Source organism: Sciurus vulgaris (genome assembly GCF_902686455.1).
Source record: "Sciurus vulgaris genome assembly, chromosome: 6".
Lineage (NCBI taxonomy): Eukaryota > Metazoa > Chordata > Mammalia > Rodentia > Sciuridae > Sciurus > Sciurus vulgaris.
Genome location: NC_136466.1, coordinates 64,201,338 through 64,445,130, shown reverse-complemented (window position 1 = coordinate 64,445,130; position 243,793 = coordinate 64,201,338). Strand labels below are relative to the sequence as shown.

Below are 243,793 nucleotides of genomic sequence, written 5' to 3'. Positions count from 1 at the left end.
TCTTAGTATAGCTTTGATTTTCATTTCCCTGATTGCTAGAGATGTGAACATTTTTTCATGTGTTTATTGGCCTTTTATATTTCCTCTATTGAGAAGTTTCTGTTTAGTTCTTTTGGTTATTTATTGATTGAGTTATTTGCTTTTTTATTGCCAAGTTTTTTGAGTTATTTGTATATTCAGGCTATTAATCCTGTATCAGAGTAGTAGCTAGCTAAGATTTTCTCCCATTCTGTAGGTTGTCTCTTCACGCCCTTCATCATTTCCTTAGCTGTGCAGAAATTTTTAGTTTAATAACATCCCACTTATCGATTATTGGTATTATTTCTTGTGCTTTGGGGCTCTTGTTAAGGAAGTCTGTGCCAGCACCTATATGCTGGAGTATTGGCCCAGTGTTTTCTTCTAGCAACTGTAAATTTTCTGGTCTAATACCTAAGGCTTTGATTCATTTTTATGTGAGTTTTTTGCAGGGTCAAAGATAAGGGTCTAATTTAATTTTTCTATATATAACTATCCCAGTTTTTTTAACCACTTGCTAAAAAAAATATCTTTTCTCCAAGATACATTTCTGGCATCCTTGTGCAATATCAGACTCTGTGTCTTCTATTCCATTCTGTTGGTCTTCATGACTATTTTTCACCCTGTTTTCCCAAAGTAGAATTCAGTTACAAAAAATTAAAACAAAACAAAAAAACCATATGGACCACTTAAACAACACAAGATAAAGTTTTTAAAAATGCAGATTGTTTTATTTTTATAGAAACTAAAACACCAGAGTTCATTGATTCCTATATTAAATACATAAATTATAAAATAACCAATTCATAAAACTTTACATACAATAAATTGTTTCCAATCTCTACGGTAATACATACAGTACATGTACATGTCCAGTGTACTTCGCAGGACCATTCTTGAGAAACTCAGTCAAATTATATCTTTCTTTCATTATTAAACAAGCACTGAAGCAGTATATGGAGTCGTGTTAATGAGATGGAAAGAACCCTAATTGATGCAGCTGATTGGAGGGAGACTTTGGGAAATTGGCCCCCTGGCTACAGTAATACAGTGGAAATCTGAGGAATCATCTGTTCAGATTAGTTCAATACTTGAGTCTCCAGAGAACTGGATATTGAAGATTAAATCATGCATAAACCCTGCTTGGATAGGATTTTTAGTTGATAAAGATATGGGACCTTTGGCTGATATTAATACTGAATATTGTTCTGGATATTTTGTTGCTATTCCAAAAAAATTTTCTGGCTTATGGGTCTGGATAATTGAAAATTCAATAAATAGTCTCTGCCACAGTCAATAATAGGAAAGAGCAGAAATGAACAGAAGATGGGGGAGCAGAAAGAAGAGGCGGCAAGGATGGAATGAACATAGACTTTAGATGCTAAACAGACATGAATTGCCTCTTCCATCCTAGGACAGAAGCACACACCTGGTAAGTGCTCACTCCATCACACTATGTACAGAATATATATGTGCATATATGTACATCACATATTTATAAAATGCTTATATTTTGATCTGCCTTGTGGGAAGGTGCTATGGTTAATTTGGGGAATAGGCACATTTTGTGAGATGTCTGTTAAATATAAGTGATTTTGCATTATTAATGGATCCTTCAATTTGTTTTTGGTTGGGAAATTGCATCATTCACTCCATAGTAAGTTTGTGGAGTCTTTATCATAGACAAAATTGGACTCAAAAGTCTTCTGTGTATGCTACTCCCACCCTATAGAACTTTTCCTATAACAAAGAAGGAAGAATGAGCATGGATGTCAAGACCTCAGTGCAAAAAAGCAAGAACAGGAAACCTCACCAAATTGATTTAGGTTAAATATAGTAAATCATAATTCTACTTTTGCCACACTTCCCCCTAAGTCTATCTTCTATAATTCTGATTAAACACTGAACTTGGACTTGCAACAATAGATTTACTTAGAAGTAAAAAAACTGTCAAACTAAAGACAGCAAAGTAATATGAACTGGCCAGTTCTGAAGTGGAATCATAGAATTTGGCACTTCAAGAGATTTTATAAGGATCAATACCAACCCTCAGTTGTGCTGAATTCTCTTGCCAATATGCCTGAAAATTCAGTCTCAAGACAGAATATTACACAGAAGAAATGAGGCAGTTGGACATAATGGAAGTTTTCTTTCTTAAGAATTGTGCCTAATGTTTTTCAAACCTCTAGAACCCAGAAGTTCACTTAAGGAGGGACTTGGGTCCGTCCTGCAAGCACTCATTCAAGATATAAAGAGTCATCTAAGATCTGCTTTGATTACTGATCTTTCAAAAGTTGTATTGAGCTTTCTAAATATGGTAGATGAGTCTGAATTATTAAAATGATGAATTAAACTAATAAAAGTTATTAAAACTACCAAAACTTTGTCATGAAAATTTCACAAAGGGCAACAAGCAATGTAACCCCCAAATAATATAACCAATTATTATTCTATTGAATGTGTATATGTATATATTCTGCACCACTCTGACAGATCAAAAGGATGCAATCAAATATTAAAGAAATAAAATCTGTGTTGTCCATCTTTTTTGATGTAACATAACACAGAGGGTCCAATAATTCAAACATCAACATACAACCAATAAATATTCTTCTTACAGGTTTCATGAAAACCCATGTAGGTTATAGAGACATGCATCATTTAAAAATAGTGAGCTTATGAATTACATCGAAGACAGGAACATACAAATTACACAATGGAGTTCCTGGGAAATAAATAGGCAGAAAGGAACAAGTTTGCCAGTGGTTTATTTAAAACCAAAGAAAAGAAAAACAATCAAAGAGTTTGAAATAAAAGACTATAGCAAAAATTCCTTGGCAAACTTTATTCCTTCAATAACAAGTGGAGAACCAATCCTCCTTTCTACCCCGTGGTGACCACGCCCTCTCCACATCTGTCCTTCTGAGTTTGGAAGACCCATACTGCCTGCATGAGCAGTTATTCAGGCATTGAGGGAAAAAAATCAAAGTGAAATTAATTCTTCAGCCCCTAAAACCTTACTTTTGGCAATAATTTAATTTGTAAGACATAAGTTTAAAGGAATATGATTTTCTCAGCATATTCTATTGTCTCCTAAAATGAAAGTTGGGTAATATTAAAAAATAAATGAAAAAAAGGACAGTTTAGTGACATGCTTTCTAATGTGGTAATCAACTAGAGTTTGTCTCTCCATTTCTTGCCTCTCATAGAAACTTTTCTGTCCTGAATGAATAACAGTGCTAAATTGGATTTTTAGTTTATCTCAAACTATTTTAAATAGTTACTTTTTTTCAAGGGTACAAATATTTACCTAAGAAAAATTCAGTAAATGAACCCTCATTGTTCAGATTCCTACTAACTCATTGGCCAAATATGTCAGGATAGTACAGATACAAAAATGAAATATCAGAAGGGGATTATCTTTTTTTTCTAAAGAAATGGAGCAATGGTAGACCTCTCTATTATTAACAAGGCATCCTGTTTACTATTGCTGAGCTTTAAATGTAAAGGAAGCATGCATTTAGATTTGGTCCATTTCTGTGGATCCATGAGTGACTGCAACATAAATACACAATTTTCCTGATGCTGTTATAATTGTGAAGTAGATGACAGAGAGATGTATCAATAAAAGTATTTAGACTTATCCAAGGATAATTTTGAAGATCATGAGCATGACTTAACAAAAATATCACCATTTAGCTTATAATCTAGAGAAATTTGCTTGATCACTTGGGTCTTAAGCAGAAAGGAAGAACATCTCCTTTTGCATCAGCCCTAAACTCATCTAAATCTTCTCAGATGATCATCTTAACTGTTGTTGCTCTCATATGATTGGGAATATGATACAGTCCAATTAATAGCAGACAAGCAGATAGGACATATGAGGAAGACACACAAGTTTTGCAAATGTTTCTAATTATTTAGGAAGAGCTGTTGGATATACATTTTAACCTACAAGTTTCTTGGTGGGGAATGCTGGATAAAGAGAAGGAAGGTATGTTTGATGGAGTACGGATTTGCTCAGATAGGCCCTGGAGTGTAAGAGAAGAGCAATTGAAGAGAGAGGTCTGAGATATGGGAGAGAAATTTGTCCTCTTCCATATTTTCTGAATGAGGTTTGCTAAAGTTAGGTGATAGACATAATAGAAGTACCCTGTTACACATTTACTGCACAGTGAACCTGCTCTTCACATTTAATTTAGAACCTACCTAGTTAATCAAAGAACCCAGTAGGATGGACTGGACATGAATCTCAGTTGGTAAAGCACTGGACTGGTGTGCCAGAGATCCGTGGGTTCAATTCCCAGTGCCACAGAAAAACAAACATGGCAAAGAATTCAGCATAGTTCTGTTTGTGCATTCCCAGTTGGACGTATCATCTGACCTTCCCCCCAAATGAAAGTGATAACCAGGCTTATTGTATGACACTGTCAATTCTTTCCAAGCCTTCCTTTCATGATTGGATGTCCCAGTGATCAAAGTGGAATTTTGTCTGATCCAATCATGAGCTGGGAGATGCTTATCACTGAAATGACACACTCTTCCGTCCTGTTCAATAGCATGAGATGACTATTTGCTATAGGTGATTAGAGATCCTCATTTGGGATCTTTCAATCTTTATTGCTAATAAAGTTTCAGGTAGCTTGATGGCAATGCTTCAGTGCTGCAAAGCTTAGATTTAACCAAACTGAAGCACTATTTTATTACACAGGGGAATCTTTTTTTTTCTCAACAACACAAGTCAAATACAGCAGTTATAATAATTACAAAGCACTTTGTGCTACTTTAAGCACCTCTTGTTCCAGAATTGCAAATAAAATATTTCATGAAAAAGCATTTCAACCCCATTTTGCAGATGAGGAAACTGAGGCACAGAGAGGTTAAGTGACTGGGCCAAAGACATCTGGGTCAGCAGTACATACAAGGACAAAAAGTGGGTCCCCAGTGTTCTAGCATTTCTTGCAGATTCTTCAGTTATTGTTCTGGCTTTGAAAATGTTAGCACTAAAACTGAAGGAAAAAGACACTGAACTCACATATGGAAAGATATGTGTAGCATTTTGTAGAAAGAGTTTCTTGCTCCCTACACACATTCTCTATGAATGGGAATTCTAACCCCATAAATAAAACCTTGAAATATTGAAAAATCAAGGTTATCTTGTTATCTATAGTAAATGAGGTGTAAAATTAACTTTTCAGGAGCATGTATTTTCTCTCAGAGTTGAGACCAAACTCAGAAATGCATAACTTAGGAAAAATACTGGTCTTCTAATTGTCTCTGGTATAAAATGGCCTTATCAGCAACATAATGTTACCTCTCTATAGAAAAGTAGAGTTTTCTTGTTGCTGATAGCTGACCAGGAAGAAAACTTATCACTCTAAATGACAAGAGGTCAGATTGCTCTAGGTATATCAGGAAGTTTTAATATTCACATTTCTGTGGCAAACCCAACTGTCAGTAGAAGTTTACTTATCACCCCTATGAAGTTTTAACCCAAATCATATAGCATACTCATTTGCACACAATTTTAAACTGAAAACCAGCAATTATGAAAACTGAAGGATTCAGAGGTGCTCTGTGGCCCATGTTCCCTATGGATGTTGACGTTCTAAACAGAACTAAGTCAGGGAGCTTGTAATTTAGAGTATCATCTTCTTATATGAATGAGATCAGTCGGTTGTTGGTGAAGGAATGCAGATGTGAGAGAAGAATAAGGAAGCATCCAATCCACATTTACATCTCATGTTACATTCACATGAGTCCTTTGACGTGGTCGCCAGTTTAGACAGGGTCACTGTGATCCACTTCTCATCTGTCATCTGTGGAATACATTCCACCTGCTCCACCTTTTGCAGAAAATCAAAATGGAGAGTGCTTTTCTTCCCTTCACACTGCAGATGTCTCTGTTCCTGAGTTTAAAAAAATCATAAAGACAGAAAAGCAAATCCCTGTAGTAAGAAACCAGACTTTTCAAATGAAACATTTTATTGTAAATAGCTCCTCATAGGTATTCCTCGTGCTTCATTCCCCACCCACCCTTATTTTTTTTTTTTTTTTTTGTGGTTGGTTTTGTTTTGATTTTTTAAAATTATGTTTATTTTGAGGACTGGTATTTCCATGGGGTGTGGTGTTACATTAAAATGCGCCCCCTGCACAGCAGGGGTTGAATGTTTCATTGTAACTTTGGTTCCATGCCCAAGACACATCTTTGCTTGATCTGCTGAAACTGGTTTCATTGCTGATTTTTTTTTTCTTTACACAATATATGTTTATAGTCTTTTCTTCTGGTTTGACATATACACGTTTCATTAAATGCAGCATATATTGTAGATTTTCAACAGGGTCATGTACGAACTGTCAAGTAAGAAACCTTGAATAATGGCTTTAAAGTACAAGTTGCAGTCTTGGCTACAGGGAAGTGCTTAGCTTTTGATCTCCCTTGCACTGGTGTAAACAATTTTGCCATCTTTGAAGGTTTAGAAGCATTTGCCTTTCTGGGGTCTGTTCCTTGTTTTCGGTTATTCTGTAAAACAAAGAAAAAAATTCTTTAATCATCATTTTTGTTAACAGCTGAATAATAAAAAAAACAAAGTCTAAATGAGTGAAGTTTGGTTCAATTCCCAGAATCCCTGTCCACCCCACAAAAAAGCAATAGTGTTATAAAGATAAATAAAAATATTATTTTTCAATTTCTTACCATCTCTTTGAGCTGAATGTCTTTGTGCAAGTTTTATGACATTTCTAAGCTTAATTAATTTAATTTTAAATGAGAAAATAAAAGTCTTTATTTCAAAAATTGTTGCACAATAATATATGTAGAGAAAATAAAGTTTCTTGTCTTACAGTAAGCGGCCTGAAATATTAGGTATTATCTTTATTGCCTTTTCCTCTGGGGACTTCAGGGCAGTATCTTAAAACTCGATTGCATCATCATGCCCCTGACATTAATTTAAGGCTATTTTAAAAACAGTTCTGTCTATGCCCTTCAGCACTTGTTTTTATGTCACCCTTTCTCCCCCATCATTACAGCCATTGACAGGTAGTTTCCACACTAAGGACTAATTGGAGAACTCCCTGGAAATTCTGCCACAGGGTTTTCCCGGCTGGCCCGTACATGTCCCTGAAAAGGTGTGGTGCTGGAGCTATGCCAGTCAGGACTTTCAGCCCTGTTCCTCCTCAGGTCTAGGTGTTTGGGTTTTCACTTGGGTAAAAGTCTAGCACCTAATGCTCTCTCTTCCAATAAAGCTGCAAATAGCAGAGGATGTGCTATCATGTGCTATATGACCAAGGACAAATTATATAAGGCTGCAAAACCTCAATTTCTTCATCTATAAAGTGAAGATACTAATTCACTAGAAAGATTTTATTACTATCCTGAAATATTGACCAAGATCCTAAGTAGGGGGAAAGAAGGCACTTAGTACCCAAAAGGCACTTCCAGGATACAACATATTAGCAAATTAAAGATTCAGAGAAATTCCTGCTGTGAGTAAAAGTCAGAAATATTTGGGATCTCTATTGGTAGAGCCAATTTACTTCCAAGACTGGGTTAGACTGGGATGAAAGAGTGATGAAGTTACAGAGAAGGAGCAGGAAAGGAAATGCAGTGGCTGGGGACAGTCACACTGGGGGAGGGCGGAGAAGGCATTAAAGGCATGATAAGACTGGTGCTGTGTGCAAGAGGAGACCTGCTTTCTATGGCTCAAACACAGACTCGTTTCCCTGGATTTTCTGAGTGAAGACTTGGAGAGAGATGACAGGACCAAGATGGGGGCAGTAGTGTAGTGGTCTCCTTGTCCATTCTTCAACTAAAAACTTCCTCCCCAACTGGGAGCTGTGGGCTACACCAACAATAATATGGGGACCAAAATGGTAGCGGAAGATGCTGGGTGCAATAGTGGGACTTGTGCAGGGAGCTTGCTCCTACAGCCTTCTGAATAACTCACAGGTCTTCTAGGATGGCCAGTCTTTCTCCCCTCTCTGAGGAAAGACATCAAGACCTGGTTAACAGGGGCAGTGAAATGGTCTATGGGCAGGATGCCTTTCCCTTTGTTCCCCTGGAAGAGGGCCCAGCCTTGAAGGTAGGAGCATGCCCCTTACAGCAGAGCAGGAACCCACTCCCCATGGGGTACCTGACTCATGACTCAGGTAGGACAAGGGAGAAAATGAGGTCAAACAAAGTCTGAGATTGAATTTCTAAACTGGGCAAGACTTTTGAGTGACAAGGTAGGGAAACATCTTAAGGTTTAATTAAAGAAAGAGAGGAATATATGACAGAATCTAAGAAAACAGACTCAGTTCGTATTTGCACACCACTGTAATGACGACCTTATACAACTGATTGCAACTATAATCATCTATTCCCTGGTAAAAAGGAGAGCTGATCTGAACATTTATATAAAAGACTCTTTAAGGGATATATGCATGTTTGTGTATTTGTATACATAAAGCTATACTAACATAAAAGACTTTTGTTTACAAATTTCCAATTTATATTTCAAGAGAGATTATATCCTATTTTGTGTCAAAGCTTGTGAAGGTAATTTCTGCCTATTACAACTGAAGTAAATAAAACCCATTGTATGAGTAAACATGTGTTGGTTTTAAAAACCAACGAGCTTATAAGAATTCTCTTCAAATGTTACATTTCTGTAAATTGAGGAGTACCTGTAAAAGGAACTATACATTTATAGGAAAGCCAGATTTATTCAAATTGACCTTCTGAATAGCTGCAATTATCCAGATCACAATAGGGGTCATAGGAATTCTTTCAAATAGGTTGCTTAATTGTGCTGAGCTGTATTTTCCTTCGCCATGACACAGCAATTGCAGTTGTCATTTCTGAATCTTTACAACAGGCCACCAGACTAAGTCAATGATGGAGCACATCACTCTGAATTGTGACTCTAGTATGTACAAGGGCTCTGTCATCCAACCAGCTCCACATCACAAAACCGAAGGGCCATCAATCACAGTTTTCACTTCTTCAATCACATTTTTCACTTCTTCGAGCCTCATATTCACTTGATCGGATTGTATAGTGTCTTCAGTAAATGGTAGCTATTTTCATTACCTACATTTAAAGATGAAGAAATTGACACTGAACACCGAAATAATTGGTTGATGAGAATCTTAGTGGGAAAAGCAGATCATAATGTTGAATGGAACCTAACTGAAGCCAGAGGATGGAGGCAATCTTGGTTTTCTATGGAGATGGGAAGGACAAAGGGATGGTGGTTGATGTTGGTGTGGGAAATGTGGTCTAGAGATGGCAGCACATTTTAAAACGCGTGAGTCAAAATGGGCGCAGTGGTGCCCACCTGTAATCCCAGAGGCTTGGGAGGCTGAGGCAGGAGGATGGCCAGCCTCAGCAATTTAGCAAGGCCCTATGTAACTTAGCGAGACCCTGTCTCTAAATGAAATATTAAAAAAGGGCTGGGGATGTGGCTCAGTGGTACCACTGGGTTCAATCCCCAGTGCCAAAAAAAAAAAAAAAAAAAAAAAAAAAAAGGCATGAGTCAAGACAGAGTGCTTGGTATGTCTTAAGAACCTGACTTTAAAAAGTCTATGAGCCAGGTTCTATACTATTGGTTTTTCTTATGTAATGTCAAAAAATAATATAGAAAAACTATGTATGATGCTATTCCTTGCTGAATTTGGCCAGGGTTGGGGGTGCTGGGTTTTGAACTCAGGACCTTGCACATGCTAACAACTTGCTCTATCACTGAACTATGTACTCCACACCTGCTAATTTTTTTTTTAGTAGCAGGAAATTAAACTTTGGGGTGAGCTATGGTTTGAATGCTTATGCCCCCTCCGAACCCATGTTGAAACTTAATCCCTACGAGATGGTCTATTAGGCCAAGAATGCTCTCATGGATGGGAGTAGTGCCTTGTGCACAGGCTGGGGGAAGCTAGTCAGGCACCTCTGTCCCCTCCACCATGGTAACACAGCCACAAGGTGCCACACAGGAAGCACAGAGAGGGCCCTCAGCAGACCCTAAACCTGCCAATGCTTCTGTCTTGGACTTTCTAGCCTCCAGAACTGGGAGAAATATATTAATATTATTTATTAACTTCCCAGATTTAGGATTTTGTTATTGTGGCACAGAGCAAGACAGAGAAGTATAATCTATTTTGAAGGGTTGTTATAAATATAAAGTAATGGATATTAAATTAATTTAAAGCTGTAATCCAAGATAGCCTCTTCCTTATCATAATATCATTAGCACTGTTTTCAAAAGCATTTAGTGATTATTGACTGTGCTAAGCATTGTCTAGGTGTTTGTGATACAAGGGTAAATAAACATTAAATTCAATGAGGGAGACATTAAATATTATATATATACATATTTCCAAATTATATATATACACACACATATGTATATGTACACATACATATGTGTGTATGTTAATCCATCCAAATTACATGCAAAATTTGACCAGAAGAGAAATCAACAGAGACTTCTCTGAGTGGGGATCTGAAGGATGAGTGAGCAGGGTTTACTGGGTGAAGTAGAGGAAAGTATTTATGCACTAAGACAGTTTGAGCAAACTTTGCAGGAGGCAGGAGGGAGTATGGCTCATCAAGGGAAAATGGAGCAACAGGAAGCCTGGGAAACTGTCTGTGGTTAGACCATTGCTGGACACATTAAGGAACCAGCACTGGATTCTAACGGTGGGGCTTTCCATGGAAGTACACAAGATGAGATTTGAGATTGAAAACCTCACTCTCATTGCTGGGGGAGTATCAACAGAGAAGCAGTGAGCCCAGTGAGGCTATTCCAGTTACAGCAGAGGGGCAGAAATGCATCTGGTTATATAGTCTTTGCTTTGAATTCTCTAAATAATCTCCAATGATATATAAGGAACAAATTCAAGATGCTATCTTGTTATTACATTACTACACTATTGATGTCTCTGCTGTCACATGTCACAAATCTGCTTTCAAATTCATTTATCCAGGTATTTACTCAATCATCCATCTGCCCTTCTGTCAACTTCAAATTTATGCAGCACCTGGCATATATAAGGCATACTGTAGCTAATGAAATTACAAAAGCAAATATAGCTTAAGCCCTTCTCTATGTCTACTGAGTTCAATATGTCTATTAAGACAGATATGGAAATAATTTTACTATGACTAGATAAAAGCCAATGGATATATTTACATAAAGAAAGGTATGATTAACTGGCATACAATAATTCATCTTGTAGACTTTCTTTACTAATATAAAACAATAAGAAACAAAATTATTTTATTTTAAACAAGTACAGTAAAAATTGCATGTGGTCATTTGTTGTCCACAGATCACTTGTAAACTTTGGTTCCGGGAGACTGAAAAAAATGTAAATATAAAAAAGTGACATTTGCATATTTTATGATGATTTGTAACCGTAACCAGTGGTGTGACTATTTTTATAATACAGTATTTAATTTTTAATTTTTTTTAATATCAGAAGACTAAGTTAGTACTACATGGGTGTTTTTTTTTTTAACTTTTTAAAAAGTCTCTCAAAGTAAGAATATTGAGCTGATAAATTCAAGAATGTGTGATTAACCCCTGAGAAGTGTCATCAGAAATGAACTAGGCCAGGGTAGGTAGCTAAGAAGTCACTATTGTCTGTTGTCTCGTTTTCCCAGCTTCATAATGAGCAAAGCTGGTGTTGTCCTTTTCACTAATCCATTCCTGTTCAGAAGAGGGGACTCTCCAGTGGGTCATTGCAACTGGGATATGAATAACCTGGGGGCAGCTATATTTCTTCTCCTCTCATTTTTACCTTACTTTTTCTCCCCGTGTAACTGTCCAACATGAAAAAGTTAGTGATTGCTATGTCTAGAATATGTTCCCCCCAAAAAACATTGAGGTTGCATTAATCCTCAATGCAAGAGTGTTGGGTTGTGGGGCCCATGAGAGGTATCAGGCCATGAGGGCAGAGTGAATGGATTAGACATTACATCTGGGTTTCTTGGCCTTCCAACTTGGAAACTTTCACTTGTGGCCTCCTGGGACTCTCCAGTCTTCAACCCTGAGCTAAGATTCACACCATTGGCTTCAATGGTTCTCTGTTCTTCTGACTTGTACTGAGCCACACAAAAGGCTTCTCTGGAGCGTGGAGGTGGTTCATTGTGAGAGTTAGTCTCCATACTTAATGAGTCAACTCCCTTAATAGAATCCCTTTATTCTACCCTATCTTATTCTATCCTATCCTATTCTATGCTATCCTATTCATTCTGTCTTTCTGGAAGAATATGACAGATGCAGTGGTACACTAGCTATTTGGAATAAAAAGAATGCTTGAACAGATGATACCTCTGGAACCACCTGTTTAAGGCAAAAGTTCCAATGTAATCCATGTGGCTGAATCATTCAATTGTCAGGCACTGAGAACAGTGAAGGAGCTTTTAGCTGCTTCCATATCACCACTGAAAATAATGGCTTAGATAATTGCTAAAAGAAAAGAAGTAGTCACTTCATTATAAGAAAGAAATATGTTTATACATAAGTTACTCTTGGGTTTCTGAGGAGAGTATAAATCATTTATTTAGTCTAGAAAATCTTTTTATGGTTATTTGCAGTTTACTTCTATAACCTGCTGACAAAAAAGCACTTTTCTTCTCTACTTGTCCTCTTTCTTGCCTGCTTTAGAGACATAAGTAGCATTAATCAGTTTTCAGTCATGTCATACTACCTTACTTTAAAATCCAGATTTTTCACCAAAAAGAGGTGACAAAAAGCAACTTCATATTTGGATTTAGGCAATAAACTACCTGGAAATACCAAAAGTTATCATTTCTAATGTTTATATATGCAAACTCAATAAATTTGATAGCTAACCTTTTAATGATAGTTACTGAGTTGTTGATTATTTAACTTTGCAATGTGGTAAGTGTTTTACATGCATTCATTCAGTTCTCTCAACACAACACCATGCTACCAGTAACATAATCACTTTATGGAAGAGGAAACCTGATCTCACATAGATGAATAAATTGCTTACCATCGCATAGCTGGTCAATGGCAGGATTCAAACTATATTTGACTTCAAAGCTGTATACTCTACACTACTTACCCATTTTCCTGCATATATTTTATACTGATGAGATTCATTATCACATTCATTTACTTTATTATTATTACTTCTCATCATAGCCTTTCATTTAACAGTCATTGAGTTTTAATTATGTGCTATTTTGGAGGAAAACAAATCAAATTTTGCACATTCTTTAAGGAATTACAGAGAATGGGAAAAGATATAGAGATAAACATATCAGAACTGCAAAAACCAACTGCTAAGCCGTACTACAGGAACAGTAGACAATGCTTCTGACTGCTGACACATGTGAGTATAAATGATGTTCAAAATATGGGAGAGAGGCCCTTTGTTCTTTAGAAGTTAAAATTAGACTCTGGAGTGAGGTATTGGGATACAAGTCCTAGTTCTGCCAATTGCAGCTTCATGGTCTTGGGAAAGTTTCATGCAACTGTAAAATGGGAATAACAGCAACACTCACCCAGGGGTGTTTGGTGAGGATTAAATGTATCTAAAGTTCAGAACAACTCCGAGCATATGCTATCATAGCCATTATTGATGTCAATATTGAAACTTTCTGGTTTTGTAGCTAGTACTTATGAAGTCTGATTTTTTTCTTCCTTTATCATCTATTACTGGTGTCTCACTGAACTTTATTCACCCTATTTCTTTCTTTATTGTTTTTTTGGGGGCAGGGGTTGTTTTCTGACACTGGCCATTTTGATCCATTCCTACAGAAACTTGCCCTTTTTCTGTTTAGACATCATCCTTTGCTTTAAGACTCAGGCTTCCCCTTGGTGTACCCAAAGGCTCTCACCCTTCTCACCAAAGGACAGTTTTCAGTCTAAAAAGAAAATCTTTTGGAAGAAGGAATAAAGCCAGAGAGGTGGCTCTAAGAGAACATGCTTCACTTGCCTTGTATCAGGCCATGCTAAAGCCCTCTTCCTGGTTTGTGTCACAAGCAGGTAACAATTGATACTCAATTGGGCCTCTCTTCCAATTTTCAACTTGCTGGAAAAGAATGTTAAATGACCTGGATTCTAGGAAGGATCTTTATAGAGTATAACTTCATGGGATAATCAAAGCTGACACGCATTGTGGTAAATGGATTTAGAATAGTAGCTAGCCCTTTTTCCTTTTTAACCATGGTATTGAGATTTATGGTTTCCATACCTGGCTGGACAGCAGAATCACCAGTTACGCTGGTTAAATGCAGATCAATCCTTGCTCTCCACCTTCTACCCTCTATCTCAACTCCATCTCCAGTGACCTGATTCATTGAGTCTGCAGTAGGGCCTTGGAATCTGTTATTTTTAAGCATTGGAAATCACTGGCTGAGATTACTTATGCATGTGTTCATGAGATATGGACTTGGTAATGGCAAGTCCTATTTTTCCTTCCTAAATCGACATTGAAATGTAATTTATTTAAAAACAAGATCCAATTTTACTTAATAGTCTACTTCATTGAGGTCTGATGAAGAGAGACTAGAAAAAGGGTTGAAAAAATAGTAGTCATTATTGGCTTGTTAAATTCTCAGAATCAGCATTTTCTTTCTGTCTTTCTCGCTCCTTTTTTTTTGGTATTGGAGACTCACCCAGGGGTGGTTAACCACTGAGCAACACTCCCAGTCCTTTTTTAAAAAAATTATCATCTTATTAGGAATAATTTCAAATGGTTTACAAAGAAAACTTATTCCACTGTGTTTGACGAGTTTTCACAATAACTCTTGATGAAAGATATGTTCACCAATAGACAAAACATCAGCAGAACTATGCAACATAAAAAAGATAACGATATAAAGGAAGACAATCTGCTGAATATTAAAAGCCATCTCAATATGAACTCTTTGTAACCAACACAGAATTAGCTATCAAATCCAAACCATACTAAGGTTAAGTTTGACTGATGGAAGTCAGGAGTCAATAATAAGGAAAAAAATGTTAAGTTTCTCAGCGCAAGAGAGTTGAATAGTGTTTTGGAGCATTTCCCTGGCTGGTACAAGCAGTATTAGAAAATCCTTTTGGCAAGGAATAGAAATAAACACAAATAGAATTCTACATGTTTAAATCAGCAGACTGTCCCAGGAATGACATAGGTATCAGTGAAGTAGCAAGGGGAAACTTTAAAATATTATTTATTGTGGGTTCAAAAAAACATTCAAAACTGATTTATTTAAAGGTGTCACAATAGCTATGTCCAAGCACTTAGGTTTAAAGGAAATAAAAATTTTTAAAATGATTCTTTTTACCCCCAAGGAGAATTTCTTCAAAACCAAATGTATTGCTAAGGAGCAACATTATATTTGGTAAACAATAATTGACCACAAAATAAGTTTAAACACTGTAATATTCGCCCAAACCAGTCCCAGATACAGTTTAATAACCAAGATGCAAACTAATTTTGTTGTAAAAAGCCTGGACCAATTCTATCAAAACGTGTCCTTGGTTAGATATCCAGTTTCACTGAACGTTTTGAAAGCTCATTTGACAGCCAGTCAAGTCCCTCATATAGACAAGTTCCTTGGGTAGCATGAGTGGCTTGAGCATAGCATGTGCTGTTAGGAAGAGACTGAAGGCCTATTTATCTGTCATTTCACTGACAGCTATAGCAAATCCTGTTTGTTCCAAAAAAGCAGCACCCCTGCATCTTGCAGCTCATCTTCCTCAAGCATTCTCTGCAGTACTTGGGTTCCTTCCTGAATTCTTTCTACATCATGGCTGGCTATCGACCACAAGAATAAGACGCTGGGTATTTTGGGAAGAATGCCTCCAGAGACCTAATTTTATCTTGACCCCCAACATCCTATACTGTGAAGCAAATGTTCTCATGCTCTACTTCTCCACATTAAAACCAGTGGTAGGAATGGTGGTGACCACCTCCCCTAACTGCAGTTTATACAGAATGGTTGTCTTGCCAGCAGCATCCAGTCCACCCCACATCTGCTTCTTGCCAAAGAGGCGGGAGAACAGAGAGATGGTGAGGCCCTGGCGGTAGTGGCACTTGCAATGGGCAGGAAAAAAGGGGTCTGAGCATCCCTGGGCCGCCTCCTTTCACACTCCCAACAAACAGCACAAGGGAAGAGAAAGACCTGAGGCAGAAGGGGGGCCCGTTGGCCTGCATCAGGGATGAAGCTTCGGGACAGTGACTAGTGGGTGGAGGACCTGCTTGGAAAATGGCACTGCAGCTCGGGCTCTGACTTTAATTCTCTGGCTGTGCCATGTCGCCTGGCGGCCATGGTGACTCTGGCAGCAGCCCGGATCCTCCACATTCGCACTACTGTTGCCCCATCTCCCCGTGCTTCCAGACCACACTCCCAGCCATTTTTTTTTTTTTTTTTAATTGAGGGAAGGTCTCGCTAAGTTGCTTAGTGCCTCACTAAGTTGCTGAGGCTGGCTTTGAACTTGCGCTCCTCCTGCCTCAGCCTCCTGAGTTGCAGGTGTGTATCACCATGCGTGGCAAAATCAGCATTTTCAAGCTGGAAGAAACACTAAAGCCCCAATCTATTTCTTCACTCTACAGATAAAGAAGCAACTCTTTCCGTTTAAGGGCAGATTGCTATGAGAACACTATGATCCAAAGGCACTGTGACTTCTCAAAGTACAGGTAACTGGAAAAAGAATTTAATTCCCACTATCCTTCATAATCCTTTCATGTCTTTAACAGTCACCAAAATGGATTGAATTTGTTTCTCATTATTTGGCTACCCAAACCAAGGGTATTTGTTCTTAAAAAATACAGCATAGTAACTAGATGCATCACCCTTTTTATCAGATACCACTTAAAACCACATTTTGAGAATTAAACGGAATCTTACCTTTAAGAGGCACCTTGACATCAAGGCCATAGAATAAAGGCAAGAGAGAAGAACAAGAATAGAAACAGAAACTGCAGAAGAAAAAGAAGAAGATTATGTGAATCTGAATTTCTGTAGAGCCATTCAGGTAGTACAAAATCTAAGCTTTTCCACATTGTTTGGGTCTTCCCATTTCTCATGTGCACAAGTACATTTTTGTTTCAAAAATTCACATCTTTCATTTATTTATTGGTAAAGCAATGCCAGGGTTTAACTAATGCTGATTCACATATTTTAGAATTGTAGGGTCTTCATGTCACAGTGAAGGCTGAACCTAGATATCCCGAGTCCTACAGTGTATATCACTGTCTTTATCTTCTATGTATGGGAGGGTATTTCAAAAACACAAAATATGATCAGAAAATACACTTATCACACATTAAACTATCATTGTTTGGTTAATGAGATAGGTTTCAGGATCAAGGTGCAGCAGAGGGAATATTAATATGTAGGGTAAACATATGATCAATTATCCACAGTGGATCACTTCTGAGAGGGAAATGGGATGCTATTAGTAATTACATTGGGGCAGCAGGGTCTGTGCTGGGCAAGTGACGGTGTGTGTGCCTCCTGTTGGTATGAAATGTGCTCCTCCATCAATGGGCATTTCATATAATGAATGTGTGATGTTCCTGCTATGGTGCCTCTCCAATAGACCATTTCTTATTTGGCTCATGATTGTTAAATGAAGTCGGATTTGTCTCTCTTTACTGAGGACCTTCACTAGATAAGCAAATAATTGGATGAACAAACATAGGCTTGTGTGGCGCTGGAGTACAATCAACTGTAGGCTAATTATAAAAGGTCAAAGGTCAGGTGAGTTTTAAAACATGTTGATTTCCTTGATGATGTACCTTCACAGATTCCATAAGTCTTTTGCTCAATTATTCCACGCTGGGAAGATCCTGTTGGTTATAGTATCTTTGAGTAAGGGTCAGGTATGGGCTCCTCGTAGTCGTGTGCATATTATTTGCATGTTATTTGCATATTCCCTTTACTGCCATTGCTTATAAGATTCTTGCTTTGCTGTGGCTAAATTGTATAGTCAAGTTATACATATGGTGCCAGTAGTCATGGGTTTGGTGACTATTCTGTTATTTTGAAAAGCAGAAATTTTGTCCATTTAAATAAAAAATCTTGGAAGACATACCCACAGCAGGGAAGCTAGAGATAGAAACAGAAGGCTTCCCACAATTACTGTGAGAAGATCTGACATCAGAGCTACTTCTCTGAGCAAAAGCAGATGTCTGCACTTAATCTGTGATGAAATTCTTGGTCCCTGCAGTGTGGTGGGCAGATCATGGCACTTGGAGTTACATATCCTGACCCCTGTTCTTGATTTCCCATAAATTAATTACATAATCTCTTTGATCCATTGTTTTATTATCTACATAAAAAAGACCATAACATCTGCTGTTTCTGTCTCATAGAGTAATTATGAGGATCATATGAAATGATGACATTGGAAACGCTTTGGACATGGTGAACGGTTATACATAGTTGAGGTGATTTTGCAACGTATGCTGTTAACACCTGAATTATACTAATTATGTACATGGTAATGAGCCTCAAAGAAGGGATTCCATGTACTCTCAGTAGGTGATCAAGTAATTCAAGGGAAAGAATGGAGAGTACCTCTGACATAAATGCTGTTTAGCTTTTTGGAGAGTGTGCAAGAGTAAGGCCAACTGAATAGACCGTTTAGTATAAACCTCATCTTTCATTCATCTCTAATCAGAAACAACTCGTTTGTTTTTGAAGTGGCTTAACTTAACATCTTATCGAAGTATGTGGCTCTGATAAAGAGTCCTTATTTTCTGTTAAGCATATTCCTTCATTATCATAAATGTTTAGGAAGTTCACAAACACTGTGAAATGTATTGAGCAAAAGGGTTGTGAAAATTTTCATATTATACTCTTACAATGATTGAAATCTTAATCCCTTTTCTCCCAAAATTTCTATGGAATCTTTTTAGGAAGGGTTGGGGTGATAACCTTAATAGATATATCCCCTTAGTTCCCTTTTTAAACCTCAGTTAAATGGAGACTAAGTGGTATGATGATACATTTCTGGAGCAGAACTGCCTTAACATTGACTTTCTCCTTGAGCCAGACCTAGCAGTTTATGAATGAGCAAAGCATGGCCGAGGGCTTGCCATTTGAAAGTGTGTGAATGGACAATGTTAAGCGTGTCTTTAATCACAGGGAAGTTGGGAGCAACCCTGCCTTCTGCTCTTCCTGCCAGTCACTGGGAGATTAGACTCAGTTCTTGGCTTATTGTGCTTTATCTCTGCCTTTGCAGAAGGACATAGACCACTTCTGAAAAGAGGGAAATTCAAACTTAAAATTTTACAGAGGATGTGTACTTAAGGAGTAGAAATTTTAAAAATTATTTTAAATTGGACTGATAATTTTCTTAGTATTTCCTAATTTTCATATGACCTTCTTACTCATGGGACCTATGAGAAGTGAGTACAAAAGTTGGCATTCCTATCTTCTAGAAATGGCTTAGACATAAGGAGTGCAGTCATTTACTCACGGTCAAAAGAGTTTCTGAAGAAGCTCCTGTGTGAGAATCTGGTGCTTGGTGGCCTGCCCGCTAGAATCCACCCACTCCCTCTGACCTCACATAATAAGGCTAGCTATAAAAGCAATTTGAGATGAATCCGACCTTGACATTTGTCTCAGGAATGGCAGGTGGTTTGCTATTTTACTCTTATGTGTCCGTGGAAGATACTGCAAAACAACCATATCCTTTTTAAATATGGGATTTTAGGTAGCTATCTCCATTCAATGTGATTGGGATGCCAGAGAAAACCTCCTGCTGTCCTTTCTGTATTTCTCAGGAGGATGCTCCTGGGCTTTTGGGTAGGACCGTTCTTTATTATGCAAGGCTGTTAAACTCACAGCATCCCTGCCTGAGCCTCAACCTTTCTCCCGACACACAACTGTTTCCAAGTGACCTCTTTAAGAATCACTGTTTTGCTGCCCACAAACATTGGCTGACTTGGAAGAAACATTTCCTCTTTCAGATTGCAGAGGAAGTGACAAGAGGCACAGTTATCATGTGTCAACCTAGGATTCTGAATTACGGTTGAAGTGAAACTAGCACAAGGATGAAAGGGCTTTTAATGAATAATAATGGAAACATTTTTTTTAAGGTGCTAAAAATATTTTTAAAGGAAAGAGTGGAGTAAAAAAAAATTCAGAACAAAGTTTTGGAAAGGAAATGAAAGCAAGAAAGAAAAACAGAAAACACAGAAAGGAATAAGAACCAACACAAAAGGTGAAAGTGTTAAGGCTGGGTCACTGGTGGTCTAGCTTTTGCTGGAACCCTGGGCCTAACAGCAGGTGAGTGCTACATGTCCTGTACCTGCATGTACCTATGCCAGGTCCACAGTAACTGAGAAGAGAGCAAGGACATGGGCAGCAAAATTGAGACTGCTCTCTCATTAAATAACAAAGGATAAAACAGATATGGAACTTGATGCATACCTTTTCTTCTAAGTCCTTTATCTGTCTTTTCTGGATATCTGTTTTATCTTCTAAGTCACGGATTCTCTGAAAAAAGGAAAAAATAAAAAGGAAAACATTGGTAGGTATTAAGTTACACAGAAAAGTTGTTCACCAAACTAAAACTCAAAACATTCTATTGAAACATTCACATTTGTACTGTAGCTGGAAACATCATATGTAGGCTTCTCTGTATGTACAAGGTTGTTTCAAAAGTTACCCAGGCTTATGGTGGAAAATTATCATTGACTATATTAAAAATATTTCCCTACTCTAATGGTTTGGATCTTAAATGCCTACCAAAAGTCAGCGTGCTAAAGGCTTGGTCCCCAGCCTGTGGCAGTGTTGGGAGTTGGTGGAACAGAGGTGGAGTCTAGTGTAAGAAAGGACACTGGGGGCATGTCCTCACAGGAAGCTTGGTCATTAGGGGTGTGCCCGTAAGGGAGATACTGGGACTCCAACCCCTTTTTCTCTGTTTGCTTTCAGCTGCCAGGAGGTGAGCAGGTTTGTTCCACCACAGGCTCCCCACTGTGACACATAGTGTCACAATGTGCCCAAAAGCAATGGAGTCAACAGATCGTGGACTGAAGCCTCTGAAATGATGAGCCAAAATAAACCTTTTTCTTTAAGTTGATTTTCTCAAGTATTTTGTCATAATGACTGGAAGCTGACTAACACACCACCCCTTTTTACTAGGCCTATCCATGCAGATCCCTTCTCCAGGGGAGAGGTGTGGATCCCACCTAGCTAACCTTGGGCTTGACCATGAGAATTATTTTGACCAGGGGATTGTGAGTTAGTGTGATATTCAGGAATACCACATCCTTGTAGAGAGAACAAAATGTTCTAGAACCAGTGAACAAGAAAAAAAAAAAAAAACAAACTTTGTTATAAAACAGTTGGATTGAGATTTCTGGAGTTTTGTTAGCACAGTGAAAATGGCTAAATCTGGTTTGTCCAAATATAAATAATCCCACTGCTTTTTGCTAATCTTTATTTTCAACCTTATTTTAACCATGCTCCAGGGTGGAATTTCTTTGCAAAACAGGTTTGGTCAATACTCAGTAAATATAAGGATCATGCTTCAAAAGAAATTCTCAGAAGGGTACCAATAAACTCAGATGGGAGGGAACATACGTAACAAAAATATCACAACTAATAGTAATGACAAAAAAGCTCTGGGGCTCTTTGAACTTACCTGTTAACTATGGAACCAAATCCCTCTAGTTTCAATAGCACAGATTGAATATCAATATTACATATACAATTATTGACAAGTAAAAAAAGTCTTCACAATCACACCTAGCAACCCATGTGTTCATGCACGTGGGCCTTTTGTGCAGGCTTGTTATTTAATCCTCTGCTGGGAACAACTGGGGAATGAGAACTAAAGCCTAAGAACAGTGGAAGCCAAATGCAGAGACAATATATGAAGAGAGGTTTTTATAATGCAATGTGGGGAGGAAAAAAGGTAAGCTGCAACAAAGGGTACCTGAACTTGAATTTTAGCCCTCAACTGGGGATAATTTTGTCCCCCTATCCTGGAGGGACATTTGGACAGTGTCTGGACAGTTTCTTAAAAATCTAGTATGCTTATTTTAACATGTATAATTCAGTGGTTCACGACTTTGTGCACTGTCACCATATCTAATTGTCTGGACATTATTTATTGTCATAATTGGAGGTGAGTACAACTAGCATCTTGTAGGTAGAGGCCCATAAGACTACTAAATATCCTACTAAATGTAATACACAGGACAGTCCCACCTGCTCCCCAATAAAGAGGAAATTATTATCTGGTTCAGAATGTCAGTAGTGCTGAGACTGAGAAACTCTGCTCTAAAAGAAAGGACCTGAGATTTGTGCAGGAGGGGTTGGTGTGTTTTGGTCAGAGTGAGACAATCAAGGGGGATCTTGAAATGACACAGGCAATGAATGCTGGAGAAGACGGGATACTGTTGTGTGTATATGTGTGAAGTGTGTGCTGGTGTGTATTTCAGCGATGCTGCCTATGCTCCAAATTCATGCAGTAAAGGAGGATATTTGCTAGACATTTCTGCCTTGAGAGGGCAAGAAATTCCTTGGCAAGTCTCCTGGATGTGGAGGCAAGTATTATATTGAGAAAATCATGAATATATGAGATTTTCAAAGTACTTGTTCAGCCATCAACTCTGTGCTTGCTGGACATATTTTGTCATGGTTAAGACTGTGCTAGATTTATTGGAGGATATAGGCAACAATTAGTCCCTGATCTCAAAGAGCTATTAGACCCAAATAAGAATACAAAATTTAAAACCCAGGAATTAGCAAAATTATATAGCAAAGTAAACAGTAGCAAAAACCATGTATAAGTCCATCACCAATCTCCAATTCCTGGTACAGTGTTTGGTGTGGAGAAGCTTCTATATTTGTTAAGTGAATCCACTGTGTTACTTTGTATGATGTAGGCTTCATTTCTTTTTGTTCTCATCCCCTTGCCATCCAACCCAACAGGAAACCTTTTTGGGCTCCAAACAGATAACTTTTCTACCTTCTTCTTTTACCTCTACTGCTACCAAGTACACCTAGACGCTACCGTCCCTCTTGGGATGGTGTGAGAGCTCCCCACCAGCCCTTCCTGCCTCATCTCTCACCCAACCTACATCCATCTATGGCAGCTGTGTGAACTATGAAAATGTGAAAATGATCACGCAGTCCCCTGAGTTTAAGAGGCCAAGAAGGGAAAGAAGAAAAAGTCAGCTGAATTGTGTGCAGAATAAATCCAAACTCTGGGAAGGCTCCACGTGATCTGGCCATTTCTCATCTTTCAAACCTTACCTCCTATAAACCTTACTCTGACTCTGTGTGCTCCTGCCACACTGCTTTTCTCTGTACCTTGATTATTATAAACTGATTCCCAGCCCAGAGACCTGGCCCTTATTGTTCCTATCTTCTGGAACACATTGTCAAGATCCTTGGGTGGCAGGTTCCTTGAGTTTTATGGATCTTCGGAGAAGCCTGCTCTGAAAGTGTTCTAAAGTAGCCGATCCTACTCCCAGACTCATGTGCACATTCCTATGCATCATACAATTTTCCTCATAGCACTTGGCACCACTCTTGGATACTGCCTTGGTCACTGCTCATTTGTGTGACTTTGTCCCTTTCCAGCTGTAAGTCAGATGAGAGTAGTGAACCTGATGTCTTTTTTTAATCATCATATTTCCAGTACTTAGTGCCTGGCAGGCCCTCAATACCTGGTTTTGAATAGGTGTATAACAGGGTAGGTTTTGTTTTATTTATTTTTTGGTAAATGGGGATAGAACCCAGGGACACTGTCACTGAATTACATCCCCAATTCTTTTTATTTTTTATTTAGAGACAGGGTCTTGCTAACATACCCTTGCTAACTTGTGATTCTCTTGCCTCAGCCTCCTGAGTCACTGGAATTACAGGTAGGCACCACCATGCCCGGCAATGAAACGTAGATTTTTCTTCAGCAATGTGTGGCCTATTAGGGAAAGGATCCAGAAGGAGGCAGATCATGAACTGGAATTGGAAAAGTTGGAATGATTGGATAAGTACAGTGAAAACTGATGGTATTTTGGGGTCAACAATAATGCAAAGGCTTGGAGGTGGAAAATCAAGGTCCAGGTGTATCAGGAAGTTTTGCATGAGTAGAAGAAAATATGCCCTGGAAATTGTCTTAAGTCAGGTTCTGGAGAGAGGGGTAGCCAGCTGACAAGGGCCCTGAAGAGATCTGACTTGGCCCTGAGAGAGGACTTAACAGGAAATTGGGACCATGAGGACTTTAGGGCAAGAATGTATCATGAGGAAAGGTGACAAGAACCTGTGGTGGAGCCAGATGCAGTGATGCCCACCTGTAATCCCAGGGGCATGGCATGGTGGGCAGCTGAGGGAGGAGGATTGCAAGTTCAAAGCCAGCCTCAGCAACTTAGCAAGACCCTTAGTAAGACCCTGTCTCTAAATAAAAAAATATAATAAAAAATATAAAAAGGACTGGAGATGTGACTTAGTGGTTAAGAGCCTCTGTATTCAATCCCCAAACCAAAAAAAAAAAAAAAAAAGAACTTGTGATGATATGCATAGTGGACTGAAGAGAGGAGAGCAAGAAGCCTTCCCCATAACTAGGTTCCCATGGCACCTATAGGTGCTTTTAAAAGTGCCTTTTATCAAGTTATGTCATAGATGTTTCCTAAATTTTGTGAAGGAAGGATCCATGGTGAATTCTCTGTCATGCATAATATTTGGCACTAGAAAATACATTTAAATGTTTGAATCAGTGCACAGATAATGGAACTGAGTTACTTCAGAAGACATGTGGAGCACCTGAAAGCTGTAGCAGTAATGGAAGGTCCTGAGCATGCCTACAATAACAAGTGTGAACAAAATGGACCAGCTTCAAAAGCACTTGGTGGGGGATGCTAGTTGGATGTGGTACTTCTTTAATTGTTGGAGGTAAAGGACAGAGGGTTTCCAGCATAGGCGATTTGAGATAAGTGTGACAGACTGACCGATTTGACTCCATGCAAAAGTTATAGGCCAGGCTAAATGGGCAATGACTAAACAGACTCCATTTTCTCTGGGACTCCATGTTACGTAGGAAATGCTTCTCCCACGGGAACGCCCGGCCTCTGTACCTGTCAATAGTTGCTTAGCTTCTCCCACGGGAATGCCTGGCCTCTGTACCTGTCAATAGTTGCTTAGCTTCTCCCATGGGAACACCCTGCCTCTGCACCCATCATCAATTACTTAGCATGACATATCTGGCAACACAAAATGATGAAATGGCAATTCTTGTATGATGAAAAATTGTCCTCTGTTGGATTTCTATTTTCCCAAGCAATGTACCACGTCAACAGTGATGTCAACAGCGATTGTCTAGATGTTAGTAACCATTCTTTAATTTGTACCTAAGTAAGGTCATGTTGAGCCACTTCCCCCTCTGCTAATGATTTTAGATCTCATGTTGTTAGTTTGTAATTTTGAATTATAGCAACAGACACTTATGGTTGATGTACTGATTTATGGTATAAAACCCCCTGCAATCCTATGGTCGGGGTTGTTCTCCCAATAGCCATTTTTGGGGTGTTGTGTGAGACAGTCAGCTGGCTGGCTAATAAAGACTCTCAAATTTGGACTTCTCAGTGGTGACTGGTCTGTTCTTAAGTTGCTCCCCATAACAATAAGGTCATTCTGCTGACCAACAGAGGTATATGGGGAGAAAAGAGGGAATGTTATAAGGAGAAGGGTATATATTTGAATTCACTCTGAAACATTCAAGCAGATATAAATGGTTAGCAGTCTAATAAATGGTTAGTGATATGCTCCACATAATTATACACAAAAAATCCTGACCGATATCTTCTGGAGTCACTCTCTGAAATAAGTTACTATTTAAAAGGGAAGAAAAATAAGAAATATCTGGAAAAGGCATATCCTAAGAAACAATTGTTAGGGAGATGGAAAATGCCAACAGAACTCTCTGAAGCTCAGAAATATAATGTGCCTTTTAGCTCAGACTGGGTCAATTAAATACATGTAGTTCTTTCAGGAGTGAAGTACCTCAGCTAACTGATTAAAGACAGACTCAAATGGAAAAACAGGTTTTTTTAATCATAAATTTAGATATCAATTAGTCCATCTTAAAAATAAACATTTCTGTGGTTCGAAAACAAAACTCCCAATTTGCTGAAATCAATTAAATGTCATTTTTGCATAAGAAATTTGTGCAGAGGACACTTTTATCCCTTGATAGAAGGAATGCATGGAAGTAATGCAAGGATGCCACAGAGCCTATTATTGAAGGATTTAGAAACTTTGCATGGGTCAGAACCCAGGCCTTTGTGATGGGCTCTGAGTGAGTCAGTAGAACCACATGTGTGTTTGTCTCTGGGACAAAGTACTTCAGACTTCCTTTCTAACTTGGGCAAACAGCTTCTAAAGGCGTGCAAAGATCCTGGCTACATCTGAAGTGCGCCATATGTCAAGTTCCCACCAACTGTTCTTATTGATGCCATATTACAGCCCCAATTCCTTTTCCACTCCTCTTGATCACTGATAGTCACATGATTTCAGTTCCTATTCATACTATCTGAATTTTATACCAGTTGCTTGTCACAATACTGAATACTACAGCCTGGCATTTTCAATTCTGGAATTCTTATTGAAACTGCTTTTTGGCCAGGACCTTATCCCTCACTTGTCAAGCTAAGACATGAATGAAGAATTAGAATTAAAAATTTTAGTTGGAAATTAGTACTAGATGCCTATTTTGAGTATTTACATATGCATATATGTATTTATTGGTACAGGGAATTGAACCCAGGGACACTTTACCACTGAGTTACCTCCTCAGACCTTTAAAATACTTTGTTTTTTAGTCCGAGACAGGATTTTAGTAAATTGCTGAGGTTGACCTTGAACTTGTGATCCTCCAGCCTTTGCCTCTCAAGTGCTGGGATTACGGGTATATACTACCACAAGGGACTCTATTTTAAGTCTTGCTGTTTAGATGACTATGAGCCACAGATGACTTAAACTGCCTACTACAGTGCTGAACAATGGCTGCACACACTAACCTTGGGATCAGGCAGACCTGGGTTGTAACCCTGGCTCTCTTACTCTCCGTGTGATCTTGGGCAAATTGCTGTCTGTGCAATTTTTGTCTCCTAAATTGGGATAAGACTACTTACCTCATGGGCCATTGTGAATATTAAATACAGTGTTATATATGTAAATCCTTTAGTTTAGTTTCTGACATGTAGCAAATGCCAGTTAGTATAGAGTTGCTTCTAGGTTTTGTTGTTGTTGCTGTTTGTTCTGGGAATAAAGAGAAGCCCTGTTCTCTTTCACCCTGTTCAAATTATTTAATGAGGCTCCGTTACAGACTAGAATAAGTAATAGAAGAGAAGCACTATTTCTGCCCTGGATAGACAGTGTCCTGCTCCATGAGAGTCAAATGATATTTCATGACAATGTAATTCTAAAAACAATAGCAGTATGCAATGCTTCTGAAACACCAATTTTCTCAAGACAGAATTATTACAAACTGTCATCCTGTATCGAGTGATGGTGGAAAACAGTACTTTAGTGTCTGAAAGTCTCCTGAGCTTCTCCATACTTATACTCAACACCATGTACTTAGTACTAAGTCCCACTTGCTTAGTACTGGCCTATACAGATGTTGGGACTCGGTCCTCACCTGGTGGGCTTGCTGTAAGAGTTCCATTCTCTCCTGGAGAATCTGACAGTCATACTCTCTGCTCTTCCTCAGCATTTGCCGCCGTAACTTTTCTACTGCCGTCCTCAGCTCCTCTTGCTGTTTTTCACTTAATAATTCACCAAACTTGATAACAGTTTCTTGCTGCAGAGCATTGTACAAAGTAGCTTCTAGTTCCTGGATTCTCTGGCAAATAGAATTAGAAAGGTCTAACTTTGGAAAGGAGCATTTATGTGTGGTGTGGGAATGCACAGGTGTGGGTGGATATGCACATGGATGGGTGTTTCAGTCTCACTGGATCCTGGTGATAGAAGACATTTCAAAGTTTCTCCAGCCCAACTACCCTTCTGTATATTCCCTCTATGAGAGTCCAGAAAGGTCATCCAGACCACCTGTGAACTGCTCTAGTGGCAGAGATTCATTCTCTGTCTTGGGATCCTGACCATTTCATACACTTTTCATTTTTAAATAGCCCTGTGTTAAAACAGCTCTCTCTCCCTCTATTCTCAAGTATAGCTGAGAATAGGTTTATTCTTTCTTCCACTTGACAGCCCTTCAGATATTTGAAAGCATCTATCATGATGGTCATTCTTTTAGAATTAAGCGATCTAAGTTAGAATAAAATATTTGAAATTGAAGATATATTTCATGCACAAAATGCCACACAACAATTCTCTATACTTGAAGATGGCTTGATGGTCTCCATGTTTTTTTTTCTTGAAATAAAAATTTGGGACTATGATCCAAAAATGGGTTAGTCTTGGAGTTGGTCTGTTTTTTAATATGCTGAGATTTATGGTAGCTCTAGCACTAACATTTCTCTCTGAATCTTTGCTTTGATAGATGAGGGTCTATTGTCTCTTATATCTCAGGGTTTTCACTTGGTTTTTTATATTTTTCAGATACAGATGCCAAAATATATAATCATATTTCCTGTGATTTTGGAAAGGAGTAACTGAGCATGTCCCAATAAGGATATTTTCCTAGCTCTTGTCCTTGACTAAGCATATCTTGTCTATGAAAAGTTAAATACGGTTTTCTAAATGAGGACTCAATACTTTTGGGAATCACATACATACCCAGCTCAATTTTATTATGTATAGGTAAAAGAGACAAGGGTAAGAGGGTAGGAAGGGAGAGGAAAAATCACTTGCTTCTTTGTTCTCTAATTAGTGACCAATTATCATTCTCTTCTTTTCCTTTCAAACAATGCCAAAGCCTTTTATTCTTGGAGGGGGAAGACTAATTCATCTTTGTTACAAAAAGGGGCTAAGTGGATCACTCTTTTCCCAAAAGTGACTCAGTCTGCTTCCAGGAAAGCATTATAAAAACCTCTGCTAGCAACTTCTTGAAATATTCCTCTGGTTTGTTCTTTTCCTTTTGATTTATTACTATGAATGGGGGCAGGGCACAAGGAGAGAGGAATATGAGTTGGAGTCCAATATTAGCAATTTTGCAATATGAGTTTGACAGAGGAGAAAAATGTGAGTCTTAATCAGTAGATCCATCAGGGAGGAAAAGGCAGAGTCCACTTACCAACATAGTCCCACTTGCTGTGCATGGATTAGGATAGCTAAGGCCTCAGCATCTAAAGTCAGATCTATACAATACCCACTGACCAACCTGGGAAAGTCTGTTTTACTCTCAAGGCTTTCCTTATATGGAAGATAGCAATAGTGATATCCATGTCTCATAAGGTAATTATAAGAAGTAAATTAATTAAAACCATACATAAGAAACATTAAATATTTTTATTCTACCACTAGACTCCCAAGTGACTAGGGTTGTTTGATAAAATTTCATTTTCATCTAAACTGCCATCCAATATGTACTTCATCTAAATGTTATTTAAGTCTCAATTTAATTTTTTTTAAAAAGAAGTATAATTATCTAATATTTTAATAATACTATAACAGAAAAGAGAATGTTCTTGTTCTAAAATTAGAACCAGAGGCCAGTAAGTGCATGGCCTGCACAGTGTGCTCTGTTCAACTACACAGCATGACAAATTAAGTAGGACCCCTGACTTCATAGTGTACAATGGTAAATTCTCAAGGTGGCTCCACTGGTTGCTGTACTTACCATATACGCTTGGTCGAGAGCTTGTTTTCGATAGTCTAGTTCTTCCTCTAGATAACCTTTTATTTTGCAGAATTGTTCCTATAATAAGGGCCACATTGATAAAGGAGTCAGTTTAGTTAATATAAAGGGGTATATAAAGCACATGATTAATGATTTCTCAAATTCCAATGTAAAACAAATCACTAGTATTTGTAGAATCAGAGGTTTTTGTTAGGGAAAGAGTCCAACTTCCATGGTCTCACTCAGGGAAGGTGAAAATCAATAGAATGAGGCATAAAAGACATGAGGAAAAAAATCCACATAGAAAGCTCCAAAAGATTTTATGTCAATTGGAGAGCATGTGATTAAGTACAGATTTCAACAAGATGCATGTTAAATAATAAGTCCATTTGTGTAAATACTGTGGGCCCTTTGAGTCTGCTGGGTCTGCATCCAGGGACTCAATCAAATGCAGAGTAAAAATATTGAAAAAATTACATCTGTACGTGTGCAAATTCTCTTATCATTATTTCCTATAAAATACAGTTTAAAAATTAATAAGTAGCATTTCCATTGTATTAAGTATCACAGATAATCTAGACATGATGTCAAGGACATGAGAAGATGTATGTAGCCTATTATCCCAATACCATGCCATTTTATAATAAGTGACTTGTCCATCTGTGAATTTTGTACCTGCAGGGGGTCCTGAAACCAATGACCTGTGAACACAAAGGGACAACTCTATATTGTGATAATATATTTTTTAAGAATATTATGAAATTTCTATAATAAACAAATTCAACTTGCTGAAATTTGTCTGTGTACAATTAGTAAACACAGACCCAAATAACATTTTAGGTGGAAGGTCAGTTGTGCCCATGCTATCCCTTGATGAGCAGGTGTCTGCCCCTGCCCCAGAGCTGCTGTGAGCTGGAGACAGCACTGGGGTTTCCTCACTTGTCCCCAGTTCCTGTGGGCTTCTCATATCTAGGACATCTTGCCATTAGGATCTAAAACTGCATCTGTGTGTACAACATTGTCATAAGCTAGTCAATTATTATTATTATTGGTTTTTTTTTTTTTTTTTTTTTTTTGGTGTTTAACTGAAGGAATAAGGACCTTTTCCTGTTCTGGGGAAGCTTCAGTAGTGCTGGAATTTGAGAGAATGTGTAGCAATTTTGCTATTGACTTTCCTCATCACCCACAGGTTCCATTGCCAGCTGGTACAGGATGATTGCTTCATTAGTAACTGCATTTGAAGAGCTTTCAAGGGTGATTTTGAATATAGACATTTCTTGTTATACATTTTGACTGCAGAGTCTATCCTCTTGGTAATTGTGAACTTGTACAGAACATAAGTAAATGATTTATGTGCTATAAAAATACAAGTTGTTTATATTACAGAATTCCCTGATAGGAATATACTACATGTTTTAAAAATAATAATGATAACACTTATGAATTCTGTTATAAAATTTTGCACATTGCAAAATTGTTATTATTGGTTAATAATAACCAATTCTGACACTCAGGGATTTAATTTTTTAAATAACATAAAATTTACCATTTTTAAATATAACCATTTTTAAATGTACACTTCAGTAATAATGAGAAGCATATTGATATTGTTATGCAACCAACGTGCAAACAGATAAATACCTTTCCATTTTTCCTTCCTCTCAGTCCTTGGCAACAACAGTCTCTCTCTCTCTTTTTAAAAGTCAAATAGTGATTTTGTTATTTTTATTTATTTTTAATTGGTGCATTATAACTAGACATAATAGTGGGATACATTGTGACATATTTGTACATGCACATAAAATAATTTGTTGAACATCATTCTTTCTATGTGTTTGACTAGTAACTCACATGAGTGGGATTATAGAGTACTGTCTTTTTCTAGTTTATTTCATTGAACGCAGTGACATCAAAGTTCATCCATGCTGTAGCTTATGTTAGAATTTCCTTCCTTTTTAAGGTTGAATTATACTAGAAAATACACATACTTTGTTGTCCAGTTACCAATCCAATGGTCATTTTGGTTACTTCCACCTTTTGGCTATTGTTAAGAATGGCTCTAGGACTATACATGCACAAATCCCCCAGACACTGCTTTCAATTCTTGTGTGGGTGTGTACGTATATAACTCCAGAAGAGATATTGCTGGAATGTATGATGATTCTGTCTTGAAGTTTTGGGGCAATCACCTTACTGTATTCCCAGTGGGGCTGCACCATTCCCAACAGTGCATAAGGGTTTTGATTTCTCAACATCTTTTCCAACAACACTTGTTGCTTTCTATTTTTTTTTAAATAGTAATCATCCTAATAGATGTGAGGTGACTTGGGAATTTAAACCATCAGACTTTCAGTCACCATTTATGTAATTTTCACTTGATAATTATATGCAGTATAGAAATTATTTAGCCTAAGAAAGAAAACGTCTAATTTTCTGCAGCTTTTCAGAGAATGCTATTTTCGGAGAATATAACTTAAAATTGTTGAATACTTCTCAAATTTTATTCCATGATTTGTATACAACAGGGAAATTACAAATTTTCATCAGTGCTGGATAAAATTGAAAGAGGCAACTTCCACTTTCCATTTGCCTTATAAATGTTGCTTAGTTTTCACAATTCCTCATCTTTGTACTCACCATGTCACTTTCCAATTCCATCATTTTCTGGTGTAGAGCAGCCTCTGCTCCTTCAATCTGCTGGATCCACTAGGGATTAACAAGAAAAAAAGTGTAATATGAGTGATCTGGCTGATAGCTTGCATACTGTTCACTGGTTCCTGGTTCCTCAGTCTCCTCCCCTTAGATCTCAGGAAGCAGGTTCAGAACCCTAGTGAAAACTGAATGCACTTTTTTTTCCCTCTTGGTTCAGATACAAGGCTGGAGTCTGCCATGTGTCATTTATTCAACAAATGCCTTCACTGGCATCTACCTCTCGTCAGGCACTGTGTTAGGTTCTAGGACTGCAATGGTGAACAAGACCACAAGGCTGCCTCCACTGGGGATACCATGGGATGTTTTCTTGGAAGTAACAGTTGCACTGAGATCTGACGAAAGAGTGAGAGATATCTGGGACAAAAATGAGAAGGAAATCCCCAGTAGAAGGGACACTATGTCCAATTGTTCCAGTTTGGAGAAAATAATGAATACATTTTTAGTATGCAAAACTGATTATAGCAAAGTGGTAAAGAATTATTTTTAAGTGGAGACATTTCTAATAAATCGCATGTAAAGGAGTTAGCTTCCTAGTACTCAGAATATATCATTCTGTTGTATGGTATTGATGTTAGCGTTGAAAACTACCCTGAATGGTTTTAAACTTTGAATAATCAGTGTGAGCATATCACATATATGGTTTAATAGAACCAATTATTCCAATGGGTCTCTATCAAGTTAAACATCAGCCGATGTGTTCTGAAGGCAACTGGACTTATTGGTTAAGTGTGGGATTCTGTAGGGAGACTACCATGACTTTTTAGGTTTCGGTGTCTGTGTAGCCTTGAAAGCTAACCTGACCTCTCTGTTTCAAATTTCTTATCTGTAGAGTGGAGTTAATAATAATGTGAAGATTAAAGGATAGAAAATCCATGTGAAGCACTATTCATCAAATGCTGCATGTACTTGTGTTCTTCACCACCAGGCATTTCTAGTTAGTTTATCTGTGATACATGATGTGGTACACAGAGCACCTCAGCATACTAGCACCTTGGTGTTCACAGACAGACACCATGTTTGGCCACCCCCTGGTGGTATTCCATTCATTCATACTGGAAGAAACAGACATGTTGAGGCTGGAGAGGTAATCTCCAAGTTCTTTGTACATACCTGTGGCTTCCTCCTGAAAAAATTTCAGTCAAAAGCCACAGTTTCTTTTATACTATTGAGTTTTACTAAAATTCTTCCTTTTGCTTATGGCTCATTTTTCATCCAGAAGCAAGTTCTTTTTTAAATCATGTTTTTGAGAGCACTGTAAATCTTTAATTATGAGCTTTAGACCTAGATCCTTATGTTGGGTCCTGCTCCTTATAATCTGTGCGATCCAGGACAACTTACTGAATACCCCCAGTCCTAGTTTCCTCATGCATAAAGTGAAATAGAGCTACTTATGGACGGTTGTGAGAAACAATGAGATAACATATATACAGGTTTACTGCAGTACCTATTCTGTGTTCTCTCATGTAAGCACACTATTATATTTTAATGTTAAAGATAAAACTTCCATATAGGACAATTACTATTCAAATTTAAGGTCTCAGAAAATTCAAGGCTAACATTTAGAAATACTTGAGAGTAAATCTTATCTGTGAGTCCCCAAGGCAGGAGGTGGCTTTAATCTGTGAATTGCAATTATCTGCTCTAGAAAACAGTTGCATAGACCATGAGCACTTTAGAGTGGATTGTGTCTTAATCATGTGGTTCCTCAGTTTCTAACCCAGTGCTAAGTACATAGTCATTGATCTGTGTTTGTTCATCTGAACCCCATAGACAGCTGCCTTGTAAAGGAGCTAAGTGGAGCCATGCACTAATTTATCACAGTGCTAATAACTCAGCTCCTATGCGCTCGGCACAGCCAAATACCTGCTTTTAATAGGATGCCTGATGAAAAGTTTGGTCAACATTACTATTAAGGACTTTGGGCCTTGACTCTGACTCTTATCAACTTCTAGCTGTGTGACCTTGTGTAGACACCTACCTTCTCTATGCTTTAGATTCTGTTTACAAAATTGAGATGATAAATACTTAGAGCAATAGCTAATGCTCAAAAGGGACTCCATGCCAGGGTTCATTGTGACTGAATGCATTTTGCAGCACACTCACATAGGACATCGATGGATTTAGATTGGTGAGTCCAAGTAAATATGAAGCACACAAGGTCATTTTTCCATTCACCTCTTTAGTCTACACTTTTCAAAGAATTATCCCATTTTCTTGGTAGTCTTCAGGTAGTTTTTCTTGCACTAAAGAACTGCAGTCCATCATAACTCTAACTTCATGAGACTCTCTATCATTACTAAATAAATACTTAGAACATGTTAGAACACTAGTGTTTTCTCCCTTCAGGTCACAGGAGCAATATCCTGTGAGCATTCATGAATTCATGTGTTCACTTCTTCAGTGAATACCTCCTGATCACCTATTTACCTGCTGTTCTGATTGAAAAGCTAGGCGGGGGAAAGGGGAAGGAGAAGAGACACCATATTTGCCCTCATAGGGCTCAGAGTTCAGTGGTAGGTAGAAAAGTAAATGGGAAGGTGCAATGCAGTTGTTAATATCCAAGGAGCAAAGCACAGGTCAGTGTGGAAACACGGAGAACACAGGAGAACACGGTGGGAACAAAGCCCTGACTGGGGAAGCCTTCTGATTAGGATTTAGCCAGGAAGGCACATGCCTGTAATCCCAAGCTGGTGCAGGAGGATGGCAAGTTCAAGGCCAGCCTGGGCATGTGCCAGGCCCTGGGTTCAATTCCCAGCACCACACATACGCACAAAAATTTAGCCAGACATAGAGAAAAGGGCAAGATGGAAACCTATTTTAGGTAAAATGAATGGGGTAAAGGAACTAGAAACAGAGGCAGAGAGAAAGAAAGGAAGCAAGTGAGGAGGAGATCGTGGAAAAGTAAGTAGTAAGTCAAATCCCAGAGACCCTCTTTGTCAAATTCTGAATTCTGGACCTGGATTCTGGATTAGGGACAATGTGCTGCTACTAATCTGCTGGGGAGAGGAGAGGGAAAGTCATTAAGTTTGTTAGTAAAATGTGAAGGAAGCAGATTTTAAAAGATCAAAGCCCAGCTTTTAGATCATTTCGCATGTATGCACTCCAACATGCACTTCTGACAAGTAAGGCCTTAGAAAAAAAAAAAAAAAGGCCATTTTGTACTTTGCAGAATTAACATCAATTTCTTTCATCATCTGATGCCTGGTCCATATTAAAATTTCACCAGTGGTCAGCAAAATGTCTTTTTTTTTTTTTGGCTCAACTACTGAGTCACATCCCCAGTCCTTTTTAATATTTTGAGACAGGAGCTCACTGAGTTGCTTATGGACTCACAAAGTTGCTGAGGCTGGCTTTGAATTTGTGATCCTCCTTCCTCAGCCTCCCAAGCTGCTGGGATTACAGGCATGTGCCAATTTGCCTAGCCAAAAATGTCCTTTTTTTTTTTTTTTTTTAAACAACACTTGATTTCCCTACATCAGGATTTGGAAAGGATCATTTTAATATTTCTTAAGTACCCTTTTTATTTTGTAACAATACTTCTTTCTTGCTATCTCCTGCCTCTGCCTAACTTTTCTCCTTCATGTCATTATTTGGAGTAACCAATTTTTGTGTGACTACGATGATATTTTATTATGATTACTGTATTTAATTTCAATCAATTTAAATTCACTGAGTCCCCTGTGTCTTTTATTTTATTTTTACAGACTGCATTTTGATTCATTGTACACAAATGGGGTACAACTTTTTGTTTCTATGGATTAAGATATTTTGACCTGTAGAATTTCCTCATTTCAGATTGGAGAAAGCTGACTATATGTGCTTGGTTTTATTTAATTTCTACAGATTTTTATTCATTTCAGAATTTAAAAAGCATCTCAATGAGTGTATACAGTACAACTCTAATTTTATCAGAATGTGTGCACATGACTCTCAAGTACGCACTCATTCTTGAGGCACCCTGGACACAACCAGTTATTTGGCTTCTCCATTTATCTTTCCTTTTCTTCTTGCCTTACTACTTACCGCAGTTGAACACAAGGGGGCAGGAGCACATCAGTGTTGCTTTTCTCCTGACAGTCCCTACACAGGGCTTTCCGAATGAGACTGCAGTGAGCCATGCCAAGCTACAGAATCAATGGGGAACAATAGGTGTGTACACACCTGAGGAAGAGTGTGACAAGAATAATGCTCCAGGTTACCACATTCAATGAAATCCTTTGTTGGCTTTCCAGCTTGGTCAGGATTGATTGTATAATGTAGTCTAGAAGTTTCCCACTTTTTAAGAATGCTATATTTTTTAAGGACTTTAAGGTAAATATTGTCCACCCACTGTAAATCAGTGTGTAGACTTTTATTGTTTTTGAGCGGGGGAGGGGAGTATGTTCTCATTCTATCTGAGTTGGTCATTTTTATTACCTATTCAATAATGCAAAGTCATGTGCAAAGGGAATGTCCTCCACATCCTACCCTGTTCGTCAGATGTTAAACCAGACATGGAGATGATGCAATGTTAGTAGGACTTATTACCTACCTTCTCTGCTAGGGATAGCACTGTACTGGCCTGAATGATAGCCACTTGTTCTTCATTTCTTAAATTCTGTAAAAAATAAAAGAGAAAGGTAATAAGCTGAACATATTTATGATATTTACACTGCAGAAAATAATTGGTGCCATAGATGCTACTCTTTATGTATACACAAAACCTAAACAAAGTCCTATTGTTTAGTAATAATTCCTGATAAAGAGTTAATCCAAAAAACTTGAGACATACAAAGTGTGATTTTTCTGTCTTTTTACATTTCCTTAATACTGATTTTATTTCATGTCACTGCAAGGATACTTCATTCATAATCATGAGAAAAACAGAAACCAAATAAAGAACAGTCTCTTCATAGACATTTTTATGTGATTCCATAGATTCTGTTTTCTCCTTTGATAATTTTTCAGGTGAATAAATGGTGATTCCTTGAACCTACATATATCATTCAGTTAGTTTCACAATGAATGGTCCCCCACTGAATTAACATGCCTGACCCTGTCTAGAAGGAGTTTTTAGGAAGAAAAAGGATCATAGCTTTCTTTGTCATTTTTATGGACAGCAACCCTAGTATTTAGCTGCATTTGCAAATGCCTGACTGATTAATTTTATACTGGATGCCTCTGAGCGGCCGTCAGATAGTAATTAGCTTTAATGACTGCAGATGTGGTCAGCATTCAGATCTGAAACCTGCCCACAAAAAGCACTCTCCCAGGTCCCATTTCAGCCACTACCTCCAAGAGACCCTAACATCCCCTTTGGCAAAGTTGTTTAATATACTGTAGAGACTATCCAGGAAGCTACATCTGTAAGTGAAAATGGCGTCTCACCTGCTATTACACACACATGATACACTGGCAAGTATTTCTTACCTCTTCCTTAGGAAAATTCATATCTTTATCATACTTAATCAGTTCATTACTTACCCCATTATCACCCAAGATATCAAGCTGCTTTATGAGATCAGGGATGTTCACATCCTGCAAAATCAAGAAGATGCATTCAAGTCAAAGATACGAATGTGACTTCCCAATCTACCAGTGCCAGACACCAAGTCAGAGAAGTCATTTTAGGGCCCTTAGTTTTTGTGGGCTGTTTTCCACGAGGCTTACTTACCTGATTCTGAATTTCCATTCTGTTTCTTACCGGCCATATGAACTTGGGACAACTACTTAACAGTTCATTCTCAGCTTTCTCATATGTAAAAGGGAGATAATAAATGTTTACCTCATAGGCTGGTGTAGAGAATGAAAATGTGCCAGAGTCTAGCATGAAGTAAGGACTTGGGGTATGGTCATTAACTTGTATTCTTATAATTGCCAATTTTTTTTTTCCAATCATGATAGATTCCTGGCATCCAAGAAAAGCAATATAAAGAATCAATTAATTTTATTCTTATTAGAGGAATCATGGTTTGGTTGAATTTTGACTGTTATTGTAGAAAACTACAATGCAATTCCTTTTTTTATGGTTAGATTAGTTTCATCCTATGAGAAACAGCTTATGGGAAACTCTAGTTCTTGTGTCTGTTTGAAGCAGCTAAACTCTGAAACGTTTCTCTTGGATATAAGTTATATCCACTAGGTTGTTTAGGATTAGGATTCCTAATCCATTAAAATTAAGTTGTGCTTTATCCAAGAAAAAATTACCTAAGGAAAAGACGAAAAAAATGCTTTCATTTAATTAAAATTAAATTAAAAATTGCTTTGATTTACAAATTTTCAAGTAGCCCAGGAAGGCCGGAAGTTTAAACACCACAAAGTGGTTTAAGATGGAAGACAAAGAAGCACAATTTTGCAGCCTATTTCTATTTCACTTTTTTTTTTTTTTTAATCTCATTATACCACTCCCTCCTACTCATGCTCAAACAGCAGTTCAGCAGTGCCCTACTACCAGGAAAGACAAAGTCTATCTCTATGTGATAGGAAGAGAGAAGGCAACTGAAGCAGGCATGTATGGCAGCTCAGCGGAGGAGCAGAAGGACCATGCAGAAGGTACAGGAGAGACCAGGACCAGCAGGAGGCAACACAGCTACAACTTGGGAAGAGAAACTCACAGTGCAGTTCCATTACGCTGGAGGACAATACATATTCTGGGAAACATAGTCACTTCAATTTAACCTTAATATTTAAAATGTATTCTGTTAACACTAAAGGTAGATTTTATTTTATTAAATAAGTGACATGGTATTAAACCTAAGCACTTCTAAAATGGAAATCCTCCTCCCTAAATTAAATATATCAAAAGAGATGGCAAACTAGATGACTTCAAAGATCTCTTCTAACTCCAAAATCACATGATAATGAATCCCATAGCACCTAGAAAGTCACAACAAAGGGACTCAGCAAATACATTTTTATCTGGCAGATTTGATGTCTCTCTCTCTCTTTTATTTTTTAATTTTTAAAAATTTTTGCAGTGCTGGGGATGGAACCCACAGCCTTGCACAGGCTGGGCAAGTGCTGTACCAATGAGCTACATTTCAATCTTTGAATATGCTACTTGAAGTATTGACTTAACTTATTTCCCCTCATTAACTAAGGCTAATTATCTTAATAAATATTTTAGTTGTATACCTTCTTTATGTTGCTCTTCTCTAAATGATTATGTCTGCCTGTGTTATTTGGTATTACTGTTCATGTATGTGAGACACATTTATATTCTATTGATTTTTCCAACAAATGTGACTATTTGCAATTCCTACATGGTTCGCATTAAAATGCCATTCAGTGACTGAAAAACAAAACAATCATAACTTCCCCTTTTCCAATTACCAGTTTTTCTAATTTTTAAAAACAAAACATTTCATGTATGCTTACCTTGACACCTTCTTTCATACAGTAGATTTGTAGAGCGCTTACACCATCTGAGAATGGGTGGATTTGTAGATTAAATGGAGGGGATCGCCTCTCTCTCTCCTTGAAATACAGCAAAGAATTTGTGAGAATTTTAAAATAAAGAGCAACTGATTAAACACTATACTGGTTGTATCTTTACGCAATTTCAGCAGTGTATCAATATGTCCATTCCCCCAAAAAAATTAAACTCAAGGTGTTCATGCATAAATTTAACAGAAAAGAACTGACCAGTCAACTAGGCAATATGGAAGAAAAATGGATAGATAGTGTCATCCATTCTTGCAAACTTTTTGATTAGGGGAATGCAGAAAGTGAAGTTCCAGTTTAATCTGTATAAATATTTAGAACTTTCAGATATCAGAGTGGCCTTGCAAAGAAGTTTTATGGTAGCAAATAGCCTTTTCAATCCACTCAATCATTTTGAATGAGATCTGCAGGCTGTAAAAGATGCCTCACTCTTCTTCCCTGAAGGACAGCAACTACTAACTTTTTATCCAAGTCTATTTGGAAATAGCCTCAAGAAAAATCACTGGTAAAATAACAGAGAAATCATTCAGGAATTTTCCTTACAATTTTACATATCAGCATACATTCAAACCAACCATAAGCCAAATTATGCATGATATAATCAAAATCTGATTTGTTTACATGTTTTGTTTAAAAACTAAAATCCCAAATCAAATACCTGAAATTTGGTCTCTTAATAAAGGTATTTCCTAAAATAAATTACCTTGCTTCTTAGTATCTTTTGAAAAATGTTTTATAGATTAATAAGTTTACTTACCAATTCAAATTTAACTAATGTATTTTCTTTAACATGTTTTGAAACATAATTCTTGAAGTGACACTTCTGAGTCAAGATTTAATGAAAGATGGACATTATTGAAAAACAATGAAATAATGATGAGGTTTAAATCCATTATTTAAGTGATTTAAAAATCATCAGACTTGTAGATAAAGGCATAGGGTTTGAAAAGCACAGAATGTGAGCAGAGAGTTCTGATTGGTTTCAAGGTTTTACCACTCACAGCTTGGGGGACTTGGGCAAGTTATTTAGTTTTAGTTGCCTCCATGAGATCTGGAGGGTGATTGTGAGGTCCACGTGAGAGTGTGAATCTAAAAATCTTCATTCAGCCCCTCTCTGAGGTGCTCAGTGGATGTCATGATGATGATGATCATCATCATGACCACCATCATCACCACCATCATCATCATCATCACCATCATCATCATCACCACCACCATCATCATCATCTCCTTACTTCTAGTTCTAGGTTTCGAAACTCCAGCAGCTCATTCTGGTCTCTGGCATCCTGTAGTTCCTGTTGTAGCCGGTGATTTTCTGCCTCCTGTTTTTCTATCTAAATAAGTAAATCCTGAAGTTAGGTGAGCATTGCAAAAAGCAACTATAACTTTGCAAAGCAAGCATGGATAGTGTTCACTTACTCAGTGAATCAATCATCTAGGCCATGACAAAATTCCCAAGAAGATGTGAGTAAAATAGTCTTTGGCTTTCCTTCTAGTTATCCTTCAGCTAAGATGTCTGAGTCATAGAAAAGAATGCTGGAAGACATCTCTGTTTCTGGGGCTAATGTCTAGGGCTCCTGTGAATAGTAAATGTGGGCTACTCATATGCTCCTGTGGGTCAGACATAGCAGAGCAGAACACAGTCAAGGGGTTCAATGAGGGGGATTGATACCTCTCAGTTCTGGAGTTACCACTTGCCAGGGAAGTATTTTTTATTGTAAACTGGCAATTTATAATTATATAGGTCTATAGGGTAAAAGTGATGCTATAATTTGTGAATATTATGTGGAATAATTAAATCAAGCCAGTTAATTCATCCATAACCTAAAATACTTATCATTTTTGTGGTGACAATATTTGACATTTATGCTCTTAGGAATTTTGAAATGTACAATAATTTTTTAAAAACAACATTTATCATATACAAAACTTCACTAAATTCCAATTACCTACAGAATAAGTGCAAATTCCTTAATGGAGTTCAAAATCTTTAGTAATCTGCTCACCATCTAACTTTAAATCCAGTTTTAAATGTTATCTGTATCATCCCTAAACATCCTCTGTATACTCACATGACTGACCACATACACACTAAAATCTGGCAACCCCAATCTACCCAGATGAAGTGACTCTTCCACAATTCTCTGTCCGCTCTGAAAAGTGCTTCCCTATCTTCTTTTCTACAGAGAAAACCCTACACTTCTTGAGCACCAAGCTTTAAGGTTCATAAGAACCTTCCTGGGGTGGGAGGAGTCTACCCATTCAGAAGTGACCCATTCTTTCTGTTTTCCTATAGGATTTTCTTATAGGACCTTTATACAACGTGATGAAGCATAGAATTAAGTTAGTTGTGTTCAAATATGCCTCCCCCTATAAACAGGCTCCATGTCTGAGTCATCTATGAATGTAAGGGATAAGAAAATCTTTATGAAAGGCAATAGACTTTGGGCTTCCTTTGACACTAGCTGTGTGGGTGGGCATTATGCATAGTAAGTATTTAAAATCTCAAATTTAGAAATACGAACCCATGGGCTATTTCTTTTTATCACAGGATGAATCTTACTCACCCAAACATATACTTTTAAAGCAAAATGTTTAACTTTATTGTCATTCCTGTTTTCAATTTATTCTTAGAAGCCAGAGCTCAAAATTTCTCCTTTGGACCAAATTAAAAAAAAAAAAAAAAAAAAAAAAAAAAAAACTAAAAGAAATCACATATAAGACATACTGGGAATCATTTTTTTGTGATAAAAAATCAAATAACACTTATTATTAGACATTGAAATTAATAGGAAAATAAAGGTGGAGAAATTACGTGATATTAATTAATGTAATCAACTCAAGCTTTTTTCCTTCTTTTCTCGAAGTGCTACGGATGTAAACCTGGGTCTCACAAATACCAGGGAATTGCTCTACCACTGAGCTATATCCCAGTCTTTAATTCAAGTTTTTTTGTTTGTTTGTTTGTTTGTTTGTTTGTTTGTTTTTTACCCTAGTTCTCAGTGGTCCAATGAACTTTCAGACATCTCTAGAAGCTGACCTCAATAGTAAAGGAGACTGTACTTTCTGGAATCTTGTATTGGGTCAGTGATGGGATATTTGCTGATTCTGGTAGTGAAACAATTAGATTAGTTGTCCACAGATTTGAGTTCATTGGCGAAGGATGCTGAGGTTTCTAAGGACAACAAAGTTTCTTATAGGGACACTTAATCTTTCCAAGAGCATCGGGTTCTTGATTTTGGATACCTATGCACCCTCTGTATCTCAGCTTTGTCTTACATCGTGCATGCAATAAGACTTTGCAGGACTGGGGTTGGGGAAAGGGGAGATGTGCATCTGTTTCTAGGGAGACCAGGGCATGGTGCTTAATTCTTATTACTTATCAAAGACAGAAAATATTGGTAGAAACAATTCCAAAATAATTTCTACATAACTCTGAACTTATCTACAGAATTATTTTTCTTACTCAAATAAGCTTTCAAATTCTGTTTCTATCAGGAATAATGTTTATTTTTTTATCCTTGACTAGATTTGCAGAAGGTAAATACAAAAGGGAAAGTTGTCATTGAACTTAAATCATTCTCTGTTAATGTAAAATTGCCTCAAGTCAAAAGCTGATGTTCAGGCAACCAAAATTAATTACATATATTGGGCTGAAATCATGCTTTTGTATTGCACTTTGTTTACCAATTTTCCTGGACATGCTGTTTTGTTTTGGATGCATCTTTAAAAAAAAGTTATTTCCTTAAGAAAAGAAAAATGAGCCAGGAACAGTAGCACATGCCTGTAATCCTAGTGGCTCGGAAGGCTGAGGCAGGAGGATTGGGAGTGTGAAGCCAGCCTCAGCGATTTAGTGAGGCTCTAAGCAACTTAGGGAGATCCTGTCTCAAAATAAAATATAAATATATATAAAAAACAGATCTGGGGATGTGGCTCAGTGGTTGAGTGCTCCTGGGTTCAATTCCTGGTGCCAAAAGAAAAAAGAAAAGAAAAGAAAAAAAAAAAAAAAAACACTCAAGCTTAATGAAAAAGGTTAAAAGAGAGAACACAGTCTCTGCTGAATTGCAGCATGGTCTTAAGAGTCATATGCTCATTCCTTGCACAAACAATATTTGTGGTGGGAGCTGGGCATTTTTGGTAGGTGGACACCACACAGAATGTGTACATGTGTGTGCATATATATATCTATGTGTACAGTATATATATATATATATGCATATGTATAATATGCATATATATACAGTTAACGGATCAGCGAGTTGCAGGGATCGCACCCCTTCAAGTCTGTACAATGCGCAGCGTGGAGCCATGCACACGTGCCACTTAACTGATGGTGATGGTGGTGACGGGGATGCAGTTGAGCACGCAGCAGAGGACAGAGCAGCACCGAAAAGCCTCCCCTTCCCTGGCCCCTGTGCCACTCCTGAGGGCACCCCCTGCTGCTCCTGGATCTCTTGACACTGTCTCCTCTGCCCCACTAGGGTATTTTGCCCAACATACCTTTTCTAAAAGCTCCTGGTTTCTCTTAATGAAAAGTTGTTTATCTTCTACCCAGTGTGAATCCTGTTTGACAAAGAATATCGCGCAGTCAGCATTTCAGAGTGGCACGAAAGAGCACGTGTCCGCGAACCACTTGGTCAGAGCTGTCTTCTTTCCACCCGGTGTATTTGTTTGCCAACAACTAGTAAGTGACACCCACCCTGCCAGCTTCTTCTGTTGCCAGGAAGGTTTCACCCCCTTTTCCCTCACTCGCTACCTCTACCTTTTTCAGTCTGAATAATCCAGGACCAGACTTCTGGGGACTCAGAAGTGACCACACAGGCAAAAAGTGAAAAGGGTCAGAATGCACACAGGCTAGATACATATGAATGGAAACATTAAAATGCAGAACCATAGATGTAGCATAGAGGCAAAGAATGCAGCTGAGGGTCCGCTGGGTCTTTGTCTTAGCAGTTTGTGAAAACTCTAGGCTATTTGTATGGGGTTCCTCTTCCTCTGGCCTTTTCTCTCTCACCCCACCTCATTCCTTGTTGTGGCTGGTTTCACACTCTGGCCAGAAAAACACCAGGGACAGAAATACAGAGTGAACATTCTGACACAGTTTGAGAAAGGTCACTGTGGAGAGCCAAGGCGTGTTCTGGGTTTGGCCCATGCATGGGGTGAGCTAGAGAAGGGTCAGGTTGAGCTCCACATCTGCAGAAGAGGTAGCAACCACATGCCTACCTGCCCTTTCTGAGCCAGCGTCGCTTCCAGGTCTTCGATTTTGGCTTTATACCTCAGCACCTCTGCTTGGAGCTGCTCTTGAGCCTGGTGAAAAGGAAATTCCAGAACTAAACGAGCAAAATGGTCATTCTGAAGCAGACCAGGCATCCCCAGAAAGATCCCCCCTACCATATTTGTAACACATAAGCTTCTCCAGAGGAAACCCTCCCCTCATAATTGAGATTTTTACACAGGATATCAGTAAAAATTTCTGCAGAGGGCATTGCGGTTTGTAGCTTCCTCTTTTTAGTAAATGCCAGGTTTTCAGGAAAAAAAAAAAAAAAAAAAAAAAAAAACTTGTAAAACCTCTGACTAGCCTAAAAATAGGGGATAAAGAGTAACTGTTATGTACCCACCCACTGACATGCAACCACCCCACTGAGGATAAATCTAAAGGAATTTCTAGGCTCAGGGTCCAGAGATTTTTAAGTGATAGATACTCTGGACATCTGCAGCTAAATAATCCAGCTTCCTGAAAATTCCTCTGGTGTCCAGCCTCTTCTGTCCTACATCAATTTGAATTTTTCTTTCACGTTCCTTCACTAGTTACTCAACAAGTGAGAGAGATGAGAGAAAAAAAGAAATTTCTATGATAAAAGTATCTTTCTAAACTACTTCCATGATCTAAATTCTTGTTTAAAGCCCTCTGTGGGTCTCTTTATCATCAGATTAGTGTCCAAGCCCTTTAGCTTGTCATTCAAGAAGGTCCATTTTTTCCTATTCCTCCTCAGCATGCAGTCTGCCCCTTACCTGCCAGTGACATTCTTGTTTCATAAATCCTAGTTTCTAACTTGCCACTTCTCCATTTGAATGAGTTCTGTTTCTGGAAAGCCTTGTCCCATTTTGCATCTCCACATTTACCCATTCTTTCAGAGCCCACTTTGTACCTAAATCTAAATCCAAATTCTAATGTTTTAAACGCCCATTCCTGTGTCAGTAAAAATGCTCAGTAAATACTGGTAGTGAAAAACACAAACATTACAGCTTTGAGAAAACATACGATGGCATTCAGGTGTACCCCTGTGTAATGGTGGCTCACCTGTCTGTTCCAAGCCAAAGTTTCATTTAAAAAAATAAAACTAAACAAAACTTACTCCCTTATGTACACAAATGTGCATGTGTACGTGTGCTACAATTTAACATATATAACTGTAATCGTCATCTTTCCTTCTGAACAACTGACAGCAGTTGCTACAAGACTCTTCAGTATATTGTAGTCTGTTCAAAATCAAAATGAGATAAAAAAAAAATCACTTGATAGGTCTATAAGGCAGTAATAGTGTGGTAGCTATGACTTTGGAGCCAGAAGGCTAGGTTCATAGCTTTGTGACCTAAGGTAAATAATTTAACTCCACTAAGCACATTTAACTTATACTAAATGATTTTTTCATCTTTTGCAACTAGGAGATAATAATACCTAATTCATAGAGTTGTTTAGTATCACATAGATGCATGTAGAGTGCACAGCTCAGTGTTTGAAACATGGCCAGCACTCATAAATGTTAAGCACTAGTACTGTTTTTATTTTTCTTTTTTCTTTCTTTACCCTATTCCTCCCTTTCTTCCTGCCTCTCTTCCTTCATTCCTTCAAGATAGACTTGTGTGAGGCACTTATGGCATAATAGAAAGAATATTTGACTCAGTGAGACATGAGGTGGAATTCCAGCTTTGCCGTTACTGGCTGTGTGAACTTGGGCAATTCAGTTAACCTTTCTATCTAAAGCTCCCTTTTAATAAAAAAAACTGCCTTGGGGAGATGTCACTGGATTTAAGTGAGATATAGTTTATGAAAATTCTTGGTAGGCTGTCCGATATAATATTACACCATTATTCACTAAGAAAAGAAACTTGCTAGCCATTGTTTTTGAAAGATAAAAGTTCTTTTTCCAGGCAAGAGACTAAATAAATGGTTTAAATGGTTTATCAAAATCCAATATTGTCTAGCTTTGAAAATCTAAGTTTTCAGATAGCAAGAATAGAACTGTATACTCAACAAAAGCATCAATCTAAATTGTTTATACTGTCTTTAGATCCAAGGTGTATTGACATAAAGATAAAACAGTTCAAAAGCCACAGTGGAGAGAAGGGTGCTACTGACATTTTCATGTGCCTGAGATTCATGCTGTGAGCACTCCAACCTAACTCAGAGCACTCTGGGCAGCTGGGTACTAACCTTGGCTTCTCGTTCAGCATCGATGATACCTCCCGTCTGCTCCTGCAGCAGGGCATATGCTCTTTGGAGGGCCTGGTATTCTTTTGTTAATTGTCGAAATCTTAGCTCAGATTCTTCAGCTGCTAAACTCTTGAGGTTTGAAAAAAAAAAAGGAAAAAAGAAAAAAAAAATAAAACAATCCCAAAGTAATTTTGTTGCATTCAGGTCCTGTGTTCAATGTGAATACTAACATTGAACCATTTTTTTATAGGGAAGGAAAGGTTGTTTGATTTAACATTCTGTTTGACTTCATTTTTAATTCTCAAGTGTATGTATGGACACAAGTATTGCAAAAATGTATAAGAAGTTATTTTAATAAGATTTATTCATTTATACATTTCTGATTATACCCATTTATGCTTGGATATAAGACAACTCAGATTCAAATGCAAATAAACACACAGATTTTGGATCTAAATCCAAGGAAGATGATACTCAGTTTTACTCTTATTTCTTTTCAATAATTCCTGTCCACAATTTCTTCCCTAGATAAATTATAAAAACTTTTTTATAGTTCAAGGTCCTAAACTTCAGAACTAACACAATCATTAGAGAGTTTTGTGAAGATGAAGATTGGGGGATTTTACTGCTCAGATTGCAAGTCAGGGGATGTGTGTGTGGGTCCAGGACTTTTCACTTTAATGAAACCACCTAGATTGTTCTGTTGAGGGTGGATCACAGAAATGTAGGTTGTATCCAGAAGCCCTCTGAGCTTGTTCTTCCCTAGATGAAGGATGTTGGAGAGTGACTTTTATTTTGAAAGATGTTTTCAAATTATAGGGCTGAATTGCAAAGGAGGTTTTAGAAGTTTTACATGAGAGAGGTGATGAATAAGGTCAACTGTTGTCTCTGCTGGTCACTGTTGTGAGATCACTGTGTGTGCATCATAAAAGAGATGAAAAGTGAATTCTTTTCCTTCCCCTTCAAGGAAAGATTTGGTGACAACATCACACAAGCATAGGAAGAGCTTACCTCATCCAGGTCATCGTCAGGAGTAGCTGGTGTTCGATCTGTTCTGAAGGAGGCCATGGAAGATGTCTCTGAATCCATGGAGTCCTCATCATAGCCAATGAATGGGTCCAAAACAGGCCTCTAAGCAGAGGGAAAGCATGTGTTGACTGACATGACGACAGGTGGGGAAAGCTGGCACGTCAAAACACCATGCCCACGTACATGCCCATGAGCACCCAAGACACTCTTATGCTTCTTTGATGAAAGAACAGTATTGAGCAGGAGCACAATAGTGGCCATGAACATTTCTCCCATGTTATTTCATTTCTGACTTATTCAAAAAGAATTCATTCATATTATAGCCTCCTTCACATGACAGTTTTTATCTTGATAAATTAATGTAGTAATTTACTCTCTCTACTATTTAAAATGTGCTCATGGGACTGAAAATCCAGGCATCTAAATGCTGACATGCAATACTATAATGCCTTCTCCAACCCAATTTTATAGGTAAGAACATATGAACAATATATTTCTTGTAGTCAATAAAATATTAAAATAAAAAAAGAAAAGTTAGGTATTCACATGAAGAGGATTTCAGATCTTTAGTCTTGTCATCCAATTCCACATCCAAATCAAATGAGGCACTTAGTAAAAACAAACACTGAAACCAAACAAACTAAATAACAAGACTTCGGTGGGCTCTAAGAGACTATCCTGATTCTGTGGACTGAGAGTGTCATTATCAACAATATTTATTGTTGAAGTGAATAATGAAAATATATTGATAGGACGAGCATCAAATTCTAATATTACACAGAGGAAGCATGTCTACCTCTAGCGTGTTCTTGGATTGTAACTTTTCAACTTGTCAAGCAAGACTTTCTACATTGAATTTAGTGTTTTCTCCATAAGACTCAAAATAGAAAGTCATATTAAGGCAAACACAATTATTTTCAGACTCTGAGAAATGTCAGAGAAGAGATTTTCTTTTAGCAAATAAAGCTCTTGGTTTGCTGAGTTCAGGAACATCTGATATATCACATTTTTGCAGGAAGATTCCTTGGCAAGCTCACCTCTCTGGCTATTTGTGGCAAATGCCTGATAACCTAGTTTTCTCATTACCTTAATTGGCTTGGAACTTCTTCTATGCTTTCTCCTACGGATGAGCTTTTCTCTGTCCTGGAAAACAGATAAGGGCTTGTGAGAGCTACAGTTGATACATATAGCCATACAGTTTTGTTTGTTTTCTTTTTTTCAAAAACAGATTGTGGCCTTATATACTTTTCTTTAAAATAAGATCATTGTTTGGAAAATTTGGGCAACTTTTGGGTTCGATACTGGAGTATTTTCTGAATAAGAATATTGTACTTTTCCTGATGATTTATTTGGTTTTGAGGGCTCACCATCAGGAAGTGCAGTGTTTCTAATCTTAACTCTCTGTTTTAATTATACTTAAAAATCAAGTAGCTTTGAAAATCATTACTTATATCTCCCCAAAGCATGGTTCTTCTCTTTTCTCAGACCCCAGATTACTTTAGATTCGTGTTTAGAGAATAACATCACAATGAAGTGAAACTTTATTTTTTTCATTTCTTCATTTGTAAAGTACAGAAAGCTATCTTTTGGCTATTTTGTGGAACTTTGGATTCTGCAGTCTGTAAAGAGGAGACAGGGAGCACAGTATCTAGCTCATTGGATTCATCCAGTGTTTCTGTTTTGTTTTATTTTTATTTATTTATTTTTAGAGGGGAATTATAGTGATCAAATATTTTTGATTTGTTCTTGCTATAAATGGAAATACTGAGGGAATTTGGGGATTATTTATCAAGCACTCCATGTATTTACTGCACAAATTTAAAGGAGATGTTCTGATAAACATGTCTGAACAGCCCAGAATTATGAAGAAACTTACTTATAGCTTAATCCAGGATGTTCAAAGTGAGGTAAATTCCTGGACTTGTGAAAATGTGACATTTATTAGTTATTGTGATGTGGAAATGAAGGGATGAACCCAGAACTTCAGACCACATTTGAAAAATAATGTGTTTTAAGCAAATGACATTTAGGCTTTTTGTTCCTTTGCCTTTAAAAGTAAAAACATTTTGGTCTTGAAACCTCACTGTAGCTAAGACTTTTTTTTTTTCTTTCTTTCTTTTGCTATTGGGGATTGAACCCAGAGTTGCTTAACTAACCACTGAGTCACATCCCCAAATGTTTAATGTGTTTTATTTTGAGACAGGGTCTCCCTACATCCTTAGGGCCTTTCTGAATTGCTGAGGTTGGTCTCAAATTTGCCATCCTCCTGCTTTAGCCTCCTAAGTCACTGGGATTACAGCTATTGTCACTGTATCCAGCCGTAGCTGAGACTTTTAAAATGTATATACATTATAATACTTAGATTACCCTCTTACTAGTATATGCATTACAGCATACACTCAACATAGAAATTGTTTAAAGGATAAACAATAAATAATTGCAAAACAAAGTCATAAGTGTTCCTCTCTTAATGGCAGTGAACCATCCTGCTCAACCATTCTGCAGATTATCACCTAACCCCCTTTTCTATTTTCTCAAGTCTGTAGGCCTTGGCCTGGTCCTGAAGTGCAAGGGACCAAAGATACCATTCTCAGAATAAAGTCAGCAAGGCAAAGAAGAGAACTCAAAGGGATCCAAGGTCTCAGCCCATGTTGCAGATAACACAAACCTCAGCCAGCTGTGATCAGTAGAAGTAACTGCTCTACCTATTATACAGCAGGGACTAAAGCATGCTCAGAAAATTGGACAGGAATTCCAGTTTTGTCATGTAATTATGTTGTTGTTTGTTCAGCAAATACTTACTAAACTGTATCTATGTGTTAGACATTGATTAAGTGTTGGGTAGTAAGAGGTATATGGTCCTGTTACTATAAGCAAAATATTTAATCACTGAGCCTCAAGATTGTAATACTGGAAGACAATTGCAAGACATACTCCCACCCTGCAAACTTACATAACAATTCATTTCAAGGCTCTTTTAAAGTACTTGGCAATTATTATTTATGCTACCAAATTAGTTAACAAAAGATTATAAATGAGAAGGTCTAAAGCAGTTTGATGATATAAAATATCTTTAGAATAGAGTCTCCTAAACATAATTATATACTGAACATTTGAACTTGGGCCTCTGGGGTTAATCCAAAATTATTAAGTGTTCCACAGTATGTTGATTTGTTGGTTACTTGTCATGGTTTAGATATGAGATGTCCCCCAAAAGGTCATGTATAAGACAATGCAAGAAAGTTTAGAGTTTAGAAATGATTAAAGTTTAGAAATGATTAGGTTATGATAACTTTAACATAATTGGTGCATCAATAAACTAATGTGGATTAACTGGGAGGTAAGTGTAGATAGTTGGGGAGCAGCTGGATAAAGTGGGTCACTGTGAGCATGCCTTTGGGGTTTATATTTTGTCCCTGATGAGTCGAGCTCTCTCTGCTTCCTGATTGCCAAATCCTGGGCTGCTCTCCTCCTCCACACCCCTCTGCCATGATGTTCTGCCTCACCTTGGGTCAAGAGCAATGGAGTCTGTGGACTGAGACCTCTGAATTTGAGCCAAATAACCTTTTCCTCCTTTAATTGTTCTTGTCAGGTCTTTTGATCACAGTGATGAAAAGTTGACTAATACATTTCTTGTCCTTGGGAACAACATAGAGTTTGCAAGTTGATACAGAACTTACCCTTGTGAGCTCATCAATAATGTTCTGTTGCTCAATAACCTGAAGTTTTAGAAACTCTGTTTCTTGATCTTCATTAGCTTGGTCAAGGTCATTTAGAGATTTTAATTTTTTCAAGGGTGGGTGGGTTGTTATTTTTTCTTTCTGGATTTGAAAAGAGAATACAGGTGGAAACTTTAAAAATATGAAAGTTCAGTCATTCATATAAAACATTGGCAGAAAGTTTATGAGGTTCCAGCTAAATATTCTCCAGTTAGAATACACACTTTTACACACACCAACTAAAAACCTCAAGTGTGTTTTATCCGTGATAATATGTTGAAGTCACTAGGGGATTTTCTGAAGACTTCTATAGCTGTGTTGGAAATCTGTTAAGGATACTTGTCCATACATACTGCCAGTGATGGTTTCCATTTCCCATCTACAACGCCAATTCTTAGAGGTGTCCCTCCATAGAGGTCTGTAAAGGGTACATTGGAAAGAGGTGTCTATGACTGAGGAAGCACACTGAAGCTTTGCTTTTGGAGAGTGTGCAGACTCCTGGAAGCACTCCTCCAGTTCTGTAAATTTAGAAAACCCATTAAATTCAGAGGCAGCAGCCTTCCTTTGCTTTCTTCCTTAAAGCTTCCTTACTTACATAAGGAAAAACCCAAATAGCATCATGCTTCAAAAATAAGCTGAGAAAAACAGCAAGTTGGGCTATTACAAAGAAGGAAAGAATGCAGAGAAGGAAACCTCAGTTCTGCAGAACCTGCAGTACGCACCATCTCTGAATTTTCCTTGGTAACGGCTTTGAGTTTCTCCTCCAGGCGCTGCAAAGACACCATCAGCTCGTCATTTCTCTTGGCGAGGCACTTGTTCCTTTCCAGGAGAGGTTTACATTGCTTTTCCGTTTCCCGCACACGTTTTAACTGGGAAGAAACGTGAGAATTTGTCTCTGTCTGGGGAGGTGGGGGAGGGGGCAGTCAATTGGTGGGAGAGAAAGTACCCTTAGAGTTCCTTTGCCTGCTTCACTGACATTACAGTCCTCCATTTAACAGATTTGCTTCTTTGTTTCCAGATTCCTCTAATGGCGTTTCATCAGTTTCTTTAAAACCCTGTATTATCTATTACCCTAAAGGAGGTGCTGCAGAGATAATGCTTTTGGAAACACTCAGGAGTTCTCTTTGCTCTCTTTAGTCGCTCCCATCTCCCCACTCCCTTCAGCCCCCTTCACTGGACCTGGGATGGCCTCTCATTGTCTCCCAGTGATAAAGCCACTCATCACAGAGTAATGCACAAGTAATGCAACCAGGACCTGAGTTCAAGACTACTGGTCTCCAAAAGTCCAGCCATTTCCTCAGAGATTTTGCTGAGATCACCTGATTCATACTAAAGTAATTTATTTTTAAGGAAGAGAGTTATTGAATAACCAAATATATATATGTATATATATATATATATATATATAATATTGACATTTGTATTAGGAATATAATTCTCACCAAACCTAGACAAAATATGATTTTATTGTTATTCACACATAATCAGAAGTGACGCCTCATTTCCCCAGTTCCAGGGCATGGATTTTCAACCTCAATACCTTTGACATTGTTGAAGAAATGTTTTTGTTGCAGGGGTTGTTCTAAGTACTATGGTGTATGTTCAGCAGGATTCTTGCTCTGCCCATTAGATGCCAGTAACACTCTGTCATTTGTGACAACCAAAATTGTCTTCGAATGCTACTCAGACTGCTTTTGTAACTTAGGACCATTAGCCTAAATCTATGCATATTATCTTGAGGCAAATGTAAGTGGTCCCCCTTTTACTCTCAAAACTCTCCTGTTTGGCTGATATTTTTTTATGGCTGATCAACCTACATATTATGGATTTCCATGTTAATTTCCCATGATCAGTACATTCTTTTCGTAACAGAAATTCTGAATGTGAAATGTATTGGGGGAGAAGCAATAAACACAGGAAAGGGAAGGGTTATCAGAAACTTCTAAGAAGATTTTTTAAAGTTACTGCTGCTATTGAGAGGTAGGAGACTTAGTTATCAAGGAATATTCAAAAACATTCCCTTTGAGATTCTTAAACAGCACCATCCATTCCAATCTCCATTTGAAAACTCCCATTTTATATTTAAGTCCAGATATGTATTTATTTTCCTAAATAATCTTACATAGTTCTAAGTTCTTGAGCTTCAGTGCCTGAATCATTAATACTAAATGTTGAATACATGTACAAATAAATTATCTTACTAAGTTCATTATTTTAATTTTTAATCCCTTTTCTGGAGGTCAGTGACATGATTTTTAAATATTTAAATTTACTTAATTTTACTATTGACAGAAAATATAAATCAGCAGAAAGACAGGGAAATCTTCTTAGAATTATAATTCTAACAAAACATATATAATCAGTTCCATGGTGCCCCCCAAAATGTTCCTTTTAAAAGATATATCTTAAATGCGATGAATAAAGATTGAAAGTAAAGCATACACATGTATTTTTGTGTGTATATTTAAGTAATATACACATATATATTCATACAAACACTAAAAGAAAAATGTGATTAAGTTCAATTAGTAATAGATTTTAAGTCAAGTCCTAAATAAAAGAAAGTATTTCATAATGATAAAAGGGTAATATACCAAAATCTTGCAACAAATTCTCATATTCATCTAGTGAAATAACTTCAAATATACATAAAGCAAAATCGACAGACTTAAGAGGATATACAGACAAAACTTTTGGGAAAGCATTCAGACAAAAATATCAGTAAGGTTACTGAAAATTTTAAGTAGACTTAAACTTGAATCAAACTATAATAATTATAGAGTGTATCTTCTTTGCATGTTAACATGAAACATTTTTAAAATTGACCATATGCTCAATCTACAAAGTCAATCTCTACAAATTCCAAAGGAATTCTTCCAAAGAAGAAATCAAGAACAAAAAGATAACTCAAAAACCTCCAAATTTTTAGAAATTAAGCTAAATACTTCTAAGTAGCTCTGGATCAAAGAAGAAATTACATGCAATTAGAAAAGATTTTGAATAAAATAACGATGTATGATAAGACATCAAAACTTGGGGGAATGAAGCTAAAACCAGACCTGGAAGGACAATTATGGCCTAAAAATGCATGTTTTTTTTTTTTTTGTTTGTTTGTTTGTTTTTTAAAGGAGAGGCAGAAAATAACTCCTTTATATGAACAACTCCATTAAAAATGTAAATAGTAAGCCACAGGGCAGGATATTTTAAATACAATATCCCACAAATGATATTTTCTCATCATTTTGGCCCTAATATTAACAGGAAAATTAGAGGTAGCACAATAGAAACTGAGCAAGAGGCTAAGGGCAAAATCAAGAGGGCCTCCAAAAGGTTGGGAGATGTTTGCAAGGTTACCCAAATCACTGGAAATGATAAAAGTCAAAATTAAAATAAAAACACAAATCTGTCTCATGGTCACTGAAATGGCTGAAATTAACAATTATCTTTGCAAGTTGGCAAATGTGTGGAGAAAGCGCAGGTCTCATACATTGTTGATGGAGCTGTAAATGTTAAAACAACTTTAGAAAGCTGTAATTACTGTGGAAGCTGACTACACGATACTCTAGGATCCTCTAGTTCTACTTACATATTTTCACCAGAAATGGACACATTTTTCACCATGTAGCAGCACCATTCTTAACAGCTTAAAAGTGTTGAACAAGGCACAAAGAACCCTTGACCACAAAATAAATAAATACCTTGTGATATTTTAATTGAATACTATGGTGTAAAGAAAGGGTTCTCCCTAGCAATGGATGAATCTCACAAACATAAAGCTAAGCAAAAGAAGTCAGACACGAAAGAGTAAATATTTTATGATTCCGTTTAAATGGTGATGTCTATGGAAATTAGAGGTCAGAACAGTGGTCATCTTCAGAAGGATGGTGAATGGGAGGGATCCTGAAGAGAGGATTTGAGAGCTGGCAATCACTCATTCATTTGGGTGGTGGTTAGGTAGGTGTATACCACTTTTTGAATATTTATTGAACTGTATCTTTATTATCCATTCACTTTTTCTATTATGTAATTGCTATAATATAATACCTATTTCCAAGATGTAATGCTTGACTGAGTACAACTCACCAATTCATTTCGTTCATCTCCAAGCAAAGTGTTCCTATCTTCTAATTTTCTTATAGTGGCGTTTAACTCTGCTATTCTCTTTTGATTTCTTCGTAAATCCTATACATGAAAATTAAAATGAGATTTCATCTTTAATACTTTTCACAAAGTTTTGAAATGCATTCATTAGAGTCATAGGCTCATTTCTTATCTAGCTCATGAAGTAACATCCAAATTTCTCTTGTTCAGAGAAGAGTAAATATTTACCCTTTTCTAACTCCCAATATTCACCACTTGGGTTGAAGATCAAGCCAGGTGGAAATTACAGATGAATTCCACATGGAAGACACTCGCAGGAGTCCAGAATCATAGCAGGGGCTATGGCAGAGTGTTGGATCATTTTATCTGAGCTCTGTGCTGGAGACCAAGGTTGTGTGGTGATTACATGAGGTTCAGGGAGCATCCCTCATGTCATGGCTGCACATTGCTTTCTACTAATAATTAGAAAGCTGTCCTGATCTTACACTCTGCCACAGAGAGGACAGATTAGGAGGTAGCTATGGGCTTTGTAAATTTCTGCATACTACTGGGGAAAAAGATCAGACTGAGGAAAGGTACATTTTCTTTGGGTATTAAAGGCAGTGGTTTATAGGATAGTCTACACTAAAATATTTTGCCCAGTGTGACTGGTTTTCCCACGGGCAGAATTATCATGAATCACCTTACACAGCAGTCATGACTTAATTCTGTCCTAGTGGTCCATAGGCCATCATTATCATTATCAAATGCTTGCAATTCAAATATCATTTTCATTTTGAGAGTGCTATTGACAGACCAGTTTCACAACCATCATATCCCTAGATTTATAATATCCTAGGGAATTCAACTGTACAGGTAAACTTCATGGAGGTCATAACTTATTCAAGGTCTTGTGGCTCATGACAACAGATCAACAGCAAATCTGTATTGACTGTTAACTATATGCCAGATAACTGTGCTCAACATTTCATTCATTATTTTGTCTGATCCTTAGAACTGCTTTCTGGGGTGCTAGTATAGCCTCTACTTTACCAATGAGCTGAAGCTGAACAGCAAAGTGGTTTGCCTAAGGTTACTCTGTTAATGTCAGATCCAGAATTTGAACCAAGGAGTCTGATTCTGGGGCTCATTCCCTGACAATTATGCTACAGTGTAGGTAAGTATCAGTGATAGAACTAAAATGTACATCTGCTACATCCTAGATCAGTATGCTTTCTACCACCTACTAGGATATATATATCCTGAAAACCAATTCATAAATTATTCATTACTTTGTTCTAAGTAGTACTTTGGAACTCATCTCTATTCCTAAATAATACATTTTCATCTTTTTAGCAGCTACATAATTTGAAAGGTAGTATCCAACTACCTACAAGCTGATTTCTCTTGCTATACTTTCAAAAATAATTTCTCATATAAAATGAGCAAAATCCAGGTAAACAAATGGCAAGTTCAATCAGACTAGAAACTTTCACACAATGATTATAAATGGTTTATTCTTTTTACAGGTATGTCTTTTGACCTTTATAGATTATAACTGTCTTTACCAATTTCTAACTCAAACTGTTCACACAAGGGAAATTTACCAGCCTTGGCAAGAGGGAAAATATTTTCATTTCATTTATAATTCTTATAATAGACTGAAGTTTGCATAGCCATTGCTTGGCTAGAAGCATTCTACAAAGGATTTAAAAAGATCTATAATTCTCATGTGATCTGCTAATGCAGTGCAGACCACTTTGTTGTCTATAAATTTAGAAAACCCTGTTCCCAAGATATTAGCTGGTTTTATAGTAGGAGGTAGAATTGATTTCTGGGTAGTAAGTAGGAAAAGAGCTTAAGTGAAAAGTAAAACTTGGGGGCTAAATAAAGGAGAACTCCTGAGTTCCCAACCCCAACTTGAGTGGACTTACAGGGCTGCTGCAGTGTTCCGAGCCATCTCCTGCCCTTCCTGGGATTTCCCGTTTGGGGCTGCTCATGTTGCACTCAGCCTCCTTCACCAGGAAGAGCTGTTCATCCAAAGCTTCCTTCTGCAATTGGAGCTTCTGTACATAGCCTGTCTGGGTCTCCAATTCCTTTTCCAGGGAAAAGATGATCCTGTCCTTGGCTTTGATTTCATCCATCTGAATGAAATGAGACCCAGGACATTTTAACAATGCTGTAAAGAAATGCATTTTTCAATGGTAGGAGAACTTCTTTCTTCTGATTGATACAGTGGGAAAAAATACCCTTAATATGACAAGTGTATTGAGATCATGAATATGATGGGGCAACAATATGTAATAAAGGATCATCCTAGTTTAATTAGGTGGCAAGGAGAGCAATTTTTCCTCTCTAGTGTTCTGTAAAGATGTTCTTATTCAATGTATTGTTTGAAATGGTCTGGGTTGGTTAGATATGGAAAGGAAATCCAACTCGAGAATGGGTCATTAGTGTTAATTAAAGATGGATACTGAATATTCTACTACAATGTTTCCCAGGACAATTTTTATGTTGCCCTCTCTTCAGGGAAATGTGCATTTAAGTTCAATCCAAATAGTGATTGCAAATATTAACTGGTCATTTATAACTGCAGACTTCTCTCTGGCCTAATGATCTTCCAAGACCAAAATGTTTGCAGTCAGCTGGTAAATTCAGAGGAAGGTCCCCTCAATGGTTGATGGTTATATGGTTCTTTCCAGTTCTCATCCATATTTCAGAGCAGCCAGTACTTGGCTAACATTTTGTCATTATTGTTGGAAAATCATGGTCAGGACTAGAACTGGGATGGAAAATACCTGGTAATAATCACTATTTCTCCTCCTGCATCTGTGGGACATATTTATTGATCTCAGCACTCACTTGTGCTAAGCCTGGGTATGGCCTCAGATGTATTTGTCAACTAATGGGCACAGGCGTTCAATAACAATTGACCAGACTTCCACTGGACTGAAATATTTTTAATCTCCCTGGATGAGGGCTAATGAAGTAAATGTTGGCAAACAATTTTTGAAGAGAGCATAGTTATTGGGTAAAAACTTTCTTCCCCTTATATTACATTCTATGTAAATATTTGAAATGCAAATGGGAAAAGACACAACACAAACATCATGCTATTTTTTTCTTCCTAAAAGTGTCTCCTTGTATTTAGGAAATCACTTTCTTTTTTAAATTATTTTTTGATTCATTGTACATAAATGGGTTACAACTTTCATTTCTCTGGTTGTACACTTTCTTTGTTCTTTAGACCAGAGGAAAGAAAGAAATACATTTGGGACAGCAATTGTTAAACATGTGTACGGTAAAGTATTTTCCACATGTAAATGACAGTGAGTTATTGCTTCCATGTCACACATTTAAATTTTAGGTCAATGTTGGAAGAGCTACGGAATATGGAGGATCCTAAGGCAGCATCTGATAACATGGTAAGGAACCAGGTTCTGCTCTGATGATTGGGGGAAAGTATCATCTGTAGTTTTTATAGCCTTGTGCAGGACTCTCAGGTCCAGCATTATTTTTAACTCACACAGTCATTTGTCAGGCTCACCATGGGTAATGTTCTTCATGGTTCAACACAGCTGCAGATCTGTGTGTTCCAAATTCCCATGCTCTCTGCCTAACCCAACTTGCTGGGGAAGCATTCCATCACTGCCCATATGGTCACCACCATCATCACAGCTGAGATTTACTGATCTTTTACCATATTTGAAATACAACAGTCAGAACATTATAATCCTAGTCAGTGTGTTCTGTTACTACTTCTTTATAGATGATGACTGAGAACCTGAAAGGTTAAACCTTGGTCAGAGACAGTTTGCTAGGAAGTGGGGAAGCCTGGTTTTCAATTCAGTTTTCTGATTCTAGCGTCCATTCTGTCAGGACCGAGGCTATACTGACCCCAAGATTGCCCCTATTCTCAAAGTGGTTCTCTGTAACTTGCGTTGAGGAGGCTCTTCAGCACTGTGGTGGTGAAAATGGACTCTGATCTCCGAATACTGAAAATAAAGCAAAGCTTTAGCTTTTAGATGGGAAAGGGTATATACTTGAATTCTCAGAGAAGATTTTCTAGATAAATTGGCTTTCATTTCTGTCCCTTCCAGTTCCAAAAATGGAGCTGGAATATGAGTAGAGATGGGAAAGAAAAAGGAAAAAAGAAGATGCATGCATATGTATTATTAAAAAATTTCCTGTGGTATTTTGTTTGCACTCAATTTTCAGACCACTGTTCAGATAGTTTAAATTTTACACTGTTATTAAGAGTGATTTTATGTCTATTTCAACAGTGTGCTAGTAAGAAAGTCATAGAAGAAATTTATAGCCAGGCATAGTGCACACACCTGTAATCCCAGCTACTTGGGAGGATGAGATAAAAGGATCTCAAGTTCAAGGATAGCTTGGGTAATTTAGCAAGATCCCATCTCAAAAAAAAAAAAAAAAAAAAAAGTAAAGGACTGGCAATGTAGTTCAATGGTATAGAAACCCTGAAACCCTGGTACCAATTCTTAGTATCACTAAAAATAAATAAATAAATAAAAATTTACAGATTAATAAGTGGATGTACTCATACATTTACATTGAAAACCATTAACAAAAATATTTAATGCAGAACTCGTTTTTCATTTACCTACCTGCTGACTCCAGATTTCACAGTCTTGATTCTTTCTTCACTAGCCATTGTCACTTTAAAAACCAAAGACAGAGCAGGGGACCAATATTTCTGCACTGTGTTTGGTTTTTATTGTCAAACAATGCAGTATGTATTTCAGATATAAAAATTCAGAAAGTGTGGCAACAGCAATATTTCACAGTCATACTATGTTACATTACAAAGAAAATTATACACGTTCAGTTTCTTAAAATGTTCTATGGTAACCACTTTTGTCTTAAAATTTAAATACTAGACATATCCTAAGAACATAATTAGAATTCTTAGAAAACAATTGCTTAGAATTGGCAGGCACAAGAAGACAAATACAGTGTTTTTTTCTCAGAAAGTACTATTTTTTGAGAAGCATAAAGTACATTCTAATAAGTGATGTTTGATTTAGTAAGATATAATTAATATACAATTAATACTAAAAGTCTGAGTATAAAAGTCTGAGTATAAATATTGCTTCTAAGATAACTGACATGGTCAATGTAGGACATTTTAGCTTTTAGATGATGGTTACATTTGTTTTATTTTTGAGCATGATGAAAGATCTATGTGGCTTTGGTGATATAAGTTAAAAGAAAGACCCAACCTGCAGGGACTGAGATAAATCTTGAATATTGCAAATAGCTGACCAGCTACTTAGGCATAACATCCAATTAAGAAATTATAAGGAATCCTGTTTTAAATGACCCCTGTTTATTTTGAGAAAAGATCAACTTTCAAGCTGAATAAAGGTTTTATAACTCTGTCTCTTGCTTTTAGACATGGATCCTGGAAAAAAGATTGGTGAATCACTGAGGATGTTCTCAGTGGCTGCCACTGGCAGGCATTTGAAAATCACAGAAGCATTCCCTGTGCCCTGTAAAAATCCCATTGAGGTTTTATAAATGGAAACTTCATAAAAACATGTAAACATTGAAAGTATTCATAATTCAGAATATTTTTATAGAGTTCAAAGAAAACAATGGTTATGAAATAGATACTCTAAAAATGCAGGAATAGGAAGAGCCAGTTACTACGAGAAGGATGATTCCAAATTCTCTTAGGTTTTACGAATTTCTGTTTGGACCTGTGTATATCCATCTGTTTAGGTCCTGAATACCTGTTGACCTATCTTGCATTTTGAATAGAGCACGGGACAATAATTGGGCATTGCCTATCATCCACTGACAAAGAAACACCTGAAAAAGCAAATCGAATGGAGCTCGAGCCTAAAAAGAGGTTTCTGCACCATGTGGTCGGATGGGATTACTAACCAGCCTCCGAATATCCCGCTCCGACTCCCACTTGATCTTCGAGATGGCTTCTTGGTGGGACTGATGCTCACTCCTGAGGTCCCCAGCCTTGATTTTGTCCGCTTGGATCATATTGCTCAGAGCCTCGTCCACCTGCTTCTTGGCGGTTTTCAGGTCCGCAATTTCCTGTAAGAGCTTAAGGCGCTCCGCATCAAACAGTTTCCGGGCCTCCTCCCGGGCCTCAATGGTGAGCGCTGTCCTTACTTTGTCACTGCTACCGTCCCGGAGAGCACACAGAGCCGACTTGAGCCTCTGGATCTCTCCATCCCGCACCTTCACTGTCCTTGACATTTCTTGCTCGTGCTGCTTGATGAGATTCTCCCTCACGGCCTGCAGCTCCTTCATCTTCTCCTCATGGAGCTTGGCTTTGAGTTCTGTCACCAGGACTGTGTGCTTGCGCTGCTCCAGCTCCCGAATCCTCTTTGCTTCTTGGGTCTTCTCTCTTTCAAGCTTTGATACCTAAAGGCAGAGTGGCAAAAGGATGAAAAGATATAAGCCTCAAAGAAAAGGTGCGCTCCCAGGCAGGATTTACAGTTTACGCCACTGTGATCACTTAATTCCTCATCGCTTTTCAAATTCCAGGCCATGGTGTGCTCAGAGGGGAGGGAACCACCAGCCTTACAGCTAGAAATGCAGTGTATAAAAGGAGGTAATGCCTAAGACTGTTTATGTGACTTTGTTCAGACAAATGTTTGAAGTTCTGCGTGGCCTATTCACTATTCAACGTGTGGCCTGCAGACAAGAAATAAAATATCACCCAGAAGCTGACTGGAAATGCAGAATCCTGGGCTCCATCCCAGACCTATGAATTAGGATGTGCAATTTAATAAATCCCCAGGCAATTGGAATATACGTTAAAATTAGGAAGTATTGCTTTAATGGGTTTCCCCTGGGGAGAGAAGTATTCAATACACTGTAGCTGGAGAGCTTTTTAGACTCTATAACCCTAGCTGGATCCAAACTGGCATTTCCAGGTAGCTCATAGATTGATACTGTGATTAGGCTAATACATTGGTGACTAAGATGGTATTATAAAACCACGGGTGGTACAGAATATGCTACTCCTAATGGGGAAGGTGAAAAATAGTTGATAATAGCCTTAACCTTACCTCTCTTAGTACAGCGCCCTAGCTCCTTGCCCAAGCTCTATGCCCTTGCACACATGTAAACCAGTCAACCAATAAACCAACCGGCAAAATGAAAAAAAAGCTGCAGTTTTTAGAGTCCTTTCTGTTTCAGCACTCAGGTAGTTATTTCTACATCCCCGATGACTCTTTACATCCTTCTCCACACTTAGTCGAATCCCTGTTCCTTGCTGTCCCCATACCAAAACTCCAGGTGGCTTGAAGTTATTTCCCCTAACCTTCTTACCTTCCGAGAATTCTGGCTAAGATAGTATTCTGTGTTTTGTTACATTTGCAGTAATGATGAAGAACTCCTGAGCAATGGCACTCACTGCCTTAATCTGATAGAGTCAATCTGTGATTCAAGACATCAGGGTGGGACTTGGCATTAGTAGCTTGAAAAAGCCTCTCAGTGATCCTGTCCTGTGTCCTCCTCCCCGCCTTTCATCTCTGCTGTGGACCTTTGTCTTCTCCATCTCTATCATTACACACACACACTCAGAATAACTTGGAAAAAGAGAAGAAAATCCCAGGAGTAATACCTAGCTGAGTGATACTGCGTCTCTGCCATTTGTCAAACTGTAAGATTTCACAAAATAGTAGTTGAGAGCCTTTCTGACTATAAAAAAAATTAAGATTCAAAGTCTATTTAAATCATGGTAATTATAAAGTATTTGCAATTTTACTTACCTCAACAGCTTACATACCTTTAATCTATAAGAGTATATTCTAGGTCCACAGAGCATTTTATGAATATTTCATTTTTAAAGACACAATGATTATTCTCAGTATGGTTTTCTAAAAGAGCTTGTAACACAAAGGGACTTGGTGAAATAAGCAGTCAGGCATCTTTAAATCACCTTCGTCCTACTCTCCTCCAGCCCAGGTCTAGCCCCTTCCAGGATGCCTGTTCTCGAGTGCTCTGGAGCTGTTCGTCCTGGGTGGTGCCATTATATGCACTCTGAGCAGTTTGGAATACTGCAAGTTTAAGCACTTGGAATACTGCAAGAAATTTTACACTCTGAGCACCTGGAATGCTGCAAGTTTGAGGTGAGATTTGCTCTAAGCACAAAATACACTCAGGAGAATGCAAAATTTCTTGTAAATCATTTTTATATTGATTATAAGTTAAAAATAGCAGTACTTTAAATAGAGTGAATGGAAGAACATATTCTCCAGATGAGGAGGGGTCAACAATAGCCATGGTTCAATCCATTCTGCTTCCTGCTTTTATGAATAAAGTTTTATTGAAACACAGCCATGCCCATTCATTTACATATTACTTGAGGCTGCTTTTATTCTATAGTTTAGTTGAGCAGTTTCATAGCAGTACCTGACCCACAAACCCTAAAATATTTACTACCTTTCCCCCTACATGAAAACTTTGCTGATTGCTGTTCTAGAAAATGCATATTTTTAGAGGAAAGGTCTTATTTTTTAATTGATTTAGAAACTCAGTTTACCTTCCATATAAGACATTGGGAAATCTCAAGTGATGAAAACTTAGACCTCTTCAATTTCAGCAGGATATATTTGTACTGGGCATTTGGAATCGTGTCATGACCACAAGGACTACCAAGTAATAAGTTACAGTGGAAGTTCTAGCAATTCTTCCTGGCCCAATAAAAAACTGTAGTGAAAATGGAAAGGGGATAAGAAATTTGGGATCTGCACTTCTCTTTCACCATCTTCTATCTCTAAGAAACTTGCTTGGAAAATGCGACATGGTTATTTCTAGGATTAAATTAGAAAACACACGAGAAAACACCATGACATATAAGGTAATATAATTATTAGATATGATAGAAGACACCCCATCTAAAATGATTTATATCAAATTCTCTCTAGGCACATAAGACTGTATCTCCCTGTGATCCTTCTATCATTTCTTTCAAATTATGAACATTAACCTTTTATTTATGTAGATAGGAAGGGAGATGAACAAAAAGAAAAAAGTGAAAATACAGATGCAGGAAAAATATAGTCCAACCTGAAGACAAAACCAAATATTAAAAAGCTCTGGCCTTCCTACCTATCAATTAAAAATCCATAAAAAACAAAGAAAGTTCAAAGGAATTGAGTAACATTTGACATTTTTTATGTCCACTTATTTTAGTTGTCATGGGAACTGGCCTCTTTTGGCGGATTTCTAGGTACGAATTTTCCATTAATCTTGGGGGAAGTGTTTCATGGTGAAGGAGAGTCAAAGGATGTGACAAATTTTTGGAAAAAAGAGCTAATAAAAATGTCACAATAAAATCACTTTCTAAAAATTATTTGCAGTACAGATTAAACAACTAAGGAAATAGATTAAATATCTAAATTCAAATCTTGAGATAAATATGCAAAAAAGGTAAACTATTCTTGAGTAAAAATTAAAATAGGGAAATGATAATATTTTGAAATGGATAAAAATATTTAATAGAAGAAAAAATAATATTGATTAGTGGAGATGTAAGGTCTGCTGTAAATTACATATCTTTCTAAATAGGCTTTGCACATATCAGTATGTTTACCCTCCTGGGCAGCTTAAGATGTAGGTAGTATGTGTGTCATCACAATGTCAGATAAGCAAAGTGACAGACAGTCCCTGCATAGCACAGTTTGGTCCCAGCCACATGTTCTTGTTCTCTGTGAAACCTTGGCCAAGCTGCTTCACCTCTGTCAGTCTCAGTTTCTCATTTGTAAATTAGGGTTGGCAATAATCAATCTCAGATGATTGTGGTGGGGATTGACTTAGACAATATATCAAAAACCCTTTGGAAAGGCTGGAGCACATAGGAGATGTGCAATTTATCAAATAATTTTGATATAATAATATAATATCTTACAATGTTATATTAATACCACCAACATAAACATAAGGACTTATATTATCATGATAAGGCTGACACTACTATATAATGTTATTAAGACCATAACTATTCCCAAACAGAAAGAGAAGTTCACAGATGAAACCGGGTTTCCTCTGCATGTACCGAGTTTGCTAGTACTGGTGGCACAGACTCTTAGCTTGGAAGACATTTGGAAGAGGTGGACGCACAGGTAGTGGAGTGGAGGGTGGGTCAGGGCAAGGTGAAGAGAGCCCTGAACCGGGCACTGAAGGACAAGTTTCCACATCCCTTTCAACCTGGAGACCTGTGGGGAAAATGATCTTTAGGAAGCTTTAATCCTACTAGGGAAAGGTTATACTCTGACAGAAGAAAGAGAATTCGTGGCTACCTTACACAGGCCGCATGTTGTATTTTTATCTTCTGTCCTCATTCTAGTCTGGCCTTTGGAAAATGCCACTGTAAATTCTGCTGAGGTAAAGATGGTGATGGTGTGAACTTTAATGTGTTCATACAATCTAGGATTAAAAGCTGGAGCCCAGTCAAAGGGAAGGGAAGGGCCAAGAGGTTGACAAAGCAGGTAGGCTAACAGGCTTTGACTTGGGTTATTTGCATTGGATGTTCCTGGAATGCTAAACTTTCAGTAAGCTGGTGAGGATTTTCTTTCTTTTTCTTTTTTCCCCTTCATTCTTTTTATTTTTTTAAATTATAGGTACATTGTATTTATACATAATAGTGGTATTCATTATGCATGTAACATAATTCATAAATGCATATAACACATAGTTTGATCAATCTCATTTCCCAGTAACTTCCCTTTCCTTTCCCTCCTTCCTCCCCTGATCTGCTTGCTCTACTCTACTGATTTTCCTTCTATTATTACTGCTACTATTATTATTATTTTGATTAGTGATAATAATTATATATATCTATGTAAACATACAGATAGATTATATATCTATGTAAACATATAGATATATAATTCATTGTGGTATATTCATGTATGGACATAGACTACTTTGGTAGATTTCATTCTCCAGTGCTTCTCCATCCCCCTCCTCCCTCCTTCTTCATCCCCTTCCTCCATTCTATGGGTCTCCCTTCTATTTTCATAAGAATCTCCTTTTCCCTCCACCTCTAACTTCCACATGATATTCTGAGTTGAACTTGGTTTACTTAGCATGATAATCTCCAGTTTCAGTTATTTACCATGACATAATTTCATTCTTTATGGCTGAGTAAAACCTCATTGTGTGTATATACCACATTTTCTTTATCCATTCGTCTTTTGATGGGCACATAGGCTAGTTCCATAACTTGGCTGTATGAACTGTGCTGCTGTAAACATTGGTATGCATGTATCACTATAATGTGCTGATTTTAGTTCTTTTGGATAAATTTCAAGGTGAGGGGTAGCTGGATCTTAGTGGTGGTTCCATTGCTAGTCTCTGAGGACCTTCCATGCTGCTTTCCAAAGTGGTTGTGCTAATCTGCAGTCACACCAATGATGTATAAGTGTACCATTTCCCATATCCTCACTGGTGGGAACTTTCATGGGTGCCAAGTAACTTTGCAGCAGGAGATGTGGAACAGGGAAAAGCTGCCACTGCAGGAAGTTTGCTTATAAGAAGCCTTACAACTTGGGGGAGTACAAAGGATTCTTTCTTTTTAATTTCTTGATTTAAGTTATCCTGAAAACAGTGGTAAAGGTACAGAAAGAAATAAATACCCAACCCCAAATTTGGGCCATGAACCTGGAGGATCTGGGCACTTGAGGACAGAGAAGGCTGACTGATTTCTGAGAGTACCCTGGGGACAATGGCACAAAGCAGAGTTATGCTCTGCATTAGCCAGATCTCTTCCAGCTTGCAGAAGGGAATTCCCATTTTGGTTTCTCAGTTGCTGTGTCACTGGGAGTAAATGAATTAAACAGCTGAAACTCATTTTCTTCCTCAGTGAAATCAGAAGAGCAGTCATGCCCTGCTTTTGTCCCGGGCTTGCTGTGATGCTGGTGGGGCAGGGGGCGAAAGCTCTTTGCAGTCTGAAGAGCTGTTCTGGTGTAGGTGGCTCCCGTCTGGAGCTGATTCCTAGACCCTGCCATCTGGCCTGCTGTCCTGCCGCCTCTACCCTTGAACCCTTTACTCTGCTTCTGCCCCTTCACCCTCTCTGTCATGGTGTTCACAGTGCTCACTACAGGTCTATCTGTTTCAGAAGGAGAGCACAAGCCATGGGGAATCTGGTATTCACTTCTTATCTCACTGCCTCCCTGGCGTGTCCATGCACACTGAGCAGTGGACCAGCCTCACCGTGTCCAGAGAAAAGACAGAGGAAAATATCATAGTTTACTGGCTCAGGGAAAAGACGGACCTTGGCAGAAATCCTTTCTCCACCTAAATAACCATTATAACAGTGCTTATGTGACAGAGTTGTTGAGAAAGCATTTAGGAAGGATCATGTGAGTTCACTAAGTTTTGAGCACCTCCTACATGCCAGGCAGTTTCCTCATCCGTAAAATGAGGATAGCAACAACGCCACCTCAGGGTGGGTAACCAGGGTCAAATGAAATAGATGCATGAACACCCTCAATACGCTTGACACAAACTGTTCTCTCTCTCGCTCTCTCTCTTTCTCTCTCTCTCTCTCTCTCTCTCTCCCCCCCACACACACACACACACATACACACATCCTATGAAGCACATGCCACCATTATCCCATATGACAGAGGAGGAAAGGAAAACACAGAGGACTGTGTGACCTGCTGAGGGTCATTCAGGTGCTAAGGGTAAGATCTGGGGTCATGGCAGGATGGAGTGGGCTCCTTAGGTGTGTGATAGGTGGAAACATTCAATGTGTTGTAGCTGTTTACATTATCAGTATTTATGACTGTTCTCTGCATGCTGGACATTCTGTAAATGTCAAAGGGATTATTTGTCTTGCTGGAAAGATGAGTAATGGCCCATTGCCCCAGAGGCTTCCACTCTTTAACTAGTCCATTCCCAATAGCTGCATTGGCATTTTATCATCAGTGCCCTGGAGCCAAACCAAGGGTATAAATCCACATCGTGCCACTGTTCATGGTCTTTCTGTTATAGCCTCATTCTTTGAAAACACAATCATATTTATTTATAATAAAACTGCTTTATGACTAGTTTACCCTCTAGATTCCCTGTGCTCTTTGGGGAAGCCTGCTGACAGGCGGTGAGACTTTGTGCTGGGATTGTAATTAACTGCCATAGACAGGGTGAAAGGCAGGGGCAGTCAGGAGAGGGAAGGAAAAGGCTGCCTTCTTATTCAAGAGGCTGCTGCCCAGTGTCCTATTAGTGTCTGCAGAGGAAGAGGAGATGACACTTGCCTGCTGGCTTAGATACCTGTGCCAGTCCCTGGAGGGGCAGGCAGCCTCATTCAAGCTTGAGAATTACCTGTTTTTAAAGGCTCAAATGTGTGGGAAATTGGCAGTGGTGGTTTCCTTGGGGCCTCTGCTTCTTGGGAATCTCTGGAGTTTTCTCTGTCAAGCAGGGCAGTTCATGGTTACTAGTCTTCCGAACAATAAGCATCTTCCTATGAAGGTCGTTTGTCATCCTGTTGTTGCTATAATTAAAGGAGTCTGCCTCCCTTCAAAGATTATGCTGCCCCAAGGAAAACCAAGGACAGGTTCACAGGTGGTGAGACCCTGGAGGGGGTCTTAGAACTGCAGTGGTTCTCAGCCCCGGGAAGCCCCTCCATCTGAATCACCTGGGCTGCTTCCCAGCATTACAAGTCCTGGTTCCTGCTCTGACTTCTGTATTAGAATTCTTGGCTTGTGGACTCAGGAACCTCAATTCTTAACAAGCTTCCAAGGTTGTTCTATTGCACAGTGATGCTTAGGACACACAGATATGGAGACACAGATTCAGTCATCTGAATTAGAGAGACAGAGACACTGAGACACTTAAATTTTCCTCCAAAGAGAAAGATAACACTTAGGATTTCAGACTCTCAAACTAATGCTTTTTACAAAAAAGATCACATTTCCTTTTGTTTTATGGAAACAAAGTAATTTCCTTCATAAACTTTATGTTAGGGTTTATTTGTCCAAGGCCAAGGCTTAGCTGAAATAGGATGCAATGGGTTTGGCTGATCCAAAGTCCATTTATTATTGTTGTTGAAACAAGGAGGAATAGAATTTTGAGGAAATAATGATTTAAAGTTCAATAGTCCTGTCAAGGAAGAAGAGCCAGGCCAAATGGAATAACAATAGTAGTTGCTTTGTGACCTACTGCTTGCTGATCTAGAATGCTTTCTTACTACACAGTTATCTGAAGGAGACTTTTTGACACTGATATTCTTGTTTCCAGTTGACAGGGAGTAAAAACATCTTAATGCATAATGGATATTTCAAAATGCTTTCTTAGCCATGAGATGTGTGTTAGCTTATCTATTTAGCTAAGATTCAGAGGAGTAACAAGATTTTTCTAAGGTTGGTTAGTAACTGACTGAAGTTCAGAGAACGTCATAAAGAACACTAATATTAATGTTTTTGAGAGTTTGCCATGTGCCAGGCAGCTCTCTGGGCACTTGTGAACAATTTTCTTACTTAATTCTCACAAGTATTTTATGTAACTAATTTATACCTCCTCACACCCCTAGGAGATAGTGGCTGTGCTTTACTGACTGATGAAGAAACTAAGTTGTAAAGAAGAAACCACCTTTCAATCACTACTTGATTCTACAAACAGATGCTAAATTTTAAAATTCTGGATATTACCTAGGCTCTGGCAATACCAAGTAAGCCAAGTCTCTCCCTTCATAGAGATGACACTTGATTAGGGGAAGATAAGCACTAAGGAAGTAAATACATAAATAAATATGTAAATTAGCATGAAATGAGAATGAAAAGAATAGTCCATGGGGAGTGCTGGGCACTGGGAGAAGTGACCTGTGTGGTCAGACGAGGGAAGCCTGAACAGCTACCGAGGGAGGTGAGGGAAGGAGCAAGTTTCTGACCAGGGGAAGAATAAGGGTAAAGACCTTGAATGTGCTTAGCATATCTTTCTTGATCCAGCAAAGAAACTAGAGCAGCGTGATCAAGAGAAGGTAGTGGGGGATGAATCAAAGAGGGGGCTGGAAGTCACATCCGGTAATGGCAAGGGAAATCCTTTGACTGAGAAGGGTTAGGAGCCCAATGGAAGGTATTGGGCAGTGGAGTGATATGAAGTGCTATATTATCCAAGGACTTCTCTGAATGCTGTGGAAGAAATACTTGATAAAGAGCAAATGTGGAACTTGTCCAAGGTTGTACAGTTAAGTATTAGGAGATGTAGGAGATGGTGGCCATTCTTTTTTTTTTTTTTCCTGTTTTCCTGCACCAGCTTCCTGAGGAGGTAGATCTCCATCTAGTGGACATCTCAATTTCCATCTCACTTTCTGTCCCTCCACCACATACCAGAGAATCACCGTGTGCACAGGGGATGTTACCCTCTGGCAAAGGATGCACTGGGTGGGCCGGCAGACAGAGTCGGGCTTGCTGCAGGTGGACGTGGCCAGGACTTTCCCAAGGCCACAGCCGTAGGAAGCCCTCACTCACCTTGGACTTCTCTTGATGCAGCTCTATCTGAATGTCTGTGAGCTTGGTCCTGAGGTCTTCATTGGCAGCTTGAAGGGCGACAATGAGTGCCTCGGGCTTCTCGCCCTTATTTCGCCCTTTCTTGGACATTGTTCCTTTCTAAGTGGAGTCTGTTGGTTTGTGATCCTTTCAAGCAGGTGCTGCCATATTACTGATTCTTAAACTGGGGTGCGAGGTTTCAGCATCTACTGCATGGTGCTCCTTGGAAAGGTGTCCACATCTGCCCTGGAAGCCCTGAGAAGAGGCAGAGACAGCAGTGACTGTTTGGCAAAGACCTGGGCTTAGAGCCAGTAGGTACACTCTCTGCCTGATTGGCCTGCAAGCGCCTCCTCCTGAGGCTCTCCTGTCTCTGGTATGTCCTCCACATTTTGCACTGAATTTATAGTGATTTCTCCAAAAGCCTAGTCTGATCATGTCAATGCCCTGCTAAAAATCCTCCAGCTGTAAGCACATGTCTTGCGCATCTTGGAGTGCTCTCTCTGCCTGAATCTGCTCACTCTCCTATCCTTATCTTCTCCATGTCACTCACTAAGACTCTGGCCATTCAGGAATATGGGCCTTAAAGGAAGTCACCTATGTGGTCATCTCTTACTGCCCAGAGATCTAATTTTAAGAAAATCCAATGTATGTAGATTGAAGATTAGATAATGACTAAACTGTGAGATGTGGGGATTAAGTATAAATGTGTTACACATTCAGTTAATATTGTTAGGAGTTTCTTTCATAAGTTTTGCTAGATGCAGTATGTTGCAGTATGAAAAAAAAAAAAAAAAAAAAAAGAGTTCCAAGACGGAAAATCTCTCTCCATCACCACTACCATCATCTCTCTGGTTAGAGTTTTTAACGAAATACACACCAGTCATTTCAGAAGTATAGACAAGGCCTTTTCTTTGTGCCTGGGGTGAATAAGGAAAGCTCCTGAGGAAGTCACTGTTGCCTGGTACTTAAGGAGTGGTGCAGCATCAACAGTTGGAGAAACAGGTAAAGCATCCTGGGCTGAGAAAATGGCCAATGCTGAGACACAGCAGAGAGAAGTCACAGTGATTACTGTGTGAAAAAGATGGGGCCTGATTAATTACAACCTGGATATGGTTGGTGGGCACTAGTGAAGGAAAGGTTCCTGGAAGTGATAGATGGTGAGAGACCTAGAATTCCAAGCTTAGAATTTTGTAATATTTTTTCAATGAGCAGTGGAGATGCCCTTGAAATTCCTGGCAGGTGGGGGAACTAACCGGGCAGAGATTTGGGGTGGTATTCTGATGGCAGAGTGGGGAGAATATGAAAGCAGGGAGACCAGCCAGAATGCTACTGAATTTGTCGAGGTGATGGATGATGAAAGCCTAATCAAAATGCCTGGTTTACAAATACTTAAATACCTCATAGGAACAAGGGACAGGGGCAGAAAATTATGAATACTGAACCATTAATGTCAGTGGGGAGAACATGACAAGGTACTGGAAAAAGTTTCCCATGTAGTCGTTCAAAAAACGAGTGTGCTGTACCTTGAGGTGCTTCAGTCCAGAACTAAGGGGGTATCCTACTGATTACCCATGTGTTCCAGCAGCTGCTACACTCTCAAAAAAAGGGGCTTGTATTTAGCTTTGAGGACTGTGCTGGGATCTTGGGCTGTGTGCCATCCCTCATGAGCACTGGAGCTGTGCCCTTTGGAGTGTGTCCCTGGAGACATGGAAATAGGGAGAGTCAGGGAGGGTGAGCCTGTCTACAGCAATCATAGAACTGTTCACCACATTCAATCCTGTGCTAGATACCAGAGTTGGCCTTCCTGCTTTTGCAAATCTTGCCTGATTATTAAAGTGCAGAGCTGAAAGACCTCTTAAAAGCAAACTTGCATTTAGTAGTAAAATGAATTGAGCAAGCATTTATTGAACACTACTAGGCATAAAGAGAAGTATGATTGTACTTAAAACCAAGTAGGTACTGGGTGAATGCAGGGCTAACCAGCTTCTCTTCCTTTGGTTGATCTTTAAGTGATGGAGTTCCCTGGTCTTCTCCAGAGAATGTCTCTTGGCCTCTCCTGTGACTCCACTTTTATATCCTTAGCCAAAAGCATACTTCAAACCCCACATTTGTATGTAGATTTCACTGCTTACTTACCAAATTCACTTGAGTATCTGATTGGCATTTCAAATCAAACATAAATAATGCAATACCTTTATTACTAGTCCCCCAAAACTTCATTCTCCACAGATTCTCCTTATCATTTAATGGCACTGCCACATGCCCTCTTGTTCCTGACATAAGCTTGGAACTTATTACTTTCTTCTATTTTATTCCTTGTTTCTCTTAACCAGTTCTCTGGGAAGTTTTTTCTGCTTTACCTACAAAATAATTCTCTCTTTAGCCAACTTCTCCCAAACCCCTAAACTGCTGATCTTGGGAAAAAACTTCCTAGTTTTTAAACAGTCTGTTCATAGTTGTTATGATTTTGCTGAATGAAGAGTGGGCATTTTTATTTATTTTTTTTCAAAGATTTTTTTTTAATTTATTTTTCTTGTAAACAAATGGGATACATCTTGTTTGTTTGTAAATGAAGTAGAGGCTTACCATTTGTGTAATCATACATTTACATAGGGTAATAGTTTTTGATTCATTTTGTTATTTCCCCCCCCCCACCCCTCCTACCCCTCTTTTCCCTATATACAGTCCCTCCTTCCTCTATTCTCACCCCCCTCCCACCCCGCATTATGTATCATCATCCACTTATCAGCGAGATCATTCATCCTTTGGTTTTTGAGATTGGCTTATCTCATTTAGCATGATATTCTCCAATTTCATCCATTTGCCTACAAATGTCATAATTTTATTATTCTTTATGGCTGAGTAATATTCCATTGTGTATATATACCACAGTTTCTTTATCCATTCATCAATTGAAGGGCATCTAGGTTGGTTCCACAATCTGGCTATAGTGAATTGAGCAGCTATGAACATTGATGTGGCTGTATCTCTGTAGTATGCTGATTTTAAGTCCTTTGGGTATAGGCCAAGGAGTGGGATAGCTGGGTCAAATGGTGGGTCCATTCCAAGTTTTCTAAGGAATCTCCACACTGCTTTCCAGAGTGGCTGCACTAATTTGCAACCCCACCAGCAATGTATGAGTGTACCTTTCTCCCCACATCCTCGCCAACACCTATTGTTGCTAGTATTCTTGATAATCGCCATTCTAATTGGGGTGAGATGGAATCTTAGGGTAGTTTTGATTTGCATTTTTCTTATTACTAAAGATGTTGAACATTTTTTCATATGTTTGTTGATTGCTTGTAGATCTTCTTCTGTGAAGTGTCTATTCATTTCCTTAGCCCATTTGTTGATTGGGTTATTAGTATTCTTGGTGTAGAGTTTTTTGAGTTCTTTATATATTCTGGAAATTAGCGCTCTATCTGAAGTATGAGTGGCAAAGATTTTCTCCCAAGAGTGGGCATTTTTAAATGGAAAATATTGAACAGCAAAGCAAAGAGCTTGAGCAAAAACCTGGAGCCACAGATTTGCATGATGTATTTAGAAAAAGTTGTGAACTGGGAGAAGATAGGCTGAAGTCAGATTTCAAAGTTTCTTGCATGATAACCAGGGAGTTTAGATTTAATGAGGCAGAAGTGAGGAAATGGCAACATTTGGATATAAGTGTAATAATAAGAGCTGATGGTGAGAGACTGATTACTCTGTGTCCATCAGTCCATCATGGCCTAGTCCCTGAATGTTCTACTCTCATTTAATCCTCGCAAAAATTCAGGGACAAATCATTCACAGAAAGATTAGGTCATTTTCTTAAGTTATCAAGTGTTGGCAGCAAAGCTCAGATATGAATCCAGGCTGTCTGAGACTGGGACTCAAACTGTGGGTTGCACTCCCTCATATTGTATTTTAGAAATGTTAAACGTCTGGTCATGGAAGATGAGCTACTAGGGAAGAAGAAAGGGGAGGGAAGAAATCATACTGCTCCAACAATGTGAGAAGTGACATGGCACCATGGGGATGAAAAAGGGGTGGCAACTTTGACAGGAAGAGACATTGATGGAATTGTGTTCTCTTTTTAAACATTGTTATAGGTTTGAACATTCTCTCCTTTTATAAATAATAAGTATAAATTGAAGAAGTCCTTAGAAGAGTGAAAGACCTCCCATACTCCTGGATAGGCAGAATTAATATTGTCAAAATGGCCATATTACCAAAAGCATTATACAAATTTAATGCAATTCCTATTAAAATTCCAATGATGTTCTTTATAGAATTAGAGCAAGCAATCATGAAATTCTTTTGGAAAAATAAGAGACCCAGAATAGTCAAAACAATCCTTAGCAAGAAAAGTGAAGCAGGAGCCATCACAATACGAGACCTCAAGCTATACTACAAAGTCATAGTAACAAAAACAGCATGGTATTGGCACCAGAACCGACATGTAGACCAATGGTACAGAATAGAAGACACAGAGACAAACTCACATAAATACAAGTATCTCATACTAGCCAAAGGTGCCAAAAACATTCACTGGAGAAAAGATAGCTTATTCAACAAATGGTGCTGGGAAAACTGGAAACACATGTAACAAAATATCTCTCACCCTGCACAAAATTCACTTCACTGTGGGTCAAAGACTTAGGCACTAGAACAGAGACCCTGCAACTACTAGAAGAAAATGTAGGCCCAAATCTTTACCATGTTGGCTTAGGACCTGACTTCCTTAACAAGACCCCTAAAGCACAAGAATTTAAATCAAGAATCAATAAATGGGATGGACTCAAACTAAAAAGCTTCTTTTCAGCAAAATAAACAATCAATAATGTGAAGAGAGAGCCTACAGATTGGGAAAAATTTTTTACCACATGCACCTCAGATAAACATTAATGTCTAGGATATATAAAGAACTTACAAAACTTAACACCAAAAGAACAAATAACTCAAACTATAAATGGACTAAGAAACTGAACAGACACTTCACAGAAGTTATACAATCGATCAACAAATATATGAAAAAATGTTCAATATCTCTAGCAATTAGAGAAATGCAAATCAAAACTAAGATTTCATCTCACTCCAATCAGAATGGCAATTATCAAGAATACAAGCAACAATAAACGTTGATGAGAATGTGGGGGAAAAGGTACACTCATACATTGCTGGTGGGAATGCAAAATGGTGCAACCATTATGGAAAGCAGTATGGAGATTCCTCAGAAAACCTGGAATGGAACCACCATTTGACCTACTTATCCCACTTCTCGATTTATACCCAAAGGACTTAAAATCAACAGTGACACAACCACATCAATGTTTATAGCAGCTCAATTCACAATAGTTAAAATATGGAACCAACCTAGATGCCCTTCAACAGATGAATGGGCAAAGAAAATGTGATATATAGTGATACATATATATAATATCATAAATATATTATATATAATGTGATATATATATATATATAAAATATTACTCAGCTTTAAAGAAGAATGAAATTCTGTTATTTGCTGGTAAATGGATGGAGTTAGAGAATATCATGCTAAGTGAAATAAGACAAACCCCAAAACCAAAGGCCAAATGTTTTCTCTGGTATGTGGAAGTTAATTCACAATAAGGGAGGGGGAGGGAAAAATAGAGTTACTTCCTTTATGGTAGGGGGAGTGAAGGGAGGGGAAAGGGCATAAGGGAAGGAATGATAGTAGAGTGAAACAGATATTATTAACTCATGTACATGTATGATCGCATGACCAATGTGAACCTGCAATATGTATAATCAGAAAAATGAGAGATTATACTCCATTTATGTATGATCTATCAAAATGTATAAATGCATTCTACTGTCATGTACAACTAATTAGAACAAATAAAATTAGGAAGTTTAAAAAAATAATAAGTACAAACTCTTGGGACCTGCTTGCAGCCAAAATGTGCAAAGCAACAGGTACAATAGATACATTTTTAATTTTCATTTATAATCCTTTCTGAAGAATTATAATTCTATGTACCTGACTTCGTTGTTTTTAATCTAGAATGTAGGAACTTAATCCCATAAAAGATGAAGAAAAAGAATGGGTAAAAGAAATTAGATGAATATTCAGGGGAGAAAAAAAAGCAATACAGAATCAGCTTGTGGATATCTTAAGGTGGGAAACTCCACAATTATGGTCCCAAGCACCCCTCTGGTGGCATAGAACTTTCTAACTTCTTTTCCAGTGTTGATGGGTACCTGGCAATCTCATTCTCTAAATACACTATTAAAGGTTCAGCTTTTTTGAGATAAAATTCACACCCAATGTACACCACACTTTTAAAGTGTATAATTCAGATGTTTTTAGTATATTAACAAGGTTGTACAAACATCATCACATCCAATTTTAGAACATTTTCATCAATCCAAAAAGAAAACCTGTATCGATCAGCAGTCATTTTGAGATTTCTCTCCCAAATTCTCTTAGCAACTGCTAATCTACTTTTTGTATGGATTTTCCCATTCTGAACATTTTGTATAAACAAAATCATACAATATGTATTAACTTCTGCGCATGCAACTGGCTTCTCCTACTTCAGTGTGATTTGTCAAGGTTCATTCATGTTGTAGCATATATTTGTACCACGTTTCTTTTTATACTTTTATTTTGGTGGCTGGGGGGATTGGGGATTGAACCCAGGGGTGCTTTACCACTGAGATACATCTCTTATTTTATTTTAAGACAGGGTCTCACTAAACTTTAAGGGCCTTGCTAAGTTGGTGAAGCTGGCCTGGAACTTGCCATCCTTGCTCGGTCTCTCAAGTCACTGAGATTACACCACCATGCCAGGCACTCATTTCTTTTTGTTGTTGAATAATATTCCATTTTATGGACAAGCTGTATGTGTCCATTCATCACCTGATGGGCATTTGTGCTGCTTTTGCATAAGTAGTGTAAGGTCAGGTTTCTACAGAAGCTGGTGATCATGAAGAGGGACCCCACCTTTCAGGTGCATGCTCATGAGAACAAAGGAGAATGCTTGGAGGTGTCACAGCACACAGATTGGTGTTTGTGCACCACCCAGACATTCTTTGTCACTGAGGCTGTCTGATAGCAGATTATGTGGAGGAGAGATAGTAGCCTTGTTCAACTAAGGACCAATCTTCATGGGAGATTTATAACATAAAACACCTGAAGGAATTTTGGGTGAACCCTACATTTCCTTCTCATAAATACAAGGTCAGTCAGTGGATGCCCCAGGCAATATTGTGAGGTATGAAATGCTTGAATGTTACTCTGTCCTTGTGGCCCTATTCCATCTTTAATCAGACACCTCCTACAGTCACAGTGTCTGCATTCTCTATTATGACATTTCTGATAAAGATATTAGAGAGGATGGATAGACCCTCAGGATTATTTGCATTTTAAACTGAGGATTGCTGTAAAAGCAAGCCTTAATGTAGGAATAGATTGTTAATGGAAGAATTACAGACACCACTCACTCATTTAACAGATATTTACTGAGGGAGAAGTATCATGTAGTATTTTAGAGTTTTCCAAACCTTTGGTCTGGTTGCATCAAAATCTACAGGAGAGCCTTGGTGATCTGGGGGATTTTGGATAGTCACTGCCAGGAGATTCTGGTTCATAGGCATCTTTGAGGGTATCTGGTATAGTATGTGCTATGGAGTTTAACTCTCACCTCTGTTTAGTAGCTATGGGATATGGAATAAGCCACTTAATTCTTAAGACCTCAATAGTTTTCACTTTTAAAATGGGGTGAGAGGACACAGGTATCTATAATACTTATGGCATTGGATTGACAATTAAATGAAAGAATGCAAGTTATGTTCTTACTCTGCTCACGACACTCGAGAATTGACAATCTGAGTGTTTTCCATTTCTACCATTGGCCTACGTGGAAGAAATGAAGTAGCCTATCACCACTGTCTTCAGGTACTTAAGAATGTTAGATGTGCAAAAATCATGCTCATTCAGGGTCTACACTTATGGAAGTCCTCTTATATTAAAAAGCCCTTCTTGTTCGTGGTTCTTTACAGATTTATTTAGGAATTGGCAAAACAAAACAAAACAAACCTGTTGAGTGAGAAAAACAAAGGGAGTGACATTGACGTGAGCTAATGAGGCCTCTGTCCCTCCTCACCCAGGCTGCTCTTCTATGACTTCTGGAGACCACGAGCATGGCGCCACATTTGAAATCATCTTGAGGTTACCTACTTCCAGTAGTCCTTTTCTATCTTCTAGTTTTTAGGTAACCTCAGCATTTATTCCTTTAAATAAAATTTCCAGGTTTAAAAGTTTCTGACTTAGTCAGATTTTTCATTGCTGCAACCAAAAGACCCAGCAAGAAAAAAATAGAGGAGGAAAGGTTTATTTGGAGCTCATGGTTTCAGAGGTCCCAGTCCACAGACAGCTGACTCCTAGCTCTGGGCCCAAAGCAAAGCAGAGCATCACAGTGGAAGGGTGTGGAGGAGGAAGGTAGCTCAGGACATGGCAATCAGGAAACAGAGGGAGAGCTCTGCTCACCAGGTATAAAATATAGATATAGACCCCAAAGTCATGCGCATGGTGACCCATCTCCTCCAGCCACACCCTACCTGCCTACAGTTACCACCAGGTAATCCATTCAACTGGATCAATGTGCTGATTAAGTTAAGGCTTTTCCGACCCAGTCATTTCACCTCTTTGCATTGCTTCACAGATGAACTTTTGAGGGACACCTCATATCTAAACCATAACAGTCCCCATTTAGCATTATTTTTGTAGTTGAGAAAATCACATATACCTGTGTTGTACAATATTTTGTTATGAAATTTGCATCCATTAAGGAATGGTTAAATCAAGCTAATAAATGTGTGCATTACCTCACATATTTATTTTATTGTGGTAAGAACACTTAAAATCTACTCTCTTAGCAATTTTCAAGTATCTAATATATTGTCATTAACTGTACTCACTATGTTATACAGTAGATCTCCAGAACTTATTTTTTCTAACTGAATTTTCAAAAATCTTTTTATTATCTCTCTACAACCAACCCCTTGCCTCAGCCCCTGGTAACCACTGTTCTGTTCTCTGCTCCTATGAACTTGACTTTTTAGATTTCCTAAAGAAGTGAGATAATGCAGTATTTGTCATTTTGTGCCAGGCTTAATTTCACTTAAAATAATATCATCTGGGTTCATCCATGCTGTTGTGCATGATTTCCTTGTTTTTAAAGACTGAGTGGTAATCTATCAGCACATTTTCTTTTTCAGTTTATCCATCAATTGGGTTTGATTCCATATCTGGGCTACTGTCATAGTAGCATTATTCTTTTAATAATAACACACTTTAAGACCCAAATCAAGAAATTAAAAACACATGTTGAATCAATTCATAAGTATTTAAATATGACAAATCTATGCGTTGATCTCAGATTATAGTCCTGGCTGCATAGTCTGCCCAGAAAAATAAAAATATCCTAGAAATCCTAATATTTTGATATCTAAATTATATGTATATACATATATATTAAATATGAAATGCTTCATGAATTTCCAGGTCATCTTTGCACAGGGTTCATGGCAATCTTGGTATTGTTCCAATTTCAGCATATGTGCTACCTAAGTGAGAACCAACTACATTTCTAATGGCTCTCACATCCTAAAATACCACACAATTCTTTGTCAGAAACATGACCACATATTTGATCAAGAAAAGATAGCCACTGTTTACTGAGCTTGACTTTTTGTAGATGTTAAAAAGTGCAGGTATCAATCCTATCCTTCATTGATCTCCAGTCTACAAAGAGGAGACAAGAGGAAGAAAAATTCTAGAAAGCTTTGAAGGGAAAAGGCTGCAGGACAGCACCAAGTGGCTGGAGAAAGCATGGAGACTTCATAAGGGAGCTGGCATTGGAGCCGGCTGACCCTGAGTGGACTTATCCCTTACTCTGTGCCATGCATGGTGCTATGCTAACTCTAGAGCTACCCCATTCAACCCTTTCTGACATTTACTCATTATTTTTTAAATTGGGAAATTGAGAATTGAAGAATTTAATTAACTTGGAAAATATTGTAATCATGAAATGTCAGAGCTGCAGCTCTAATATACCTCTGTCAGTCTCCAGAGCTTCAATACTTTTTGAAGAGTAGGATTCAGATTCTGTTGCCAGTAGGCTATAGATGTGGCTCAGAATGGAAGGGTCAGCTGGGGATCTAACAAAATAGAATGGTAGAAAGTGGTGATCAACAACCTGGAATCTGAGGGGGCAGAGGAAGGAAAGATGGTGGAATGAAACAGACATCATTACCCTATGTACATGTATGATTACACAGATGGTGTGAATCTGCAGTGTGTACCAGCTAGAGAAATGAAAAGTTGTACCCCATTTGTGTACAATGAATCAAAATGCAGTCTGTAAAAATAAAATTAAAAAAATTAAAAAAAAGAACCTGGAATCTGAAATCAGAAAAATTGGCTTTGAATTAAATTTCCTAGCAATACATTCTACAGTTTGATAACCTTATTTTGCAATTGGGAAAGGGAATGCCCTTACTGAGCTCTTTCTGAGAATAAATGGGTTAAAATATGAGAAATGATTAGTAAATTTTATTATTATTATTATTATTATTAATTATTACTATTATTGTCATTCTTACAGTTTTTCAAGGACATAATTATCCACTAACCACCAGCTTAATACAAAGGACAGAAGCAACAAATTCGTCACCTCTTTGTGTTAAAAAGGCAGGGCAGGGAAGACACAGAGATCTCTGAAAAGGGAAAGATATTAATGCCTATGCTTCTGGGTAAATGGGACCTACAATGACAGGATCAGTATTCTCAGGGGCCTTGGCTTTGTATCCAGGTTTGCCCCAAGCTATGTGCTGAATAAAGTCATTACTAATCTCAGGGTTTCCAATAAGGCTGTTGCCACTGAATTATGATTCGAAAGCAACTGTCATAAAATACCTGGAGTTCACATGTATGCAGCAAAATGCTTCAGCAGTCTTTCATAATTAATATTTGGAAATGTCCACTCTAACAAAGCCTTGTTAGTTTGTCAAAGCCTACATTCTTTCCAAAGATGGTACTTTTCAGTGAGATGCTGTTGTTTAAAATGTATGAATCGAACTTGCACACTTAGTTCCTGGTAGCCTGCAGAGACATGTTAACACTCCTGAAACCCTTCTCTATGCAGGAAAAATGTCTCACTGTGCATTTGTGAAATTCGACACAGAAATTTAATGTAAAGGAGAGAGGCTGCTGTTTAAAAGCAAGTCTAACCCTGGAGCTCTAGTTTCCTATATAAAGGAAATGTGGTGGCCTGGTTATGGGGTCAAAAGGCTTTTAATCCATTACATGTCTTTTAGAAGAAAGTGAATCTGAAATGCTGACATTCAGTATGGTAGTGATTATGCATCTTCAGAATTGTAAAATGCCAGGTTTGTATATCGCTTTATGTTCATCTCTTTCCTATTCTTCTACTAAACTGACTTTTTTATCATTAATAACAAAAGCAATTATTACAATTAAATTTTATTTAATGTTCATGCATTAAGTTTTCTACACCAAAGGAGTGCTATATAAGTACAACAAAAGTTATTACTCCTGGTGAATTGTTTTGTAGATCTCAGGTTTAACACTTCATACTAGAAATGTTATTCATAGTGTATACAGCTGGAGAGAGCTCTTAGCATAAATATAAGAGACATTGAACCTCCTGCAGGGGAGTGTCAGGAAGACTTGGCAGAACTGATGTCTAGGTTGAGATCCAAATGAGGTGGCATTCATCCAGAACTGAGCTACTATGCAAACCCTTGACTGCCCTGGCCGTTCTCTGACTTTTCTGTTTCTGACCTTTTCTGTTCTCAATTTCTTGGTGAAATCCTGTCTACTCATCTTTTAAAGTCAGATCAAATATCACCTCTTATCACTTTCCTTTATACCTCTTTGCCATACCCTGGGTGTTATGGTTCGGATTAAAGGTGTCCCCCAAAAGCTCAATGCAAGAGAGGTTTGAGGTAAAATGATTGGGTTAGAAGAGCCTAATCACTTAATTGATCCCCAGAAAGGGATTAACTGGGTGGTAAATGTAGGCAGGTAGCACCAGTGTGACTGGAGGAGGTCGGTCACTGGGGGCGTGCCTTTGGGGTATATATTATGTGTGTGGTGGGGCAACTGTCCCTTTGCTTCTGTGTTGCCACATCCTGAGCTGCTTTCTTCCTCCATACCTTTCTGCCATGATGTTCTGCCCCATCTAAGGGCCTGATGAATGAAGTCAGCCATCTGGGGACTGAGACCTCTGAAGCCATGAACCCCCAAATAAACTTTTCCTGTGCTAAAATTGTTCTTGTCAGGTCTTTTGGTCACAGTGGCAAGTAAGCTGACCAAAACATTGGGTAGAATGAATTATTACCTAATGTGGGTTTCTATTTTCTCTTTGAAGATGTTTTTTATAGCATTCATCACTCATTCATTAATTCACTCACTCATTAATTTATAAATAGTTACAAAACGCCTGGTAGAGGACACATCTGTGCTAAGCAAGAAATGCAGGATCCCTGCCCTTCCCAGAGGGGGAACCAATCACTTAAAACAGTGTCCTAATTGCGCATGTGATAGGAGATGGGAATCAGGAAAGATACCTTAGGCAAAGTGATATATAAAACAAGATCTGTAAGATGAGAGGAAATTATCTAGCAAATGGTCAGGGAGGGAAACATAATCTAGGAAGGAATATAAAGTTCTAAAAGTAAAAAACGAATATGTTAGGGAGAAAAATATTGGTAAGCATTTACAAATGGTAAAAGAATGGTAAAGCAGCAGCAGAAGCACTTGGAGATGTGAGCATGACCAGTGGTGGAGGACAGGATAAACAGTGCTAAGGGATTTGGGCTTCACCCACATTGCTATGTGTTGTCACCAAGGGTTTCCTGGAGAAGAGTGACTTGAAGAAAGTTTGACTTTAGTTATGATCCTCTGGCAATAGAGGACAGCAGAGACTAAAGGGGTACAGGAGATGTAGAAAGAACAGTTAGGAGGATGGGGTCACAGCCCTGTATATTAATAGTCTCTAGGTGACTAAGTTCCATTTAAGAGTAAAACTGTGACTTATTAATCTTTGTTCTCATAGCACCACAAAGTTCAGCTTAATTAACATTGATCTTGATCCAAGGAAAACAGACACTGAGAAACATATTTCAGTTTCTACAAAGATCATTATGATAAGATTTATCATGGGAAATTTACTTTGTGAGAGCCCTTGGATAACTCTTTTGATTTCAGGCAAAAGTTAAAGCTTGATGTAAGAGTGAATTAAACAATAAAATTAAAATAATTTTTGTTTAAGCCTTTTTAATGCTAAGACATTTTAATCACTGCTGCTGTCTTTGCACTGGATAAATCATCTTGCATTGTATTCTTTTGTCTGGATTTAGAAGGCTTCCATAAGGATGAGTTTAGCAGAGTTAATTTTCTAAGTGCCATATATTTCTATTCATTGTCTTTTCTCTCTGGATTCAAAGTATTCTATAGCTTTTGTGGAGTGACAGGTAACATTTCACTGGACATGAGGGAGAAACACAACACACAATAGGAAAAAAATATGTGTTCAAACCTAGACAGAGCCAGGAAGATGCGTCAGAGCCCTGCCAAAGCAGGCACTCCATATGTGTGCACTATTGTTAAAAAGTGGTATGTAAGGTTGAAGAAAAACACCAAAAGCATTGGAAGGAGAGATTTTCATAGAATTATATTTATAGCTGACAGGGAGATTTTCTATTTTAGGTGGAAGTGAAACATATATAACCTATTCCGTAGTTTCCTTGGTAACTGTTTTCTAAGACCTTGAATTGAAAAGAAAAAAAAAAACCCTACCAAACCTTTGCAAAAAGTCAAACATGAGCAGAGATTTTTACATATAGGAGAGGAATAATATGTGTCTACTCGTTTTCAAAAGGCAGGATAATTTCAATACAAAAATTTACACTGATTAATATCACTTATCTAAAACTACATAAACTTTAACTAAAATAGCTTTTGGCTATATTAGATATAGTTTTTTATTATAAAGGATTACATTTAATGTTCCATACTCTATCTATTGATATTTCCCCTGTGCTATATTATGGCATAATAAAGTAACAAGTTTCAGGGTGATAAAGATCAGTTTTAAAAAATATTTAGGAATCTGGGGCTGGGGACATAGCTCAGTTGATAGAGTGCTTGCCTTGCAAGCACAAGGCCCTGGGTTCAATCCCCAGCACTGCAAAAAAAAAAAAAAAGAAAGAAAGAAAAATATTTAGGAATCTGTTTTGAGTTTTGTCCCAGAGGCAAATGCTTTCATATACCAGGAGTATCAAAGGACCAGGATTATATCCACTTGGCTCCTGTCTCATATTTGAATCTCAGTGCCTAGTACAGTGCTGGCACAAAGTAGATTCTGAATAATTATTTCTGAACAAATAGGGCTAAGGCTGGAACTGAAGGAGAAATAGGATTAAGGAAAGTCAGGGAGTCACATGGAAGGTATTGATAACAGTTCAGTTAATCAATCAATCATTAAAAGACAGTACTGCTGTTACTGTGTCAGGTATGGAAGGTTCTGTCTCGGGAGCCAACAGACATACATAGCCTTAGGAAAATTATGTGATAAATGATGCCTATCTTGACTGCCTAGGTGCTGAATTTGCATTTTATTTAATAATTACCAAGATCTGATCAGCATTCTTTAAAGAAGAGGCATGTTTCAATTTATTTTTAAGGAGGTTACTCTTTAAGTGATGTGTATGACAGAATAGAACATAAAGAAACCAGAGGGGGAGGTCCAGAAAGGAATCCACTGCTGATGTTCATGAAAACAGTGAAGTGTGGACATAGGATGGAGGATAAAGGGCTTTTCTCTTTCGTAAGCTGAGAGAACTCTGAACCATCTCACTGTCACCACTGTCTTCATGATTCAACAACTTCTCTTTATGGGGCACTTATTTTGTGCTGAGCCTTGTGCAATGCAGTGATTTATAAGGATCCTCCCATTTTGGACTTTAAAAAAAGATTATGCAATAATACAGTTATTATTCTTTATTTATGGATGGAAAAATTGAATTGATAGGAGGCAATTCTGTGACTTAAAGTCACAGAGTGAGGTCAACGTCATAATCAAGATATATTTGGGCCTGAAGCTTCTTAATAATGCTCTCTAGCTGGTCTGTGATATAGGAAAAGTTCAACTAATGTGCTAATTGTTAGGCAGTACTGAGGTACTGAAGAAATGGTCAGATTGATACACAACCATTATGCATGGGACATTGGAAGAATATTGATAGCATCAGTAAATCCACTAAGGTTAAAGGAGTCATCCATGTGCTTAGAAATAACATGAACTAATATTTTCATGTTGTAAGTATTACAGTAAGGAAAAAGATCAAAGTAGAAACACAGTAGTAAGGAAAAAGATCAAAGTAAATATGTAGATATAAACACCAAAGTCAGTATATAACACAGACAGCCTTAGCCCAGATTCTATAAACTCAATCATACCAGAAACACTCCAGTGTGTTTTTAGAGAAATCACACTTGAGGAACAACAGCACTCTCTGTCCTACTGATTGACCTATTAAAAATTTATTCCACACCTTATTTAAAATCAATTTTCAAGCATTTTATAGAAATGAACTTCAACATAATATGATTTAGAACATTTAAAAGGAAGTAGTACATGTGCTTACTTACATAAAGACTCGCATTCAGAAAGCAGTAAGTTTTTCCACAGTGGTAGATGATGAGAGATCTTAATTTAAACAGGTTTTTCTTCCCCACCCCAAAAGATTCCTATGCTAATTGTGATATTGCTTCTGTAATTGGAACTAAATAATGTTTCTTTACAGAAAAAAAAAAAAAAAGGAAGTATTCAGTGAGGAAAGTGGGACAAAAAGAAAAAAATAGATACTAGCTGAAACCAGGAGAGCAGGAATCAAAGCAAACACAGAGACCTTGGTGCTGAGTCTGGTGTGCTGTGGCTCTCAAGCTGCCTCTCCCCTCTGCTGAAAGAACCAGTCATTAGCCACAACAGGTCACAAAACGATTGTTTCCCTGTAAACCTGACTTAATCGGGATCAACTGGGCCAAGCAGATTTCTGAGTGGAGCCCAGCCCCTTGTCATGAGCTGCCCAGTCCTGAAGTCAACTAGATAGGGTTTGACGAGGTCTGTTTCTGGAAATCACAAAGACGCTGTTTGCTATCAGCCTGTCTTTCTTTCTTTTCTTTCTTTTTTTTTTTCTTTTTTTGATTTTTTTTATTAAAATATTTTTTTTATTTTTACAGACACATTTTGATTCATTCGAATCTCCATCATGTTGGCTTAGGATCAGACTTCCTTAACAAGACCCCCATAATGTAAGAAATAAAAACAAGAATCAATAAATGGGACAGAATCGAACTAAAAAGTTTTTTCTCAGCCTGTCTTTCTTGAGCCTTCCCTGACCACCAGCCTCCGCCTAGGCAAATCTTTCAGAACTCAAGGGCACAGAATCACTCCAGGAAATTCAAGGCCTTTCCTATGATATTCACTCAGTAGAGCCATTCGATTTGGCTCTGGAGAGGAAGGGATTTCCCTGGGCCTGGGAACCACTTTATCCCAACTGCTTAGCACAGTGCCTCACAGCAGGTACTCGAAAATGAAATATTTGTTGAAAAAAATGGAGCAAAAAGGAAATTGTCGTTGGCAGTAATGAAGTCCTTCAGACCACAAAATCTTAACATTATTCCCCTAAATATGACTATAGGAAAGGTTGTAAGTCACCGTTGTGTTAATCATAGTGTTATTTTGCCCCACATGAAATCTTGCAGTATACTAATAGTATGTGAGAGCTTAGAAAATTAAGCAATGCATTTTCAAGTGTTAGCAATTTATATCTGAGGAAATATTTTTCCTTGGTATTTTCTTTGATTTATTACCTCCTGGCACAGAAATTAGGAACTACAATTTCTCATTTCAAGTTTTAAACTCCTTCTATGGACAGCTATGTTAGGGGAAAAAAAATCTCGAAGGCTCAAAATTGCTTCCTCCACATCTCAGAATCTCAGCAGGTCTAGAGGCAGTATTTCTTTCTTGTACAGTAAGCAATATTTGATATTCCAAAGCTCTGGGGTCCTGGCCTATAATATCCTAACATAATAGCATTTGTGGAGATAATTATTACACTTTACCTGCTTACTCATGTTGTACTGTGACAGATGAATACTAGTACCACTGCTAATCGTCATCATGATAATTACTATTGACCACTTACTACTGCTGGTCACTGTGCTATTTACATGCATTATCTTTTTAATGCTTCGAGCTGGGTGTTAAAAGTCATCTAGTCCTGCCCTGAGTGTATGATTTATGAAGCCTCTCTACAACTCTTCCCCACGGGGAGAGACCAACATGTAAATAATGAACTGCAGGCCGAAGATGTAATGAGTGCCGTACCAGACAGCAGACCTGAGTGCAGGGGAGACCCAGCTCCCTGGGGAGGTCAGCAAGTGCTCCTGGCAGAAGGGACAGCCAAGCTGAGTCTTGAAAGAAGAGAGAGGATTCGCCACGTGATCCATGGGAATAAGGGAGACTTGAGTAAATATTTTATGAGAAGATTTGGCAAGAATTATGGGTGTATTGAGATTACTGATTAACTTGGAGTTGGGAGACTATGCATTTGACCATACAGCCTATTCTCTTTATTACCACAGGTGATAAAAGTCACATGGATTAATGCAGGTGAAGGTTTAGCATGGTATGTGTCAAAAAGTGCTGTGTATTAAAATCAGTTTCTTCTTTCTTCAACAAATAGATATTGAACACTTCATAACTACTGAGCAAAGTTGGTGGTTGTTGTTGTTTTGTTTTGCCATGGAGGGTTACCAGGGACTGAACCCAGGGTCATTTTACAATTGAGCCACATCCCCTGTCCACAGGGTCATGCTAAGTTGCTTAGGGCCTCACTAAGTTGCTGAGGCTGGCATTGAACTTGGGATCCTCCTGTCTCAGCATCCTGAGTCTCTGGAATTATAGGCATACACCACCATTTCCAACTGAGCGCTGTTTTTGGCCTGGAAGATATAGCAATGAACAAATAAAACATAACATTGTTGGTTCATGTTTATAGGGAGAGACACACAAAAAGCACAGCACACATATACGTACTATGATAGATTATGACAAAATGCTACGGAAAAAATTAACGTAGGAGAGAAGGTGATAGGAATTGTACAGGCAGGGTTGTGATTTCAGACCTAAGCAAATGCTATTTGGCTGTCTTTGAGGTCTGTCTCAAAGGGAGTGTGTCATGTGTGCGCCTGGAGGAAAGCTTTCCAGATGAGGGAGGAGTCAGCACAGAAGCTCTGGTGTGGCTTAGGCATCCAAGTTCCAGGAACTGCTGGGAGGCTAATGCTGGTGGGGTGCTGGGAATGAGAGCTAGAACAGCAGCCAAGCTGAGGGCAGACATCCACCAGAGGTCAGCAGTGTGCACCCTTCTGTGCTATTTAGAACACTTTACCTTGACTTGGGCTTTTACTCAGAGTGGGTGGGAGCCACCAAAGGGTTCAAGAGCACCAGAGTCCTGACCTGACTGAGGTTTCCACCTTTCACTCTGATAGCTCTGGTAAAAGCACAAGAATTAGCATAAGGGTGAAGGTTAGGAGCCTGGTTTGGAAGTCACTGCAGAACTCCAGCCTAGAGATGGTACTATAGTGGCTTAAACCAGAGTGGAAGCGGAGGAGAGGGTGGGAGGGAGCAGATAGAAGCTGATGAGGACCCTCTTTCGCGTTCATTAGAATGTGAAATGCACAGGATGCTAAGTTGCTGAGCTGAGATGTAGAGCCACATCAATCTGACTGAAGTATTTAACAGTGTGCTTTACTGTTTGTTTCTGAAACCCCAAGCTCCCACTCTAGGCAAGGTGCTGTGCCAGACACTGCAACTAAGAGTGGAGGGTAATGATCCCTGCCCCAAGACAGCTGCCCTCTTACTGACAGGACAACAGGAATACATCATAACTATGTGGAAGCAAAATATGGCCATAGAGCATTTGCACATTTTATCTTTTGGAGGTGCACAGTTTTAGAACTTTGACTAGAATCTTTGAAAATTACTGCCTTTGTGGAGCTTATATTCTAGGAAAGTGAAATAAAAATGAGCAAGGGAAATATAAAAGTTTTATAGCATTTTACAAGGCAACAATGAAGAACTTGATACCAGCTTTCTAAAGTGGTATGTCTGGTCTACAAATTACTATACAGCAGTCTAAAAGTACGTAAATAGATCTCTGTAAACCAGTCTGGCTGGATAGACTTCAAAACATTATTTACTCAAGAGAAAAATAATGAATGAAGAACGAAGTAAAATGTCATTCTTGTAAAAAGAGCTAGCTATATGTATGCACATGTACATAGATACATATACACTCTCGAGTATTCATATTTGTACGTAAGTGCACAAAGACATTATAAAAAATCATATGGGGTAAAGATTTCCACTTCGTTCAGGGATCAAAGAGTCTTCCTCAATCCTTCATGTCCAAAACTCTCTGGGGAATGTGCTGCAACACCTTCAATTTCCCCTGCGGTGAATCTGCAGCTTACTGCCGGCAGCCTCCTGGTCACTGCAAGATACACCTGTGTCACACTCTGCCTGATTAAGCCCCACCTTGACCACAACTCTGACAAATTACATATTTGGGTCTGTTTCTGGAGCTGCCAAAACCTTCAGAGTGGAAAGGATAGGTCCTAGGTTCAACTTCTCTCCCGTCTCCGGGGCCATCATGGGTTGGGTGCTTGGTGCTTGGCTCTGGCCTCCTTTGTCCATTTCTTCACTTGCCATGGTCTTCTTGCCCGCTCACTTCAGCCTTTCCAAATTAATGTGATCAACCACTCCTGCCAGTGTGCTAGCAGATAGGTTTGCATTTCAAAGTGCTCTCATCCCCCAGACATGTAAGTTTCAGTTTTAAATGGAGTTTGGAAGACATAAGCATTACATGAAACTGTGTCTAAGAAGGCACTGTTACCATAAAGCACAGTGCATGTGGCCAGTTATTAAAAGGATTCTTATTAACACTCCCGCCTTCTCCAATGTGCACAGATTAAATGTTATTGTTATTATTAACCTTCTCACCTCCTCCATGGGATACAGATTGGGAAAAGCTATTAGTAATTCCCCTCTGTTCCACTCGCTTCTGCTGTTACCATGAAATCATTTGGATGAACTGTGCGAGGCTTAAAAGGTCAAGGTTTTCTATCTTCCCTATTCCAAGTGGCGTTCTTTCTTCTCATTACAAGTTCATGAAGTACTGGAACATGCTTTGTTTCATTTAATGTCCACAGTGGCACCTGAGGCACACATGACTCTCCTCATCTTGAGATGAGAAAACTGGGGCTTAGAATCTTGAAGTCACCCACTCAAGTTCTCACAAAGCTGAGATTTAACTCAAGTCATCTTCAAACTCTGTGCCACAACCCAGACCGTGGCTCTGAGGGCGGCTTTGCCTCCTAGGCTCCTTGTCCTTCAGCAGCCCAAATTCTCCTTTCCCTTGTTCTACTCATGGGCACAGGAGGGAGCAGGTTGATCAGTGGGCAGCAGAGTTGGAGTGAAGATGCCCAGGTTTGTGATGCCCACACCTCCTGGGAAGGGAGTCTGTGGTGGGAACCTCTGGCCAGCACCTGTGGGTGCACACCTCGAGTCCCTTGGCTCCTGTGATTCCTTGTGCATGTGTTTTCTGTCTCCATAGTCTTCAAATAGGATACTTTTGCATGCCCCAGGGCCTTTGCAGAGACGTCTCTTTCTAGAATCGAATATCAGGGCTCAAATGCAATTGACTCCAGGAAGACATTGTCTCACGTAGGTTGAGCTGTGTGACTCAAAAACACGAGTCCTAACTCCTGTTACTTAGGAATTCACTGTATTTGTAAATATGGTCTTTGCATATATTATCAAGTTCAGATGAGGTCACACTGAATTTGGATGGGCCCTAATCCAAGGATTAGTGTCCCTTGAAGAAGTAGGAAATTAAGACACAAACACACAGACCCCTACAGTGGAGAATACCAAAAAAAGATGAAGGCAGAGACTGAGGCCGGTGATATGTCTACAAACCAAGGACTAGTTTCTCCTCCTGACACCTGATTTCTGCCTCTAAGGTGAGAGAATGCATTTCTGATGTGTAAGCCTCACTATTTGTGGTAATTTGTTGTGGTAGCCCTAGGAAACGATTCCAGAGGTCTTCCTGGGTTTTCTAGACCAGGTCAGGTTCTTTGAGGGCATGTTTTCATTTTTTTTGGGTATATTATAAACTGTGATCTTCTGTTCCATTTTTTGATCCATATTCATTTCCCTACTACACAGAATCCCTGTGAAAGCAAGGATAGCGTACCAGCAGTGCAGCAGTCAATGCACAATTTTAAGCAAAAGAGAGCGAGTGTATGTGTGGGTTGGTGAATGACATGGAGAAAGCAAAGCACTTGTAGTCTTGGCTTGGGGACGTGGGGAAAGGGCCCATACAAAAGCAAAGCCAAGCTCTCCTCTCTCAACATGGGGAAAGGGCCCATACAAAAGCAAAGCCAAGCTCTCCTCTCTCAACATCCTTTTTTGCTCTTGCTGAGTTAGATTTAGAACATTTGTCTTTTTAAAAGTCTGTGGGCGAATGACAGCAATGACAAAACAGTTCATGGTACGAGAGGAACCGTCGGCACTGCCGCCAATGGTTGAGAAGGCAAGACCACGAAGCAGGAAAACAAATCATGCCTTTCTATAAGTTAGAGGGTCCGATGTTCTTTATCATTTCATCGTATTATCAAAAGGCACGATAGTAATTATTTGTGCCGTCACTTCTGTATATAATACAAATTATACATAAATTTTGTTTAATGGAAACAGTAAATTTTTTTTTACTATTTTCTTTCTATCTTTAAGGTTAGCTACATATAAAAGTAATCGCATAATCATGTATTTTTTTAAAAATTACTGAAAAAAAAAAGATGTTGTTTTGGACTTAAGGACAGTGCTCTGGAGGCAGAATCCAGATTTAAAGACCAGCTCTAGCCAATTGCCAACTGTATAACCATGGGTACATTGTTTAGCTTCCCTCTGCCCAGTCTTTAATTTCTGCCTTATGGAGGAGTTGTTTGGACCTACTAAGCTCACACATGCAATACATACTGAAGTAGCTGGCACAGAGAAAAACATTCTAGCTATTATGATTACTATTGGACATCTGACATTTGATGATACCACGGTAGTCACTGAGATAACTTCACTTATCTAGATCATAACTACAAATTATAAACCATTTTCTTTTTTCCTCATTAGGAATTAAAAAGCAATGAGTAATGGGATTTGGGTTGTGGCTCAGTGGTAGAGCACTTGCCTAGCATGTGTGAGGCACTGGGTTTCATTCTCAGCACCACACATAAATTAATGGATAAAATAAAGGTTCATCGACAACCAAAAAAATATATATAAAAAAAAGCAATGAGTAAAATAGAGGAGGATACATGGGGATAGGGATGGGAAGGAGATTTTGCAAACATTTCTTGTAATAAAATGTGCGGAAAACTTCATTAGACCTTTTGTTTTGGCAACAGTAAGGAACATGAAATGAAATGTTAAGAAACAAAACAAAACACTGGAATTAAAATTCCTTACTTCATTTCTTAAAAGGCATCAATTTATTTTTATGATAGTTTTTAATTTCAACACTTTGTACTTCAGTTTCAGTCCTATCACGTCAAAATTTCAAAAATTGTGAAAAACTCAGCTTAATTGTTATACTCTTTCACTTGAAGACTGAATTTCTGATCAGACAAGACAAATTTCAGAAAACCAAATTCATTAAGCATCATATTTGATGTTTCCTTTTATCAAAACAATACCTTGTGCCCAGCACAGTGGGACATGCTTATAATCCCAGTGGCTCAGGAAGTTGAAGCAGGAGGATCCCAAGTTCAAAACCAGCCACAATAACTTAGCGAGGCACTAAGCAAATTAGTGAGAACTTATCTCAAAATAAAAAATATAAACAGGGCTGGGGATGTGACTTAGTGTTTAAGTGACCCTGGGTTGAATCACCAGTGCCAAAAACAAACAAATAAACAAACAAAAATCTCATTCTAACAGCACAAAGAATTTTATGGCTAATTAATATATTTAAATTGATGAATACAATAACCAAACTACAACGTGGCTCTTCTCCTGGTGTCAAACATGGTCATTCTCATTCAGTCTTAGATTTAATGTGAAATTATCTGTTGGACGTCAGAATTGCCTACACTAGAAAAACAACAATCTTTTCAAATTTCCTTTAATGCTCTATTTTCGCTAGAGAGGATTGAAGTTCATTGTCCTGGGGAATGCCAGCGGCTTATTCTCCTTTTGGGTGTCTCCCATTTTATTTTGTGGTTAATTGTGGAGTCACAGTCATATCAAGGATAAACAAAAAAGAAGACAGACTCCTCAGTGGGCTGTCTACACCACAAGCAGTCATTACTCCAGGTCAGGACTTCCTAGGAGCTGGAAAGACTCTGCAGGAAAATGACCCTTGCCAACAAGATTCCCATAGATCCTCTTTCATTATGGTGAAATTGATAGGCTGTGCCTGTCCAAGAGGCTGCTTGCCATTCTTCCCTTCCCGCCTCCCTCCCTCTTCCCTCCTTGTGACTGGCAATTTCCATCTGTAGCCTGTACAGTCTGGTGTATAATTTTGGCCTCTCACACGTTACTTCTTCTGAATCTGCCTGTTTCTCAAACTTTGCTCATTTCCGAGTATCGTCAAGTCACTCTTCCTTGCTGTTGAAGGGTCAGAATACATGTTTGAGAAATATACAGTAAAAACAGATCCAAGTGTCAAATGAAGAAAATAAAATACAGGGTACTAAACTGTCGTGTCAAGGACAGACATTAAATTTTATGTCTCTGGTTCTTCTGGCCAATATACGTACATAGGGGTTTAGAGTGATCCAATTGTGACAAATTTTGTTTGCATACAGTTCTACACTGAAGGCTGAATAACTTGAAGCACAGAATAATAAAAGTGGATGCAAGCAAGCAATTTGGTTTCTATAGGGCTGTTGTTAGAGGACTGGAAGGGTTTTTTCCCCTCATTCTTACATTTTAGCTAGGATGAATATTAATGATCATGCTAAAGACATGACAAGTATTAATGCCCAGGACTCTTAAGGAATGATTCTTGTTCTAAATCTGGCAATTTATAGATAGCTGCCAACAACCCAACTCAATTAAGTGCGCTTTAACACGAGCTTAAAGAAAGAAAAGCCTATTAGTAGTTGAGAGGGGGAGAAAAAAAAAAAAAAAAAACAGTAAAATGGCATCCAATTGCCTGGCTTCCAGCCACACCCACCTGCAGAAGACTCTCAAGGATGTAGTCTTTCTTTTCTTAGACTCCAGATAGGTGAAATTTATGAAGGACGTTGGACTAATGGTTCCCACATTTCCTGTCTGAAGAGCCCGTTGAGCAGTCTTCCCTCTTCAGGCATTGTTTAGTGGCAATGGTGCTGCTCCCACTGCAACATTCCTTCCTTCCTTGCTTCCCATCAGAAAAAACAAGTCTCACTTCTCTATTTTCCTTCTCTATTACCACAGAAGTGGAGGTGTGTACGCTAGTGTGTATGTGCATATGTGTGTGTGTGTGTGTGTGTGTGTGTGTGTGTGTGTGTGTGTGTAGAGAGAGAGGGGGAGGGAGGAGAGAAAGAGAGAGAGAGAGAGAGAGAGAGAGAGAGAGAGAGAATGCTCATGAACTTCTCATAATTGTATTCACTTACTGTATACTGGTTTTTAGAAGCTGAAGTCTACATGTTGGCATACCTGCTTGACTTAAACTGAGACACAGGTTATATATGAATTGAAACATTTTTCTAGCAAGTTGATGCAATATAACACTTTCATTATTTTAAAGCTGTAACAGATCTACTGACTAAAATGTGAATACAGTATTATGATAGTTGTTTCCATGTTAAAAGAAAGACAAAGGTTAACAATATTTTATGGAGATCTTCCCACTATATGGGGTGCTAATAGCCCTAAATTTCCTGTCTAAGCAAAGGTCAGGAAGCAGAAAACAGAATACCAAACAGATCCCTGTGGATTTTGGACAAAATTTAGTGAGCATATACTACATGGCCACCATGTTTAAGATTTTGCTCTACAGAGTGTGAGGCTTACTACGACTGACATGTTGCACAATGTCAGGGGATGTCATTCATGGATGCTCCCTAAAGTTGCACAGAAGTGGTAGTACAAAAGTAAATATAATATAGGCTTTGGTTTGTGCTCCATGACCCACGGAATGATACCACTTTCTAAATATTGAAAGTTCTTCACAATCTGGCTTGAGCCTCATTTATCACAATCTATTTTATCTAAGATTTGACTATTGAGGATGTTTTCATTACCTAGCTTTTCCTAAAATTGGACTGTATTCTTTTGTCCCTCCTGGCCTTTGCTCATGACCCTAATCTACTAACGCATATAAATGTACATCTACCTATTATATATGTTAGGAAAAGCACCAAGGCACACATGTTTGAGCTGCAGACTAAGGGGAATTTTAAGGAAAATATAACAAGCAAGGCAGTTCAGGCCAAGTAAATGCCTTACTTAGCAAGCAACAGGAATTGCTGATGGTTTGAGCAGAAGCACAACAGAAGCAGACTTGGGTGCTAGTAAGTCAAGCTGGGTTACAGTCAGAAAACTACTGCAATTGTTACACGAGATGGACTCAGGCTCTAGCCCAGGTGGAAATAAAAAAAGATAAATGTACAGAGATTTTCAGGGCAAGAGAGGATAATTGACAGACATGACAGTCATCCTCGGAAGTTACTACACTAGTGGAAAAAACAATGAGGGAGTCTTAAACATGAGTAAGACTGTGGAAAAGGGGTAGGTAAAAAGGCAACCGAGGTGGAGCTAGGGCTGGGTGTCTTGAGGAATAGTGAGGAATTGAGAAGGGTTTCTTTTTTACATAGAGTGACCTAGTTTTCATGAACATATTATCCACTTTAAAAAAAATCACTTAAAATTTCTGCCTTAAGAACAATAGCAAAAGCCAATAACAGAATGAAAACAGGATTCCAGAAATATAAATCAACACTGTAGTTGGCTTTATCCCAGTATCTTCCAAATGGGATGACTATTGGGCACTGGGGAAGGAAAAAACCCTAGTGTTCTTTCAAATGTAGGGCTAACTTATCATGAGACCTGCATAAAACTGGGTTCCCAGAGAGGACTAAATTTCACCCTGCTGCACTGGAACACCAAATGGAACACCATTTCCAACTTGCTGATGGAAGAAGGGGTAAAATTATCTTCTGACCTGGAGCCGCCAGTCTTCCTCACAGTATTGCATGCTACAAATGATTAGTTAAAAACATTCTGGTTGAAAGACTAGTGTTTCTGGGGAACAGGGGAGAAGAAAACTCAAAATGTCTTTGGAGAAACATCTTTTTCATGCACACCTCAAAAAATTCCTCCAGATAAAATTCCAAGGCAGAAAACTATCCTGAGGGAAGAGAGGATCTGCCAACATCATAAGACTAAAAAAAATTTTAAAATGTGGCAATGATTAGGCACAAAATAATTTTTATATTGGAAATATAAAAGTATTAAAAATAAGGGACTGAGCTGGGCATGGTGGTGCAGACCTGTAATCCCAGCAGCTTGGGAGACTGAGGCAAGAGGATCATGAGTGCAAAGCCAACTTCAGCAAGACCCTGTTTCTAAATAAAATATTAAAAAGGGCTGGGTATGTGGCTCAGTGGTTAAGGGTCCCTGGGCTCAATTCTTGGTATGAAAAAAAAAAAAATGTTGGAGGGACTAAAAACACAAGCAAAGAAGTAAGGGACATAAAATTATACAAAGTGAAACTTTAGGAAGAAGAAAAATAATTATAATTGAAAATAAATGGGTAGTGAGCCCAATATTAGCTACAAATGAAAATACAATTAGTGAACTGGAAAACGGATCTGAAGAAATTACTCATCGGTATGAATAATATGAATAGAGGAGTTGACAATGTGTGTGAGTAGTGCAAACAAACAGGAATCAGATTGAGAAATGTTTATTTCTAATGTTTATTTCTTGGGATTTCTGAGGAGAGAAAAGGGGCAAACCTAGAGAGGAGTAATATTTGAGGTGATAACAGCAGCTTTAGAATTCAGCAAGTGTCTTATGGGGGAAATTCATTTATGTTTTTGAGTTTTCCCACTTTGTCACTACTAAAAACACTTTCCAGGGCCAAGTCCACATCCTTAGTCCCTAACCAGAGACAGGAATTCGCAAATGTCTGAGGGAAAACTCAACTGCAGATCTTCAGATGGCCTCTGATTGTTTGTTGCCTTTCTGGGATTTTAATTCCCTCTTATCTTTCTTGTTTCTGTAGCTTTCTGATCCTTTGTTGTAACATATCTGGCTTTTCTAATTATTTTCAGAGGGAGCACAGAACTGTTGTGAACAATTTCATTCTAGCAGGGAGTGCAAAATAAATGACAGCTCTGACATTTGAGCATGTGCAATATGTTGGAACATTTATGAAGAATCGCTGTGACTGTATGAAACTGAGGGACAAAGAGGGTGATAGCAGGGAGTCACAACATGTAGAAACTTGGAAGCTAATAATGGTGATAAATTTTTTTTTTTAGGGAACTGTGGGGTCAGAATATGGTAAGGACCCGATGCCATGAAAGAAAACATGACAAATGAAAGAAATGAGACAAAGAAAAAGAATAGGATTATGGATGAGAGGAAAAGGGCTTCCTGGAAATAGAGGTAGATCCAAAGACTGAGAAGTAAGTTAATTCACTTTGCCGTCAGAGACTGCTGGGTGGTTGGAAAGTGGAGGCAGAATGTTTTAAAGATGAAGAGAATGCTCATTCCTTCTCCTCATCGGCACAGCGAGTGCAAGATGAAAGACAACCTCTACTTGAAAGGTAAGGAAGGAGTCTTCTTGTTAGAAAAAGTTAGGTTTCGATGGTACTGCTATGGTATGAATGCATGAACCCCTGTTCCCCCACGCAATTCATACATTGAAGCCTAACCCCAAGGTATTAAGAGGCGAGCCCTTAGGAGGTGATCAGGCCAAGAGTGCTGCACCCTCCTGAATGCCATCAGTGACATGCCATCAGTGAGGGAATTTGATCGCCTCTTTTGCCATCTGAAGATGCAACAAAAAGGCACCATCTAGGAGGAAATGGCCCTCATCAGACACCAAGTCTGCTGGTACACTGACCTTAGAACTGTGGGCAATGAATTCTGTTTCTAAATTACCCAGTTGAAGGCATTTTGTTTAGCAGTCTGAGTAGGCTAAGACACTGCTGACCATTCATTTTTCTTGCCCATCATCTCTATATTCTTCTAATAACCTCGACTGGGGAACCACCCCTCATCCATTCTTAGTATAACTTCAATAAAGTCAGGTGAATTTCCCCTTCTAATTCTCTCCTACTTCCCTGGTCAAAAGTTGGCACCTAATAATCCAGAGTAACTGATTCTAGGATGGACACAATTTTTTCTAGTGAAAATCCACTCCAGGACTTTTGGTAGGACTATTTAAATTCTGGAGTTGAGGGGCTATTGCTCTGGATCTGCTAGTGGTTACCTCGCTCGCACAAGGAAAGAACTAACACAGAACAGCAGAAGCCAAGAAGGAGGGAGTCTGAGAGGAAGCAAGATAAAAATGGATGAACCGAACAGGCTTGAGTATAGCCCTATCTCTGTTCTCAAGAGATACTCAAGACTTCCCATTTACATGAGATGAATAATTACCTTTCCTGCAACATCAGTTTTAGTTATGTTTCTGTGGAGTGCAAAAGGAAGACTCCTGACAAGTACACCTGGGAAAAATGTGCAATGGATGGAATCTGCAACAGGGGTTTCCATGAGGGGGCAACACCTGTCCTAGGATTTCAAAGCAGTGGGAGCCTCAGCAATAAAGAAATTCAGGAAATGCTGGGACTTAATTGCAGTCCCATAGTGAGTTAATGGGGTGTCTAGTGCTAACCTCCAGTTCTCCTATGCTTTTCTTCTCTATGAGGTGATGTTGTACCTTTCCTTCCCTGTACACTTTTCACTACTAAGGTCTTTGTTATAAGCGAAGAGAAAGTCTCTAACATCAGAGTAAGTGAGAAAGAAGAAGGTCAACCAAAGAGGAGAGATCCATCCTCCAGAGGACTAAATTACCCAACAATGATCAGTCAGCTTCTCCACAGATTCTGTGGCTCAGTCCCTACTCAGTGGTGAAGTCAGGCAGAGTGTTTACTTCCTTGACTTCTAAATATCTTTGCCTATTAATCACCTTGATATTTAATACTGTCAGTTATTCTGACTGTGGAGAAAGGCTATGGGGTGGAGTGAGGAAGCTTCTCCAAAGCAGCAGCACTTCACATGTCGGGTGTGAAGGCAGTCAGAGGCCCAGCGGAGCTGCGTGTATTCTCTTTTATAAAGGACACAGCACTTAAAGGATGGAGCCAGGGAGAGAAAATAGCTCTAACAACATAGCAGGGTGTGAATGACAAAGTGCCTGAAAACATCTGCACGCAAATCAGGCGAGATGATTTTATCTCATCATCTGCCGTGCCCAGGATGCATATGAAATCTCCTGGGAATATGCTCATTGGTGCTGCAAGAGAGAATATTCTTTGCTTTTAATGATAATCATCTCTGATTTCTTGGTTCCTTGGAATGCCTCTTGCATCACTTAAGCCCATTATGAATGTGTGGGAAAACTTGGACTGATCAAGCTAAGTTAGAACTGCAAAATTCTTACAAAGTCACTTGGTTTCTGCACCTTAAGCAGTAGGTTACTGGAGCTGGAAAAAAGAATTCAAACCACACTTAACTTAGAGACAGTGAATGACAACTTGTTAAGGAAAGAACATGTTTGAGGTCCTATGTGGTCTTGGCAAAACCTGCTCTACTTAGGGATTCCCCTTTCAGATCTGCAAAGTGAGGGAACTGGGCTAACTGTGATTCAAGGTCAATTCCAGGATGAAGTGCTTTTACCTCTCCTCAGAATACAGTGTGCAGCTACAAGGTTGGTCCTTCAGTTTGACACACAGGGCTGGAAGAGCAGAAGCTCAATCTTATGCATATTAAGGACGTGCAATTTGAAACTATAATTGCATATTTTTACAGAGATAAAAAATGTGTTTTAAAGACACTGTTTTAGGGCAGACTTGAGGAAACTTATCTGCATTACAGTGGGTGTGTAAACTAGCACAAGCTTTCTGTGGAACAATCTTCTGACAACATACTTGACAACTGAACAGCACATACCCATTGATCTAGACATTATGCTATAGGTGTACTTGCACCCAGGTGAAATGATGTCTCTATAAGGCTAACCATTATAGTAATTTTTCTGGTAGCACAACACTAGAAACAGCCTAAGTATCAGTATCTATAATGGAAGATCATGTGGCTATGAAAAAATAAAATTGAGATTTGACAGGAGGATCTTAAAACATGTTAAGGACTCTCACAGAAGTAACTCAACTTGGTTAAAGTTCTAGAGAGACTCAAAATGGTTGTTTGCCTTTTCTACCTCCAGTGTGACTTGAGTATCAGGAATGGGTGTGAGGCCAGCAACTATGCTCAGTCCACATTGTCAAGGAAGGGCATGGGGACCCTGGCTGAGATATTTCATCAGTAGTTTCTTAACTCTCTTCCTTAAATTATTCCCTTCTTGGTTATGCCTGTGCATTAATATCTTTTGTCATGGGTACTCCAACTCTTTTTCTCAATACTTTCATAGCCACCTAGTATAATGTACATACATCGCTTTAAGAAAGTAAACAATGCTGGGAGCAGTGGTGCATGTCTTAATTGCAGCTGCTTGGGAGGCAGGAGGATCGCAAGTTTAAGGCCAGCTTCAAGAACTTAGCAAGGCCCTAAGCAACTTAGCAAGACCCTGTCTCAAAATAAAATTAAAAAAGAAAAAGTGCTGGGGATATGGCTCAATGGTTAAGTGCCCCTAGGTTCAATCCCTGACACAAACGAAAAAGCAAACAATAGCAATAATAGCAGAGTACCTAGTACATACCACATACCATATACTAAGATTAGAACTTTATGTCGATTCTACCATTTATCCTGAAAGTGACAATCTACCTGAATATTGTCTCCATCTGTCAGATGGCAGAACTCAGACTCTAGAGAAGTTGACTGATTTATGTGGAGAATGCAAGTCAGGGAGGGGTTGAGATTTATGTCTCTTTCTTTTCACTGTCAGAGCTTATGTGTTCACCTGTGTGTTGCACTCCCAGACCTTCTTTGAGGGTATGTGAAACACATTTTTCTACACAGGCAGTTAAAGAGACACTGTGATTTAATATAGATAAATTAATTAACTCTACGTGCCAGGCACTGTATGAAGTACCCAGTGAGAACAGTCAACCTGTCAACTCCTGGAAAGGAACATGTGCTCTTCACGATGCCAAGGTCCCAGGTCAGATGTGCAACCAGCATTCATCAATGCAGAGTTTCTGGAATGTTTGGCATTGTGTGCTTTTGTCACAATTTCCCTCTATCCACATATATTGTTCAATTAGTTTTTCTTTAAACCAACTCATTCTTCCCACTTAAAGTCCATTTATTTTAGCCTCAACATAGGCAAATATTATAAAAACATAGTTGTGCTGTGTTAGTAATATTTTTCTAGTATATGCAACAATAAGTATAGTACTCTAGGAAAAAAATCTATTCGTGTCCTATCCAATATCACACTATAAAAGATATTGGATTAATATCTAACTGTCCCAGAGCGACAGGCCCCACTCCCAGACTACTTGAGATCCTCTTACTCAACGTGCATGCTGCTATTGCTCAGAGAAATGCAAAGTGTGGAAAATTGAGCATTTCCATCATGCACTGCCCTTCCAAAATGCTTGCTGACTATAGAGGTAATGCATAATAGTAGGTTTTCTAATCAACTTGTGATGAGTCAATGACTGCTCTGTAAATCAGGTAAGAATAATAAGTGAAGAATCTTAACAAAAAGGAGAGGAAGAAGGAGGTTAGAAGGAGCCTTGATCTGACTTCCACAGGAGGGAATTTAGGCTGTTCCATATCAGCTCCATCAATTGGTTTGAGGAAAGTTAGAAAAAAGCTTAAACTGGGGTAATTTTTCAGCATTTTTTCCAAGGTGGGAAGTCAGAGAAGAGATGGTTTACATTTTTATTAAGTATTTGCCTGTTTTCTAAGAAAGGTCCTTAGGAGATATTCCTAGAAGTGTGCAATTACTGAGTCAAAAAATAAGAAAATATTTTACACATTTAGATACAAGTGGCGAAATTTAAAAGAACTAGCATTTGAGTGACAAGGGAAGGATAATATCAATTTGAAAACAATATGGCAATGAGGGTGGCAGCTCATGCCTATAATCCCAATTACTGAGGAAGTTGAGGCAGGAAGGTGGCAAGTTTGAGGACAGCTTCTGCAATTTAGTGAGATCTTGTCCCAAAATAAGAAATGAAAAGAGCGGGTGACATAGCTCAGAGGTAGAGCACTTGTCCAGCATGTGTGAGGCCCTGGATTCAAGCCCCAGTGCAACAAAAAATATGAAGAAAAAGAACGAAAAGAAAAGAAAAAGGCAAACAAAACTGCAAAGTCAAAATAAAATAAAAAAGAAATGTGAAACAAAGAAAGATTCATGTTTCCCTCAGCTCTAGGTTTCAGATATTAATTACCAAGTCTTGAAGAATATCAGTCTTACCAGAAGAGTTTGGTAAAAACACAGACATTATTCTGCACCCATGTAAATTCTGATTTAGGAGCTGGGAGGTGAGAACTGGAAATCTTTGTTTTTAGCAAGCACCCAGTGATTTCCAAGACATCACATTTCAAGACCCTGACTTCATTAACTGCTTGTCATGTAGGAGTAGAAACAGGTTGGATATATGATTACCAACCCTTATGCCTTATTTAGAATTAGTTTAATAATCATGCAAGAGAATAAATGGTTCTTTAAACTTATTTTTCCTTCAGTTTTCACTTTTTATTCTAACCTGAACTTTCCCCACCATATCTCAATGTTCCTGAAATTGAGTTGCTTCTTAAAGTTGACTTTTTTTTTTCCCTAAAAAGATGTTAGCCCCAATCAGTGTTACAAAATGCAAAGAATTGTGCCTTACTCAAGGAAGCACCACAGTGCGGGTGATCTCAAAGGTCAAGGCATGGGGCATTTGTAGTGCTGGAGCCTTCCTGGCTCAATCTGTGAGTGTTAAATGGCTGTGCAGCTGGGGTTGCTTGCAGGGTGAACCACGGCAGCTGCCCGACAGGGTAGGGTGGCCTTATTCACCTGGAGTGGTGAAACAGCCATCACCATCTCAAGACAGTTCGTTTTTTGTCAAAATCGCCAATGGCTAGAACTGGCGATGGGAGCAGAGGGGTCTAGGAGTGATGTTCAATCTAAAAGGGGGCATTCTGAATTAATCAAGGCATTGAACTGGCCGTCCATAAGATCTTCCCTATGGACGACATACAGTAGAGCTTTACGGAGCCGTGCAGCGTTTAAGTGATATTTTGTAAGTGTACTGGGAAAACTTAAATTAAGGGAGGTAAGAAGAACTCAGTGTCTACTAGGACTCTTTCATGAATCTGTAAATACACACACATCACTAAAAGTACTTACGTGCACATCTATGCTTAGTTATACATACACACATCTACAATTGCACTTATATAAACACTTCTATACGTAATCACATGAAGCTATAAAAGCATCTCTCTAAATATGTATGTATACTTATGTATAATGTTTCAAGATTTTTAAAAATATAATAAATCCGTGATATATTAATGACTTCCTCTGAACTCAATGTAAAGAAAATAGGAGGTGCAGATATTATTCTAGTCTGTCCTCTTTTGATCTGTTTGTACCTTTTAAAAAAAGATCCTGTCATATTCTACATAGCATTTTATTTATCAATGTGTATGTTCATTGATTAGGCTAGAAATTATTTAAAGGCAATCATGTTCTACTTGTTATTTGCATCCTGCAGTGCCTAACAGAGTGGTTTGCATTTAATAGAGGCTTAATAAAATTCAGAGGGGTATTCAATGAATAAAGGAGTTAGAAAGCATGAGATCCATTATGAGCCCTTTGGCAATGAACTTCCTTCTTGAACTTCGGAAAAAATCATTTAATTTCCTTGGGAATCAGTGTATTCATCTGCACAATTGCGAGATTGGTTTAATTATTCTTCAAGGAATCTTGTAGTTTTTTCTTTTGCATATTTTAAAAAAAAATGTTAAAATGTTATGACTGCTTTATAAATTATAGAGATACATACGTTCTGCTACAATATACAGTTTTATCACTTCTCCTTTCAAATATATCAGCTCAGAAAAGAAGAGAAAAAGGGAAGGAAGGAAGGAAAAAATAATGGTCAAGAAAATATCTAAAATCAAAAGCTATAATGTTATATACAGCAAAGTGTCATGGAGAAGAAAGAATTTAAAAAGCACAGGCTTAAAAATCAAAAGTCCTAGAATCCATTCTGGGCTTTGTCACTTACTGGTTGGTGACCTTCAGAAACAAGTCAATTAACTTTTGTGGCTCCATTTCCTGGTCTGTAAAATGAAGATTATAACACTTGCTCTAACTCTGTCTCAGAGTTGTTGTGAGGTCCATTAAAATAATATATGTGGAATCAGTTTATATAATGCTATACAAATGAAGGTTGTAGTTTTATCCCTCAATATCAATGTTTTAATGATATTCAACTATATATTATTATGACACCATGAATTCAAAATTCACTAAGGCTCTGCTGAAAAGAAACATAAAATAAAATGATAGATGTGAAGGGAAACAGCTCTGAAAACTTAATTACATTATGCAAATGTAGAGTAATATTATTTTATATCTTGGTGCAGATTTCTGAATCAGTTATAAAGATACATTCCAGGCAGTGAAGTGCTAGGTGACGAATGCTTCTGAACGAAGAGGAAAAAAGAAATTATGTTATTTTTTTATTTAAGCCAAAAGTCTATGTTTTTAAATCGTTCTGAACATCACTCACAAATGTTGAAAAGATACCATGTTAAATGATAACAACTAACAATAATAGAGACATGAATGCATCTACCTTAAAACAAATAACTTTTCTTCCTTTTATTTTCATGGACGCTTTGAGAACATGACATAAATGAACATAATCATTAGGGCCAAGAAGTAGATGCTTGGGCCTGGTATAAGAAGAAATGTCCATCAAACCAAGAGCCTGCAGTTTCCTAGAGTCATATCTAGGTAGTTGCCTGTCCACAAAAGTGATGATAACTGGAACACTCTGCTTATTTAGTCATTTATTAATTTATTCAACAAAAATTTACTTTGCACGTGATAGCTTGTTTGGCAGTGGGGACTCAGTTGTGAATAAAAGGGATGTGTTTTTTTCTTCACAGATGTGGCAGAGACAACAAATGTTAAGGAACACAGAGAAAGGATGGTGTATTGGTTAGAGTGCAGACAGCTTAAGGAAGATGGGTACTTATGGGATGCGGGGGTGACATCATTTTATTATGCCTCAGTTTCCTCAATGATAAAAATGGAATAGTATGATCACTGATGTCTTGGGGTTTTTGAGAGGGTTAAAGAAGCAACTGGTATAGATCATAATCTGTGACACAGAGCAAATTTTGAATAAATGATAGATTTTATGGTCTTGATAAAGATACCTTTATCAGCTATGAGACTTATGCCTCGTTAAAACATCCTACCAGCTCTTCTGAGTTTTGAACAAACTGACCTTGCTTTATTCATAACCGAGGACCTGGAAACTTACGCCATGTTGCACCTCGAACTCTGTTTTCTGATCTGAATCTCCCACGTTCTGACCTCTGTCTTTGTCTTCTGTCTTCAGCTTCTTAACTACATCTGGCCGAACTGCTTCTCCTGCTCTGGCTGGTCCTTTTTGGTTACAACCCATACTCACCTGAAGAAGTCACATCTTCCAGCGACTCCAGGAAACATACAGCTTCCCCTGGGCTGCCTGGGCCAGGGGAAGGGAGTCAGTCAATTTTATTTGTGATGTGGCAACTTACGCTTTCTAGAACTGTTTCCACCTCCATTACATGATAGAACGGATTAGGCAGTGCCTTTTTGTCTGTGCTTTACAAATTTTTGTTTCAAGATTTATTTTCGGTAAGAAAGATGGTGGAATGAGATAGATGACATTACCCTATGTACATGTATGATTACATGAATGGTATGAATCTACATCATGCACAACCATAAACATGAAAAGTTGTACCCCATTTGTGTACAGTGAATCAAAATGTAGTCTGTAAAAATAAAAATAAATAAAATAAGAGTAAAAATTAAAATATAAAAATAAATTATTTTGGTATGAAAATGATCCTACTTGGCACGGATAGCTTTCTAAAATCATATGAAACCTAAAAAAGTAGGAACAAATATGTCAGGGAACAAAGACTGGAGTCCTTCCACTGACAGTACTTCCACAGGGCTGCATCCCATCTCTTTGTGAGGCTTTCTCACATTGCAAAATTGCTTTGCCAATGTCAGTTAGTAGAGGCAGGAGGGGACATTTTAAATCGAGGAATTGGGCGTTTCGCTCTGTTGCTCCCTCATCCGTCTTGATTTAGACAACATAACCACGCAGCGCTGAGCACACACCCCTTCCACTCTGATGGAAATAATGTTCATGCCTATGAAAGCTTAAAAGCAGAAATGGATGAGTGCACATTTCCCTTCAAAGGCAGACACTTCCCATTCTCCTTCTCAAAAGCCTGAGCAGTAGCGCTGTCCAGAATGCTGAGGACTGAGATACATTCTCTTTGTTATGCTGAATTCATAAATCAGAGCAACTCTAGGTAGGTAGGGTCCCTTTAAGGAACTGGGCTGCTGATTTAGAAGTGTGTGTATGGGAAGAGGGGAGTGAGAGGGAAAGGCACTGTCAAAACTGGAACGCTCCAAAAATAAACAACATTCTTCTGAATATTAATGATACATTGTACAAATCCAAGTTGGTCCATTTTACATTTCGTATTGACAGCTAGGAATGATATAATGTAGTTGGCTCAGATTTTGCTTACATGAGATGTTTTTAATAAACAAGCCCGGCTTGGTGGAACATGCCGGTAATTCCAGTGGCTTGGGAGGCTGAGGCAGGAGGATCACAAATTCAAGTCCAGCCTCAGCAACTTAGCGAAGCCCTAAGAGAGATTTGGTCTCAAAAAAAAAAAAAAAAAAAAAAATAGGAAGGGCTGAGGATTTAACTCAGTGTTTAGGCACCCCCGAGTTCAATCCCTGGTTCCAAAATAAATAAATAATTAATAAATAAATAAATGAATAAATAAACAACAAAATATTAGGAAAAACCGTATAACCTAAACTTAAGCATTCTGCTATGTATTGAGTATTATTCTTAGTGCTTTCCATTATCAATTTGCTTAGAACAGTCCAAAGAAACAGCTGACACCACCCTCCAATTTGTTTTACTTATTAGGAAATGAACAGGAGGAAAAAATAGTAAAATTTATGAGTACAATGGGGATTCTATTTAATTAATGGCCAGACTGGGTGATTCTATCCAATCCGCAACCAATCAAGATAATTTAAAAGACTAGGGGGAAAACCCCTGCAATTTCAAAAAGCAATAAAAAACAAACAAGATTAAAAAGAATTACCAGGCTGAGATCTAGGTGGGAAATAGGAGCCCACAGCCAAGAACACAGAGCCCTCCTGGGGATTTTGCTACAGTGGTATTTGCTGATCCAGGAGAGATTGTTCAGAGGCTGATGTGTGCTTTTGACAGACTCATGGGGTGAGAGTGGGAATCTAGGTAAACTATCCTTGTTTTAGGCTAGGACCTCAGAGTGTCACATTCTAAAGACAAATAAAGGTAAATGGGAGCTAGTAAGGACTACAGCTTGACTGCAAGGGATCTGGGTGACCTGGAAAAATTTAAAACCTGATTTAGATTAAGGTAATTTCAGATTGTTATTACCACAAACCTAGGAAAGGCAAGAGCATATTGCCTGGGGTGAACTCAAACTCTATTATTATCAAGATACCAACCACAGCACACAAAGGTAACCAAACGCAGGAGGAGACAAGACAATCAGAAACAAGAGACAATAGGCACACACAGACTTCAAATACCATGGTCAGCACAAAGGTCCTGGAAAACACTATGCTCCCTTAATTCAAGGAGATAAAAGCCAACACTGAACATTTTAAAGGCAACTTGAAAATATAAAAAATGATATAGGAGATGGGGGAAAGAACAAAACAGAAATTATAAAACTAAAAAATAGCAACCAAATTTAAGAGCTCAATGCATGAATTTATTGGGAGTTTAGAAGAGAAAGCGAATCAAGAAATGAAAGAAAGGTCAAAAGCAGGGAGAGATGGCAAGATGGAAAACAGTCTAAGAGATGAAAGAGGATAAAAGGCATGGAGGATACAGCATGAAAGTCTGTGCTATCTTCAACAGAGGCATGGAAGAATCCCAGAGACTGAACATGGCAAAGGCAGTGTAGGAAGAGATAATGGCTAAATTTTTTCTATAATTGATGCAACATGCTAATCAAAAAGAGTCAAGAAGTCCAGTGAATATCAGCAAGAATCAAAGGCAAAGAGGAAATGTAATCTTATAGGCTGTCAGAGGAAAAGAGATGGCTAGCCTACACACAAGTAACAGTTAAACTGACAGCTGCCTTCTCAACAGCAGCAGAGGACAGTGGGAAGGTATTTTCAATATGCTGAAAGACAGTTACTGCCAAATTAGAGTCCTGTGCCCACTGAAAGCATCCTTCAAAAATGAGGAAACAAAGACATTCTAGATGCATAGGCAGAAGGAAGATGATATGGGACGGAATGAGGAGTAGGAAAAGGGACAAATATCTGGGCATACATAAATGAACATCTGTTATTTGAAAATGTGAATATTGTTTATGTTATGTATATGTAATTATAATTCACAAAACTAATAATATCTGATTCTATAATTCAAGAAGGGTAAACATGGTTGTAAGGCCTAGGAGGAAGATAAATCTGTATATTAATTTTGGATTTTGATAAGGTAATAATATGATTAACACTAAAACAATAGTCTATAACTTCTAAATTAATAGAAGAAAGAAATTGATTAAAATTTTCCTATAATCCAAAAGAACTCAAGAAAGAGGTGGAAAAAGAATTATTTGGGCAAACAGAAAACATAATGAGGTAGCAGATGTAAGTTCAAATATCAGTAATTACATTAAATGTGGATGAATTAAATATGCCAATTAAAAGATAAAAATAAGCACAGTGGGAAAAAAGCCAAGCAACTAGAAATGTCAAAGTCATATGCTCTTTAAAGAGTTTATTACATAAAGACATAAAATAACATGTAAATGTTACTGAAGTATATATAACATAAAAACCAAATTGAGAGAAACCTGTAGTGGCTACATTAATAACAGAAAAATAGATTTTACTGGATATAAAAGGAGTAACTTAATAATGATGAAATTCAATTTCCCCTAGCAGGATAAGCCAATTCTAAATTCGTATGCTATCTATTAATATATCTATTAATGTATGCTCGATATACACATAAAGCAAAGGTCGTCCAAGTTATAAAGAGAAATGGACAAAACCATAATCATAGCAGAAGTTTTTTTATAAAATTCTCCAAATAACAGATAGCCTCTCAAGACATTTAATGATATTATTATGCTTAAGTCGTATTTCTCACACAATCCAGTGTGGGAGGAAATGGGTAGCACCTTCTTCATTTTTCCCAGGGCTAGGACTTCTTTGGAAGCAGTCACCTGGTGACAAAAGTATTTCAAAAAATATGGGACCACCAGCCTTCCTCTCAATGGCTATCACTCCTATTTATCTTGGGTTTTCACAAATCATTTATGACAGAATTATTTTATGGTGCACCATTTTAAAGCAGGTGACTAAACTATTTCAAAAGGGTCCCACAAATCTACAGCATTTCCAAAATCAATGCTGCTGTTTGTACCTTCTACCAACTTTTACTGCAAATGACTAATCTTAGTATTTTGCATCTGGTTGCAATTTTCACCCTCATGATTTTATAAATACCTGTGTAATCTTTTAAGGATGCTGTTGGAACTTGTTATCACAGGTTTCAGGTTTGTTTCCTTGCTCTTTTTAGTTATTTTCCTCTCTGTTCTCCTCTCACCTTCTCTCCCCTCCTCTCCCTCATTTCCCTCCCTGTGTTCTCTCTCTTTTCATATATTTTTTAATTGTGTATTTTGCATACATCTGAGGTTCCTTATGTAAGAAGTAGTTTATTCTTAAAAATTTCCCTCCATGATTTCCCAAACATCCTTTGGATTTGCAACATGAGTTTCATATGAAAGTTATGTGATTAATTGCATTTTGAATTTTGAAAAATTTAACCATAGATCATTAAGAGACAGTGAAAATTTTAGAATATAAATAATAAATTTTGCATTTCATAAGGGATGGTCTTTCTAAACTGTTTTTATTTTATATCCTGGTACTTTCATTTTAATATCAAAACTAGAGAGGAAAAGCATCACAGAACTTATATAACCACACACAGAATACAAAAACATGCATTTTACAAATGTGTTGATTTACCTGGCATTTAATAGCTTAGCATCTTACAAACATTTTCTAAACTAACATATAACAATATAATTTTAAGCCCACTTTCTAGCTTACATAAAATTTTAAGAAAAAATAGTTTTATTTCCTCTACTTAATCTGTGAAAATATATTTCATCTTTAGAGAATAAAATAAAATTTGATTCCACAAATTGGCAGCTTTCCGTCTATGTTAACTATAAGCTTTTTAAATTAATATAGATCATGTTAAATAACTCCTCCAAAAATAGGAAATAATTGTATAATTTTAAAATATTCAAACATGATCTAACATGTGACTTTGTATATTTGTGGTCGTATGTTCTATTCCAATTTTCTTTGGGCTATGAACATTAATTTGGGCAATATTCTAGGGTGATATTTGGTCAGTTTTCAAAGAAAGAATTTTTTTTCTTTCAATGCCACATGTATAACCATAAGCAATTTTTGAAATCAGGTAATCACTGGTCAAATAAAGTAAGAAGTTGATACTTCTCCTTAATATTCACAAGATACTTCTCTCTTGCTCTCTGTGCCTTTTACACAGTTATTTTTAGCAATTGCTGCTCTGCCTTGTGTCTCATTCATTATGCAGTCTTTATAAACCACCATTAGAGATAACAGGAAAGAACACCACTTGGCTTAAAAAACACTCATTCTGTCTTATCCCCCAGATATCTCTACATAGCTGCCTCTTTACAGTAGCCCAGGAAAGGCAATCTAAACACATCAGCTCTTTGAAAAAAATGGAATAATCTAAATCCCAAAAGGAGAGGTATAGAACATACCTGGGAGACACTGTGGTACAAGGACCTAATATTTTCTCAGTACCTGGTGGAAAACATGTTTCCATCTCCAAAGAGACTTCAATCAAATGCAATTCAACATCCAGAGGATGCTGGTCATGATAAAGAACAACTCACTTAAGCAGACATGTAGGGACTTTGTGCCAGACATACCGCAAGGTGATAGGATTACAAAGAAGTAAAAAGTTAAACAAATTATCTTTTAATCACAGATTACTTTTTGAATTCTTGGTATTTGTTGAGTGCTGAGCTAGGTCTGGGAATCCAAGGCACTGAGCTCCAACTCTGCCTTTCATTCTAGAGCACTTCAATGCACGGCTGCTCCCTCACACCATCCACTGCACCATGTGTTCAGATGATGAACACCAACACCCCCCTTATTTCTGTCATCTTCCTCCCATTTGTTTACCACACCTGCAGCTTCATATAATGAGGCAAGTTGGTATACAGCAGTATGTTCTTATGGTTTTCTTGGGTTTTTTGGTTGTTTTCAATCATAAGAACAATAAAACGAAAAATACCAAGTGTTGTATATTTAGTGTACCCAGCATTGGGCTATGTGTCCTATAGGTATTGCCCCCTAAAGTCCATCAAGAAACTTTACAAGATAAGAACTACTAACATTTTCATGTAATGAGAAGAAATTCAGGTCAGAGCAATTTGCTAAATCCCTCCAGTTAACCAGGCTAAGGGGAGGCTCAGCTCAAACTCAAGGAAGAGCAACACAGAAGGAAGGAAAGCTCTCTCTTCATGTTTGAGTCTTCCCAGATTAGGGAAGTGGGAGCTGATTCTCAGAGCTGGATCAAAAGAGTGCTAAGTTCTCTTTTCCTTTAAAACCACTGTCCTGATAAATAAAGAAAGAAGGGAGGGAGGAAAGAAGGAGGGAAGGTGAGCATGAGAGGGAAGGGGAAGGGAAGAGAAAGGAAGAAGGGAGGAAGTTGGAATTTCTCACATAGTACATCAGGATGTCCTTGACTTAAGAGTTGGTCAACATTAATTTTAGTCATAGACCCATGACCTTGGTCAAGACATTCACCCCTTCCATGTTTGGTTTTTCAGTCATAAAGTCATAATTCCAATCTTGCCTATATCCCCTCCTCCACTTCTTGAAGGTAAATTAAAGGATGCCTGAGACTGCACTTTGGAAACACAAAGAAGATGCTCTGGTAGAATTAAAAAAAAACAAAACAACAAAACAACAACAACAACAAAAAAACGAACAACAACAAAACTGGGCTGGGAGGAATACAGAAAAATCATCAAGCTTTGTGTCCCTAAAGTATTATAAATTCAAGGGTTAGCAGGCTTAAATGTTGTCCAACAAAACACTTTGTTCTGTGAAATATTTATTCCCTGAAAAACTTTCTGAACAGAGTAGAGGAGATGGAGCGGTTAAAGGAAATGCAGCAGAGAGTTGTGAATACGGAAGCAGAGGCGAGGTTGGCTATGCCTGGTAAGAAGTGCGCTTGGTTATGTCATCTACAAGACGACAGAAATAGCTTGACTTTTCTAAGCCTCACTTTGCTATCTATAAAATGAGAGTAACAGTTATCTGAAAAGATGGTTGCAAAAGCTAAGCAAAATTACCATAGGCAACGTGCTTGCCATTGTGCCTTGCACATAGAAAATGTTCAATAAATGGTTCCTGGAGACTGATATGCTAGGTGGTTTCCTACTAAGATGCTTGGCTTTTTGTTTTTGTTTTGATGCTGGGATTGAACCCAGGGCCTCATGCATACTAGGCAAGTGCTCTATCACTGGGATATATCCTCTACCCTATTCTTTTAACTATACCCCAAGTCTGAAAGATTTTCAGTCTCCATTAGAAGGATGATAATGAATGCAAGCAGATAAGAACTGTCTGGAAGTGACAAAGAGTTTTTTTTTCCTTCACCAGACTTTGATCAGGGTCCTGAACCTCCCCTGAGGTCCATCTATGCACTTGTAAAATACAGCTTTAGCAACTAACTTTGGAAGTTTTTAGCAAGAACTCCCCATCCTCTATATCTGCTTGAGTTGCTCATTCTCCATCACCCCCAGGTGATGTCTGATCTCTATGGGCTGTCTTCATGAGAATCCTGGCATGTCAGGTTAGCTAGATCTCTACTCTTTATACCTGATGTTTTCTCTTAGTAAATTTCCATTCACTGGTCCCTCCCTGCTCCTTGGTTATAGGTTCCCACTTTCCCACTGCATTCAGAGTTGAGCCCAATCTTCCTCCCCACCATAAGACCCCAATGCAGTAGTCCCCCTACCTATAGTTATAATACTGAATAAGGTCTTTCTTACTATGCATTATCAAGGATTATGAATAATTTTTTTCTTTAGCAGAAGAATGGAGGTAAGGTTGGTAGACTGGAAGGCAATGAATGGGCTCAAAGGCAATGTGTTAGGGAAACAAGCCAAACTCCAGTTCACTGTGGACAGACCTTGTTCACTCACACCTGCTGTCCTGGCATAACTATGAACTGCGCTCTAAGTGTCCAGGTCTGGACAATGAATTATACAGTCTCTCTACTTCAGAAGCCTTCAGAATAAAGGGAAAATATTTGGAGGAATTCTGGATGAGGCTTTTACAGGAGGTCTGAAAACAGCACTTCCTAAAATAACATGCACTTGCATTCATGATCTCTTAAATCCACAATCATGTTTATCCAGGAAAAAGAACTTCAAGTTCAGAGTCCCAGCAAACACAATCATTCTCTCTTCCTTTTGTCTAGATTATTTTCCTCTAAGATAATAGCAACAATAGTTTTGAAAAATAGGTCACCTAGATTTCAAAACTATTCTGTTTCCAGCCATTTGGGGCTGAGGATGGTTTGGAAAATAGCTGTTCTTGGTATCATGGCAGAAACCTGACATAACACATTTATTCTGCACATTTCCCAGTGTTTTAACATTGTTCTTGGTATTTGATATTCAGAAGATGTATGGAGAATTTGAGCCTCAGAGAAACAAACTACTCAGCATTTCAATTAGGATAAGTGTGTTGTGCATACAAAACATCACTACAGAAAATCTTGGAACATGATGGATTTTAAAAACTGAATATTACTGAGCAAATGTAAGTTAAATTCTATTCTGTACAAGTGACCTGTTCCCTTGACCCTGAGTTTTCCTTTAAGAAAGGTGGTTAATAAAGACTCCAGGTGTGCAACTCCAAATTCCTTCCATTTTGTGTTTCCAGTCCATGTTTACTAAATTATTTTCAGCATATTTAATTGACTCAGTATAAAGCTTTGATTAAATGGCATCTAAGAAAGGTCATGTGACTCCATGTATTTCCCATATAGCCCAAAATAATTATAAAACAGATTAGTGGCTTCATTTGCAGTCATTGCTATTTTGCACCTGTCCCCCACGTGAATGAAGCAATTTTTTTCTTTCTCTGTCTCTCTTTTTAAAACTAGACCTTCATAGTTATACACAATAGTTGGGTTCATCCATCGTACATGCATGGAAATTGATTTCAGTTCATGACCCCTCCTTTTCCCTCCTGACTTCTCTCACCCCCTCTATTCTCCTTCCTCTACTAGACCTCCTTTTGCTCATCTATTAATTTATATCTGATTGTTTCTTCGTGTTTTCCTATTTTCCCCTCCCCCTTTCCTTTATTTTACTCTAGATTCTTCATGTGAGAGAAAACAGTCAACGTCGGCATTTCTGAGTTTGGCTTCTTTCACTTAGCATGATGTTCTCCAGTTTGGATGGAGCAATTGTTAAAGTCTTCCAGCAGGTATTTGTGGAGCCACTGAAGTTCAGTTCACCACTGCTGATATCAACACAGAAAATAGTCATGACTCCATCACTTGTAGTAAAGTTGGGTGTGTTAGAATTTATATAGGGCTTTCTTTCCTTTCTTCTCCTCTCCTCTCTCCTCTTCTCTCCTCTCCTTTCCTCCCTCTTTTTTTCCCCTCGTTTCTTTCTTTTGTTTATTTTTTTCCTGGAGTACTGGGGATTAAACCCAGGGTCTCACACATACTAAGTTTATACAAGGCTATTTCTTCCTGACTACCTCAATGTGGATATAGGAGAAAACACAGGGCTTATAGTGTTCTTTCAGATAATAAAGAGAGATAACGCTAAAACTAATATTAGTGGTAATAATATCAATTGTGTGTTGAACATTTACTAACTACTGAGGGTCTTACCTGCATCACACTGTTAGTCTTTGTGAAACCCTAAGGAGGTAAGTGCTATCTCATTGTCTGAGAACAGAGACTAAGGCTAGAGAGGGTAAGCAGCTTGGCCAATGTCACACAGCCTGTAATTTTTCATGAGGTCAGGACTGAAACCCAGCTTAAGCGGTGATATTTATCTTTCATTACGTGAAATTTTGACATATCTGACACCATCATGCCATTTGATATTACTATGTTATATTAGAATTCCTGTTTTTTTCAAGGATGTGTCTAAGATTAGGATCTTTATGATACTTACATTTTTTAAATTGATAAGAAATTAGCTGTATGAAAGTACTTGTAATTAAATCATGGCTTAGGTAAGGATTTTTTAAAATCTATTAAACTTTAAGTTCTTAGAGAGATGGTATTATTTCACTCCCTTTGATGAGCCCAATAGTCGACAGATAGTAGTCAACCAAGTCGTACTTATTAAATAAATTAGATAAAAATAGGGAAAAAACTTACTCGTTATAACATATTCACTTTAGATGTGAGAGCAGCACAGAGATAGAAAAGCTGCAACAGGCAACATCCTGGCTGTGCTCACTAAGGCAAGGGGCAATAACGAACGCTTATCTCTGTAAGTTGGTGCTGTTGCTGCCCTCCTTCATTCTCACCTCTCCGAATCACCATCATGGAATGCTGGTGTTTTTGATTCTGCTCCCTGTGCCTCTTAGTTTTCCCCTTTATTCTTGACTAACTTTTCTTTCTTCCACTTACCATTGCTGTTTCAGCATCTTATTATGTGAGGTTATTGACAAAACCAACCACTTTCCAAGAAGGACAACAGATATTGATTTGAGGTAAGATTTACAAACTGCATGCAGATCATAGCAAACTGCTAATAAACCACCTTCTGTTTCTCATGAGTGCGAACAGAGTCTGATTTATCCTTTGTGTTGGGGGCAGGGACTGAGGACCCCTACAGACATCTATGTAAGAAGGAAATGCTGTGCTGAGAAAAGCAAAGCAAGCAGCTCCTTCCAGTAGTTTTGCAAGATGAAACAGAGACACCCTTTTCAGGGGATTCCTTTGGTTCAGCAAATGATGGGTCAGGCCCGGAAGATGGTGTGTTCTGAGATCCTTGCCATTCAAGCATCTCCACTTTAATGTGTCTCTGTCCTGCCAGACCTCTGTTGGAGTGTTGGCTCAACAAGACCAACAATGTGATCTTGACTAGATTACTGAAGCTATCTTAGTTCCCACATTTGAACAAAGTGAGTTGCATGAAACTCAAATCAGACAACGCAGAGAATATGAAAATGATTTTCAAATGGTAAAGCACACTTCAAATATTGCTTATTATTATTACAGGTATCATCCTGTAAAAATTTCCACCAATTGAGAGATCCAATTTCTGATGATGATTAGCTTTAGTTAACAATATTCTGTTTTTGTAGGCCTAGATTTTCAGTGGTGCTACTTTCAGGAACCTAGTACAGACTCCATATGTAGAAATAATGAAGTCAGCGTAGAGAAGTCTAATGAGCACTAAACTGGAAGTCAGGAGTTGGACAGACAGGTTCTGATCTGAGTTCACTCTGGGCAACTGAGGCCTTCTTAGATGGGGCGATGATTATAAACTAGTCCTCTTTCTCACCTCTCCTTCCTCCACCTGATTTATAAAGGAAATACAGTAATCTGTTTCTCAAAGGATAGGATTTTCTAATTCATTCAATTTTCTGGCTGATTAAAATTAAAATTTTATTTCAAACATCACAACAGATATTCTAGGAAGATTAATCCATTTAATTTAAAGAACATTAGCTAATGTTCTTTTTAATGCTGAGGAGATTTCTTAGAGTTTACTAAATCAAAACCATGGGTTTTAAAGATTTTTGAGGTTGAGTATATGGTTTTTTTTTCCACAAATTTCATGTGAGTTCTGTATTGTTACTACTAGAGATATTCGGGTAACGAGGAGTAATTTTAGGCCAATCTTGACAACAGATCTTTATAACTATTTCCCAGTTGACTTCCCAAATTAGGGGAGAAGAGGGAAGTTTTCTAGAAGACACAGTTTAATAGGATAAGACCTGAGATCTCCTTAATTGCTAGTCACCCTAAATGCTGTTCACCATTCACTTTTCTTACCACAGGGATAAATATTCATCCTTTCAGGTAAAATATTTTCTGACTTCCTGATGTCAGGCCCAGCAGTCTTCATTAAAGAACACAGATTTGGATAAAAATCCAAGATATTTACAGAAATATTCATTATAAAAATAGAGATTTTGAATGTTATGTGTACTTCACTTTTTTTTTTTTTTTTTTTTTTTTTGTCTGTTTTCTTTTTTGGTATTGGCAATCCAACCCCCAGGGGCACTTAACCATTGAGTCACATCCCCAGCCCTTTATGGTGTGTGTGGTATTTTTATTTAGAGATGGTCTCACTGAGTCGCTTAGGACCTTGCTAAGTTGCTGAGGCTGGTTTTGAACTTGCAATCATCCTGCCTCAGCCTCCTGAGCCACTGGAATTGCAGGCATGTGCCACTGCACCCAGTCTGTTGTATGTACTTCTAATTTCTGAAATTTAAATATTGCTTCATCTGGCTGAATGAAAATACTTCCCACTTTAATGTCAAAACATCTCCCAATAAAACAGTATAGAGCTGAGGCAGATGATTACTGTGATTTTTTTCTCTGTCCCCTATTCTAGCCTTGTTGAGTGTAACCCTGTTCTTGCTGTGTTATAAAGCAGGACTTTGCTGGGTGCAGTGGGGCATGCCTGCAATCCCAGAGTTTAAAAGAAGAAGATCATAAGTTCGAGACTTCTGATCAGACTTAGCAACTTAGCAAGTTCTTAAGCAACTTAGTGAGAGCCTGTCTCAAAGAAAAAATAAAAAAGGCTGGTGATGGCTCAGTGGTAGAGTGTTCCTAGGTTCTATTCCCAGTAACAAATTAGAAAGAAACAAAGACTTTAAATATCTTTTTAGACCAAGATATTGAAGTACCTTTTTTCTGTAGATAGATATAAATGAAGATAAAAGCACTCACTAATAAATAGCACTGAGATTTTAACTTCCCTCAACAGAGATGGCGATGATTTTGACTTAGAGATTTGTCCTCAGAGATTGGAAACGTTACACTGAGCAAGATCTTCAAATGGCTTTCCTACTTTTTTAATCCTTAAGACATTCTGACCCAGAATGCAATTAAACTGTGATAGACCTCCAGGTTTAGCTATTTACAATAACATATGAGGATTAATTCCAACATAAGGTGACTGATTTTGAGATTCTGCTCATGAAACACATTCTTTCCTCTACTGGAAAATAATATTCTCATTAACAGTAGCTGGGATTATTTTTTTCCTAATTTTTATATTAACCTTTATTATCACTTTTTCACATTCAAATAATCAATTTATTATTATCATTTGGGGCAATAGGGAAGGCATAATTAACTTACTAAATAAATGCTACTACGGCTTGATTATTTGTTGAATACTGTTAGATTCTGTGGTGTATTCTGCAGGTTGTTTTCCAATTTGCCTTTTAAGTTCAGATGTTTTTTAAAAAATGTTTTATAATTTATTTAGAGTGAATACACTTAAATTCCTTCTAATTATTTTGGGATATATGATGCATTATTTTTAATTATATTTATCCTACTGCATCATATAAAATTAGGACTTATTCTTCCTATTAAATAGTAATGGAGCTGTCGATCTCTCTGCCTGCCCTTTACCCTATTATCCCCAGTCACTAGGAACCACAATTCTTTTTTTTTATTTTTATTTTTTTATTTTTACAGACTGCATTTTGATTCACTGTACACAAATGGGGTACAACTTTTCATTTCTATGGTTGGTGCAACCACTATGGAAAGCAGTATGGAGATTCCTCAGAAAAATTGGAATGGACCCACCTTTTGACCCAATTATCCCACTCCTTGGTTTATATCCAAAAGACTTCAAATTAGCATCCTACAGTAATGCAGCCACATCAATGTTTATAGTTGCTCAATTCACAATAGCTAGATTTTGGAACCAACCTAGATAACCTTCTACTGAACGAATCCATCTACTATGAATGGATGAAGAAACTGTGGTATATATACACAATGGAATATTATTCAGTCACAATTCTTGATTAAGTTGGGTGACTTAAATGGCCAGGTTAATACAAGGGTCTTATTTAATCCATAAATATATATATGTGTGTGTTTATGTGCGTGTGTGTGTGTGTGTGTTTGTACATATATATATGAATTTTTTTAAATGTTATTGTGGGTTTAAATGCTTTGCAGAGAAATTTTTAAAAACTCAGTGTATGGAAATTCAATGTATAGGTCTGACAGACAACTTACTTAGCATACCTCAGAATTTCCTTTATAGGACATTGGATTCATGATGGTAAGTATGTAGTAAATATGAAGTTGATGATTAAGAGCTTGCTTGGGCTTTGGAGTGAGAAAAGCTCAGGATCAAATACTGTTCTGCCACTTACCTAATAAATGAACAAGTTACTTTTCTAAGTTTTAATCTTTACATTGAAGACAAAGTGTGATAAGAGTGTGACAAGAGTTTCAGTTATCTCACATGATGGATAAGATTTCAGCAGGTCATGAGTAACAGGGTGCTGAGGTTCAAGTTCTAAGGCCTGAGAATAATAGATAATGCAAATCAAAGAGAGAAATCAAATCAGAATGGACATTTTAAGAACCAGATTCATGGTCTTGGACACCCATCCAAGGATTTTTAATTGAGATACAGGACATAAAATGCTTCAGCATGAGAAGAAGGTGATTCATTTGGGTGGTTTTAGAAAGAGGTTCTGTAAGATGGTATGTCACATCTGCTCCTTAACCCTGTCCATGGGGAAGAGGTTTCTCCCATTGAGAGCTTGATGGGCCTCCTAGAACCCTGAGGCGATAGACTTGAACCTGGAGGCAATTTCACCAAGATGCGACAGTCTCCTCTGACAGTCGAGAGGCCAGTGAGCTGCTTCCCCGAGATGGTGGGTGTTCTGGATCCACAGGAGAAAAGAGCATGAAGCTCTCTGGAAGTGGCACAGGTTCAAGCAATACCTTCTCTGTCCCTGTTGCGCTTTCCCTTTCCAGTGCTCGCACTTTAGAGAAGGAGATGAGAAGAGCGAGGAGGCTGCAGGATGAGAAAAAGACAAGGGCACGCCCGCACACATAAACTCAAGTTCAGAGTGTGCTCATCTCTGAGACTGGACGGACTACTTCTAAAACAAGACTATCATTAAAAGAGATCGCAGGTCTATCTACACTGACCAGAAAAATGATAGCCTTTATTTTCTATCCAGAATCATGGAAAGACTATGTTTAGTATCTGTATTTTAAAGAAAGCAATGGTAAGGTGCAAATGAAGTGTTTTGATTCATGTTCCACGAACTGTACTTGTTTTAAATATGACTGATAATGAACATAATAAACAGCTCTCTCTTGAACAATGGAAAATCTTATTTGCTGGACACCAGACCCTGTCCTCTCTAATCACAGGGTGTTTTTCTTGAGTCCCACTTTGAATCTGCCAATCTGGCTCTAGCCTGATGTCACCATGGTGAGAAGGCTTGTACACACTCCAGCATGAGGTTATGTGTGGGCAATAAGATGTAAGGTGGGAATGTAAAGAGGTCTAATGACTAGCTATAGAAGCAAATTGCAAGACACACTTTCACAAATTAAAGAAGGAACTGGGGACTAACTGCCATCCCACACATAACCAAAGTGTGTTTATAATCAGCACACTGTGAAGCCAGACTGCACATTACTGGAGAGGGAACTGTGACAAATAGGTCTGGTTATAGTTTTGTTCCTAAAGAATAAGGCTCTTGATATCTCTTTTCTCTGCCAGTTAACCAACAGCCTTCCCCAGGGTAGAATTTGGAAGTTGTCCTGATGAATCTGCCCTGTAGTGCCAGGTTATATCCACTGATACTTAGTGTATCAGCATCTCCATAAACATTTGAAAGTGGTCAAATTTATCCTGAAATCTTTCTCTTGTGTATTCTCTCATCTTCCTGAAATCCCCTGGCATGACAAAAGCTAAGGCTAAACCAACATCAGGTTTTGTCCCCGTGGTCAGAGATCAGCATAGTGATTGGCACTTCATACATGCTTGGAAAATGAATGCATGTCTTATTACCATGACTACAATCCATCTTGAAGAGAAAGTCTCACATATAGGGTTGGTGAGGAGGGCCATTGTCTCCAAAATCAGCTGTGGATTTCTTTTATGTGGGAAAGCATTCTAATGTGGTCATAAATCACTAGAGCTGGAAGGTCCAGTGAGAGCATTTATTGTCAGCCCTGACAGTATTCTAAACTCCTCATCCTCACCTAGTCCTGACTTCTTAGGATGAAGCTGATCAGTATGGGGAGCCCTCTCCCTTCAGGCTGAGAAGTATATTACAATCAGGCGCAGTGGTGCGTCCCAGCAATTCAGGTCAAGATAGGAAGATCTTAAGTTCAAGACCAGCCTCAGCAACTTAGCAAGGCCCTCAGAAACTTAATGAGCCCCTGTCTCAAAATAAAAATAAAAAAAAAAAATAATAACAAAAGGGCTGGGAATGTGGTTTAGTGGTTAAGCACCCCTGGGTACCAAAAAAGTATATGTACATGTATACATGTATACACACACATACACATATAGATATAGATACACATATATATTCTCCTACAAAAGCCATGATTAACTAAAATATCAACTTGCTCAGCTAATTTAGGTATTAGGATATTACTTCATGAAAAAACCTTATGTAAATACTAAAACAATTTCAGTAATTCTCCAAATACAAAATTAAAATATTTTCACTGAACATATTTACCATAATTCCAATAACTGCATTTAAAAAGAGTATTTTTTTAAATGTAACTTTTCTAACCTCAGAATGTCACATGACAAAATGTTATTTCTTAGGAGAATTATGTGTAGCATTTAATATCTATCCTTTTGATTTGATTTATGTTTTCTAAATTTTCTAAAACGAATGCATAAGTTATTTAATATGTAAGAAGGTAAAAGTTTTAAGTATATTCTTTTTCCTAGAAGCAAATAATTTTGCTCACATCCTTGATTAATTTACCAGAATAAGAAATCTTTGGGCTGCGGTTGTGGCTCTGTGGTTAGCACTTGCCTGGCATGTGTAAAGCACTGGGTTCAATTATCAGCACCACATATAAATAAATAAATAAATACCAATTGACAACTAAAAATATATGCATATATATAATTTTTAGAAAATAATAAGAAATCTTTGTTTTATAATATGTATTGTCCAGAGCCTTTAGTAATATATTCATTACTCAGTGAAAGAAAATAATTGCCCAGAAAACTGATAGAGATGGATAATATTCATTCCAGATATTTAACCAGAGAAGAACAGCATTTCCTCAGTAAGGCACAAAAAAGCGTTTTCTTTCTAGCTTTAGGGAAAGCCTGAAAGCTATAATTAAGTACTGAATTAACACTCCTAGTTTAGAATCAATGGCCAGTACGATCAATACCAGAGCCTGAATAAACTCTGGGCGCATGCATCAGTGAACTGCTGAAAAGCAGCAGCACTCAAGATGAACTTCATCTGCTGCCCCACATCACCTGACCTTAACCATGAAGGTGACAATACTATTAGTGTTGGACAAAGAATGAAAGCTGCAGCTGGAAATCTCATTTAAACACACACACAGGCACACTGCATTAAAGCACAACAGCTGCGCTGCTGTAAAACCACACTGCAAAAAACTGTACGGCTACTTGGGGCTGAGGGTGTCACTGGGTGGTAGAGCAATTGGCTAGCATATGATGTGGTAGGATCTTGATGTGGGGTCATCAAGAGCACTGAGAAAAAGAAGGAAGGAAGGAAGGAAGGACGATTTGAAACTACATTATCTGTGACATTCTCTCTTTGTTGTCCACAACCACTGAGAGTTATATACATTTTAATTCTACTATGTTTTATCTTTTAGTGAGTTTGGGAGGGTTACGACATGCTCTTTAAGATAATCAGAGAACTCCTGAGTTGTCTCAAAAACCCTGATACTTATTTATTCAATGCAATTATGATACAGGGGGACCTGCTTTAAACCCTGGGCTCCTAGGATCATGCCATCTAATATTTCAAAGCATTCTTAAGCTTTTATGTGACAAGGAGCAATTTCATTCCTTCCTTCATAAATATTCAAGAAATTTATTGAGCATTTACTATGTTCCAGGTCTAGGAGAAACAACTGATGAAGTATGGCACCATGGATTTTGCAAACATGTAGGAAGATTAAAAAAATAACTAAAAATATGAATGTAGTGAGGTAGGTGATAAGTGCTACTTAGAAAGTAAAGCAAGGTGATGAATAGAGAGATAGGGGCTAATTCAGGCAGCATGGTCAAGAAAACAGATATTATTACCTCATGTACATGTATGACTGCATGACCAATGTGATCCTGCAATATGTATAATCATAAAAATGATAGATCATACTCCATTTACGTATGATCTATCAAAATACATAAATGCATTCTACTGTCCTGTTCAACTAAGTAGAACAAATAAATAAAAAATTTTTAAAAAGCAGTATGCTGGAAACAGGCAGGGGGGATTCAAGATGGCGGACTAGAGGGTGGCTGCGTTTCGTGTTGCTCCAGGACTCAGGACTCAAGAAGAGGAGATATAGAGAGCCTTGGGACCAACTCAAAGCAGCCGGGCGAGAGTCCCCCACTGGGCAGGCGTCCCGGACGGGGCAGGAGTCCTGGACGGGGCGGTAGCCCCAAAAGCAGGGATCTTTGCAAAGTAGAACTGCCGGCGAGGCGTCCCTCCCCCCGCCGGAGCAGTGATCGCAGACAGCTGGGAGCATTGAAGAGGGGGCTGCCCAGAGGAGAAGGAGAAATACGGGCTCGGCACGTCCCTTGGAATTGGATCAGCTGTGCCAGGGCTCCGGGCGGCTATCCAGAGGAGCAGCGTGGACTCAGGACTCAAGAAAAGGAGATATTGAGAGACTTGGGACCAACTCAAAGCAGCCGGGTGAGTGTTTCCCACTGGGCAGGCATCCCGGACGGGGCGGTAGCCCCGAAAGCAGGGATCTTTGCAAAGTAGAACTGCCGGCGAGGCGCCCCTCCCCCCGCCGGAGCAGTGATCGCAGACAGCTGGGAGCATTGGAGAGGTGGCTGTTCACCACAGCGCTTGGACTCGGCGCAACCCACCCGTGCTCTGGGAGGCTGCCCAAAGGAGAAGGTGCTTGGTGAGCTGTTTGGACTGAACGTGACCACCCCTGAACACAGGGGGCTGCCCAGAGGAGAAGGAGAAATACGGGCTCGGCACGTCGCTTGGAATTGGAGCAGCTGCGCCAGGGCTCTGGGCGGCTATCCGGTGGAACAGCGTGGTGAGTGGTTTGGTCCCAGAGCATCCGCTCCTGAACATAGGGGGGTTGTCTGGAGAAGGAGGAGGAGCAGCAGCGGGGTGCTTGGGTTCGAAGTGACTGCACCAGGGCTACGGGAGGCAGTCGGGACAAGAAGGTGCACAGTGAGTTCTTGGGACTCGTGACGCACCAGATCTCTGGGTGACAGCCTGGTGGAGAAAGTGGTGCGTGGTGGGTCACTTGGTCTTAGAGCGACCGCACGGAACAACAGGTGGCTGCCGGAGGAAAAGGCGTGTGGCGGGTCACTGGGACTCGGAGCGATTGTAAGGGGCTCCAGGTGGCTGCTCAGAGGAGGGGCCGCATAGCCAGGCGAAAAGTGCAGAGCAGGGTCCTAGACGGCTTCTTGGTGGAAGGGCCCCACAGACAAACTGAGGGGCAGAGCGAAGGCTCCAGGACTGCAGGCAGCTTCTCTGAGGAGAGGCAGCCGAAGGAGATTCGTTTGCGAAGGGTGAGGCTTCCAGGCCCAGGAGGTAGGTCCGGGTCCCTGGGAACATTGCAGAAGAAGGCTGCCCAGCCCAGGCGGTAGTTGTGAATTGAACGGAACCTCTGGGAGGAAAACCGACCAGCGAGACCTCCCCACCGGGTGACTCCTCCCTGTTGGGTGAGGTTCTCCCAAAAGGACCTTAAAATCAGAGACACAGGCCCAAACTGGTCTTGCATCAGCCCACAACCTACTTCCCTTCTGGATGACCATTCATCAGCAAGTGAAGGTACCTCTGCCCACTAGCAGGGAATATACCCCACCAGAAGGCCACCACCCCTAGGGAGTCAGCTCCCTTGTGGAGCACTGCATTATCAACTTCCTCCAAGATTTCAGGCTACTGAAGACTAAGAGGGGATATAATAGAAATCTTCAGGGATATTATAAGACAATAGAGGAAATCTGCAATATCACAGCGGTAAACTAATACCTGAACAATATGAGAAAACAAGGAAAGAAAATGCTGCAAACAAATCTAGATGTTACATCAATGAAATCCAATGACAGCATGGCAGAAGAAATGACAGAAAGGGAGTTCAGAATGTACATAATTAAAATGCTCAGGGAAGCAAATGACGAGATGCAAGAGCAAATGCAAGCACTGAATGATCGCACCAATCGACAGTTAAAAGAGCAAATACAGGAAGCAAAAGATCACTTCAATAAAGAGTTAGAGATATTGAAAAAAAACCAAACAGAAATCCTTGAAATGAAGGAAACAATAAACCAAATTAAGAACTCCATAGAAAGCATAACCAATAGAATAGAACACCTGGAAGACAGAACATCAGACATTGAAGATAAAATATTTAACCTTGAAAACAAAGTTGAACAAACAGAGAAGATGGTAAGAAATCATGAACAGAATCTACAAGAACTATGGGATATCATGAAGAGGTCAAATTTGGGAATAATTGGAATTGAGGAAGGCTTAGAGAAACAGACCAAAGGAATGAACAATCTATTCAATGAAATAATATCAGAAAATTTCCCAAATCTGAAGAATGAAATGGAAGATCAAGTACAAGAGGCTTATAGGACTCCAAATATACAAAATTACAACAGACCCACGACAAGGCACATTATAATGAAAATGCCCAACATACAAAATAAAGACAGAATTTTAAAGGCCGCAAGACAGAGGAATCAAATTACATTCAGGGGGAAACCAATACGGATATCAGCAGATTTTTCAATCCAGACCCTAAAAGCTAGAAGGGCCTGGAACAACATTTTTCAAGCCCTGAAAGAAAATGGATGCCAACCAAGAATCTTATACCCAGCAAAACTTACCTTCAAATTTGATGATGAAATAAAATCCTTCCATCATAAACAAAAGCTAAAAGAATTTACAAAAAGAAAGCCAGCATTACAGAACATTCTCAGCAAAATATTCCATGAGGAAGAGATGAAAAACAAAGAAACAAATCAGCAATGGGAGGAACCATCCTAAAGGAATTGTCAAATAAAGGAAGAACCAAGTCGTCTCAAAATAAATAAATAAATAAATAAATAAATAAATAAATAAACAGACAAATAAAATGAACCAAATGACTGGGAATACTAATCATATCTCAATAATAACCCTGAATATTAATGGCCTGAACTCGTCAATCAAAAGACATAGACTGGCAGATTGGATCAAAAAGAAAGATCCAACAATATGTTGCCTGCAAGAGACTCACCTCGTAGAAAGAGATACACATAGACTAAAGGTGAAAGGATGGGGGAAAACATATCATGCACATGGACTCAGCAAAAAAGCTGGGGTATCCATCCTCATTTCAGATAAGGTGGACTTCAAGTCAAAACTAGTCAAAAGGGATAAAGAAGGACATTACATACTGCTTAAGGGAACCATAAATCAGCAAGACATAACAATCATAAACATCTATGCCCCAAACAGTGGCTCATCCATGTATGTCAAACAAATCCTTCTCAATTTCAGAAACCAAATAGACCATAACACAATAATACTAGGTGATTTTAACACGCCTCTCTCACCACTGGACAGATCTTCCAGACAAAAATTGAACAAAGAAACCATAGATCTCAATAACACAATCAATAATTTAGACTTAACGGACATTTATAGAATATACCATCCAACCAAGAGCGAATACACTTTCTTCTCAGCAGCACATGGATCCTTCTCTAAAATAGACCATATATTATGCCACAAAGCTAATGTAAGCAAATACAAGAAGATAGAGACACTACCTTGTATTCTATCAGATCATAATGGTTTGAAATTAGAAATAAATGAAAGAGTAAAAAACAGAAGCTACTCCAACACCTGGAGATTAAACAATATGCTATTACATGATGAATGGATAACAGAAGATATTAGGAAGGAAATTAAAAAATTCCTAGAGGTAAATGAGAACAAAGAAACATCATATCAAAATCTTTGGGACACTATGAAAGCAGTACTTAGAGGAAAATTTATTTCATGGAGCGCATTCAATAAAAGAAGTAAAAATCAACAAATAAACAACCTAACACTTCAGCTCAAAGCCCTAGAAAAAGAAGAACAGACCAACACCAAAAGTAGTAGAAGACAGGAAATAGTTAAACTCAGAGCTGAAATCAACGAAATTGAAACAAAAGAAACTATACAAAAAATTGACAAAATAAATAGTTGGTTCTTTGAAAAAATAAACAAAATTGATAAACCCTTAGCCACTCTAACAAAGAGAAGACGAGAGAAAACCCAAATCACCAAAATTCGGAATGAACAAGGAAATATCACAACAGACACGATTGAAATACAAAACATAATTAGAAGCTATTTTGAAAATCTATATTCTAACCAAATAGAAAATTTCGAAGACATCAACAGGTTTCTAGAGACATATGAATTGCCTAAATTGAACGAGGAGGACATACAAAATTTAAATAGATCAATTTCAAGTAATGAAGTAGAAGAGGTCATCAAAAGCCTACCAACAAAGAAAAGTCCAGGACCAGATGGGTTCTCAGCCGAGTTCTACAAAATCTTTAAAGAAGAGCTCATTCCAATACTTCTCAAAGTATTCCATGAAATAGAAGAGGAGGGTACCCTCCCAAACTCATTCTATGAAACCAATATTACACTGATACCCAAGCCAGACAGAGATAAATCGAGGAAAGAAAATTTCAGACCGATATCATTAATGAACATTGACGCAAAAATTCTCAATAAAATTTTAGCAAATCGCATACAAAAATATATTAAAAAGATAGTGCACCACGATCAAGTGGGTTTTATCCCAGGGATGCAAGGTTGGTTCAACATCCGGAAATCAATAAATGTAATTCACCATATCAATAGACTTAAAGTCAAGAACCACATGATTATTTCAATAGATGCAGAAAAAGCATTTGATAAAATACAACACCCCTTCATGCTCAAAACACTAGAAAAAATAGGGATAGTGGGAACATTCCTTAACATTGTAAAGGCCATCTATGCTAAGCCCATGGCTAATATCATTCTAAACGGTGAAAAACTGAAAGCATTCCCCCTAAAAACTGGAACAAGACAGAGATGCCCTCTTTCACCACTCCTATTCAATATCGTTCTTGAGACTCTAGCCAGAGCAATTAGACAGACCAAGGAAATTAAAGGAATACGAATAGGAAAAGAAGAACTCAAACTATCCCTATTTGCGGATGATATGATTATATACTTAGAGGAACCAGGAAATTCCACCAGAAAACTGTTAGAACTCATAAGTGAATTCAGTAAAGTGGCAGGTTACAAGATCAATGCTCATAAATCCAATGCATTTTTATACATAAGTGAGGAATCCTCAGAAAGAGAAATTATGAAAACTACCCCATTCACTATAGCATCGAAAAAAATAAAATACTTGGGAATCAATCTCACAAAAGAGGTAAAAGACCTCTACAATGAGAACTACAGAACACTAAAGAAAGAAATCGAAGAAAACCTTAGAAGATGGAAAGATCTCCCATGTTCTTGGATAGGCCGAATTAATATTGTCAAAATGGCCATACTACCAAAAGTGCTATACAGATTCAATGCAATCCCAATTAAAATCCCAATGACGTACCTTACAGAAATAGAGCAAGCAATCATGAAATTCATCTGGAAGAATAAGAAACCCAGAATAGCTAAAGCAATCCTTCGCAGGAAAAATGAAGCAGGGGGTATCGCAATACCCGAACTTCAACTTTATTACAAAGCAATAGTAACAAAGACGGCATGGTACTGGTACCAAAATAGACAGGTAGATCAATGGTACAGAATAGAGGACACGGACACAAACCCAAATAAATACAACTTTCTAATACTAGACAAAGGGGCCAAAAATATGCAATGGAGAAAAGATAGCCTCTTCAACAAATGGTGCTGGGAGAATTGGAAATCCATATGCAACAGAATGAAACTAAACCCATATCTCTCACCCTGCACAAAACTCAACTCAAAATGGATTAAGGACCTTGGAATCAGACCAGAGACTCTGCAGATTATAGAAGAAAAAGTAGGTCCCGATCTTCAACATGTCGGCCTAGGACCAGACTTCCTCAACAGGACTCCCATAGCACAAGAAATAAAAGCAAGAATCAATAACTGGGATAGATTCAAACTAAAAAGCTTTCTCTCAGCAAAGGAAACTATCAGTAATGTGAAGAAAGAGCCTACAGAGTGGGAGAATATCTTTGCCAATCATACTTCAGGTAGAGCACTAATCTCCAGAATCTATAAAGAACTCAAAAAACTCTACACCAAGAATACAAATAATCCAATCGACAAATGGGCTAAGGAAATGAACAGACACTTCACAGAAGAAGATGTACAAGCAATCAATAAACATATGAAAAAATGTTCAACATCTCTAGTAATAAGAGAAATGCAAATCAAAACCACCCTAACATTCCATCTCACCCCAATTAGAATGGCGATTATCAAAAATACAAGCAACAGGTGTTGGCGAGGATGTGGGGAGAAAGGTACACTCATACATTGCTGGTGGGGCTGCAAATTAGTGCAGCCACTCTGGAAAGCAGTGTGGAGATTCCTTAGAAAACTTGGAATGGACCCTCCATTTGACCCAGCTATCCCACTCCTTGGCCTATACCCAAAGGATCTAAAATCAGCATACTACAGAGATACAGCCACATCAATGTTCATAGCTGCTCAATTCACAATAGCCAGACTATGGAACCAACCTAGATGCCCTTCAATTGACGAGTGGATAAAGAAACTGTGGTATATATACACAATGGAATATTACTCAGCCATAAAGAATGACAAAATTATGGCATTTGCAGGCAAATGGATGAAATTGGAGAATATCATGCTAAGTGAGATAAGCCAATCTCAAAAAGACAAGGGACGAATGATATCGCTAATAAGTGGAGGATGACACATAATGGGGGGGGAGGGAAGGGTTAGTGTTAGGGTTAGAGTTAGGGTTAGGGAGGGGGGCAAGTATGGAGGAAGAAAGTACTGTATAGAGGGTAAAGAGGGGTGGGAGGGGTGGGGGGAAGGGGAAAAAAAATAACAGAATGAATCAAACAACATTACTGTATGTGGATTTATGATTACACAAATGGTATGCCTTTGCGCCATGTACAAACAGAGAGGCAACATGTATCCCATTTGTTTACAATAAAATAAAAAAAAAAAAGCAGTATGCTGGGGTCAATAAGCTCTCATTATGAATATAATCCTGAATTTGTTAAGTGAGTTGGTCCCTAAAGAAATGATGACCAGCATCCCCTCCCCAGGTGTTTCTTTTTCAACTTATTTTTTATCATCCCTACCCTATTTTGGTGTTAGAAAAATTAATTATTGAGGAATAGTATACAAAAATATTTAGCACAATGCCTGACTCATAGCAGGTATTTTTCAATATTTCTTGACCTATAGCACTGTAAACTAGAAATAAGACTAAATTTTTATTCTCTCTCAAAAATTTCACATACTGTTTTCCAACCTGCAATATTTGGCTTCCTTGCCATGAAAAACCTTTCAAATCATAATCATAATCAATTATGAGCACTTACTACAATAAACAACTGAGTTGCTGTATCAGTTCTTTAGATCATCATCTTAAGAATCTGCCCATTACACTGAAGAAAGTACTCCTTGATCCTTTTGATTTTTTCTTCAGTTCTTCATTTACTTACGTATTTATTTGGTGAGAAGTGTGCTTCATGAGGTAACCCACATACATGCTGTTGATCACACAGCTTGCAGGAGACACCATAGTTCTGGAGCCAAGAAAGCTGTGCTGAGGCAAACCAGTGTTCCTCACTCTCAAGCACACTTTCTGAACAAACCTCATATTATCCATTTAATTTGAAGGAACGTTTGAGCACTTGAAGGCTACTGAACCTACCAAAGATGCAGGAATCACTGACGGTAGTTGAATAATAATACTGAAGTGTGTGTGTGTGGAGGAGAAATCTTTTATTTTAATTAGAATAAAATGTAGGCATTAAACCTTGATTTCAAAGGAAACTTATAGCACAGATATTTTAAAAATATCTTGCGCATTAGTGAGATGAGGTTTGGAATCAACAATTTATCCTTATTCTCTCCATTACCCCAGAAAATAATTCAGAGAGGCTACCTGATTGAACTGTGCAATGCTACTCTGGGCTTTTATTAGGGAATGCTCCATGCCACCTACTATTCTAATGAATGTAGAAAATCTGCCTAGTGGTTTTTTTTTTCTCCTCTCTTGGTTTTGGTCCAGGGTATTATATTCAAGTTGGCTGTGGTTTCCTGGTGAATACTCTGAAGCTACCAGAAAGGCCCTGGAAGCCCTTAACCTTTTAATCGTGTTCCTCTCCAAAAGGTTCAGACTTGAAAAATAGAATTGAAAATTATGCTTCACTGTGGAGGCTGGCATTTTTCCAAGTTTAATCAGAAGCCTGAATCCAATATCCCTTCCCTTGCTCACTCTTTTTTCCTTCTCCTTCCTTTCTCCCCCCCCACTTTCTTCCCTCTCTCTCTCTCTCTCTCTCTCTCTCTCTCTCTCTCTCTCTCTCCCCCCCTTTCCATTTCTCAAGTGAATTGCTTCATTTTTTTCTGAAAGAGAAAAAGACAAATAAATGAACCAACACAAAATCGGCCTATTTCCAAAGGGCACCTGGAGAGGACATAGGGTGGCCAATAAAATGTTCCCCGACTCTACTTGACAAAGGAAAACGTCTTCTCCAGCCTATCATGTTATGTTTTGTGGTAGTCACTATCTATAAGGAATCACTAGGTTCCAACTTGAACTATGTCATCGTAAGAACATGCTCAGATTCTTGAAGGTTTACAAGACTTTGATGTTAACAAATTCATTGCCCAAGACTGAAAGCTAAGTGAGGTTTAAGCCACGTCCACTTTGGAGGCTCCAGTTGTATTACAAATGAATAAAAACCCAAAGCAAGCAGCAGGGGGGAGAGGGGGGGCAAGGGCGGAAGAAGGATGGGCAGTCGTGTTGAATGCACAGTATATGTATGTATGGAAGTAGCACTGAATCCCCATTGATTTATACAATTAATATGTATTAATTATAATTTAAATGAACCTTAAGAAAAAGAAAAACTTCAAGACAATTTTCCAAAAGTTATTTTATATTTTAAACCTATTATCAATTAATACTGTTTTAAGCAAAAGTTGCAAAGAAATATACGTGTTCCTCATAAAAATCACTCTAATATTTACTATACAAAATTAATCATAGTTGCTATAGGCTGTAATAATTTTTTGCAATGGTAGAAACATGTAAAGATTTTGAATGGCTGCTGCATGTCTTTCAATCTTGCACAGCATTTCTGTGACTATACAGATCTGTGTGTGGACATAGCACTGTCATTTAGATGCAAGATCCTCTTTGGAAATGAGATCTGCCACCCTTAGTCCCTATTCTAGGTGCTGCAAGCTGTGCTGAGTGCATCTTGAATACCAGATCCTTCAGGAAAACAGAGACACACAAATCTCAGGGGATGAGAGTTAGATTATACTAACAAACACTTATCAGAGCCCCGAGGACAGCACACCAGCACAGTAGTAACCAGTTCAGGAAAAGGAAGCTGGAGCTGTGTTAAAATGATCTGGACACCTGCAGACCTGTTCTCTTAGATTCCCCAAATTCTGACTTACACTGGATTCTGCTTCATTAACCACCCTTTGCTTTATTAATGGAGAATGCCAGAAGCAGCCAAGTCTTTGTCATCTGTGTCAACATAATTATGGCCTGCATTTAGAAACCACTTGGTGTGGGCAGGTTATACCCATAGAGTCTATGCAGGAGGACAAGGACACTTATCCCCTAGTCACCCCCAACCCTCAGAGAATCAAGTTTGATTTTTATGACCTTCTGTTCCTTTCCTGTTTGTTGTTAGTGATAATATTTCTCACATCTGCTATTGAGTCTACAAATAATAAGAGTCTCTTCCAATCTATGACTTTTTATTTACTGGAAACTCAAAGATTAAAGAAGCAACTTTGTTAGCTGTGCCTTTTAGGAAAAGACATAGTCTTGGGGCAATATTATTTGGAAATGAGGATACAGGGCATCAATTTTAGTGTGTGAATTTGGTGAATTTCTTTTTACATATTTGCTTATTCAGAGACTCTCTGAACCTCAGATTCTTTACTCTTAAACACTGTGCCCAGAATTTTGATGAAGATTAATATATTCACATAGTATAATAGAAATAGACCTCATGTTTTATAGGAGTACAGTATTATATATGAAACTATACTTAACTAATATCAACTTGTACTTAAAATTATTATTTCTGATAGTTGTGTTGAAGATAGAGAATGTTTTTAGAGAGCTAAATTCTGGGGAGATGATAACAAATTTTGAGACACAGGGAGTATAGGATCCAAACTGGGAGACACTAAAGGTAAATATATGATTAGAAAGAAGAGGATTTTTGCATGTATTAGACTCAGCCAGAGGAAACAACTCCATCAACCAACTGAGCTACCTTGGTGTAGCAAGGCTTGATCAGAATTTTAAAACTCTCCATGGCCCTTCATTCAGACATGTCTTGTGGTAGTTCCTCAGTCAGACCTCTCCTAGAGAAAATCTGGAGATGTAAATTGTATCCATGAAGGAAAAATATGAAGAGAATTAACACAAAGGACTCCAAAATGCCAGAATGACAATTTATTGAAACCAATTGCTCTTCTGGGACTTTAGGTTTTCTTATGCTTTATAAACTAGTTCATAAATATAAATATATTAATATTATTATATAAATATAATAAATATGATAAATATATAAAACAAATAATAGGTATACAAAGTAAAATATACAATCTATAAATCTGTATACACACACGTATGTAAATACACTATTATGGAACTTGAACCATGCAAAATGCTCGAGAAGAATTAACTATTCCATCATTGTAGAGCAAATAATATCCTCATCAAAAAATTAATTATATAAAGCTGTGTTTTCCTCAAGATTCACATGTCTTCATTCATTCATTAATATAAAAGCACATTTTTCTAAAAATGGTTATTACTTAGAAATTCTTATATACATTCTTTTAAAGCATTGCTGAAGTTTATATATTTAACTTTATAATTGGCGATCTAGTCATTCAGTTCTTTGCTTTAGCATAGTTTGTTAATGAGTCCTACATCTTTGAACAGTTAAGTCATTTACTTTACTAGGAAAAAATGAAATTGAAGTGGGCACCATGGTATCTACCTCTAATCCCAGCTACTTGGGATGCTAAAGTAGGAGGACTGAAAGTTCAAGGCCATGCTGGCAACTTAACAAGACAACTGTCTCAAATTAAAATAATTTTTTTTAAATGCTGGGGATGTAGCTCAGTGATAAAGCCCTTTCCTAGTATGCAGAAGGCCCTAGGTTCATTCCCCACTAAAACAAAAAACAAAACAACAACAACAAAAACCCCACCCCCAAAATGAAGTCACTAAAGGAGCGAGTGGCCCTAAGTTTGTGCAGTAACTCAGAAGACTAAATTTTTCTCCTAAGAATCTTCAGCAGGACCAGCACTCCCTGAAGAAAATGCTAGCCAGTGTCCAGTGCTCACTGATGATCACACAGCACTGATTCACAGGCCAAGAGAGAGACTCCACAAAGCATCAATGCCTCCTATTGCCCACATGGTGGAGTGCCGATGTTTTTGCCCAGTAGTCATTAGGCACTCTTTTAAGCACAAAGTTCTTTTATGTTTTGGAAGTGCCATGTGCAACCAGAGAAGTCTCACCAGCACAGAGGCATTCAGTTGAGCACAGTCGAACAAGGGCGCACAGGGAAGTGAGCTTTTCTCCATTTCTCAGTTAGGGATAAAGCTAGAAATCATTACAGATATAAGCAGAAAAGGGGGTTTTTAAACCATCACTTCTAAAGGCACAGAGTTTCTGTTCTGAGGATAAATTAAACCAGTGAAGGAAAACAAATTACAACACAGGGAAAAAGCTGGCCTGAAATGTGAGGCCATTAGCAATAATGATTGGCAATTATCAAAGATGGAAGTCAATAGAGAGGCTGCAGTTCTGTTCTGATACATCCTCCTGGCTCCTAGGTCAGCCTTGGGACCTCATCATATGCCATGTGAATGAATTCAGCAGACTTCTACCAGGCTCCCCTTTATCCGCACTGTCCTACAAACCATCTCAAGGTGCCATCCAAGTTACTGCCTGAGATTCAGTGTCTTTAATACTCCAAATCAGTAAGTGACTTCCTCTCACCTGATTTCTGACATTTTATTGAAACCATCCCAAAGTTTAACCCCAGGCTATCTTTTTCTGACATATTGCCCTGGACTACCTCCCTCACGCCATGTTCCAGGCAAACTGAATTCTCCCTATTCTCCCTAGATGCCCTGTGCCTTCCTGCCTGTGAATCTTTGTGAAACTATTTACACTGTATGGAATGTCTAAGTACAAAAATTCTCTGGGTTTGCTGAACTATTTATTTGCTTATTTATTTATACTTATTATAAATCAATGTGTTAATATTAATTCAAGTTGCATTTCATGTGCTACCTCCTCTGAGGGGCTATTTTTCCTTACTTATTTTTTATGACGATAATCAGGAACACTTACTGAACACTGATACTTTTCAGAGCACAATGCTGAGGGTTTCAGAGACTTACCTAGCAAATGAGAAGAGGATCACATAGTGTTCAAGAGTATGAAATATCAGGCTTTACTACTCCACTGGCTGCGTGAACTTGGGAGCTTGTATTTCACAGTCCTCAGGTATGAAACAGGGATAATGATAAGATAGGTACTGCTTAATAAGGTCATTATGAGGATTATATGACACAGTACCTATAAATCTCTCAGAACAGTTGTTGACACATTGCAATTACAATATAAATATCTGATACCATTACCATTACACGTCACAATATGCTACAAGTTGATGTCATCATTGTTCCCATTTCATAGAGGAGGAAATTGAGGCTTAGAAAGGTTGAAAACATGTCCAAAGCTACACAGCTGGTATGTGATGTCTAGAATGCATATAAATCTCTCAGCTCTAAACCTGTGATCTTATTTTCTGCAATATGGGCAGCCTGGCTGTCTTTGCTTTAGTCTAATGATTTCCTGAGAGCTAAACAATGAAAGCAACAATATGTGGTAGTGTTTATTGAAGTTTAACTATGTGCCAGGCACAGTATTCAGTGCTATTCATGTACTATCTCATTTAACTCTCATAGCAGACTTAGTGAGTGTGATGATCTTTACCCTCAGTTAACAGAGAAGGAAGCGAAGGAAGCTATGCTTTAGAGAAAATTGTTTAGTTGTGCAGCTTACATGTGAAAGAGCCAGGACTCAAACCCAGACTCTTCCCTGAATGGAGATCCTAGCTGGTTACTCCTCACCTCTCTGCTCTTCCAGGTCTCTCACTGGTAGCTATTTCTATGGCACTTGGCGCTTTATTAGTTGCGCATGTATCAGTCATATCTGCCAATCTGTCAGTCATCTAAAGAGCAGGACCCTGCCTCTCACACTGTCAACCTATCTAAGAATGTTTCCTAAGCAGTAGAGACCCAATCAATATTGGACTAAATTGAACTTCATATTGGAGTTTGGATTATGAATAATCAAATGGTTCATAGAACATATTTGACATACATTCAATTAAATGCAGTAGACTTGAGCTCAGTTCCTGCATGAATGACTAATAAACAAGAAACGACTTTCACATTAAACCTTGGACATGATACTAACTTTTTTGATCGTTCTACTTACTCACTCCAAACCTCAGTTACTCCATCTAAAAAGAGAAAATAAGAATACTATCTCCCTCTTAGGATTGCTGATGTGATAAAAAGAGAATATTCATGAAAATCACTTTGAATTGTGACTACACATGGCAAGTACTCAAGAATGTTTTGATAGGTTAAAGTTTATTATTTCCAGGTCAAACAACTAAAGAATAGCTCCTTATCATTCGAGCAATTGCTCTCGTCTAGATTTAAAATCTCCCTCAGGGTAGGTAACGAATACTGTGAAATAAACTTAAGTGAATATGAGAGAACAGAAAATAAATAAGTCACTTGGGAAAGGTACCCCAAAAGGGCCAAACACATGAGAAATGACAGAAGGGGGGGCCATTGGTGGTAAACAGCTTCGTTCTCATCCCCAGGGATGAGAAATGTCCCTGTGGACCTGTGTGTTGTCAAGATGTGTGAGAAAGGCCCCATGGGAGGGCTTTCCTTTGTTCTCCAGTCTCACTGAGAAAGTGAATTTCACATGTAGCATTCATTTATTTAGAAATTCTAATCTTCAATTTGGTAAAAGCTACAAGATTATTAAAAGTGATGGAATGTATGACAGTCAACAAGAGAAGAAAAAAAAAAAGAGTAAGCACAGATTACCAAACAGGATGCTATTAATGTTGCCAGAAAATACACACAGACACCCTCACTCAAACATACACACACGTACATGCACACACACACACACACACACACATTATCTACCCCCCCCCCCACTTCATTAAGAAGCCTTTACTTCAGATGTGAGGGTGATCTGGCTGTGACATCTGTCACCCCATTGATTGCCACGGTTGATTTGGCTGATCTGACTGGCTAGGCAGGTGTCCCCTTCCTCCCTCACCACTTCATGTGTGTCCCTCCAGAAGTTGTGTGCTAGGTAGAAAAGGACCACCTTCCCTGATAGACGATTACTGTTCTTCTGTCAAGGGTATACGAATACCTGCGCTCACCTGCTGGAACCTCCAAACAAGCTCTCGAGAAGCCTTTATTAAGGACCGTTGCAGCATTTGAATGTGCCAGACTCCTCAATGATATGTACTGGATTTGTCCCCCTCAAATTCATATGTGGAAGCCCCGAACCTTAATGTGACTGTATTTGAGACAGGGTTTGAGAAGGTCATTAATGTTAAACAAGGACATTTGGGGACCCTGATTTGACAGAACTAGTATATTGACAAGGAGAGGAAGCAACACCAGAAATCTCTCCCCTAATGCACAGAGCAGAGGCCATGCAAGGAATCTGTGAAAGGGCTGCCATCTGCAATCCAGAAGGGAGCCCTCACCAGAGACCAACCTCACCACCACCTTCTGGCCTCAAGAACCGTGAGAAAGTAAATTTCTGTTGTTTAAGTCACCCCGTCTGTGGTATTCCATTATGGCATTCTTAGCAAAAGAATACACTAACATTTTATTAAATTATTTCCCATCTTCCTATATAAATAATAGTTTTATTTTTCCAGTGAGGAGTCAGGATGACTTTTAAGAGAAAGAATTTCTGTGTCCTGTTCAAGTCAAAGGGTCTGTTTGGGGGATGTAGATTTTATCTTTGGGTTTTCATACTTCAAACAAAAAGAAAAATTAAGGGCTGAGGCTGTAGCTCAGTTGGTATAGCATTAGCCTAGCATCCCCAGTACCACAATAAAAAAAAAAAAAAAGAAACAGAAAAAGATTAATAACACCCCAAAACAAAGTCCTTGCTTTATAGAGTCTCTTTTTAGAAATCTCTTCCTTAAGTACCTCCCTCCAGACATCGTGCATGAGCAGAGGGCCACAGGGAGACAAAGACCAGCCACACAGCCATGGGTACACTTAGTAATGACACAGGCTCTTTGTTAGATGGATTTTATTCCTTTTCTTGCTGAAATTTAAATTCTTTCTGGTTGAAAAGATTTTACAATTCCATCTTCTGAGGCCAGTTGTACTTCGCAATTTTTGGTTGAACAAGACAGAAAAAGCTGTGGTCTGCCCTGAGAGATGAGGTTTTGCAGGCCTTTAATGATGTCAGGCTTGAACTGGTGCTCTGGTTTACACTGATAGTTTATTCTTCCTTTGAAAAGTGCTTTTTAAATTAATATGTGCTAATTGTACAAATTCATGGGCTTCACTGTAACATTTCCATCTATGCATGTATGGTGCATTGATTGTGTCCACTCTCCCTTCTATCCTCTCTACCCTCTCCCATCCCTTCCATCCCTCTTAACCCCTCCCCTACCTTCCCTTTTCCCAGTATGTTCTGCTCCTGGTACTGGACTAAGCCCTGGGGACAGAACAGTAGCCTAAGTTTTGGCGTCCAGCTTATTAAACTAGCATGTAATTAAAGAACCTTCTACAAAATTAACCAAGTTAATAAGAAATTTTAAGATGGTGGTAAGCATGGGAAAGAACATAAATAGTCATGGATGATGCTGTCACTTGGAGGGAGTCTTGAATTGAAGTCAGGAAGTATTCTTGAGGATCAATGTAAGGAGGGATCAGCCATCTAAAAGGGTGAGGACAGTGCAGGACAACTAGTATAAAAGCCTGGGAAGGGCGTATTTGTTTTCTTTGAAAATCAGGATGGAGAATACAATGGCTGAGTCAGAAAAGGAGTTAGAGCAAGAGGACCAGCCTGACCATTATGGAGAAAGCTGGGGATGTATTCCTCTTGCTTTGAGAAACCATTTCTCAGGGGTTTAATATAAGTGAGTGACATGAACTTATTTCATTTTCACAAAATCACCCTCACTAATCTGCTTGCAGCCTATTCTTGTAAATAAAGGCTGCCTGGGACACTGCCACACCCAGTCATTTCGTTACAGTCAATAGCCAACTTTGTATTACAAGGGAAGAGTTGAGTGACTGCAACAGACACCACAGAATCTACAACATTTACAATTTGGCCCTTTACAGCAAATGTTTGCTGGAGTGGAAGCAGGAGGAGGTGTCAAGAGGCTGTGCAGTTATCTGGTGGAGAGGGGATGGTGGCCTGGACCACAGCAGTTGGTAGCGGTCCAGATGTGGGGAGGTGGACAGATCTAGGACATGCTTTGCAAGAAGAGGTGACAGAACTTGCTGATGAATTAAACATTGTGAGAAACAGAAGAGAGGAAAAGAGTGGAATCAAAATATTTCTGGCTTTTGGGCTTGAACAGCTGAGTGGATACTAAGGCCATCTGCTGAGATAGGGAGCTCTGGGGAAGAAGCCACATCATGGGAAGGATGCAAATGAGGATCTGTTAGCGGAAGTTCTGCTCAATGACCTTTTCATAGGACCTCTCTGCTGTTTTTGTTTTCAGTCCAGTGCAGTGATTCTGAAAGTAACCCCATGACCTCGACCTCCTTGTTTCATAAAACTAACAAAACCCACATTACCCAACAGCATTATAACTTGCTTTTTTTTTTTTTTTTTCAGAGGGGGCGGTATTAACACATAAACTCTCTGAAGGCAGGAACAATACCTGCACTGGTCACTGTTATATCTCCATACTTAATCCAGTACTTGGCACATAGAAGAAGTTCAATAAATATTGGCCTTTGAGGAGAAGAAATAGTACACATTTACATTACAGAGAACTTACTACAGCATCAGGAATTGAGGGAGGCACTTCACAGAAGTAACATTACTTAATTTAATCCTTACTGAAGTCCCTCATGCAAGTTGCTGCTATACTAATTCTATACACTTGGAAACTAAGGCTTAGAAGAAAGAGTAGAAAGTACAAATGCCTGTCCTGCAGGGTAAGATGAGGATGCATAAGTGGATGAAGGCAACCAGGTACTGACGAATGGGACCTGGAAGGGCAACGACCTTCCTCAGTGGGCAGCTGCTCCCCGGCAGTCTCTGAGCATTGTTCTGTGTAAATGTGACCAGGTCTGATTTTTCAGAAGGAGCTAAAAATCCAGTTTATTTTATACATATGTAATTTCTCAACAACAATAACAAAAAAGACAATCCTAGCAGCCATTTTTCACACGTTTTGTGTACTATCTTTCTGGTGGAGAGAAAAACTAATCAATCCTTAGTGAATATTGTAGGTAAATTTGGTGTATCACACTGTCCCTGTGTGTTCAGCCAAACGCAATTTCGATTGAAGATGTTTCATATCATAGCTAAAGGATTGCACTGAGCATTTGCCCTTTTGTTTAGAACATTGTATTCATTCTCCGAGGTCTAAACATCTGCCTGACGACTAGCATGAAACACCAAATCATATTGTCTGAGTGGCTAATGAATTCCTGCAGTCTTCCCAATGCAGCAATGCAACCCTGCCGACTTCACTGTGCCAAAGAGCCATGCAAATTTAGAACAATACCCCTGCTTTTTCAAAATTTAATTCTAGTCACCACGTTTGGTTTCTGGAGAGTGGATATCATACTGCATTTACTCAAAATAATTTCATTAAAATGGGAGATTAGAAAATGTGATCACTGGCTTATCTTTTTAATGCTCAGGATAACAACCTAAAAATAGTGTAAAGAGGAGGGAAATAAGATGTTTAAATGGGACTTGGGTTGTAGCATGTGTGAGGCACTGGGTTCGATCCTCAGAACCACATAAAAATAAATAAAACAAAGGTATTGTGTCCATCTACAACTCTATCTCTCCCCGCCCCTATATATATTTTTTAAAGATGTGCACACTTTTAACAAGTTCAATTTGATGAACAATTGTTGAATGCCTATTTTAGACTGAATCTGTGCTGTGTCCCAGGATACAAAGTGAATAAGCCATTGCGCCCATCCACCAACACTCACTGTTCATATGAGAGAGGACTCATAAAAATAATACATTGCAATGTATACTATAATAAAAGAATTACAAAATGCTCTGGGAAGTTAGATCAAAGGATGATTAATAATGACTTCATGTGCAATTAACAAAATTACTGCAAGAAAAAATAAAACATTTCTTGATAAAAAAAAAATGACTTCATTCGGAAAAAGTCTAGGTCAAGGAAAACTACACAGGAAACTTTACTGATCTGTTTTAACTTTAAGTTTGGCTAGAATTTCAGATTTCAGGTGTATTAAGAGGTACATTCTGGGTCACTAGCTAATAGATACAATGTTGACCACAAGTGAGGTTTCTGTACTTGCACTTACAACTCACTCCTCACAACCCAGTAAGTTAAGCTTATTTTAAAGCTCCACTTTTCATATTACAAAAATAAGGCCCAGAAAGTTGAAATAAGTTAACCAGAAATTCACAGCTAATTATCTGCAAAATTTGCATTCTCTTCCAAGTCTGTATAATTTGAAAGCCTAGTATTTTAAACTCTAATCTCCGTTAGGAGGTAATGTAAATGGCAGGAGGACATAAAATCTTTTGATCTGAGGACAGATTAGCCCATTATTAGAAGGTAGCTTGCATCAATGTGTGCTGGGGGGGCAGCTGTACAGGCAGAAATACAGGTTAAAACCCCTTATCTGAAATGGTTGAGACAACACGTGCTTCAGGTTTTCATATTTTCTCACATTTGAAATATGTGTATATATATGAGATATAGGGCTGGGGCCTAAGCCAAAACAAGACATTCATTTATATTCATATAAAACTTACAAACATAGCCCAAAGCTCAGTTTATACAGTAGTTTTAGAACATCTGTGTTTTAACTATAACCTGTCACATAACATTCGGTATGGGATTTTCCACTTGTGGCATCATATTAGCACTCAAACAATTTTGTATTTTGAAGCATTCTGGATTCTGGATTTTGGTATGAGGGATGTTTAACCTGTAAAATGTTTGCAACTAAACTGAGTCCCATTTTATGACTACAGAATTGAAATTTTACTTCATAGTATGCTTGTAAGAATCAGAGTAACAAGATCAAAACTAAGCTATTAGATAAACCCAAGAGCTTCAAACAAGTTTTGCAGAAACCAAACACTAGCAAATCTATCAAGAGGTTATTTAAATAACCCAGATGATGATAAGGGTCAAAACAAGGGTACTGGCAATGGGGACAAAAAAGATAAAGATACATGAAGATGCCATGGAGGGAGAATCAGCATGATTTCAGAGTAGATTAACTGGAGTGAGGAGGGAGAGGTGTCATGAATGACATCTTGGATTCTGAAATTTAAAACACAACAGGAAAGTCCATGCATGTTCAAACAGAAAAGTCTAAGAAGTAATTGGCAATGCAGAGATTTCTCCTGAAAACATAAATTTAGGAATCACAAGGGGAGATTATCTCACCTAGGGAAAGTGTGTGGAATCCAAAGAGATAAAGACCTAAGGTACAATAGAAATAGCAGTTTTTCTCAAACATGAATAGTATCGATAATGGTTAACCTGATATTAGCTAGTGCTCTTCTCAGTGTCTTGGTAATTGTTTTTGTTATTTGACTGCAACTGAACATGACAGGATAACTTTTTTTTAAAATTAGTCTGTCTATAAATATTAATAGCTAAGGTTTTCTGAGCATTTACTGGTACTAAGGTATCAGCAAATTTAATGTTTGCTTTGGAGACCCACAAGGAGAATTGAGATCATTTATTTGATCTACATTTGTGTATATTCTGTATTGTTCAACAACAAAAAAAAAAAAAAAAAAAAAAAAAAACCACAGGCCTTTATATGAATACTACTACAAACATCTACATTATGGTTTATATATGAGGTGTCCCCCTGAAAGGATATGTGTGAGACAATGCAGGGATGTCCAGGAGTGAAATGATTAGATTATGAGAGCTAATCAGTGGATTAATCCATCTGATGGATTCATAATTTGAAAGGACTACTGTACTGGGTGGTAACTGTAGGCAGGTAGGGTGTGGCTGGAGCAATCAGGGCCCTAGGGGCTTGCCTTTGGGGTTTATATTTTGTCCCTGAAGCCACACTTTCTCTCTCTGTTTTATAGCTGCCAAGAACTGAGTAGCTCTCTCCACCACTCCCTTCCATAATGTTCAGCTTCACCGTGGGCCCAGAGCTATGGAGTTGGCAGACCATAGACTAAATCCTCTGAATTCATGAGCCAAACAAACTTTTTCTCCTCTAAGTTGTTCCTGTCAGGTAAGTTGCTCACAGTGATGAAAAGCTGATCCACACAATCCATAAAAAAGTATGACAGATTAATGTGTCAGTACAAAGAGCAGGCACCAATGTGAATATTAAAATGTTGTTTAAAAGGAAAATTCACTGTGATTACCAATGGTTGGACTATAGTGAACTAAATGAAAGTATTAAAAATTTCATTCCAAAGCACTTCATATTTTCATGTAGTTGCTGAAGTGCCAGAGAGAAGAGGTCTATCAGAGATATTTTATTTGTGTTGTTTTTACAGGAGAAATCATTTGAGTCAGTAGAAGTCAGTAAAAGTAAATAAATAGCAGGAAGTCTCCTGCCTTTACCCTTTACTGTGGTACACACAGGGATTAGGCATCCTAACCACTTAGCCATAGAGAAACCACATACTTCACCTTCTCAGCTATTCAAAAAGGCTTTTTTTGGAAAGTTCTCCTGATTGTAAGACATTAACAGAAAATAACTTGCTCAGCATGCTGTGTTGTATTTATGCTTCTTTTTGTTTGAGGAACTGAAAGAGCTTCACAAACAAGGCCTAATGAATCTTTCTAACACAACTGCTTGTGGAAACTCTGGCCCACTAGATGGAGACTGGATCAGGCAAAGGGAGAACAGAGATGGGAGGAGAAAAGGAGGGTGGACAGGTCCTGCTGTTGTCTGAAGTCACCCAAGTAGTAGAGGGCTACACGTTTGTCCTCTGGTAGGACTTGGCAATATAAATAGCCTGCGCTCAGCCCTCCCATGCGCTAGCTGTTGTCTCTGGATCTGCCATCTGTTCACTCAGGTGAGCAACAGCGAACCAAACATCAGAAGTGCAGAGAGTGGGAAGGCAAGAAGGAAGACAAAAACAGACAATTACAGAGCACCGTACTTCCCCTGCTCTGGCAACTGCACCAGAAGCTGTCACATTTCTGGGAGGTGCATAATAAATGCTTCTTTCTCCCCTTTCACATAATATGTGATATTTGGTTAAAGAAAATTAATTTTTGTAGAGAAAAAGAAGAAAGTCCTTGGGAAGGAATGCTGCTGATCATGAACGAAGCTAATTTATGGATGCCTGGTAGCCTGAAAGAAAAGGCAGGGTGCTGGGTCCAGGTCTGTTAGCATGTTCCACATAATGATTACATCCAACTGGGACCTATTCGTTCACAGAAAATACTGCTTACCAGAAACGAAGAACCCCATAGATAGAAGCAGCCACTGGGACAGAAAAGAAAATTTCCACACACCTTCATTCCAGTGAAGTGGACTAATATTTAGGGTAGGGAAGAACACTCCACAAATGAAGTTACTGTCTGTTATAGGTTAGACATAAGGTGTCCCCTAAAAGCTCAGGTGTGAGACAATGCAAAACATTCAGAGGGGAAATAATTAATTTATGAGAGTTGTAACCTACTCCGTGGATTTATCACTAATAGGGATTAACTGGTAACTGTAGGCAGGGAGGGTGTGGCTAGAGAAGATGGGTTACTGAGGCATTCCTTTGGGTGATCAGGGACATCTCTGCTTCCTGGTGCCAGTCCTGAGCTACTTCTCTCTATCACACCCTTTTGCCATGATGTTCTGCCACACCTTGGGCCCAAAGAAATAGAGTCGGCCATTTATGGACTGAGACCTCTGAAACTATGAGCACCATATAAATTTTCCTCTTCTAAAATTCTTCTCATCAGATCTTTTTGTCACAGTGAGAAGAGAAAAAAAAAAAAAAAAGAAAAAAAACTGACTAAACATAGCCTTATTCTTAACTTTGAAAGTAGAGACCAGACTGTGATGTGGCATTAAAGAGACATGTTCTTGGAAACATCCCTTCTCCTGCAGGATTAAGTTGGTCCTAAAACTTTATAAAAGTCTTAAGAAGACGTCTTAGAAGTTCTAGCTTTCACAGATGAGAGCTACTCAAATCACCTAAGTGAGAAATAGCCTCTCCCTGGCTCTGGAATAGAGGGGCCTAGGTGTGCCTCCAGCCTCTGTCCTGAAAGGTGGACCTAGTTCTGACTCTCCAGCTCCCAGGTTTTTTATCTATAAAATGAGTGATCACAACAATATCTATAATATTTGCCTCTCAGGTCAGCTGTGGTAATGAAATCAGATAGTACATGTGAACATTTAGCATAGTATTAGGTATGCAGTAAGAATTCAACATGTATTAATATATGCCTGGTAGCATTTCTTAAAACCTGGAGTAATGATGCATTTGTATCTGAGGCCAAGTATCAATTTATGCATAATATTTAGGGTATTATAATGATTTTTGATAGAGATATGCTAAAAAGTAGATACATTTGGAATTTACTTCTATCTATAGGTTCCTTCTCCTCTAATAATTCTCCTTCCTCCTTCTCCTTCTTCTCCTCCTTCTCCTCCCCCTCCCCCTCCTCATCCTCCTCTTCCTCTTCTTTCTCCTTCAGCTTTTCTTTGGGTTGTATCAAATACAAATAATATCAATTAACTTATTTTTAAGTTCAAAATAAGATCCACAAATTTTTTCCCCCAGTGCTGGGGATCAAACCCAGGGCCTTGTGCATACTAGGCAAATGCTCTACCACTGAGGTACCCCAGCCCTCCATGATTTTTTTAAACTTATGTATAAGCTGTCCTGTGTCTATTTAACTTATAAAGGACAAATCTAAATCTATCTAATAAAACATAGTTATCATAGACTTTATTTTAGGCAGAGTAATCAGATGCAATAACAGTTTAGTAAAATTTCAGAAAATAATAAATGTTCCTTAAACTTAACTCCTCCAACTATAATGTTACTAGACCAATAATGAGAATATAGAATTGCTGGGGTAATTAGAATGTGTGTACTAATTTTCAGTTTACAACTTCATCTAATAGACACATCCATGGAAATGTAGCAATTAAATAATTTAAACAATTTCTGATGGGAATGGGAGGCTTACTGACTAATTGCTCGGATTCAGATGAAAATTAATTTTCAGAGAGCAGAAATAATCTTTTGAAAACAAAAATTTAATATGGAACAGAGGAAAGACAATTATTTTGGTGAAAAAAACTTAGATAACCTATATTATACATATTTCTTAGTAAATTTCAGGTTGATTAATAAGCTAACATTTATCTTCAAATCACAGAAAAACTAGCTGAAAATGAACTACCCTATTTGGAAAGAGTGATGCCTTTCAAGTGTTTGAGAATTATAACAGTAAATCAAAGAAAAAAGTTCAACAGAACTTGAGTATTAAAGTATTTGAGTTTTGTACACAGAAAATTCCCATAGAACATACAGAAAGATACCATACATGCATACAAAAACTGAAGCAAAATCAAATCCCAAGAGTAAAACCTGTGGACACATGTGTGGTCCAGGTACATCATTCAAGGTTGTCTGACTAGTCTCAATCACTGACCCACAAACTAAGGGACTCTAGTCCCTGTGCTCTATTGCTCTTGGAAACCTCTATCTCTTCACACCCCCACCTTCTATTTTGGTGATGAAGTCCTAAAGGAAGGAGAAAGAGAGGTAACAGATGTTAAGGGTTATAGGTATGACTTATTCTTTGAACTGATTTCCATTACTGGTAAATAACCAACTGGAAGGGGAAAGATGTATGCATGGCTAAAATGTCCACATTGGTGTTATCTAATAATAAAAAGGAAACAAAAGAATATACAGCAAGAAAGGTAGAGGGGGAGGAGATAAAAGAACAAGGGAAGGAAAGGGAAAGGAAAAAAAAAAAAAAAAGCAGAAAGGAAGAAAAAAAGAAAGTGACCTGAAAGTCTCAGGAACTGAGATGGTAATCACATTATTGTTGTTGAAGAGCGTTTAAGACCGTGAAGTCATCCAAGGAAATGTTTAAGTGCGTTCTACTCCAGAACATTCATTCCACACATGCTGAGTACCTACTCTTCAGACCCTGCTCTAGGCTTCAGGCCTATGAAAACGAACAAAGCGTACTGGTGGCAGAGAAAGCCAAGTGTCAATCAGTGACGAGTGTTACACAGATCATCACATGGCAGCAAGTGGCAGGGAGCACCTGGTGGCTCCTCTAGGTTGGATGACCTGAGATAGCCTTCCTGAGAACAGGACACTTGACAAGCTGCAGTCTGAAGACAAGAAGCAGCCAGCCTTACTAGGGGAGAGGAGCACACCAAGAAGAGGGTATTTGAGGAAAAAGAAAGAGGAGGACATGAGGAAGAGACCAGTAGAAAGAGGTACATGAGGTCATGCACTGTGTTTTTGACAAAAATTTTATACTTATGTTATACTTTGGGAGAGAAAGTTATAATCTAATTTATGTATAAAAGTGTTGATCTGTTTTTTTCTGAGGAGAATTTACTGTGTGTAGCTGGGGGACTGGAGGGGGCAGGGCATCCCACTAGTGAGTTAGGAAGTTTGATCAGGCAGGAGAAGAGGGAGGTTCTGAATAGGAAGTGGAAATGAAGAAGGGAAAGCTAGGAATGTTTTAAGGTGAAAGTAACGTTAATAGAATGAGAGAAAGAAAGAAATGAAAGACAGGTCTTTCAATTGGCTTTAAACCTTTAGAGGATATTAATGCCATGTACTAAGATGGAGAGGGGAAGGACAAGTGTGTGTTGGAGTGGAACCTGCATGCAAGACATGGCTTCTGTCACGTCCCTTTTCTGCCTGGAAGTCTAGCAAACACAGTAGGGTAACATGAAGTATGACTGGGTTTAACCCTGGAATCCTGAGGAGAAGCAGGACTGCAGACTGGTGTCACCTGCTATAGATGGCCTGTGTGATGTTACCTGGACAGGGTGGCCAGCATGCTCAAGCAGGTCTAGCCCTGTGCATTGGTGAACTTGGGTGTTTAGGGACAGAAAATAGAAAAGGGAGCGGTCACAGGAATTAGAAGAGGTAGTTGGTGAAATGAAAGGAATAACTGAGTGTGCAGTTACAGAAATCATGAAGGGAAGATTTAAATGGGAAACGGTCAATAGTCTTACCTGAGTGTACAAAATGAGAAAAACCCGGAGACTAAAAGACTTAAGACTTGGCATCCATGTTCAGAAGAGGCTGTTAGGGGTGTGACAGGTGCAGTCTCAGTGGATTGAAAGAAATGAAAGTCACCTAGGGTAGTTAAGGAGCATGTGGGGTGAGGTGTAGATGGCTTCAAGAGAATATTTCAGCAGACCTTGCTAAGAAGTGCAAGACCTCCATGGGACTGTATTTGAAAGGTGTGTGGAGGTCAGAAGAGGAACTTTTAAAATAATCTGAGGTATAAGAGCCTATGGGTGGTGAGAGGAGATGGGGGGTGAGGGGGGGGACTGAAGCCACAGGCTCCTCCCTGGCCCGAATGGGAACAAGGACACTCTCTATCATGAAAAGCATGAGGCACATGTCTGAAGGCATGTGTGCTCTAATCCTAAATCGGACCTCATGTGCACATGAGGCAGATTGGAAGGAAATGTGAGCAGCTGAAGAGTTAAATGAGGGCACCAGGTGGCTCTTCCTTCTAGAATTCCTTTGGTATATGCTTAAAAGTAACACATTCTTGAAAAGGCTCCTAAATTAAGGTATTTTATCAGTTGTACAGCAAGGAAAAGCTTAAAAAATATAGTGGTTTGTCAAAAATACAAAAAATTTAAAACTAATTCTATGTTGTATCAGCCATAGTTGATAAAATTTATATAGTCTTACTATATGTCAGTACTGTTACAAGAATTGTATACATTTTAACATATTTAACCCCCAAAACAATACTCAGTATGGAGGAAGCATTGCTGTTCCTGTTTATATGTGAGGAACTTGGGGCACAAAGAGGTTACAGTAACTTGTCAACAACCACACAGCTAACAAATCAGCAAGTTGAGATCAAAACCCCAAAAGTTGGGAACAGTGGCCCATGCCTGTGTTCCCAGCAGCTCTGGAGGCTGAGGCAGGAGGTTCACGAGTTCAAAGCCCGCCTCAGCAACTTAACGAATCCCTAAGCAACTCAGCAAAACTCTGTATCAAAATAAAATATAAAAAGGGTTGGGGATGTGACTTAATGGTTAAGCATCCCTGAGTTCAATCCCCAGTACCAAAAACAAAAACCAGAAAACAAAAAACAAAAATCTTCCCCTCAATCCTCTCCACTATTAGCTAGCTTCATCTTAACAACAAACTTACAAGGAAAGTATAATTAGTTTATATTTAACAACTAAGAAAAGTGAGACTCAGAAAAGTTAGGTAACTTTCTTTCAAGGTTATTCTGTTTAAGTGGTTTGGCAAGTATTCAGATTTGGATCTTTCTCTCTGCAAGTGCTGTTCTCAGCACTTGACACTACTAAATCTGAGAAATAGTAAATGGTGTATCATCACTCAAATATGCTGAATAGCTATGACAAGTGTAGAAATGGAATTGTTTTGATCATGGAAATGAAAGCAGATTAACTTATAATGATAATGAAGGTAATCGAATAATGATTGCATATATATGTACATATATATATATATATGAGCTTGAACTTATAAGATGCTGGTAGTTATTGATCTCAGGAACTTTACAATCTGAATAAGTGTAATTCCGTTTGAAATCTACTTTAAAATATGAGATAAAAATACATATCTTATGAATATTTCCAAAAATAATTCTAGTTCTTGGGGGGGAGGAACAGGCTTGACAGACAACTTTATAAGGAAAGAAAATAGGATGGGAAAGCAAAGGAAGAAGAAAACTGTATCTAGAAAGGATTGAGGGATTGTTGCATGTTTTTCCTGACACTGTGCATGCGAACACATACACACACACACACACACACACACACACACACACACACATTTTTATGTAAATAGCATCATACTATGCCTGGCTTCTGGTTATCTCCTTTTCCAATGGAAAGCATACTGGGACCATTTTCTATAATGTTACATAAACCCTTCTTTTATAATTAAATTTATTCTATTGTTAGATTGCACTCTAATTCATGTAATTTTCTCCTGTTATTGGATGACTGCATTGTGTATTAATTTCTAGGGCTATCATAACAAAATGCCATGGACAGGGTGGCTTAAGCAACAGAAATTTATTTTCTTACAGTGCTGAACATTAAAGTCTAAGATCAAGGTGATGGCAGGTTTAATTTCTCCTGAGGTTTTTCTCCTTGGCTTTCAGAGAACCACCTTCTTGCCATGTCCTCACGTGGCCTTTCTCTGTGCATGCACATCCGTGGTGTCCCTTCTTCTTCTTTAAAGGACACCTGTCACATCAGATTAGTACTCCACCCTTCTGACCGGTTTGAACTTAAAGACTTCCCTAAGGGTCCTGCCTCCAAATAGAGCCACACTGGGCATTGGGGCTTCTCTGTATGTGTTGGGGGCAGCACGATTCTGTTCATAACAGATTGTTTTCAGCTTTTTGGTAGCATAGAATATTGATATAAATTATAAAGTGATCATATCCAGTTATTTCCCTATGTAGGATACAATCCTAACTGAATAATGGCTAGATCAAAGTTTATGTCTAAGGTGTTTAACATGAACTATTAAGTTCACATTCAAAGTCTTTTGGACAGTCTTTTTCCCTTTGAACTTGTGCCAGAGGAGAATGAAAACAAGACTGTTATAAGAAGTAACATACCATGTAAAATGCTCTAAGCTTGCAATAAACCTTTGCTCCAGGCCATCACCTCTTGACCATCCAGAACAAAGGATGAGGGCTTCAGACTGCCTCAGTTCCCTGCATCAGAACCCCACAGCCAGTGTGCTTGCTCCCAAGTTCCATCTGAATCCTGAGAGCAAAGGAGAACTCTGTCAGGAAAGCAGTTCCAATGGCCCAGAGGATGATGTGTTCAGACATTTCCTTTAGGGTGCCTGTATTCTAAGTTTTTCTCTTTCATTTCTTCACAGTGCATTAATGGAAGAAAAAAAGTCAGTTTATTCCAATGACAAACAGAAGCAAGGACGGGCTGAAAATGAGAGAGAGGGAATGGGCAGGTTCACTGGGGAGGGTGAGAGTGGCTTCTCTTTCTTCCTAAGCTAGAACAGTCAGCATTCTGTCCATAAGTATTCTGTTCTACTGACTCCTGCTAGCATCAGGTTACTCTATATCCTAGAGCACTACAGGATATTAAATTTGGAATCACTGGCTCCTCTCTTGCATTTTGTTCTGGAATGTGGTGTCTTCACATTTGGAACATTTTAATTTAGAGATGGACAGAAATCTCAAACTGAAATAGAACCATGGTTCCTGGGATACAAGAGTAGTTTAATGTATTGGGCACTTAAGTTTAATGTGGTTTTGGTAAATGAAAAAAAAATGTGAAAGATGCCAAGAAAGAAAAGAAAACTTGGCATGAATAGAGAAGGACATTTAAGAGCAAATAATTAGGAATCAGTTATAGTTAATATATTTTACCAATAAAATTTTACCTCATAATTATATCAAACAAATTAAAAAAAAAGAGCAAGGAAAACTAGAAAATTAAAAAAAATTATAAGTGAGTGGCCAGACCTCATAGCGAAAACATTTAGTGCCCCTGAGATACACAAGTTTGATTGAAACCAACTGTATGGCTTCAGGAAAAGACAGCCTTTCTGAGTTCTGGTCTTGCCTCACGACATATGAGGATCTGAAAACCAGTTTAATAGAGTAATTGTCATGCTCAGGAGATAATATGCAAAAAACCCAGTGCACATAGTACACAGGTTTCACTCCTCAAACAGGGGTTTCCTGCCACTACTGGGAGCAGGAAGAGGACTGTAAATCCTTCAAGTGCCTTTCAGTCTAGATGTGGAATCTAGATGTTCAAATGAGACCAACTGAAACAAGAAGAACAATTATGCACTGAACAGTACAGTAGTGATCACAGGCACGACAGGAATTCCAGCCAGGGAAATCAAGAGTGTACTGACTACTAGAGAAAGGTCCCTCGAATTATGGGGTCATAGATATGCGGTGTCTGAGAAAAGCAATCTAAGAGAAGCTAGTTGAGTGAAGAGGATATTAAAAATTGGTTGGATCAGGATGGAATGCTGGAGCAAAGACAAAAAGTGGTGGTGATACTGAATTAAGTTAAGCCAAACAAAAATGACAACTGATCTTTAACTCACGGAAAGAGAAATACATGCCTACAATAGTTATATCTTTTTGGACTAGAAAATTTCAGTATGAGTATCCACTGAATAAATACTAATAGAGGACAATACTGATTTATCAGAATTCATTTTGGAAATTAAGAAATACTTGTGCATTTATTTATTTATTTATTTATTTTTGCGGTGCTGGGGATTGAACCAGGGCCTTGTGCATGCGAGGCAAGCACCCTACCCACTGAGCTGTATCCCCAGCCCAATACTTGTGCATTTAAACCAACTGGTCACATCTTTCCAAAATAAAAATGACCCCAATATTAATCTGCATAACCAGAAGTAGACAGAACACCAAGAAAGCTCTGTTCTTTTCTATTGAAGGTGATGATAGTGTAATGACTTTGGATTGTGTGGCCTGGTCCTATGACTTTACTTCAGTAGCATTAGTTTTAAATCGGACAGGACAGCACTACTGGTCTATAGTAGGTTTGTCTAAATCCTAGAGTTTTCACTTCTTACCTTTATTTTAATTATTTTAATTCACAGTGAAATAAAAAAGATCAAGGAAACAAATTGCTCACCTAATAGTGGAAGAAAATATGAGGCCTATCTCTTACCTAACATACATGAGGAGCTCTCTGAAATGCTCAGGTAAAGGTAATTTTAAAAGTTCTTTCTGGTTTGCTTTTTTTTTTTTTTTTTTTCTTTGCAGGACTAGGATTTGAACCCAGGGTCTGGAACATGGTAGGCAAGTGCCCTGCCTTGAGCTACATTCCCAGTCCTGCTTCTTTCTTATTAACCAAGTAGTATATGCTCACTGGGGTGGGGGTGGCACTTAGGAAACAGAGGTTAACAGGGAGAAAAACACAAAATTAATATTTTACTCTATTTCCACCACCTGAATACTTATGATATTTTTAATGTTTCCTTTGGTCTTTATTCTTCATGCATATTCAAACATATTTTAATAGACATAGTGTTTTCAGGTCTACATTTTCACTGTTTTCTAAACATCTTTGTATTTCATTAACATTTTTATCATAATAGTTCTTTAAAAAATTTTTAGTTGTAGACAGATACAATACCTTTGTTTATTTATTTTTTTAATGTGGTGCTGAGGATTGAACTGAGTGCCTCACATGTGCTAGGCAAGCTCTACCACTGAGCTATAGCCCCAGTCCCATAGTAGTTTTTTAAATGTTTATAACACATGCATTCTGTGATGCTCTCTCACTCTATCTTCCCTATGCCCCAGCCAGTCAAGAAAATTTTTATGCAGTTTTATGTTTTGTGTGGATAGATACTACAAAGAGATAAAATTAATATGCATTTTTATAATACTCTAATTTTATTAATATGCATTTTTAGCCACCTGCAATTCCTTCACCCTACCTGGGTTCTGATCTCCTCCTCGGGAATGCATTTTTCCCTCCTTTCCTCCTTCTCCCTTCTACCTCACTCTCTCAAGCAGAGTTAGGTTAATGGGAGAATATGCCAGCTCCATAAATAATTGTGATCCCTATGCTTGGCAAATAAAAGAATGCACATAGAAAGACTCAGGATTTCAGCAAAGGCATTCTTCAATCAGCTTGCAAGTACACCTACAGATCTGAAAGCAAAGACGTAAGAAACCCTCCCATTTATTTTCCTCTCAAGATGAGGATAAAAGGAGCTGACATCTTTTATTTCTCTCCTTTCACTATTAAAGAAGCAAAACTCAAAAATGGACAGGATGCCTGCTCATGCCATATAGCTAGCTATAGTTGAACCAAGATTAAACCCAGGACTTCTGAATCCCAGTTTTGTGTCTTTGCACTGTGTCATATTGATCCATCCTTACAACATGACTGTGGATAGAACTTAGTACTTAGACACTGACTGCAGGAAAAAAAAAAAAAAAAACCTGTCAAGAGAGTCTCTGATTATGAGGCACTCTCCTCATTCCATACATGACAGCAATACATGTCCTGAGAAATGAGTAGGAAAAAAATAATAATTTACCCTTCATCTGATTCTTTCTTCCAAGCAGAGCTACATTAATACACATATTAAAATAGCACATTTATGGCTATGCTGGCTTCCAACATAGCCCCTAAGAAGAGAAATTAGACAGCAACTATTTGAATGTGCAAGGGAAAATATTTCACAGGGCAGAGAATGCCCCTGCATTGGGCTTCCACTAACTACATGCTCAAAATGTTGGGTGGAAATATTTCTCATATATGATCTAATGTATATCCCCATAATAAGCCAGGAAACCTCTCAGTAATATTTCTGTTAATCAAGCATTTATCTTGTGCTTGAATATCAGCACTGAAGGATGCTGTATCTGGGCTGAAACAGAAATACACTCAGTTCGTTTATACAGTGGGTGACTAATTTCCTAGCAGCATACTGCATTATCTACATTTTTAAAAACATAGTTTGGATTTCAGAATCTGTTTGCTAAACCGAATGACGATATCACACATGTGCACACATGGACACACAGAGAAAAAGGGGAAAATGCAAAAAAAAAAAAAAAAAAACAAACTGACATTGCTTAATTACCTTGGAAAACATTTATTATGATGCAGGACTGACAGCAAATGCAATGAAGGTTCAGCAAATGCAATAAACCAGAAGAGTGTTCATAGATAATCTAAACCCAGACTTCCTTTTTACTTAAGGAGAAATAAAGAGTTTAAGGGATTTGAGATGGTTTTACGGCCTCCTGCTTCAGTGACATGTGACTGTACACTGAGAGAGGGAGAGCTTACAGATTACTTAATACTGAGTTTGGAGTACTAATAATTATGGTTCTAAGGAGGAAAATCAGCAAAGAAAAGGCAAGCTAGTCAGGATCAATACTCCCATTAAACACTCAGTGACCTTTTTCCCTCTGGATTTATATTTTCCTCACTTTCTGGGTTATTTTTTACGGACTAAATGAAGAAAAATAATAATGAAAGAGTCCCTTGACTGTAACTGGAATCAATGTATCTAACATGTTTTCCAATACTTATTGTGCATATGACCTCATTAGATTCACACACTAGGAAGGGTTCGGGTTGGGCGGGGGGACTTTAGAAAGTCATTCATAATTTTCCTTTTAGGATTTGACAGTCATTTCTCACTTCAGTCTCATAGTTCATTTTCTTATACAATCCAAGTGAAACCTTCAGGTATGCTGAAATTCAGAATACAGCAGACCATCCAAGCTGTACAGTGCTTTGTTTGAGTGATTTTATTTTGCTTTATTTTACATATCCACATTCTATATTATTCCCTGAAAAATGGCTGCTTATGGCCCGATTCTGTGTACCTGTAGCATTGTTTTTTAACTTTAAGGTAAGGTAGGTGACAACATCCCCACTCTCACCCACTTCAGGTGCCTAAGCCCAGTCGTCCAGATTTAGTGTTTTTCTTTACCCATGGGTTTTGATTGATGTTCCTAACCGAATGTTTCTGTATAGATTCCCGCAAGCTCAATACCCAGTTGGGAATGTTCTTATGTTCTGATAAAGACTTCCAAATAACTCGGCACAATTTCAGTGCGTACACACTTACTGCTTATGGTACCATTAGGATTCAGTCTTACTCATCTTTGAAGGTTCCCCATTCACTACTTACTCCTACACCACACACACCTAACCTAGAAGAACACATCATAGGTGTCAAAATTATTTTTAAACTTAATTTTTCCTATGTATTAAAATCATGATAACAAAGTTAAAGAACACCCATTTGCATTTGTTTGAAGAATAGTTTATAGTTCTGATTCAAAATGTCCAAATATTTGTCTTGCTCAAAACTGAAAAATTTACCAGGTGATGTCATGAGAAAAAAGATAATCTTTGGTTAATAATACACATGTGAATTAAGATATTTCAGTAATCTTAATATTCATCACTGAGACAGTTTTGGCCAAATAATATTAAAAATACTATATAATATACAGCATTACCTTGTACAATATACAGCAGGAAATAGGTACTATAAAATAATTCACATTCCATTTTTATTTTTTCAGTAAAAGGACAACTGTGATTTAGGTTAAATAAGACTGCCACTCTTGGTGGCAAGGTACTAAGGTGTTAAATTTTTGTTTGAGACCATGTTCTTTGAGGGCAGAAAGGAAAGCCATTCTCTGGCGATGTTTACAATTTTTATTATTAACTTCCTGTTTACAGACCAGTATCCCTACTACTCTATAAACCTTTTAAGAATAGGGTCCTGATCTTTATCCCATACACTTAGTATACAGACCAGCACTTAGGAGTTATTCGGCACACTATTTTCTAGCTGTTGAACTTGGGCATGTTCCTTGACATTTCTCTTTGTTTCTTCCAAAAAAGAAAAGTACAATAGAAGCGACTCCAAAGATGTTGTTTGTTAAGTGTTCAGAATCTCACCTGACACACAGCAGGTGCTAATTCAGTAGGCACCCCTGTACTGCAGAGGGAGGGGCCATGCACACAGTACTCCTGGGAGCTCTGTCACTCTGGACTCCACCCTCAAAGTGTGAGTTATCATCAGCATCAGCATCAACATCACCATGGCCTTTACCATCACCATTATTAGACTCAAGATAAAAATATTTCACATCATTTAAACTTCAGAAAAGGCAGCAAAAGTTAGGCAGGTCCTTCATGATAGGGATAGTTTTGCCTACCTCTCAAAGGGAAGAAGCTTAAGATTTTAAGGATTGATGTGGATTTTTTGGTCTCTCGTGTAATAATCCTTCATTGAGATTTTTCAATAAAAATGGATTATTACTGAGCCTGTTATACCCAAGGATTCTACTAACTATTATGAACTAAAACTACAGATAATAATGAAAATAAGATGCCAGAAATTTGAGTGAAAGTTGGAATTTTAGTCTTTGAAGAAATTAGATATTGTGACACACAGAATATCAATTACATAAATTATATCATTGGGGTTCAGAGTATTTCAGACAGGATTTTTCTCAAAACCCTAGGAGGATACTCAGTGAGTATTTTGCATAGAGGGCTGGGTTCTAACTTCCTTCTGGCTTCTCTCTCTAGAGCCAGGAACCACGTGGTTTCTCTGAGAACCAGCTTGGAACCGCAGACCCAGGTAGAACCAAAGAACCATTTTCCAGAAGCCCTGTGGAGGCATTCCACATAGTCAAGTATTTGTGTACATGGATGATTTAGAAATTTGATAATAAAATCATTCCTTTAAAAATATTTACCTCATTTTGCTAGTTAGATAAGCAAAATACACTTTAGCAAATTTGGAAATCATAAACTTACTACCTAGAATCACTTTCTGTTACCTTTCGATTTACACTGTTTTCATCCTTTTAAAAAAAAGTATATGCTTATGTAATAGTTTCCCTCTTCACAAAATTGGGATTAAATTCATCTTTTGATTTTTGTACCTTTTTTAAACTTAAAGGACATTTTTACATATGTTTCTATATTGCTAAATATTTTTCTACAGCTAAAGTGTCCCCTTGAACCCCCTGATTAGGGTAGGTCACAATTAATTTATACCACATACCTGATCTGTTTATAGAGATAAACAAATCAAGATTTCAGTCTTCTCTCATCCAAACCTATTCCCATTATAACTCCTGCTTTTATAGGAAAAATTGAAATAGAAGAGTCTTGAATTGCATGAATTTACCATGGAACTGTCTATGAGACCATAGGAACTGTATTATTCAGAGTATTAAATTCTGGGATTTATGCTGCTTAATCTATTTTGCTGGGGATTTTTCCGGAGACAAAATTTCTATGAATTGCTCTTTCTTCAAAAGAAAATAAAATGTTCATAGTTCACTGAATTATGAAAAAAAACCAACAAAATTTTGTCTTGTGTATTTATTGCTTTACGAGTAGGAAGGAAAACTGGGTAATTATTTTTAAAAAGTATACTAATACTTATTTAAAGATTTGTTTTAAAAAGAGAATTCTGAATGATATAGTACAAATACATAAAACCTGATGGGCAGGTTGTGCACAAATATCAGTCCAGCAACTCAGAAGGCTGACGCAGGAGGATCGAAAATTGTAGGCCAATGGCAACTTAGTGAGACTCTGCCTCAAAATAAAAAATAAAAAGGGCTGGGGATGTAATTCAGTGGTAAAGCACCCCTGGGTTCAATTCCCACTACTGCAAATACACAAAACACACATGATGTCTTAATAGTTATTTAAACACAAAACTTTCAAAGGGTTTATTTCAGAACTGGGATTCATTCAGGCCCTTATTTTGTGTCCTAAGAACACTGTGGTTATGTAAACTTTGATCTTGAATACAAATTTTAAGTGTTGCTATTTTTTTTAACAATTTTTTGTTTTAATATTTTTTTAGTTGTCAATGGATTTTTTATTTTATTTATTTATATGTGGTGCTGAGTATGAAACCCAGGGCCTCACACATGCCAAGCAAGTGCTGTACCACTGAGTCACAACTCTAGCCCAAGTGTTGGTTATCCTTGAGGGAAAAAATTGGGTTTTAATACTTAACATTAATAACATTAGAAATATGTTTGTCTTTTTACTCTTTTACTTTAATTTTCAAGAGTACAGTCAAGTTTTCATTAAAAAAGGGAAGTGAGGTAGATTATTTGTTAAGAGCAACTTCGGATCTGACTTAAAGCTAGAATCTTTTCCATCAGTTGTTAGTTGGGTGTGGTTGAACAAATGCTGTTGCTTTATCTCAATCTTTTGTTATGTATAAAATAAGGATAATGCCCTCCTCTTCAATATACATTGGTGAGATAGGAATTGGGGATACAGAAAATGAAAAATAGTCTTATAAGAGAAGCACCCATGAGCCACTGGAAAATAGGGAAAGCCCTTGAACCTCTGAAATGCAAAACAAGCATTCCAGAGCTACTAGGCCCATGTCCTTTCCCTGGAAACAGTAACATGAGGGCAATGGGAATGCTGGAAAAACTGGCGTGAAATTGTGTAACTCTGCCCTGGCTTCACCTCTAGTCCAGCCCCTAGCAACTGTCCCTCTATAAATATGAACACCCTACACAAGGGGTTGCTGTCTTTCCCTCTGGAGATGGCCCACATTCTCCTTTGAATGTGAATTCCTTGTTTTACCTCCAAAGTTTCTCACTCTGAAGATGGTTGGCATTCTTCCTCGAATATTTATTTCTTACTTTACCCCCACTCCCCAAAGACTTCTCTCCCCTGCACTTCCCTTGAATGTGTATATGCTTTTCTAAATAAATCTATGTCTCTAACATGCCAGTGCTGAAATTATTTTCCATCATAACCCAAGCACCTCACTTGTCCTGAGTTGAGGTCTTGAGGCACCCCTCTTTGGGAACTCCTCAAATAATGCAAAATCAGCACAGCAGGGGTGGAGATACAGCTCAGTTGATAGAGTGCTTGACTCTCATGCACAAGGCCCTGGGTTCAATCCCCAGCACACACAAAAAAATTCAGTACAGCAAATAAAACAGTAATAATAATATTATTGTCAAATATGTTCCGAAAGCAATCCTTAGAAAATTTCTAATCTGGATTTAGTTCAAAAAGTAAATGAATATATCTCAATAATTTCTGTTTACTAATTTAAGCATTATTATATTTGACTTATCAAATGAAAGATGGATCTTAAGAGAACCAAGGAAGGTTTGAAGACTGATTCAAATCCAACTTCTTTAAAATGTGCACTAACAGTTTTGGTCCACTGTCTAGCAGCCATGGTGGTCAGTTTACTATACAAAGAATTCTGTAAGAAACTGGGTATTATTTATTCTCTGTAATAATTCCATGTTAATATTCTCTTTAAATTTAGCTCTCTTCCCTTTAAAAGCACATCCTTTGGGACAGAGATGGGGCTAATAATCAGGAGTCTACAAACGCTTTCTATTTTGAGGATCTTCAGGGAAGTTTTGTGGTGTTGGTGAAGATGGTAATGGTACACTTGTGAGAATCACTCATTCATATTCCCTACACCCCACCAAATAAACCACACAGAGCCTTTGGCATACTTAGTTGTCTCCATACACAGGCACCCATGGGTTGGCTGGTGTTGATTGTAAGTGAAAGAAGGATCTGATATGGGTGATCCCAGAAGACCCACGTCATATAGATTAGTATGATATCTACTTCACTATATTTTTGTGGATTTAGTAAAAATATTAAAAGTTCTTTGTACATTATAAAAAAACCCTAAAGAAGTATTAATTGTGAAAAAAAGGCTTAGCCTACTAATCATGAAATGCATAAAATAAATAACTGATGGGACATAAGAGGGATTACTTGAAACTACAAATTATCCTGTTGAAATGTCATCGTGATTGTCCATATCTGTAGCATTAAATTTCATACGTAATTCATTTAACAAACATTGGTCTGCAGGGTTATTCTATATGTTCATTTTCAGTTTCTGTATTAACAAAAGTTCCATGTTAACCCGAAGAACAATGCCATCAATTGGGGGGAGGTTGGGGAGTGGAGGTGGTGTATATGGGGAGCAGGATACCCAACAGAAGATGGCCTCCCCTTGTTCAACCACAGACACCTCAATAGGCCTGGAGACATGCAGGCCTATTGTTGCTAATTTTCTTAACTTTCTAAAAGGAAGCAGATATTCCTGTGTTTCTTCTCATATCAAAATTATAAAATTTTGGATAAAAGTATGTTCTTAAAAATATTGTGCTGGATACACATACTACTTTTTACTAACATTGTACCCAAGTTTATAAACACTTTCCTGAAGTAAGACCTGGCCCCAAGCCTCCAGGTTTTAATAACTGTGCTGTAAAATAAAACAGACCTCACTCCAATTTCAACTCTAAAACATACTAGCTGGATGGCTCTGACTAAGATATTTAACCCATCAAAGCTTCAGTTTTCCTCTTGCAAAAAGGAAGAAAATGCCTACTATGCCAAACCTGTGAAGATGGCAAAAATCTACACCAATGAAAACACTCAGCATAATCGAAATCAAAGAAGTGCTCAAAGGATTTAATGGTTTTCTCCTTTTCTGAATAATTTACTTTTCATACCTATTATGCTCTGAGTATATCACATATCATTGCTATTAAGGGGTCAGAGCTATCTCCTTTGTTGTTGGAATAAATTGTCTTACTTGAATTATAAGAAAAACTCTAAACTATGGATCTTTTCAGTTCTTCCAAAGAGTAAAGATGAGTCAGCCTCAAGTCTGAAACAATTTTCAGTGTGACCCAGGGGAGAATGCATCTGTGTACAAAATCCATCTGCTGAATAAAATGCTCTTCCACTGTTTCATCAGCGACTGTCATAAAGGTCTTCTGGTTAGTCAAACTGCATTAAGCATCTCAGAATGTGGTTAGTGATGGCACCAGGTAAACCGAGACCCAATCAATTCTGCTTAGATTATAGTTGATATAGCCAAAAATCAATGTTCCAAAGTAAAAGGATTATACAAAATAAATATGGACCATTAAGGTTTTCGAAGTATGCAAATGTTAGTTGGAGTTCAGTAAGCAAGTGACCAGTGACTACTTCTAGGCGACTTCACTATGTTGGCTTGGCTTCAAAATCAAATAGAGAAAAGAAGAAAAATATAAAATCATACACGACAGTCAAAAGAAATTGGACAGTGTTTTGTAGTCAAATATGCCTAAATATGAGCATTAGATTGACTGGGGGGGCTCCAGGTGGCTGCTCAGAGGAGGGGCCGCATAGCCAGGCTGAAAGTGCAGAGCAGGGTCCCAGGGCCTAGGCGGCTTCTTGGTGGAAGAGCCCCACAGACAAACTGAGGGGCAGAGCGAAGGCTCCAGGACAACAGGCAGATTCTCTGAGGAGAGGCAGCCGAAGGAGATTCGTTTGCGAAGGGTGAGGCTTCCAGGCCCAGGAGGTAGGTCCGGGTCCCTGGGAACATTGAAGAAGAAGGCTGCCCAGCCCAGGCGGTAGTTGTGAATTGAACGGAACCTCTGGGAGGAAAACCGACCAGCGAGACCTCCCCACCGGGTGACTCCTCCCTGTTGGGTGAGGTTCTCCCAAAAGGACCTAAATCAGAGACACAGGCCCAAACTGGTCTTGCATCAGCCCACAACCTACTTCCCTTCTGGATGACCATTCATCAGCAAGTGAAGGTACCTCTGCCCACTAGCAGGGAATATACCCCACCAGAAGGCCACCACCCCTAGGGAGTCAGCTCCCTTGTGGAGCACTGCATTATCAACTTCCTCCAAGATTTCAGGCTACTGAAGACTAAGAGGGATATAAGAAATCTTCAGGGATATTATAAGACAATAGAGGAAATCTGCAATATCACAGCGGTAACTAAACCTGAACAATATGAGAAAACAAGGAAAGAAAATGCTGCAAACAAATCTAGATGTTACATCAATGAAACCCAATGACAGCATGGCAGAAAATGACAGAAAGGGAGTTCAGAATGTACATAATTAAAATGCTCAGGGAAGCAAATGACGAGATGCAAGAGCAAAGCAAGCACTGAATGATCGCACCAATCGACAGTTAAAAGAGCAAATACAGGAAGCAAAAGATCACTTCAATAAAGAGTTAGAGATATTGAAAAAAAACCAAACAGAAATCCTTGAAATGAAGGAAACAATAAACCAAATTAAGAACTCCATAGAAAGCATAACCAATAGAATAGAACACCTGGAAGACAGAACATCAGACATTGAAGATAAAATATTTAACCTTGAAAACAAAGTTGAACAAACAGAGAAGATGGTAAGAAATCATGAACAGAATCTCCAAGAACTATGGGATATCATGAAGAGGCCAAATTTGGAATATTGGAATTGAGGAAGGCTTAGAGAAACAGACCAAAGGAATGAACAATCTATTCAATGAAATAATCAGAAAATTTCCCAAATCTGAAGAATGAAATGGAAGATCAAGTACAAGAGGCTTATAGGACTCCAAATATACAAAATTACAACAGACCCACACCAAGGCACATTATAATGAAAATGCCCAACATACAAAATAAAGACAGAATTTTAAAGGCCGCGAGAGAGAGGAATCAAATTACATTCAGGGGGAAACCAATACGGATATCAGCAGATTTTTCAATCCAGACCCTAAAAGCTAGAAGGGCCTGGAACAACATTTTTCAAGCCCTGAAAGAAAATGGATGCCAACCAAGAATCTTATACCCAGCAAAACTTACCTTCAAATTTGATGATGAAATAAAATCCTTCCATGATAAACAAAGCTAAAAGAATTAACAAAAAGAAAGCCAGCATTACAGAACATTCTCAGCAAAATATTCCATGAGGAAGAGATGAAAAACAAAGAAACAAATCAGCAATGGGAGGAACCATCCTAAAGGAATTGTCAAATAAAGGAAGAACCAAGTCGTCTCAAAATAAATAAATAAATAAATAAATAAATAAATAAATAAATAAATAAAATGAACCAAATGACCGGGAATACTAATCATATCTCAATAATAACCCTGAATATTAATGGCCTGAACTCATCAATCAAAAGACATAGACTGGCAGATTGGATCAAAAAGAAAGATCCAACAATATGTTGCCTGCAAGAGACTCACCTCGTAGAAAGAGATACACATAGACTAAAGGTGAAAGGATTGGGGGAAAACATATCATGCACATGGACTCAGCAAAAAAGCTGGGGTATCCATCCTCATTTCAGATAAGGTGGACTTCAAGTCAAAACTAGTCAAAAGGGATAAAGAAGGACATTACATACTGCTTAAGGGAACCATAAATCAGCAAGACATAACAATCATAACATCTATGCCCCAAACAGTGGCTCATCCATGTATGTCAAACAAATCCTTCTCAATTTCAGAAACCAAATAGACCATAACACAATAATACTAGGTGATTTTAACACGCCTCTCTCACCACTGGACAGATCTTCCAAACAAAAATTGAACAAAGAAACCACAGATCTCAATAACACAATCAATAATTTAGACTTAACGGACATTTATAGAATATACCATCCAACCAAGAGCGAATACGCTTTCTTCTCAGCAGCACATGGATCCTTCTCTAAAATAGACCATATATTATGCCACAAAGCTAATGTAAGCAAATACAAGAATAGAGACACTACTTGTATTCTATCAGATCATAATGGTTTGAAATTAGAAATAAATGAAAGAGTAAAAACAGAAGCTACTCCAACACCTGGAGATTAAACAATATGCTATTACATGATGAATGGATAACAGAAGATATTAGGAAGGAAATTAAAAATTCCTAGAGGTAAATGAGAACAAAGAAACATCATATCAAAATCTTTGGGACACTATGAAAGCAGTACTTAGAGGAAAATTTATTTCATGGAGCGCATTCAATAAAAGAAGTAAAAATCAACAAATAAACAACCTAACACTTCAGCTCAAAGCCCTAGAAAAAGAAGAACAGACCAGCACCAAAAGTAGTAGAAGACAGGAAATAGTTAAACTCAGAGCTGAAATCAACGAAATTGAAACAAAAGAAACTATACAAAAAGACAAAATAAAAGTTGGTTCATTGAAAAAATAACAAAATTGATAAACCCTTAGCCACTCTAACAAAGAGAAGACGAGAGAAAACCCAAATCACCAAAATTCGAATGAACAAGGAAATATCACAACAGACATTGAAATACAAAACATAATTAGAAGCTATTTTGAAAATCTATATCTAACCAAATAGAAAATTTCGAAGACATCAACAGGTTTCTAGAGACATATGAATTGCCTAAATTGAACGAGGAGGACATACAAAATTTAAATAGATCAATTTCAAGTAATGAAGTAGAAGAGGTCATCAAAAGCCTACCAACAAAGAAAAGTCCAGGACCAGATGGGTTCTCAGCCGAGTTCTACAAAATCTTTAAAGAAGAGCTCATTCCAATACTTCTCAAAGTATTCCATGAAATAGAAGAGGAGGGTACCCTCCCAAACTCATTCTATGAAACCAATATTTCTGATACCCAAGCCAGACAGAGATAAATCGAGGAAAGAAAATTTCAGACCGATATCATTAATGAACATTGACGCAAAAATTCTCAATAAAATTTTAGCAAATCGCATACAAAAATATATTAAAAAGATAGTGCACCACGATCAAGTGGGTTTTATCCCAGGGATGCAAGGTTGGTTCAACATCCGGAAATCAATAAATGTAATTCACCATATCAATAGACTTAAAGTCAAGAACCACATGATTATTTCAATAGATGCAGAAAAAGCATTTGATAAAATACAACACCCCTTCATGCTCAAAACACTAGAAAAAATAGGGATAGTGGGAACATTCCTTAACATTGTAAAGGCCATCTATGCTAAGCCCATGGCTAATATCATTCTAAACGGTGAAAAACTGAAAGCATTCCCCCTAAAAACTGAACAAGACAGATGCCCTCTTTCACCACTCCTATTCAATATCGTTCTTGAGACTCTAGCCAGAGCAATTAGACAGACCAAGGAAATTAAAGGAATACGAATAGGAAAAAGAACTCAAACTATCCCTATTTGCGGATGATATGATTATATACTTAGAGGAACCAGGAAATTCCACCAGAAAACTGTTAGAACTCATAAGTGAATTCAGTAAAGTGGCAGGTTACAAGATCAATGCTCATAAATCCAATGCATTTTTATACATAAGTGAGGAATCCTCAGAAAGAGAAATTATGAAAACTACCCCATTCACTATAGCATCGAAAAAATAAAATACTTGGGAATCAATCTCACAAAAGAGGTAAAAGACCTCTACAATGAGAACTACAGAACACTAAAGAAAGAAATCGAAGAAAACCTTAGAAGATGGAAAGATCTCCCATGTTCTTGGATAGGCCGAATTAATATTGTCAAAATGGCCATACTACCAAAAGTGCTATACAGATTCAATGCAATCCCAATTAAAATCCCAATGACGTACCTTACAGAAATAGAGCAAGCAATCACGAAATTCATCTGGAATAAGAAACCCAGAATAGCTAAAGCAATCCTTCGCAGGAAAAATGAAGCAGGGGTATCGCAATACCCAACTTCAACTTTATTACAAAGCAATAGTAACAAAGACGGCATGGTACTGGTACCAAAATAGACAGGTAGATCAATGGTACAGAATAGAGGACACGGACACAAACCCAAATAAATACAACTTTCTAATACTAGACAAAGGGCCAAAAATATGCAATGGACAAAAGATAGCCTCTTCAACAAATGGTGCTGGGAGAATTGGAAATCCATATGCAACAGAATGAAACTAAACCCATATCTTTCACCCTGCACAAAACTCAACTCAAAATGGATTAAGGACCTTGGAATCAGACCAGAGACTCTGCAGATTATAGAAGAAAAGTAGGTCCCGATCTTCAACATGTCGGCCTAGGACCAGACTTCCTCAACAGGACTCCCATAGCACAAGAAATAAAAGCAAGAATCAATAACTGGGATAGATTCAAACTAAAAAGCTTTCTCTCAGCAAAGGAAACTATCAGTAATGTGAAGAAAGAGCCTACAGAGTGGGAGAATCTTTGCCAATCATACTTCAGGTAGAGCACTAATCTCCAGAATCTATAAAGAACTCAAAAAACTCTACACCAAGAATACAAATAATCCAATCGACAAATGGGCTAAGGAAATGAACAGACACTTCACAGAAGAAGATGTACAAGCAATCAATAAACATATGAAAAAATGTTCAACATCTCTAGTAATAAGAGAAATGCAAATCAAAACCACCCTAACATTCCATCTCACCCCAATTAGAATGGCGATTATCAAAAATACAAGCAACAGGTGTTGGCGAGGATGTGGGGAGAAAGTACACTCATACATTGCTGGTGGGGCTGCAAATTAGTGCAGCCACTCTGGAAAGCAGTGTGGAGATTCCTTAGAAAACTTGGAATGGACCCTCCATTTGACCCAGCTATCCCACTCCTTGGCCTATACCCAAAGGATCTAAAATCAGCATACTACAGAGATACAGCCACATCAATGTTCATAGCTGCTCAATTCACAATAGCCAGACTATGGAACCAACCTAGATGCCCTTCAATTGACGAGTGGATAAAGAAACTGTGGTATATATACACAATGGAATATTACTCAGCCATAAAGAATGACAAAATTATGGCATTTGCAGGCAAATGGATGAAATTGGAGAATATCATGCTAAGTGAGATAAGCCAATCTCAAAAAGACAAGGGACGAATGATATCGCTAATAAGTGGAGGATGACACATAATGGGGGGGGGGGAGGGTTAGTGTTAGGGTTAGAGTTAGGGTTAGGGAGGGGGGCAAGTATGGAGGAAGAAAGTACTGTATAGAGGGTAAAGAGGGGTGGGAGGGGTGGGGGGAAGGGGAAAAAAATAACAGAATGAATCAAACAACATTACTGTATGTGGATTTATGATTACACAAATGGTATGCCTTTGCGCCATGTACAAACAGAGAGGCAACATGTATCCCATTTGTTTACAATAAAATAAAAAAAAAAAAGCAGTATGCTGGGGTCAATAAGCTCTCATTATGAATATAATCCTGAATTTGTTAAGTGAGTTGGTCCCTAAAGAAATGATGACCAGCATCCCCTCCCCAGGTGTTTCTTTTTCAACTTATTTTTTATCATCCCTACCCTATTTTGGTGTTAGAAAAATTAATTATTGAGGAATAGTATACAAAAATATTTAGCACAATGCCTGACTCAGCAGGTATTTTTCAATATTTCTTGACCTATAGCACTGTAAACTAGAAATAAGACTAAATTTTTATTCTCTCTCAAAAATTTCACATACTGTTTTCCAACCTGCAATATTTGGCTTCCTTGCCATGAAAAACCTTTCAAATCATAATCATAATCAATTATGAGCACTTACTACAATAAACAACTGAGTTGCTGTATCAGTTCTTTAGATCATCATCTTAAGAATCTGCCCATTACACTGAAGAAAGTACTCCTTGATCCTTTTGATTTTTTCTTCAGTTCTTCATTTACTTACGTATTTATTTGGTGAGAAGTGTGCTTCATGAGGTAACCCACATACATGCTGTTGATCACACAGCTTGCAGGAGACACCATAGTTCTGGAGCCAAGAAAGCTGTGCTGAGGCAAACCAGTGTTCCTCACTCTCAAGCACACTTTCTGAACAAACCTCATATTATCCATTTAATTTGAAGGAACGTTTGAGCACTTGAAGGCTACTGAACCTACCAAAGATGCAGGAATCACTGACGGTAGTTGAATAATAATACTGAAGTGTGTGTGTGTGGAGGAGAAATCTTTTATTTTAATTAGAATAAAATGTAGGCATTAAACCTTGATTTCAAAGGAACTTCTAGCACAGATATTTTAAAAATATCTTGCGCATTAGTGAGATGAGGTTTGGAATCAACAATTTATCCTTATTCTCTCCATACCCCAGAAAATAATTCAGAGAGGCTACCTGATTGAACTGTGCAATGCTACTCTGGGCTTTTATTAGGGAATGCTCCCATGCCACCTACTATTCTAATGAATGTAGAAATCTGCCTAGTGGTTTTTTTTTTTTCTCCTCTCTTGGTTTTGGTCAGGGTATTATATTCAAGTTGGCTGTGGTTTCCTGGTGAATACTCTGAAGCTACCAGAAAGGCCCTGGAAGCCCTTAACCTTTTAATCGTGTTCCTCTCCAAAAGGTTCAGACTTGAAAATAGAATTGAAAATTATGCTTCCACTGTGGAGGCTGGCATTTTTTTCCAAGTTTAATCAGAAGCCTGAATCCAATATCCCTTCCCTTGCTCACTCTTTTTTCCTTCTCCTTCCTTTCTCCCCCCCCACTTTCTTCTCTCTCTCTCTCTCTCTCTCTCTCTCTCTCTCTCTCCTCTCTCTCTCTCCCCCCCTTTCCATTTCTCAAGTGAATTGCTTCATTTTTTTCTGAAAGAGAAAAAAGACAAATAAATGAACCAACACAAAATCGGCCTATTTCCAAAGGGCACCTGGAGAGGACATAGGGTGGCCAATAAAATGTTCCCCGACTCTACTTGACAAAGAAAACGTCTTCTCCAGCCTATCATGTTATGTTTTGTGGTAGTCACTATCTATAAGGAATCACTAGGTTCCAACTTGAACTATGTCATCGTAAGAACATGCTCAGATTCTTGAAGGTTTACAAGACTTTGATGTTAACAAATTCATTGCCCAAGACTGAAAGCTAAGTGAGGTTTAAGCCACGTCCACTTTGGAGGCTCCAGTTGTATTACAAATGAATAAAAACCCAAAGCAAGCAGCAGGGGGAGAGGGGGGGCAAGGGCGGAAGAAGGATGGGCAGTCGTGTTGAATGCACAGTATATGTATGTATGGAAGTAGCACTGAATTCCCCATTGATTTATACAATTAATATGTATTAATTATAATTTAAATGAACCTTAAGAAAAGAAAAACTTCAAGACAATTTTCCAAAAGTTATTTTATATTTTAAACCTATTATCAATTAATACTGTTTTAAGCAAAAGTTGCAAAGAAATATACGTGTTCCTCATAAAATCACTCTAATATTTAACTATACAAAATTATCATAGTTGCTATAGGCTGTAATAATTTTTTGCAATGGTAGAAACATGTAAAGATTTTGAATGGCTGCTGCATGTCTTTCAATCTGCACAGCATTTCTGTGACTATACCAGATCTGTGTGTGGACATAGCACTGTCATTTAGATGCAAGATCTCTTTGGAAATGAGATCTGCCACCCTTAGTCCCTATTCTAGGTGCTGCAAGCTGTGCTGAGTGCATCTTGAATACCAGATCTTCAGGAAAACAGAGACACACAAATCTCAGGGGATGAGAGTTAGATTATACTAACAAACACTTATCAGAGCCCCGAGGACAGCACACCAGCACAGTAGTAACCAGTTCAGGAAAAGGAAGCTGGAGCTGTGTTAAAATGATCTGGGACCACCTGCAGACCTGTTCTCTTAGATTCCCCAAATTCTGACTTTACACTGGATTCTGCTTCATTAACCACCCTTTGCTTATTAATGGAGAATGCCAGAAGCAGCCAAGTCTTTGTCCATCTTGTGTCAACATAATTATGGCCTGCATTTAGAAACCACTTGGTGTGGGCAGGTTATACCCATAGAGTCTATGCAGGAGGACAAGGACACTTATCCCCTAGTCACCCCCAACCCTCAGAGAATCAAGTTTGATTTTTATGACCTTCTGTTCCTTTCCTGTTTGTTGTTAGTGATAATATTTCTCACATCTGCTATTGAGTCTACAAATAATAAGAGTCTCTTCCAATCTATGACTTTTTATTTACTGGAAACTCAAAGATTAAAGAAGCAACTTTGTTAGCTGTGCCTTTTAGGAAAAGACATAGTCTTGGGGCAATATTATTTGGAAATGAGGATACAGGGCATCAATTTTAGTGTGTGAATTTGGTGAATTTCTTTTTACATATTTGCTTATTCAGAGACTCTGAACCTCAGATTCTTTACTCTTAAACACTGTGCCCAGAATTTTGATGAAGATTAATATATTCACATAGTATAATAGAAATAGACCTCATGTTTTATAGGAGTACAGTATTATATATGAAACTATACTTAACTAATATCAACTTGTACTTAAAATTATTATTTCTGATAGTTGTGTTGAAGATAGAGAATGTTTTTAGAGAGCTAAATTCTGGGGAGATGATAACAAATTTTGAGACAGGGAGTATAGGATCCAAACTGGGAGACACTAAAGGTAAATATATGATTAGAAAGAAGAGGATTTTTGCATGTATTTAGGAAACAACTCCCAACCAACTGAGCTACCTTGGTGTAGCAAGGCTTGATCAGAATTTTAAAACTCTCCATGGCCCTTCATTCAGACATGTCTTGTGGTAGTTCCTCAGTCAGACCTCTCCTAGAGAAAATCTGGAGATGTAAATTGTATCCATGAAGGAAAAATATGAAGAGATTAACACAAAGGACTCCAAAATGCCAGAATGACAATTTATTGAAACCAATTGCTCTTCTGGGACTTTAGGTTTTCTTATGCTTTATAAACTAGTTCATAATATAAATATATTAATATATTATATAAATATAATAAATATGATAAATATATAAACAAATAATAGGTATACAAAGTAAAATATACAATCTATAAATCTGTATACACACCGTATGTAAATACACTATTATGGAACTTGAACCATGCAAAATGCTCGAGAAGAATTAACTATTCCATCATTGTAGAGCAAATAATATCCTCATCAAAAAAATTAATTATATAAAGCCTGTGTTTTCCTCAAGATTCACATGTCTTCATTCATTCATTAATATAAAAGCACATTTTTCTAAAAATGGTTATTACTTAGAAATTCTTATATACTTCTTTTAAAGCATTGCTGAAGTTTATATATTAACTTTATAATTGGCGATCTAGTCATTCAGTTCTTTGCTTAGCATAGTTTGTTAATGAGTCCTACATCTTTGAACAGTTAAGTCATTTACTTTACTAGGAAAAAATGAAATTGAAGTGGGCACCATGGTATCTACCTCTAATCCCAGCTACTTGGGATGCTAAAGTAGGAGGACTGAAAGTTCAAGGCCATGCTGGCAACTTAACAAGACAACTGTCTCAAATTAAAATAATTTTTTTTTAAATGCTGGGGATGTAGCTCAGTGATAAAGCCCTTTCCTAGTATGCAGAAGGCCCTAGGTTCATTCCCCACTAAAACAAAAAACAAAACAACAACAACAAAAACCCCACCCCAAAATGAAGTCACTAAAGGAAGCGAGTGGCCCTAAGTTTGTGCAGTAACTCAGAAGACTAAATTTTTCTCCTAAGAATCTTCAGCAGGACCAGCACTCCCTGAAGAAAATGCTAGCCAGTGTCCAGTGCTCACTGATGATCACACAGCACTGATTCACAGGCCAAGAGAGAGACTCCACAAAGCATCAATGCCTCCTATTGCCCACATGGTGGAGTGCCGATGTTTTTGCCCAGTAGTCATTAGGCACTCTTTTAAGCACAAAGTTCTTTTATGTTTTGGAAGTGCCATGTGCAACCAGAGAAGTCTCACCAGCACAGAGGCATTCAGTTGAGCACAGTCGAACAAGGGCGCACAGGGAAGTGAGCTTTTCTCCATTTCTCAGTTAGGGATAAAGCTAGAAATCATTACAGATATAAGCAGAAAAGGGGGTTTTTTAAACCATCACTTCTAAAGGCACAGAGTTTCTGTTCTGAGGATAAATTAAACCAGTGAAGGAAAACAAATTACAACACAGGGAAAAAGCTGGCCTGAAATGTGAGGCCATTAGCAATAATGATTGGCAATTATCAAAGATGGAAGTCAATAGAGAGGCTGCAGTTCTGTTCTGATACATCCTCCTGGCTCCTAGGTCAGCCTTGGGACCTCATCATATGCCATGTGAATGAATTCAGCAGACTTCTACCAGGCTCCCCTTTATCCGCACTGTCCTACAAACCATCTCAAGGTGCCATCCAAGTTACTGCCTGAGATTCAGTGTCTTTAATACTCCAAATCAGTAAGTGACTTCCTCTCACCTGATTTCTGACATTTTATTGAAACCATCCCAAAGTTTAACCCCAGGCTATCTTTTTCTGACATATTGCCCTGGACTACCTCCCTCACGCCATGTTCCAGGCAAACTGAATTCTCCCTATTCTCCCTAGATGCCCTGTGCCTTCCTGCCTGTGAATCTTTGTGAAACTATTTACACTGTATGGAATGTCTAAGTACAAAAATTCTCTGGGTTTGCTGAACTATTTATTTGCTTATTTATTTATACTTATTATAAATCAATGTGTTAATATTAATTCAAGTTGCATTTCATGTGCTACCTCCTCTGAGGGGCTATTTTTCCTTACTTATTTTTTATGACGATAATCAGGAACACTTACTGAACACTGATACTTTTCAGAGCACAATGCTGAGGGTTTCAGAGACTTACCTAGCAAATGAGAAGAGGATCACATAGTGTTCAAGAGTATGAAATATCAGGCTTTACTACTCCACTGGCTGCGTGAACTTGGGAGCTTGTATTTCACAGTCCTCAGGTATGAAACAGGGATAATGATAAGATAGGTACTGCTTAATAAGGTCATTATGAGGATTATATGACACAGTACCTATAAATCTCTCAGAACAGTTGTTGACACATTGCAATTACAATATAAATATCTGATACCATTACCATTACACGTCACAATATGCTACAAGTTGATGTCATCATTGTTCCCATTTCATAGAGGAGGAAATTGAGGCTTAGAAAGGTTGAAAACATGTCCAAAGCTACACAGCTGGTATGTGATGTCTAGAATGCATATAAATCTCTCAGCTCTAAACCTGTGATCTTATTTTCTGCAATATGGGCAGCCTGGCTGTCTTTGCTTTAGTCTAATGATTTCCTGAGAGCTAAACAATGAAAGCAACAATATGTGGTAGTGTTTATTGAAGTTTAACTATGTGCCAGGCACAGTATTCAGTGCTATTCATGTACTATCTCATTTAACTCTCATAGCAGACTTAGTGAGTGTGATGATCTTTACCCTCAGTTAACAGAGAAGGAAGCGAAGGAAGCTATGCTTTAGAGAAAATTGTTTAGTTGTGCAGCTTACATGTGAAAGAGCCAGGACTCAAACCCAGACTCTTCCCTGAATGGAGATCCTAGCTGGTTACTCCTCACCTCTCTGCTCTTCCAGGTCTCTCACTGGTAGCTATTTCTATGGCACTTGGCGCTTTATTAGTTGCGCATGTATCAGTCATATCTGCCAATCTGTCAGTCATCTAAAGAGCAGGACCCTGCCTCTCACACTGTCAACCTATCTAAGAATGTTTCCTAAGCAGTAGAGACCCAATCAATATTGGACTAAATTGAACTTCATATTGGAGTTTGGATTATGAATAATCAAATGGTTCATAGAACATATTTGACATACATTCAATTAAATGCAGTAGACTTGAGCTCAGTTCCTGCATGAATGACTAATAAACAAGAAACGACTTTCACATTAACCTTGGACATGATACTAACTTTTTTGATCGTTCTACTTACTCACTCCAAACCTCAGTTACTCCATCTAAAAAGAGAAAATAAGAATACTATCTCCCTCTTAGGATTGCTGATGTGATAAAAAGAGAATATTCATGAAAATCACTTTGAATTGTGACTACACATGGCAAGTACTCAAGAATGTTTTGATAGGTTAAAGTTTATTATTTCCAGGTCAAACAACTAAAGAATAGCTCCTTATCATTCGAGCAATTGCTCTCGTCTAGATTTAAAATCTCCCTCAGGGTAGGTAACGAATACTGTGAAATAAACTTAAGTGAATATGAGAGAACAGAAAATAAATAAGTCACTTGGGAAAGGTACCCCAAAAGGGCCAAACACATGAGAAATGACAGAAGGGGGGGCCATTGGTGGTAAACAGCTTCGTTCTCATCCCCAGGGATGAGAAATGTCCCTGTGGACCTGTGTGTTGTCAAGATGTGTGAGAAAGGCCCCATGGGAGGGCTTTCCTTTGTTCTCCAGTCTCACTGAGAAAGTGAATTTCACATGTAGCATTCATTTATTTAGAAATTCTAATCTTCAATTTGGTAAAAGCTACAAGATTATTAAAAGTGATGGAATGTATGACAGTCAACAAGAGAAGAAAAAAAAAAAGAGTAAGCACAGATTACCAAACAGGATGCTATTAATGTTGCCAGAAAATACACACAGACACCCTCACTCAAACATACACACACGTACATGCACACACACACACACACACACATTATCTACCCCCCCCCCACTTCATTAAGAAGCCTTTACTTCAGATGTGAGGGTGATCTGGCTGTGACATCTGTCACCCCATTGATTGCCACGGTTGATTGGCTGATCTGACTGGCTAGGCAGGTGTCCCCTTCCTCCCTCACCACTTCATGTGTGTCCCTCCAGAAGTGTGTGCTAGGTAGAAAAGGACCACCTTCCCTGATAGACGATTACTGTTCTCTGTCAAGGGTATACGAATACCTGCGCTCACCTGCTGGAACCTCCAAACAGATCCTCGAGAAGCCTTTATTAAGGACCGTTGCAGCATTTGAATGTGCCAGACTCCTCAATGATATGTACTGGATTTGTCCCCCTCAAATTCATATGTGGAAGCCCCGAACCTTAATTGTGACTGTATTGAGACAGGGTTTTGAGAAGGTCATTAATGTTAAACAAGGACATTTGGGGGACCCTGATTTGACAGAACTAGTATATTGACAAGGAGAGGAAGCAACACCAGAATTCTCTCCCCTAATGCACAGAGCAGAGGCCATGCAAGGAATCTGTGAAAGGGCTGCCATCTGCAATCCAGAGGGAGCCCTCACCAGAGACCAACCTCACCACCACCTTCTGGCCTCAAGACCGTGAGAAAGTAAATTTCTGTTGTTTAAGTCACCCCGTCTGTGGTATTCCATTATGGCATTCTTAGCAAAAGAATACACTAACATTTATTAAATTATTTCCCATCTTCCTATATAAATAATAGTTTTATTTTTTCCAGTGAGGAGTCAGGATGACTTTTAAGAGAAAGAATTTCTGTGTCCTGTTCAAGTCAAAGGGTCTGTTGGGGGATGTAGATTTTATCTTTGGGTTTTTCTACTTCAAACAAAAAGAAAAATTAAGGGCTGAGGCTGTAGCTCAGTTGGATAGCATTAGCCTAGCATCCCCAGTACCACAATAAAAAAAAAAAAAAGAAACAGAAAAAGATAATAACACCCCAAAACAAGTCCTTGCTTTATAGAGTCTCTTTTTAGAAATCTCTTCCTTAAGTACCTCCCTCCAGACATCGTGCATGAGCAGAGGGCCACAGGGAGACAAAGACCAGCAACACAGCCATGGGTACACTTAGTAATGACACAGGCTCTTTGTTAGATGGATTTTATTCCTTTTCTTGCTGAAATTTAAATTCTTTCTGGTTGAAAAGATTTTACCATTCAATCTTCTGAGGCCCAGTTGTACTTCGCAATTTTTGGTTGAACAAGACAGAAAAGCTGTGGTCTGCCCTGAGAGATGAGGTTTTGCAGGCCTTTAATGATGTCAGGCTTGAACTGGTGCTCTGGTTTACACTGATAGTTTATTCTTCTTTGAAAAAGTGCTTTTTAAATTAATATGTGCTAATTGTACAAATTCATGGGCTTCACTGTAACATTTCCATCTATGCATGTATGGTGCATTGATTGTGTCCACTCTCCCTTCTATCCTCTCTACCCTCTCCCATCCCTTCCATCCCTCTTAACCCTCCCCTACCTTCCCTTTTCCCAGTAGGTTCTGCTCCTGGTACTGGACTAAGCCCTGGGGACAGAACAGTAGCCTAAGTTTTGGCGTCCAGCTATTAAACTAGCATGTAATTAAGAACCTTCTACAAAATAACCAAGTTAATAAGAAATTTTTAAGATGGTGGTAAGCATGGGAAAGAACATAAATAGTCATGGATGATGCTGTCACTTGGAGGGAGTCTTGAATTGAAGTCAGGAAGTATTCTTGAGGATCAATGTAAGGAGGGATCAGCCATCTAAAAGGGTGAGGACAGTGCAGGACAACTAGTATAAAAGCCTGGGAAGGGCGTATTTGTTTTCTTTGAAAATCAGGATGGAGAATACAATGGCTGAGTCAGAAAAGGAGTTAGAGCAAGAGGACCAGCCTGACCATTATGGAGAAAGCTGGGGATGTATTCCTCTTGCTTTGAGAAACCATTTCTCAGGGGTTTAATATAAGTGAGTGACATGAACTATTTCATTTTCACAAAATCACCCTCACTAATCTGCTTGCAGCCTATTCTTGTAAATAAAGGCTGCCTGGGACACTCGCCACACCCAGTCATTTCGTTACAGTCAATAGCCAACTTTGTATTACAAGGGAAGAGTTGAGTGACTGCAACAGACACCACAGAATCTACAACATTTACAATTTGGCCCTTTACAGCAAATGTTTGCTGGAGTGGAAGCAGGAGGAGGTGTCAAGAGGCTGTGCAGTTATCTGGTGGAGAGGGGATGGTGGCCTGGACCACAGCAGTTGGTAGCGGTCCAGATGTGGGGAGGTGGACAGATCTAGGACATGCTTTGCAAGAAGAGGTGACAGAACTTGCTGATGAATTAAACATTGTGAGAAACAGAAGAGAGGAAAAGAGTGGAATCAAAATATTTCTGGCTTTTTGGGCTTGAACAGCTGAGTGGATACTAAGGCCATCTGCTGAGATAGGGAGCTCTGGGGAAGAAGCCACATCATGGGAAGGATGCAAATGAGGATCTGTTAGCGGAAGTTCTGCTCAATGACCTTTTCATAGGACCTCTCTGCTGTTTTTGTTTTCAGTCCAGTGCAGTGATTCTGAAAGTAACCCCATGACCTCGACCTCCTTGTTTCATAAAACTAACAAAACCCACATTTACCCAACAGCATTATAACTTGCTTTTTTTTTTTTTTTTCAGAGGGGGCGGTATTAACACATAAACTCTCTGAAGGCAGGAACAATACCTGCACTGGTCACTGTTATATCTCCATACTTAATCCAGTACTTGGCACATAGAAGAAGTTCAATAAATATTGGCCTTTGAGGAGAAGAAATAGTACACATTACATTACAGAGAACTTACTACAGCATCAGGAATTGAGGGAGGCACTTCACAGAAGTAACATTACTTAATTTAATCCTTACTGAAGTCCCTCATGCAGTTGCTGCTATACTAATTCTATACACTTGAAACTAAGGCTTAGAAGAAAGAGTAGAAAGTACAAATGCTGTCCTGCAGGGTAAGATGAGGATGCATAAGTGGATGAAGGCAACCAGGTACTGACGAATGGGACCTGGAAGGGCAACGACCTTCCTCAGTGGGCAGCTGCTCCCCGGCAGTCTCTGAGCATTGTTCTGTGTAAATGTGACCAGGTCTGATTTTTCAGAAGGAGCTAAAATCCAGTTTATTTTATACATATGTAATTTCTCAACAACAATAACAAAAAAGACAATCCTAGCAGCCATTTTTCACACGTTTGTGTACTATCTTTCTGGTGGAGAGAAAAACTAATCAATCCTTAGTGAATATTGTAGGTAAATTTGGTGTATCACACTGTCCTGTGTGTTCAGCCAAACGCAATTTCGATTGAAGATGTTTCATATCATAGCTAAAGGATTGCACTGAGCATTTGCCCTTTTGTTTAGAACATTGTATTCATTCTCCGAGGTCTAAACATCTGCCTGACGACTAGCATGAAACACCAATCATATTGTCTGAGTGGCTAATGAATTCCTGCAGTCTTCCCAATGCAGCAATGCAACCCTGCCGACTTCACTGTGCCAAAGAGCCATGCAAATTTAGAACAATACCCCTGCTTTTTCAAAATTTAATTCTAGTCACCACGTTTGGTTCTGGAGAGTGGATATCATACTGCATTTACTCAAAATAATTTCATTAAAATGGGAGATTAGAAAATGTGATCACTGGCTTATCTTTTAATGCTCAGGATAACAACCTAAAAATAGTGTAAAGAGGAGGGAAAATAAGATGTTTAAATGGGACTTGGGTTGTAGCATGTGTGAGGCACTGGGTTCGATCCTCAGAACCACATAAAAATAAATAAAACAAAGGTATTGTGTCCATCTACAACTCTATCTCTCCCCGCCCCTATATATATTTTTTAAAGATGTGCACACTTTTAACAAGTTCAATTTGATGAACAATTGTTGAATGCCTATTTTAGACTGAATCTGTGCTGTGTCCCAGGATACAAAGTGAATAAGCCATTGCGCCCATCCACCAACACTCACTGTTCATATGAGAGAGGACTCATAAAAATAATACATTGCAATGTATACTATAATAAAAGAATTACAAAATGCTCTGGGAAGTTAGATCAAAGGATGATTAATAATGACTTCATGTGCAATTAACAAAATTACTGCAAGAAAAATAAAACATTTCTTGATAAAAAAAAATGACTTCATTCGGAAAAAGTCTAGGTCAAGGAAAACTACACAGGAAACTTTACTGATCTGTTTTAACTTTAAGTTTGGCTAGAATTTCAGATTTCAGGTGTATTAAGAGGTACATTCTGGGTCACTAGCTAATAGATACAATGTTGACCACAAGTGAGGTTTCTGTACTTGCACTTACAACTCACTCCTCACAACCCAGTAAGTTAAGCTTATTTTAAAGCTCCACTTTTCATATTACAAAATAAGGCCCAGAAAGTTGAAATAAGTTAACCAGAAATTCACAGCTAATTATCTGCAAAATTTGCATTCTCTTCCAAGTCTGTATAATTTGAAAGCCTAGTATTTTAAACTCTAATCTCCGTTAGGAGGTAATGTAAATGGCAGGAGGACATAAAATCTTTTGATCTGAGGACAGATTAGCCCATTATTAGAAGGTAGCTTGCATCAATGTGTGCTGGGGGGCAGCTGTACAGGCAGAAATACAGGTTAAAACCCCTTATCTGAAATGGTTGAGACAACACGTGCTTCAGGTTTTCATATTTTCTCACATTTTGAAATATGTGTATATATATGAGATATAGGGCTGGGGCCTAAGCCAAAACAAGACATTCATTTATATTTCATATAAAACTTACAAACATAGCCCAAAGCTCAGTTTATACAGTAGTTTTAGAACATCTGTGTTTTAACTATAACCTGTCACATAACATTCGGTATGGGATTTTCCACTTGTGGCATCATATTAGCACTCAAACAATTTTGTATTTTGAAGCATTCTGGATTCTGGATTTTGGTATGAGGGATGTTTAACCTGTAAAATGTTTGCAACTAAACTGAGTCCCATTTTATGACTACAGAATTGAAATTTTACTTCATAGTATGCTTGTAAGAATCAGAGTAACAAGATCAAAACTAAGCTATTAGATAAACCCAAGAGCTTCAAACAAGTTTTGCAGAAACCAAACACTAGCAAATCTATCAAGAGGTTATTTAAATAACCCAGATGATGATAAGGGTCAAAACAAGGGTACTGGCAATGGGGACAAAAAAGATAAAGATACATGAAGATGCCATGGAGGGAGAATCAGCATGATTTCAGAGTAGATTAACTGGAGTGAGGAGGGAGAGGTGTCATGAATGACATCTTGGATTCTGAAATTTAAAACACAACAGGAAAGTCCATGCATGTTCAAACAGAAAAGTCTAAGAAGTAATTGGCAATGCAGAGATTTCTCCTGAAAACATAAATTTAGGAATCACAAGGGGAGATTATCTCACCTAGGGAAAGTGTGTGGAATCCAAAGAGATAAAGACCTAAGGTACAATAGAAATAGCAGTTTTTCTCAAACATGAATAGTATCGATAATGGTTAACCTGATATTAGCTAGTGCTCTTCTCAGTGTCTTGGTAATTTGTTTTTGTTATTTGACTGCAACTGAACATGACAGGATAACTTTTTTTTAAAATTAGTCTGTCTATAAATATTAATAGCTAAGGTTTTCTGAGCATTTACTGGTACTAAGGTATCAGCAAATTTAATGTTTGCTTTGGAGACCCACAAGGAGAATTGAGATCATTTATTTGATCTACATTTGTGTATATTCTGTATTGTTCAACAACAAAAAAAAAAAAAAAAAAAAAAAAAAAACCACAGGCCTTTATATGAATACTACTACAAACATCTACATTATGGTTTATATATGAGGTGTCCCCCTGAAAGGATATGTGTGAGACAATGCAGGGATGTCCAGGAGTGAAATGATTAGATTATGAGAGCTAATCAGTGGATTAATCCATCTGATGGATTCATAATTTGAAAGGACTACTGTACTGGGTGGTAACTGTAGGCAGGTAGGGTGTGGCTGGAGCAATCAGGGCCCTAGGGGCTTGCCTTTGGGGTTTATATTTTGTCCCTGAAGCCACACTTTCTCTCTCTGTTTTATAGCTGCCAAGAACTGAGTAGCTCTCCTCCACCACTCCCTTCCATAATGTTCAGCTTCACCGTGGGCCCAGAGCTATGGAGTTGGCAGACCATAGACTAAATCCTCTGAATTCATGAGCCAAACAAACTTTTTCTCCTCTAAGTTGTTCCTGTCAGGTAAGTTGCTCACAGTGATGAAAAGCTGATCCACACAATCCATAAAAAAGTATGACAGATTAATGTGTCAGTACAAAGAGCAGGCACCAATGTGAATATTAAAATGTTGTTTAAAAGGAAAATTCACTGTGATTACCAATGGTTGGACTATAGTGAACTAAATGAAAGTATTAAAAATTTCATTCCAAAGCACTTCATATTTTCATGTAGTTGCTGAAGTGCCAGAGAGAAGAGGTCTATCAGAGATATTTTATTGTGTTGTTTTTACAGGAGAAATCATTTGAGTCAGTAGAAGTCAGTAAAAGTAAATAAATAGCAGGAAGTCTCCTGCCTTTACCCTTTACTGTGGTACACACAGGGATTAGGCATCCTAACCACTTAGCCATAGAGAAACCACATACTTCACCTTCTCAGCTATTCAAAAAGGCTTTTTTTTTGGAAAGTTCTCCTGATTGTAAGACATTAACAGAAAATAACTTGCTCAGCATGCTGTGTTGTATTTATGCTTCTTTTTGTTTGAGGAACTGAAAGAGCTTCACAAACAAGGCCTAATGAATCTTTCTAACACAACTGCTTGTGGAAACTCTGGCCCACTAGATGGAGACTGGATCAGGCAAAGGGAGAACAGAGATGGGAGGAGAAAAGGAGGGTGGACAGGTCCTGCTGTTGTCTGAAGTCACCCAAGTAGTAGAGGGCTACACGTTTGTCCTCTGGTAGGACTTGGCAATATAAATAGCCTGCGCTCAGCCCTCCCATGCGCTAGCTGTTGTCTCTGGATCTGCCATCTGTTCACTCAGGTGAGCAACAGCGAACCAAACATCAGAAGTGCAGAGAGTGGGAAGGCAAGAAGGAAGACAAAAACAGACAATTACAGAGCACCGTACTTCCCCTGCTCTGGCAACTGCACCAGAAGCTGTCACATTTCTGGGAGGTGCATAATAATGCTTCTTTCTCCCCTTTCACATAATATGTGATATTGGTTAAAGAAAATTAATTTTTGTAGAGAAAAAGAAGAAAGTCCTTGGGAAGGAATGCTGCTGATCATGAACGAAGCTAATTTATGGATGCCTGGTAGCCTGAAAGAAAAGGCAGGGTGCTGGGTCCAGGTCTGTTAGCATGTTCCACATAATGATTACATCCAACTGGGACCTATTCGTTCACAGAAAATACTGCTTACCAGAAACGAAGAACCCCATAGATAGAAGCAGCCACTGGGACAGAAAAGAAAATTTCCACACACCTTCATTCCAGTGAAGTGGACTAATATTTAGGGTAGGGAAGAACACTCCACAAATGAAGTTACTGTCTGTTATAGGTTAGACATAAGGTGTCCCCTAAAAGCTCAGGTGTGAGACAATGCAAAACATTCAGAGGGGAAATAATTAATTTATGAGAGTTGTAACCTACTCCGTGGATTTATCACTAATAGGGATTAACTGGTAACTGTAGGCAGGGAGGGTGTGGCTAGAGAAGATGGGTTACTGAGGCATTCCTTTGGGTGATCAGGGACATCTCTGCTTCCTGGTGCCAGTCCTGAGCTACTTCTCTCTATCACACCCTTTTGCCATGATGTTCTGCCACACCTTGGGCCCAAAGAAATAGAGTCGGCCATTTATGGACTGAGACCTCTGAAACTATGAGCACCATATAAATTTTTCCTCTTCTAAAATTCTTCTCATCAGATCTTTTTGTCACAGTGAGAAGAGAAAAAAAAAAAAAAAAGAAAAAAAACTGACTAAACATAGCCTTATTCTTAACTTTGAAAGTAGAGACCAGACTGTGATGTGGCATTAAAGAGACATGTTCTTGGAAACATCCCTTCTCCTGCAGGATTAAGTTGGTCCTAAAACTTTTATAAAAGTCTTAAGAAGACGTCTTAGAAGTTCTAGCTTTCACAGATGAGAGCTACTCAAATCACCTAAGTGAGAAATAGCCTCTCCCTGGCTCTGGAATAGAGGGGCCTAGGTGTGCCTCCAGCCTCTGTCCTGAAAGGTGGACCTAGTTCTGACTCTCCAGCTCCCAGGTTTTTTATCTATAAAATGAGTGATCACAACAATATCTATAATATTTGCCTCTCAGGTCAGCTGTGGTAATGAAATCAGATAGTACATGTGAACATTTAGCATAGTATTAGGTATGCAGTAAGAATTCAACATGTATTAATATATGCTGGTAGCATTTCTTAAAACCTGGAGTAATGATGCATTTGTATCTGAGGCCAAGTATCAATTTATGCATAATATTTAGGGTATTATAATGATTTTTGATAGAGATATGCTAAAAAGTAGATACATTTGGAATTTACTTCTATCTATAGGTTCCTTCTCCTCTAATAATTCTCCTTCCTCCTTCTCCTTCTTCTCCTCCTTCTCCTCCCCCCTCCCCCTCCTCATCCTCCTCTTCCTCTTCTTTCTCCTTCAGCTTTTCTTTGGGTTGTATCAAATACAAATAATATCAATTAACTTATTTTTAAGTTCAAAATAAGATCCACAAATTTTTTCCCCCAGTGCTGGGGATCAAACCCAGGGCCTTGTGCATACTAGGCAAATGCTCTACCACTGAGGTACCCCAGCCCTCCATGATTTTTTTAAACTTATGTATAAGCTGTCCTGTGTCTATTTAACTTATAAAGGACAAATCTAAATCTATCTAATAAAACATAGTTATCATAGACTTTATTTTAGGCAGAGTAATCAGATGCAATAACAGTTTAGTAAAATTTCAGAAAATAATAAATGTTCCTTAAACTTAACTCCTCCAACTATAATGTTACTAGACCAATAATGAGAATATAGAATTGCTGGGGTAATTAGAATGTGTGTACTAATTTTCAGTTTTACAACTTCATCTAAATAGACACATCCATGGAAATGTAGCAATTAAATAATTTAAACAATTTCTGATGGGAATGGGAGGCTTACTGACTAATTGCTCGGATTCAGATGAAAATTAATTTTCAGAGAGCAGAAATAATCTTTTTGAAAACAAAAATTTAATATGGAACAGAGGAAAGACAATTATTTTGGTGAAAAAAACTTAGATAACCTATATTTATACATATTTCTTAGTAAATTTCAGGTTGATTAATAAGCTAACATTTATCTTCAAATCACAGAAAAACTAGCTGAAAATGAACTACCCTATTTTGAAAGAGTGATGCCTTTCAAGTGTTTGAGAATTATAAACAGTAAATCAAAGAAAAAGTTCAACAGAACTTGAGTATTAAAGTATTTGAGTTTTGTACACAGAAAATTCCCATAGAACATACAGAAAGATACCATACATGCATACAAAAACTGAAGCAAAATCAAATCCCAAGAGTAAAACCTGTGGACACATGTGTGGTCCAGGTACATCATTCAAGGTTGTCTGACTAGTCTCAATCACTGACCCACAAACTAAGGGACTCTAGTCCCTGTGCTCTATTGCTCTTGGAAACCTCTATCTCTTCACACCCCCACCTTCTATTTTGGTGATGAAGTCCTAAAAGGAAGGAGAAAGAGAGGTAACAGATGTTAAGGGTTATAGGTATGACTTATTCTTTGAACTGATTTCCATTACTGGGTAAATAACCAACTGGAAGGGGAAAGATGTATGCATGGCTAAAATGTCCACATTGGTGTTATCTAATAATAAAAAGGAAACAAAAGAATATACAGCAAGAAAGGTAGAGGGGGAGGAGATAAAAGAACAAGGGAAGGAAAGGGAAAGAAAAAAAAAAAAAAAGCAGAAAGGAAGAAAAAAAGAAAGTGACCTGAAAGTCTCAGGAACTGAGATGGTAATCACATTATTGTTGTTGAAGAGCGTTTTAAGAACCGTGAAGTCATCCAAGGAAATGTTTAAGTGCGTTCTACTCCAGAACATTCATTCCACACATGCTGAGTACCTACTCTTCAGACCCTGCTCTAGGCTTCAGGCCTATGAAAACGAACAAAGCGTACTGGTGGCAGAGAAAGCCAAGTGTCAATCAGTGACGAGTGTTACACAGATCATCACATGGCAGCAAGTGGCAGGGAGCACCTGGTGGCTCCTCTAGGTTGGATGACCTGAGATAGCCTTCCTGAGAACAGGACACTTGACAAGCTGCAGTCTGAAGACAAGAAGCAGCCAGCCTTACTAGGGGAGAGGAGCACACCAAGAAGAGGGTATTTGAGGAAAAAGAAAGAGGAGGACATGAGGAAGAGACCAGTAGAAAGAGGTACATGAGGTCATGCACTGTGTTTTTTGACAAAAATTTTATACTTATGTTATACTTTGGGAGAGAAAGTTATAATCTAATTTATGTATAAAAGTGTTGATCTGTTTTTTTCTGAGGAGAATTTACTGTGTGTAGCTGGGGGACTGGAGGGGGCAGGGCATCCCACTAGTGAGTTAGGAAGTTTGATCAGGCAGGAGAAGAGGGAGGTTCTGAATAGGAAGTGGAAATGAAGAAGGGAAAGCTAGGAATGTTTTAAGGTGAAAGTAACAGGATTGTTAATAGAATGAGAGAAAGAAAGAAATGAAAGACAGGTCTTTCAATTGGCTTTAAACCTTTAGAGGATATTAATGCCATGTACTAAGATGGAGAGGGGAAGGACAAGTGTGTGTTGGAGTGGAACCTGCATGCAAGACATGGCTTCTGTCACGTCCCTTTTCTGCCTGGAAGTCTAGCAAACACAGTAGGGTAACATGAAGTAGATGACTGGGTTTAACCCTGGAATCCTGAGGAGAAGCAGGACTGCAGACTGGTGTCACCTGCTATAGATGGCCTGTGTGATGTTACCTGGACAGGGTGTGGCCAGCATGCTCAAGCAGGTCTAGCCCTGTGCATTGGTGAACTTGGGTGTTTAGGGACAGAAAATAGAAAAGGGAGCGGTCACAGGAATTAGAAGAGGTAGTTGGTGAAATGAAAGGAATAACTGAGTGTGCAGTTACAGAAATCATGAAGGGAAGATTTAAATGGGAAACGGTCAATAGTCTTACCTGAGTGTACAAAATGAGAAAAACCCGGAGACTAAAAGACTTAAGACTTGGCATCCATGTTCAGAAAGAGGCTGTTAGGGGTGTGACAGGTGCAGTCTCAGTGGATTGAAAGAAATGAAAGTCACCTAGGGTAGTTAAGGAGCATGTGGGGTGAGGTGTAGATGGCTTCAAGAGAATATTTTCAGCAGACCTTGCTAAGAAGTGCAAGACCTCCATGGGACTGTATTTGAAAGGTGTGTGGAGGTCAGAAGAGGAACTTTTAAAAATAATCTGAGGTATAAGAGCCTATGGGTGGTGAGAGGAGATGGGGGGTGAGGGGGGGGACTGAAGCCACAGGCTCCTCCCTGGCCCGAATGGGAACAAGGACACTCTCTTATCATGAAAAGCATGAGGCACATGTCTGAAGGCATGTGTGCTCTAATCCTAAATCGGACCTCATGTGCACATGAGGCAGATTGGAAGGAAATGTGAGCAGCTGAAGAGTTAAATGAGGGCACCAGGTGGCTCTTCCTTCTAGAATTCCTTTGGTATCTGCTTAAAAAGTAACACATTCTTGAAAAGGCTCCTAAATTAAGGTATTCTTATCAGTTGTACAGCAAGGAAAAGCTTAAAAATATATAGTGGTTTGTCAAAAATACAAAAAATTTAAACTACTAATTCTATGTTGTATCAGCCATAGTTGATAAATATTTATATAGTCTTACTATATGTCAGTACTGTTACAAGAATTGTATACATTTTAACATATTTAACCCCCAAAACAATACTCAGTATGGAGGAAGCATTGCTGTTCCTGTTTTATATGTGAGGAACTTGGGGCACAAAGAGGTTACAGTAACTTGTCAACAACCACACAGCTAACAAATCAGCAAGTTGAGATCAAAACCCCAAAAGTTGGGAACAGTGGCCCATGCCTGTGTTCCCAGCAGCTCTGGAGGCTGAGGCAGGAGGTTCACGAGTTCAAAGCCCGCCTCAGCAACTTAACGAATCCCTAAGCAACTCAGCAAAACTCTGTATCAAAATAAAATATAAAAAGGGTTGGGGATGTGACTTAATGGTTAAGCATCCCTGAGTTCAATCCCCAGTACCAAAAACAAAAACCAGAAAACAAAAAACAAAAATCCTTCCCCTCAATCCTCTCCACTATTAGCTAGCTTCATCTTAACAACAAACTTACAAGGAAAGTATAATTAGTTTATATTTAACAACTAAGAAAAGTGAGACTCAGAAAAGTTAGGTAACTTTCTTTCAAGGTTATTCTGTTTAAGTGGTTTGGCAAGTATTCAGATTTGGATCTTTCTCTCTGCAAGTGCATGTTCTCAGCACTTGACACTACTAAATCTGAGAAATAGTAAATGGTGTATCATCACTCAAATATGCTGAATAGCTATGACAAGTGTAGAAATGGAATTGTTTTGATCATGGAAATGAAAGCAGATTAACTTATAATGATAATGAAGGTAATCGAATAATGATTGCATATATATGTACATATATATATATATATATGAGCTTGAACTTATAAGATGCTGGTAGTTATTGATCTCAGGAACTTTACAATCTGAATAAGTGTAATTCCGTTTGAAATCTACTTTAAAATATGAGATAAAAATACATATATCTTATGAATATTTCCAAAAATAATTCTAGTTCTTGGGGGGGAGGAACAGGCTTGACAGACAACTTTATAAGGAAAGAAAATAGGATGGGAAAGCAAAAGGAAGAAGAAAACTGTATCTAGAAAGGATTGAGGGATTGTTGCATGTTTTTCCTGACACTGTGCATGCGAACACATACACACACACACACACACACACACACACACACACACACACTCATTTTTATGTAAATAGCATCATACTATGCCTGGCTTCTGGTTATCTCCTTTTCCAATGGAAAGCATACTGGGACCATTTTCTATAATGTTACATAAACCCTTCTTTTATAATTAAATTTATTCTATTGTTAGATTGCACTCTAATTCATGTAATTTTCTCCTGTTATTGGATGACTGCATTGTGTATTAATTTTCTAGGGCTATCATAACAAAATGCCATGGACAGGGTGGCTTAAGCAACAGAAATTTATTTTCTTACAGTGCTGAAGATTAAAGTCTAAGATCAAGGTGATGGCAGGTTTAATTTCTCCTGAGGTTTTTCTCCTTGGCTTTCAGAGAACCACCTTCTTGCCATGTCCTCACGTGGCCTTTCTCTGTGCATGCACATCCGTGGTGTCCCTTCTTCTTCTTTAAAGGACACCTGTCACATCAGATTAGTACTCCACCCTTCTGACCGGGTTTGAACTTAAAGACTTCCCTAAGGGTCCTGCCTCCAAATAGAGCCACACTGGGCATTGGGGCTTCTCTGTATGTGTTGGGGGCAGCACGATTCTGTTCATAACAGATTGTTTTCAGCTTTTTGGTAGCATAGATCATATTGATAATAAATTATAAAGTGATCATATCCAGTTATTTCCCTATGTAGGATACAATCCTAACTGAATAATGGCTAGATCAAAGTTTATGTCTAAGGTGTTTAACATGAACTATTAAGTTCACATTCAAAGTCTTTTGGACAGTCTTTTTCCCTTTGAACTTGTGCCAGAGGAGAATGAAAACAAGACTGTTATAAGAAGTAACATACCATGTAAAATGCTCTAAGCTTGCAATAAACCTTTGCTCCAGGCCATCACCTCTTGACCATCCAGAACAAAGGATGAGGGCTTCAGACTGCCTCAGTTCCCTGCATCAGAACCCCCACAGCCAGTGTGCTTGCTCCCAAGTTCCATCTGAATCCTGAGAGCAAAGGAGAACTCTGTCAGGAAAGCAGTTCCAATGGCCCAGAGGATGATGTGTTCAGACATTTCCTTTAGGGTGCCTGTATTCTAAGTTTTTCTCTTTCATTTCTTCACAGTGCATTAATGGGAAGAAAAAAGTCAGTTTATTCCAATGACAAACAGAAGCAAGGACGGGCTGAAAATGAGAGAGAGGGAATGGGCAGGTTCACTCGGGGAGGGTGAGAGTGGCTTCTCTTTCTTCCTAAGCTAGAACAGTCAGCATTCTGTCCATAAGTATTCTGTTCTACTGACTCCTGCTAGCATCAGGTTACTCTATATCCTAGAGCACTACAGGATATTAAATTTGGAATCACTGGCTCCTCTCTTGCATTTTGTTCTGGAATGTGGTGTCTTCACATTTGGAACATTTTAATTTAGAGATGGACAGAAATCTCAAACTGAAATAGAACCATGGTTCCTGGGATACAAGAGTAGTTTAATGTATTGGGCACTTAAAGTTTAATGTGGTTTTGGTAAATGAAAAAAAAATGTGAAAGATGCCAAGAAAGAAAAGAAAACTTGGCATGAATAGAGAAGGACATTTAAGAGCAAATAATTAGGAATCAGTTATAGTTAATATATTTTACCAATAAAATTTTACCTCATAATTATATCAAACAAATTTAAAAAAAAAGAGCAAGGAAAACTAGAAAATTAAAAAAAATTATAAGTGAGTGGCCAGACCTCATAGCGAAAACATTTAGTGCCCCTGAGATACACAAGTTTGATTGAAACCAACTGTATGGCTTCAGGAAAAGACAGCCTTTCTGAGTTCTGGTCTTGCCTCACGACATATGAGGATCTGAAAACCAGTTTAATAGAGTAATTGTCATGCTCAGGAGATAATATGCAAAAAACCCAGTGCACATAGTACACAGGTTTCACTCCTCAAACAGGGGTTTCCTGCCACTACTGGGAGCAGGAAGAGGACTGTAAATCCTTCAAGTGCCTTTCAGTCTAGATGTGGAATCTAGATGTTCAAATGAGACCAACTGAAACAAGAAGAACAATTATGCACTGAACAGTACAGTAGTGATCACAGGCACGACAGGAATTCCAGCCAGGGAAATCAAGAGTGTACTGACTACTAGAGAAAGGTCCCTCAAATTATGGGGTCATAGATATGCGGTGTCTGAGAAAAGCAATCTAAGAGAAGCTAGTTGAGTGAAGAGGATATTAAAAATTGGTTGGATCAGGATGGAATGCTGGAGCAAAGACAAAAAGTGGTGGTGATACTGAATTAAGTTAAGCCAAACAAAAATGACAACTGATCTTTAACTCACGGAAAGAGAAATACATGCCTACAATAGTTATATCTTTTTGGACTAGAAAATTTCAGTATGAGTATCCACTGAATAAATACTAATAGAGGACAATACTGATTTATCAGAATTCATTTTGGAAATTAAGAAATACTTGTGCATTTATTTATTTATTTATTTATTTATTTTTGCGGTGCTGGGGATTGAACCCAGGGCCTTGTGCATGCGAGGCAAGCACCCTACCCACTGAGCTGTATCCCCAGCCCAATACTTGTGCATTTAAACCAACTGGTCACATCTTTCCAAAATAAAAATGACCCCAATATTAATCTGCATAACCAGAAGTAGACAGAACACCAAGAAAGCTCTGTTCTTTTCTATTGAAGGTGATGATAGTGTAATGACTTTGGATTGTGTGGCCTGGTCCTGTGACTTTACTTCAGTAGCATTAGTTTTAAATCGGACAGGACAGCACTACTGGTCTATAGTAGGTTTGTCTAAATCCTAGAGTTTTCACTTCTTACCTTTATTTTAATTATTTTAATTCACAGTGAAATAAAAAAGATCAAGGAAACAAATTGCTCACCTAATAGTGGAAGAAAATATGAGGCCTATCTTCTCTTACCTAACATACATGAGGAGCTCTCTGAAATGCTCAGGTAAAGGTAATTTTAAAAGTTCTTTCTGGTTTGCTTTTTTTTTTTTTCTTTTTCTTTGCAGGACTAGGATTTGAACCCAGGGTCTGGAACATGGTAGGCAAGTGCCCTGCCTTCGAGCTACATTCCCAGTCCTGCTTCTTTTCTTATTAACCAAGTAGTATATGCTCACTGGGGTGGGGGTGGCACTTAGGAAACAGAGGTTAACAGGGAGAAAAACACAAAAATTAATATTTTACTCTATTTCCACCACCTGAATACTTATGATATTTTTAATGTTTCCTTTGGTCTTTATTCTTCATGCATATTCAAACATATTTTTAATAGACATAGTGTTTTCAGGTCTACATTTTCACTGTTTTCTAAACATCTTTGTATTTCATTAACATTTTTTATCATAATAGTTCTTTAAAAAATTTTTAGTTGTAGACAGATACAATACCTTTGTTTTATTTATTTTTTTAATGTGGTGCTGAGGATTGAACTGAGTGCCTCACATGTGCTAGGCAAGCTCTACCACTGAGCTATAGCCCCAGTCCCATAGTAGTTTTTTAAATGTTTATAACACATGCATTCTGTGATGCTCTCTCACTCTATCTTCCCTATGCCCCAGCCAGTCAAGAAAATTTTTATGCAGTTTTATGTTTTGTGTGGATAGATACTACAAAGAGATAAAATTAATATGCATTTTTATAATACTCTAATTTTATTAATATGCATTTTTAGCCACCTGCAATTCCTTCACTCCTACCTGGGTTCTGATCTCCTCCTCGGGAATGCATTTTTCCCTCCTTTCCTCCTTCTCCCTTCTACCTCACTCTCTCAAGCAGAGTTAGGTTAATGGGAGAATATGCCAGCTCCATAAATAATTGTGATCCCTATGCTTGGCAAATAAAAGAATGCACATAGAAAGACTCAGGATTTCAGCAAAGGCATTCTTCAATCAGCTTGCAAGTACACCTACAGATCTGAAAGCAAAGACGTAAGAAACCCTCCCATTTATTTTCCTCTCAAGATGAGGATAAAAGGAGCTGACATCTTTTATTTCTCTCCTTTCACTATTAAAGAAGCAAAACTCAAAAATGGACAGGATGCCTGCTCATGCCATATAGCTAGCTATAGTTGAACCAAGATTAAACCCAGGACTTCTGAATCCCAGTTTTGTGCCTTTGCACTGTGTCATATTGATCCATCCTTACAACATGACTGTGGATAGAACTTAGTACTTAGACACTGACTGCAGGAAAAAAAAAAAAAAAAAAACCTGTCAAGAGAGTCTCTGATTATGAGGCACTCTCCTCATTCCATACATGACAGCAATACATGTCCTGAGAAATGAGTAGGAAAAAAATAATAATTTACCCTTCATCTGATTCTTTCTTCCAAGCAGAGCTACATTAATACACATATTAAAATAGCACATTTATGGCTATGCTGGCTTCCAACATAGCCCCTAAGAAGAGAAATTAGACAGCAACTATTTGAATGTGCAAGGGAAAATATTTCACAGGGCAGAGAATGCCCCTGCATTGGGCTTCCACTAACTACATGCTCAAAATGTTGGGTGGAAATATTTCTCATATATGATCTAATGTATATCCCCATAATAAGCCAGGAAACCTCTCAGTAATATTTCTGTTAATCAAGCATTTATCTTGTGCTTGAATATCAGCACTGAAGGATGCTGTATCTGGGCTGAAACAGAAATACACTCAGTTCGTTTATACAGTGGGTGACTAATTTCCTAGCAGCATACTGCATTATCTACATTTTAAAAAACATAGTTTGGATTTCAGAATCTGTTTGCTAAACCGAATGACGATATCACACATGTGCACACATATGGACACACAGAGAAAAAGGGGAAAATGCAAAAAAAAAAAAAAACAAAAAAAAACAAACTGACATTGCTTAATTACCTTGGAAAACATTTATTATGATGCAGGACTGACAGCAAATGCAATGAAGGTTCAGCAAATGCAATAAACCAGAAGAGTGTTCATAGATAATCTAAACCCAGACTTCCTTTTTACTTAAGGAGAAATAAAGAGTTTAAGGGATTTGAGATGGTTTTACGGCCTCCTGCTTCAGTGACATGTGACTGTACACTGAGAGAGGGAGAGCTTACAGATTACTTAATACTGAGTTTGGAGTACTAATAATTATGGTTCTAAGGAGGAAAATGAGCAAAGAAAAGGCAAGCTAGTCAGGATCAATACTCCCATTAAACACTCAGTGACCTTTTTCCCTCTGGATTTATATTTTTCCTCACTTTCTGGGTTATTTTTTACGGACTAAATGAAGAAAAATAATAATGAAAGAGTCCCTTGACTGTAACTGGAATCAATGTATCTAACATGTTTTCCAATACTTATTGTGCATATGACCTCATTAGATTCACACACTAGGAAGGGTTCGGGTTCGGCGGGGGGACTTTAGAAAGTCATTCATAATTTTCCTTTTAGGATTTGACAGTCATTTCTCACTTCAGTCTCATAGTTCATTTTCTTATACAATCCAAGTGAAACCTTCAGGTATGCTGAAATTCAGAATACAGCAGACCATCCAAGCTGTACAGTGCTTTGTTTGAGTGATTTTATTTTGCTTTATTTTACATATCCACATTCTATATTAGTCCCTGAAAAATGGCTGCTTATGGCCCGATTCTGTGTACCTGTAGCATTGTTTTTTAACTTTAAGGTAAGGTAGGTGACAACATCCCCACTCTCACCCACTTCAGGTGCCTAAGCCCAGTCGTCCAGATTTAGTGTTTTTCTTTACCCATGGGTTTTGATTGATGTTCCTAACCGAATTTTTCTGTATAGATTCCCGCAAGCTCAATACCCAGTTGGGAATGTTCTTATGTTCTGATAAAGACTTCCAAATAACTCGGCACAATTTCAGTGCGTACACACTTACTGCTTACGGTACCATTAGGATTCAGTCTTACTCATCTTTGAAGGTTCCCCATTCACTACTTACTCCTACACACACACACACCTAACCTAGAAGAACACATCATAGGTGTCAAAATTATTTTTAAACTTAATTTTTCCTATGTATTAAAATCATGATAACAAAGTTAAAGAACACCCATTTGCATTTGTTTGAAGAATAGTTTATAGTTCTGATTCAAAATGTCCAAATATTTGTCTTGCTCAAAACTGAAAAATTTACCAGGTGATGTCATGAGAAAAAAGATAATCTTTGGTTAATAATACACATGTGAATTAAGATATTTCAGTAATCTTAATATTCATCACTGAGACAGTTTTGGCCAAATAATATTAAAATATACTATATAATATACAGCATTACCTTGTACAATATACAGCAGGAAATAGGTACTATAAAATAATTCACATTCCATTTTTATTTTTTCAGTAAAAGGACAACTGTGATTTAGGTTAAATAAGACTGCCCCTCTTGGTGGCAAGGTGCTAAGGTGTTAAATTTTTGTTTGAGACCATGTTCTTTGAGGGCAGAAAGGAAAGCCGTTCTCTGGCGATGTTTACAATGTTTTATTATTAACTTCCTGTTTACAGACCAGTATCCCTACTACTCTATAAACCTTTTAAGAATAGGGTCCTGATCTTTATCCCATACACTTAGTATACAGACCAGCACTTAGGAGTTATTCGGCACACTATTTTCTAGCTGTTGAACTTGGGCATGTTCCTTGACATTTCTCTTTGTTTCTTCCAAAAAAGAAAAGTACAATAGAAGCGACTCCAAAGATGTTGTTTGTTAAGTGTTCAGAATCTCACCTGACACACAGCAGGTGCTAATTCAGTAGGCACCCCTGTACTGCAGAGGGAGGGGCCATGCACACAGTACTCCTGGGAGCTCTGTCACTCTGGACTCCACCCTCAAAGTGTGAGTTATCATCAGCATCAGCATCAACATCACCATGGCCTTTACCATCACCATTATTAGACTCAAGATAAAAATATTTCACATCATTTAAACTTCAGAAAAGGCAGCAAAAGTTAGGCAGGTCCTTCATGATAGGGATAGTTTTGCCTACCTCTCAAAGGGAAGAAGCTTAAGATTTTAAGGAATTGATGTGGATTTTTTGGTCTCTCGTGTAATAATCCTTCATTGAGATTTTTCAATAAAAAATGGATTATTACTGAGCCTGTTATACCCAAGGATTCTACTAACTATTATGAACTAAAACTACAGATAATAATGAAAATAAGATGCCAGAAATTTGAGTGAAAGTTGGAATTTTAGTCTTTGAAGAAATTAGATATTGTGACACACAGAATATCAATTACATAAATTATATCATTGGGGTTCAGAGTATTTCAGACAGGATCTTTTTTCAAAACCCTAGGAGGATACTCAGTGAGTATTTTGCATAGAGGGGCTGGGTTCTAACTTCCTTCTGGCTTCTCTCTCTAGAGCACGAGGAACCACGTGGTTTCTCTGAGAACCAGCTTGGAACCGCAGACCCAGGTAGAACCAAAGAACCATTTTCCAGAAGCCCTGTGGAGGCATTCCACATAGTCAAGTATTTGTGTACATGGATGATTTAGAAATTTTGATAATAAAATCATTCCTTTAAAAATATTTACCTCATTTTGCTAGTTAGATAAGCAAAATACACTTTAGCAAATTTGGAAATCATAAACTTACTACCTAGAATCACTTTCTGTTACCTTTCGATTTACACTGTTTTCATCCTTTTAAAAAAAAGTATATGCTTATGTAATAGTTTCCCTCTTCACAAAATTGGGATTAAATTCATCTTTTGATTTTTGTACCTTTTTTAAACTTAAAGGACATTTTTACATATGTTTCTATATTGCTAAATATTTTTCTACAGCTAAAGTGTCCCCTTGAACCCCCTGATTAGGGTAGGTCACAATTAATTTATACCACATACCTGATCTGTTTATAGAGATAAACAAATCAAGATTTCAGTCTTCTCTCATCCAAACCTATTCCCATTATAACTCCTGCTTTTATAGGGAAAAATTGAAATAGAAGAGTCTTGAATTGAATGAATTTACACTATGGAACTGTCTATGAGACCATAGGAACTGTATTATTCAGAGTATTAAATTCTGGGATTTATGCTGCTTAATCTATTTTGCTGGGGATTTTTCCGGAGACAAAATTTCTATGGAATTGCTCTTTCTTCAAAAGAAAATAAAATGTTCATAGTTCACTGAATTATGAAAAAAAACCAACAAAATTTTGTCTTGTGTATTTATTGCTTTACGAGTAGGAAGGAAAACTGGGTAATTATTTTTAAAAAGTATACTAATACTTATTTAAAGATTTGTTTTAAAAAGAGAATTCTGAATGATATAGTACAAATACATAAAACCTGATGGGCAGGTTGTGCACAAATATCAGTCCAGCAACTCAGAAGGCTGACGCAGGAGGATCGAAAATTGTAGGCCAATGGCAACTTAGTGAGACTCTGCCTCAAAATAAAAAATAAAAAGGGCTGGGGATGTAATTCAGTGGTAAAGCACCCCTGGGTTCAATTCCCACTACTGCAAATACACAAAACACACATGATGTCTTAATAGTTATTTAAACACAAAACTTTCAAAGGGTTTATTTCAGAACTGGGATTCATTCAGGCCCTTATTTTGTGTCCTAAGAACACTGTGGTTATGTAAACTTTGATCTTGAATACAAATTTTAAGTGTTGCTATTTTTTTTAACAATTTTTTGTTTTAATATTTTTTTAGTTGTCAATGGATTTTTTTATTTTATTTATTTATATGTGGTGCTGAGTATGAAACCCAGGGCCTCACACATGCCAAGCAAGTGCTGTACCACTGAGTCACAACTCTAGCCCAAGTGTTGGTTATCCTTGAGGGAAAAAATTGGGTTTTAATACTTAACATTAATAACATTAGAAATATGTTTGTCTTTTTACTCTTTTACTTTAATTTTCAAGAGTACAGTCAAGTTTTCATTAAAAAAGGGAAGTGAGGTAGATTATTTGTTAAGAGCAACTTCGGATCTGACTTAAAGCTAGAATCTTTTCCATCAGTTGTTAGTTGGGTGTGGTTGAACAAATGCTGTTGCTTTATCTCAATCTTTTGTTATGTATAAAATAAGGATAATGCCCTCCTCTTCAATATACATTGGTGAGATAGGAATTGGGGATACAGAAAATGAAAAATAGTCTTATAAGAGAAGCACCCATGAGCCACTGGAAAATAGGGAAAGCCCTTGAACCTCTGAAATGCAAAACAAGCATTCCAGAGCTACTAGGCCCATGTCCTTTCCCTGGAAACAGTAACATGAGGGCAATGTGGGAATGCTGGAAAAACTGGCGTGAAATTGTGTAACTCTGCCCTGGCTTCACCTCTAGTCCAGCCCCTAGCAACTGTCCCTCTATAAATATGAACACCCTACACCAAGGGGTTGCTGTCTTTCCCTCTGGAGATGGCCCACATTCTCCTTTGAATGTGAATTCCTTGTTTTACCTCCAAAGTTTCTCACTCTGAAGATGGTTGGCATTCTTCCTCGAATATTTATTTCTTACTTTACCCCCACTCCCCAAAGACTTCTCTCCCCTGCACTTCCCTTGAATGTGTATATGCTTTTCTAAATAAATCTATGTCTCTAACATGCCAGTGCTGAAATTATTTTCCATCATACAACCCAAGCACCTCACTTGTCCTGAGTTGAGGTCTTGAGGCACCCCTCTTTGGGAACTCCTCAAATAATGCAAAATCAGCACAGCAGGGGTGGAGATACAGCTCAGTTGATAGAGTGCTTGACTCTCATGCACAAGGCCCTGGGTTCAATCCCCAGCACACACAAAAAAATTCAGTACAGCAAATAAAACAGTAATAATAATATTATTGTCAAATATGTTCCGAAAGCAATCCTTAGAAAATTTCTAATCTGGATTTAGTTCAAAAAGTAAATGAATATATCTCAATAATTTCTGTTTACTAATTTAAGCATTATTATATTTGACTTATCAAATGAAAGATGGATCTTAAGAGAACCAAGGAAGGTTTGAAGACTGATTCAAATCCAACTTCTTTAAAATGTGCACTAACAGTTTTGGTCCACTGTCTAGCAGCCATGGTGGTCAGTTTACTATACAAAGAATTCTGTAAGAAACTGGGTATTATTTATTCTCTGTAATAATTCCATGTTAATATTCTCTTTAAATTTAGCTCTCTTCCCTTTTAAAAGCACATCCTTTGGGACAGAGATGGGGCTAATAATCAGGAGTCTAAAAACGCTTTCTATTTTGAGGATCTTCAGGGAAGCTTTTGTGGTGTTGGTGAAGATGGTAATGGTACACTTGTGAGAATCACTCATTCATATTCCCTACACCCCACCAAATAAACCACACAGAGCCTTTGGCATACTTAGTTGTCTCCATACACAGGCACCCATGGGTTGGCTGGTGTTGATTGTAAGTGAAAGAAGGATCTGATATGGGTGATCCCAGAAGACCCACGTCATATAGATTAGTATGATATCTACTTCACTATATTTTTGTGGATTTAGTAAAAATATTAAAAGTTCTTTGTACATTATAAAATAAAACCCTAAAGAAGTATTAATTGTGAAAAAAAGGCTTAGCCTACTAATCATGAAATGCATAAAATAAATAACTGATGGGACATAAGAGGGATTACTTGAAACTACAAATTATCCTGTTGAAATGTCATCGTGATTGTCCATATCTGTAGCATTAAATTTCATACACGTAATTCATTTTTAACAAACATTGGTCTGCAGGGTTATTCTATATGTTCATTTTCAGTTTCTGTATTAACAAAAGTTCCATGTTAACCCGAAGAACAATGCCATCAATTGGGGAGGGAGGTTGGGGAGTGGAGGTGGTGTATATGGGGAGCAGGATACCCAAACAGAAGATGGCCTCCCCTTGTTCAACCACAGACACCTCAATAGGCCTGGAGACATGCAGGCCTATTGTTGCTAATTTTCTTAACTTTCTAAAAGGAAGCAGATATTCCTGTGTTTCTTCTCATATCAAAATTATAAAATTTTGGATAAAAGTATGTTCTTAAAAATATTGTGCTGGATACACATACTACTTTTTACTAACATTGTACCCAAGTTTACAAACACTTTCCTGAAGTAAGACCTGGCCCCAAGCCTCCAGGTTTTAATAACTGTGCTGTAAAATAAAACAGACCTCACTCCAATTTCAACTCTAAAACATACTAGCTGGATGGCTCTGACTAAGATATTTAACCCATCAAAGCTTCAGTTTTCCTCTTGCAAAAAGGAAGAAAATGCCTACTATGCCAAACCTGTGAAGATGGCAAAAATCTACACCAATGAAAACACTCAGCATAATCGAAATCAAAGAAGTGCTCAAAGGATTTAATGGTTTTCTCCTTTTCTGAATAATTTACTTTTCATACCTATTATGCTCTGAGTATATCACATATCATTGCTATTAAGAGGGTCAGAGCTATCTCCTTTGTTGTTGGAATAAATTGTCTTACTTGAATTATAAGAAAAACTCTAAACTATGGATCTTTTCAGTTCTTCCAAAGAGTAAAGATGAGTCAGCCTCAAGTCTGAAACAATTTTCAGTGTGACCCAGGGGAGAATGCATCTGTGTACAAAATCCATCTGCTGAATAAAATGCTCTTCCACTGTTTCATCAGCGACTGTCATAAAGGTCTTCTGGTTAGTCAAACTGCATTAAGCATCTCAGGAATGTGGTTAGTGATGGCACCAGGTAAACCGAGACCCAATCAATTCTGCTTAGATTATAGTTGATTATATAGCCAAAAATCAATGTTCCAAAGTAAAAGGATTATACAAAATAAATATGGACCATTAAGGTTTTCGAAGTATGCAAATGTTAGTTGGAGTTCAGTAAGCAAGTGACCAGTGACTACTTTCTAGGCGACTTCACTATGTTGGCTTGGCTTCAAAAATCATAAATAGAGAAAAAGAAGAAAAATATAAAATCATACACGACAGTCAAAAGAAATTGGACAGTGTTTTGTAGTCAAATATGCCTAAATATGAGCATTAGATTGACTTGGGTATGTCTCTAGCATGCATTTGAACTTCGGTCCCTTATACACCTACAAGCATATGGAGGATGAAAACCTGATGGTCACTCAAGTGTTGGAGGAGCAGTTTTCCCTACTGCAAGCCAACAATTTCCTTTCTCTTCTTTCCAAGTGCAGCAATGTACTCTGAAGCTCTAAGTTGTGACAATCCACCTGAGAAGATTGCAAGAGGAGTATGACATGCCTCCTGTGTTAAATCAGTGGGGCTAGGCAGTTGTAGTGACATATGCCTGTAATCCCAAGCAGTTTTGGAGGCTGAGGCAGAAGGATAGCAAGTTCAAAGCCAACCTCAGCAATTCAGGGAGGCCCTGAACAACTTAGTGAGAACTGTCTCAAAAATATATATTTTTTTAATGGGGTAGGAATGTGGCACAGTGGTTAAGTGCCCTTGGGTTCAATTCCTGGTACCAACAAAAGAAAAAACAAGAAGAGGGTGGTATTGGTACTTCATTTTACTTCATTTTTTAAAAGATGAAATTTATTTTTAATAATTACTAATGTTTTAGCTATCTGGGTTAAAATACTACAAATTCTACATTTTATAGGTGATTTTATTAAGTGAAATGTTTTAAAAATAAGAGAAAGACAGGACTGGGAATAGAGCTCAATGATAGAGAACATGTTTAACAAGTATAAGGCCCTGGGTTTGATCTTCAGCATCACAAAAAACCTCTATATATAAATAAACAAAAGAAGTCAAAATTCAAATAGCTTCCATAATACAGCTAAAAAACATATATTCACTAAAATATAGAAATCCATCTTATGGTTCACTATCTACCACTTAAAATTACACCTGCCTGGAGGCAGGAGACAAAGAGCCACTGGCACCTAGGTAATTCCTGCCTTTGGTTGTAGGTAACTAGAGATGAGCAGATGATGGAGAAACCTCAGGAATTCCAGAGTATCCATTTTCATAATCTGAATTGTCTAGGAACTTTGTAAGAAACTAAGTTTCATATCTGTAACACACATCTTCAAAATATCTAAGTCCTTCTTTCTTGTCAGTGCAAATTAGTCAGATTAGCAGTTTGTGGATTTATATGTTAATTCTCTGCACAGGATTTTTATAAATTCAGCAAATTGTTTATCCTTATATGAAAATCAACTGTTGATTGTTTTGCTCATCATGTAATGGCAGAATATACAATAGTCTAGATGTTATAGAATGATATTTAAGCTAGAGAAGAAAAAAGGGAAAAACATAAAGGAAACCAGTAGAGAAAGGGAACAGAGGAGGGAGGAAGGGAGGGAAAGGAGAGGTCCAGGGGAAGGATATTACCAAATTATGTTATGTGCAAGTACAAATGTGTCACAATGAATCCCACTGTTATGCATAATTATAATATGTTAATAAGGATAACTATTAAAAATAAATAATAAATTAAAATGTTTATTTTCATTAGTATTGTAGCATTAAAAATGTGAACAATTTCTTCTTTTTTTTTTAATTAGAAAATGTGTTTAAATCAGATATGTTTGTCCTTGGAGTAGTTTAAAGACCTTAAATACGGATCATCGATGACTACAGAGTAAGAACTAAGCTTAGTTTTGGAAACTACCTCTTTCCATGAAATGCTGTACAAGAAAGAGTCAGCAAGGAATGTGGGTGAGAAACATTTGCTTGGTTTACATTTTTGATGTGGCTATACTGGGAAGCATTTTTCAGGGGAATATTTCCAGTTTGAAGCAGAAGGCAAGATGAAAATATCACCCTTTTTTCTTCAGCACATACTCACAGGTTTTTTTAGGCATAATAATCTCGGCAAAATTTCCTTCTTTGAAAATAATACCAAAGAGTTGTTTTCTAATCGAATTGTGTCAGCTAAACTTGGTCAGATCTGGTTCTCCGTGTGTATTTTAACTACAGCTGGACTCCAGAATTTCAAGACTGTAGTCAATGCCATAATCTCGACTTAGATGCCAAACAAAGGCCACATAGACGTTTTCTTCCTACTTCAGTTTCGGTGTGTCAGCAGGCTAGGCACGCACAAGGGGAGGGGGGAGGGGGAAGGGAGGCAGTGTCCTGGGTGGCTGGAAGGTAAGGCTCTGCACCTGCCAAGTACACCTGCTTCCATGTCACCCTTTCTATATTTGATTTCCAAACTTACATGAAAGCAGAATGCTGCCTTAATTTATTTTTAGAATATATTTCTGTTTCAGCTTGTCTTTAGGTAAAGATATGAAGGAATGATTTTTTTTAAATGAATTTAGTAGGAGGGATTTCTAGAATAGCAAAATAACTGTGTGTAATTAATTAGATACTACTACTAATAATTAAACTACAAACTTATTTTAATAAATCACAGTGAATTTGAAGGTATCCTCTTAACAATGTCACTATTTCCTATTTGTAATTTAGTTTTGGAGAAGGCATAAAAGCAACCACAGAAAGGTTGACAGCAGTTCTTATGTCACAGCATGTAGTGAGCCATCTTTTTTTTAAGTACTTTTTTAGCTGAAGATGGACCTTTATTTTATTTTTTATGTGGTGCTGAGAATCAAACCCAGTGCCTCTCACATGGTAGGCAAGTGCTCTACCACTGAGCTATAACTCCAGCCTGTGAGCCATCTTTAATGATGAATCGATCACTGCACTTGGTACCTTTAAGAATTTGATTTTCCCCACCAGGGGCTGAACAACATTCTGAGAATAACTCACATACGGATATGATCTATTTTGTGCAGATTATTTATGTCTTTATTTATTTTCAGTGCTGGGGATCAAACCCAGGGCCTCACGCATGTTAGTCAAGCATTCGACCACTGGGCTACATCCCCAGCTATATGGATACTTTAAAACAATGAGAATCGCATTCTAAAGAACTAGTAGTGAAAATCTCTATAATCTTAGGACAAAGGCTTTTCACAGGAACCTCAATTCATTCATTCATTCAGTCAGTCAGTCAACCGATATTGCACCCACCTTATGTGAAAGCATTTATTAGTAACTCATGAACAGTTCAATTTACTGCCTTTGGAGTTTGTAATCTAGTGAAGAGAAAAAGTCAAAACAAGAACAAGAACAACAACAACAAAAAGAACAAAAATAAATAGCCCTGAAGTCATGACTTTTGGCAAATGCTATGAAGGAAACACAGGTAGGGACAGAGAGAGCACATCTAGGATATCCTCTCCACACAGTTAGACTCAAAGTTCAGACATCGGGTTTAAGATGAATCCAACCACTCGTGTTTAAACAGAGAAAACAGTCAGATCAGGCTGGCATTGGAAAACCATTATACCCGTGTTTAATGAATAGAGTGAAAACAGGAGCGGACAAAGATGCACCTTGGTGTATTCTGAGAAGTCTCGTGACAGCTTATGTATGTTGTTTAAATACGTTTCCGAAAAGGATGTGAGTTGATCATAGAGGTTAAAACTACAGGATACACACCATCATATGTGGGGGAAATGTACCTGAAAGAGATTTGTTGTTGTTTTTTTTAACTGATACTGAGGCACACACCTGGTGAATTTCCTCGTGATTCAAACTAGGGATTTCACGGACTTAGGTTTTCAACTCATTCGTTATCAGCATACAAGGGATGAGGAAGGTTAATTTAATACACATTATGAGATGCAATAGCAGGTCAGGGAAAGGTAACTCATATTTCCTGAAAATAATGCCTGGCTCAACAGCTGCTATAAATCAACCAAGTTCTACCTATGTCAGGAGAAGTACTTAAAACCTAAGTATAAGGACCCCTAAGTGGGGAAAAAATAGCTTGAATCAAGAAAAAAAAAAAAAAAAAAAAAACCAGAGATTAAAATATTTTTTTAGAAATATATTTATTAAAATGAAAAGATAGCCACTCTTTATGAAATGACATGTTTATGAGCATTTCTATGTGCATATGAAAAAAAAGTAGAAGAAAATATTCCAGAGTGCTAATAGTAATGATTTCCTGACAGTAGGCCTACAGGTGATTTTCATCTTCCTTTTATACATTTCTGCATTGTGATTTTCCCCCAAAATACATAAGGATGTATTATCTTTTCAAGTAAAAAAAAATATTTGAAAGACAAAATTTAATTGTATTAGTGAATAATGATGTAAATAGATTATCTTTAGTGTGACAGGTTTTACTTTTTTGAAAGTTAATTATGAGTGATACCTTTTTCCACATATGGAATGATAGCCCAGATGGCATGATGTGCTAGTTGGCCAAGGTTGAATTACCATGTAGTCAGATAAACTGTATGCCTTCAACTTTGAAAATAAAAGTCAAGAACCAGTGAGTACTGGGTCTAGTGGCATATACTTATAATCCCAACTACTTGGGAGGCTGAGACAGAGCAATTTTGAGATGCAGTCTCAAAAATAAAAACAGGGCTGAGGATGTAGCTCAGAGGTAGAGTGCACCTGGGTTTAATTCCCAGTACCCACCAAAAAAATTAAATAAAGGAAACCAACATATGAGATTGTTTTTGGAAAAATATCAATTTTTGATATTTCAGAAAGGTTTAGAAGTATTTGCCTCGAAAAATACCAAAAAGTTCTTAAACTGAAGAACACTTATTTTATAACAACATTAATTTTATTTTTAAGAACACGTGGGTGGAGAGATGCTCAGGACATAGGTAGCAGGTGGTATATAGCTTTTTAGTGCATATCACATTACAACAAAGTTTGGATTTTCACCTAGACAAATGCTTCTATGCTTTTCTGAAGGCCAGATATTTTCTAAAACATTTTTGTATCTTTTTTTGTTTTTTGCAGGTATTTTACACATATATTTAGTCTGTTTGGCAGTTCAATATTATCAAAAAGCAAATTGTAGTACCTGAAATATTCAAATAAAAATACAAATAAAAATGAGACACATAATGTAGATTTACAATATTTTATATTTTATGTATCAAACCTCAATTTGTTATACTTTCTCATATGGTAGATTTGGGCCTATAAGACCATTAACCAAACACAAATTTGGCCAGGTATAACTTCAGTGAATATGTTTCCATTTATTTAAAATGATTATGATGATAAAACTTTAGTGATCTGATAGAACTGTTGAGAGTATAAAACAAAAGAATATAAAATGGGCTTCCCATTTTATGAACTATTAATGATTATATTAACATAAGATGTATGATACTTATGTACTAATTGTAACTATATTGTTTTCATCATTATCTATTTTAATGTGTATAACTTATATCCTCCAAGGTAATTCTATGTTGTTAGGATATGCAAATTATGCTAATCATATGAGTTCTACTAACAGTTATTTGTAAATTCATTAATTCATCCTGTTTGAAAACATGTTGTCACTTGATAGAAAATCAGTGGGATGTATAAGGGAGTGATTTATCTGACTTCCAAAGTCACACCCTAGTTTATTTATTTCAGTGAAAGTTGATTATTGAGTTATTTATGTTGAAATTTCCATAATAAATCTGGTTTTCTTCTATGCTTCTACCACAAGAAACAAAGCACTAAAAGCACTAACCTTTTTATGAATCAATTAGGAATATAGAAAATAGTTTTTACTCTCCAAATATTTTCTAAGTCAGTTTTACCTTCCACATATTTTCTAAGGAGACTTAAAGTGTGAAATAAAACATGTTCTGTGGTCACTTGAAAAAATAGGAAATAGCATATTACCAAGGAAAGAATTAAAATATTTAGGTTTTAATTAAAACAAGTTTTACTAAGGGCTTTCATGACTGTCAAAATATTTAACTTTGATATTCCAACAAGAATGGCATTTTCAAAACTGTTTGGGTTAAAGGTAATTAATACTTACTACTCAACACATTTAAGTAGCACATTTTTAAAAAATCATTTTGTATGTATCCTTCATCATAAATTTTCTTTCTGACATCAACTTGGTAGCTCTTGAATCACTTTGTATCTAGGCTGTACTAAGTAACACAATACATTTTTCGTTACACAATACATTAAGATACAACAGGGACTAATTTTTTTGCAGGGGTACTAGAGGTTGAACCTTGGGGTGTTTTACCATTGAGCTGAATCCCCAGTTCTGTTCTCTTTTTTTGGGTGGGGGGGGGGCCCTGCGTCTTGCTAAATTGCTGAGGCTATCCTTGAACTTGTGATTCTCCTGCCTCGGCCTCTGGAGTTACTGGGATTGAAGGTGTTCACCACATGGCCTCATCAGGGAAAAGTTTTAATATAGGTATTTGGCATCACACTCCATAAAGTTGCTGAGAAAGAAGGGCTCTAACGAACAGATTAATCCCTGCACTCAGTCAGAATTACATAAAAACTTCTCCAGGCAGATGATCAATTGATTTTTTTAAATATCCAGATTTTGTAATTTAGAAGCCCAATACAAAATGCAGTCTGTTGTAGATCTAGAAGTACCTGGTAGTAAGCAACTCACACTCTTAAAAGGACAATTTACTCTAGAAAAAAATCAGAGGAGTTCTTGAGAAGGATACTAGTCCATCTCAGACAAATGTATATCTATGTTATATTTTTGGAGGTTTTAATGAGAGAAAATTAAACCACCTTATCTGATTACCCACGTGACTACTCTCACTTACTAGAAGGAACCTCTACATTTTATATTTTAAATTTTCATTCTTCCTAATGAAGTTTAAGCCCATTGTCCATATTTTACATTCCAAAAAATAGCAATATACAACCCCCTTCGTAAAACCATCAGCCTATTTGAAGCAAATACTTGTTATCAAATGAATAACTGATATCTCTCAGTTTTTTCTTCTGCAAATGAAATAATCCTACTTTCTGTATCCTTTCTCAGACAGGAGACCTCGAGATATAGCTGAAACAGACTACCTGTAGTAAGTATTAAGTCCATGGCAGACGGTGATGTGCCTCTGTTCAAACTACCAACTTTGCCCATAAAACCACATCTAAATGAAAACTCAACACAAAGGAAATAAAAGCAAAGCCCTATAATATCTGCTTTCATTGCATGAAATGGTCAACTACTACATATATATTTTTTTTCAGTTTACTGTAGATGTGTCAGAAATTTTACTTTTTGGAAGTCAAAAGTTATTAAAATATTCAGGACACAATGTATTATAAAAAATTAATATGACATACCAACCCAGTACTTTCTAACTTGTCCTACTTTATATAGTTGTTATAATTAGGCACATAGAAGCATGAGTTTAGAGTTGTGACTCTACATAATATATGACATGCTATGAACATGTTATATTAGCTCACTAAGAAGGTGTCCCATGTACAAACCAAATAGAAAAATTATTCTCAGAGAAATTAAACTACAAACCTGACACATGTAGAAATTATAAATGAGGGGGCAGTGTTAAAATGAAAGAGGAAGACAAGAAAAAAGTATGTGATTTTACTTGAAAAAAATGACTGCACTGACAATGATACTGTTGGAGAAGAGACTGATGGCTGAAATCAGCGTATATGATGAATAGGATATTACTAATACACTTTTACCTGCAAGAATTTTTCTGGCTTTAATTCAATGAAACCCATTATCCTAGGTGGTAATGGAGCCCTGCATGCTACTCATCTCAGGCATCTTTAGTCTTCCTGAGCTGCCTTAAAACCTTGACATAATAAAAGGTCAAGCAGATGCTAGTAAGCATTTATAAACTACAACCCCCCCTCCTCCCATTTCAGCACATAGTAGCAAGAGCCATTCTCCAGCTAAGCTCTCTCCTTCATTTCATTGTATAAACTGGCTATTTTGGAAATGGCTATCCCGTGTTTGGGGAATACTTAGATTTTCAAAACAATCCTACTTTCCTACTTAATTACTTACAGAAGCAGATCAGTAACATAATATTTGGGAGAACTATAAAATGGTGCCTGGATACGGAAGGAATGAACAGCAAATAGCAGCACTATTAAATAAAATGAATGCATTTCACCTTCCGGCTCAGCCGTGCTGCATGGGACACAAGGTACACACATACAAAGGCTGGGGTGGAATTTGAGAAAACTGCTCTGTTCCAACATTCATTTGGCAAGATGCTGGATGCAAAATAATACCACAAGCCACCTCCCTTTCCCCTCATTGTAAATCCAGGGCCCTCAATATCACTCCCCACAAAACCCAATTAAAAATAAAGAAAAGAGCCACTCTATGAATTCACATCTAGTTCCATAATGCAGATCAAATGATAGGCATCTGTCTTAATTGGTCACAAAGAAACTAAGGGACAATAATAAGAATAAATCTCACATTAATCCAAAGGAAGTCAATGAATGATAATACAAACCAGAAACAGTTTCAAAAATATGCAATTACTTCCAAGCATGCAAGGCCACTTAAAACCCATAAAAATGATAGTAAAGCAAGCATCCTTCACATAGAAATATGTTTCATAAATGCAATATAAATGCTAAGTAATGTGTATGTCTGATATGAATGTCTATAAGGTGCATGTCTGCATGTTCACAATCAAATCTATGTACTAAAAATGAAACTCTGGACCCATCAAATGGTTTCTCAACAGGAGTACTTCAAAGTATGAACTAGAAGGCTAAATTCTGGGGCCACCTTAGCAATGAAGAAAATAAACAAAACCACCTGATAATTAGGCCAAGAAGGTTGAGACACCAAATGGGGTTTTGAGGAAGGCCCAAACCCTACATTTGAGAGCTGCAAATGAAATGATTCCTTTCAACAGCACCCTTTTCTTGTTGTTAGCGGTTTTTCCACCCCCTGATTTTGTTGCTATGCTTGGGAGGGAAGGAATCAAGTAGCTCAGTCTGTATTCTGAGCCAATTTGTGATAAAAATCGGAATACTTTTTTTTTTTTTTTAAACACAAGCGGATGCCTTCTCACTTCTCTCCCTGGCAACCTTCCTCTCCCTCCATCCTCATCTCTGTCTCCACATCTCCCCCCTGCTAGTCTGAGAGACGGGAGTCATTGTTCAAATGCAGGCCACAAATGTATACACAAGTCACTTAATAACCAGCTAAACCAAGAAGGTAGCCCCTACGTCTCCTACTCACCATGCTGAGACTTGGAGAAGCTGTAGAAAGGAGGGAGAGATGCAAACCGAATCCATTTTCCTTGTGACCAAGTCGGATGCAGCCTCCGAACCCAACATCAGCCGCGGCTGCTGGGATTTCCCCCCCCCCACTCCTCTCTGACTGGCGATGTTGCGAATAGGAACCACCCTTCCAGCCCCACTAGAATGTCAGCAGAGGCGGCAGCGACAGCAGCAGCAGCATCACCGCTCCGGCCTCCTCCCTCTTGGAGGATGGGGTGAGCTCAGAAGCAGCCAGGAACTTGCAGCAGACACCTCCACTGGCTCCTCCTCTCCCTCCCCCACCCCCACGGCCCCACCCCTGCTGCGGTAGAGGCTGCCGGCCCGGCAGCTGCTGGTTGTCATGGCAATGGCCAATGGTAGGCGCTGGGTAAGGGGGAGGGGTGAGGGGCGCAGCAAGCTGCAGGGGCTGCAGGGGAGCGAAGTTGAGCTTTTGCCCTCTGAGGTGCTCTTGGGTCTCTCCTATCCTGGATTCTAGGGCTTCAGAAGATACGGGGCAAGGGTGAAAAGGCACGGGAAAAGAATAATTAAAATTTAATGAAAATCTGGCTATTTTTGAAATTTCTATAGTTTTCCAATAAAATGGATTAAATCTGCTACCAGAAAAAAAAAAAAATACGGAGAAAAATTACGTCGTGTGATAGAGGATTATTACTCCAAATTCGTTTGTCCTCAATAGCGTCTCCCCCCCCCACCCCCATTCAATGCCATTCAAGGTTGTTGAAAAGCAAAGCGAATGACTGGATATTTCAATAAACCATGAGTCTGTTTGATTCCGTTGCACTACTCCCGGCTCCTTCTCAGGTTTTGCTGTTTTACCAGCTCCCCCTCTGAAGAGGACCTGTTGGTATTGGCACTCCTCTAAGGAAAAGGAAGTTGGGATAGAGGAATCTGAAATTCCTTTGAACAACCCAGGTTCTCAGTAGCACTAGTTGGTGGACAGTTCCAAAACCTTTCAGTGTCAAACTCCTGTAGTTTCAATTTCCTGCACGCAATTCCATGCTATTTTCATGGATGCCTGTTCAGAGTTCCAAAGCCAGCTGGCAGTTAGAGAGGGAGGTAGGAAAAATGCAAGTGAAATCAGCAGTGTTGAGTACTAAGCATGTTCTAAGTATAAATTATAGATGACACTAGTATTTATCGCATGCAGTAGTTGTAAAGATTGACTGAGATAATGCACTAAAAGCAGTTGGCATGTAGTAAGTGTACAATAAATATTTACTATTATTACTATTAGTAGTATAGCAGTACATAGTAGCCACTGCTTTATAAGGCTTTTGAGGAAAGAACATGGCAATTTCAGGTAGGAGAAAAAATTGAGTTGAGAAAACACTAAATGTGTGATGGTTCTGATGGTGATGAAGACAGCCAAGACATCAAGACCTTAAGAGATGGCATGTTCTCTAAAACTTGTCGTTTAAAGATGTTTTAAGTCTTGGAAGACTCAGATAATTTTCTCAAATCTACATGACTAATGGCAGAGCCGTAATCAAAACCAGCTCTTCTAACGTTATCACATCTCTCATAATCACAGAATAAAGATATTCTTTATTTTTGTTAACTCATAGAGGTTTTTGCAAGTTCAAGTAGAATTAATACAGATTTCATAGTCTTTCATTTCTGATGCCAGTATTTACTACTGCTATGTGTTGGGACAAGTTAATTAACTTCCCTGAACCTATGTTTCTTCATCTACATAGTAATCACAGATCCTCATGGGTCATTGTGAAAATTAAATGGGAAGCTGTTTTAAGCACAATATCTAGTGTATAGTAGGTGGTCCATAAATATTGACTGTAATTATTTGTCACTTGCAATAATGAATATGAAAGTATGAAAGGACTTTATTCCTGCATGAGGTCACTCATGGTGCTAGAGGCTTATTCTGATAAAACTTGAAGGTGACTGACTGGGTGGTAGAGAAAAGGGCTGCAGTTCCTCCTCAGCACTTGATACTGAGTCCTCTTCAAGGGGAAGCTTGTATACTGCTTTGTGCTGCTCATGGCCCCTGCCTTCTCCCCAAACCTCTATACTCACACACTGCCTGCACACATTGCCAATCACCATCACATAAGTGTGGCTGTGTAACGTAAAAGAATGAGTTTGTGGGACATCAATGTAATCCCAGCACCTCAAGAGGCTAAGGCAGGAGGATCACAAGTTCAAAGCCAGGCTCAACAACATAGCAAGGCCTTAAGCAATTCAGTGAGACACTGTCTCTAATAAAAAAAGTAAAAAGAACTGGGGATGTGAGTCAGTGGTTAAGCACTCCTGGGTTCAATCCCCAGTACCAAAAATAAGTGAGTGAAATTAATTAATTAATTATTTATTTTTGGTACTGGGGATTGAACCCCTGGCGCTTAACCACTGAGCCACATCCCCAGTTCCCATCGTCTTGCTTCTTCTTGTATCCTCTACTTTTCATCTTCTGCTTTTTCCACAGAGAGGACTTGTAGGCAAGTGGAGGAGGAAGCAGAGGACTGTGTTGCTCAGACATGCTGAAGTGACAGGACCCTCCCTATTGGCCAGTTGCAGTGCATCCCACCTTTGGTGTCAAGAGTTGACTCAGTTTGAGTAAGTAATTCTGGTCTTTCCCCTCCTTCTGTCAACTTTAACACACATGCTCAAGAGGCAACTGGGGAGGGAAAAGGTTGGTGGTCCCTACTTGAATGCTGTTCTCCTTTTTTTCATTTCTTTCTTTTTTATTTTTTTGCCATATCCATGCTATCATAATTTGATAATAGTTTTCTCTAACTATTTAATTTAGTTAAGATTTATTTGTTGTCTACACTTTTAAATGAGATTTATCTCTGACTTCAGCAGAACATAAGTAAATAAAATTGGAAAGTTAAGCAGATTGACCCCAGAGAATGAAAATGAAAACCATTACCTATTTATTTTATTTTACCATGCTTTATTTTTCCATGTGCACTCTCTCTGTGATTAATATTAGTGATATAATATTATAATATAGTACACTATGACATATTGTAAACATAATATAGTTAATATTTTATAGCATATTTTATACTACAATGTATAATGTACCATATAATATTACTTATTTGTGCTTTTAAATTTTTTTGATTTGTTTTTCCCAACTAGAATGTAAGCTGTAAAAGGGCAGAAAATTTTTCTTGTGTGTTATTTGTGACTAGTGCCTGGGTCTTATTAGTTGCTTAGTAAGTATTTTTTGGTGAATAAACCAATAAGCAAATGCAATAACAACTGTCTGGAGTGAATCAAGACTAAATATGTTATTATAATATTATGTATTTTTAATGCTTCTCAAGTAAAAAGTAAGACAATTATACTAATTATCTTATTTAGCATGCATGTATATTAGCATAATGTCTATCTACCACAAATTTACAAATAACTACGTAAAGTGTTTGCACAGGTATACTCGGAATTCTCTAGGACATCCCCAGTGGTGTGTGTGGTGCTCTTTGAGAATGCTGATTTTCTTCTAAGAGTTTCTTATCCAATAGTAAAACTGATGACCAGGTTGTCTACTTCTCCAGGAAACTTTCCAACATAGACTTCGGGATTCTGTGAGAAGTCTGAAAAAAATACAGGGTGTGGGTTTTGGCTTTATGCAGCACCAAAATTTCAGGAGGCACCACAGCATCATGGGTGGAAGTTGCAAACCATGAGCTTGGGAGACAGACTGCCTGGATTCAGTCCGGATTTACCATCTGTTTTCTTTGTGACCTTTCTTGGGCAAGTAGCTTAATTTCTCTGTGCCTCAGTTTCTTCATCTGTGACATGGTAGCAGTGTCTACCCCTTTGAGTTGTCTGATTTTGAAGATCAAAGTTTGTATGTACCAAGTATTAAGGAGTACTTTGCATAGGATGAATGCTAAATCATGTTAGTATCATTGTGAAAATAATTGTAGTAACGACAGTCATACATAGCACCTTTGTCTGCATACATCCAAAACAGTCAGAGCACTTGGGGTCATTCTACAAACCTGCTGTTATGACTCCTGATGTCATGAGGATATCTGGAGAAAGTTCTATTATAGATAGCATTCTGATGTTCCCCAAGCAAAGGTCAAAAAAGTGAGGAGTTCAGAAATGACTATTGTTTATCTCCTGTCTAATCTATAAGAGATGATTAACATATCATCTGTTTTCAGATAACATTAAATGTGAACAGTAAGTATCTGCTTGAGCTTACCAAGAATAAGGATATGATTCTAACCTCACTGTGTCTACAGTATCAGTAAGCAAGTGTATTAGAACTTTCCTATAAACTCTACATCCCTACCACTTTTGGGTGACTCTCTGCATAGCAGGTGGGCACTTCTATCTTTGAGCCATGGTTTGGATGATTGTTCCCCAAAGGCTTGGTCCCCAGGAAAATAGTATTGGGAGGTGTCAGAACCATTAAGGAATGTGGCCTTGGGCTGGGGATGTAGCTCAGTGGTAGAGCACTGGTCTAACAGGCATGAATTCATGGGTTCAACCACCCATACCATAAAAACAGGAGGTGAGATTTAATAAGAGGTCCTTAGGTCACTGGGGGCATGGTCTTAAAGGGGACCATGGAACTCTAGTCTCAGCCCCTCTATCATTCTTGCTCTCCTTGCTTTTTGGCTGATGAGGTAAATAGTTAGCTCTGCTCTTGTTCCTGCCATTACATACCACCTCAGGAGAGGCCCAAAGCATTTGTGCTACTCAATCGTGAACTGGAACCTTCAGAACTATGAGTCAAAACGAATACTTTCTTTTTAAAAGTTAATTGACTCAAGTATTTTGTTATAGTAACATGAAGCTGATTAATATATTTTGCTTCTCCTGTTTCCTCTGAAAGTCTCTTCCCTGCCCTGTTGTTTCAACCTTTGGGATTTACCCATAACCTCCTTCAGGGCACCTTCACTGATACAAGGATTAGCCTTATAAATGATGTCGATGGATGCGGTCACATCTTAATTACTACATTCACGATAATGAATGATAAATAATTTTCTTTGTCTTTCCTATTTTATTGTAATCAATTTGAGGTCAGGGATAATGTTCATTCATTTATTTATTAATACATTAACCTAACTGATGTTTACTGATAACCATTACTGGGTACCAGGGATGTAGCTGTGAATCAGGTAATATGAGCCCTTTCTTTATGGAGCTTACAGTCTAAAAGGAAATAGAGAGTGTATAAGTACATAAATTATATCAAGGGCTACGACTGAGAAATACAGGGATCTCTGGTAGCCAATAAAGGAAGGAAACAATTTGTTTAGGTGCCTAGGGAAGATATTATAGGAGGGATTGTGGGGTGGGGTGGGAGTTGGTTGTTTCAGGCAAAGGATGAAGAAGAAGGAAGAGGGGGAGGAGGAGAAAGAAGAGAGGCAAGTGAAAGGAAAAAGGAGGAGGAGGAAAAGGGGAAGAGGAAATGAAAAAATTATTCAGCATTCAGTTAGTCCTACTACCTAGCACTGTACCTGGCACGCATGCGCCTCCTGGGTTGTTGAAAGATTTTTCTCCCTCCTAACACATATTAACCCAACTTCTTTCCTGATTTTCTTCTGTTAATTTATTTGGAGGATTGATATTTATCAATAGCTAAGGACATGACAAGCTATATTGGATAACAGGAATGAAGAGAGGTCAAAAGATGGATCTTCTCACAGAGGAAGAGGTACGACACTCTCAGAGCAACCCCTGCTCTATTACAGCCTTGCTACATAAGATGTGAGTGATAACGCAAACTCTCACTTGATGCTGAAAGGACAAACAGTTCTTTCCTTTCAGGTCCTGGGCAGTTGCAATCACTTGATGTCAGATGACAAAGGAAACAGGAAGGGTTATCAAAGTTCTGTTCTAGTGACCCTTTCCAAACTTTCTGCAACCAGAAAATCTATACATAAGCCAAGCAAATTTTATTTTAACTTAAGTAGAGTTTTTATTTTCAGTAATCTAGGGGAAACACCATACTTTTCAGAGTTTTTGTTGGACCCAGAGACTCAAAATATCTTATTATAGCACTAGAAATAACATGATCCACGAAGTACAATAGGTACATGCAACCCACAGGGAACAAAACAAACACGCTCCTGCCCCTGTGGAGCTTGGAGCCTAGGGACTTCAACAGCCAAAGAGCAACAATGACACTCAAACATCAATGAGTTTTGTTAAATGCAGTCGTGTGATGAAGGACTGAGAAGATGAATAAAGACAGTGCGTGGAGAGAGCGGGCTGACTGTGGGTGACATTCACACCAAGAAGTGAGATTTGGATTATATGCATTGTGGAAAAGTTGAGAAAGAGTTTTGGTGGAGCACTGAGGAGAGAAAAAACCAGAAATGAGTAATATTCTTGAGGACCTATGCTATTGGAGCATAATGATGAAGGATGAAATTGGGATGAATCCAGTGGAGCACTTTGTACTCCATTGTGAGGTTATTGGAGTTTTCCTTAAATGCAGTGAAGAACCATCAAAAAATTTGAATTTGGTTTCAAGTGTTATGGGAAATAAATGAGTGTTGAGCAAAAGTGAATGAGTTCGGAGGCTGTGATCATCTGGGCTCCAGATGACGATGGGTAGATGAGTAGTAGTGGATATAGAGAAACTGGACTTTTGCAAACACATTTCAGAAGTGAAATTGCGAGGAGTCGTGGATGGATTCCATCTTGGGGTTGAGCGAGAGGGAGGTATGGGGGATACTTCTAAATGGACAATTAACTTCTTCCTCTAAAAGGGTATCAAGCAAACCTTAGCCTCTACCATCTATGGTGAGGAAAGGCCTCAGAGCTTTGGGGACAGCCTGGAAACTTGGGGGACAGGGTTTAAGCACACGGCTTGCAAGGCCTCTCCTTTCTTCCCAGGCCTGGTGTTCTTGAGAATTAGACATTAACCACCAAGCAATGCAGGAGGCAAATCATCTTAAGGCTTATCCTGCTACCATGAAACCAATGAAGCTGAGATAGCCAGGTGAGGTCATGAATGAACACCAACATTTTAATTCAGGAAATTCCCAAGGTGTTTGGAAAGTGGGTTACAAACAAGAAATGAACTTTATCTTCTCCTGGTCTCCCAACATCAAACTGTGTTCCCTTCTGCAACCAGTTTAGCTTCTTTCTTGGTAGTAGTCCTTTTCCTGCCACCTTATAACTTGTAACCATTTCTTTTCTCTCAGCCTCAGTGTCCTCATCTATGAAAAAGCCAGGATAATAAACATCTTTCCGTAATAAATGAATATTGAGGTGGATTATGTTTGTGAAGACCTGAGCCCATGCCTGGCACGTAGAAGTGTCTCTCTGAATTCTAGATATTCTGCAATGCCATCACCTCCCCCATATCTCCCACTTTCTTATGAAACTCTTAAAAGCCCTAGCCTTTTCCTTCAAGTTCTCATGTTTTTGGAAATCTTTCCAAGTACCTCCCATCTCACCATCCCCAAACTATCCCACAGGTCCCTCAGACAGCTGAGTATTTCATTTGCTCTGAAAGACATGCCAGGTGCAAGGAAACCGATGGAGGAAAGGATGGTCAGAAAGTGGAGTTTAGAGATTTCATGGTCTGTCTCACGTATTCATAAGTCAGCTTTTTAAAATATTTATATCCTGTGTTTACTTTTTATTACTATTGGATTTGTTTCTTACAGTTGATCTGAAGTGTGAAATTGAGAGCCTGGAGCCTGCCAGAGCTTCCATGTTAGAAAGATGCACCATAAAGGAGCTTGATTCTTAGGGTCTTAGTCTTTTTTCTTTTTTCTTTTCCCTCTCAAGGACAATAAACCCCTGGGAGGCATGTGTTTGCCCCACGGCATCCCCCGGAACATTGTTGTTTAACATAGCCCCAGCTCCAGCTACTGGACAAGCTGAAGAACTTTGCTGAGATGCTGGAAATGACTGCTCTAGACCAAGTGGGGCTGATTCTGAGTGAAGATTAATAAAAAGAAAAAAAAAAAAAAACACAGGACCAAGTCTAGAGAGGGAAACTCAATGTCAGGAAAGCAGCTTTCCTCATCCCCCCCCCCCCCCGCTTTTCTTGTGTTCCCAGGGAGTGCACCTAGAACCTCACACATGCTAGGCAAGTGCTCTACCACTGAGCTACACCCCCACCTGGCTTTTCTTACCCTATCTCTTTCAGGTTTTTCCTTTCACCCTAAGACTAAAATCCTTCCTTTTTCTAAGTACCTACTTTTTCCTTGTAATACATTTCTCAATTCTTTTTTTTTGGGGGGGGGGGTGCTGGGGATTGAATCCAGGGCCTTGTGCTTGCAAGACAATCACTCTACCGGCTGAGCTATCTCCCCAGCCCCTCAATTCTTAATAAAAGCCCAATCTATCTTTCAAATAAATCTATAATATTATTAATTTTTGTGAAAATATAATTTTCCAAATTGATAAAATCAGGAGTCTTGGTCAAATGCAAAATGAATATATCAAATCATATTAGTTATTGAATTAGATGTAAAACTGGCCTTAAGAACATTTGAGGAAGCCGGGCGAAGTGGTGCACACCTGTAATCCCAGTGACTTGGGAGACTGAGGCAAGAGCATCGCAAGTTGAAAACCAGACTCAACTTAGTAAGACCCTGTCTCAAAATAAAATATAAAATGGCTGGGGATATGACTTGTGGCTCAGAGGTTAAGCACCCCTGGGTTCAATCCCTGATACCAAAAAAGAAACCAAAAAACAAAAACATCCAAAAACATTTGAGGAACTAGGTATTTACAGGCAATGAATAAAGGAGAAGATGAGCAGATTTACTCATGGTATCTCAGTTATTCTAAGACCTTGAAATAAAATGTTGTGCAACAGATTGATCTGTAGGATCCCTAATACACTGAGTCAATGGCTGATTTTCTGTAGGTCACAGTAACCAGCTCTTATGTCACCTGAAACAGCAGATGGAATGAACATTAATCTCTTTTTGTCTTTCTGAGAGAGACCTCATTCAGGACATTAAGGGCACAATACTCTGACACTAAAGTTAGAGAAATGAAATTTCATATCTTTTAACCCAACTTTCTTTGGTCCTGCCAGATTATTTTAACCACATTTACTGAATCACAACAAGCCCAAACTTAAATATTGGGGTCTTGTTTCATCCATGTCCTTATCTCTTATAATATCCTTCTACTTTACTGCAGAGAGATAAATAAATGAAAATAGAAAACAAGAAAGAACAGATGGAAACACCATTTCCAGGTAGACACTGGAACCTGAGCCAATCTTGATCCTGTCACACTGGATGTCCACACCAGTGTGCTGTGCTCTGTAAGAAAACCTGGAGATTCACCCTAAAAACACTTTCACACATTGGGGCCCAAGTAATCTTGCTCTGAAATATCTTCTAAAAGAAGGTGGGAAAAACTGTTTTCACTTCACCTAAAGAAGGAAAAAATCTTTCTTCTTCCCTAAAAGAGCAAAAGGCAGAGGTGAGAGGGAATGCTCTATCTTGAAAGCATTTCTGTCTACCTGCTGAGAATTTCTGCCTGCAAGGATTGAAGGCATTGGTAGCCAAGGTGAACTGGTCAGCTATGTGTCACGGAGGACATGAGGACTCCTGCAAGGTGGTGGGAAGCACAGCAATCAGATTGTGTGAGGTGCGGCGTCCCGAAGCATCGGGTTCTGCTTTTGTAGTGGTACTGATGAAGGGCAGGTCCAGAGTCAAAGACCAGAGACTGCTGCACTGATTCTTGAGTTCCTGCAATAACTCCTTTTGGGACTTTTAGAGAAATATTGAAGCAGAAGATACAAAGTACAGTTAGAGGTCATATCTGGCAGGAGAGACCTTTCAGTGTGAATAGGCCAGGACTCATTCACTCACACAGGCAAATTGTGGTTATAGAACAAATAGTTATTTTCAAGTTCCTTTTCCAATCTCCTGGATCTTCCTTGCAGACAGGTAAGCGAAGAGTGTGCTACAGAATGCAGTGCAGAGCCATGCCACCTTCCCAGCATTTGTCTGGCTTTTCATGCTTCATTGCCTCCACATTAGAGCACAGAATAGGGGTAAATTTCTTTTTGATTCCACTGTTTGTCTTCATGAAAAGAATTCTTGACGGTAACAGAAAAACAGACATTTTTTGGCTTCAAAAATGGCCCTTGATTGGATTACAGGTGTCCGGCAGAGGCCTTCATGGAACAAAGCTCAGGATTTCCCGTTTTCCCTTCTGTTCCACAGAACTGTAAACTCTGTGGCCCTTCCTATCTGATGCTTCCTTCAAATGGAAGCTCCTCTTAGAAATCCGTATCTATTTGGTTTCTGTTCTCTATAGAAAGGAGGGCAGTGCTTCTTGGCAATGCAAAGACTCAATGGATCCTATGGCAGGGAGCACTTCTCAGGGTCACTTACCAACCTCAGGATGATTGAGTTTTCACATTATGATATAGAAAATAGGGCCAGGCCCTTTCTCAGTGCACTGAGTATTTGGCCTTCAATATGGAAACAGAGTATCAGTGACAGAATTCAAGACTGCTCTTGTCTCCTGAAGATTTCACATGTAATAATACCACCAGTGGTGGATTTAACCACCCTTTCAGGCTACCATATTATTCTAAATGAGGTTTTCAAGGTCATTACTTCAGGATTAAATTAACAATGTCTTCTTTCAGTATCTCCAAACAGCTCAATTTCCTGACCTTCCTAATTTTATTTATAGTTAAGAGAATAACTGGAGACCCAGAAAGGAGAAAGAGGTCACAGTTTCATGACCACTTACCCTGAATTCCCAGCAAGCTGTGATCTGCCTTTGTAACATGGAACAATTTTTGAACATAAAAGCAAAGAAGATGTAGCACATTGAACTTCATGCAAATTCCTCTGTATTTCTTGGGGTTTTCTGGCCCTCATAATTGAGAGTAAATCTTTGTTCTTTCTTTTGACACACTGGAATGACTAATGACTATCTGGTTCAAATATGTCATTGTTGGGATTAAAATACATTGTGAATCAGAAGGAATGGAGCTCCCAATTCTTATAACCAGTTCTATTTTGGCCCCTAAGACATTGTAGCCTGGTTATTTCAAGGAAAAAGAGCAAGTGCTTTGCATCATACAAGGTCCCACGTTCCTAGATTCTCTGGAAAATAGCCTGGATCTGACTTTCTACAGAGATATTTATGCAAACAATAGATATGTTTCATATACCTTCCCTGAAGAAGTCTTCATGTTCCAGACTTAAGTGTGAGATAACAAGCTCCTAAATATTTGATGCATAATTCTGACCTCCATGATGGAAATTAATGTAAGACAAAAGCCTATATTTTTTTGGAGGGTACTGGGGATTGAACCGGGCCTTATGCCTGAAAGGCAAGCACCTTTCCAACTGAGCTATATCCCCAGCCCATGTCTATATTTTTTATAAATCATACTGACAATCTTTTGTATGTTTTGAACCAAAGGCCGAAATGGAAATTAAATTGCACTTTTGAATCTCAATCCCTCAGATCAATCCAAGTAAGAAGCTATAAGCAGAATTTTAAATGCAAATTGTAGGAGAATGAGAAAAGAGAGCTTAATGCTTAGACTAACATCTGGTATGTTTCCCGTATTTCTTCTGTCTAAGCTTTGGCTAACATATCACAAAGTAATTGTCATTTCCTTCACTCCTTTAAGCCTTCATAGTTTCCTCTATTTGACACCCAGACATGGTGCATAAAATGGAAGGTGAGAAAATTAAGAGGATGAGACTAACAATTCCAAGTATATGGTAATTGTTACTTACTTTTTATGACGACAATCCATCACAATAGCTTAGTCCAGAGCTTAGTCTGAGAAACCCGATTTGGAGAGGAATCTTGATGCACTTGCTCGTTTCCGTTAGCAAGTACTTGAGTGATGTGTCTCCAATATTCCTGGTGTCCTCTTTGTGTGGGCATCACCCTTCCAACTCACCCTTCAATAGATAAGTGACGCCATGACTGTCATCAGGAACCCTTGCAAAACCCTGTATTTGTGATTGTGTATGAGAGCTGCAGCTGGACTCTAGAATGGTACTTTCCTTTCCCAGTGAAAATCCTTAGGAAATGTTTTATATACTTTTTCTTTTCTCCAGTATTGGCTCCATTAAATTTCATCTACAGTACATGTAGTCTCACCCCTTCCAGGAGAATCCCCAGTACTTGGTGAGTCTAGCCATCCAGGCCAGGATCTTTTAGATCATGCCTTTTGCCAGGACCTCATCTAAATATGAATTTATTCTGTATCTTATGCAACAATCTGGGATTGGTTTTCACATGTATATTTTGGTGAATAAATTTGCTATGGAAGATTTAGGTAGAATAGAGTTTCATCCTAACCCTTTAATCCTATATATTTTTTTCCCACTGTTTTGCTCTGACCCAGAATTTTAGCATTGAAGGAAGATCAAAGAGGAATAATAGAACCCTTGGCTTCATGTCACATGCTCATCTCGTCAATATTCTTTCCCACTCTAAATTATCTTTGAGGCAAACTTTTATACGCAGTCTTTAAAGGCAAAGGAGATTTTTATTTTAATTGAGCCGCCTATGAGGACTTCAGAATTAGCAGGGGTCATGATAATCATTAATCCAGTATCAGAAAGCAGCCCTCCAGACAAGGCTTCATGTATCTCTGGTGATTTGTGCTCTTGTTTTTGTTGGTCCTTCTTCTTCTGCCTCCCATATATAATGGAACAGATGGATAAAGTTTACTAGGAAATACCTAACCTGCCTTCCATTGAGAGCTGCAGGCAGAACTTCAGTCCTAAACTGCCATGCTGAGGGGTTTGGGGAGAAAATCTCATTACTCTGTGCCTCCATAGTGAAATACATTATCTCAGATCTGTGTAAGTCAGGCCTTCATGACTAGAACTCTTCATAAGGAATTTCTACAGTCCAATTATGACTTTTTAAAAAAGCATCTATTGATAAAGTCTTTTAGAAATGGATCCATATAGATTATTGATATGGGTACAAATTAGTGATGGGATCAGGAGAGGAGAAAGAAAGAGACTCTCATTATGTACATATCCTAGTTCTGCCAAATCAGAAGGACTAGACCAACAGCAATGATATATCTGTATCCACATCATGAAGTCTAAATACCATATTTTGTTAAGAGAAAAGAAACCAGGAACCTTTGGTGGAATGACTGATTCTAGGGCTTGGATGGTTAAATATAGAAGAGCCTGAAACATCTTGCTGTACTACAAAGTACAGAAGTGATAAAAGAGTGATGGAGATACCTCCTCAAAAGTCAAAGGAGGTTGGGGATTTAGTTCAGTTGGTAGAGTGTTTGCCTCGCAAGCACAAGGCCCTGGGTTCAAATCCCCCAGCACCACCAAAAAAAAAAAAAAAAAAAAAAAGTCAAAGGAACCGGCTTGACAGGACTCCCACTAAGAAAATCTGGAAAAGTTTTATCATCAAAATAAATAATAGTGTAGTGGAATATAATTCATAGAATAAAATTAGAATTCATGACTACATCCTCTTATGACCAAATAAAATGAAGTAAGTAGGTGGAAAAAGAAAGCTTCATTCATATAATAGAAGGCAAATTAATAACTACAAGAGGAATTATCCAATGTTTGCAAATTGTCATTTATCAAACATCACAGTAAGACTTTTAAGCATGAATCATTGATGGATATTGAAGCTAGTGGTAAAAGTTTGATAGGAAGAGGGCATCTACTGAGTCTCTTGCTGTTATGGTTTAGATGTGGTGTCCCCAAAAGCCCATGTGTGAGACAATGTAAGAAGGTTTGGAGGAGAAATGATTTGGTTATAACCTTAACCTAATCAGTAAATTAATCCCTGATAGGATTAACTGAGTGGGACCTGGAGGCAGGTGAGGTGTGGCTGGCGGAAGTGGTTCATTGGGGACATGACTATGGGGTATATGTTTTATATCTGGAGAATGACGTCTCTCTCCCTCTGCCTTCTGATCATCATGTGAGTTGCTTCCCTCTGCCGTACTCTTCTGTCATGATGTTTCGCCTTACCTTGAGCCCTGAGGAATGGAGCCTCTGAACTGTGGAATGAGACCTCTGAAAATAAACTTTTCCTCCTCTACAGCAGTTCTGGTCAGGTCATTTAGTCACAGCAGTAAAAAAGTTGACTAAAACACACACTATCTCCATACAAGGTCCCTATTAATTACGAAGGGAAATATGATAACTTTGCAATTAAGAAACCTGGTTGATACCTCTAATCAAGTGATCAGAATTAAAATCATCAAGAATAAAATAGGTAGACATAATGAGACTCCTAAACATGATGCAATGAAAATGACATATCACTTCCATAAGAATTGCCAAATGTGTAATCTGATTCTTATTCTTGAGGGAATGCAGAAAAAGTCAATTCAAGGGACATTTTTCAAAATACGTTGCTGGCATTTTTCAAAATCTCAAAGCAATACACAACTAAGTACAACTGAAAAAAATCTAACTTAAAAGAGACTGAAGATACAATTAAATACCATGGGATCTTAGATTGAATCCTGGAAAAATGAATTTTAAAAACCCAACTTATAATAAAGGACATTAATGATGTAATCCACGATATTTGGATAAGATATATAAATAAAAATCATATCAGTGTCGATTTCCTCATTTTCATAAATAAACTCTTGCTATGAAAGAAATTGTCCTTGTTTTCAGATAACACATACCAAAGTATTTCAGGGAAAGATCACCATGTTTGTAACTTCTTGAAAATTTTCCTCTTTTCTTCCCTTCCTTATTCTCCTTCAGTTCCTCCCTCCTGTTTTTCCTCTTTCTTCTCTCTTTGTTTGATCATCCTATATGTGTTTCTCTGTGTGTGTACACATGGAGAGAAAGAGAAATCAATCAACACTAGAGGAATGATCTGAACGGTTATATAGGATTCATTGTAATTTTAAAATAACTTTTCTGTAAGCCAAACTTAGTCATGAATAACACAGACAGATTTAAGGGGAACTTTCACCTGATCTACAATATTTATAACCATTCCTCATCTTTCATCCCCTTTGCTTATGTCTCTAAACTGTGGTAACATTTGGAATGTACATGGATGGAGTAGGCAGGATCCTGTGGTTTACTTCAGATTCTCATGGTCCTGAGATGCCTTGCTGTTCAGGATACAGACTCATAGAAGACCCTGAGAGGAGAGAAAGGAGACATTGCTTCATGTCAAGTCCTTAGCTCCCTGAGATTCTTCCCATTCTGCAGACTTTGTATAAGGTAGAAAACAACATTTATTCTGCCTGAGAAAGCAAAGGTGGGATTGGGTTTGGGGACTGATTTATGAAGAATTAATTTCCTAAACTTACCAGAGCAATCTGATATAGGGCCTCAGAGGCCCAGTACTCAGTATGATTTATTAAGCGTAAGGAGGACACTATGCTTTTCTTGTTGCTCAAAAGTACCCTGGTTTTCTGGTTCTCTCAAGTGTTTCGCCATGAGGAACTTTCTTTACTAGCGACCCAGTTTATAGGTTGATGCAAGTGGAACTTGCACTCTGAACCCACTTATATTTCACCACCCTTCTTACCCTCTGTCTCTCCTTTTCTCTGGGCCCTAATGTTCTACCCTTTATCCTTAAAATTGGATATGTATTTTTAACTGTATTTCCTTCTCAATCCTCAGTGAAATATTCAGATTTAACTCTGTGCCCCAAGATGAGTTTTTATTTCCCTAAGATTTTCTACCAGGGACTGACTTTTTGAAGAAATGCATTCTATCTATACTAAAATTATAACATTTAAAAATAGTAGTTGCCTCTATAAGCATCTATTATTCCCTCCTCTACACAGAGATTGGACTAATTTTAAATATGGAGAGGCTTTGAATTTTTTATATTTGAATATTTATCCTGATTAAAAATGCCAGAGCTTTGGGGTAGTTGGAAGGGACCCCTTCTCCTTGCCTCTCTAGTCCTCTGGAATTCACAGATCTAGAAGTCAGTGAGCAATTGCTTCTTCAGACTTGCTTTCCTTTAATTTGTTGATTCTTTCAAGATGATAAAACCAGACAATAAATGACAGAATAAAGAAAATGCCCACTTAGTGGTATTATCTGAATGTTCACCAAAATGCATGCGCTGAAACTAAATTACCAAGGTGATAGCCTTGAGAAGTGGGGGTTTTAGGAGCTCATTAAGGCCAGAGGGCAAAACCCTTCTGAATGGACATTATAAAAGGGCTGGGAAGAACTAAGAAGGCCTCTTATTACCCTAACACCTTCCACACTGCAACGGTGTGGGCAACAGGGCCCTGTCCTGGAAGGAGAGTCATTGGCCCTCATCAAACACCAAACATGCCAATGATTCCTTGATCTTAGGCTTCCAGAGAAATAAGTTCCTCTTGTTTGCCAATTATCCAGTCGGTGGTATTTTGATATAGCAGCACAAATGAGCAGGGCACTTAGTTTGGAGTACATGAGTAAAAACAGGAGCTAGAAGAGGCAGGAAAGGAGATACATGCTCTTTCCCTTTGACTTCTCAGCTCCTGCTCCATGAGTCCCACATGATAAAGGTGCTAAGCTGAGTTTCTGAATGGTTGGGATGAGGTCTTGAGTGCAGCACCTGGTCCAGTAACAATTTTCATTGTTGACCAATTTTAGGATGAAATTTTTCTTCAAGAAGTCACAGTTCAATGGTTCTGTAGCTCCTACTTATGGAAGAGGAGTTTAAAAACAGCCAAACTCTGCCTTTTCATCTTCTCATGAATCTCACTACATTGGGACCGATGATTTTTCTGCCATGTCCATGCTAAAAGGGAAACATTTTACGTATGGTGCTGTAAAGAATGTTAGGAGTTTGTTGGAGAGCAGACCTGGCAGGAGCGGTCAAGCCAGGGGCAGGCTGACTGCAGGGTTCAGGCTGTAGAATGTCATACAGGAAATGTTGCACAAATCTCTGAAAAAAAGGCTTTTGGTCAAAATCTTTCATTGATACTTATAGTAGTCTCACAGTCCAGAGAATCAGTATTTTTGATAAAAAGAAAGTCCTCAGATGCTTAAATATACATGAATCATCTCTTGTAAGCACTGAAGGTTAGTACTTTTGTATTTACTTCATGACTATACAAATATCTGCTTTTTAAATATAGTTCATTTGTAATCTAATATTAATACTGAAATAAAAAGATCACCCATGTAATTCTGTTGTGTAACAATAAAATATTTTTTCCATTCTCTGCACTTTGAGAGACATGGAAACACACAATACATACTCCTTTGATTTATGGTGAAATAAAGACTTTGGCTCTTGAATCAATTTTTCCTAACTGCTCTGATGAAATAAAAGTAGAACAGTCTCTCAGGACAAGTCTCTCCAATCCAGTTTTGTGAAACATCAATAAAAAGTCCCGTGTGCAGCAAGAAGGACATATCCACTTAAATAAAGTTGATCTGTAAAGCCAGGTGTACATGTGTTAAATCTGGCTCTCCTTGGGCAACTGATATGTCCAGCCAGAAATAATGAAAAAAAGAGCATGATAAACAGGTGAAGTTGAGATTTAGAAGCTAGATCAGGTGTGGGCTTGAATTAATATGAAACTTGGCAGAGAGAATTGGAGAGCTTCGATGAGAGGAAGGAAAGAGAAGAGTAAGAATAGTTTTGATTTTTATATTTATAAGATGTAGGCCTGGGTAATCCTAGTCTAATGTCTTATTTGTTTTTGCTCTGTGCCTTATCTTATACTTTCTGACAAATCTTATCCTCAAAGTCCCTACATCTTTGCTTTTCCTTCTCTCACATATAAAGTGATCTCTCCCAGTTCAGGGGGAAAAATTGATCCTAGGAAGACTTGCCCACACAATACTTAACTGCAATGTAGAGACATCATAAGAGGAAAACTTAAGTACATACTCTTTTTTATTTTTTATTTTTCAAAAGAGAATTTAAACAATTGGTGATTTGGTGACTATCCAAATGTAGAAACCAGAAGTTGCGGAAGACACAGTCAGGTGCTATCTGATGGCCAAACCTCTGCTTTCCTTTTTCAGGAAAGAAAAAGAAGTAACTCATAAGATTCCCTTAATCTGAAAGAATGAATAGATAATTACACAGCAACTTGGTTGGCTAGTGTCGGAGTCATGGTGGGTATCAGAAAGAGCACCTGGTTTTCTAATGTAAGTCATCTGAGTTCTCAGAGAAACTTTATGTTTGGCAATGGGCTGTCAAGGTTACATAGGTCATAGTGGAGAGGGTAGTTACTGGTAGGCAAGAATACCCCTTATAGGTAAGTTCATAATCTCCTCTCCTGTGATCAAAGCACAGACTTCCTCATTGTTACATGAATCTTGCGATCATGGCAATTTATTCCTTAGATCCTTATCCACTGCCCAAGGATAATTGCCAGCCAAGGTGACTTTATATCCAGATAGAACCTTGACTCCTCATCATCAGCCTGGAGCAATATCTTGCCTAGCCATACTCTTCAGAGCTTCCAGGTTTGTTTCTAAGTACCTACCCCTGGTATAATTCCCAGGACATGAAGTTATCATGTAGACTTTACATGGCAGGGGAATGTTCTATAGATAATGCTTATAATAGCTGATAAACCAAGTGTTTAGTTATGGATGAAGATAACTGGAATAACTGGCTTCTGAACTATCTCTCCATTTGAAAGGAGAAATAATGGCTAAGAAATGGGTAAGAAAAAATATAGACAGATAGAGGTGGAACTAGAAGAGAGGAGAGTGAGAGCAAAAGAGTAAATAAAGGTAAGAGAGAGACAGAGAAAGAGAAAGAAGGAATAGATAGAAACTCTGACATCCTTATGACAGATTGCTTCACTCTTCCTATTGATTTCAGGTATTTTTCTTAAATTAATTAATTTTATAAATGAGTACATAATTATTTCAATCCTTTTAACAACCTCATATCTGTTATTCCATTTTAAAGGAAACATAATCTGAATGGTAATATTAACATGCCTAAAAATCACATAAGTGTTTTTCTACCATGCCACACTGTTTTCCTGGCTGTGATTGTCATCCCAATTTCCCAAACAATAGTGTAGTCCAGGGTAAGAAATAGTTACTAGAAAGAGCACACAATAATGGGAAATAGTTTTCTTACATATTTTATAAATCAAAGGTTCAAATCTATCAGTTAGTGTCAAGCCCAGATATCAGAGACCATTCTAAATATTTTAAGCAAAAAGGGATTTAATGTGGATAATTGGTTACAACAGACTTGGAAATGCTGAAAGAGCAAAAGAGAAGGCTGTTACTCAGAAACCAGAAACTGCCATTGAACCTGGACTGGAGCCTGGCTGTTCTTGCCAGCTGTCTGCTGGAGGTGCTGCTGCTGGAACGAACTCCCTGCCCTTAAGCTTACAATCCCTCTGGCCCTACTGCTCCTACAATAGGATCCACACCACTGCAGTGGAGCAGGGTCTCAGGTTACACTCTGACTGATGTTGCTTCCACTACTGGATGTATGCAAATAGCGGAAAATAAAATGGCATTCCTCTTTTTCTCTTTAACCTCTACTGATATGGGAACCAGGGAAAGCTCCTGTTTCTGCCACCTACACAGAGAAGAGCACTGGAGAAATGGGCTAGAGTTGATAATAGTCCACCCCTTGATTATGTAGTGTTCATTCGCTTCCCTTGTGCCCTTCCTTAAACTTCATTTAACAATCATCAAAACAATATGGTGCTCTTGCATAAAATAATGACCTCTGTACAATATGCTTATCCTGAATATTCACAATTTGAATTCTAAATTGTAAAATTTGGCATCATCAAAAGCTTCTTTTACAAATAATTTTTAAAAAGGAAAGAAAAATAATTAATATAAACAAATATTACATAAACAGCAAAACAAAAATCATGTGTAACTGCCACAGTCATCATTTCTGTGATTGGTTATTAACAAGTCATTATATATTTTAAGTTATGATACTATAATTTCCTTTTCTATTCATTCCATGTTCCCTTTGACCTCAAGCAGCATCTTATCTGGTTAACATTTTTAATCTGATTGGGTGATAAAAAATCTTAATTCATAGAGAGTCTGAGCTTTTAGTAATCTCTTTTGAGGAGCTTCTCTTGTTTTCCATCAACTTTTATCACTGAAATAGAAATACAGAGAGTCACCTCAGAATATCCCTGAGACCCTAGACATAACCCACCCACTCCCATTGTGGAGTAACATTCCATTTTCCCTCAATAATGGAGTGCAGTTACCCTGCTTTACCTGTTTCAGTGACATGAGGATTTGAGGATTCCCAAATGGGCTGGTCAGTGTCCTGTCTCCCAGATCAATGGAACCATCATGTCTTGTGGTAGATACATTCTTCTTGGGACTTAAGAGCTCAAAAAAATCAAAGCAGGACTTATACTTAGGAGACAAGAAGCCAAAATTATTTAAGTTGATTGTTGGGTATATTTCTATCTCTTTATTCCCAAATTTGTAAATTTTGGCAATAATAGAAACAGCATCATATTTTGAATGCTACTCAAAGCATACGCCATGTCTTTTAGAACAACATCACACTTTTGGATGGGGTTCTCAGCCAGAAAGTGGTGTGTATCTCCAGTAATACAATCTAAAGTTCTATAGGGATGAATGTTTCTGGGTGATGCACTCAGTACATAGTAAAAATCTGTGAATTTTATAGATGTGAGCCCACCAACATGTTTTATTTTCTGTAGAATAAATTCATTGGTCAATTACTGTGGTCACCTGAATAGTGGTCCTCCAGTGTGTCTACCTATTAATTCCTGCAACCTATGAAAAGGGATTTTGCATGTGTGATAGTTAAAGATCTTAAGAAAGGGAGATTGTCCTGGATTATGCAGTTGTCCCAATGATATAAGCACAAGCATTCTTCAAAGTGGAAAGCAGAGGGTGGTATTATTAGAGAGAAAGAGAAGGTGAGGAAATGACAAGAAACAGACTGGAGTGATGAACTTTGAAGATGGAAAAAGGATCCCAAGCCAAAGAATACAGGTGGGCCATGGGAAACTGAAAAAGGCAAAGCAGCAGTGTTTTAAGTCTTTGTGTAGTAATTTTTACAGCAACAATAGGAAACAAATACAGCAGCAGTGTTATATGGAATATTATAATAACAAACAAGGCATTTATAATGGTACCTATGAAGACACTACATGTAGGAATGGAAAATCCATTTCCAGAATGATTCTCTTCTTCTGAGCATAAGTCACTTCCTCTTCCTATTGTGGAAGGGGTCCAGTGAAATCAACCTAGCACAACATAGCTCTCTGGTCCCTCAGAAATAATACTATCAGAAGAATTTGACCTCAGTGTCTGTCAAGGTCGTAGGGAATTTCAGTAATGGCAGTAGCCATATCAGCCCTGGAGAAATCCATGTTGTTGAGCTGCAAAACTTTTATCCATACAGCTATGGGCATGTAAATCTAATTTCACTAGTGCACTTGGGGAAAGAGATTGATCGATGTCCGTAAAATATACCATTTTGTCCATATGATTTCTCAGACCATCCTCTGCAGTGGGTACCCTTGGGTAAGCATTTACATGGAACACAAATGTCCCCACATTCTCTAGCCATTCTGAGAAGTTTGTGAATATACCTTTCCCCCAAATCTCCTAGTAATCAAATCTTCAGTCCTGTTCTTTCCAAGTCCTTGAGGATCTGGCCAGCCCATTATAGTCACCACAAAATAGTACAACTTGAGCTAACTTTTGGCAAATTTACTACTAAAATTTATTCGAAATTGCAGGCTTTCCTTTTTTCACTTTATAATAAAAATGACCTTAATGGGACCATAAAGCTACAACAGTGCATTTCTAACTTAATGCCAGCATAAAATGCAAAGCCATCTGTAATTAGACCTTGCTTACTTCCTTGAATGTCTCTTGGAAATAAAGAATCCTAGATGGGTCATAGGTGTGACCTTGAAGGAGGAGAATTTTTGCAATAGGAGTAGGTCTATTCTCAGCCATCTTAGGTACTGTCCAGTGCTGCAAAACTTGCTCACAATATCATTTTCAAAAGCTTCTTTTAAAATTAATGTAAAACATTATCTGGAGAGATTAAAATGTCAGGTCATCAAACCACATTACACCTACAACTAACCCTTACCTTCCTTAATCGTCAGTTTCTCCTTCTTGGCTGAACATTGGTACATAAACATACTGTGACCCTTGTAAAGTCATCCATTGACTACATTTCCCTGTGCATGCAGCTCTATTTCTCTGCTCTCTATCTCATCAAAATTTCTCAAAATAGTTATTTTTACTGACTCTCTCCAGTTCTTCACTACACATTTATTCCTCAGCTTGTTGCAGGTGTGCCTTTTCATTTAATAAACATATCTCTGAAATTCTTTTTTTTCACTGTTTCCCTATTAAACTGTCCAGCAGATCTTCCTCCCGTCTGTTCTTGAACTTCCCAGTAGCATTTGATCCAGCTGACCACCAATTTAAAAAAAAAATTTTTTTCTATCATCTTTTATAACTTCATACCTTCTTTATTTTCTTTATATTTAACTGATCACTCTTTTTACATCATCTCTATATGATCAAGACTTGCATCTCTATCTAAACTTCCCATAGTTATATTCTTCCACAACTTTGAATTCTATCCACATGCTGAGGATCCCAAATTTATACCTTTAATTGTGTCTTCTCCCCTGAGTTCCAGACACATCACCAATTACCTTCTGTGCATTTCCACTCCAGGAAAAAAAACTTCATAAAAATGGAATGACCATTACCCCCTTGCTACTCTGAATGTGTTTCTCAATTATTCACCCATGTGATATCACCAAAGTTCTACCAATCATTCTCTTCTTTTTCTCTCTGTAATTACACTTCACCCACATCTTCAGTAAGCTATGTGGCTTTTAGGTCCAAAATACATTTTTAATCTCTCTTCTTCACTTCATCTTCATAGTCAGTACCCTAAACAAAGTCACCATGTTCATTCTGTGGGTTAGAATAACTCACTTAATTGGTTGTGTTCAATTCTTTTATTGTTTTTCACACAGATACCAGGATAAAGTTTTTTTTTTCAGTTCTGGGAATCGAATCTGGGGCCTCACACATGTTCGTAAGTGATTCCACCACTGAGCTACATCCCCAGTGCTAGGATAAGATTTAAGCCCGTAAAAATATCACCTCACTTCCCTTCTGAGAAACCTTAGTAGCTTTCTGTCTTATCTACAATGAAATCCCCGCTGTTGCTGCAGTCTACCGGCTCTACCTGGTGTGGTCTGCCTTGCTCTTCCATCTCGTCTTCAAGAGCGATGTTACCTTTTCCCTTTGCTCCGCATGTTCCAGCCATAATGCTCTTCCTGCTGTTTCTCTGCACACTTAGCCTTTTTTTTTTTTTTTTCCCCCTGCCATATGCCCCTTGAACTTACATTTGCTTCTGCCTGGAATCATGTCCAGTGAATCTCTTCAGGGCTAGTTTATTGTTATTTAGGTTTCTGCTCAGATACTGCCTCCTCCTGGATGCCCTCCTTGACCTTCCCATCTAAAGTACTGGCATCACCATTGCTTCAGTTTCAGTTATCTTCTTGCCATGTAACAAATCCTCAAAGCATTATGGATTAAAACAACCAGGCGTTTACTGATGTTTCAGTAGACCAGTTCCTTGGACAGAACTCGGCTTGTCTGCTTGTCTTTGCCCTGTTGACTGTGTCCACTCATGCATTTGTGGTCAGTTGAAAAGTTACCAGGGGGCTGGTTCTAAAGGGCCTCACTCCTCTGCCTGGAAGTTGGAAAGTCTGTCATCGGAGGGCCTTGGTTTTTGCCCGCAGGGCCTGTCCAGCAGGCTAGCTCAGGTTTCCTCACTCAGTTGTGCTTCAAGAAGGTGAGAGCAGAGATAAAAAGACCCCTCTATGTATTTATTGAAAGATGCACAATGTCACTTAGGCCTCATTCTATTGGTCAAAGTATGTCACAAGTCTAGCCAAAGTGGAGGTGGGAAATGGTTCCTATCTCTTGATTAGTGGTGCTGCAGTTAAGATGTGTCTGTTTTTTTCTGGGCCCGCCCATCACTCTTATAATGTCCTCATATTATTTCCTCTCTAATTCTTAACATTACCTACAGTGACCTTGCTTGTGTATTTGTTTCCTTTTGATAATGAGGGCTCCTTCCTCCCTTTGTGAACTCCAGGAGGGGAGGCATCTTTTCTGACTTGGTGATTACCAAAGGTCCAGGGATTAGAAGAATGACCAGCACTTGGCATATAGTAGATGATCAATGTATTATGATTGCATGAATTAATCAATGACTGAATAATTGAATTTGGAACACTTGGCTCAACAGGAGAAGCTCGTGGGCCAGCATGTACTCTGATTTGGAATCAATTCCTTCCAATGTTATCTGGAAGTTGAACTGATAGGCCAGCTGAAGATTAGATGAGAAGTACTAAGAATAGTGAAAAGATTTCAGTGGCCTGTTTTGTTCTGAGAAGGCTTTAGAGCAAGATTGAAATGCTGGTTTAGTTTCTTCTTCGAATTCTGAATAATTAATCACCATCAACCCATAGTAAGCGTTTTCTTACTATCTTGTTCAATAATGAAGAATTGAGTCATCAAATTGATCCTACTGTAGACTGTTTTCTGCAGAACCCCCTGTATGAAGCTAAAAAGAATCAACTAGGATTAATTTCACATCATTTTAAGATCAATAAAATTTATCAAGGCATTTCCAATTGATAATATTATTTTATATTTGTGTTTTATCACTATACCATATCTGAAATAAAAGAACCTATCTATCCTATCTGTCTATTCTAACTGGAGTTTGTTTTAGTCTGAAAAGACTTCATTTTAATTTATGGGTATATAGTACTTTGGGGACTATATAATAGTTAATCTGTTAATCTGTCTTTTGTTATAGGTGCCACAGCTAAGAACCCAGGGTCAAGTGAGAAAAGAGATCTCTTCCTCCCCTCCAAGGCTCCATACCCTTGCAGTACAAACACATAATTTTAAACTAACAGTTAAAAGCTTCAGGAGACATTTAAACCTGTACAATTCACCAGAAAATATAGAAAGCCTTGTTTGATTAAATAGTTTATGCATTTTATCTTGATCTCTTTTGGATTGAGATGTTACCTATTCATAAGTATTTCTTGAATCAAAGAGTGTGTATACACACGTATGTTGTATATATATGCACGTTATAAACATATACATATATATGTGCCCATGTATACAGACAACAACTTGACTTTGAGAAGTTAGCACAGAAAACATAAAAACGTGGTGTTGATTCAGCAGTTCTTGGACCTTTTATTCTTCCTACCCTCTGTTTTCTTTCTTTTCCTACATTTTTCTTTTCATTTCCCCCTCTCCTTGCTACCCTCTCTCCTTGCAATCTTCCCTCTATTCCTTTTTTCTTTTCTATTTGAGTGGAATATTACTAATTTGTTAATTTATTCTTTCAACTTAAATGAGAATATGATTAAATAGTGCCAGAAAAACAGAATATTACATGAAAACAAATGGATCTCAAACATTACAGATTAAAATATACCAAAATAAACTCAAAATGGATCACAGATTAAAAATAAAAGATAAAACTAAAAAAACTTCTAAAAAAAGCATGGGGAAATTTTTTGGCTTTGGAGTAGGCAAATACTTTCTAGATAAAATAAAAAGTATGATAGAAAACTGATTAAATAAACTTCTTTATAGTTAAAACTTTTCACTCCCTGAAAATAATCATTTACAAAATAAATAGCAAAACTTCACACTGGGAGGGAAATCAAGAACACTCACAACTTAATGATTACAATAAGACAAAAAAAAACAATTAAAAATGGGCAGAATATTTTAATAAATACAGAAAAATATGTAAATGGACAAAAAATACATAAAAAGATTGTCAGCAAAATTATTCATCAGAGAAAATTTACAACTACAATGAGATACTACTATACTAACTTGCTAAAATAGCTAAAATAAAAAGATTGACAATACCACAGGTGGGTGAGGATGTGGAATAATTAGAACTCATATATTGCTGTGGAAATGTAAAATGATACAACCACTTTGAAAAACAGCTGCCCACTTCTTATGATATGAAACATACCCCATGACTCAGAAATTGTGCTTTTATGTACTTATACAAGATAAAAATACACCCCACAAATTCCTGTATGAGAATGAGCATAGCGGCTTTAATGATAATAGGTGGAAATTGCTTAAGTCAAAAGTTGGGAAAAAACAAGATAAATGGATAAACAAATTGTGGTAACTTCATACAGTGGAGTATTTTATTAAGGAATAAAAAAGGAATTGTTGATGCATGCAACAACTAGATGAATTTCAAATCATTATGATATGTGAAAGAAGGCAGACACAACAAAATACCGAGCCCATCCGTGCAGAATCCTAGGAAAGGAGAACCTCACCTTGATGCCTTGACTTAATGATGTTGATCAGGGGTTGCCTGGGGCTGGAGAGGGCAGTGCTGACTGCAGAGGAGCACAAGAAACTTTTGGGTGACAGAAATATGTCCTCTTTTGATTGCAATGTGATTTCATAACCACATATCTTTGTAAAACCTCATTGAACTGTGAAACTGTACATTTTTAATAAGGATTATTTCCTCAGAAGGCATTATGGTGATACTTTTCAGTTGAAATGAAGATTGTGTTTCCATCAGTTATGAAAACTTATGAAATGTTTATATTCTCAATGTCATTTGAGTTGTTGTTTTCGTTACTTGTAGTGTCCCCTATTTCCTAAGTGTGACACAAGCTAATAGCCCTCTTCCCACTTTTACTTGAATGTCTTTGAGTTCTCAGTCACTGATCTCAGGTGGTGTTCTATGGAGAGTGGCTGGTAGGCATTTGCTTGTCTCTACTGAACCCTGAAAGAGTTAATTCCAGAGTAATAATCATCTTTAATAGGTATGATATTCCTTCCTACATATAGCTCTTAATTAGCTTTTTAGAACTTTTCAAAGGAAATATAGCATGCTTTTCTCTCCTTTTTGTTTTTGATAGTAAGTATAAAAGAATGTCTGATGCTTGATATTTGGAACACTAGAAGGAGCATTATTTAATGGGAACAAAAAAAGTTCATTAATTACAGTGGCATAGTACATCTGTAGTTGCAAAGGCAGAATCTATGTTGGATATTAGTTACACAGTTTAAAACAAAATCTAATTTGATTTTTGAAGATCACCAAACACAGATAATATTGAAGTATAAAATGGAAAATTAATTACAAAATGGGAAGTGAAAAAGAGAAACCCATATTTAATTTCTAAGTGTCTGTTTTTCCCCATAAGGATGTTTTTTATTCCTTTTCAGGTTTTTATTGTTAAAAGTTTCATTACAACCTCATTAAATCAAGGCATTCAATTAAATTCTTTAAATATTTGATCAGATCAATTTCCAAACATATGTTGGAATAAAAAACAACTAAAAAAATGTTGGAATAAAATGCAACTCAAAAAGATAATGAGTATGCCAACATTCTTGATATAAAATTATTTCTTGAGACAGTATACTAGAAATGTGCTGTGATTGTGTAATGCAGACCACAGAGATAATTATGTGAAAGCTAAAAAGAGAAACACATATGCACATAGTTTTTTCTCACATTTATGGTCTCATTGAAACCTTTCAATACCATTCATTCATTTAATAATTTTTTGAGCACTGCTACATGCCAATACATCTTCTAGGTTCTGGGAATATAGTATTGAACAAAAATGTTCTTGCTTTTATACTGCTGACAGTGGGTAGATATTCTTAGAGTGGCTCATTGATTTAAAAAAAAAAAAGTTGCCCTTTCATCTATGTTGGAAGCTGTATTACCCATTGAACGATGTTTTAAGAAAGCACATGCTACTTACAGGTTGACTATAATTAGACAGGGACCAACAAATTACTATGGGAATTTGAAAGAGATGAGTCAGAGAAAGCAGAATAAATTCATGGGGAAAACAACCCCTGAGGGTTGTAGTGGCAGAGATCTTAGAAATACATCTCATAGATAGGTGAGCACAAATAAAGAGCAAGAAGTGGAGGATGCTGAATGGAACAGTGGGCGATGAAGGATGCCCAGAGCAGGTGAAGCTTGCATTCTGGGAAGCTGAGAAAGAGAAGATGTTTGTGTGTGGGGGGGAGTGGGCAGGGGAGGGGGAGTGAAAGAGATAGAGAGCCATGTGGAAGTAAAACAACGAGAGCAAACCACTCCAAATCTGGCAGAGGTCAGAAAGCATGTCATGGTATGGTCAGGACTGGAGAGGTGACTTTTCAAAGGGAGGTGGTCAGTGCTATTACAGAAGGCAGAGGCGGCAGCAGCAGTTAAGTGAGGGGTCAACAGGGTGACATATGGACAGGCCAAGGACTGCAGAGTGAGCTGGAATTTCAGTTTTCTCCTTCCTTAAATGAGAATCTCAAGACTTCTTGTTAACACTCAGTGGAAGGACAGATGGGAGACATTTAATGTATGGCTTGGCACACAGAGTTACTCATAGAGGTTAACTCTTATTATCTTTATTCTTCTTCAATTTTCACCTTGGACTCATTTACATCTGTAAGTTTTAAAATTTAATTTCTGTTGTTATTTCAAAGATTTTAAATGTCTCCAGAATGATGTAAAAGGATCCCCAAACTATAATAGTAAGTTCCAAGAAAAGTGCATGCAATCATTTTAGTAAAGAAAAGAGCCTTTAAAAAGCTGAAATTTAGGTAAAGGAGGCCGCTCGGCACAGCGCTGGGACTCGGAGCAACCACTGGGGCTCCGGCGGCTGCCCAGGGGAGGAGTGGTGAGGAGAGCTGTGTGGACTCAGAACACCAGGGCCTGCCCTGAGGAGGAAGAGGAGGAGGAACGTGGCCACTTGGATTCAGAGTGACTGCACCAGAGCTTCAGGCGGTTGCCAGAGGAGAAGCTCCGCGGTGAGCTGTTTGGACTCAGGGCGACTGCTTCTGAACCCCGGGGCCTGCCTGGAGGACAAGGAGGACGAAGAGGAGCGCAGCCGCGTGGATTCGGGGTGACTACACCAGAGCTACAGGCGGTTGCCAGAGGAGGGGCTGCGTGGCGAGCTGTTTGGACTCAGACCACTTCTGAACACCGGGGCCTGCCCGGAGGACGAGGAGGAGGAGGAGGAGGAGGAGGAGGAGGAGGAGGAGGAGGAGCGCGGCGGGTCGTTTGGACTCGCAGTGACTGCATTAGTGCTCTAGGCGGCTGCTCAGAGGAGAAGGCGAGTGGTGAGTTGTTTGGACTTAAAGTGACAGCGCCTGAACACAGGGGGGCTGCCTGGAGGAGAAGCGTGGTGTGTCGTTTGGTCTTGAGTGGCCGCACCAGAGCTCCGGGCGGTTGCCCAGAGGACCCGTGCAGCGGGTCACGTGGATTCAGAGCCACTCAGAGCGACCGCTCCTGAACACCCGGGGGGTTATTTGGAGAAGGAGGAGGAACGGGGAGGGTCACTTCGACTCGGAGTGATTGATTGCCCAGGGCTACAGGTGGTTGGTGGGAGGAGGAGGCACGAAGTGAGTTTCTTGGACTCCTAGTGACCGCACCGGCATACTGGGCGGCTGTCTGGAGGAAGAGGCCTGTGGCGGGTCTCTGGGACTCAGAGCGATTGTACAGGGCCCCAGGTGGCTGCTCAGAGGAGGGGCCGCATAGCCAGGGGATTAGGTGCAGAGCAGGGTCCCAGGATCTAGGAGGCTTCTTGGTGGAAGAGCCGCACAGAGACAGGCTTAGGGCGGAGCGAAGGTTCCAGGCCTGCGGGCAGATTCTCTGAGGAGGGGCAGACTAAGGAGATTCATCTGCGAAGGGTGAGGCTCCCAGGCCCAGGAGGTAGGGCCGGGCCCCTGGGAACTTTGCAGAGGAAGGCAGCCCAGCCCAGGCGGTAGCTGTAAATTGAGGGGAACCTCTAGGAGGGAACTGACGAGCGAGACCTCCCCACCGGGTGAGTCTGCCCTGCTGGGTGAGGTTTCCCCACAAGGACGGTAAAACCAGAGACTCAGGCCCAAACAGGCCTTGCCTCAGCCCGCAGCCTAGGTCCCCTTTGGATGACCATTGGTCAACAAGTGGAGGCACCTCTGCCCACTAGCAGGGATTATACCCCACCTGAAGGCCACCACTCCTAGAGAGGCAGCTTCCTTGTGGAGCACCGCATTATCAACTTCCTCTAAGACTTCAGCCTACTGAAGGCTAAGAGGGGATATATATAGAAATCTTCAGGGACATTGTAAGTCAATAGAGGAAATCTGCGATATCTCAGCGGTCCACTGATACCTGAACAATATGAGAAAACAAGGAAAGAAAATGCTGCAAACAAATCTAGATGTTACATCAATAAAACCCAATGACAGCATGGCAGAAGAAATGACAGAAAAGGAGTTCAGAATGTACATAATTAAAATGATCAGGGAAGCAAACGATGAGATGAAAGAGCAAATGCAAGCATTGGATGATTGCACCAATCGACAGTAAAAGAGCAAATACAGGAAGCAAAAGATCATTTCAATAAAGAGTTAGAGATATTGAAAAAAAACCAAACAGAAATCCTTGACATGAAGGAAACAATAAACCAAATTAAGAACTCCATAGAAAGTATATCCAATAGGATAGAACACCTGGAAGACAGAACCTCAGACATTGAAGACAAAATATTTAACCTTGAAAACAAAGTTGAACAAACAGAGAAGATGTTAGAAATCATGAACAGAATCTACAAGAACTATGGGATATCATGAAAAGGCCAAATTTAAGAATTATTGGGATTGAGGAAGGCCTAGAGAAACAAGGCAAAGGAATGAACAATTTATTCAATGAAATAATATCAGAAAATTTCCCAAATCTGAAGAATGAAATGGAAAATCAAGTTCAAGAGGCTTATAGGACTCCCAAATACACAAAAAAACAACAGACCCACACCAAGGCACATTATAATGAAAACACCTAACATACAAAATAAAGACAGAATTTTAAAGGCTGTGAGAGAAAAGAACCAAATTACATTCAGGGGGAAACCAATACGGATATCAGCAGATTTTTCAATCCAGACCCTAAAAGCTAGAAGGGCCTGGAACAACATTTTTCAAGCCCTGAAAGAAAATGGATGCCAACCAAGAATCTTATACCCAGCAAAACTTACCTTCAAATTTGACGATGAAATAAAATCCTTCCATGATAAAAAAAAAAAGCTAAAAGAATTTACAAAAAGAAAAACAGCATTACAGAACATTCTCAGCAAAATATTCCATGAGGAAGAGATGAAAAACAAAGAAGCAAATCAGCAAAGGGAGGAATTATCCTAAAGGAATTGTCAAATAAAGGAGGAAACAAGTTGTGTCAAACAAATAAATAAACAAAATTTAAAAAATGAACCAAATGACCGGGAAACCAAATCATTTCTCTATAATAACCCTGAATGTTAATGGCCTGAATTCATCAATCAAAAGACATAGACTGGCAGACTGGATTAAAAGAAAGATCCAACAATATGTTGCCTGCAAGAGACTCACCTCATAGAAAAAGATACCCATAGACTAAAGGTGAAAGGATGGGGAAAAACATACCATGCACATGGACTCAGCAAAAAAGCTGGAGTATCCATCCTCATTTCCGATAATGCGGACTTCAAGCCAAAGTTAGTCAGAAGGGATAAAGAAGGTCATTTTATACTGCTTAAGGGAAGCATAAATCAGCAAGATATAACAATCATAAACATCTATGCCCCAAACAGTGGCTCATCCATGTATGTCAAACAAATCCTTCTCAATTTCAGAAACAAAATAAACCATAACACAATAATACTAGGTGATTTTAACATGCCTCTCTCACCACTGGACAGATCTTCCAGACAAAAATTGAACAAAGAAACCATAGATCTCAATAACACAATCAATAATTTAGACTTAACGGACATTTATAG

General features: G+C 38.2%; 1 protein-coding gene and 1 pseudogene across 6 annotated transcripts; both read right to left on the bottom strand.

The window, feature by feature from the left end:
* Positions 1-746: 746 nt before the first annotated feature.
* On the bottom strand, positions 747-212,288 carry JAKMIP2 (janus kinase and microtubule interacting protein 2). Of its 5 annotated transcripts, XM_079144760.1 has the most exons (22): positions 211,991-212,288; positions 71,585-71,857; positions 62,028-62,525; positions 58,052-58,261; positions 56,121-56,219; positions 52,760-52,906; positions 51,999-52,139; positions 49,405-49,461; positions 48,301-48,420; positions 47,290-47,418; positions 45,078-45,161; positions 44,355-44,417; positions 41,090-41,188; positions 39,789-39,887; positions 37,896-37,949; positions 36,964-37,029; positions 32,358-32,426; positions 29,721-29,798; positions 27,621-27,824; positions 20,402-20,467; positions 16,868-16,938; positions 6,400-6,538 (listed from the first exon to the last, which is right to left on the bottom strand). In XM_079144760.1, exons 2-21 carry the CDS (start codon positions 71,711-71,713, stop codon positions 16,888-16,890), a joined length of 2,463 nt encoding a protein of 820 aa, XP_079000886.1. In that variant the 5' UTR covers positions 71,714-71,857; positions 211,991-212,288; the 3' UTR covers positions 6,400-6,538; positions 16,868-16,887. The 5 variants fall into 5 exon arrangements, with proteins under 5 accessions (XP_079000883.1, XP_079000884.1, XP_079000885.1 ...); XM_079144757.1 differs by lacking the exon at positions 16,868-16,938 and having other exon boundaries at positions 747-6,538; XM_079144761.1 differs by lacking the exon at positions 44,355-44,417.
* On the bottom strand, positions 14,831-16,321 carry LOC306663432 (ADP-ribosylation factor 4-like; annotated as a pseudogene). Its single transcript has 2 exons — positions 16,265-16,321; positions 14,831-16,052 (listed from the first exon to the last, which is right to left on the bottom strand). The product of its transcript is annotated as an ADP-ribosylation factor 4-like (transcript).
* Positions 212,289-243,793: the final 31,505 nt, after the last annotated feature.

Excerpts from the sequence above, each read along its gene's own strand:
- JAKMIP2 (XM_079144757.1), bottom strand. The coding sequence starts at position 71,713 with ATGTCCAAGAAAGGGCGAAATAAGGGCGAGAAGCCCGAGGCACTCATT. Across the intron at positions 56,220-58,051 it reads CGGAACACTGCAGCAGCCCT|GATTTACGAAGAAATCAAAA; the intron begins GTAAGTCCACTC and ends TTTCATGTATAG. Across the intron at positions 48,421-49,404 it reads GAAGTTCCAAGCCAATTAAG|AGGCCTGTTTTGGACCCATT; the intron begins GTAATGAGAAAA and ends CCCTCTGCTTAG.